This window comes from Cavia porcellus, unplaced genomic scaffold (genome assembly GCF_034190915.1).
Source record: "Cavia porcellus strain 051 isolate PalLab524CR breed Dunkin Hartley unplaced genomic scaffold, mCavPor4.1 scaffold_11, whole genome shotgun sequence".
Classification (NCBI taxonomy): domain Eukaryota; kingdom Metazoa; phylum Chordata; class Mammalia; order Rodentia; family Caviidae; genus Cavia; species Cavia porcellus.
In genome coordinates, this window is record NW_026947494.1 from 32,327,384 (window position 1) to 32,594,880 (window position 267,497).

The 267,497-nt window shown below is 36.3% G+C and overlaps 2 protein-coding genes across 9 annotated transcripts; one reads left to right on the plus strand and one right to left on the minus strand.

Moving 5' to 3' along the window:
- The first annotated feature begins 37,536 nt into the window (after positions 1 to 37,536).
- On the plus strand, positions 37,537 to 102,641 carry Osmr (oncostatin M receptor). 4 transcript variants are annotated; one of them, XM_013152868.2, is made up of 19 exons: positions 37,537 to 37,676; positions 39,623 to 39,727; positions 50,033 to 50,118; positions 57,715 to 57,884; positions 63,146 to 63,317; positions 66,377 to 66,640; positions 67,916 to 68,048; positions 68,576 to 68,727; positions 85,636 to 85,778; positions 86,189 to 86,342; positions 90,502 to 90,578; positions 91,852 to 92,074; positions 94,817 to 94,996; positions 96,021 to 96,125; positions 97,598 to 97,771; positions 98,686 to 98,853; positions 99,263 to 99,344; positions 99,816 to 99,888; positions 100,451 to 102,641. In XM_013152868.2, exons 3-19 carry the CDS (start codon positions 50,046 to 50,048, stop codon positions 100,982 to 100,984), a joined length of 2,877 nt encoding a protein of 958 aa, XP_013008322.1. In that variant the 5' UTR covers positions 37,537 to 37,676; positions 39,623 to 39,727; positions 50,033 to 50,045; the 3' UTR covers positions 100,985 to 102,641. The 4 variants fall into 4 exon arrangements, with proteins under 4 accessions (XP_013008322.1, XP_063114173.1, XP_013008320.1 ...); XM_013152866.3 differs by having other exon boundaries at positions 37,543 to 37,676; positions 39,576 to 39,727; XM_013152869.3 differs by lacking the exon at positions 37,537 to 37,676 and adding an exon at positions 38,131 to 38,149.
- A 2,056-nt stretch (positions 102,642 to 104,697) lies between these two features.
- Rictor (RPTOR independent companion of MTOR complex 2) lies at positions 104,698 to 235,663 on the minus strand. Of its 5 annotated transcripts, XM_063258101.1 has the most exons (40): positions 235,494 to 235,557; positions 235,272 to 235,319; positions 227,186 to 227,268; positions 186,628 to 186,725; positions 172,660 to 172,724; positions 170,406 to 170,537; positions 165,211 to 165,274; positions 160,619 to 160,745; positions 157,568 to 157,737; positions 154,986 to 155,053; positions 152,237 to 152,304; positions 148,637 to 148,719; positions 147,702 to 147,789; positions 146,902 to 146,992; positions 146,724 to 146,790; positions 146,520 to 146,600; positions 144,461 to 144,561; positions 142,426 to 142,591; positions 141,941 to 142,042; positions 141,758 to 141,804; positions 140,547 to 140,682; positions 139,877 to 140,076; positions 139,308 to 139,434; positions 138,788 to 138,952; positions 138,546 to 138,622; positions 137,227 to 137,305; positions 131,902 to 132,011; positions 131,381 to 131,468; positions 129,894 to 129,986; positions 129,435 to 129,541; positions 128,691 to 128,920; positions 122,836 to 123,844; positions 122,476 to 122,547; positions 120,207 to 120,384; positions 119,455 to 119,539; positions 118,021 to 118,254; positions 111,257 to 111,412; positions 110,798 to 110,921; positions 109,415 to 109,553; positions 104,698 to 109,279 (listed from the first exon to the last, which is right to left on the minus strand). In XM_063258101.1, exons 4-40 carry the CDS (start codon positions 186,661 to 186,663, stop codon positions 109,205 to 109,207), a joined length of 5,040 nt encoding a protein of 1,679 aa, XP_063114171.1. In that variant the 5' UTR covers positions 186,664 to 186,725; positions 227,186 to 227,268; positions 235,272 to 235,319; positions 235,494 to 235,557; the 3' UTR covers positions 104,698 to 109,204. The 5 variants fall into 5 exon arrangements, with proteins under 5 accessions (XP_063114171.1, XP_063114170.1, XP_063114168.1 ...); XM_063258100.1 differs by lacking the exon at positions 227,186 to 227,268 and having other exon boundaries at positions 118,021 to 118,140; positions 235,494 to 235,663; XM_063258098.1 differs by lacking the exon at positions 227,186 to 227,268 and having other exon boundaries at positions 235,494 to 235,663.
- Positions 235,664 to 267,497: the final 31,834 nt, after the last annotated feature.

Below are 267,497 nucleotides of genomic sequence, written 5' to 3' on the forward strand. Positions count from 1 at the left end.
TCCCATATGTCATATATGCATTCCCATTTAGTTGCAGATATTAATTTCTTCCTTAGTTTCATTTGTGACTCATTGGTTGTTTAGGAGGCTGTTATTTAATTTCCATGTGTTTATGATGTTTTTGCGGTTTCTTTTGTCATTAATTTCCAATTTTATTGAACGATGGTCAGATAATATACGTAGGATAATTTCAATTCCTTTGCATTTACTTACGCATGTTCTGTGGGTGAGCACATGGTCTGTTTTAGAGATAGTCCCATGTGCAGCTGAGAAGAATATGTACTCTGATGACAGTAGGTGGAACACTGAAAACATTTACTAAGTCCATTAGTTTAGCTCTGATATTTCTTTGCTGAGTTTTTGTCTGAGTTGATCTATCTCTTCATGATAATGGGGTATTAAGACCTCCCATTACAATTGTGTTAATGTTTATTTGATTTTTAATGTTTATTAATATTTGTCTGATATAGCTGGGTGCTCCTGTATTTGGTGCATACATATTTATGATTGTTATCTCTTCCTCATGAAGTTGTTTCCTAACAAGTATGTAGTGACCTTCTTTATCTCTTTTGATCATTCTTAGTTTGAAGTTCACATTGTCTGCAAACAGAATAGCTACTCCTGTTTCTTTCTGTGAAGATTTTTTTTTTATGGCATTTGTACTATCTCCAGCTTTTTCACTGACCCCGATCTTTTGTTATTCTTCTTTGCTTCATCCTGTAGCTATTGGATTAATTTTTACTGATCTCTTGCTATGTTTAAGATATCTTTCTCTTTTTTTGTTTGTTTTGTTTTTTGGTAATACCAGGGTTTGAACTCATGACACTGAGCTTGCCAGGCAGGTGCTTGTGCTGCTGATCTAAATCCGTGGCTTAAGATATCTTTTTTTTCATGATCACTAGCTGCAATTCTGTCTTTTAAGGTCTGAAATTCTGTCCTCTCCGTTATTCAGTCTGTGGCATATACTTTAGAGATTTTAATCTCTTGGATTTCTGTTTGGATCTGTTTCATGAATTTCATTTCTTTCCTATGTTAGTCATTTTTTGTTTTTATCATTTTTCTAAGCTTACCTGTTCTTTTATAAAATTGTTTTTATTTTTAAAAGCAAAACAGAAAAAAGGATAGAAATGATACTGAATTTCAAAAAATAGGAAATTAACACTAGTTAATGTATTGCATATTGTTATCTTAGAAGTAGTTGTTCAGGTTACAAGATTTAGGCATAAAAAAGTGATCAAACACCAATAGTTTCCTAACAAGTATGTAGTGACCTTCTTTATCTCTTTTGATCATTCTTAGTTTGAAGTTCACATTGTCTGCAAATAGAATAGCTACTCCTGTTTCTTTCTGTGAAGATTTTTTTTATGACATTTGTACTATCTCCAATTTTTTCACTGACCCCGATCTTTTGTTATTCTTCTTTGCTTCATCCTGTAGCTATTGGATTAATGGCTACAGGATAGTTAGGAACCATTCTTTTCGATGAATAGAGATTAGTAGTATAGTTATCTATCTTGTATATGTATACATGCATACATATATATGTATACCTATATAACACTTTCCCTTCTTCCTTATCTGTGTCTTCTCTAACATCTTTTATTTTAAGCATCATTGCTTTTCGTGCTTGAGAAATTTTCTCTACAGACTTTTCCACTTGTTTTTTTCACTTTTGTTGCTCTCATTCCAGAAAGTTCTAGTGTTTGGTTTCCAATTTCATCAATCTCATTGAGTTTTGAGCTTGTCGTAAGCAGACTGGATGTCTGGGCTTGCATTTTGCTTCTGTGTCTTGTCATTTTCTATTTTATCTTTTTTGTTTATTTTGTTTTCTATGTTGATGCTTGCTAATTTCTTATGATAGATAGCTTTATCACTAGGGCTGAGACTTCCCTAGGAGATGTCTGTTCTTCAAAGATGTCCTCTAGATGTAAGTGGTTCTTTATAGCTACCTCAAGAACCTATCTTCCCAATTTGTAAAGGACGTAAAGTTACTATTTGGCTCAGCACCCAAGACTTAGGTTCTGGGCTATGGTGATGATTATGACTCCATACAATCACAATGTTATCATACAGGGGAGAAAAACCTGATAATATGACATCCTAGCTAGAGCAGTACAGTTAGTAATAACAGTAGTTTCAATTACAGCTTAACTGATGACCAGCTATGGTAACCATTAACCTGCTACCTCTGACCACAGGAACAAACTCTAAAGTTATATAACAAAATCAAACATATAGCAAGTCCTTATATATAGTGATTTTATCTTCTGCAGGAAGTGGGGGTTAGGATGGGTAAGGTACAGGATACAGTGATGAATGAGGTCAAATATAGTACAGTCGAGGCTGGAGGTCAAAGATGATCACCAGAGTGCTGGGAAACTGGAGGACACAGGACAGTAAGAATGAAATAAAATGTGAAGGAGTAATCAGAAAGGGAAGACACAATGTTTATTCACTTGAAAGTTTAAATTCAAATAGTTGAGTAACAAGAGAAAGAGAATTGGTGGAAGAAAATGAAAAAGAAAGATAAGAAACCTAAGCAGTGAAAAAAAGAAGGAAGAAAGAAGAGAATAAAAGAAGAAAAGAAAGAAAGGAGGAGATCAGAGTAAGGAGGCACCCCCAAAACAAAAATAACTACAAAATACAAAACAAAACATGATGACATCCAACCAGACAAAAAAGAGATAGCCAACAAACAAGGGAGAATAAAAGCAGCAAAATATAGCTGGTGTTTACAGTTCTGTGACAGCGTCCATGTTAGATCCCAGAAACGTGCTGGGAATAGAGAAGATCTTGGCCTCCGGATGTGAGGGCTGAGACTGGTCTTCTGTTGATGGACTTCTCCAGAGTCCCACTGCTGCCTCCAGCGGCTGCATCAGACACTTCCAGGTAGCTGGTCTTCCTGATTACTGCATACTCCACACAAAGGCCTGCGCACTCCATGTCTGGGGTCCAGCTGTCCTGGTTCTCCGTGTGTCAGTGGGTCTACCCACCAAAGCGGTGTGTGCCGGCGCATCCTGGATGTGGTTGTCTTGATTCTTGGGGTTCCAGTCAGTCCACTCACTTCCGTCAAGAATCTTACAGCAAAAGATTTTGCAATACTTATCTGTAAAATGGGAAGGCAATAGTTCCAAAGTTTAGGGAATTTAAAGGGGATTTTTCAGAGGAGATTTTAAAAACTATTATGCATAAGTGCTTTGCATAATGTCTGACATATGGCAAGCTCTGAACAATGGTTAACTGTATGGATATTTGATACCCCTCAAAATGAAAAAAAAATGGTGAATTTGCTCTCAGGAAGGAAATAATCACCACTTCCATAGACAAGTCAGGCAAAAAACAATATGTGTAGTTATCAAGAGTATTATAGGAAATGTTTCTAGAGTTTTCATATGAAACATACAGAGAATTTTGCATGTAAAATAACATACAATAAAATGTAACCAGCACCCCATCTTGTGTCAACCCATATTCGGGTCCTCCCTCTCTTTTTTAGAGGTTCAAACTGTTGCCAGGCTCCAGTTATAGGCAAACTTGCCCATTTCCCTCAGAACAAAGACGAGCCCACCTCATTCTTTGCGCTGCCAACCTGGGAGGTGTGCGAATCCCTCTCGTGACTTCATGCCTGGTGTGGAGGTGAGGAGAGATGGCTCAAGAACACTGTCAGGTGACAGTGCCCTGTTACCCCTGTGAAGTAGTACCTCTCATTTGACACTCCTCCGCCCACACCCCAGGTGTCAAGTGGAGAGAACATCCACCTTCATGTCTGTCTACATTCTTTAAAGAATATGAACCAAATTCCCTCTTTCCCTGAATCATTTCAAATGGCTTCCCATAGAATGATTTGCTTCGAATATTCCCATTATACAGAGTTATATACAGTAGAGTCGAGGCTGGAGGTCAAAGATGATCACCAGAGTGCTGGGAAACTGGAGGACACAGGACAGTAAGAATGAAATAAAATGTGAAGGAGTAATCAGAAAGGGAAGACACAATGTTTATTCACTTGAAAGTTTAAATTCAAATAGAGTTGTGTTTGAACAAGACCAGCTAACCAGGTGAAACTGAGATAGCATCAGCTTCTCTAACCGGACCTAACTGAAGACATTAATGAACAGCAGGTCTTGCTTTAACCAATTTTTCATAAAGCTATGGACTCCTTCTATCTTAAACTCAGTGCTGGCTTCTGGGCTTTAGCATCTCACTCTGAGCCTCCTCCTCTCCCCACATCTGACTCTTTAGACAAGCAAACTTTTGTCCCAAAGAACTACTCTGAGAATTTATTCATGGCACTTTTCTCCTTGTCCAGTAAGTAAATGCAGTTTTGAGATTCTCCCGCTCTGGTGATCTTCTTTATTCCTTGACACCACGGTCTCTTGCTCATCTGATGCTGTGACCACTTCTTCCTCTGCCATTATTTTTCTCTAGATTAGAAGTAGCAACTTTCCTTTGTCAAATATTGATGTTCCTCATAAAATTTAGTTGTAAAAATAGCTCTTATCAAAAACAAAACAAAGCAATCAAACAACAAATCTAAACAATTTGAAAATCATCTCCTTTTTAGGTGGAGAAACTAGGGGCTGGAAATGTTGAGACAGCCTTAGCAGCAGGGCCCAGTTTCTACTACAGGGGCACAGAAACTAAAGACAGAATAATTTAAATGATTGAAGGATAATATAAAGTAGCATGAGGAATGCACAGAGGGGACAGTTTTCCAGCATGAGAGTCCTTGTAGCCCTCTTTGGCCAGTCATTATTGACAGCAATGTTCTGCCAGGTTTCATGGATCAGCTGAGGATGCAGGTATGAACTCATGACTTCTGAGGAAATGAGGCAGTGATCTCTTTGGGAAAGCACCTCAATGATGTCAAAGGACCCAGGCGTGCTCAGATGTGAACTTTACAGGCAACTGCATCTGTCACTCTGTACTACAACCCTTTCCATGCCACCAATACACATTCCTTTCTGCATCTTACTGGCAGGAAGAAGGGCTTGCTTTGTACCCTAGGCATGATCCCACCCAGGAAGCTCTCCCTGCCTTTTGGGGTGGTGCTTTCAAGTGTGCCCTGCCCTGCTCTCTCTTACCCCAGTACTATTTTTAAGATGTAAAGATCTAACCCACCTCTGTAGTGTTATCTTTGAAAGTCCTGCTGGGAAGGCTGGAGCACATTCTAAACCTTGCTTCTGTCCCCAAACACCCAAGTGACAGGACAGACTCCCAAAAATGGCACTGTAGAGAAATCACATGAGAAGTTCAATGTATCCTATAATACTGTGATTGTGATTCTACTCCCTTCTTTCCACCTTTCCCCTGCTCCCAGACCCTTCTTGTAAACCATAACACGGAGGAAATAAACAAGCAGGAAAAGTGGTGAATGGTAAAACCCAATGTTCATTAAAATATGATTTCACAGTGAGCCATGGGTTAACATTCTTAACTTTAAATCTTTTTGGAATAAACACAAACAGAAACATTTCAGGTACAGAATGAATATCCTTGTCTCTGTCTCTCACTTCTTTGTTGAGTAAATTTCCAATCTAAGTACCATTACAATGTAATACTTTAGTGTGCTTCCTGCAAGCAAGTGCATTCTCCTACATAATCAAACACAACCTCTGAACTCAGCACACTGACAATAATACATTAATAGTATCTAACCTCGTACTTTATTCAGGCTGCACCAATGCTACCAATAACGATCTTTATAATGAAAGGATCAGTCCAGAAGCACACATGACATTTCCCATGTTATTAGTTTCCTTTATATGTCAAATAATTCATCCATCTTCCCTCGGTGTCCACAACCTTGGGCACTTTTGAAGATTACAAACCACTTATTTTGTAGGATAATTCAGTTTTGGTTTATTTGATATTTCCTCATTGTTAGGTTCAGATTTTGTGTCTTTGCCAGGGGTTTCATAGAAGTGATACTTTACTCTTCTCATTGGACCTTATCAAAGAGCTAAACAACCATTACTCATATCTGCCAGGTAATTTGTAATTAGTATTTACTTAAACTATGTGAATACATCATTCCTTATCTAACTTAACAAATTCACTTATTTGTTTATATCCATAGTTTTCTATTTTATTCTATGACTTATAATCATAATTCATCAAATCATCTCTGCTTTTGCCATTGAAGCCTATTCAGACCTATGTCCCCATCACTGTTTGCCTCTTACTTTAGGTACAGCAAGATGTTTCATCTTCTATCCTCCCTCACCAGCCATGGTATTAGTGATTTTTTCCAAGCATGTTGGTTCTACCTAGTGAAAAATGGTATTTAGAAGCCTAAGTATAGGCACTGGATATGCTCATTGCTATTGACAATCACTCTCAGACTCAGTGGCCATTCATTCTTGCATTTTAAACTCTAGGGCCTTTTTTTTCTTTGGCACTAGGAATCGGACTCATGAACTTGTGCTTGCTGGCAGGAACTGTGTTACTGAGCTGTATCCTTGACCCACCACTACAACTGTCTTTAATCCTTAATTGGCCTGTGTAAGGTATTTAATTATAGTGACAGAAAGCTAACTAATATAGCTGCAAAAGAAGCCTCAAAAAATCATATTAATGATGTTTGACATGATCTATAAATCAACAATAGGAGAAGCACCTCACAAGTATATGGAAATTAAGCCGCATGATCAAAAACCACCAAAAGGTCAAAAAAGAAATCAAAAGTAAAAGAGAATAAAATCATTAAATTAAAAATGTCTTGAGACAATATAAAATGGAAACTGCATACTACAACTTATAGGATATAGCAAAAGTAGTTCTAAAAGGAGAAATTTATAGCAACAGATGTCTACATTAAGAAAAAAGAAAGATCTCAAATTAGCAACCTAACTTTACAACTCAAGGAGCTTTAAAAAGAAAACCTCAATGGAAGGAAATAGCAAAGTTCAGAGAAGAAATAAATGAAATGGAGACCACAAAAAAATAGAGACCAATAAAACTAGGTTTATCAAAACTTTAAATAAAATTGATAACATGTAGCAAGATTTCTTAAAAAGAAAGACAAATATAATTATAAATTGAAAATGAAAGTGATACTACAGAAATGTAAAGAACCATATGAGACTATTCTGAACAAGAAATTGGGTAACCCAGGAGAGATTCCTAGAAACATGCAATCTACCAAGAAGAAGAAATTAAAAATGAATAGATAAATAGTAACTAGGACCAGATGGCTTCACTGCTGAATTCTGCCAAACATTCAAGGAGGAGCAATACCTAATCCTTGTCCAACTCTTTCTGAAACTTGAAGAGGAGGAAAGAATACCTCCAAACTCATTTTAAGATATCACTCTTACCTTGATACCAAGGTCAGACAAATACCCTAAAGGCACCCACAGACCAATATTCTTCATTAACACACTGAAGATGCAAAAATTCTCAGTAAAATACAAGCAAACTGAACCTAACAACACATTAAAGTGATCATGCACCACGATCAAGTGAGAAATTTTCATAGGATAGTAAAAATGGTTCAGTTAATGTAAATTAATAATTGTGATATATCACATTAATAGAATAAATGTTTAAAAACCGAGTCCTTTGCAGATAACAATACAGTGTAATGACTAATATTATAATTTTATTATTTTCTTATGACATTTTGTTTTCACAAAATAAAAAGTCATATGATCTCAACAGATGCAGAGAAAGAATTTTTTAAGAAAATTCAACATCTTTTTATAAAACAAAATACTATCAATAAAGAAAGTATGGAAGGAATGTACTTCAACATAATAAAGGCAATATAAGACAAGCTCAGAGTGAAATCATACTCAGTGGCAAAAAGTAGAAACTTGCCCTTAAAAATCAGTAACAAAATTAGAATGTCCACTCTTCACTCTCACAATTTCTGTTCAGCATAGTATTAGAAGTCCTTGCAGAGTGACTGGGTAAAAGAAAAATAAAAGGCATCCAAATTTGTAAAGAAGAAATTAACTTGTCCTATTTTCATGATATAATCTTATACATTAGAAAAAGGCCTGAAGACTACACCAAAAACCTGTTACAATTAATAAATAAATTCAGTTAAGTTGGAAGTTGAAATGGATTTGATTCATTTTCACAAAGCGTTATTGCACTGGAGTTTATCTATGTACCTTACCAGCTAGCCCACAGCTTAGAGCAGAGCTCCCCACATGGTCCTGAGATCTAGGAGGAAAAATAAAAAAGCTTGCTGAAAACCTCTGACTTTGTTGTGATGCTATGTAGAGTGTTTTTGTCACCTCTGAAGTTCCTGAGCTGAATACTTAATCCCCAGCATGACAATGTTGAAGTTAGTGTCTTTTGGAAGACCTTTAGGATCAATGCCCCTGTTTAAAAAGGCCTGCAGGAATGGCTTTCTCTCTCTCTCTCTCTCTCTCTCTCTCTCTCTCTCTCTCTCTCTCTCTCTCTGTCTCTGTCTCTCTCTCTCTCTTTCTCTCTCCCACTTTCAAGTGAGAACACAATGCTGACACAGCAACAAAATCTTGGACCCAAAGACCAAATCTATCCATGCCTTTGCCTTGAACTTCCCAGCCTCCAAAATCATCAGAACAAATTTTTATTCTTTGTAAATTACTCAGTCTCAGATATTCTATCAGCACAAACATATTAAGGTATTCTTTTTATGCATCATTATGGCTTTCATTGCTAACTTATCTAGAACTCATCTGCACACATAAGAAATTGAAACATGAGAGAAGGTACATTTTTCAAGGAAGACTGTACAAACCAATGATTCAAACTATTTATGGCTATGGACTATGATGGATTCAATATTTGATATTTGTGCCACTTCAAAATTCATATCTTGAAATCATAGGTTCCCAGGTGATATTAGCATATGGGACTTTTGGAGGTGATTCGGCTATAACAATAGAGTCCTCATGGATGGGATCGTCGTGTTTATTAGAGAGTGATTTCCCTCCTTCCTTCCTCCAAGCTGTCTGTGAGTATGGAAGTGGTTCGCTACCAGGTACCACATCTGTCAGTACCTTGATCTTGGATTCCCCAGACTCCAGAAAAATAAATGTTTGCTATTTAACCCACCCAGTTTACAGTATTTTCATTAGAGCAGACAGAATGGGCTAAGCTACGGCCTTTCTTAAGACTCTTAATGAGTACCTTGATCAGATTCTCCTCCAAAGTGGCTTCCTTGCCTCCCCCATGTATCTCCCCAGGTTTCAGTGTGAGTCCACCTGAATGGCAGACTCTAAAACATGTCTGAAACCCTAAATGCAAGGAAGTTTCAGCCTCCGTTACCTAAAAGGTGGTTGTGATCAACTTGAATGGGCCAGTATATTCTTTCTAACATAGCACTGGCTAAGTAAAAGAGAAAGGACTCGGAAGAAAATAAGAAGACAGAAGTGAAGCAAATTAGAAGAAAATGATTTCATACACTTAATGGCAAGAAAGAATATGACAATGAAATCAATGACTAATGAGTCAAGTGAAAAGAGGACCAGATAAGAATGCAAAGTATCTGCTGAATTGGGCACTATGGTGTTCCTGGAAACCAAAACAGGCACTGCTTCATTGCAATGGAAAAGTGCTGAGATGGAGCCAGTGAGTCCTAGAATACTCTCTAGAATTTTGGTTGAGAAAGGACAGGAAGGATGTGGTTACCATCCACAGCCCTTGTGCAGTGAGGGGTGAATCACTCTTTGATTGCTAAACTTCGTTTGCCAGGAACTCAGTAGAAATAGGTCTAATCTCTGTCATCTTCAACATTTCTTTTCATTATCCTCTCTTTGTTTCTCTCTCTCTCTTTTTTTTTTTATTTATTTAAAGAAAAGGAAACGAAAAAAAAATACATGGAGATTAAAAAAAAAGGGTAGAAATAATACTAAATTACAGACAAACAAAAGGTAAGAAATTGCCAGTTGATGAGTTACAAATTGTCTTCTTCGAAATGGCTGTTCAGGTTATAGAATTAAAGTATTTAGAATGACATTCAAAAAAGTGACCCTACAAACCATTCTGCTTTATGGCCGAACAAAAGCTCCGTAATATGATTATCAGTCCCACCTATTTGTTTTACATCTCTAAGAGGATAAGGTTAACCATATCAAAACAGAACAGAACATTTAAAAAAAAAATAAAAAACAATTTAAAGAAATACAGATTTCAAAGCAAGTCCACTGGAGATCTACCTTATCTAACTGTCTCTAGCTTCTTACAAATAGTTGTCCCTAACTTCACCCACTTTCTATACTTATTGCATATTATAGAACAAATCAAATCATTACAGGATGATGGAGTCTTTTTAGGTCCTCAAGTTCCAGATTAGGGAAGACATTTCCAACTACCATCGCATCTCTCATTCTCTTTGTGATAGCCGTCCCCATCTCTGCATATGCTGAAGTTGAGCTGAAGAAACCAGTCCAGAGTCATTTTAATCAGCAAGCAATAGATTGCTAGAATTTATATTATAATGCTACAAAATAAGCCTCGGGTTTTTCAGGTCTCTTCCTCAGAGTATTTGTTCCTATCCTCTCTGTATTATAGGGAAAACCAAGTCATAACAAGATAGTGAAACAATTTCCTAGATAAACATGCAATGGATAAGACTTATAAAACTATAATATAAATGATCTTCCGTAGCTACTATGTTTTCTCTTGTTATTTTCAATAGATTTGTCGACAACACTGGCTTATTATAGTTAAATATACTATCACCTATTTTTATAAAAACTTATCTTTGACTGCATTGTAGTATTTGAGAGCTGTTACTGATTCATACCAGTATGGATATCCTTTACATCCTGTCATGCTCAGAGTAGTTTCCTCTACTTTTAGGGTTGATTCTAACACGCATACCGATTTCAAATAGGATCAGTCAAGGCCAACCAATAGTCTTATGATTCAGATACAATTAAGATCAGTCATAGTAAGACAATGTAAGTAATACAGGATTTCAGCTTAAGTCAATAGGAAAATAAGGATAGTTACCATGGTATAACCTGCTATTTTTGGTTCTAGAGGTCTGTGTCCTCAAATCTGATATGAGTGGACAGACCAGAACAAATTTAATTCAATCTAAATATGGCACTAGGACTACTGTGTCTTTTAAATCGTTATACACCATTAGCAATGACCTCTGCTTTTTTTTTTTTTTTAAATATAGTTTCAGAGCTGTCTCTACCAAAGACTAGCTTACCGTCTCTGCCTCATGTCTGCTACTCCACTTTTCTGCTATAATTTGTCCACCTTATTCCCTCATTCCATGGTCTGCCCCGTACACTGAGGCCTCTCTGCCACTGTAGCTGTAATCCTAATATCTCTTCCTCTTTTTCTCTGTAATGTCCTTCAGCGCTCTCTGTAGGGTTGGATTGGTGGCCACGAACTCCCACAGTTCCTCCTTGTCTTGAAAGTATCTTATTTCTTCATTAATTTTTAGAGAGAGTTTTGACGGATATATGAACTTAGGTTGCATATTTTTTTCCTTCAGGACTTGGAATATTTCTCCCCACTCCCTTCTTGACTTAAGAGTTTGTGTTGATAAGTCTGCTGTTATTTTGATAGATTTCCCGTTATAGGTAACCTGCATCTTTTCTCTGGCTGCTTTTAATATTCTGTTTTTTTGGTGGATTTCTGGGATCTCGATTATTATATGCCTAGGCGTAGATCTGTTTTGGTTGTAGGTAGCTGGCATTCTGTATGCTTCTTTTATCTGGATATCATTTCTTTTTGCTATGCGTGGGATATTTTGCTTTAATATCTCTGTGAATATTTTTTGTATTTCATTTTTGGATGTTCCTGCTTCCTCACTCACATTCTTTATTCTTAGGTTATGCATCTTTTTATCATCTTCCAGTTTTAGAATTGCTTCTTTCTGGTTCCTTGTTATTTTTAAGAGGCTTTTTCTTTCACGTTCATAAGCCCTAAATCTCTCTTCAAGTTTCAGAAGGTTGTCTTTAGTTTCTGTCAAGGCATTTTGCCAATATTCAATGGAGTTTTTAGTTTCCTGATATTCTCTTTGGATCTGTTTCATGTATTCTAAGTTATGCTTAAATTCTTCTTCAGATGCTTCTCTTTCTTTTCTGATTTCCTCAGTTCTTCCATCTGTGTTCTCTTGGGCGGGGCTTGTCATTTCTTTAATTAATCTCTTTATATCTTGCCTCACTTGGATCAGGAGTACATCTTTAAATTCCTCTATGAGATCATGTAAATACTTTTTAATTTCGGCTGATGCTGTGTCGAGCAATGGATGGTTACTGTGTTTGTTCTCTTCAGTGTTTAGTTCTCTTGGGTTTAATTTCTCCTGTTGAACAGCTGGAGATTTTTTTTTTTATTTTTATCTCTTGTCATGTTTCTGGTTTCTTTCAGACTGTCCTGGAGTTCTCTGGCCCTCTCCGAATTGCTTAGGGCCTTTCAGAAGCGTGCTGGCTTGAGTTTTTGCTGTCCTCCCCAATTTGCTGTTATCTGGGGTAGGCTGGGATGCAGGGGCGGTACAGTCTAGTCTCTAGCCTCTGTGTCTGTTAGTTCATAAATTAGGCTGTACTTTCTGGTTGTCACTGAGTTGTGACCATTCTGCATCCGCCCATTGGGCCCCAAGCAGAGGCCTGGTCTAGCCCCAGTAGCTCCTGCCAGTTCTCCCTGAATCAGAAGCAGCTGGGTAATGGCACAGGATTCTGCCCAGGTCCCAGCCGTTCTCTTCCAAACCTCTCTGTGATAGGAGCTCTAGAAAAGCAGATCTGCCCAAAACCAAGATGGCTCCCACTAAGTTCTCCGTGCGGAGCTGAAGCCAGCAAGCAATCAGACTCTGCCAGGACTCAAGATGTCTTCCACCAGCCCTCCCTACAGGGGGAACTGGTGATGTTACCAAGCTGCGGTTTCTGCCGCCAGGCTAATATGTCTGCACCAGATTCTGTGTTATTGATTTCCCCGTGGTGGCGGGCCAGCTGTTCTCTGGTCAAACCCAGCAGCCGCGGGGTTTTCTGTACTCACCAGAGTCCGGTGCAAGTCCCCACTCCGGGACCGCCGCGCACCAAGCCGTCCACTTTTCCCCACCTCGCGGCTCAGCGCTGACCGGTCAGATTTCTGTGCACCATTTAGATTCGAAACGCCAGAGCTCTGTACATCTGCTCTGGTGCAGCGGTGCAGAACTGGCTGCCACCTGGAGTCTCGATCTGGGTCTCCTCTCTCTCTTTTTTTTTTAAAGAGATTAAGACAAAACAGGACATAACAAAGCAGATCAGAACAGAACAATGTAAACAACACAAAATTTCACTAGAAGGCAACCTGTAATTCACAGTAACTGCCACAATGTCTCTTTCTTTGAAATATACATACAACTTCATATACAATAGTATCAACATAACAAAATAGTATAAAACCATTCAAGAAAATGAGAGTATTACACAGCATTCAGAACCAAATAACAGAAAACAAATAATGGCTACTATATTTTTCTCATTTTCCATAGAAAATTTGTTTATACTTTCACACATAATACAATCCAATAAAGTACAACATCATAGTGCCACTGGAAACAGAAGAGCAAAAGCACGGTAGAACTTCAGAGTTAGATGATATTACACCAGGACTGGCTATTATAATGACTTGTTTCCCTCAAATTAGCTGTTCATGCCATCACAGTTAATAAAATCAAACAAACAAGGACAAACCCATTACAACTAATACATGCGATCATTATAAGGTTTCAAAACAATGTAATGGGGAATCATGATTACCATAAACTCTTATGTACACTTACTATTCCTTACACTAGGGAAACTATACAGTATTTATACATGTCAGTTTGATTTATTTCGCTTATGAGTATGGTCTCAAGCTACACCCACTTATTTATAAAATATCTCAATGTGATCATTCTTTATAGCTGAGTAGTACTCCGTTGTATAAAAATACCACAACTTTTTTTATCCATTCTTCAGTTGACGGACACTTGTTTCCAAGATCTGGCTATTACAAATTGTTCTGCTATAAACATGGGTGTTTGTATCACATCGCTGTGATGTGATATTTTCAGCTCTTCTGGGAATATGCCCAGAAGTGAATAGCTGGAACAAATAGGACCTCCAATCCCAGTTTTTTGAGGAATCTCCGAACTGACCTCCACAGTGGTTGTACCAGGCAACACTCCCACCAACAGTGCAGGAGCGTTCCTTTTTCCCCACAGCCTCTCCAGCATTTGTTTTTGGTGGTTTTCTTGATCCTGGCCATTCTTTCAAGAGTGAGATGAAATCTCAGTGTGGTTTTAATTTGCATTTCTCTAATGACTAATGATGATGAACATTTTTTCATGTATTTATTTGCCATTTATATTTCTTCATCTGAGAAGTGTGTATTCAACTCAGATGCCCATTTTTGGATTGGGTCTTTAATTTTTGGGGTCTGATTTTTTTTTAATTCTTTATATGTTTTAGACAGAAGTCCTTTGTCTGAGGGACAGTTCACTAAGATTTTTTCCCAGTTTGTGGGTTTTCTTTTCACTATGCTGGAGATTTCTTTTGAAATGCAGAAAATTTTTAATAAGACATGATCCCAATTATTGATTCTGGGAAGTAGTTTCCATGTGGTTTGATTCCTGTTAATGAATTCTCTACCCACCCCAATGTCTTCAAGATGTTTACCTACTTTGTCTTTCAACGATTTAGTGTTTCGGTTTAATATTCAGATCTTTGATCCATTTAGATTTTAGTGTAGTATGTGGTGATAGGAATAGGTCTAGTTTTAGTTTTTGGCATATGGAGAGCCAGTTTTTCCAGCACCATTTATTAAAGAGACTGTCATTTTTCTAGTGAAAATGTTTGGCCCCTTTATCAAAGATAAGGTGGTTGAGTGTGTTTGTAGTTGTGGTTGTATCTTCTAGTCTATTCCATTGACCTTCAGATCTGTTTTTATTCCAGTACCATGTTGATTTTATTACAATACTTTGTAGTATAATTTCAAGTCAGGGATTGTGATGCCTCCTGCCTTGCCTTTGCTGCCTAGAATTGCCTTTGCTATTCTAGGTTTCTTCTGGTTCCAGATGAATTTTAGGAGTGATTTTTCTAGGTCTGTGAGGTATGTTGATGGTATTTTCTGTATAACAGTTTTGGGAGAATGGCCATTTTCACAATATTTATTTTCCTTGTCCATGAACAAAGGATGTCTTTCCATTTTCTGAGATTATCTTTGATTTCTTTTTTCAAGGTATATAGTTTTCCCTGTATAGATCTTTTACTTCTTTCATGAGATTATTTCCTAAGTATTTTGTTTTTTTAGATGCTAGTGTGAAGGGTGTGGCTTCTTTTATTTCTCTCTCCATAATTTTATTGTTAGTGTATAGAAATGCTATTGATTTTTTAGCATTGATTTTGTATCCAGTTACATTGCTGAATTTATTTATTGTATCTAGGAGTCTTTCAATGGAGTTTTGGGGGTCTTCTATGTAGAGTAACACGTCATCTGCAAATAATGATAATTTAACTTCCTCGTTTCCTATCTTTACCCCTTTTATTTCTCTCTCTTGTCTAATTGCTCTGGCTAGTATTTCCAGTACTATATTAAATAGGAGCAGTGATAAGGGACATCCTTTTCTTATGCCTGATTTTAAAGTAAAGGCCTTCAATTTTTGGCCATTTTGTATGATACTGGCTGAGGTAAAGACCATCTATTCCAATTTTCTGTGAAGTTCTTATCATGAATGAATGTTGGACCTTATTGAAGGCTTTTTCTGCATCTATGGAAATGATCATGTGATTCTTACTTTTGGCTTTATTAATATGGTGAGTTACATTTATTGATCTATGTATGTTTAACCATCCCTGCATGCCTGGGATGAATCCCACTTGGTCATGGTGTACAATCTTCTTGATGATTTGCTGCATCCTATTTGCCAATATTTTATTGAGGATTTTTGCATCTGCGTTCATTAGGGAGATTGGCCTGTAGTTCTCTTTTTTAGTTGGATCTTTCTCAGGTTTTGGTACTAGAGTAATATTTGCTTCCAGGAATGACTTAGGAAGGATTGCTTCCCTTTCAGTTTCATTAAAGAGTTTGAGGAGTGTCAGCATTTAGTCTTCTTTGTATTTCTTGTAGGATTCTGCAGTGAATCTGTCTGGGCCTGGGCTCTTCTTTGTAGGTAAGGACTTAATTACATTATCAATTTCATTAATAGAAATTGGGTTATTCAGTAGTTTTACATCCTCTTGACGTAGCTTTGATACTTCATATGTTTCTAGGAATCTACCTATTTCTCCTGTGTTATGAAACCTTTGAGAGTAGAGGTTTTCAAAATAGGTGTTGATGATCTTCTGTATTTCTACAGAGTCTGTAGTGATTTTGCCTTTTTCATTTGAGCTTTTTCTTCCCCTTTTTTAAATAAAGTTTTCAAGGGGCTTATCAATTTTATTTTTTCTTTCAATGAACCAACTCTTTGATTCACTGATTCTTTGGATTGTTTTCTTAGTCTCTATTGCATTAATTTCTGCTCTGATTTTTATGATTTCCTCTCTTCTTTTGGCTTTGGACTTGACTTGCTTTTCTTTTTCTAGATGTTTGAGGTGTTGCATCAGGTTGTTTATTTGTATTTATTCTGTTTTCCTGATGTGAGAACTCAGTGCAATAAATTTTCCTCTGAGGACTGGTTTCATTGCATCCCACAAATTCTGGTAAGTTGTATTTGTATTTTCATTTGTTTGTAGGTATTGTTTAATTTGTTCTTTAATTTCCTCTGTGACTCACTGATTGCTCGAGTGTATTATTAAATTTCCATGTGTTTGTGGGGTTTTTCCAGTTACTTTTATCATTAATTTCTAGTTTCATGGCGTTATGATCTGATAACATGCATGGGATAATTTCAACTCTTTTACATTTATTTCAATATGTTCTGTGGGTTAGTATGTGGTCTATTTTAGAGAATGTCCCATGTACCGCTGATTAAGAATGTATATTCTGATGTTTTTGGATGGAACACTCTGTATCTGTCTATCAAGTCCATTTGTTCACAAGTGTGATTCAGTTGTTGATTTTCTATCTGGCTGATCTGTCCCTTGGTGTCCCTAAGGTCTCCTGTTACAATCATGGTATCGTTTATTTGATCTTTTATTTCAATTATGCTTGATTTGTATAACTGGGTGCTCTGGAATTTGGTACATATATATTTAAGATTGTTATCTCTTCCTCTTGAAGTTTTCCCCTAACCAGTATGTAATGACCTTCTTTATCTCTTAGGATCATTCTTGGTTTGAAGCTCACATTGTCTACAAACAGAATAGCTACCCCTGCTTTTTTTTTGGGGGGGGGGTTGTTGCATGTAGTATTGTTTTCCATCCTTTGACTTTCAGTCTGTGAGTTTCCTTTTGGGTTAGATGGGTTTCTTGTAAACAGCATATGGTTGGATATTGTTTCTTGATCCATTCTGCCAGTCTGTTTCTTTTAATTGGTGCATTGAGACCATTTACATTAATGGTTATAACTGTTATATATTGGTTTACTGTTGACATGTTATCTTTTTGCTGTTGCATCTTTATCTTTCCATTCTGCTTAATTGTCTGCCTTGTTTAGTGGTTTTTTCCTATGTGTATCTAAACTGTCTTTCAGTATTCGTTGCATGGTTGGCTTGGTGATCATGAAGTTCTTTAGCTGTTCTTTGTCATGGAAGTGTCTTATTTCTCCATCAATTTTGAAGAACAGTTTTTCAGGGTACATCAGTCTAGGTTGGAAATCATTTTCCTTTAGGATCTGAAATACTTCACTCCATGCTGTTCTTGACTTCATTGTTTGTGTTGAGAAGTCTGCTGTGATTCTGATAGGCTTTCCTTTCTAGGTGATCTGTCTCTTCTAACAGCTTTTAATATTCTATTTTTATGTTGGATTTCTGGGATAGTGATTATTATATGTCTAGCTATAGTTTTGTTTTGGTTATGGCTATTTGGAGTCTTACATGCTTCACTAATCCTAATGTCAGTTTCCATTCTCATGTTTGGGAAATTTTTAGCTATTATTTCTGTGAATATCCTCTGGATATCATTTGTGATGTCCCCTTCTTTTTCAATTATCCCTATCAATCTTATGTTGTTTTCATTGAGTCATCTTGCAGCTGTTGGATTGTATCTTTCCTTTCCTGTTCACTAGCTGCAACCTTGTCTTTGAGATCTGAAATTCTATCTTCACTTTTGTTGAGGCGGTTTTGACAACTTTCAATGGAACTGAATCAGCTTTATGTATTCTTTTTGTTTCTTATATTGTTCATCCAGAGACTCTTTTTGTTTTGTTCCTCTAATTTTTTAACTGTGTCTTCTTTCGATGAGTTCAGCATCTCTTTCATTATTTTTATCATTTTTTCTTTTACCTGGGAGATTATTTCTAGTTTGAATTCCTTTAAAGCTTCCCAGAGTTGCTTCTTTATTTCAGTTACTATTATTTCAGGTATTTCAGGCGTACGGCATATACTTTCTTCTATGTACATGGCTCCTAGGCTTTCTTGGGATGGGCTGGATGTTTGAGATTGCATTTGGTCTTTCGTTTTTGTCATTATCCTATATTTCCGTGTTTCAAGTGTTGTTCCAAAGCTTCCCCAGGACATACTGGAAATTGTCTCCTATGTCCTGGGCTCCTGGGACTCTGGTAGTGTAGCTCCCTCCTTGGGCAGCAAGGCCCCCAAATTAAAAGAAGGTTATCAGGGGAGGCTCAGGAAGACCTAAAGCCTCCTCAAGGAGTGCAGCTCCCCGCTCAGGCAGCCAAGCTCCCTGGATGGAAAGAAGGCCACCAGACAAGGTCCAAGCAGGCCTGAAATCTGCCAAGCCCAATCTAGTGTGACCGCAAGTGGGCGAGTCCCCAGCCACCCAGAGCAAGGATCTCAAACACTCCCATGGATCGGATGTTGTGCAGGCATCCAGCTCCTTGGCAGCAAAGCTCCCCAGGCTGAAAGAAGGTTACCTGCACAGCCTAGGCAGGCCTCAAACCTCCTCCGCAGTGCATCTCCCTCCTCCAGACAGCAGTGGTGGCAGTGGCAGCACTCCAGGACTGAGAGATGGTCACCGGCTCTTTTTATTTCTCAAACCAAGCAGTCTTCTTCTTAGATCTCTAAAATCCTCCTGTAAGTCAAAAGAAATGACTCTGAGGTTCTCTTTGTGTTTTCTTGTTGCATGACCACAGCCTACAACAGGCAAAAGTTGCCTGAAACTGGCTCCATGCTCTACTGTTTTCCTTGTCACATACAACCCATATCTCATTGCTCCTGGTTGGGTCTGTCTCCTTTGCCCACTTCCTTTGTTCTATAATTTATATTAATTCCCACATTGTATCCACAGTTATTGGGCCTTTAAACTTCTAAGTCAAACTATTCTTGGTTTTATAACCTTGGTGGATACTGTTCCCTTTCTCCCAACATACATCTTCCCTTTTACTTTTGAATAAGAAAACCTCCAAACTTTACCTGACCCTACATACAGGCTAATATCTCAGCTTCTGTCCTTGTCCATTTCTGTTGTTATAACAAAGTACCCAAGGCAGGATAATCTATGAAGAAATGACATTTACTCAGCTCACAGTTTTAAAGACTGTAAGTCCAAGATTGGGTGGTCCCCTTTTTCCAGCTTCTGATAAGGGCCTTAAGTACATCCTGACTTAGCAGAAGACATGATGGTGGGAGAACATGTGAGAAGCAAACAGTAGTCATGTGGCAAAACAGACAGCAAAAAAGATTCAGATTATGTTCCAAAATGGCTTTCTTGTATCCCCTACATCTCTCCCCAGTTTTCAATGTGAGTCCACCTGACTGGCAGAATCTAAAAACATGTCTGAACCCTAGATGAAAGGAAGTTGGAGATCTGTATCTTTCTGGCATTTCAACCCCAGAAACCCAAGTTGTGATCCACTTGAAGGGGCCAATCTACTCTTTCTAACATGGTACTGCCTAAATAAAAGAGGAGGGACTCAGGGAGAAAAATGGGAAGATAAGGCTGAAGAAAATCAGGAGAAAACAATTTCATACATACAATGACAGGAACGAATATAAGAAAGAAGCTTGCTATTTTTATAACAATCCAATCTCCTGAGAACTAACTAGAGGCTGAGAGAACTACATTAAACCCTTCTGCCATGGCCCCTAGGACCTAATTACCTTGCACAGTCCACATCTCTTAAAAGTTCCTGTCCTGGGGGCTGGGGATTTAACTCAGCGGCGTAAGCGCCTGCCTTGCAAGCGCATGGTTGTGAGTTTGGTCCCCAGTGCAGATTAAAAAGAAAAAAAAAAGTTCCTGTCCCTTTCAATATTGCCACATTGGGGAACAAGTTTCAAGTGTAAACCATTTTGGCGGACAAATTCAAACCACACCAAACCATAGTGGCTTCTCGTGCAGCTAGATATGACCATGTGATTAGGCTTGAACCAAAAAGACACTCAGTCTTCCCCACATCTCTTTTCTTCTGGGTAGAGAAAGTGCAGGCTGGCTGAAGCAGTCTTGGAAGTTACATGACAAGAATGTTGGAGCTGCCCTGTCTACATAGATTACTCTCTTCTGGGTTACTAAAATGAGAGGGAGATAACTTTAGGTGTCTGGTGGTTTAGTGGTTTGCTTTAGACTTGAACGAGATTAGCACATATCATCTTAAAATATGCCACTTAGACATAAAGATTGCCCCCCCCACCATGGTACTGGTGATAAAACCATGCACATGCTAGGCACAGGGTTTGTTTTGAGCTGAAAGCCACTGAAAATCAACAGATACAGGAAGTGTTCGCTATTGTCACTTTATCTGCTTTAAAGCAAGGTATAAATTTCTTTTAATTAAGGTGTCTCCTTTCTTATACAAGGAAAAGGAGAGCCACTGTTATCACCAGACACAGAGAGTTGGCACATGAATTTACACAAACAAACCTTATAAAAATAATCTTTATCTCCCATTAGTTTCCCCCTGTATTTCCAAGTCACTTCCCCATGACTTATCAGCCCTCGAAGGCAAATGTTTCTTTGTTAAAATGACATATAAATCTTTGAGTCGAAACAGTTGAGTTTCCATTCTTTTCTATGAACTTGCATACATCTATATGTTAATTTAAAAATCCCATGCCTTTTTTCCATTGTTCTGTCTTTTTTTAAATTTACAGGCCCCCAAATACAGAACTTAAGAAGCTAGGAGAAAAGTTTTTACTCTTGCACAAACTCTACCTTAAATAACATCATGGTCGCAAGGCATATTGCTCTTTGATAAAAACAGCTGTGTGATTCAGCTGCCACAAAGCATCCAGGACTGGCTTCACATTGCCCAATGCATCCTTTTAGCTTGATTTCCACAATTTGTTCTCTGCCTGTTACCAGCATGATCTGACTAAAATAGCATCTAAAGACATTTCTCACCTGTATCTCATGACATGTGGAGATGTGGGACAAGAATGAGTAACACTTGGTAGGATGCTCCTGGAAATGTGGTACTTAGTTTAGTAAAACCCTGCACCCTTGATCTCTGATCATGTTCCTTGCCTTCTGCCATCACCATCATCTGATCACCCAGGCCTGTATTCAGCAAGATTTCTTTTAGGTCAACTTACATTCCCTGTAGCCTCTCATGTTTTCTGTTAGTAATTTTCCACCCTCTGATTCCCTACCCTACATCTTGGTTACAAATTTCCACTAGGCCACGCTGTATTTGGAGTTTAGCCCAATCTCTTCTCCTAACTGAATCTCATGGCCCTGGTCCACTTGTCTAACTCCATAGTCCTGAATAAAATCTTTTTCACCATATTTTTTCTTTAACAATGGGTGGGAATGAGTCCTGGGTTGTGTCACTTAGGGAATGACCATAGGCACAGTCAAGCAAGAATGCATGTTTGGCCAGTCTCAGCCCCTCTCTGTAGGGGCTGGATGTGCTGACAGCCTGCCAGACACCAGGCAAGATCTTAAATGGCCTGTTTTCTAAAAAGCAGTCACTAGAGGGCTCTCTAGAGTCTGTGTCCCGGCCTCTCTTCTCCCCCAGCACTCCAGGAGGTGCTGGCTGTTTCAGGCAGCCTGGTCCTGTCTTCCATTAGGCTGCTGTTAGGTTAAGTGCCCTTCAAGCAAAAGCTTCCCTTCCCTGCTCACATTATCACTTGCTGAGTGAGTAGTCTTGGGCCAAAGGCGCTTCTAAGATGCACATTGAAGTTGATACAACCTTAACATTTTCCTGGTATAAAGGCTAATTAATTCATCCTCTCACCAACAGCATTTAACAATTAACTGTTAACTCATACCCTCATCAGCACTGTTTAGTACGGTTTCCAACAGGATGGGTTAGAAACACATACTGAGAAATGTCCTTGTTTTTAAGTAGATCCTGCTCCCATTCTGTCAGCATGCTTTGCCCTTTTGGACATTTAAAGAAACATGTTTAAATCACAAAATCTCTCTCTACAAAAGAAAGGCAGTGTCTGTGTAGCTCTTCTTACAAGACTATCGAACTATGTTGGTTGGGCCCTTGACTCTCTTTCAAACAAAACACGATCATCTTCTCGAGAAGATGGTCCATTTGCTGTGGGTCTGTGCAGAATTCACGGCTCTGGGACAGATCCTGTGAATATGTTATCTGCCTGCTTTCAGTTCAGACCTCCTGCAGGAGTATACTGGTTTGTGTATTTGCTTTGTTCAGCGAATATATACTAGTCTATAAGTCTTGCCACTAACAAAGATATATTTAAACCTTGGCTTCTCCTTCCTAAGAAATAAATCTAATGCATGATTCTGACCACAGCTAATATAAAACAGAGAATCTGGCTAATAGTTATGCTAAGCAGAATAACTGGCACTAAAGCCAACGGCTGCCCTCTACTGATTCAGAAAAAAATTATCATTCTAACTTCTCATTTAAAAAGTTTTTGGTTTTCAGAATAACATAATTCTTTTCAAAGAAATATATAATCACTTATGAAAGTCCAGCAATTATTCAGAATGTAGAAAAATAAAAATGATATATAACTCTACCATTTAGAGATAACTGTAAAGAACATATTCATATTTTTTCCTAACCTATATTTATAGGTACACATATACTGTGCTATTTTTTTTCCAAACTTAGAAACATGGATCTGTATGTTATTCTTGTCACCTACCATTGGCATTTTCCTGTCAGGGATATTCTTTAAAAAACTAATTTTAATGGCTGACATTCCAATATAATGATACATCATAATTGACCAATAAAGTCCCTCTGTCTCAGACAATGTGCTAAATCATTCTATGTTTCCTCTTCTTAGGCAAACAGAATAGAAAGCTCACTTTCCCAGGACCCTTTGTAGCTCAGCTGGGATCATGTGATCAGATTCCAGCCACTGGACTATAAGTAACAATGACTGGTCTAAACCTTAAAAACAGCTCACTCTTCCTGTGGCCCTCTATTCTGCTCCAGTGACTTTGGAGGTCACATGTTCCAGATAGCAGAGTTACAATATGGAAGTAGCCTAGATCCTTGAGTTACCATTTAGAAGAGGAAGGATCCTCTGATTGGCATCAATTGATGACCTGAGTGAAAAATAAGCCTCTGGGGATTTCTAATAGCTCACTGCAGTCTTAAGTACATCTACGTCACGTAAGACCTACAAGATTTTTAGAATTTTGTGTTATTGTAAGTGAAGAGCAACAGTTTGGTTATTTCCAGGTGTTGCTGTAACAAATAAGTGTTCGTGTTAATCTTTTCCTATTTTAAATAAACAGGAACTATTTTCTTCTTTATATTTTGTAAAATTTGGTAGTTTTCTACAGAAGGCTATTCTTTAACAAGAAGAAACAAATAAACAAAGACAATGTTAAGGAATGTGGGAAAAAAGAAAAAAATTTTCTGCTGAATGCTCCCTGAAGTTTCTAGTAGTAGATGGACTGGTAACAAAGGCCCCCTTCACATGGGAGGGCCCGTAACACCAACCATCCCCTTACAGTGAAAGATTCTCCTTCCTTCAGCTCTGCTAAAACTGTGGCCAGGTCCCAGCAGCCGCATTCTCAGACGGGCACTGTACAGCATGTGTCAAAGCTGACTGCAAGCTGTCTAAGATGTGCCTGTGCTACGGGAAGTGTACTCATTGACAAGTCCAGCCTGAATGTACATACACTTTAAATCAGGCGCTCTGATAATCATCAACGTTTTTGGTTGTTGATTTCTTTTAGAGGCAGTGGTTTTTTGAGACAGTGTCTCACTATGCAATTGAGGCTGGCCTTGAACTCATGAGTTCCATATAGCCAAAGCCGATCTCAAGCTCACAGTGATCCTCTTGCCTCAACCTGCTGAGGGCTGGGATTACAAGCATGCGCCACCAAGTCCAGATAACAACATCAAAGTTATTTCTTTTTTTATTTTAAAGAGGTAAAATTAAATACAACAAAACAGAATACAAGAAAGAAATTAAGAGACATACATTTCAAAGCAAGACAATCAGAGATCTTCACTACTGTATTGTCTCTTGTTTTCTTCCAAATAGTTAACCATATCTTCACATATAGAGAATTCACACAAAACAACATGCTATAGAACTGATCTGAACAAGATGAGGAAGGTGTTTTAGGTCTTCAAGATCAGACAATAAGGAAGTCAACAACGGCTGTCATAGTGTCTCTTATTCGCTTCAAAATAGCTGTCCTTACCTTCACGTATGTTGAAATTAAACAAAACAAAACAGGCTACAATCACTCTGAACAAAGAATAATAGTATTGCTGGATTTCACATCATGATGCTATGGAATCAGCACTGGGTACTGTGGTGTCTTTTTTTCTTCAAAGTAGTTGTTCATTTCATCATGCATTATATGATCAGTTTTCATAAATTGTTTATAGGTTCTATGCATGCATGAGTCTCTACATGTATTTCTATCCTTTCTGTGTTAGAGGGGAAACAAAACAAAGCAGACAAAACAAAACAAATTCCTATAATAACATGAAATGAAAAAGTCATATAAAACCACAGTACAAGGTAATCTACAATGGTTATTGTGTTGTCTCTTGTTATCTTCAATAGAATTGTCTGTATCATCAGGCAGAGTATAATTGAATATAGCAGTACATAACAATATTAATAAAAACAAAACATTGTAGACAGTGTAAAACTTCAAAAGCAGGTAATTATCAAACCAGAGCGGGTATCCTAGTGAATCTTGTCATCTTCAGTGTAGTTACCTATATTCTCAGACTTGATACCATCAATAATAACACACTTGAATAAAATCTGTCAATACAAAACAGCAATCTAACAAACTAGATTCAACTAAGATCAGTCATGATAAAACAGTGTAAGTTATACAGGGCTTCAGACTAAGTTAATAGAAATTAAAGACCATTATCATACTATAGCCTACTATTTTCAGGATAGCTGTCTGTACCCTCAAATCTAGTACAAGTACACAAACTGCATCAGAATACAATCTATCTAAACAGAGCAGTGTGAGCAATGTGAGTTTTAAATTCTGATACACTATTAACAATATCCTCTGCCTTCTATTTTTAGACTATTCCTCCCCTTTCACTCCCACAGGGTGCACTGTGCATTTTGGGTCCCACCAACTCCCTCAGGTTTTAGACTGGGGGGCAACCTGCTATTTACTTAAGTGGCCTGAACCTTCTCACTCCTGGACTTGATCTCAGGTTGTATTTCTTTACGTACAGAAGCCTCAAGGTTTTGCTTCATTATAGCTAAGCAGTTCTCTATTGCACAGAAGCATCCTGTCTTTCCAACCCATCTTCAGGTGCTGGTTGGGTTGCCCTATTTCTCTCTGGTTCCCTGTCACATAGAACATTGTTTTTCTCATATTTGATTTTCAGTCCATAATCCCTTTCTCTGGTTAATTATATTTCCTATACAGAGCATCTTGGTGGACCTTACCTCCTGAGCTATTCTGCCTATTTCTTTCTTTTTTTTTTTTTTTAGTATATCAAGGCCATCTATGTTGGAGATTATAGCCAACCTTTTCTGCCTCATTTCTGCTATACTATTTTTCTGCCATTGGTTGTCTACTTTTCTCCTTCATTCCACTGTCTGCTCCATTCATTAAGGCCTCTCTGCCACTGTTCCTGAATCCTGGTGCTTTTTTTCTCTCTCTCTAGAATATCCTTCAGTGTTCTCTGCAGAGTTGGATTGGTGATTGCAAATTCCCCCAGCTCCTCCTTGTCATGGAAGCATCTTGTTTCTCCATTAATTTTGAGAGACAGCTTTTCAGAGTACATCAATCTGGGCTGGAGGTTATTTTCTTTCAGGGCTTGGATACTTTGCTCCAAGCTCTTTTTGATTTGATGGTCTGTGTTCAGAAATTTGCTGTGATTTTGATGGGTTTTCCTTTATAGGTGACCTGTTTCTTTTCTCTGATGGCTTTGAATATTCTGTTCTATCAAAGTTATTTCTAACTAAGTAATATTTAAATGAATAGAAAGAGATAGAATTAAAATTGTCACCTCTACCATCCAAGGACTTCTCTAGAAGAAACTTTCTTCTATCTCTTCAAAGAGATATTTTTTTTTTTTTTTTTTTGTGCTTGCCAGGCAGGCGCTTGCGCTTGCTGCTGAGCTAAATCCCCAGACCAGATATTTTATTTTTTACTATGTTTTTTCCCCAAAAAACAGTACTATGCTTTAGACAAACTACCAAAACTTTACCTACTACGTATACAAATTTGTGCAAAATCATTAGGTGATATTTCCAATATTTATCATTGTTTCTGGCTCTAAATCTTCTTTAAAAATGTTCTATTTCTGTCCAACAGGCATCTTTCTCTTTTTAAACTTTTTTTTTTTTTTTTTTTTTTTTTTTTGGTGTCAGAGATTGAACTCATAACCTTGCGCTTGCCAGGCACTTATTTACACTACTGAGCTAAATTCCTGGCCCTCCAGTAGGCATCTTTCTTTGTCAAGGCTGCCTTTCCAATAAACTGTGTGTCTTCCCTTATTCAGATCTTTCTCCTAATCCAGAATGTCTGCCTTTTTGCCTGTTGGTGAGTCAAAAATGTCTGGGTCTTTTTGAGCTCCAGAAATCAATTTAGCCACATGATGGTGCATATCTGTAATCCCAGCACTCAAGATGCTGAGGCAAAAGGATCATCACAAATTCAAGGCCAATCTGGGCTACATAGTGAGACCCTGTCTCAAACAAAAACAAACAAAATTTAGTTTCTGCCAGTCTTGGACTAGGCAGGGTTATACCTTACTTCAGCTGAAACTAAATTACACTGTCTCTGAGCCCATTCAGAGCTTTCCCTGAAATCATACAGAATCATACAGTACTGATGAAAGGGTTGGAAAAGGAGTATCTTTTACCAACAAATTTCTGCAACAAACCAAATTGCTGCTCCCTTGAGAAAAAATCAGCCCCTCCCTCAATAGAGGCAAAGTGCTTTTTGGGACACATTTGTTTGCTGAATTATGTAATTCTGTGGCTACCAGTATCATCTTCCCTAGGTGCTTAATTTTTCTTTCTCACAGCTTTTATGCCACACCCGGTAGCAAGAAACTTTCATTCCTTTGGCCTGCTATGAAGTTTACGTCTTTTTGTTACAATCTTCTCTGGACTCTTAATTCCTTGAGGATGGGCCCCAAGGCTCAAATTGTTCCCTGAATTACACAAAGGACCTAGCCTGCTACCTTAGATATAAATGTCTCATAAACATTTATTGATGATAAACGGAACATGAAACCCAAAACAAATAAAAGATTAGGTTCCTTCTCTAAAAGGATGTTCTTTAATTTACACAAATATTATTTTAAAAAAGTAAAATACCCATGACAAAAATCAAATCTGCACAGAGAAATCTTACATGAAACGTATTGCTTGTGTTCTTTCCTTAGACCCTGCCTGTAAGAATAACTCCAGTTACCAATTTCTCATCATCCTACCCAGAACTTATACATATTGTGTATGTGTTTTTGACTCCTGTTTTTTTCTCACTAAGTGGTATACATATTTCCATAATGGCAACACATATAATCTTTTGAAAGGATGAATCACGGATTTCAGTGTTCAACTGGTAGATCTTGAGGTTGTTCAGGGTTTTGTTTGGTTTGCTCTTACAAACAAGGCTCTTCTAATGAGCATCTGTATGTGGTGTGTGCACATATAATAAGTTCGTGAATATGAATATTTGTAAGATTAAACTTCCAATCACACAGAATATTCTTTAACTTTGTTTTCTTTTTAAAAACAAAAGAGAACTTCAGAAGAAAACTCCCTAACACTTCTTTTCAAAAACACATTTTCATTTTTGGACATCATGTATCCTCAATTTCTAGGAAGACAAATTCTTATAATTATTTTTGCTGTAAGAGCTAAGGAAATTGATCTAATAACATGCCTCTTTTTTTGGGGTGTGCCATCTTATTCTTCCTTAGCTTGATCATTTCATATTGAATTTGAAAGAACATTTCTCCCTGGCCTATACCCAATACATTTTCCTTGGAAGTATGAGAATTATCTATGATTATTCCAAAGTGACTAAGTAACACATAATAGTGTTTTGTAATGAACAAAAGAATTTTTTGTGTTAGAATTAGATTTTTAAAAAGGCTACAAGATTCAATATAAAGATGAGTGACTGGAGGTGGTTTTCAATGCAAATAGATTTAATTAATTAAGTAATTAGAGCAGAAATTGATTTAAAAGCCAAGATAAAGGTATTGCTTCCTATACATCCATCAGACAAATATTGTGTTTAATTCTGAAACAAAATTCAGAGGAACTCCAAGAACAAGTTTAATCATTCCTCCTTTTTGTTTCAAATTTCTTCCATTGTACTGTAATATTGATAGTATTTATAAATCTTTATTCTGAATTGATACTTAGCCATAATAGATTATGATTTGAGCAAGTGCTGTTTGGTTTTTCACAGTTTCCAAGTTCCGGTACAAGGCTAAGATAGCCCACTCTTTTAAAAAATGTTAATTTTAGTGTGTTGTAGTTTGCATCTTAAATGTCCTCAAGAGGCCATATATTAAAAGTTTGATTTTCAGGGTGGCACTGTTGCGAGATGGGTCCTGGTGGAAGGTTTTGAGTCACCGGGGCTGTGGCCTTGAAGAGAACGGTGGGAACACAGACACTTTTCCTTCTTCTTTTGCTTCCCTCCATGACGTGAGTGGTTTCACTCTAACACACACTTCTGCCATCCTGAAGTACTGTCAGAGGCCCAAAGTCACCAGGGCCCCTGGTTATGGACTAGAACTTCCAAACCGTGTACTAAAATATAAACCTTTTCTCTTCGTAAGTTGATTGTCTCAGGTTTTTATTATAATAGCTGACTAACTTGTCCCCCAAAAACGTTTTATTGGAGAGAAATGTAAGCTAACAAGAAGTTCATACCTTTTGTTCATTTCCTCTGATAACCCAGTACAGATCTAATCGCAATGTGAGGAGTGACACCTTCTGTCACAGCTGGGTAGTGCCGTTAAGCTGACCCTCCAGCAGGTAATAATATGAAACACAGGGAAAATATTTGAAAAAGATAATTCTACTTAAAGATGGTACAGAGTGATCAAGAGCAGACTGACTGTGGAGAGGAGTCAACACTTAGCCAAAGGAGAAAGCACGGAGTGAATTTCCCACTCTTACATCGCTTTATGTGAGATTAGCCCACATTTGTGCTTTGTCACATATTTAAAACTCTGATAGAAAACACATAATATTGCTGGCATGAAGAACGAAAAGTGAGTTTGGAGCACACCCAGGTTTTGTAATGTGCGGGGGAAATCAGAGAAAGGAGGAAGTAGAGAGGAAGAGACCTGGGATGCTGTGTTTAAACTCTGTACAGATTCCTGGAGAATATCCAAACCATACTGATGCAAACACAACTAACTCAGCTGAGCCTACAAAACTAAACTCAGATTTGAGGTACAGTTCGAGTCTAACCACACTAACTGCCCATTTAAAGAGAAAATCCAGTAATATTGCTAGATACGAAATTGAAGCCCAGCACCTTCCCTTTTCCCTTTGATGATCAGAGGGACCGTGATCGCACTGATAGACAGGAGAGCCTACAGCCCTCCCGGGCCATGATTAGCACTACCACCACTCCTGAGCTCTTCCTGAAACTAGCAACCTTCTCAACCTTCTGCTCTTTCTTTAGAAATGGTGGAAGCTGTCAGCAAAGAGCTGCTGCTCTGCAGTTAGGCTAAGTTATCCCTAAGACAGCTAAGGCTGTCCTAGACGCCCCACAGCCGCCCAGAGACATACTTACTTTGGCCACAGCAGGCATCAAACACAGATCTATCTCAGGTGACTCAGCCCTGTAGCCACCCCCATTAACTCTGCCCCACAATCTGACAACCCTACCCTCACAACCACTTCTTCAGAAGTCCCAAAAGAAGTGCACAAAAACCAGGAGACCATGCATAGAGTAGCTCTATATAGGCAGCATCCCTCACACTTAATCAGTTGAGGAAGGATCTCTCCTATGAAACCTGCTGTATTGTAACTAGGACCTCAATAAAAGCCTCCCTTGTGTGATCTTTAGCTTATTCGTGATTTGTATCTTGAGTAGAGTGGACTGAATGAGTTGTACTAACAATAAACTGAGAACACTGAGGTCTGGGAACACTAACTGGCAGCCATAGAACTGCTAAAGAGCTTTAGAGAGCAGGAGAGGAACAAAGAGTGAAACCCTGTGTAAGAGCTCTAGAGAGTTGCTACCAGGAGATGATGGAAGAGTTCTAGACAGTTGTTAAGGAACTCTGAACTCCAATTTGGGAGGAGCTGACAGGGCAATTAGGAATAGTCAGGAGCTGCTAATGAGAGCCCACAGGTGTAACATTAAGGGCCACAACAGTAAAATCCATGTGTAACACTCAGGGCTGAGAGCCACTGGCACTCAAATCCTGGAGCCACTAAATCAATGGAGCTATGCTTTGTCAATTCTTGATTTCTATCCATTTTAGGCAAAAGAACTCCCAGGCAGTTGGTAACAATTTGAGGAATAGAACAGAATTCACAGCCTTTATTATATAATAGGTAGAGTGTCCAGGTTACTTAAGACTTCAAAAGTAGATAAATAAATAAACCAGGTAAAGGTGACACATTCTCATAAGAGAAATAGTGAGACTGATCATGAGATGATCTAAAGATTGGAATAACGAAGGAAACTTCTAGAAGGAATTAGAATAATGATCCTCAGTGAATTAAAGGAAAATATACCCATAATGATTAAAAGAATAGGGACTATTAATGGAAAAATAGTAAACATATTTTAAAAGAACTGAAACCCCTGAACTCTAGAAATATATATTATCTATGACACAAAGTTTACTAGATGTTTTAATACCAAAATAAAGACGACATATGGAGAATCAGAAGTAAACACGAAGCTAGTTTAATGGCAGTTATCAAGTCTATAAAGCACAGAGACCATAATAGAGTTTTATGGATATTTAGGACTATGCCACGGACCTAATATATTTGGAGTCTCAAAAAGAGTTAGAAAGATAATGGGGAAAAAAGACTGTTGGAAATAAATTGTTGGGAAATTTATCAAATTTTGTAAAAAGACATAATTTTACAAATTTAACAAGCTGAAAAATTCCAGGCAGGATGAAAATAGCAATAATTTTAAAACCTCCAAGTACATCATTGACAAACCGTTCCTGCCAAGGATGAAGAGAAAATATTGAAAGTAATCAGAGAAAAAATTGACACATTTTACATACAGAGGAAAGAAAATTCAAATTATGGGTGACTGCTCATCAGAAGCACTAGCATCTAGCAAATGGAAACAATTCCTTTAAATAATAGAAAGTAGAAGTTTGAACTCGGAATTGTGTATCTCAAAAAATATCCCTCAAGGATTAAGTGAAATAAAAACATTGTCAACTAAGAGTATGTGTCTCCAGTGCCTGCAATAAACAAATGCTAATATAAATTCTTTAGGCTCACAGAAATGGATGCTTTGGATTTAATAACACTGGGAAAGATAAAATATATGTGTGATTATGAAAGATTAGTTTTTCCCTGGATTTCATTAAAATATATATCATTTTGTGAGTGTTAGGATGCTATAAACATAACACACTTTACAACCATAGTGTAAAGCTAGGGTGTGTGGTTAAATGGACTGATGCTATGGTTTGGATCTAAAATGTCTCCCCAAAGCCTCATGTGTTCAGAGATGGGGCTTTAGAAAGAGACTGAATTGTGTGAGATTAATTTACTGATGAGCTGGTAGCTGGATGTGCTGGTAGGGGGAATAGCCTGATTGGAAGAGGTGGATCATTGGGTGTGACCTGTTAGGAAGTATATTCATACACAATTCCTCCCTCCTTCTCTGGCTACCAAAGATGAACAGTCATCTTCTGCTATGTCCTTCCACTATGTATTTCTGTCTTGGAGCCAGCCAATCACGGATTAAAATCTCTGAAACTGTAAACAAAATGAAACACTGTCTTCTTTTGAATTGTAGGTGTTATTTTGTCCCAGGGACCAGAAAGTGATCAATGTAGACTCTTATTTGAAACATTACAATATTATCTCAAATCAAAAGTGAAAATTAACAATTTATATTGTAATCCACACAGAAAATACTAAAATATTATGTGAAGAATAACAAAACACCAACCTGAAAATCAAAATGAAATTATAAAAATTATTCAGATAGCCAAAGAAGGAAGCAAAGGAGAAACAGAAAAACTAGATATAATAGAAAAATAAAATATATACAGTAAGATGGTAGATGAAACACAAGTACATTAATAATTGTCTTAAATGTAGGCATACTAGACAGCCTTTATCAAATTAAACCGTGGAGATTATCAGAATACAGGATTTTTAAAATTTCCAACTGTGGAGGTCTTGGTTAGAGGAATGGTTAGAGTAAAGAAAGGAATTACAGTGCAAAATCATGTAGGCCCTGAAAACAGCAAGGTGTTGGGACTGGGGATGGACGCTAGGTTTGGCCATTGGCCTGCCCCTTGCCTGATACATTGCTTAGATTAACCTAAGGAATGTTATATAATAGATTTTTTTTTTGACAAAAATTGCTCACCCAAGCTCTTTTTCTTCTTGTATTTCCTTAAAAGCCAGAGAGTTCTTGGTTCACAACTGCTCCACTGAGACTCCCCCACACTGAGCACTCTCTTTGAAATAGTCCTTCTGGCTCTGTTGGACCAAGTGACTGAGGAATCCTTTCATTCTCTGTGCCGCCACTGTTACACACTGCAACAGCCAACTATATGCTTCTGTAAGACCTGTAGTTTAAATGTAAACAGAATTATAGGCATTTTTAGAACAATTTTAAATAAGTAATTATCAAAAGTTCCCACCTAATCCTCCCCAAAGTACTTCCTCCTTCATTGTATAAATAGTGTACTATGCTTCCACATCACCTACTGCACTCCAATTTATTAGGCACCATAAGCATAGGCCAAGAAGATAAAAGCAGCAATCTAAGCAAACACATACTCAGTGTTTTTTCTAAGGCCCAAGGGAAGAAAAATTTCCCCATTGGCTGGTTTCTTATGATTTCTGGAAAAAAGTGTGAGTACAATTACAGTCTCTAAAAAAGGGTGAAACATGCAAAATCATTTATTGTTTTTAAATAATAAGTTCATGCAAGGAACTCTTTTAGAGTTATTGAATGATTTTATCCGTCAAATTCACTTAAGCAATGTTGAAAGAAAAAGTGAGGAAGTTCCTTGTGGTCTTTTTAAACCTCTTGCCTTGTCCTTGCTAATTTCCTGTTTTGAATATCTGGAAGTAATTGATAGCTCTTATCTAAATTTTATGACCTTTTAGATTAGAAAACTTGGGGAGGCCTTGTAATTCAGTTTTCCACAAAAGAAAGATAAATTTTCAACATAACATTTTAATTTTCATGAAGCTTTATTATAATGTCAAGAAAACGACTAATCACATCTGAAAAAGCCTGATTTAAACTCTTAGTGAATCTTCAAAAGTGTCAAAAGTGATAATATGCTGATAAGATACAGAATTCTTATAGACAAGGACAACAGTTAAACTATTATCTACTGCTTGACTGATGAGCCACTTTCTTACAAAACTTCTAATTCTTTCAAACTCTATCAGCTTGAGTATCAAGTAATCAAATACTTCCCAATGACAAATATTTATAGAATTGAACAAATAGAATCATAGTCATAGTCCATAACTGTTTCAAGGTGATATATATATATGATGTTTTTGACAGTTACAGATCTATTTTCCTCTGAGAAACTAGATAGGGCAGGGGTACATACTTCTCAAATCTCCCTAACAATAGTTACACATAGGAGACCTTTAGATGGAAGATGGGTGATAAAGGAGCATGGATCTAGGATCATTCTCAAGTTTTGGATTTGCATAACTCCCAGGGTTCTGGTTTTCTTTATCTAGAGGATACTAAATTAAAGCTGGACCACTAAGCTACTAAATGTTAAAGGGTGCACCATTCACTTAGTACAGGAAAATCAAGTAAGGAAAACTGAAGAGTTTGGACATGCCCATACTGATTTTTGATGTTCAAATTGACTGGTCTGAAGCTCAGATGATTATTGCAGTAGAAAGAATGATTCAAGGGCCAAGAGTGCACAGGTGATTAACATGATCTTTCAAGAGACTCTGAATTAAAAGACAATATCAACCATGGGATCTAAGACTCATCAACATCAATATCTTAGAGCTGATCAGAAGAAGAAGAAGCCTAAGAAGATGAAGATGAAGAAAGTCAGGGATCTGCACAAAGAGTTGGGTATTTTGCTATTGGAATCAAGAGGAAGAGCAAACATTAAGAAGTGTTAAAAAGAGCAGAATAAATATGTACTTCTGCAACACAGTTTTATCAGTGCTAAGCAATCATGGATTTTCTAATTCAGCTTAATAACTCACTGGTATTTCTCATCTATTTAATTCCAGCTATATTCAGGCAAACTTTTAAAACCAATCTTTGGAATACAACCTTTTTCAGTTTCTTAGGGTAACCGTGCAAGAAATTACTAGAAATCTGATGGCTTAAAAGAGCAGAAATTCATTCTCGTAATTTTTGAGGCCAGAAGTCTGAAATCAAGCTGTGTTAGGAATTGGTCTTTTCCCAGGAGAACTTGTTACATTTCTTTTTCTTAGATCTGGTGGTAATCAGCAATCCTCACCATTCCTTGGCATGACACAGAATAACTTGTCTCCAAGATCATATGATGTTATAGTTTAAAGGAAGTGTTCCCCAAAGGCTTAGTATTGAGGGTCTGATTCCCAGTGTAGTAACATTCAAGGTGAGTCCTAGAGAGAGCACTGGAGAATGACAGAGCTAACTTCATCTACTTAGGACTTAGTAGCTGATTAGGCTATTATGAGTTGAGGCCCAGTTAAAGAAACTGGGGCATGCCTTTAAAGGGTCTACCTTGTTCCCGATCTGACTTTTTCTTTCTCTGCTTCCTAGATGCCATGAGTTATACAGTTTTCTCCACAATGATGTTTCTACATCACCAAGGGCCTAAGAAAACTAAGCCAGTTGCCTATGGACTAAATCTTCCAAAACTAGTGAGCCACAGTAAACTCCTTCTCCTTTAAACTCTACATGTCAGGTATTTTGGCCCAGCAAAAGAAAAGTAACTAATACACATGGTAATCTACCTGAGCATCTGTGTCCAAATATTCCTCTTCTTATACATAGTGTTCACTCGATTAATCTAGTATAACTTCATTTAATTTGAGTAAATACACAAAACTACTTTCAAACATTACATTTCGAAATTTTGGATAGCAATGAAGTTTGGGAAGACAATACTTAACTCAGTACACTTATCCTAGAGGCAAGCCCATACATTTACAGATGCTACATCAACTAAAGTCTAGCATAAATGAATATATTTAAAAATAGCATGGTATAAAAGTAGATGAATTTTATGTGGGCACAAAAATTTTATTCTTCTGTCTTTTTTTGACTGTGCTAGAAGCTCAGTAGAAATTCTTCATACAGAACATTTTTTATTTGATATCTCCTCTGGTATGAGACAGCCCTCTTAATTTTCTAAACATGTTTTTGCTTGCTTGCTTTCCTTTCTTTCTCCCTTCATTCCTTCCTTCCTCCTCAGGGAAATAATAGAATCAGAAAACCTTTCTCATTTTTAAAGACCACGTTTAGATGGTTATACTAATGGATTCTTTAAAGCTCTAAGTAATGAGAAGTGTGGCAAAGAATCATACATTAATTCACAAGACAAAAGGTATCTTTTCTTCATTATCATCAAATATTTACTATACACTTTGGTCTTTGTGGTACCAGTACAGGGAAAAAATGTAACTCCCAATCTAGTAGATGTCAGATATGCCACATTTGTGTTCCCCAAAATCAAAGAATGAATTTTAAGGAACATCAGAAGTCACAAATAAGAAAGTTATACTGAAGGAGATAGCTCCTGAGAGTCAGGAGGGGAACCAAAAGAGGCTTGCCAGTAAGTTCACTTCTTGAAGGAAGTTTTATAGAGCAAAAATCACAAGGTGGGTACAAAGTCATGAGGTAGATACAATGTAGGTCAAAACTGATCAAACAATAAGATTCCAAGTACAGTTGCTTAGGTAGTATTTGTCTAATGGGGAAGTAGGTCACCTAGCAAGTATATATGGAAAGAACAAAGAACATTTTTTTAGGAAGGGATGGATTGGGAGGTCTTGGTCACCCACCTGGTGACTGATGTCTGTCTAGACTTTATTGGGACCAGACAATATCACAGGACCTATCCTTATCTGAGTGCCTACATTTCTATATAACTTAGCTGTCTATAACAGCACCAGGCGATACTAAATGCATTAGGGTGTCCAAAAGTTCGCTAAAAAGACATCAGGGCGGAGCAAAACTGTGCACAAACATAAAAGTACCGTAACATTTTGCAATAATAATTCTCACGTTACATGGAGTCATCCTGTTAATCAAAGGAGTGACTAACACGATTCATGGTGGAGCTTTCTTCATCATTATTAGTTTCTTCTCAGTTGCTTTTCATCGTGACACTTTCCACGGTCCCCACATCAGAACCAAGCCAGGCCTGGCTGACCATGAGGAGGCCAGCAGAGCCCTGAGAACCCCAGAGCCCACCATGGGCTTCGCAGGCCGAGGCTGCCAGGGAAGGGGCAGCAGTATTAGAATGATTTTAGGTTTTCTATCAGTTCTGGAAGTCGATTTGACCTTGCACGTTCAATCAGTAACGCTAAGCAGGTGTCCAATGTGTCTTTCCGAGCCCGGGGCAGCGTAGATTGGGGAGCACATTAAGCAGGGAAAGTAAGTCGTGCTGTAGAGCACGCAGCTCTGTGAAATGAAGCCTTTCGGGACCGTCCCTGTCCAAGCAACCGTCCGACAGAGCGTCTCCCGGAGCCCGGGAGACACGGGGATCCTAGAAATCTGCGCAGACATGCTCGCGTCGCTCTGAGCGCCGGATAAACACCCGGCCGCTCGTCAGGCTCGGAGCTGGTCCCCTGCCCGGAGTCCGGCGCGCTTTTCCCGCCCTCCACTTCCTCTCCCACCGCTCCCGCCCGCGCCCAGTGCGCCCCGGCCCCGCCGCGCAGGGTCCCCGCGGCCTTCCCGCCCGACCCCACCCCACCCCGGACCGAACTGCAGCGAATTCCTGTGGGTCCCGGGAGCGCCAAGAGTGCGAGCGAGACGGGAAATTGCAAAAGTCCTGGGCCCTCCGCCTCCCGCGGCCTTCCCGTAACTCCCGCCCTCGGCTCGCGCCCCGCACTGATTCATAGCCGCGCGCACGTCCGCCCCGCGCCCCGCGCCGCCGAGGACCGGCCGGCTCCGGCGCCCTGGCCGCCCGGGGTGAGTAGCCCGCGCCCCTCCCCGCGGGCCGCGGCCCCGGCCCGGGCCCCGCCGCGCCGCCCGGGCGCACGCACGCCGCCTCCCGCGCGCCCCTCTCGCGCCGTGGGGAAAGTTTGCCGAGCGCGGAGCCACTGCGCCCCCTCACGCCTCTCTGGCGACGCCGTGCCACGGGCCGTCGTCCCCGCCCGGCCCCGTCGCCAGCGCCCCGACGGCCGGCGGCTCCCTGGGCCTCCCCGTGGGGGCCGCAGCAGGCGCCTCGCCTCGGACGGGGACAGCGCCGGGTCGCTCGCTGGGAGCCCGACCCGCGCCCTGCTGCCCTGGGCGAGCCCGAGGTCAGAGCCCGGGGAGGACCGGCAGGGCACCCACCCCGAGGAGCACCAGCCCTGCGCCCGTCCACCCGGCCCCCATCTATGTGTCCGTCTCCAGCTGTCCTTTCCTCCTGGTCCGTCTGTCCCGCTGTTGTGTAATGAGAGGTGCGCTGCCCCGTACCGCTGAGCCCTGCCTCAAACGCTGGAGAAGGCGCTTTGAGAACAAACTGATTTCTAACTCCAGAGGACAAAAAGACTGCATGGAGGCAGGGGAGATGCAGGAGGGCCTGTGGTATTCGATTTGGACTCGGAGGCACCATGGCAGTAGGAAAAGAGACCAATGGGTCTTAATCCCAGGTCAAACTGACTGTAGGATTTGAGTCAAGTTTCTTCTCACACCTAAGCTTGTTTCCTTGTTTATGAAATAATAGTGATTCATATGTACTATAAAGCAGGCACCATTCCAAGTATGCACTTCGCGTGTTGGTGCATTTAAACTTCATCGGAGACTAAATGAGTTACTACTCTTAGCATCCTCATTTTATCGAGGAAACGGAGGCCCAGAGAGATTAAAGATCTGGATTCTGGTCATGAAGCCAGCAGGTAGCAGAGTTAGGATTCGACTATGGAGGCTGTAGTTCATAACCACTTGCTGTACCCAAACTCTAGGCTTCTGAGAGTGTGCCTGGAAGTGGTCTATTCATTCTTGGCCTGCTTTATCTCTGGCCTGGGTTGCTTTAAGGTGCATTCTGAGACTCTGCAGTAGAAGAGGTCCCACAGGTCACAGTGCTAGGGTTTCCCAAACTGAACTGTGCCTGGGAACAGTTGCAGGGGAGGGGAGAGTTTGACCTCTGATGCCTACTCAGAATCTTTAGGGCATGCTGAGTTCCACACCTCCTTGGGTAGGAGGATTTGGGTACTGTTAGAATGGCCCCTATAGCAGAAAGTTCACTACCTCACATCGGACTGCTGGACAGAGCTAATTTGCAGTTGTTCTTTGTGTCCTTGGGACCACATCTTCGTCCTCATCCCCTTTCCAGTTGTCTCAGCTTTTTGTATTAAAGGCAGCTTTGCAGGAACAGGGCAGGTGTTGGGTGTCAGGAGAAAAGTGAGACCCTGGGGAGAACCCGTGGCTCTAGATCGCTTTCCTTCACTAGACCAGGGTGTTCTTACTAGAGAGAACAGACCGTGCTTGCTGTTTTTCTAACTCTTGTATCCTGAGAAAGGAACCACGTCAGGAAAACTATTATGGTTTGAAACAGGAATCAGTGATATTGTGTCTCACAAGAGGAAAACATGTTTTCCTTGTGGGAACTGGGCTGGCGTTTGTTGGCTCCAGTAGAGAGGAATATTTATTGAGTGTCATCTCGTTTGCTTACAGGAACAGTGAGCTTTGGCCTTCCCTTCCCTAGAAGAGGAAATCTTCCTGGTTTTAAAATAATGTGTGAACTGGAAAATATAAAACAAATAGGATGTCTTGATCTTTCTAGAGAAAATTTTTCCCACCAAGCAAGCTTATTTGAAACTAGACAGTTTGTTTCCCAGTTGCTGTGTCCTGGGTTTCCCAGCCCAGCTTCTCTCTCCTTTCTAGTTCTGCTGCCTCCTCAGCATTTACTCCAAGTTCTGTTGGATTCATAGGCAACACAACCCAAGTAATGACTGAATACGCTTTCACTCCAACAATCCAGAAGCATATGCAGTGAACAGCGACTTGTGACCATCATCTGAATACCACGCTTAAGGGTAAGAGTTAGCTTTGGGTAATGTCTTTCTAAGATGTTTCTGTTTTGTCTAAAGATATACAGAATATGTACATGCATGTATGTCTTTATGTTATATGCACTGATTATACAGTTTCCTTTTTTCACTTTCATTCGTGGACATTTGAATTTTGTGAACTTATTTAACTTTAGCAATGATGTTTTAGGAAGACCGTGCTTTTATTTTTAGCAAGTGTGTTTATTTCTGTGGACTGGAATCCCGGGAGAGGTACTGTTAGGTCAGAAGGTTGACCCATATTTCTACATACAACCCTTCGAATCGTAGCTCTTCCCCCACCGTCCTGATTTAACCTCAATACATGATGATTGTTACCACCATCCCTTCTAACATCTGCTGGTAGTTTTTAATTTCCAGAGCCAGAAAGTGAGTGAAAACCAATACATTGTTTTACCATATTTTGCTGGTTAGTGCTGCAATTTAAAACTCTATATTTATGGCTCATTTATGTTCTTCTGTGAATTACCTACTTATGTCTTTTACTTGTTTTACTCTTGAGTTGTTATTTCTTATTCCTTATTGCAGAAAATTTGTACCTATTTGGATCTTAATCTACTGTTTCTTATAAATGATGCAAGTATTTCTCCTAGTGTACTTCTTTCTTTTCCAAACATTTTTACTGTGCTAAAATATATATAGTATTCGCCATCTTAAGTCTATTTACTATTAACTGTATTTACCTTTTATTACTGTACTTTTGAGATGATGAAGCTATGTAGTTCAGGCTGGCTTTGAACTCACTGTGTACCCAGGCTGGACTCAGACTTGCAAGGTCTTCCTGTATCGCTTCCTGAATTCTGACTACAGGTGTGTGTCACCACACCTGGTTTACCATTTTTACTAAACAGTTCATTGCTAGTAAGCATATTCATATTATGTGCAAACTGTGGATGCCACCCATCTCTGGAACATTTTTATCTTGCAAAACTGAAATTCTGTTCTCATTAAATAATAATTCCTCATCTCCCTACTCCTCTGGCTACCACCATTCTACTCTCTGTCTTTTGGATGTGACTAAACTAGGCATGTCACATAAGTGAACTCCTACAGGATTTGTCTTTCTGCCACTGTCTCATGTAGTGTACTATTCTTAAGGGTCATCCGTGTTTCAGCATGTATCAGAATTTCTTTCATGTTTTTGTCTGAATAATGTTCTGTTGTCTGTGTATGCCACATATTCCTAATTCATAATGTTGTTGCCTTTGACTTAAAAGTTTTAAATATTTATCACAATAAACTCATCATTTAAAGTTTTAGACAGTTTATCCAGTACCACTTATTTAAGTTTATCTTTTAAAAATGCATTCAAAATTAGTTTGTGTCATAAAATAGATTCCCCTTTTTATAAGGACTCTTTCAGAACTTTAATGGCTTTTATCTCCTCTGTCATTACAAGTTTTTTGCTAAACACTATAACTTTAATAGTATGCTTTTATGTTTAGTAATACATATTTGCATCTTTAAAAAGTTTTAAAAGTGGCTCTCACACAGATCTTTTTATATAAACTTTAATTAATCGGTCAAGTTTAAGAAAATCCTGTTGAATTTTTTCTGAGTTTCTAATGTTTAACTGTTTAATTAATTAATTCTTGTGGTGCTGGGGGTGAACCCAAGACCTTCCTTATACTAGGCAAGTGCTCCTACCGTTGATGTATACCCCAGCCCTTACCGCCCATTTTAGTCTGTGCTGCGTAGTATATGTGTTATATAGTAAAGGATTGGGCTCAGGCGAATGGCTCACTTGGGAGACCAGGCAGTTTGCCTCCAAGAGGGTAATGTGTGAAGCTATGAGAGTGAAGTTGAAGGCTCAGTACGGATCCAGGAAATTGCCAGGAATGTTGAACATCTGCCAAGGAGAGCTTTTAGGCAGTGAGCAGAGCCAATCCAAGGGAGAGGCCACTTGTGCTGCAAGCAGCAAGACCACGAAATAGGGCTGTGCAAGGCCTTTGGAGCTCGTATCTTACCATACTTTACCTTGGGTACAGGATATGCAGGTACAAAGTTTAATGTTTTCCCTGCTGGATTTTGCTGTTGTTTTGGTCCAATTAATTTCTATCCCTTTATTCCTCCCTTATGGAATGGAAAGACTTACCCTGTGTCATTGTATGTTGCAACAGTTTAGCTTTCATTTTTTTTTTTAAATTTTTACAGGGGCTCAAGGCTAAAAGTTTGCCTTGAGTCTCAGAGGAGACTTCAATTTAGATTTTGCAGTCATGCTGAAACTGTTAAGACTTTGGCTACTCTTAGACTAAATATATTTGATCATGAATCTTTGGGGGCCAGAGGTGGAATATTACAGTTGGTATCTAAAATGTTCCTGAAAAGTCTCACATGCTTGGAAGGTGATTGGATCATGGGATCTTTTATTCATCAGTAATTTGTCCATTGATGGGTGTGGCTGTGGAATGCGTTGTTAGGATATGGAGGCTTGCTGGAGGTGGTCACTGGGGATGTGACCTGAAAGGGTGTATTCTTCTTTGTAGCTTCTTTCTTCTCCGTTTCCTAGCTACCATGGCATGAGCAGTTTTTCTCCACTGTCATGTTTCTGCCTCAGTGCTAACTGACCAGGGACTGAATCCTCTGAAAACCATGAGCCAAAATAGATTTCTTGTCATTTAAATTGTGGGAGTCAGGTGTTTTATCCCAGTAACGTTCAGTACAGAGGGCAAGAGATAGATGGATGGATGGATAGATAGATAGATAGATACCCCTTGTAGCATGAAATTCTAGCAATAGAATTCTAGAATTACTTCTAGATCAAAGCAAATGACATAAAATGTTAATAAATACAGTCAAATAGACCTGGATAAAGGTGCCCTCACTGATCATTAATGAATGGCAGTACTTATTTCTGCAAACTCTTATCCAGGTGAGGTACTCTGCCATTTTAAGCTTTGTCATTTGAATACTACATAGACACAAGCATACAGATGCAAAAAATTACTGCTTTAATTTGGATTCCTCTCTCACTGATCTTGCCTGGATTTTCCTTTGTCTTTTTGGGAGCGTGTATATTTCTTTTCATGAATGGCACACTCACGGTTTTCTACAGAGTTGCTAGCCTTTCTTATTTCTAAGAACTCTTGATATATTATGGGTGGCAGCTGTTTGCCTTTTTATATTGATGCTGTCATTCCCAGTTGCAACACTAAATTTTTTAAGGGTTTATGCAATCAGTATAGTTTTCGTTTTCTTTATTGCTTCTGGGTTTCATATCATGTCTGCCAGATTATAAAAATAGTCACATATGTTTTATGCTGTTGCTTTTGTGGTTTCATTTCTCACATGTGTCTTTGTTTAGCTGAAATTTATTTTGCTGAGGCAAGTAATGCAATAGCAATAATAATACAATTACTCTTAATTCAGTTTACTACATGAAAATTCTCAGGATCCCAGTTAATTGCAATGCATATGCTATAAATTATGATTTTTCATTTACAGGAAAGGAAATTTAATCCCACTGGGGTTAAATAACATACTTTTTAAGTTCTAAAGCAGGGATTTGATCCTAATTAATCTTAACCCAGAGCTCATGCACATCACTATGATTGAAAAATAAAAATACAGTGTTTAAAAGACTCTCTCTGGCTTTGAAAACACTTAACCCATCTGTCTTGGTTACTTTTCTCTCATTGCTGATACAAAATACCTGACACCCAAAATGAGGGAAGGAGAGATTTATTTAGCTTACAGTTTTGGAGGTTTCAGTCCATAATCAGCTGGCTGTGAGGCAAGGTGGCATGGCACAGGGGCAACACTTCAAAGCAGCAGCCAGAGCAAGAGGAACAAGGCCAAACCTATTTTCTTCCTTTATATTGCACACAGGCCACAAACACATCCCCACCCAGGGTGGGTGTAGCATTCACAATACATCTGTGCCTTCCTCTTGCACAGGATGAGGATATTTACAAAGTAAAAATCCTGGCTCCCTGCTGAGTCTCTTAGTTAAACTTCTGAACTTCTCAAGTTGACACAATGCATCAACCATAACACCATCATTCTTGCCACTTTCTAAAGCAGTCTGAAAGTCTGCCCTCCTGAGTGTTTCCTTTAGTGATAGCCTTGTGGCTGTCCTGATGCCCTGACTCAGTTAAAAACACTTACCTTTGAGGGTTATTTTGACTTTGGGGAAAAGCCAGACATCACATGCTGCCAGATCTAGTGAATAAAGTGGGTAAGGACACACCATATTGCCTGTATATGCCTGCGGTTCTGTTGCAGGGCAGTTGGCAGCAGCATTCCTGTGTTTTTTAAAATCGTATTTTGTAAAGGCACTCATGAAAGAGGAATGTCAGAAAATGAAAAGAATGATGGGACATGTGTATTTGAAGCAAAAGAGAGTGTTTTATGGGGAATTAATGACAAATTGTCTTTTACTGTAATACTTTTAAAAAGGTAAACATTCACTATGTTTTCAGTCACCCTTTATACTCCAACTTCATTTTTCCCAGATGATCTTACCAGTACCATTTGGGGAATAATATACCTTTTTCTCAAGTGACTTGAAGTATCACCTTTAGCATATCTGAATTCCTACATATTTTTTATTGATGCTATATTTTTTTGGATTTGAGTTAACATTTCTTTCTTTGGCTTCATCACCACTGCCAGACTCAGCTTTAATCTAGCTGATGCTATAAATTCCAGAAATCTTGAACTGAATATTGCTTCTTTAAAAAAAAAAGTCAGATATGCCTGCCTAATTAATTCCATGAATCAGAATTTTTCCTTACAAGGTTGGTAGAAGCGCTTAACCATTATTTACTGGAGGGGATTCAGATGGGGTTTGGGGAGAAGCACTTGAACCTTTCCTTGGACATAGCTCCTGGTGTGGATCCTTGAGTTAGGAAGGGGGTTAGAGTAAACCTGTTGGTAGCCAGTTCTATGCTGTAATGATGGAGGATCCCTAAAACAGGATCCCAAATACAAGTTACAGTGCTCTTAAAAAAAAAGAAATAAAGATAACTGAGCCTGAGAATCATGGGGAACCTCCAAGAAGTACCACCAACTGTTCGTACTGCAGTGCAGAATTTTTGGTCATTGATTTCTAGTTTTGTTGCCTTATAGTCAGAAAATTCTCAATATGATTTTAATTTTAAAGAATTTGTTGCAACTTGTTTTGTGGACTACCATGTAATCTGTCTTGGAGAATGTTCAATATGTGGTTATGAACAGAGCTGTCTTATAAATGCACACACCCGGGCACGTGTCCTCCATGAACATTTCCTTTTTTTAAAACAGCATTTACATGTGATGTCATTGTGATATAGGGAAATAACGTAACTCCCAATCTGCTGGATGTAGATATACCAAGAGTGAGTTCCCCAAAATTGAAGAATGAGCAACAGATGTTAACAGTAGGAAAAATTTATTAAGAGAGATAGCTCCTGAGAGATAGGAGGGGACCCAAAAGTGGCTTGCCCACAAGTGTGCTTCTCAAAGGAAGTTTTATAGAGCAAAAATCAAAAATCGTAAGATAAATACAAAATCAAGAGGTGGGGACAGTGCAGGTCAAAACTGTGATCAACCAATAAGATTACAAATGCAGTTGTGTAGGTAACACTGATCCAGTGGGGAAGCAGGTCACATAGCAAGGGGACATGGAAAAATACAAAGAACTTTTTCAAGAAGCGAGGAATCAGGAGGTGCTGGTCATTCACCTGAGTGATTGATGTCATCTTGACTTCATCGGACCAGTGATACCATTTATCTTATCCCCTGGGGAGGGATTGGTCATTCTGTCTTTATCTTGAGGCCTGGCCTTCAACACATGCGCCTCCAGCCACCCTTGTAATGTGTTCTCATCCTCTGTACTGACTCCCTCAAGGGCCTTAGTCCTGTCTGATAGCCTACAATAGCTCTATCTACCTTAGTTGTCTATAACAATTGGGTCACCCAGCCCGTTTTGAAGAATCTGGGAGCAACAACTGCTTCTTGGGAAGCGAATGACTATTATGCTGAATCACATGGGGATCATTTGAAGTGAAAACAAACATTCCAGTCATGACAGAACAAGCACAAGAAGTGCTGGTTAGGAAGAGCCCACGTATTCTCTTCACGGCCGTGTTTCATTATGTGTGCAACATTTGTACTGAGCAGTCATCGCAGGCATCTTCACAGGATGAAATTTTGCAGAGACAAAATGTGAATCAGAACTCTACAAAGTGAGTAGGTAGCTTTTCTTTTCTTTCCTTCCTTATTTTTCCCTGGTGAAGGAATGTCTATGAGACAGTATGAACCAGGCAGTGTTCCACAGCAGAAAAAGTCAGAAGTCCTGTAAAAGATTCTGTTTTCATTAAAATAAGATTGAAGGCAAAGAAGAAAAAATGGGAGAGAATTAAAACCGATTTTCATTCATTTCCCAGATAGTTCCTGGGTGACAGCTATGTTCTCAGACTGACAGACAGTGGTGAACTGAACCTGGGCCTGTCCTCCAGCGGCTCATAGTCAACTTGGGACTGATGGGGGTCTGAAAAAAAACAGATACAGGAGAGGGATCAGAAGTGCAGAGGAGGCAGGAAAAGGTTTTGTTACGTTTTTTGTTTGTTTCTGATTGTGTTGCTTGAGACCTCCTGGCTTCCCTTCACTGCTGGACACTGGAAGCAGTAGTGCTCCTCCCCGGTGGGTGTAGCATTGAAGCCCGCTGGATGGCTATGGGGCTGGGTGGCCTGTTCCTTGTTAGCAGTGATGAGAATATGCTGAGCAGCTGCTGCCGTTGACGAACTCTACAGGCTGGCACTGTCTCACAGCCATCTGAACACATCCTTGTCTTGCCATCCTCTGATCCTATATATTCATGCACCACGGATGCCTGAATTTAAAGCATCATCTGAGAACAAGCCAAACGTATGTCCTGTTATATGCTTGATTTCTGCCCTTGGGCAGCAAACAGGCATCTGAAATTTATGTTGTAAACTGAGCTCTTGATAGAGATTATCCAAGCTGCCCTTCCCACAGTCTTCTGCCTCTCCATAAGTGGTAGTTGCATTCTTCAAGGGGCTCAAGTGGAACTTCCTAGAGCTATCTGTAGTGTCTCTCTTTAATCAGCGCTCCTTGTCTGGTCTGCTGTCTTTTAGATCTCCCTCAAATTCCACCCTTCCTGGCCAACTCCACACCTCCTGCTCTGCCCCTGCTCACTGGGGCTATCACTCCCTCTTCTCCTGGCCCACTCTGGCCCATTCTGGCTGTCCCTGTTTCAGAGACTCCTCCACACAGGTCAGCCCATGCACTGTCTCTGTAAATTCTCCTGCATCTCCCATCGATTCAGACAAAGCCCCAGTCATGCAGTGCTGTGCCCGCTTTGCTTCCCTGCACTCTCCTGCCTCCTGGATTCAACCTTTGACTCCCCTCTTGCCATACTTGGTTCCTTCTTGATGTCAGCACTCTGGCACTTCCAGGTCTCTGTGTGGTTGCTCTGTCACCTCCATGTTTTCAGGGTCATAATTAGGTCCCCTCAGAAAAAAAGGCAAATTCAGAGTATTGTAACCTCAGGAGGATTTGCTGCAGTAGGTAATACTGTCACCCAGGGCTTGGGGGCAACTAGTCCTGTGTTCTTTCTCTCTCCCTCTCTTTCTCTTTTCTTTTCTTTCTTTCTTTCTTTCTTTCTGTCTGTCTGTCTGTCTGTCTGTCTGTCTGTCTTTTATTTGAGGGTTTTGTTTTTTGCTTTTTGAGACAAGGTTTCACTATCTTGAACTCACTATGTAGCCCATATAGCCCAGGCTGGCCTGGAACTTTCAGTGATCCTCCTGCCTCAGCCTCCCAAGTACTGAGATTATATCCTGTGGTGTTTGAGAAAGGGGTTCACAGTGTCTGTAAGATGTTCTTCCAACTGCCAGCTCCCACTCTGCATATTTTAAGGAACTTATTGATATTGATGGGTTTTCAGACAACAGTGAAGATTTCTATCCCTTCTGATCAATGTCCTTACATGATCTGTGACCTAAAATGCTGAGGGTGGTATTTGTCCAGTCACATTGCTAGGAATACCACAGTAGCTCCCTCTCTCATGTCCAGGGATCACATCCCAAGATATTCAGTAGATGCCTAATAACAAAGGTGGTCCCAAACCATATATATACCAAGGCTTTCCTGCACCATTCCTGTATAGCTTTGATTTGTAAATTAAACACAGTAAGACATTTTAAACCATAATGAAACAGAACAATTTTATAATGACTTATTTAAATATCAATTATTTATTTCTAGAATTTCCCCCTTTCAGATCTTCAGACTTTAGTTGATCATAGGTAACCAAGACTAAGAAACGTAAAACTTTGGATAAAGAGGTCACTTTGTTTATGTGCAGGGATTGCTGTCTTCTGATGTACAAAACAGCTCACCTTAGAGCAGGTGAGGGAAGGAACAGGAAGTCTGTATGGCTGCTGGAGCTAATTCCCAGGATGCACAGCCCAGTGGGGGTAGGAGGCGGTGGGAAGGGTGGTGTCTTAGTCACTTACATCATCACTGAGGCACAACACCCAACACCCAAAGCCTAAAGAAGGAAAAGTTTATTTTGGCTCAGATTCTCTGTCCGTGGCTGGCTGACTCCAGGGCAGAAACAACATGGAGGAAGGGCCTGATGGGGAAAGGTGCTCAGGTCCTGGTAGCTGAGAAGCAGAGAAGGAAGGGAAGGGCCAGCAAAGGAGGCACACCCTTCCAGGCCACACCCCCAGTCGCCCACCTTTTGTTACCAGGTCCACTCCCAACAGCACACTCAGCCGCTGAAGTCAGCACGGATGCTGAAGTCACTACTGATGAGCACAGAACCCACATGATCCAATCACCTTCTCTCTTGTCTTGTCTCTCAGTGCATGAGAGTTCTTTGGACCATTCCAGATCCAAGCCACAGTAGCTAGAAACTCCGGACAAGACTGTCCTGAGGATTACTAAAAAGTCTCTTCTGGTGCCCAAGCCATTGCCTCTTGCAAAGACCCATATTTTTCAATTTACTGACAACTTATTTTTTTTAATTTCTGCTTGCCCTTTAATGTTAGGTGACTTCTGAGTTTTAGTTTTAAAGTATTTCTACTTGATTAATTTTTTGACATGTAAAATACTTAATGAGAATCTTCGGATTTTGGAGAATTTATATATCCTTTCATACAGGCACATCATTTAGCAACACACACGTCACCCTCTGAATCATCCACATTTGTGTGAGTTGAGATTTCCTTCCCAATGTGGCCCTTCCTCAAGCATGAGGAAGAACATGAAGAGAGTTCAACACCATATGGTGAAATGGTTCACAGAATTTCTAGCTTTTGATGAAATCCACGTGGCTGACCAGAGGCAAAGACTGGCTCTCAATGAATTGTTCTATTGCTACTCTTGGCTGAGTCAGAGCTTGAAGAAGACAAGTGAAATTCAAGACTTCCGCTGACTAACACATTTACTGCGTTAAAAACAGATTCACTTTTTCAAAGTCACCCGAGTGCATTCTCTGTGCTCCCAAATTGTCCCATCATTAAAGTACCTGATGAATCAGTGATGCTTCTTGGCCTGTAATTTAAAACTCTATTCTAAGACAAACCAAAATGAAATGAAGTGAAATAAAACAGAGCAAAACCAGAAATTATGTTTAGTAGTGAAAAACTGACTGTTTCCTGGTAAAATATGCTAATTTCTAGGTTGAATTTCAATAAAAGCAGTAGAGAAGAATGAGGATATTCACCTGCCAAGTAATTAGAAGTAGCTCTTTAGAGAGTGTCATATTTGTTCTTTTACTAATGAGAGTCCATTTTTCTTGTTTACCTGCCTTATCTTTTTTTTAATCAGTGTTTTCTTGGTCAAAGTGAACTGACTGGTCTGCTGTTTACAGCCTCTGGCCTCCGCGGCACAGCGATAAGCACTCACTGCTCTTGCACCGGGGATCAGCGATTGCTGGCTGGGCCTGACCAGCATGAGTCTAGATCAGTGTAGGCTGCCTTGCTCCGTCTCCCATGGTGCCAGAAGGGTAGCCCGGAAATGCTTTTCTCATACTAAAAGGTGGAAACCAAAAGAGCAAGCAGAAACATGGGTGATCTCTTGAGGCTTAGGCTCCTAACTGGCACATTATCAATTATGCCTCATTTATGGGCTGGAGAAAGTTTCATGGACAGTGAAATATACTCTTCCTCCAATGTAAAATGACAAGAGATGTGAGCGCACTGGGGGGCTAAGAGTGAGAGCCTTTAGTGCTCTCATCTACCACAACTGCCTCCAAGAAACTGCTGTAAGCTAAAATTAATAAAAATTTTCTGCTGAGTTTTATTTACTTAATTTCTCTTTCAGAAAACCAGAACCCATGGCTTTCTTTGCAGTCTTTCCAGCGGTATTCTTCTTAGCACTGCTGTCCTGGAGAACTTGCCAGAGTGAAGGTAAGAAACAGAAAAAGCAGAGAAAAAAAGTGAAGTAATTTATGTTTTGGAGAAAAGCTAAAATTAACTCTTTTATTTCTTCGAGAATTAGTTGGAATTGGCATATACATTACATGAAGAGTGTATGGATCTTAATCTCCCTGCTTATGCATATTTTAATAAGGCGCCTCTTAACCCTGACTTCCTGGTCCACGCTGGGGTCGTCACTGTAGCTGTCAGGAAGTAAAATCCCACAGAACATCCTGAGTGATGTGCTGTCCCAAGGCCAGCGCTGGCGGAGGTCCTTCTGTGCCTTGCTGAGTAAAGACATGAAATGCGAAACACTAGTTCTGGCTACTTAATTGTTGTCCCTCAGCCACATTTATGGAGAAGCTGTTGGCTCTGTTAAACATGGGTGAAAGCAACAAAACTTTTGAATCACTTAGGTCTCTTAAGGTAGTGCTGAAATGTTGTTTACAGTTAAAGAAATAATATTTTTTGCTTAGCTACCCTGCAAAAAAGGATATTTTGATATAAATTAATTTTTTAACTAAGACCGGTACAACTCAAAATCTCTTGACATGTTTGTGGGTGCTTGACTGTAAGTAGATTCTTAGATTGGAGATTTTCTATTGGTTCACTGCCTTCCACCATGTTACGAAGCTTTACATTTTCCTCTTTCTATGTTTATTATTTTCTTTTTTTTTTTTTTTGTCTTTTTTTTTTGTTTTTATTGGTACCAGGGATTGAACTCACGACTGCACACTTGCAAGGAAGGCGCTTATGCCGCTGAACTAAATCCCCAGCCCCTATTATTTTCTATATTTTCTTTGTAATAAAGAATATTGATACACAAACTTAGGAATTATTCATTCAATTTCTGTTCATGAAGTCAGGAAAATGATGTTTACAAGGAATATGTGTATGATTTCTCATTATCTCGTAAAACTCCTGGAAAATATATTTGGGAAAGGAGAAAATTCCTTCTGATAGTAGTAGCTCAGTGACCTGACTAATGTTCTTTAGATATGGATTTCTTTATTTTCTACGTAGGTTACATGGAAGATACTACTTCTTATGGATTCTGTGTTAAAAACTATAGTGTGTTGATTGCTTCCATAATCTAGGGCTGAAAGCTAGGGACTAGCATTTTGCGTTAGTGGCACGTACACCTCTCACTCATTCCGTCTTGTCTGCTGAAATCTGAGCGTGCTGCAGCTGATCTGAGCAGTAGCCAGTACAATAAGAGCATCCTGTGCTCGGCAGTGGAAGCAGCAGCAGCTATCCCTGCCTCTCTACCGCGTCTACCTCCTCTTCTCCTTTGACCAGCAAACGTGCCTGGACTGGGACAGAAGCCGTAGTCCAGCCCCCGCCTTGGTGGGTGAAGACACCATACTAAATGAACAAAGACAGAACCCTTTATAGATGCTTTTTACAAAAGGCATCTGTGCGGCAATACTGCATTTTAATAATAAAAAGATTCCATATTATGAGGTGGATGGAAGTACAGTATTGTCCAACATAGATTTTGTAATCTCTGCATCAGTAATTTAGCTCTCTGATTCTTGCACATTCTGTTTGGGAAAAATTCAAGCCAGTTCTAGATAACTATCATCAAATTTCTCCAGCAAGTTCTAAGTTTGACAAGGAGCATCGTTTTTTGTCAATCTAATCTGGCTTTCAGAGAAGTCAAATGACTCTTTTCAAGATGAACTTGAAGATTATATTAAAGTACAGAAAACCAGAGCCAGAACGATGAGAGGACTATGAGAAGACTCCTATCTGGAACTGTCTAGACCTATTTAAGATTGTCCCATGTGTCACATATAGAGCATAGGCAGCTCAGTGGCTCCCAGCTCATGGCAGGAGGCCCAGACTAGAGTGTCTGAGCTACGGTTTCTCAGAAAACCAGTGCCCCTGCACCATAGCTAGCAGTAATATAATCACTATTCACCCAGTGTAGAATCAGGAGGTCTGAAGCACCTCTCCTCAGGAAACTGGAGCAGTGCCCATACAGCCAGTCATCGGAAGAGAAAGTGGCACCAGAAGAAGCAGGGAGAAACCAAAAGAGGAGCAGCCCAACCACTGGAGGAAAAAAGCTTTTGAGAAAAGATTATTTAGAGGAACACTAGAGCATCCGGAGGAAGAGAACAGAGTGGAAATGAAAAACGCTCATATCAGTGCAGGAAAGCCTAAGTATCTCAGAGCGGGGGGGGGGGGGGGGGGGGGAAGCTGAGGTGTAACCTCTAAGAAGGAGGCCCATAACGGGAAGAGAGAAAAAGGAACAAAACCGAGAAAGAACAAAGGAAGAAATTCCTGGGACTAGTCAGGCCGTAGATTTTGAAGCTCTTTAGTTGGTTCTCCTGAAACTAAATTGAACAAAACCAGCTGAGGCCTGGGTTTTATATTTGCTCCATATCATTCATGTGATAGGCACTTTAATTTCTAAGGACAGCCAGATGAACATGAAATATTTAGTACATTTGCTTTCCAACATGGAAATTACGTCCCCTCATTTTCTAAAAGAATTATTACATTTTTCTTATATTTGATACTACTTTGCTTTAGGAGAATGACTCTAGTTTGTTAAAATCACCATGACGCTGGAATTGTTTTTCCTTGAGAGATAATGTATTCTAAATTAGAGAATTAATAGACTTTGCAGAATGTATTTCTTGATTGGTTTGTTTTAGCTTTGAGCTGATTTCTTTTGTTCATTGGTTTTCTCTATGCAGCAATTCAGAATTTTTTACCCTTGTTAATTTGCAATGTTCTTTCTAGGTTGGAAAGTGGAAAATGAATACATTACAATAACTTACATTGTGTATAGTTTTAAGTTTCAAAGAATCAGGGCATGTTTATAATAAAGTATTTCATTAGTAAAAAGAAGGATGTCCAGCCCAGCCAAAGGACCTGATACTGAGGCACACCCTCCACCCCTAGCAGGCTCTCTGGAAAACCCCGGGAATTCCCTGCAGGATTCTGGCACAGAGCCTTCCCTAATGAAGACTCACTGATCTGTGCCTTCCCATGTGCATGGTGCCCTGCTCACCCTTGGCTTCTTTCATTGAGATCGGACTGGCTTACCCTCAACCAGTCTCCGCTGCTGCTCTCAGCTTCCCTGCTAAGCAACTTTCTTTGGTAATCAGATCTGTCATTAGCCTCATGTGGGGTGTTGCTGTTTACATTCCTTGTTTTAATTTCTGCTTTATTTGACTGAGTACCTACTAAAACTTCACCAAACTAGGTTGCTTACGACTCAATCAACCAGCTAGGTTTGGGTGTAAGGTTCTATTTTCTATAATCTGATCTAAACAATGAGACAGAGTCAAGAGTCTCTTCAGTTAATGCTAAGTACCTTTTCCAATCAGCCAGAAACCACAACTGTAGCACTGATGGATTTTTCCTTGTCGTGTGTGTGTGTGTGTGTGTGTGTGTGTGTGTGTGTGTGTGTGTATACAAAGATGCAAATATGTAGTTTTTGAAATAAACCTTAAATTATATGATATCCTGTGGCAATTTTAATTACTGAAACAACTATACAGCATAGGATGGATGTTTCCCTTTGATGTTAGATGTTTTTCTAGAAGTGACCTTGTAGTTAAGTTCTCCACGGTATAGCATCTTGTGAATGGACCAAATTTATTTCCTCAGTGTTGAGCCTGTCAGAGTGCGGGGTGGGAAAAGGGGGGAAGAGTCCCTAATTAAGTCCACGTCTGGTTCTGGTGCCTGAGCTTCCTGGTCACACTGCAGTATGACGAAAGGAGACGCAGGCTAGGAGCCTAGGAGCTCTGGATCTGGACTGGAGTGTGGCCTTGGCCAAGTGACTTTCCCTGTTGTAACCTCACCTCTTTCATCTGCAAAACAGTGGGACTGGACTTAGGAACTGTTTTGATTATTGCCTTTTCTCTCGTGTCTTTACCTTGGCATTTTATTGCTTTTGACCAAGTTATTTCCAACTGATGTTATTTAACTACCTAAGTCATTCAACACTTGCTGATAGCACAGGTTAATTTAAGCGCTTCTTTTTTGTCAAAAGCAATGTGTCATAACTTTCTAGAGATGCCGTCAGTAAAGCTGACATTGATAGGTGACTCATTCATTCAGCAGCCAATCACAGAAGGCCATGCTGCAACCAGTCTGTTACTAGCTTTGGTTTTCCAGAGCTAAGACTTAGTCACACCCTTGTTTATGCAACAGACCATGGGGTGCAGACACAGAAATAGCCTATTGCAACAGCTGAAATGAGTGCTCCAAACAAGTGTGAGAAAAGCCAGAGAGCGTTCTGAATTATGAGAAGAGCAAAGTGACCCAGATCTTAGAAGATTGCTTTTTAAATATAATGCACTATGTGAATCTGAAACTAGCACATATTTCCAAAGAATATTTATCAAATAAAGAAAATTATAAAGAAAAAATTAAAAGCCACCCAATATTAACATCCAGAAATGGTGACATTTTCATTTTACTTTTTATAGATTTTGACAACTAACTTACATATCTAAAATGACATAAATGGGTTGTATGGTTCAGTATGTTTTAAAACTCTCTTTGTATTAATTTATTCTGTGTTGCTAAAGGTGGGTACATTTTTTAGAAAAGAGGCCTGTTTAGCACATAGATTTGGAGCTAAAAGACCAGAATCAGGTTGCCCTGTTGGGTCCTTCTCCTGGCTGATGATATCATGGTGGCGCTGTGTGTGTGTGTGTGTGTGTGTGTGTGTGTGTGTGTGTGTAAAACAGATAGAGACAGACAGAGGAAGGGACAGAGAAAGAGAGAGACAGAGACAGAGAGAGGGAGAGACAGAGAGAGAGAGAGAGAGAGAGAGAGAGAGAGAGAGAGAACATCTTTTCATGTGCTGATGGACCCCTTCTGTATCACATCTGGAGAAATGTCCATTCAAGTCCTATGCCCACTTTTAAGTTGGATCCGTTGTTTTCCTGTTGCTGATTTGTAAGTGTCGTTTATAGTCTAGGTGCCAAAATCTTATCAAATATATGGTTTGCAAAGGTTTCTCCCATTCCATAGGTTATCTTTTACTTTCTCGAAACTACTCTTTTGATACACAGAAGTTAATCTTAGTGAAGTTCAACTTATCTTCTGTTGCTCATGTTCTAGTGAACATATTTAAGGATTCAGTGTCAAATCCAAGGTTCTGGATTTCACACTTAGCACTTTCACCCTCCCCCAGCATGGCATCGACACAGTGGCATGGTGGGGTGGGTAACGTTCTGTGCAGGTAACTCTAGAAGGCTAATGCTTTCCTTTGATGACTGCTTTCATTGAACTCTTCCATAGATGAGCTGTCTGAAGCTTTCTTCCACATTGTGAGGGTAACACCTTATCAAATCTGAAGCCATTTACCATGTAGACCAAAAACACGAGGAACTGCTTGCTTATCTTGTATCCTCCACTTACATGGCTCTGTCCACATATCTGTATCCTAAGCTTGGCAGGACACTGTTGAAGCCATGAAACATTTGTCTCAGACATTGAATCCCATGAGATATTTTATTGGCTATTTGCTCCTGTCTTAACATTTGGGGGACAGTGCAATAATGGTAGCACAGATTTTGATAGTAGGGAGGCCACTATTTGTATCTCCTAGTGTCGATCTTTGTGTACAGCTATTTAATCTCACAGAGCTTCAATTTCCTTACCTATAAAAAATGACTGTTGTATACTTTTATAGTGAGTGTTATTTGAGGCAGCACATGTGAAGCAGCTACTGTTGTGCCTGCTGAATAATGCATGCTCGGTATTGTTCTTGTTGCTTTTATTTCCCTATGAAAAAAAGCAGTTTATGTCTACTGGCAATGAGGATTTTTTCAGTATTGGCGATTGCTTTCATTTTTGGTGTCAAAAAGAGATACTCTCTCACAAATTTTGTATTAGATCTCAAATTACTAGAGAAAACTTACAGTAAGTTAAAAAAATGAGTGCTCAGTAGATGATGTTTGTTGTGTTCTGAATCATCAGACACCACCTGATTTTATCAAGGCACTGTTTATCTTTTCAAAACCTTTGTACCACTTTCAGTTTACTTTAGATACTCTCAGTCCAACAATTTGAAATTGTTGAATCAGTAATACACAATTCCTTTCACATTCCTTTATGGGGTTTCTTCCTCTGGAGTGGAAAGACATGATTTTTTTTTTTAATCTCTAAAAATCAGCAGTGGCTTACTAAGCCCCCATCTTCTCTCTGGTGGCTTATGCCTCTGTGTATGGTCACTGACAGTGATGCCATTGATAGCTTAGGAATAGTCAGCCAGTGCAGTGCAGTGAGATACTCTTGTAGCCAGGATTCAGGAGGACGACACAGGAGGGTCATTTGAGCCCAAAGCTTAAGAACAGCCTAGATAACATAGCAAGACTGCGCCTCAGGAGGTAGGAAGGTAGGAAGGGAGAAAGGAAGGGAGGAAGACCTGAAAGCAGTTTCCCAAGGTTAGAGAACGTAAATCTACTCTTTCTCTCTTTCTCTCTTTCTTTCTTTCTCTCTTTCTTTCTTTCTCCCTTCCTTCCTTCCCTCCCTCCTTCCTTCTTCTTTCCTTTCTCCCTCCCTTTCTTCTCTTTCTTCTCTCTTTCTCGATCTCTCTCTCCCTCTCTTCCTTCCTTTCTTCATTTTTTATCTTTTTCTTTCGGTTTTTTGAGACAAAGTTCTCACTATGTAGTCCAGGCTAGTCTTGAACTCACTGTCTGGCCCGGGCTGACCTTGAACTCACAGCAGTCCTCCTGTCTCATATTTGAATTTCTATTTTCTACACTCCATCCCACACTAACTACTCTAAACTTGCAATCTCCAGTTTTTTCATATGAATTTGATGTGCATATTCAACTAGGTTCCTTCTTTGACCCAGGGACTTTGTCGTAAGTATTTTTCTTATTGCGGATTCCACTCAGATTTCAGTAAATTCTTGGTAGAAGTACTTCAAGTTCAAAACATTGAAAGACAAGTGATTATGTCTAGAGAAAAGGTATGCCTCCCCCTACAAAGCTTTTTTCAAAATTATGCAGTATTGCCTGTCAAAACAGAAAATGTTGTCAGGTGTGGGAGCATACTTTTGTTATCCCAGCTGCCTAAAAGCTGAGGCAAGAGATTGCACTTTTGAGCAAAGTTTGGGTAATTTAGTTAGATCTTGTCTCAAAGTGACAACAAAAAAATTGTTTTGAAAGGCTAGAATTGCAGCTCAGTATTAGAGTGCTTGCCTCACACACACAAGGCCCTGGATTTAGATCTGGTACCACAAACAAGTGGGTGAGATTTTCATTTTTCTTAATTTCTAGGATATGATGTTTATAGCAAAATAGCCTTTTTAGCCTTGTGAATTTTTAACTAATTAGATTTTCCACTAAAAACTATTATGTTGTTTAACTGCTTACCAGTTTATTAACTTTCTGTGTATTAAGAAAATTATTTCATCAAGTTATTAATTTCTTCCTCCACAAAATGATTCCTAAATTCCTTTCCAGCTTTGCAAGTTGTCTGTTTCTAGGATGCGCATATGAGCAAGATTTTCCAAAGTTAAATAGTGATGACATTGAACAGTTTAATTCTCTGTGACGATTCACAGGATCCTGTTAATTGTTTTTTCACACCTCTTTTTTGGTCTTTCAGTCTTGGCTGAGCATTTGCCATTGACTCCTGAATCACTTAGTGTTTCCTTCAGTTCTTCGCTTCAGCGTTTGGATTTACAGTGGACTGTCCACAAGCTTCCTTACCAGGAATTACAGATGGTATTTCCAATAGAGATCAGTAGAACTGAAACTTCCAAAGTCATCTGGATGGTAAGAATTTATTTATTTTTCTTGGCTCAGTATTTTAAAAAACATTTTCTGATGCTATGACATGTTTTGTAACATCCAAAAAATTCAATTATGCAAACGCATTAGCAGCTTAAAACACTCTTCCTAAAAAATTTTGTGTTTCTGGTTGTTATTTTTTTTAACTTTGGAGATTATCTCAGGCAAAGTAATATGGCCACTTTGGTATTATGGGACGTGTAAGAAAACAGATTATTTTCCTACTTCTGCTGCATTCCCTAAAAAGGTTTATGAGCACTGGATTCCTGAGCTCCATGGAGATCAGCCATCTCATTCCTCTTCCTGATTTCCTCTCTGTCCCTAGTAGGTTTTTCTAAATATGATATAATAATTTCACAAAGTTTTTCTTGTCAGCAAGGCTTCCTGTGAGTTTCATTGTTTCCATTGTGCCAAAAGGCTGAGCAGTGTAAGTCCCAGTCCTTTATTTTCTAGCCAGCAAAGGCTCTCCATGACTCTGTTGGAAAGTAACTTGGGGTCCTTCGTTTCTACACAGGTGGAAAATTAAGAAAATATTTAATATCAGCCTTTTTCAGTTTGAGTAATTTGGAGTAGATTTTCACTCATCTTCCTTCAAATAATGGTAGTTGTTAGAGTATTCTGGTGCAATAGAGAAGCAAAAAGTACAAATCAAAAAGAATAGGCTTATTGAGTTGAGGATGTGGAAAAGAGCACACAACCCATGGCGGCTGGGCTGTCTCCTTCAACCGGATACACAGAGGCAGAGAGTTATATACCTCTGATTAGAAGTGGCTCATGGGGTGGATCTTGATGATGTGTGAGGAACCGACTGGAATTCTTTGTGTGTGCGAATAGGAAAGGGGAGGTGCAGTTAGGGCTGAAGAAGGAGCAGGAAGTGGTAGGCGTTCCTGCTTTGGCCTTCCACCACGTTAGACCACCGCCATAATTGTACAGTAATCTATTCTAGGGCAAGAACTTTCAGTGGTGTCTATTGTGATACTTCCCATCTAATGCCCTGGGACACATTGGTTTTTATACACCACAATTGCAGGTCTAGAGAATCTTAATAAGGGTGAGTCATTGTCACAGGATGATGAAGGACAGTGGAGTATTTCTTACTGAAGGGACCTGAGAATCCTACAGATAAGGGAACACAGGACTGCTGGGACCTCTGTTATTACCACCCAGATCCACCTTCTCCCAGGCACAGATGGAGGCCCTCAACACAAGGATCTAGCATGTTAACCTTTCTAGTAAAACCTAAAGGTCACTAATGCTAAATCTTCAGTTGCTACTCTGTGTTTGCATTTCAAACCTGAATAAAGTGGGAAATAAACTACTGACTCCGGCCACTTAGGATTCACATGAGGTCTATAATCCACCTGCTCATGGAGCAGTTTCCCACCATGCAAGCTATTCAGTGTGCTGACTGTAAAATAGCAGTGTCATGTGTCACTGCCCACTTCCCACCATCAGCACGTCTTCCCTTCTTGCAGGCTCATGTTAAGAAGGCTGACTTTTCTGTTTTTGGTGGATGATCTGGTGAGTAATTTGGGCCCACAAAAACACTGAGCAAAGATCTTACTCAGGCTAAGAATAGGCCAAGAAAAAAAATGGGGTTGGGGAGGATCTGTTGAAAGAATTCTGCAAAACTGGCACTTATCACCATTAGAAAAACCAACTTTAACCGTAGAGTAATTGGCACTATTCAAAAAGGCAGTTCATATCTCTTTTATAAGAGAGAGTCATATTTTTCATTGGCTAAGTGGATCCCATTCATTATTTTTCTAAAAGCAGTTGTTCATATCTGTTTCATATCAGATGCAGGTGTTAGTTTCTTTGCAAAGAAAAGCAATTGTGGAAGCTACTTCAGTAACTTACCAGGGATCAATGTCCTCAAGAGTTTTTTTGCCTGCAACAGAGGAGAAAATTCACAGCACAGAGTGCAGCTGTGCGGCTTAAGGTGATAGCCACAGGACAATGGCGTTCTTCACTCCCATGTGATCAAAAGTGCAAGATGACTAGTGCAGCCTCCCCAGGCCATTAGTGCCCATGTGTCTACAGAATGGCTGTTGCCATGAGAGACCCTGGCCTGACCCTCGAAGTCTGACTTTGAGGAGACTAGTCTTATGTTGATGAGGAGTCCCGGGGCAGGACTGATAGAACACTCTCATATTGAGGGCAGTTTCAAGATCCCTATCTCAGATCACTGTGTTCTGAAATAAACCAGAGGAAAGGCATCTTGATGTAGGTCCTTGCAGCTGGACCAAGGGCAATTTATGGACAGTGCTGGCCACACAGAGCTCCACTGTCTCTGCTTGTCCCAGCCATTTACTTGAGCGTTTTGTCAATGGCAGGGAAGGCAAACCAACAACTCGGTTTGGAAGGAGGCCGGGAGTGTGAATCACACATCTCAACAGTGAATCAGTGACCCCAGTTAGACTTCTGCCTTAATATGCATGAAAGTTTTATTTTACTTACTAATGTCTGTAAGGGCCAAATTAAACTGACTTCATTGAATGAAAACAGCCCAAAGGCAATTCATCGCATTTTTTAAAAAAGCCTTATTGAATTGATATATTCAAAGAAACTTTTATTTCTTTCATTTACAAGGCTTTAGAGACCACAAGACACAAGACAAACTTAGACACAATTCATTCACAAAGAGCAGCTAGGAGAAATACAGTCCTCTGCTATCAATGAAGTGACTAATCTTGGACTAGGGTCCAGGACTGGCATTGTGCAAGGCACGCTGATACTGCTGAGGGGCAAATGCACAAGTAGCCGTATTCTAAATGAGGATGTGTGTGCAGGTCACTGGCCAGGTGTTTGCTGGGGCGAAGGCCCTGCCTTTGCCCACAATTTGAATGATGGGTTGTTCGAATCCAAATAGAAAAGAGGACTAGAAGCAACTTAACAGAGAAGGTGGAACAGAGGTGTGTGGGAAACTTGACAGGTGCGATCTCGGTCCTTGTGAGAGTGGCTGGTGAGCTGCCAGGCCTGGAGGACAGTGTTTTATGTGGTATTTGAGAATGGGGAGAAGCTTGAGCAGACGGATGGGAGCAGACCACATAGACCATGGGGAACACACTCATGTTTTGTTATTTTTATCTCAAGAGCAGCAAGAATCAGGGAAGTGGCACAACCTGGTTTGAAGCCTGTGAAAGCCTATTCAGGTACACAGCAGACAGTTAGTGGTCAGGAGACCTGGAGCAGCAGAAGTGGCTTCTGGGAAGCTGGCTGTGGGGTTGGGCCTGGCGGGGATGGGAGAGAGACAAGACGGGCTGCAGTTGAGGGCGATGCAGTATTGTGTGGTGTGGATCCAGTCTGGGTGTGTTAGCATTTATAGTTCATGTTTTTTTTTATTTTCTTTTTTGTGTTTGTTATTTGCTTTTACATAGAAATATGTCTTTTGACCTAAGGAAAAAAGCTATGCAGTAAATTAAAATAAAATACGAGCACTTGAAAACATCACAATTCTGCGTAGGGTGAAAAAGACATGCACATTTCGGTAGCACCACGGTGGACTAGGGTGCTTTCATCCTAGGCCACTGTTCCTTTTGCCACAGACACAGTATAAATTTAAGACTTTAAGCCAGGCATAGTGATACATGGCAATAACTCCTTACTACAGGAGGCTGAGGTAGGAGGATCACAAGTTTGAGTCCATCCTCAGCAACAGCTTAGTGACAGTGAAATTTTAACTCAAAACAAAATGAAGCTAGGAATGATAGAAAAAAATGCCTTGTGTTCGATCACTAGTACTACTACAAACAATAATAACAAAATATATGAAAAAAGAAAGGGGATCTCACAAGGATTCAGGACTGAGTGGGGGTAAGCCTTAAATTGCCACCTCTACATTGTGACGTGTGCATTATGCATGTTTCCATACATTTCCCCTGTTCACTAAGAACTTATCATTTATCCTCAGCTACATGGCTGCAGACTCAGACTTGGTTTCCCCTGAGAAGTTTAAGTGTTTGTAGTCTCCACCTCCTAGCTGCAGGGCCTTGTGGAAACTCCTACAGAAAGCAGGAGTCCTGGAGGAGTTACACAGAGAACAATGAGTGACTGGATGCCTGGGAGACGTAAAGAGGAGGGACACACACTCCCAGCTCTAGAATCAGATGAATACCAACAACTAAACACAGGAGGGCTTCAAGAGAGCTGCAGATGGGAGACATTCAGGGGAAAGAACAAAATCTGGGACCTGGCCAGTCTGCACACGCATCTCTTGTTTACAATACCTCTCTGTGTGTATTTGCCCATCATGGGTTGATGAGGGCTGAGGAAGTAGCTCAGTGGCAAAACACATGCTTAACTTGCATGAGGCCATGGGTACCATGCCCAGCACCACAGAATAAATAAGTAGCTTCATGAAGGAATTGGGGTATGGTCTGGGATTCAAGGATGAAACAAATTCAGAGGGTGTTGGGGAACTAGGCCAGGAGTAAAAATATGAGGCAAATTCTGAATGTGTCAAAGTGGACCTGTAGATCCAGAAAAAAGATTCCTGAAAGGGAGAGATTCGTGGGAGCCAAATTCAAGGCCCTCTAGGGCCTTGAGTAACAAGGTAAAATGTAATGGAACTGTGAAAGCCTATTGCCTCAGAGAATGGAAATACCAGTGTCTAACAAAGATGATGACCAATGGGTAAAATATTAAAAGACCAAATTTCAGTTCACCCTGGACAAGCTGCCAAAGATGGGCATGGTCTATGTGGCCTCCATGTCTGAGAAGACAAAAACCACAGGAGACATGGAGACCCTTCTGCTGAGTTCTGGAGACTGAAAATTCCACAGTGCCACCAAGAATGGCCTGTTCTCAGGACATGTGGCCAACCTGGTCATATCAAATATTAATATGCTAAAATACCTATCAACCTTTGTTATTTTTAACAGGGTGATTCAGTGACATCTCTAGTTTTCAGGGATTTTCTGAGCAGATTCTCTGTGACTGTAACTGTGAACACTTTGTCTCTGATCATTCCTCCCAAGATTTGAGTGGCTTCTGTTTATTTTCCATTTGTTACATGGGGCTCCTGGACTTCAAGGAAGAGAATTGACACTTGAGTTTTCAAGAAGCAGGAGGAGGCCATAGCTGCCCAACTGCTGAGATAGCTGAGCAAGGGGGATTGATTGGTTAGAATGAACTTCACTTGTATGGATTGCAACAGTTTAAGATTGTGATTTGAGGTAATTCAGGTTGAGCCAACCCCCAGAAGAGGAGGGCTGCATGTTTCCACACATTTCCTTTACTTTTAGGGTAATTACAGCACCATTGTGAAGAGGAACCAAGTTCTGCACTGGTCTTGGGAATCCGAGCTCCCTTTGGAATGTGCAACACACTTTGTGAGAATAAAGAGTATAGTGAACGATGCAAGGTTCCCTGAGCTGAGTTTTGAGAGCAACTGGAGTTCCTGGGAGGAAGTTCATGGTAAGAAATAAAGTGGTTACTAGAGTGATTAGGTTTAGTTCTTATTACTCAGGGATCAGTTGGTCACACAGTGGAATTTCCCTCTGAGCAATCCTAGCTAGATATCTGACAGTATTTTCCTGCTGTTCATGTTGGAGCTAGAAAAGCATGATTGTAAAATTTGCCCCATGAAGATGGATGTCTGAGGTTTTCCCTTTGAGCTTAGTTATTGAGGTAATTATGTAGTTTGGACAATTCTGTATTCGTTTTCCAAATATGTAAGATACGTTTATTATATAATTCTAAGTGACCACGGTAGGCCATAAACCTTATATAACTGTTTTGGCAGACAGTATTTGCAGGGCTAGTGATGAGGCCATTAAGAGAATTTTCCAGCAGTCAAGGGATATAGGAAGGACAAGAGTTTATTAAGATTGGAATTCCTGCCGAGTGGGACAGTGGGCAAGTTTTCCAGAGAGGAGCTGCACCATAAGAGTAGGAGAGGTGTCTCCATAAAGGTAAGACATGGGAAAGGGGCCCAGACTGTGGATCTTCCTATCTCGGAAATGCTTCTTCTGGGGCCTTTGGTTTCTGCTGGTCCCTTGGGGACACCTATACTGTTGGTAAAATTCTTTAGTAAAGTCACAACTTAAGTTCTCACTCAGGTTTCACAGCAGCCCTTCAGACTTAGTTAAGGATATCTGTAATTTTTTTGTGGTTTTGTTGTTGTTGTTGTTTTGTACCAGGATTGAACTCATGACTTTAAGCTTGTAAGGGAGGCACTTATGTCACTGAGCTAAATCCCTGGCCCCAGACATCTGAATGTTTTAACCTTTTGGGGAAAGATACTACATTAGCTCAGGGGAGGAAAGGACAGTATTTTCATTTACTTCTTTTGGTGCTATTGTTACTTCTCCTTAGTTCAGTGCCTCATGAGTGTCCAGCAAACACTGGGCAGAAGTTTCCATGCTGAGAATATTATCCATTTTGTCAACACCATAGAAGTTTTCACTAAAACAACAGAAAGACTGTATATATCTGAAGTGGAGGTGGGGAATCATTTTCTGTAAAGGTCCCAACAGTCTCTGTTGTGTTTGTGCTACTCACTTCTGTCTTTGAAAACAGCCATAAACAACATGTAGACTAATGAGAATGACTGTAGTCCAATAAAACTACAAATACAGATGGATCCAGAGGCCATAGTTTACCAGTCCCAAGGCTAGAAAGAAGAAATACAATAAAATATAAAAAATAAAAGCAGTTATTCATTGGAGTGATGAGATCCTTAACAAATATATTTTAAATGTCCATTATTTGATAATTTAATTTTGTCATAATTATAATTTCAAGTGAGTTTTTCAGTAGCTTCTCATGCTTTAAACTATCAGCCCAATTCTAAAACAATGGTGTATTTCTATCTCACCTGCCAATTTATCTGAAATTCTGCCAATAGAATCATTTTTTTACTAAGCAAATATGTAAATTTATTCGCTCAGATTTACTGATGTGAGTAGTTTAGTGCTTGTATTAATAATACGGATAGAATGGAGTTCCCACTACTGTTTTAAGCATTAGACATTAATTTCATCCTCACATCTCCCCTAAGAAATGTGCTTTATTCTTATCTCTACTGCAGCAACAAGGAAACCAAGTCCTGGGGAGGTTAAAACCCATGCAGGGATCATGCTATTAAATAATGGAGCCAGGATTGGCCCAGAAAACCTGACCCCAGAGGTAACCTCTTAATGATTACATCCTACTGCTGAAAGAGGGACACATGTGAGACAAAAAACTAGAGATTAAAAAGAAAGAGTAAAACAAAAACAACCACAATATAAACAGCTTTGGTTAAATAGACTATTTTGCTCAAAATTATAGCCCCAAAAGTAACACAAGAATCAATGGAATTTATAACCTGTCTTAGTCACTTTCCTTGTTACTTGGACAAAATACCGACCACTCACAACTTCAGGAAGGAGAGGTTTATCTTGGCTCACATTTTAGGAGTTTCAGTCTTGGATGGTGAGCAGGCTCCATGCAGAAGCCACATAATGGAGGAGTCAGCAGAGGAGAGGCGCCCATGCCGTAGCAGTCAGGAAACAGAAGTGAAGGGAGGATTCAGGAAGGGAGACACACTCTTCCAGGTCACACCCACAGTGACCCCCTCTTCCAGTGGACCCCACCTCCAAACAGAAAGCCAGCTCTGAACGTCCCATAACCCAGTCACCATCCAAATGCTTGAGGGCTTGGGAGTCACTTTAGATATAAAGTACAATGCAACCATGGATTCTTATCTAAAATTGTGTAACTGCTTCATTGGGGAACTTGAAAAGGAGGATAAGTTCTGGTGAGGTCAGTGACAACAGTTTTCAGTGATGGCCAGATAGCTGGGCAGCCAGACTGGGTTGGTTGAATAGGTGTAGAGACCGAGCACCAACCACAAGCAGCTTCTTCAGGGAGGTTGACTAGCAGGTGAGGCTGGAGAAGGAGGCAGGAAGGGGATAGGAGGATAGACGACGAATTTCCTTAATAGGGAGATCCCATAGGGTTTGAAATGCCAGCAAATCCTGCAGCAGGAGCAACAACAACAAAAGGAGATGGGATTGGAGTGACTGGCATTTCTAAAAGGTGTGAAGATATGTGATTCATGAATAGGGGAGAGATGATGAGGGGTTTGTGACTTGGGAACTTTGTGGACCTAGCAGACCCAAACATAGCTTTGCCACTGATTAGCAGAGCAGACAGGCGGAGGGTGCCATAGTAAAGATGGACATGAGATAATTTACACAGCCTCTCAACACAGGGCCTGGACAGTAGACAGTACAATCATCCACAGTGACACTAGTAATCATGCTGTCTCTGGAGTATCAGCAACAGTAGTGGTATTCCTGTGACAAGAGTAGCTATGTTGGGAAAGATGCTCCAAAGGGTATAGGTTAGTGTAGAAATTTAACCTGCTGCTTTCTCTAGAAGGTAGGTGAAGCTAGTTATCTGCTAAGGGAGAAGTAGGGAAGGAGTTGCCTTGAATTCTGAGTGACACTCTAACCAAGCTTTTTGTTTTCTTGTTTGTTTTCTTGAAGCCCACACTCCTGGACAGAAGCCATTGCTGTTCCCTAAAGATAAGCTGGTGGAAGAAGGTGCCAATGTCACATTTTGCTTCAATTCTGGGAGAAAACATGGCATGTCATGTTACTTGGAAGAGGAACTGATTCATGGAGAACAACTTGATTCAAATATATTCACATTCAAATTGACTAACGTTCCCTTCATTAGACAAGAAGGAACACATGTCTATTGTGGGGTAAACTATGATCTTCTGGATGGCACTGTTCTCTTTGTGTCAAGTAAGTGTGCAAATGTTCTCCCTACCTCCCTTATTTCCAATGGAATACATAAAAATCTTTAATGTGCATGCATTTGTTTTTCTGTTTCCCATATCTTCTAGGTAAGATTGTTTCAGGGATGTCCTGAAACAATATTCAAGGATTTCCTGTTGTCTTCTTGCCCTTACTGACAATTTGATTACTAGAAAAAAGCTGCCATTAAGGAGAGAATGTTCAGATCAAGGGCTGGAACACTGAGAAAATATTTTGCTTTGCTTCCACCATGATAAATTTATCTCAAGCCGATGCAGGGAGGATGGGGGCTGCAGGTCAGCTGACCACAGGAAAGCAGTGAGGCTGGCAGCCCGAAAGGCTTGGTTGGGTTCACATCTTTCTCCCCCTGAGGCCTTCCTCTTGGCCAAGTTTCTGGGCCGGTCAGAGCTGGTTTCCATCTCTGTGCAATGGAGTGATGATGCTGGCTGTGGGCATTGGTACACAGGGGGATGCCTGGCCTGATTGTGCTCACTGCACGTAATTAAAGTTACCGAGTGGTGGCCTTTCACTGGTTCTGTGGGCTGTATCAGTGCAGTGGGAGCATGTTGATTTTCCTATAGATCTCTGTGTGCCTGCTGGTGACCTACTGGTTTTGTCTTGAGGTTCCTGTTCCCCTAGATGATAGGGCAATTCACTTAGACGGTGGGGAATTCCTACTTCCCTAGACAGTAGCTGTCTGTGACAGCGCTCTCCCTGCTTCCTTTCCAAAGGAAGTAAGGTAATGCCAGCTCCTGGATGCTTAATTCATCTGTACCCTTTAGTGCGGCCCTGGGAGCAGCCATAACTGTCATCTTGAAGGTAGGTACTTCACTATCTCTGGATCACTGGACTCCCAGCTATTGAGTTTGGCCAGTTCACAAATTCTGACTTTCTGGCATTCCCTAGGCTTTCTGCAAGCCACCGCAAACAAAATGGAAGTACTACCAGGCACTGGGGACATACTCTTTGTCAAAGGGACACAGTGCCAGCCATTTACCCAACACTGACTTCCTATCGACCCATGGTATCCCAGAAGTTACAAGAGAATCAGGAAAGACAGGGGGCCAGGAGGCTGAGATGCCTGAACTAGGACTGTCTGATGCTGTTGACTGGGTGTGGGGGGCTTCAACCGCAGGCAGCCCTTCCCTGGTCAGCGTGCCCCTGTGGCTTCAGACCCGAGCAGAGCTTTCTGTCTGACTTGTCTCTCAATAAAGGGGCTTAATAGGCCTTACCACTGCTTGTTTTTCTTCTTCCCATGGGCAGAAGTGCTGGAGGAGCCCAAGAATTTTTCTTGTGAAACCCAAGACCTAAAGACTCTGAACTGTACCTGGGATCCTGGGGTGGATACTAGCTTGAGTTATGATCGACAGCAACAAAACTACATTTTATTTGAATCGTAAGTGAGATCTGGTAAAACTGTTGACAGAGTTTTCCTTGTTCCTTGTTTATGATGCTTGTGACTACATAAAAGCTACATGTAGTTATTGGAGAAAAGTTACGTAAATATTTCTAATCTTTGTACCACAGTCAGAAGATCTTTAGGTAATGGCATGTGTGTAATATTTCCTACCTCAGATTTTATTTTTCAAGTATGTACATGAAAGTGAGAAAGATAGTTAATGGTACATCCGTTATGTGTAAACAGTCCCATCTTTTCATTAGAACTTACCTAACTTTTCTGCTTTTTAAAGAATAATCAATTAGTTGATATTCTCAGAGGGAGAATCATGAATTGATTGTTAACACTTTTAATAACATGTAACAAATTCACTGAAATGAATTTCATTTCTCCTATTTGTTGGTACTAGATCAATGTCATATGGAATGTAGTTTGAGAATCAGACACCAAGTGTGCTGAAGAGATAATTATACATGTGCTTTGACGAAAGTGTCAACACTGAAATGGTCATTTTGTTTTTTAAGGTTTTCTGGGAAAGAGAAGTATTGTGAGCACAACAAGTGGTGTACTTGGGAAATTTCTCAAGATTTGGAAGCAACATACAACTTCACACTCACAGCTGAAAATTACTTAAGGAAGAGAAGTGTCAACTCTGCTTTTAAACCAATTGATCGAGGTAAGATTAGAGTTGACAGCTCACTATGGCCACTGACATACCCTTGACACACTGTGCAACCAAGTGCAGTGCTGGATTATTGGGTCCTGACCTAGATCCCCAGTCTCCTAAACGAGTCTCCTACAGCGAAGGCTTAAATAAAATGAGACAAGTGGTGTGATTTTAGGGCTCCAGGAGGGTCAAAACCCCTTAGCTGTGTTTGAGACTCTGAGGGCTACGACAAAGACTTCTCTGGACCACCTGCATTTTAGTAGCTCCTAACAAAGATCAGGGAAACTGAGGAAAGCATGGGCAATAGGCAGGACCCTGGGAGTCAGTTCAGAGACTTCTCCAAGTAATAAATCATGTCAATTTAGGAGAACTGTCTTATGGTGACATGTGTGGTAGGAGTGAGACTGTAGGAGTAATTCCTGCAGCTGCATTGTCTATCTACTTAATTGATGTTTGCGCCAAGTGTCCGCAGCTGTGGCCTTATCTTGCCCTTTGAGGTATCTCTGGCCTCACAGGCCACTACAGGCCTCAGCCAGGACCAGTGATTCGTAGAGGTTCACTTACTATGAATTAGCTCCCATCGCAGGCAAGGGGCCGAGGCCTAGGACGGACGCACAGATAAACATGGAAAGCCAATTAGTAAAATTTAAATCCTGCTCAGAGCTGCTTCGTAGTGGTCTCCAGCACTGGAGATTTTTGCATATTTTACATGTGAAATTTATACTTGATGCTTACAGTCTATGCCATGAGTCTTCTCGGGTGTCCACATTCCCTCTTATGTGTTTGTCTCAATATTTTAAGCATCAGTGAGCTAAGCAACTTTGAAACCAGATTCTGACATATACTTGTTTCCTGTTCTGTCTCGAAGCCTTCCCACCCTCCTCCTGTCAAGATTGTTACTTTAAATTGTGTATAAGTGTGTATGTGTGCATTCTTGTTTCTTACATAATTTTTTAAAAGTTTTTATTCTGTTTACTTTTAATGTATCAGAAGAACATCAGGCTGTCTATAATAGTCTAGTAATTTTTTTCAGTATTTTTGAATTGCTAGGCTTTGCTTATATCAGAGTGCTCCTGCAGTCCATTGTACTACTGTATAGTATTTCATAAATATACAAACTTTTTGTGTTTTTGAGACAGGCTTTCACTATGCAGTTCAGGCGGACCTTGAACTCACTTTGTAGCCCAGGCTGGCCTCAGACTCACAGTAATCCTCTTGCCTTAGCCTCCCGAGTGCAGGGATTGCAAGCATGCCCCACCACACCAGACTCAATATTGTACTCATCCATCTTTTTCTTTTAGTTCATTGGGTTTTTATTTTATTTTTCTTTATTTCTTTTTTCCTTCTCCTTCTCCTCCGCTTCTTCTTTTTTTTTTTTTTTTTTTTTTTTTTTGATTTGCAAAGTTCAGGGTGAGCTTGAACTTGTGGAGATCCTCCTGCCTCAGCCTCCTGAGTGCTGGAATTACAGATGTGTGCCACCACACCTAGAATTCATGTATTTCTTTCGATGGATATGAATTTGTGTCAGATATTTTGCTTTGAGCATTTTTTTACATGTGTTCAGTGTACATGTAACAGTTTTTTTTTCTTGAATATTTAGCTAAAAATGGAATTGGTGCAGACATAGAGTAGATATGTTCACCATGTGAAATCATATCCTGTTATTTCCAAAGCATTATTGCAGGTTATTTCCCAAGTGTTATCCCAAATACATTCCCACTCTATGGATTCACATTTTCTCTCAAGTTGCTATTGTCACTCTATTAATTTTTACCAAATGAATTGGTGTAAAATATTGCACAATAGTCTTGATCTGTACCATCTTTGAAGTTAAATCTCTTTTCTTCTATTTTGAACACATTGGTTTCCTCTTTTATTTATTAATGCTATTTTTGTACTTTTCTATACTTTTATACTTTTTGCATTGTTAAGAATTATTTCTATTTTCTTGACACTGATTTGTTGTTATTGATTTGTACATTGCTAATATCTTCTGACAGTTTGTAATGCTTCAATTTCTTGTACATGTTTATTTATGAGCTAAAGTTCTCAATTTTAATATAGACAGTTATACCAAAATCTTTTAAAGAAGTATCTTCTGTAATTTTCTACTTAAAATTGTAAATTTTTTAAAAAGACAATTCAATCCCTATTCCATCTAGGACTGTTAAATAAGGTAGAAACATTAGACTGAATTTTTCTTATGAGCATTCATCGTTCCATTTCTATTTATTAAATAGCTCCTTTCCCTGTGGTTTTAATCTGCCTGCTATCACTGTTGTGAGGGTATCAGAATTGTAGACTCAGCTCTCCTGACCAGTTTGTCTGTTTCTAGCATTACAGTGACTTGATGAACTCTTTGATCTCTTGCCAGAAACTATAGATTGCCTTTTGTGTTGGCCAGACACATCAGACCCAGAGGCTTCCAACTATGCTGGAGTCACTGAAGGGATACTACTGCAGTGCTCCCTTTTCTTGAATACAGAAGCGGCTTTTTTAGTTAGTATCTCAAGCCAGATTCTGTTTTTAGTGGAGACTCCCCTTTTGTGCTTCTGTTCTCTCCTCTGTTGCTGCGGCTTCTCCCCTCTTCTCACAGCTCATCCTCCACTGCCCACACCAGCATTTGCAGCTCCCTGGGCGTTGGCCCTGTGCCTTCTCTCCTGCCCACTGGGTGTCTTTTCTGTGGATGATCTCATTCAGGCTGGTGGCTTGAGGGACTTTCTGTGCTTCTCCCTGCTAGGAATTGAACTCGGGGCCTCATACAGGCTAGGCATGCACCTTACCAGCGAACTACACCCAGGCTTTTAAAATTTTACTTCGGTACAGACTTGCTAAATTGCTCAGACTACCCTCAAATTTGCAGTCCTCCTGCTTCAGCCTCTCAGGTGCATGGGATTATGGGTTGGACCATCATGCTCAGTTTTGCAAATCCTTTTGCTGTAGAATCTTTATACATGTTATTCATGTTTTTCTAGGATGCTTTTCCTTCCTATTTTTTTTTTTTTTGTCTTTTTCGCTTTTTATCAGTAGCAGGGATCGAACTCATGACTGCCTGCTTGCAAGGCAGGCGCTTATGCCGCTGAGCTAAATCTCCAGCCCCTTTCCTTCCTATTTTATCTTCTGGACTTCTATGTATCTCTTTGGGGTTTTAGCTTATTCACCATGTTAGCCTCGCATAGCATGTGAACAAAACTGAGCTACTGTCCCTAAGGAACTTATATGCTAATGCACGTTAAGGGGGTTGATGATGAGAGTTGAGGGGAACTTATATAGTAAGCAAGTCAATAAAGTAACTTAAAGTAATTATAAATCCTTTTTAAAAGATAAGATTCCAATGGGACAGAACATACCTGAGATGCTTCTTCAGCTAGTATTATTAGGGAGAATACTGTGAGAGTCAAGTCCTAAAGGATGACAAGGGGCCAGCCACCATCAAGAAAAGCATTTGACATAAAATTTATAGATTTGAAAAGGCTCAGTATAGTAACAAGCCCTGGGATTTTAAGGAACAGAAGCCATGTCTTTACTGCAGTGGTAGGCAATGGCCAATCATAATAGCTGTTGAACTGGGTAAGGCATTTAATATGAAAGGACAGAAGCATTAATATTAAGAGGAGAGAAGCCTGGTATGATTTACATGTAGCTCACATGAAGCTCAAGCTGAGCATCAGTGTTAAGGGTGAGGCAGGGACAGGAAGTCCCTGCAGGAGTCAGAGAGTCACACAGCTGGTGGAAAGCAATAATATTCCGAGGGAAGTTCGGAAAGAAGTTGGTCAGACTTACATAGGGAAAGCATGAGGATTAAAAAGGAAGGAGACATGTAGGATGAATTTTGGTTTAAACAACTGAGCAAATAAATACTGGCAAACACCAGCCCACCAAGGTTTTGTTAGTTGTAGTTGTGAGATCTTGTGAGGTCAGCTAAGTAAAAAGAGGGCATATCTGGATTTTTTCCATGCCAGATCCTCACTTGATAAGTCCACTGTCAGGTTTGGATGGTGGACATTGGCATTGGAATGCTGGTGCATGATGAAAAAGTTGCTGTGCTTGGTGACACAGAAAGGTCCATGATGGCGCATTCACTGCTTCATGGTTACCTGTAGTCGCCACAGCTGGTAAGAACCTAACAAAAAGTGTTCCACTTCCAGGACTCAGCTGCATGTCCCTGGGGAGAAAGCAGTGATAGGACAGTGCCCCATTCCCTGCTCTTCCCAGGATCTTAAGTGTTCCCTGCCTGTAGGGTGGGGATTGGGTTGAGTTGGTTTTAATGTCCTATTCTGTCTGTCCTTTCCTGAGACGACTGCTTCTGTGGACACCAATTTTGCTTATGGATTGGCAACGATCTTTCAGCTTCTGTGTTCCAGTCCAAGAAAGGGGGCTGTGTGCTGTATAAACTTGACATGTCTAGAAATATTGCCCATGAACTGGAAGTTTCAGACGTTCCCAGTGCCACAAAGAAACTTTTACTTGGGCATTCTTTGGTCCTTTTCTCAGCCTACATAGGACTAAATAGGTGTGCTTACAGGGGAAGCATCGCCTCCAGATTAGAACTGGAGGGCAGGTGACTAGGGAACTGTAGAAGCCTGCAGCAAACCACCCAAGGATATGTGCTTTAAAGAGAAATGGTGAGAGTAATGACTAGAACACTGAGACTCGGATTTCACAGTTACTGCGCAGTCAGGTGACTGCCCAGCCCACATCTACCTGTACCAAACTTGTATTTCCTAACACAATGCAATGCCAAGCTCCCCTGTACCTGAGTAAGTGTTTATTGTGTCCATGTTGCCCTAGTGAGATGGGGTTCTACCTAGTCGCAGCTGATTTGATGTTCTTCCTTAAAGTTGTGTGAGTTGGTTGCTGTATCTTTCAGTGACTGCATTGATTTGCAGATGATGGAGGGTGCATGAGAAATTCATTGTCTTCCATTCAAGTGTGCCCATTCTTGCATTGCTTGGGCAGTGAAGGATGTTCCTTGGTCAAAGTGAAATCTTACATTATATCCAAAAAATGCAACCAAATTCCTCTCAAGAGTGGCCATGATAGTTCCAGGTTCACATAAATGACACGTATGTATCCCTTTCAGGCAGAAAATTGTTGCTACAGTTCTTGTGTTTGCACAGGAATTTTTAAAAAGTCTATTATCTCAGTTATGTTCCCCTGGCCAGAAGGCTAGCCTGCTGGCAATGGCCCGTGAGTTGGAGAAAATGCAGTAAGAGAGAAGGGGAGGATGACTGTCTAGGGGGTGATCACAAGGCCTTTCCCCTTGTCCTGAGCCCTCTTTTAGTTCTCTCTCTCTCTCTCTCTCTCTCTCTCTCTCTCTCTCTCTCTCTCTCACTGTTTTTCCTCAATATTCTTTTTTATCTTTTTTTTCTCACTTTTTCACATCCCTGCCTTCCCTCTCCTTCTTTGTATCTTTCATGTCTGTAACAGGGGCATGCATGTCTGTGTGCACAAAAGAATAAGAATTCTCCAGTACTGTAGCTTAAACAGTACCATTCAAGGACACATCAGGGTAATCCTAACCCTTAACAAAATTGTACTTATAGGATCCAAAAAACCTAACTACAAATATATTAACAGATTCTGACAGTGTCACAGCCTCCCTCATTCAGTAAATACACTTCTGCCCAGCTGCATGCCTCTTCCACCTACGCATCCTCCCAAGCCTCATCACTAGCCCTGTGCTCAAATTAGAACTATAATTCCAGCAGACCGCAACCTCCTGTCTATTATTTTTACCTCCTGCATTTCTCTTACCTCCCTGTCTTCCTGCCTTTTTAGCCCTTTGTTCTCCTTCTTTTCTTTCCCTCCCCTCCAAAACCCAGAAAAACTGCAAATAGAAGTATCATATCGTCTATAAGGAGTATTGATAGATGGGTAAAATTATCAAAATAATTGTTAATGTTTAGATTGATAGATTATCAAAACAAGTTTTAGTGTTTACAATATGTCGATGCTATCATAACCAGTAGAAATTCTCCCCCTATAGCACAATGAGTAGTTATAATCCAAGTAAATTGAACAGGTTGTAGTGGTAGACAATCCCTTTTCACAAAATACCTAAAACAGAACCTAACTAAAGAGTTCTTCATGCTAATAAAGAATTCTCCGTACTCTTTTTAACCTCAACACTCACCACACACACAAGAAAAGGAACATGAAATGGCAAGGCAACAGAATGCTCCCAGTGACTCAGAATTCTCTATAAACTGATCTAAGGGGCACCAGTGGAGAGGAAATGAAACCCAAAATAGCTGAGCTGCATGAAATGATTTAAAAGGAATCGAAGAAACTCAATGAACTCAAAGGTATAATAGCCCAAAGATCGTGGAACTAACAAAGAAATTGACCAGTGTAGTTATTAAAGAAACAAACAAAAAAACTTAGAAGAGTTGATGAAAACAATTCACAACATGAATGACAAATTTACCAAAGAATTAGGCTCCATGAAAAGGTGTCAGTATAAAATTCCAGAAACAGAGGATTCTGTTGAATATATGAAAAGCAAAAATGACTAATGTGAGGACTCCCAGACCTGAAGGACAGAATGCGAACACTTGATGAGATGCTCAGAGATTCCTTAAAAATGACAATAGAGCAAAGGAAATTCATCTAGCAGGTCCTAGATGATGCTAAGAAGACTAACCTAAGGCTAATTGGAGATAAAGAGAAATTAGAGGGCAAAAAAAAAAATCTTCTTACAGAAATAGTAGCAGAAAACTTTCCAAGTATGGGGAAATAACCCAAAACACAAGTGAGTGAAGCTTACAAAAATGCCAAAAATTGTGATGAAAAAAGAAACTTCCCATGACACATCATAGTCAAAATTTCAGAAACCTTACATAAGCACAGAATCTTAAAAGCTGTCAAAGAAAAAAAAAATCACTTACAAAAATAAACTCACTAGGATTTAAGCAGAATCTTCATCATAAACTTTAAAGGGCAGGAGAGATTGGAGTGAAGAATTTCAAGCCCCCAAATAGAAGCAATTTTCAACTAATAGATTCTGCAAAACTGTGATTCAGAATCAATAGATAAACAAGGAAATTCCATGACCAAAAAACTTAAAGAAATTCTTGAACACCAAACCAACATTCTAAAAAATAATCAAGAACTTCCTAAAGAGAGACAACAAAGCTAACAGAGACAAAAGTCAGACAAAATAAATACTTCAAACAAAATGAATCACCAATGAAAAGACTAGACTGACAGACTGGATAGAAAAACAAAATCAAAACCAACCCCCCAAACAGTTTGTTACATTCAGGAGATTCATCTAATCCAAAAAAATTGATAGGCTGCACCAGGACTCTGACAGCATTCAGGGGTAGCAACTTTATCCTTAGACCACAATATACTTCAAGCTAAACTGATCAAAAAAGGCAAAGAAGGTCACTACATATTAGTTAAGGGAATAATTCAACAGGAAGAAAGTGCATATTAGTTAAGGGAACATTTCAACATCAGTTGTAAATAGATACACACCAAATACTAGCCCAACCCAGTTCATAAAACAAATACTAATATTTATAAAAGATCAAATAAATGCCAACATAACATAATGGGAAACCTTAACACCTTACTTTCACAAACAGGCAGATCAGCTAAACAAAAAATTATCAAGCAAACATCAGAGCTGAACCACTCCTTCAAACAAAACAAAAAGCTTAATAAATAATCTATAGATTGTTATACCTTACTACAACAGAATGTAGACCAAAGTATTAGTACAGTTATTAGCTCATCAATCCTGCTTAATCCTGCTCATCAATCCATGTATAGTAGCACATGCTTGTAATTCCAGCACTTAGGAGGCAGGCCCAGGAGGATTGCTGCTGGGTCACATAGCAAGACCCCGTCTCAAAAAAATCAGTAAGTAAGTAAGTAAGTAAATAAATAAATAGGTCCCACTTTTAAATAAATACAAAAGAACTAAGATCAACCCATGTATACTATCAAATTATGGCATATTGAAACTAGAAGTCAGTTGCAAAACAAACCATAGAGCCAAAACACCTGTAATCGAATGACATACTCCTAAATACTCAATGCATCAAAGAAGAAACCAAGAAACAAACCATTCCTCAAATAATAATGTGAGTACAACATACCTGAGGTTATTGGACAGAATGAAAGCAATTTTATAAGAGAAGTTTATTGCTGTGATCACCCATTTGAAAAAAGAATGTACTCAAATAAATAATCGAATGATTAACTATGATACTAGAAACAAAATAATCCAAACCCAAACCCATACAAAGAAGTAAACTATAAATGTCAGAGTGGAAATTCAGACTGACAATTCAGACTAACAATTCAGACTAATAAAATACAAAGAATCAATAACTAGAAGAGTGAATTCTTTGAAAAAAAATAAAATAGAAAGCCTCCTAAGCAGTCTTATCAAAAAAGGGAGGGAAAGACTCATATCACCATTATTAGAAATAAAAAGGGTAAAATCACAATGGAAACCATCAAAATTCAGAAGATTATTAGTAACAGCTTTGAAAATCTATTCACCAATAAATTGAAGAATTCAAAAAATTGGATAGACTCAGGTACATAAGAATTATGAAAACTGAACCAAGCATATATGAAAGCCCTAAAAATTCAAAAACAGGCAAGAAATTGAAGCAGTAATAAAAAAAAAAAAAACCCAAAACTAAGAGAATCATGGGACCCCAATGAATTTACTACTTCAGGGGAAATATAGCCAATATTTCTTAAACTTCTTAATGAAACCAAAAGGGAAGAAGTACTTCCAAACTTACCCTGAAGCTAGCATTACCCTGATTCTAATACTAGACAAATACTCAACTAAAATGGAAAACCTCAGGTCAGTGTTTTAATAAACATAGTGGCAAAATCTCTCAACAAGATACTAACAAACAGAAATCAACATGTTATCAAAGCAGTCATACAAAACTACACGTTAACCCAGGGATCCAAGGATGGATCAATAAATGTAATATACCATTTAAACAAAACCAAAGAATAAAAAAAAAAGATCATCTCAATATGTACTGAAAAAAATTTAAAAAAAAACCCCAACATTGATGCTTAAAAAAACCTGAAGAAAACATATATAAAAGGACCTTATCTCAATATGCTAAAAGCCATTTATGACAAACCTACTGCCAACATCGTATTAAATGAGGGAATGCTGAAAGGTTTCCCTCTAAAAAACAAGTACAAGATAAGGGAGTCCACTATCACTACTCCTGTTCAATATGGTTCTCAAATCATTACAGCAATTATGCAAGAGAAAGAAATAAAAGAAAAGGGAAGGAATAGGAAAGGAAAAAGTTACTTGCAGATGACATAATCCTTTACATAAAAAGCCAAAAATTTCTACCAAATTCAGAAATGTAGCAGGAGATAAAATCAACACACAAAAGTCAATAGTGTTCCTGCACACACATTGAGAAAAAAATTGGGAACATATGCTATTCACATTAAGAAAAATTAAATACTTCAGAATTAGTCTAACCAAGAAAGTGAAGACCTCTATAATAAAATTACAGTTTTCTGATAAAGGAGATCAAAGAGGATGTCAGTAAATAGGAAGATATCCCCTATTTCTGGATAGGCAGAATCATTACTCTCAAAACATCCATATTTCTAAAACTGATACATAGATTTAAACAATCCCAAGCAAAATACCCATAGCATTCATTCCTCAAAGTATTAGAGAAAACAATCCTAAAATTCATATGGAACCAGAAGCTCAGAATAACAAAAGCAATCCTGGGTGACAAGAGCAAAGCAGGGTGCATCACAATTCCAGATTTGAAATTGTATTACAAAGCAACTGTGATTAAACAGTATGGTATGCACACAAAGATAGATATATGGATCAGTGGAACAGAACAGATAATGCAGAAGCAGCCCCAAGCACATCTATCTGTCTGATCTTAGATAAAGAGGCCAAGAACATATGCTGGAGGAAAGATAGCCTCTTGAATAAATGGTGCTGGGAAAATTGGCTATCTCTGTGCAGAACATTGAATCTAGATTCATATATCTTTCCACTTACTAAAGTAAAGTCAAAATAAGTCAAAGATCAATATGTTAAAAACAGAAACATTTAATCTACTGGAAGATAAAATAGGTAAAACTCTTGGAGTCATGGATATATGCAAGGACTTTGTGAACAGAACCTCAGTTTTACAAGAAATAACAAAGAATCAACAAATGGGATCAAGAAGCTTCTGCACAGCAAAGGAAACAACTAACAGAGTGAACATATAACCTAGAGAATGGGAAAAAAACTTCCGGCTACGCTTTAGATAGAGAACTAATATCTAAGGAGGAGATATATATATCTCCTCCCAAAAAGGAAAGACTTAATCAAAAGTGCGCAAGTCAAATTAATAGGCATTTCACAGAAAATGTAAAAATGGCCAAATATAAAAACATGGAAAATATTCAACATCTCTGGCCATTACAGAAGTGCAAATTAACAAACCGCCTAAATTTTATCTTACTCCAGAAAGAATGGCTATCATCAAGATATCAAATAATAACAAATGCTGGTGAGAATATGTGGGAAAAGGAAACTTTCTGCACAATTGGTGGGAATGTAATAGTTTAGAGCCACTATCAAGTCAGAATGGTCAAAAACTAAAATCAGAAATTCTATTTGAACCAGCTATAACTTGTCTAAGTATTTCCCCAAAAGAATTAAAGACGTCAAATTACAACGATACATGTATACCCACGTTTATAGCAGCACAACTCATAAGAGCTAAATCTTGGCCAATATGTCTCTCAACAGATGACTGGATAAAGAAAATGTAGTATTTATACACAATGTAGTACTGCTATACTGTAGAGAAAGATAAATTTAAATCATATTTAAGAAAATGAATGCATCTTAAAACCATAATGTTAAGTGAAATAAACTAAGCATTCAAGCTGAAATATCTCACTGTTTCCCTTATATGAAAAACCCAGAGTACAAATAAAAGAGCAAAATAGAAGATAGATGGCAGGAAACTGGGAGATAAATATTCTGTAAATGGTAAGAGGACTAAGAGATGGAGGAGAAGGGAGTGTACAGAGTATTAAAATATTTTTCATTTGCATATATCACTCTCAAAATAGCCATAAGTGTTAGATGTATTACAAAAGTATTAATAAAAATATTTTAGAAAAAAATGCAGCTAGATATGGTGGTAGAGGTGGCCAAGAGTCCATCACTACTACATGTGATTTGGCCTGTCGGGCAGAGCATCCATTTCTACTTTCAGGCAAAAGATCCACTGACCCAACAGTTCTACCTATGTATTCCCTGAGCTTTTAGCTGGCAGAGCTCTCAGTAAACCACACCAGACCTTCAGCAGGCGTATTTTTGATTGTTGAGTGTCACATAGTCAGAGGAGAAGCCATTGTTTAGCTAGCTATTTGTTTATGGAATCTGTTAATCCCTTGGGATACCAGCTGGGCCTGACCTTAATTTTATTTCATAATTAGTTTCATTTAATAATTCAGGTCTGTTAAGCCTATCCAATTCATTGCTGGCATTTGCAGGCACTTAAGTAATAAACAGATGTTCACATTGTAGTGTTCCATTTGGCACTGTGACCATAGGATGCAGAGCCCAACTGCAAGCAAGGAGCTGCCAATTAGAGAAGTATATCTGGTACCTGCCTCAGGTAATGTAAATGTGTGAAATCGGCAGGCCAACTCACCCTTGTGGCAGTTTTTTTATTGTCATACTGTTGTGGCTTGAATCTAGATGCCCTCCAAAGCGTTGCAGGGCTTTTCAGAAGTAGCTGGAGCTAGGGTATGTGATGTGTGATTTCTAAATTAGCCCACTGATGGGTTAAGCATAGTAGTGGGTGTGGATAATGCATGTGGATGTAGATGGCACCCTCCAAAAAGCAGACAGCCTGCGAGGGATAAAGGGGGAAGCAGGCTGCTGTTAATTCCCTGACATCTGCCTGTCACACCATGAACTGGTTGTTTCTCCTCTGGGATGGCTCTCCGCCATCGTATTGAAGCCCACTGACTGTGAACTGAAACATCTGTAAACCGTGAGCTGAAATAAGCCTTTCTTCCTTTAGGTTTAGGTGTTGGATATTTTGTTTCAGCAATGAGAAAAGTAAGACACACACTCTCTAATCACATACATAGAAGATTTGAATGTCTGTGGTTCCACCAGGCTAACGGATTCTAAAGAGTACTAAAAGCAGTGACTGGACCAAAATGATTGAATGGCTTCCAAGACTTGCTCTTGCAGAGGGCCCCATTGAAAGTCAGCGGTGTTGCTGGTAATCTTGACTAAGAGGACCAAAAAGATACCCAGGTTGGGTACATGCTGTCTTCATTACCTAAAGATACCTACTAGCAGCTACTGCCCTCCCTTTTCATTAAGTACAATCAGACCAAACTCTTTTTATTTGAGCATATCCAGGATATTTCTTTGGCTTTCCAACCAGATGACCTTGGCATTTCGCTTATAGTACTCCATTGTTGGTCTCCAATGCCCAGGAGAGCTTTTGGACCAGCTGAACATGGCTGTTACATCTCCACAGGGTTGCTGGCAATATTTTCATCTGCATTGTCTTGAATTACAGTTATGTCCTGCTCTCTGCTCTATGTGCAGAACCACTTTTGTTAAGTAGCCCATTAGGACTTGAGTAGCTAGGTACAGACAGGAGTGGCCATGCCATGTTATGGTTCAGATTCTCAACTGTGAAGGGCATAGTCTTCAGATGAGGGTCACAATCTGGGACACAAGCAGCCAAAATGCCAACAGTCTGTAATGTACTCATTGGCCAAAGGGATCCACGCAGAAGCAGATAAACAGATAAGCACTGGTGGTCGCTGTGTTGTCCTCAGGCCTTCTGTTGCCATCAGTTTAATTTTTACCTTGAGAGGACCAGGAAACATTGTCACATAGCTCTCATATCCAAGAACTCCGGCTAAGTCTGAACTTTTTACTTTTCCCTTTAATCTTGATAGGAGCAGAAGGTCACTGGACTCTCCTAGGAGTCCACAAACTTTGATCTCATCTTTAACTGTCCTGTTGAACCTGAGACCTTTGGGTCTTAGTGCCCCTTTATTATTCAGAAACAAACATCTGGTTGGTCATCTGGTTGGACTACAGAAGGCTTCCCTAGCTCTCTGTCCTTCTGTCGTCTTTTTGTTTCCCTCTCAGATGTCACAAGGGCCATTGGTCATGGACTTCTTTTTTCTTTCCTCTCAGACAGCTCAGGGTCCATCTGAATGCTTAGTTCCCAAGCCTTCCATGAATACGCAGTCTCATCATGACTGTCAACTAGGGGATCCTAGACCAGGCTCCCTACTTCCACATGTTCTTTCTGTCTCAATCCATGCAGCCAGTTCATTCACATCCATGTACATGTGTGTCTATGTCCCATTTACCGTTCTTTTTTGCCATATATTTTCCAGCTGTATGTCCAACTCCTGCACCCCCAAGCTGGCATCTGTACGTGGGCCAGTTATGAGAAGGGCTATTATTTCTCCCACTTAGCCAATAAGCCAGTTTTCTCAGATGCGATCCTGCATGCTGCAGGAACAATTTTGAGTGAGACAGACCCCTCCATACACAGGTTAGTTACATGAAACAGCATTACTACAAGGAGGAGGCAAATGATAACAAATGCTGAGCAGTCACTGCCAACCAGTCCTCCGGGGCTCAGGAAAGCTGGCCAGAGCAGCAGATAGGATCTCCTCCGGGAGTTCCCCACTTGCACTGCAGCTGAAAGGGCCTCAGAAGTTAGCCTTTCTTGGGTAATCGACCTTGTGGACTTATGATTCACTGGCACAGGACATGCTATTTCTAGCAGGGAGTAGAAAAGTTCCCAGGCTGTTCCATACAGCCTCCCTCCCCACTAAATTTCAGGATGTTGTATCCAGTGCATTCTACAGTTATTCTTCATCACTGTGAACAACAGAGATGGGCTGGCTCAGTCCCAGGCTATCTGGAGAACTGCCACACGTCACCCATTTCACTGTTTCACATGAAATGTAGAAGAAGCTGGAAAACTATATCTGTTCCTCTCTGTTCCCCCACCGAGGAGCCTTATGGGTACCACACACTACCCCTGCATGCAGTGAAAACCCCACCAGACAACATGTTCTTTTTGCTTTCAACATCCATGCACACCTTACATGCCTGGACAAAAGGCTTTGAGGGCTGAACCAACAGACTCTGATCCAGGACTGAGTTTAATAGGAAGGCACACAGAGCAGACTGAAAAAGCACTGCACTAGCTTTGAAAGCTGAATTTGCATTGGAGCCATGCTGCACTAAAGGCAAATTGAAATGCAGCCCATACCTAACCAGATCAATTGTCAACTAAAACAAAATTCCAGCACTATCCAAAGGATCTCTATACTCACAGTCCCACAGTAGTCTTGGATTTACCCAAATAATTACCATTTCTGTTGCTTATCAACAGTCTAAAGTTACAAGTTTCCTTTTCATGTCATTCTCATGTCCCTTTAGCCTGAGGAACCCCATTTAGCACTTTTTTTAAAAGTTCTGCTAGTAAGAAACCTTCAGTTTTGTTTCACCTGATCATTTCTAGTTGCCTTCTGTCCTAAATCAGGGTATCGAATTCTGGATTTACTCTTCTCTAGCACTTTAAAGGTGTCCCCCTACCTTCTGGTCTCCTTTGTTTCTCACCTAAAATGTACAGTCATTTGAATCATTCCTCTATATGTATCATATCCTATTTTTGTAGCTGTTTAAAATGATTTTCTTTGGTTTCTTATAGTTTAATTATGATAGTTCTTGGCATAGTTTTCTTTGCATTTATCAATCCTGAACTTCCTGAATAGGTAACATTATGTAAATCACCAAACTTGGGCGTTTCCATCATTGTTTATTCAATTGTTAATTTGAAGCCATTGTTATCCCCTATTTCTATTGACATTGTTGCAATGCTTTTATGGGGGGGGGGAGAAAAGAAAAGTAAAGAAAGAGAAAAAGACAAGAAAAACATTATTGTTTAAGGAACCTGAGCTCTGTTCATTTGGTGTGTGTATTTTTTTTCTTGTCTTTGAGTTAGGTAATTTCTATTGATGATCAAGTCTTTCTTGATTGTTAAGTATTTAGGAGAGATTTCTTTGGTTCTGGCCCATGTTTTTTTCTCCCTGAATTTGTCAAATCTGTAGATTTATATCTTAACCCCAAATTAGGAGGGATTTTAAAATTTTAAACCTACATCATCCTGAATCTTGTTCATTTCTTCTCGGTGCTCTGTGGGGTCATCTTTATCAATCTACTTTCTGATTCATGGACTGTTTTGTCATCTCTATTCTGCTATTGGTCCTCCCAAGTGAGATTTTATTTGTTTTATTGTATTTTTAAGCCTAAAATTTCTAATTTATCCTCTATTTTTCGACTGAGTTTTTTTTTTTATTTTTCCATTTGTTTTGAGAACGTTCAAGATTGCTTGTTGGAATAGTTTTAGAATCATTGTTTAGGTATTTTGGCAGATTATTTTAGCCTTTTGAATTGGCACTTGTTGATAGTGTTTCCCCATATGAGTTGAGATTTTCCTAGTTCTTTGAATGCTAACTTACTGGGATTTTATCCTGGACATTTTGTATGTGATGCTGTGGGACTCTGAGTGTACAGATCCTTTGGATAGTGCTGGAATTTTGTTTTAGTTGACAATTGACCTGGTTAGGTATGGGCTGCATTTCAGTTTGCCTTTAGTGCAGCATGGCTCCAATGCAAATTCAGCTTTCAAAGCTAGTGCAGTGCTTTTTCAGTCTGCTCTGTGTGCCTTCCTATTAAACTCAGTCCTGGATCAGAGTCTGTTGGTTCAGCCCTCAAAGCCTTTTGTCCAGGCATGAGCAATCGGAAAGTGGGTACAGGCATTCGTAAACAACTCCAGGGAATCACTTTGTCAAGCACTGTCCCTCATACCTTTCAGTTCCCTAAAACTCTCCCTTTGGGAACTTTAATTGCTGCTCTCTGTCACTCACTAGCAATATTGTGCTCTCACCCAAGGCCAAGAGTTGGGAGAACTGATTGGAAAACAAACCAAACCCAGGGCATTCTCTGCCAGTGTGGTGGAACCTCCAAGTCTGGTCCCTGCCTCTCTGTTGCTGTCCTCGCAGAGTTCTCCGGGGACACTTTGTAGGTTAGGTCCACTGCATTCTTGTGTGTACCTCATCTTTTTCAGAACTCCATCCACCCAGGTTTTTTAAAATTTCACATACTGTGCTTTTCAATTCTAAAATTTTCATTTGCCTCTTTTTTTAAATGTTTTCTCTTTTTCTGCTGAGAATTCTCTTCCTCCTATTCATTTTAGATGTGTTTTCCTTTGCCTCATGGAGCTGTATGAAGTCTTTGTTTAACAGTTCCGTCATTTAAGTCATCTGGAGGCTGGCATCTGTTGATTGCTTGTTCCCTTGGGAACTGGTGACATTTCTCTGGAGTAGTCTTGATTATTTAGAATTTGGGATTATAGCCTTGCCATTACTAATGCCATTTTGGTTAGACTCTGGGATTTGTCATAATATTCCCCCATAGGCTGTCCCCTTCAAGTTTTAACTCCCATCTACAATCCATTTGCACATGTTTAATTTCAAACATCTTTAGGTTGCTTCTTTTGGTATTTTTTTTTTCAATATTCATCATAGACTTTAGCATTGGGAAGAAGGCCTTGGGGTCTCTTTTTCTTTGTTTGCATCTCTGGATCAGGATTTGCTGTGTTCTGAGTGTGAATGGTAAAAGAGAAAAGCTGTAGTTGGCATAGTTTATCTTGTCAGTGAGTAATGGTTTGGTTTGACATTTTCTTCAACATATACCTCCCAAAAAATACCTGTTAAATAGAGGAAGAGATGAACTGTCTATTTACCAAAGTCCTTTTGGATCTGTGCTTGAATTATTTTCTTATTGTCATTGTTTGTTTCTTTTTCTTTCCTTAGTTCACCCAAAGGCTCCCGAGAGTGTCCAGTTTGAAAATGTAGGCGCCACATCTGCCGTAGTGACTTGGAAGATTCCTGTCCTTGGGAATTATTTCACACTTTTGTGTCAGATTGAACTCCATGATAAAGAAGATGTGAGACGGGTGAGAACACTGCATAGGTAGACATAGTCGTGTACACCTGTAATCCTAGCACTCTGGAGGACTGAGGCACAAGGCTAGCGCAGGCTGGACAGTTTAGTGATTGTACAAGACCCTTACTCAAAGGAGGGAACTTAAAGGAGGAACCGAGGAATATGGCTCAGAACCTATATCCTTTAGGGACTGAACAGACAGACTAAAATCACTTTAAACTCCTTTCTGTGTGGGGTCAGTGGTGTGGGTCATCTGTGTAAAGAGGCCATGAGTTCACCATAGACTTTAGCACTGGGAGAAGGCCTTGGGGTCTCTTTTTCTTTGTTTTCATCTCTGGATCAGGATTTGCAGTGAATTAAGTGCACCAATACTTCTATCTCTACATTTTTTTCCCTGTTTCTTTCTTTTCTCTTCTCAAGGAGCACAATGTCTCCATCAAGGTGAACGGTGAGTTTCTCTTCAGTGAGCTGGAGCCGGACACAGAGTATGTGGTCCACATCCGCTGTGCCAACAGCAAGCGCTTTTGGAAATGGAGCGAATGGGTCACTCATACCCTTGTCACAGCTCAAGCTGGTATGTTTGGCTCCCCGTCATTTACCCCTAGGAACACTCAGGTTCAGGAAACGGATTGGGTTCCCCGAGCACCTTCCACTTTCACCAAAAACTAAGAGGGAAATATGGAGACAGAAACAGGAAACCATTTTAAAAGACTGGATTAAAGATTGGCCTAATGAGTGGGTAGACATCAACTTCAATATTGGATGTCAGTATTATTTCTACTGTAAATTTTCTCTCCTAACTTTTCTAAGAGTTTATAAGCCACTTCTATTGCTGTAGTCACATTGGATGTAAATTAGGATACAGGACGTTTAATTCAAGACCGGAAGCAAGCACTAGTGTTATAAAAGTTGCTGGTTTTACACTAAGCAAATAAATCGTGTTTGGAGATGGAATGTTATTTGGATCCTTGCTCTTTGGTAAGTGGTTTGTTGCAGCTACCAGGTCTCTGCTCTGCCGCTCTTGGTGGTCGAATTTCTTCAGTACTGACTACAGTTTCCTTCCACTAATAAGTTATGTCCTAAAACTCAAATGGGCCTCAGAAGAGATGGCCCGTTCCCAGTTCTCTCCAAATGAAGGCCTTACTGTGCCTGTCCTCCAGACGAGGCCGCGTGTATCCATGGAGGGAAGTGATCCCCAGTTTGTGGTTGTAACGGGTGGCAGAGATGCGATGGTACAACACCAGCTCACTTCGACTGTGTGCCCGCCAGAGCTCCAGGTGCTTATTGTGCTGTTCTCTTTCATCCTTGACACGCGTGTACGTGGTATTATTATCCTCATTTTACAGACGAGGACAACAAGGTAGAGAGAGGCGCAGCGATTTTTCTGGCTTAGCCAGCGAGTGACCGAGCTGCCACTCAGCCACACAGCCTGGCTTCCACATGACTGCTCCTCTGGGTTGTTATTACAGCTTTGCAAATCATGTTGATTCACATCCTGGCTATGTTACTGCCAGAGGGAGGATTATAAGAACTCTTTTTATTCTTGCTGTGGAGGTGGGGTCACAGCTCTTTCTGTGGTTTTCTCGGGGGACTGTTTTAAAGCAGTAGCTCTAACGAGTGCAAAGTCAGCCAATAAGAAGCTGTTGTATATAGTGTCATCCGCTGTGTAGCGGCAGTTTTATTTTGAGCAGTAGTTTACAAGCCAGCTGAATGTTTTCTGACACTGTGCCAGAGATTTCAATAAAGTATTTATTTTAATACTGGGTTTTTTTGGGAGGGTACTGGGAATTGAACATAGGACCTTGCCTTTCCCAGGCAGGTGCTTTGCTGCTGAGCTATATCCTCAGGCCAAATACTGGCTTTTCCAGTATGGCTTACTTAGTGAACTGAAATCTGCTTAAATTAAAAACAAAAACAGGAAGTTATCTTTAAGTTGAGTATTATATTGGTCAGTTTTTCAGTTGCTGGAATAACACTTGCAATTTAAAGGAGGGAAGCTTAGTTAAATGCCAGAGGTTTCAGTCCTGGCTGACAGCTCCAGGCAGAAACCTCATGGTGGAAGGGTGTGGAGAGCAAAGCTGGTCAGACTGTGGTGCCAGAGGGGAGAGGAAGGGGCCACGGACCCCATCTCGTGAGGTGTGCTCTCTGCAGGGTAGCTCCCAAGATAATCAATCAGGTTGATAAGGGCCTGCCTGTCACAAGCAGAAAGAGTCAGTAACCAGCACAGTAAACGTAACTGACCTAAGTGTTAACTTGGGAGTATAGTAGACTGCAAGAGAGAGATGGGTCTTCGTGTTACTTTTCCAGAACAACTCTTGCAAAGAGCTGTTTTCCATCAAATCACAAATTACCTACTTTCTCATAAAGGAACAAAAAGGTGAAACATCTTGTTAGTTTTGTTAATTTGTGATGGTTGCTGTTTAACACTTTAAAATTAATTGCCTTATTTATTTATGTAATTATTTTCCCTACCAAAGATTGAATCCAGGGCATTCTCGCTGAGGTCTATCCCAGCCCTTGTTAAAAATTTTTTAAAATTTTGAGACAGGTCTCTCTAAGTCACTGAGTCACCTGGGATGGGCTGGAACTTGCAGCTCTACTGCCTCAGTCTGCCAGAGTGCTGGCATCACAGGCATGGACTGTGGGAGATGATATTGTTTTATTTTCAATTTGTGAAAGTAGCGACAGGATTTTAGTACATTCACAAAATGTAGTTGAGTAGAGAGATGTTTTTAAGACTGGACTTGAAGAGGAAGTTTGCTGTTAGGGCCTGCTACAGGGTGATGACAATACTTGGGAGTTCTCCTCCCCTCCTCTCCCCTCTCCTCCCCTCCACTCCCCTTTCCTCCGCTCTCCTCCTCTCCCCTTTCCTCTCCTCTCCTCCCCTCCTCTCCTCTCCCCTCCCCTCTCCTCTCCTCCACTCCCCTCTCCTCTCCTTCACTCTCCTTTCCTCCCCTCTCCTCCTCTCCCTTCCCCTCCTCTCCCCTCCCCTCTTGTCCTCTCCCCTCCCCTCCCCTCCTCTCCTCCTTTCACTTGCCCTTTTTTATTTTGTTATTTTCAGCTATTCTGAGTCAGTGCCTCACTGCATAGCCCAGGCTTGGACTCATGACCATCCCTGCTTAGTCCAAATTCAGGGCTGCCAGGCATGCACACTGCGTGTGGCAGAGCTGATGCATCTCTGTGGACACACTAGCAGTGAAAGCCAAATCGTTCTCATGGCTGAGGAATGTTCCAAATACATTTTCACTATTTTTCTTTTGTCCTATGCTTATTTAAATACGACCATAACAAAACTCAGAGTGAAAAGTGTGATTCCCTATAGAATATAGATTATTACACAAATATTAAACAAAATGACTTACGAACTGAAAACCATGTGTTCATTAGAACTTTAGTAGTATCTTTAAAAATATACTTCTTGAAGAATTTAAAATAAGTAATATTGCTTTTATTATTTCTTTCCATCACCAAGATACTTGTTATGTGTATTCACTTGAACATTTCAGGTAAGCTGAAGCTTCACATGACTATATATTTCCTAAAGGAGCATAATGTCATGGCCGAGACCCTATCTTGGGTTCAAATCTTGGCATGATGTGAGTGATTTTGAGCAACTAATCTCATCTCTGTAGACCCTAGCTTCCTCATCTACTGGAAGGATAAATAAGAATATCAACCACCTAGAGCTAGGAGAACTAAGTGAGTTGGTATATAGAAAAGAGGACTGGCCTGGGAGTCGGTAACCCTGCTGTGAATATCAGCTATCATTTTGTATAATTGAGATCTTCCCAAGCAGTTTTATGTGCAGGCACTCATATGTAGCTGACTCAAATTAAAAGATTTGGTTCCCTATGATAAATTGAGCAAGCACAAATTCCATGGAAATCAATCAACCAATAGTAAAAAACATTTGCATGGATTTTTGAGCAAGCTATAGAGACAAGAAAAACAGATTTTGGAGCATTTAGGCTGGTTCTCTTTTCTAGGTTCTCTCATTTCTAGGTTCTCTTGTAGTTTGCTTTTTATTCATTCAAACACTGTTTATAATGCTTTTATTAAAGGTTATGCCCCGAGCCATCTGTGACAGTGTCAAAGTCAAATGAGGCAGGCTCTTGGGTCCTGGGTCCTATGACTCATAGAGAGAGGGACAAAGGAAGCAAATTATTCTGGAACACCGTAGCGAGACCAGCTTAGAAAGCAGCGGGCAGCAGGTGCCCTGCATGTCCACAGCGGGCAGCTGACCCAGGCTCAGGCAGCAGAGGGGGACAAGGAGGTATTTCTAGTGACTTCAGCAAAGGGTCTGCAGGGCAGCTCAGCCCCTCCCCTTGAGGCCCCAGTGGCAGCCTTGGCAAATGGCACCAGGAAGTAGCAATGGCCTGCTGCCGAGGAAGCCCAATGTAGGAAATTACCTAGTTTACTTTCTAAAACTGATTTAACTGACAGATGACTTCAGGATTTTTTGTTGGCTTCCAGAAGTTGTCGGACTTGACATTTAGAAAGGCTTCTAGTTTGGTGTCCTTTCAGGGGCAGCTGATCTTTTCTAAAGCCCCTCCTCTATGCCCCCCACAGAAGAGTGTGCACTGTGACTGTGGTAAGTGAGCAGAAGTCATAGACTGAATAGGTGAGGCACAAACCCCAGGAACAAGCAGGCGTCTTCACGGTCTCAAAGGCTGAGTGTGTGTCTGGCTGTGCACACATCGTCTGACCCAAGGACTGTTTTTGGTTAATTTCAGCTCCCTCCAAGGCTCTCGATGTCTGGAGAATAGTGAAGTCCAGCAAAGGATTTCATAATGTGACCTTATTCTGGAAGGTAAGTCGTGCAGCTTTAAAATGTCTAACTTGCTTCCACTGTGTTTTTCACAGGGACACTGATTGTTAATAGTCTCTCCGTGGTGAGAGTGTAACAGCAATCTAATAAAACTGCTTACCAGTGGAGGACTGTCACTGCACACTCATGTCCTGATTCTCGTGCTGTAATTCTTCTCACAGCCTGTGCCACTGATGGCTAGTTCTGTTTACTAGAAACTTCTCTGTAAATTCTCCTCAAGCCTAGTCCCAGGGCCCAGAGCAAAGTATACATGGACAACCAGGCTTGCCTCAAACTTGTGATCTTTCTGCCTCAGCCTCCTGAGTAGCTGGGATTACCAGTGTGTGCCACTGCACCCCGCTCATAATTTTAAAATATGGTGTGTGGATGTAACCTAGTGGAAGAGTGCCTGCCTAGGGTTCCCAGGACCACAGAAAGTAATTAAGTATTCATTTGTATTTAAAAGTACAAGTCAACCTGTAAAACTGTAATATAAACTTATTTTCTTTCCACCTGGCCTAATATCCTTTGTGACATCCTGGAAGGCCAGCTTGGCATTTAGAAGTCTTGGGTTCTCCAGTGTTTCAGACACAAACATGATGACATGAGAGAGTGAATCTCCCGCCAAAGCTTGCCCTGCTTCCCCCCACCTCTCATGCGGCACATTCTGCAAAGACTTTGTGCACACAGATGTGGACCTGCCAGTGTCGTGAGCAGGTTCTGTCCACATCCCAAGTAGCCTCTTTCCGGCCTCAGGCCAGAGATGCAAACAGCAAGGCCCAGTGTCTCAAGGTGGCTGATAAGAGCCTGGATTGTGCAGGCAGGAACCTGAGGATCTTGCAGAAGGGAGGTAGGCTCTGGGCGTGGGAAGGGCACAGCTGGATGATGGAGGGGAGCCTCTGGGGGTGTGGTCCCTGTCGTTGGGTCTCCTCTCAACTGTCCCCTGCACATTTGTTTTGCTTCCCAGTTGGAGTGTCCTGTCCTCTTGAGTCCAGGTTGCATCTCTCCTCTATGGACAAACTGTCTTGAGCAGTATCTCCAAATCACATCCTCCCTACTTACTTTGGTTAGATTAGAGTGCCTGATGCCCAGCGTGGTGTGGAGGACTATTTCCATTGTTAAACCGTTTGAACTTGCTGGTGTGTGTGTGTGTGTATATGCACATGTGGGTGTCAGGCAGCTAAGGGACAGGAGAGATGAAAAAGAAATTACACAAAAACCTAAAATCCTTTCAAAGTAAAATCCATTGTGAAATGACTGTCAATATTTTTTTCAGCCGCTGTCCAAATCTCATGCCAATGGCAAGATCCTATTCTATAATATAGCTGCAAAAAATCTAGATAATGAATCTGAGTTAAAACTCTTGCGTATCCCTGCACCGGCCAATGGCACAGAACTAACCCTCGACCAAGGTTCTTACCAAATCCAAGTCACAGCTAACAACAGTGTGGGTACTTCTCCTGCCTCGGAGATTGTCATAGCTGCAGACTCTGGGAATGGTGAGTTGGTTTTGTTTTCATTTTCTAGGAAAGTGTGGTAATATTGCCAAGTAGCTATAGATAAATCAAGAAGACGGTGCCTTGGGGAGATAGCAACCAAGCATTATTAGTGATTTCCTTCTGGGCTAGGTGAGACCATTTCCTCATGGTGGAGGGAGATTTTAGCTATAGCTCAGGTCATTTCTGTCTTAGTGTTCTTCAACATACTTGGGGAAATGATCTCAAATTTATTCCAGTAAATGCAACCCCACAAATAGTTGTTACTGAGAATTATATCAGTGCTTTGTGACTTGTGAAAGGTGAGTTGCATTTACTGTGTTGTAAAAAAGTTTTGTTAATGAGCCTATGAACACTTACAGAAGTAATAAGACCAATTGGCATCATCTTTAAAGGAGGTGCTTTGACAGTTTTCTAGAATGAAAGGTGATCACTGACCAGTCTTAACCTGCAATAGAGCAAGCCAGGTGCAGTCATTAGTGATGGCAGTTTGTGTATTGGTAGAGTCCTAGGAAAGGTTGAGTACAGTAACACTTCTCAACCCTGTGCTTTAAGATGATGCACATGTGGGCATAATTTGACCAGTAGTTGAATTAAGATTTTTTTTTATCTACCTTGCAGTAATGTCACTCTTTAGTTTCTGATGTACCATTTGTGACCTGCTTCTAAAGTTGTACCAATTATTCCCCTTTGCCTTAAATTCAGGTTAAGTGGGCCAGTGAGAGGGTGGTTTTATTAATTAAGTGATTAATTATCTTGAGGCAGGGTCTCACTGTGTAATTCAGGCTGGCCTTGATCTTACAACAGTCCTCCTGTCTCAGCCTCTCAAGTGCTGGGATTACAAGCATGCACCAACATGCCTGGCTCTATTTTTTTTTTCTTTTTGAGAACTACCTGGTATGTATCAGAAAAAAGAAATTCAAGTTATACCACAAAAGAAAAATTAAGTTTGTGAATGAGTATATTAGTAAAAGGAGTGAACAGGTGTGTCCTTGGCCTCATGTGGACCAGAGCAGACAAAGTGGGCATTTCTGAGGGAACTGGTGGATGACAGAAAGACCGCGCCTCGGGGGGGTGGTCAGACCTACATGCTGTTCTGAGTGCGGGGTCTTCTCTGTCCGTGGGTTCCTACAGTGCCTTCCATCCCTGTGTCCTGCCTTCAGGCTCCCAGCCCTCTTCCACGTGAGGCTCTATCTAGCCTGCCTTAACTGGTCCCTATTCTTCAATCTATAATGTGTATAAAGGTGTTACTTGCTATGAGAAAAGAAAGGCTAAGCCAATTCACAGTAGGATGTGAGGGGCTGACATAAAAGATACCCTTACTTTACTTGCGTGCTTCAGAACATAGTTGCAATTTTAAAAAAGCAGCTTGGTAAGAATTATAGTCAAGGTATGGAGTTTAATTTTAGCCTGGATAAATCAGCAAAGTGAAACATGCCTGCCTTGGCATGAGGGAGGAGTTTGATTATTTGAGGGAAGAAGATAAGGAAGCCATAGATGGAATTCATAAAGCCTTCGTAGGCTTTTACCTTCCAGGTAGGACTACATATGCCTTTCAGTGTGTGCAGCTGTTTAACCATTTGATGTCCTATAAAAAATAGTCCTATGCTTTCATAGCAGTGTTCACTTGTAATCTGAATTGCTATGGAGGATACCCTGTGAAATTTGAATTGTCAATTAAAAAAATCAGTTTTTAGTGCAAGCAGGAGGTCAAGGCATAATCGTTCCTTGAGGCTCCTTCTTCCAAATGTTAGAGGAAGCTGCCCTGCCATATAAAATAGGCTGGGATTGTAGCCTCTTTCTTAAATTAGGTTCATTTCCCGGCTTGGTCCAACCAGTTTACACCTACTTTTTTTTTTTTTCACTTAATACCTAGCCCTCCAGAAGCAGTAGTTAGTCCAGGACAGCCAGCTTTATTGTAAGGAAGCCAAGCTGCAGTAATTACTCACTCAAGAGATGGTTTTTGAAAACAGATTTAGTACCACCACAGGTCCAAGTCAAGGATGGGCAACTTTCATGGTAAAGAAGCAGATGCTGTAGGCTATGCAGGACTTACAGTCTTGGTTATATATCCTACACTCTCCTTGGTTGGTGTATTTATTTTTACAAATCCTTCTTGGCTCAAGGGTAAGTGAAAACAAACCTCAGAGCTAAAATTGTCCTGCTGGTGACAGTTTTTTGACTCCTGTTGTAAGGGCCAGAGTCTGCCTGGGTCTCTGGAGTCCAGGATACAACATAAGTGCAAGTCAGCTGTGAAGTAAAGACAGGGAAGACTCGTGGAAGCATTCTACACCCAACTCCTGACTCGTAGCTGTGAGATATGGTTTTAGTCAGCTTTCTGAAGCTGTGAAAAAATACCTAATGTAAACTTATAAGGAGGAAATGTTTATTTTGGATCATGATTTCAGAGGTTCAGTCCGTGGTAAACTGGTGAGTCAGCACATCACGGTGGGGAGAGCATGGTGGCGTTCAGGCACTCACCTCAGGTCCAAGAAGCAAAGCGGGAAAGAACGGTACCAAAGTCCCCGTAACACTTGAAAGGATACAGCCCCGTGACCTAACTTCTCCCATCTGAGCCCCACTTTGTAAAGGTTGACAAACAAGCCTTCAACAATTAGCCTTTGGAGGACATTTTAGATTCTACATACAGCAGATATTTTGCATATGTAAGTTTATTTTCCTCTTTAGAAACTTTTAAAGAGTCCCAATTAAATCAGAAGCATTGCTCTCTTTGTTTCTGTGCAGAAGAGGTTGAAGAAGAAAAAATTAATGGCACCAACGATGGATTTCTTATATCTTGGAAACCCCAATCTGGAGAGGTGACAAGTTACATTGTGGAGTGGTGTGAGCACCCACAGAACCTGCACTGTGATTTACAGTGGAAGAACTTAGGTCCCAATACCACTGAAACATTCATCAGTTCAGGTAAAAACTCCCATGACATCATCCCATTGCAGCGCCTTCAACAAGTTCAACCAGGTTCATTGGTCTACCTCCCAGACGTGTGCTAAACTACTAAAGTTAAAAGGACCAAACCAGCCTGGACGCTGGTAGTTCACATTTCACAAAAACATATTCTAATATTTGAACTTTAAACATAGTTTTCCAACGTATGTAGATATAAGGTTTGCATAGGTTTTCCAGTTCTGATGAACTTGTTCCTCTCAATTTGTGGTCTCAAGTAGGTGACAAGAGACATTGCCATACTTACCCAGTTTGTACAAAAACAGAGACCTGCATGTTTTGGAGAGATGTGTAGGAAATAAGAGTTGGTGGAATTCAATCAGAAACTCCTTCAGTTTAAATAAACTCGTGGAACTTTTAAACTCTCAGTTTCTAAATTGGATTTATCACTTGAAGATTGCTAATTAACAAAGTCAAAGAGCCCCAGTTTGAGTTTGTGGTTTAGGCAGGAGGGTGGGTGGCGCCATCTACTGGAAAGATGTGGAAAGTTTCTGAGTCCCAGCAGCTACAGGGCTTTTGCCATTTTTCAGTGACCCAGAGGGTTCTGGGGCGAGATTGCAGAGATGCAGGTGCAGGAGGAACTGAGGAAATGGAAGCAAACTGTTCAAGGTCCGAGGCTTTAATGAAAAGAGCAAAAAGAGAAGCAAATGACTTTAAGGAGATTGAAGTCACCGGAGGATTTAAGATGGCTTTATATGTTTGGTCCAATGGTGTTCCCAGTATTTTGTGCATGGATGAGGGCATAGTGGAGAGCTGTTGCTTGAGGGGACACTGCAGAGGACAGTTCCTGTTGGGCACCACCCCACGGGATCAAGTGTCTGCAGCACGAAGCATGCTAAGGCTTAGCAGGAGAAAAGAGTGAAGAAAAATGCAGGAAATCTGAGAATGAAATAAGCAGAGTAATCCAAATTCATTTTTCAGTCTTTCTTTTCAGAAGGAAAGAGACCATTCTGTTACTGAAAATCTGTTGGTTTTTCTCCTCTAGAGGCTTTTACACCAGGGATCCGATACAGCTTCAGAATTTACAAACTATCCACAGAAAAGACTGCTTACTTAGTAGAGAAAAAAACAGGATATTCTCAGGAACTGGGTAAGTTTGAAGCATTTAATGTATCTCTTGTGAACACTTGTTCAAAACCGTCCATAGATTGCTAGTTTGGGGTTTAGGAAGTTTTCATCCACTTTCATAATTTTCATAGTCCCATTTATTCTGGGAAATGGATTTTAAATATTATTTTCCAGTCCTACCAATGTAAGACATTTTTATTAAAGGCAGTTTATAAAAGTATTATGCAAAAGGAGAAGGTAAAAAAATCCTTGCTAATTTTAATATCCAAAGGCAAAAATCCAGAGTTAATATTTTAGGTATATCCTAGTATTTCCCTTTTCTATAAAAATGGGATCTAATTCTTTACATTTTGTAAACTGCTTTCTTGATTCATTCTTATTTAATGTTGTTTTCCTTAATGTTGATGATCTATTGTATGCATGCGTCAAATCAACTGTTGTTGGACAATTTAGAATTACTACCGTGATTTTCACCTGTGAACTATAAAATTCATTTTCAAGTAAAAGTTTCCCTCCTTTTTTCCTATCCGAATCTTCTTTTTTAAATCTAAGTCCTTGTCCTTATGCATAGGATGGTTTTCAAGTGAAGTCCCAGATGTGGACTACTCAGGCCAGCCCAAATGCCCTTCTTGTGAGATTTTATGGTCAAAAAGTTCTCACACAAATGAGGAACTAAGCAACATGTCAGGGGAGGGTTTTAAATCACTTTAAAAACACGAGGGGCCTGCCAGTCTGATTCAAAGGGTTGGAACTTTTAATTTTTTCATTTTGCTTATAGTTTTTAAGATGCTCCAGACACGTTGTATAGTCACCCCTTTAAGTTGCCAGCAGTGTCACCATCCCTGTGGCGCCATCTACCTTTCCCTGCTTACCTTCTTCCACAGCCAAGGCCTCACAGCTGCCAGCTGTGCCCAGGGCCCTGAATCACTGGCACTCATGGCCATTCTGGGAGTGGGTTCCTCTGGGAGTCTGTCCTGGTTTTAGCTGCCATCAGGTAGGCAAGAGGCGCACTGTTTCTGTGTGTCCATGTGCACAGACCAGAAGAGTCTTCAGAATAAATGTTCCCAGATGTTTTTCAGTGGCGTTTGGATAACTACATTGCCTCCATCTGGGAATTAGAATTCTTCAAAAACGCCTCCTTGCTTTTTTCCAAAATAACCCTATCTCTTTCTCCCATTTGTCTTCATGTCAGAACATTCTTGGTGGTTGACTCTTCCCTCCAATGTTAGTTAGAATTCACGAACAAAAAAAGAATCAAGTGGTCCTGTGAAAGTTACCTGGCCGCTCTGGGTATCGGTTTCTGCATCAGTGAAAGTCAAGGCCTGGTTTTTCTCTTTCCTAACTTTTACAGAGTCTCTTAAGGCCAGCAGGTAGAACAGGCTGGCATGTGCTGGTACAGCCACCAGAGCTGGCTGTGCTTGTGTGTTCAGTATCCGTGCCTTTGCTGATACTATCTCCAGACCATGAAATTTTCTGCCCGACTTCCTCTCTTAGCCCCTCTGGACAGCCCGCAAGTGGCCGTGAAGAACTTGACATCGCACTCCTTCACTCTGAGCTGGGAGGACTACGACACTGAGCGCCAGCCAGGCTTCATACGAGGGTACTATGTCTGTCTGAAGTCCAACGCCACTCACTGCCACCCAGGTTCTGTAAAGGAGAGTCTGCCAGGTGAGGTGGCATTAGATTTGTTTATGCTTCCAAGATCTCGTTATTCAAGAGCATGGAGAAGGCTGCCTTCTGACTGTGGCCGGTCCAGGTGCCCTTCTTGTGGGGTTTTATGGTCAGAAGGTTCTCAAACAAATGAGGCAGCTAGGCTGTACTGGGCTGGGAGGCTGTTTCAACTTACTTAAAAAGCAGTGGGGGCCTGGCCGTCTGATCCTTAAAATGTCTTCTTGCTGCTTATGGAACTGTTTGTGCCGTGTTTTCTTTGACTTTGTTAGATGTTACTACTACTTGGGTTTTCGGTGGTGTATGCTAAGCACGTGTTCTACTCCGAACTACAGGCCCAGCCCTTAAAACGTCTTTTAAGTTTGTTCCAAGTCCTTACAGTCTCTGGAAGATTCATATGCTCTACCTATGTCCCCAGTATCTCTCTCTCTCTCTCTGTCTCTCTCTCTCTCTCTCTCTGTCTCTCTCTCTCTCTCTGTCTCTCTCTCTCTGTCTCTCTCTCTCTGTCTCTCTCTCTCTCTCTCTCTCTCTCTCTCTCTCTCTCTCTCTCTCTCTCTGGATTGAACCCAAGGCCTTCATACTGAGCTATATCGCCAGCCCTTTTTTAGGTTTTATTTTAAGTCGAGGTCTAAGTCACCAGGTTGCAGACTGAACTGGATTTGCCATCCTCCTGCCTCAGCTTGCTAGGCTACTGGGATTACAGGTGTGCACCGTCCCCCCAGAATTCACATCCCTTCTTCAGTGGACATTTTTCTTACTGTGTGCAGGGACCGAAGGGTAGTAGAACTATTGGGCTTTTGGTTGGTTTAAAATGTTGATAATGCTGAGACCACAAAGATATTAGTGTCCGGTTCTCGCACAAAATGTCTAACACTTAATAATTCTTTTTTCTTTTGAAATTAAAAAAAAAACAGATAAATCAACATGTTGTAAACATGACATCAGCGACCCAAAACAAAAGACGTTCCTGGTGAAGGATCTGCAGCCTGAATCCTTCTACGAGTTTTCGGTCTCTTCCTACACGAGCGCTGGCGAGGGCCCCAATGGAACTTTCACCAAAGTCACGACCCCAGAGGGACGCTGTGAGTTTTTTTTAAATCAAAACACTTTTCTGTAGAGTTTATAGGAAAATCATAAGAGAAGTGTGGCCTTAGATTTTACCTACACCAGGACTTTTAAACTGTTCTTCCCCAACCATCCCTCTTCTCCTCACGTCTTTTTCATTTTTTTGTAACACACGCACACTTTTTTCCCCCCAGTCAGACCAGGCTTCATGTTGACGCTTGCAGAGTATTTGGAGTGTAATAAACATGTAAAATTATTCTCACTTATAAGTTTATGTTTCATTTTTTGCAGAGGTTGAAGTAGTTTTTTTTTTTTTGTTACTAGGGATCAAACTCACGACCTCACACTTGCCAGGCAGCTGCTCATGCAGGTGAGCTAAATCCCGGGCAGAAGTGATTATTAAAAACCTTCTTTTCCCTTCTTCAGCCCACATGCTGATTTATGTCGTACTGCCCATGACGCTGTGTGTCTTGCTCATCGCGATCACGTGCTACTGGAAGAGTCAGTGGTAAGTGTGTGGGGAAGGTTTTATTCAAAGAGAGAAAACCCTAAAGGTGTTTATTAAGATAGTAATGGCACTAATGTGAAACACGTGCGAAAAATGAAAAAGGACACGGCCTGGGTAGGAATATCGAATTTGATAATTCTGATTGCTGTGACAATGCTGAAGAAAACAATAAGCACTTAAAACAAAGAGTTTGCAAATGTTTTTCAGTAGCCATAGCTAATATTTACATGTCACTATGTGCCTGGTGGTGGAAGAAGTGCTTTCTGTGGAGTAACCCACTTCATCCTTGTAACAGCCCTGTAAGTCCTGCAGTTATCTCCCTTAAGCCAGTGAATAAACTAAAGCATGGGAGACTTAGGAAAGCTAAGGGATAAAGCAAGAATTGGAAGCCAGAAGTCTGACGCTAGGATGCGCATTTTCAGTGATTCCATTCAATTGTGAAATTCAGTCTCAATTTCACTGTTTTCCTAGGGTGAAGGAGAAGTGTTATCCTGACATTCCAGATCCTTACAAGAGCAGCATCCTGTCGCTAATAAAGTCCAAGGTAAATGTGGAGAAACTGTATCTACACCACGTTCCTATTAAGGACTGATCCAGGTCTGGACTATGTTAATCATTCTTTCTTAGACCTCGCTGAGAAAATATAATAAATTAGAGGCATCTCTGGTTCGATAGTCATGAAATAAATAGGTGGCTGGAGGGCAGAGTGTAGCTCAGCGCTGGAGTGCTGCTTCTAGCATCCATGAGTCTCGGGGTGCAGTCCCAACCCCGAAAAAGAACAAAAGAAGAGGAGGACCAAGAAGGAGAGGAAGGAGGAGGAGAAGGAGAAGGAGGCAGAGGCAGAGGGGGAGGAAGAAGCAGGAGGAGGAGGAGGAAGAGAAGTAGGAGGGGAAGGAGGAGAAGGAGAGAAAGAACCACGAAGAAATAGGTGACTTGAGCTCTGATTTCTTCTGTCAGTGAAAAACTGGTTTTCAATGTCAGTTCCAAGGTAACTTGTGATAAGGAAGAAGTGTGAACAAAACTGAAGCTTCAAGTGCACTTTGCGTTAATATTTTGCTGCATGCACACACCCATTTATATTTACATGTTTTTTGTTTCTTTTCCAGGAGAACCCTCGCATAACAATAATGAATGTCAAAGACTGCATTCCAGACGCCATTGAAGTTATAAACAAATCAGAAGGGACCAAGGCGGGATGTATGGGCACCTTGAAGCCGCTCACAGGAAGTGAATCCTCCAAGCCTGCCAACAATTACCAGGATTTCCCCTGCCCTGCCGCCTGCATCTCTTTTGAGAACTTGACCTATAATGAGTCAGCTTGTGACTCTGGCTCCTGTGCCTATATCCCAGGACCTGCTACAGCCCTGCCATGTCAGCTGGGGCTGTTAGCCTCCCCTGACAATTTACCAAATACAGCAGAAGATGCACACACAAATTTCCAAGGGGATATCCCAGCTGGAGAAATTAGTTTGAATTATGTAGCCCAGCTGGCTTCCCCCATGTCGGGAGACAAGGATGGTCTTCTGATAAATCCTCCAGCACCAGAACTGTGCTCAGAGTATAAAATGCAAATGGCAGTACCCTCCCACCTCTCCTCGCCTGTCCCCAGTGAAATGGCAGCCTCTCCCGAACCTTTTTAGGTCAAGGTGAACACTGCCATTAATAAGCACCATCCTAGTTCACAGGCTACGCAGATGCCAACGGGAGGCTCCGAGCATCACATGTTCTCATCCCAGGGAAACGTCACTGTGTGTGTCTGATCTAGATCACACCACTAGGTTTGGCTACAATAAAGGCCAGCAGCTGTGGAACTTAACACTGCCCCCTGCAGGCTCACTGCAGAAATGAGAGGATCATGCAAACATGCTGACCTTGTTGTGTTGTTTTATTTTAGTAGACCTGAACTTGACATGGAGACAGGCATTAACCACTCACTCGATAGGCCCTGCCTGTACAGGATGGCTGTAGTTCTAGAGCTCAGTTTTTAGTGAGAAAATACTGCCATTAAGATTTACCCTCATGTTTTAGGGGTAAAGCAATTAGATTATAAGCTTTGATAAAAGCCAGAATAATAAATGTGAATTTGTGTCAGGCAAAAAGTTAATAGATGATAATAGAGACTAAAACATTTTAGACTTGCCTTGACATAGTAAGAATTTGTAATCCCCATTGACCATAAAATCAGCTTTTGGGAGTACACAGACCTAACCTAAAACGTGAGATGTTTGTATGAGTGAGATCTTCACAGTTCTGTGTAGCTTACTACAGTGGAGAGGTGGCAAGGCACTCCTGTACAATAGATATTTTTTCTTCTTCACTTTTGACTACCTCAGAATAGGGGGAAAAATATCAGAGTAACCATTTTTTTTAAAGAACTACATACCTGTAGTATACATGACTTATTTCTATTTAACTTCCCTTGGGTTCTGTAATAGGTTTGGGTCAAGAGAATTCTCATTATTTGTAGTATGCTAAAATAAATAAAATGAAACCTTATAATGAATATAATTTGAATATAGCCGTAAGAAGTTCTGTGAAGTGGGAAATTCCATTAGGTCTGTAGCAGCTAATCTCCAGTTGGCCTTACCTGTGCTGTAGTCTGGATATTCAACCAACCACAGGCTGAAAACATGCAGAAAAAAATGCACCTGTACTGAACATGTATGGAGTTTTTTCTTGTTAATACTCAACACCACAGTATAACATTTAGGTAGCATTTACGAGCTATTAGGTGTCAATATGACAAAGTATATTAGGAGATATGCATAGATTATGTACGATACCATTTTGTATAGGGACATGAGCACCCGCAGCTGTTGGTACCTGCAGATTTGCATCAGTGCCCCATGGACACTGATGACTGTGTATGTAGTGCATCTGGCAGTTCCTTTCTCCATGTTGTCAGCTATCTGTAGTGTCTGTCATCTCTAAACAAGCACGTAAGGAGATTCCATTTGTATTTTAGCTGTCGTCAAGGTGGTGACTGTCTAAACCCTTGGCTGTGCTACCAAATGTCAACACAATGCACGTATCCACATCTCAAATGGCTTAAAAATAAACCTTCACACACCAGTGCTGTTCTATTCAAGATTTCCAACTTTTTCCTTACTTATAACTGAGGCCTTTGCTGAAAATCTGGTTACGTCCTAACAGTGCAAGGTAGTAATATACTCTGTGCTTTTCTGTCAATTGTATTTTTATTTGAAACTTTGCTTTATAAATGTTTCCACGTAGACTGTCACAAAGCTTGAAGTTTTCCCTGCTGAAATAAGCCTCAATTAAAACATTTCACCTTCACATTTTTGGTGTATCTACTTCAACAAAATGGAAGTCTTAACAAGTACTCATTATAACAACTAAATCACCTCGTGAACTTAAAACTAAAAATGTAAATTCCTAGGTACATTTCAGACCTCCTAAGGGCTCCAGAGCACAAACCTGAAATCCAGTACTGTTCTGTTTAAGCTTTCCTTAGTTCCCAGGCATTCAGATTCACATTAAACTTTGACAGTACTGGCCTATATCACATAAAATGTTTTTGAAATACAGCAATACACCAGTAGGCAATGCTTGGAAATACAACTTTGTACGTACTATGACCTATAGTTGCAGCTATAAACATTTTTCTCCAATGTTTGTAATAACCAAGTATACTGGCATTTGAACCTTTAGTTTTTAATACTAAATGAATTCATCTTAGCATTAAGAAGTGCCACTCAGGAACTTTGAAACATATACTCGTGTCAGAAGTATCAACACTGAAAATACTGGAGTTTTAATTTTACACAGAATAGTTTAATGAAGTGTTACATGGGGTCACTAGCCCCCATAGCCACTTGTTTCAGCTGTTCACACCCATCCACATTCACTCTTCCTTACATTATTTTGAAGTAAACCATACTTCAACTTTGAATATTTTTCCTGTAACCATTTCTCTAAATGAACTGTACCTGTTTGTAACACCCTATTTCCCTGTAAAAAACTGTAATGAAAACCAACTCAGTAGTAATTCCCTACAACTATCATTGTATTTAGGTGGCAGACTGGACTAACATTCATGACTTATAAACAGTACATCAGTCTGCTGAAAGATTCCCTCGGTGCTGGGATAACTCAGACTTAGGCTGCAAGCAGGGACCTTTTTACACAGTAGTTAGACCTACAGAAAACACTGTGGACATTCTATCACCTATCTGTTTTATAGTTGATCTCATCTACTGGAATGTTTTTAAGAAAATCAAGTTGAATTAGACTTAGCTATTTCTAAGAGCTCTTGAAAACAAGCTGGCTTATCTCAAAGAATTTAGAGAACCTATAAAACACTGTACATGAAGTAGAACTTTTAAAACCCTAGAAAACAATGAAAGGAAGTCCACAGAACTAGCAGTTAAAATGGTACCTACAGCAAAACAACAATTTGAAAGACTAAGCATATGTAATTGGTTTAGTTTTCTAAGATAAACATTAAGAAAAACAAAGCTTTTACATAAAACAGCAGTACTTTTGAGTATATGCTAGAGTTTTAAAGAGAAAGTGCTTTGAAAAGATAGCTATGACTTTCTCCAAAAATCAGCTGAAGTATGCTTTTTAGTTTATTTGGGAACAAACTACATTTCTTGACTACAGGGGAAGGTCATGGGAAAACTGATACACAGAAATAAGTGTAAAGGCCAATTATCTGAAATAAGATTTATTTCTTAGACATATTTCTTAACGATATTAACTAACACTCTCCAGAATTAGTAGTTGCTTTGCCTGTGGGTATTCTTTCGCCACTAGATGGCCACAGGTTAACCTCGTGGTGGAGAATCTGTGGTGTGCGTGCCAGTGGACTGTATCACTAAAACTTCTGAAGGTTTTGCCATTACTGATTCAGGCTAGTTTATGAAAAATAATGCATTCCTACCTCAAAAGTCACCATTTGCATGTCATCATAGATATATTTTTTCCTCAGAAACCCAAAGCTGTTCTATATAAAGATATTTTCACTTTCCAAACACTTTACAATAATGACTTAAGATTTCAAAACTGTAAAGAGTTTTGATTAAATTATGCAGAATGTTTAAGAAAGCATGGTATAACTATTTTGAAACACAATGGTCACTTTATGTTACTGAACTACCCTGTACATGTTACCTACAAGCCACTTTTGCTGGGAATCGGGCGTATCAGCATCAGCACCACATGATTTAAAATTGCCGTCATGAGATCACAGATTGTTTTAAACTTTTAAATGTCATTGGGCTGGGGATTTAGCTCAGTGGCGTAAGCGCCTTCCTGGCAAGCGTGAGGCCATGAATTCCATCCCTGGTACATAAAGATTGATAGATAGATAAAATACCAAAATCACAAGTTTAAGAATTTTAAGTAAATTTTATTAACAATGTATCCCTTTGATAAGATTATGCTTCAGGAGGCTTTAATGCCCTTGACATAAACTGTACACATTATACAAAAACAAGTAAACCACAACAACAACAACAGAAAAATCAAGGTGAGCAAAACCATTCTGGGACAAATCTTTTTTAAATTATACACACGCAATGAAATATTCTTACAGAAAATATATAAATACTTTTTCTTTCTATGTTACAGTTATACAATATAAATCCGATTTCAATGTGTTCAGTGACCTACAAACACCATAACCTCCAAATATGTAGCAGCGTATTACTAAATAAAAAAAGAAAATCATGTGGTTAGAGAGCATCAATTCTTGAGTTTTCCACAACCCCTTACCACTCTTGAAAACTAATTTACATCATTTGTTTTATAATGCATCTTTAGGGTTTCTGACAGGTCAGTAATGGAACATTATTCAACAATCATCTATAAAAAGTTTTTCACTCCCCTCTCCACCCTAAGACTTTGCATTTTGTGCTAAATCAACCTAGTTAGTGGCAAAAATGTAAGATATGCTTATTTTTGGCATAAATTATATTTTTCAAATTATTTTATAAAGAACGTCAAACAAAATGTGCAATTTTTGCATGCTGTGGCGTCATTACCACCGACAATACAAAAATACTCCAAAGGCAGAAAAATCCACATTCTGTTAGTCTTCTATATAAACCTTCTATGAATGACAACTACCCTGGAACCTGGAATTAAAAAGGGAAAGGGAGTGGGTGTGTGTGTGTATGTGGGGAATGTTTCTAGAAAGAGTCTTACAGATTTCACTCAGTGTTTCTTGATAAGCACTGCCATTAATCTCACTGGTAAGCTTTTCAATGAAATTCTCACTACAGTTAACATTCTTGAAATTAAAGATGGTAACAATATATGTACTTTATAAATACAAAGATAAGGGAGACTTTCCCAATTTACATTCTGGAAAATCTGAAATGTTCATCCATTCCAAACAGTCTTTTATAAATTTCTCAACTAATTCTACCTTTTCTTTTTTTCTTATGTTTTAATAGATTGTGAATTTGAGATAAAAGTGGAAGCACAGGACTAAAAGGCAGAAAAATCCTTATTTCCAAAGAATGTTTCCCAAAGTATTAAAAGTTCTTCTCAAACGAAATTAGCACCTCGCTCTTACCACGCAAAAATAACTGAAGCTATAATTTGAATAACAGACAATTTGGTTTTTATTGCTTAATGATCTGTGCTTTAATTGGGGATAAAAGGCATCCTCTGAATGGAATGAAATAAAATTTTATGTAAATAGGAGGAGACAAATCTAAATAAGCACTGACATCTCACTGTTGAACATTTTGCCATTGCAACACATCCTGAAAAATTCAGTTTTATTTCAAGTTTTAGACCAAAGAGCTGAAAACTCTTAAAGCTACCATTTCTAATGGACTTGTACACTTTATAATAAAGTATATACTTCCAAAGAGCCTCTTTCAATGTCACTGTCTTTCAGAATGTCCTTCTGTTCAGAATGTCCTTTTGTTACTAATCTTTATTAGAAAAAATTTAGGGAGCACACACTCCCCCCCTCCAATATACCTAAGCACAAACAGGAAATAAAAGTACAAGAAATTTTAGAGCATATTTGATTATGAATACTAAATTTCTAATTTCCTTATTTACCAGTATTTACTTAGTATATGAAGCAGACATTCGTTCTTAAATTCAATTAGAAATGACAATTTAAATTAGAAATTCACAGTTTACAACCAGCGTAACAGATCAAATCCCTCCAAATTATTCAATAGTTACCAATAGTATAAATTTATATGGACTAAGATTAATTCTAAAATCTTGAAACTATAACATTGACATTATTTTGGTATATTCTATATTCTTGGTAATATCTATTATTTATAAGTTATTTTTCTCACTTATTTGTATTACCACTGACATCATTCCTAACCTTTTTGTATAATTTAGTATTTTTAAAAACTTAAGTTAATCACTTGGCACTGCATGTGTTTTTCATAAGTCTACTTGTATATAAACAAATACTCAAAGATAATGTATTAGACCTGTCATTGAAACCATGAAGAAACCAAATAACACTATGAATTTAACTGCAGACATTTGTTTCTTAGCATATTGAAAATCACAAAGTTCTGAGTGTCTTCCCAAAGTAAGTGCTATAAGCAGGCATGACAACATACACATACATGTCTTTCAAATGAACAGTGAAAGACAAAAACCTGTTCAGGCTAATAGTAACACCCTTAGTTTTAGGATGGGTAACTTAGGTGGGGTACAGGGATGAAGATCACTGTGTACACGTATGTGACAAAAGCAAAATTTCTGTTAACTTTTGAGGGATTAAACCACAGATTTTATACTGTATATGAAGTGAGGTAGTGTTTACAGTTAATGTCTAAAATATGTTAATCCGATTATGAGTAAGATTACTACATTACTTACTTTGAAGTTTTTAACCACTATTTGGTCTATTATTTCTGACATTTGGTTCTCTGGAAAGGCAGTTTGAATTACCTAAGACGAAAGACCAAGGTGACAGGCAACGTTCTTAGAAGCATTGCTAACATTTAAATAAACACTTGGGTTCAGTGGTAAAGTTAAAAACACCTATTTTACCTTCATTGAATCTATGAGAGAAAATCTGAAGATGCCTTTTTAACATAAGCAGCAGCTTACAGCCCTTATCTGCTTTGTTGCAATGCAAGTTGCTACACAGTGCACATAAGAACAATTCACTGAAGTGCAGTCAAAGAGGTGGTAGGAAGTGAGATGAAATGTTTCATCCCAAAGGGGAACTTTCAGTGCCAGTTTAAAAAAAAAAAAGGATCTCTGTGAGTTACATTTTCGAGTTCACAGGGTTCTTTTTTTTTTTTTTTTTTTTGTCTTTTTTCATTTTTATTGGTACCAGGGATCGAACTCACGACCGCACACTTGCAAGGAAGGCGCTTATGCCACTGAGCTAAATCCCCAGCCCCTGTTCACAGGGTTCTTTACAGAGATTCCAAAGAGTAAGACCATTACAAAAAGGATCTTCAACATGGAAAAATGTAAGGTGAACCAATGGCCTATGACTGTCAAAGCTGATGTGTAACTGTAAAAATGGTCTACACAAATGAATTTAAAAAGGGTCCTAATCAGTCCAGCTGGGTTTTTTTCTATTTTCACTTATATATAGATTTTTAAAAAGATAACCCTTTGATTTACAGGCATTCTAATGATGATAGACATGCTACTTTTATATACACAAATTTGCATATGTTTGATTCCTGTCAAGATTTCCAATATCTTTATACACACACAAATGAGACAAAAAAATCTTGCCCTCATCAAATTAACAACTTTGCAAATGTGATAAAAGCAATTATTGTACTCTTTAACTCACTTATCACTGCATTCAGTTTGTGCAAAACAAGAACACTGATACAAAAATTAAATTACCGCCTTAAAATGTAGTACTTAAGACTTTTCACTACAATTTCTAATCTCATTAACAAGTATTGTAAATCTTTTTTTAAAAAGAAATATGGCTGTTCTTTTCCCGTGGAATGTGTAAATTTCAGGAAAACTTAGCTTTTCCTCAGGTGATCCGAAATATTACTTAATGCTTTCCTTTGCTTTGGGTGAGAAATAATAGTGCTTGTTCATGTTCTTGTTTAAAAAGATGAGAGCTGATGATTATAGAATTCAGTCCACTGGAAATATTATAAATGGAAAACTGTATAAATGGCAAATATTTTTAACGGAACTATTAAATAATTTCAGTTCAATTAGGAACTGTAGTGAAAAACCTTAACTGATTCAAACAGCCTAGAAGAACACATTGCAACAGAACTGAAAAGATGGAAAACAAGTAAGAATCTTTACGAGTCTAATAAAAATAATTTATAAGTCCTGGGTTGTTGAGGCTCTTCTTTTGCTTTGAGGTTACCCACTTCTGAAGTAGTGTTACAAACATTAAGAAAACATGGAAGGGTCGAAGTTCCCTCTCTAATACCAGCAGTTATAGTACACCCCATTGTGGTAACAGGATGTAGCCTTATAGACACTGATTCTTAGTTTCCATGAACTAATTAAGAAACAAGGCATTTATTGACCCTAAAAAAAAAATAAAAACTGTATGAAGGGTGCTTCGGCATATCCTATTACTGTTCCACTGTTACTGTTTTTAAAATGAAAAAATAGAAAACCTGTGTAGGTATTCAGTGCTTGGCTCTTGCATTTGATGGTAACTGAAACTCTTAAAATTGTGATGAAACGGGAACCCTTCAAAGGGCTCAATACGGAGAGAAGTTGTTTTGGTTAGGGAAGTCAGCAGTTCCAACTGTTCATGTACCAATAATTGCTGGAACAGTGTACAGAAGATACTCCTGTCTTTGCTGCCCAGTCAGTCAGTATTTTCTGAGGCTTTTAGAAAATCCACAAATATGAATATATGTCGTATCTCTATATACATCATAAATATGAGGTCAGGATTCAGCAGATGTATCAACTATGGGTTGCTTTGGTGGTACTGCCAACACAGCCTCTGCTTCTTCATGCATCTAGGAAAAGAGTGGCAAATCTTTAATGACTTATAAACACAGCAAATTATATATATACATATATATATTTCCTTTATCTTAATTCAAACAATTATTCTTGAAAAACAAATTTTCCACACACCAAACCTTACTCACTTGTAAAAACTGTACATCTTGAAACAATTCTTGTATGAACCTCCGACATGGAAGTCTAAATGTGCAGTGTGACAGCAAATGAGAAACTTCAGAGTAAAGGCATATATCATCAAATGTTTGAGGATACTTCTCCTTAATTCTAAAATGAAAGAAAAAACTAGCATGAAATAAAAACTGCAGTCATGTTTTATGTATTTTTCCTCCTACTTATCATTTTTATAATATAGTTTTTTTTCTTCAGGTACTGATTAGATATATTATGTTTGGTGTGATGCTTAAGAATATATACTGTATTCCTGTCTCACACCAAAATGAGATATCTTGAGTCTCGGGTATTTTGTAAAGATTACCAAAACTCAAATGATTCTTGTCAAAAATATTCTTCTTCATTAGCGTCAGAAATGGCCAAATATATCAGATTAAGAGAACTCAAGTATCTTTAGAATTGAGTTTTGTAACAGAATTTTTGTTGTTGTTGCTGTTATTAGACTGAAGTTAATACTTTGGACTATCTATTCTGACACTTCAGACTGGTTTTTACCTAAAAGATCACCTCAGAATGTGAGCTACACATGGATGAAGACCCTCTCCTACTGCTCTGAGCCTAGAGGTTAACATGGGACCCTGCTGTCTGCATGGTCTTTTAGTAAGTCATACAGAGACACTGAGCTGCATTTCTTTTGGGAACCATTATATTAAACAGTGCAACAAAAGGGGAAAATAAGATGCTTAGAGTCCATCTGAGTATCTTTTCATGCTGCTGTAAATTAAAAAAAGGATAAAAACTATGCCACTTTTGATTAAAAAAAAAGAAAAATAGAACAGAACTAAATCAAGAAATGATCATTTGTTTTATGAGAGTCTACATTTCTTATGCTTTTTGGTCTTAGCACTCTTTACCTTTTAAAAATTTTTGAAGGCCACTAAATAGTTTGGATGTGTGTGTGTGCGTGCATATGTGCGTCTGTGTGTATGGATGGACTCCAATTATCAATAATTACCATTTCAGGGAATGAAACTGAAAAAATTCAAAATATTTTTAGTTCACGTAAAAAATAAAACATGTTAAAATAAATTTATAATTAATTTTAAAAAACTAAATTTCAAAACTAAAGAACAGTGGCATTGTTTTGGGGTAAACTTTGCATTTTTGTAGCTCTTTTGTAAAATCTGGCTTAAAAAAGATAAGTGGATTCTCACATTTACTTTTGCATTCAATCTACTGCTATATATGATTTAGAATGTCCCATGTATAAGAAAATCCAACCTCACACAGCTACACAAAGCAGTTTAGAACTGGTATTATCCTAACTTTTGAAGTATTTCAAGTATCTTTTCTCATCTTACAAAGCAAAACAATATTTATGCACAGAATTTACTCACGTTAAAAGTCCAGTTTCATGACATTTAGTTGAAACTGAACTACTCAAATTAATGACTAATCTTAGAACTTCTTTGCGAAGGAGTATACGGCACATTGGTGTATCATCTGGAATTGTTTTAACACCTGAAAGGAAGATTCCAGGGTGAAGTTATTTTACTTTATCACAATGTAGAATGATTGTAAGTCATGACTTTGTTTTTAAACTTTACCTAGACATCTGAAAATGCAATCAACTGCACGTGATCTGCCACTCATTTGAGACCAAAAGTCTAATAAAAGCAAACAACTCAGTTTACATGCGAGTGGCACATACAGGGTTTGATATGTAAAGTCTACTACACTGCTTCACTAAAACTGACTTGCCATAATTTTGAGACAATTTTATAGTATTTATGAAAAACAAAGCCAAATAACTACATTTTTATTAAAAATTCTTGGAATTGAAACAAAAAACTCACCTAGTAACAATTCTGTGCTTTTGGTGCTGCTGGCTGAGCCTTCTTGAGATACGCCATCACTGCATCCAGAAATCCCTGAAAACTTAGAGGGAACCACTTCTAAGGGATGGTGGATGGTCTGCTCACACCAATCAGAATATGTTATATCTTGAAGGTCTGGGGAAAATATATATCAGTAAGTATCAAATGGTTTAATTTCTGTACTATACTGCAGATGAGTCTAATTTATTTTTAGTAACTATTTAGTAACTATTCCGTGTGATAAAGATTTTTAAATTTAGACTGTGCAGAAAGCAACTACTGAGAAGTGTTTTTGTAATGGGTGAGGGATGGAGTCTCTTTCTTCTGCATATGCATATTCAAATTTGCTAGACAGTTTACTGAAGAGACTGTCTTTTCTACACATCTTTGGGGCTCCTGTCAAAGATCAAATGCTATACACCCATGGGTTTTATTTTTACATTTATTATTCAATAGTCTTTGAGTTTGTTTTCTGGTCAGTATCATTCTATTTTTATTATTTTTTTGTCTTTTTTTCGTTTTTATCGGTACCAGGGATTGAACTCAGGACTGCCTGCTTGCAAGGCAGGCACTTATGCCGCTGAGCTAAATCCCCAGCCCCTCTATTTTTTTTTTCAATTTTACTTCATCATATATATATATATATTTTTTTAATTTAAGGAGAAAAAGAAAAACAGAAAAAGGGTAAAAGTAGTACAAAATTTAAAAAATAAACAGTAGGAAATCACTAGTTAATAGATTACATATTCTCATCTTAGAAATAGTTATTCAAGTTACAAAATTGAAGCATATAAAGTGGACTTTCAAACAGTGAGAGTGCAAACAGTTTTGTTCAATGATCTAAAAAACACTCAGTAATATGGTTATCTATCTTATACACTTAAACATAAGCAGTTATAACCTTTAGAGCACTTTCTTTTCTTTTGTACAATGACAATTACACATTTTGGGTTTTATTACTCTCACAGTTCTTATTACTTTTTTGGAAGAGAGTAAAACCAAATGTGACATATCAGAACAGAGTCAGTCAAATCAAAAGGATGGACATAATAGATAATGTAAAAACAAAATACAAGGTGATCAACAATGGTTACCATACTGCCTCTTGCTATTTTAAGAAGAATTGCCAGTTATAATAAAATTGAACAAAACAGTAAAGAATAAAACCAAAGCATTGGAGACATGACAGGACTTCATAAGAAGATAATAGTCAACCAGAATGGGCATCATAATCAATCTTACTGTCTTCACAGTTGTTGCCTATACTTTCGAACTTGGTACTATCAAGCAAAGCAGAATAGGGGAAAATCAGGCAAAACAAGATGGTGAGGGCAATACAGGATTTCAAATCAAGCTAATAGGAAATCAAAGTAGGTTACTATAATGTGTCCTATTTTTTATTTAATTTTCCCTTAATTAAAAAGATAAAAAGAAAAAAGTAAGTAATTTTTTTAAAAAAGGGGGGATTGAGATAAAAGAGAGCATAACAACAGAACAGCGCAGGTCAAAACGTAACCATTTAAGCAAAATAGTGTTTCACCACAAGATATCCTGACATAAAAATAGTTACCATAGTGTCTCTTTCCTTGAAATCTTTGAGTATACTGTAGCACCAAACATATCAAGACACTATAAAACCATTCAAGAGAATGACATTATTACAGGGTATTTAGAACCAATTAACAGAAAATGAACAGTGGTTTCTGTATAATCTCCTTGTCTATAAAAGTTTTTACTTATATTATCATATATAATAAAATCCAGTAAGATACAACCTTTTAAGACCGATGGAGACAGAAGAATACAAGTTTGATGGAACTTCAAAACAAGATGATACTAAATCAGCACTAGCTATTATAATGTCTTGTTTTCTCCAAAATAGCTGTTCCTACCATCCGATCTTCTCTGCCTCATTTCTGTTAAGCTCTTTTTCTGTTGTTTGTTGTCAGTTTGTCTTCGTCATTTTGCTTTCTGCTCCATTCATTGTGGCCTCTCTGCCACTATTTCTGGAATCTTGGTATTTTCCTTTTTTAGAATATCCTGCAGTATTCTCTGTAAAGTTGAATTGGTGGTTGCAAATTCCCCTAGTTCCACTGTATCCTGGCAGCACCTTGTTTTTCCATCAATTTCTAGGGACAGTTGTGCAGGATATATCAATCTTGGCTGGAGGTTATTATCTTTCAAAGCTTGAATTATTTCCCCCCACGCTCTTCGTGATTTGATGGTTTGTGCCGAGAAGTCTTGTAATTCTGATGGGTGTTCCCTTGTAAGTGATCTGTTTCTTGTCTCTGACAGCTTTTAATATTCTGTTCTTATATTAGATTTCTGGAATTTTGATTATTATAGGCCTGGGTGTAGCTCTTTGGGTTGTAGGTGGCTGGGGTCCTGTAATGCCTCGTACATCTGAGTATCTTTACCATTTGCTAAATTAGAGAAATTCTCTTGGATTATTTCTGTGAATAGCTTTTGTAGTCCATTTGTTTGTGTCCCTACTTCTTTTATGTTCTTAATTCTTAAGTTATAGATCCTCTTATCATCTTCTAGCCTTTGTATTGTTGCTGTTTTTTAATTATTTTTAAAGAAGTTTTTCACGTATTCTATGCTTTCACTATTTTCTCCATCAAACAATTCTCCCTTTTTTCTGTTCTTCCATTCCACCATCTGTTTTTTCTTGGGCAGTGTTAGCATTTCTCTAACTATTCTACTTATATTTTGCATCAGGTCGTTAATAACTTCATTTCTGATCTCGTCTATGAGGCTCTGGAGACAGCGTTTTATGTCTTGTTGGTGCCGTGTCTGATACTGCATGTTTCTCAGGGCCGAGGGGGCTGAGGACCCTTTCTTGTTGCTCCCTCTTCCCATGTTTTTTTTGTTCCTTTTATACAAGCGTATATAGGAGGCCCAGTTTCTTTCTTTGTCAGTTATAGTTTGTTTGAATTGCGCTGGCTAGGTGTTCCCACCCACTGCAGTGTACTAGGGAGACACAGATCTGGGCAGCCTATGCTGGGCCCGCCCCTTCAGGTCAACCTACCGAAGGCTTCACTGCTAGGGTGCACCTGCATGCGCTGGGACCTGGTTTGGGCTAGCTTACTGGGTCTTAGTCAGTGGCATCACGCAGGCCAAGCACTGTCCACCAATCCCGCTTGAGAGAATATGTGACTGAAGTTACTGCAACATCCTGTTCCGGCTAGTCTGCCCAGTCCCAGTATGTCCTTTGCTGAAGCCTCCTATTCTATGGAAGAGTCCCCGACCCCCTCACTCACCACAGGTTGATAAAGGGCTCCTGGCCAGTCCCGCTCTCAACTCCTTTCACCCACTTCCCACTCTTAGAGCTTTCGCGCCTCTCTCCTTACCATGCCAATTGGGATGCAGCAGTGGCTGCAGGAATTTCCAATCACAGCTTCCAGTGGCGCGGGGTCCAGCTTCCGCACTGAGACCTTATCTGTTCCTGTTATATCACCAGTATTGCGTTTCCAGTTGGTTTCTCTTAGTTTAGTTCGTTCCTGGGTTGGCAAAGTATATCTCCCCTTGTTTAGGATTTCTCGCCTGGCACCATTCCTGGATTTTAAGTGTGGTTTCTCAGAGAGCCTCTGAAGCTGCTGCTATCTATCCACCATGTTCTCCCGGAAGTCCCAGCCCCTCTATTTTTATTCTTGTAGCTTTGTAGTAGATTTTGAAATCAGGAAATTTTGTTTCCTCTTGCTTTGTTCTTTCTGCTCAAGATATTTTTGTTATACAAGGCTTTTGTGTGTCCATATGAATTTTGAGATTGTTTTTTCTAGTTGTGTACAGAATGTCAAAAGTTACTTTGAAAGAAACTACACTGACTCTGTAGATCACTTTAGGTAATATGGACATTTTTATAATATCACCTCTTCCAATACAAATATAGAATGCTTTTCCTTTTCTGTGTGAACTCAATTTTTTTCATTAATGTCTTATAATTTTGATTATAGAGATAGTTCACTTCTATGATTAAATTTATTAGTAGCGTCTGTTGTTATTTTGGTAACTTACAAATGAGGTTGCTTTTTTAATTTCTTTTTTTAAAAAAATCACTACTGGTGGATAGAAACACTACTGACATTTGAATATTGATTTTGTGTTTTGTAACTCTGCTGAATGTATTAATTTGAATAGCTTTTTTATACATATAAGATCTGTAAGCAGTGATACTGACTTCTTGTTCAATGTGAAGGCTTTTTATGTTTTCTTACTGCCTGATTGCTCTGGCTAGGACTGAGTTTTATCATGTTTTTATCTAGTGCCACCACCAGATTAGAAATTATGAAGCATGGAATCTGTGTTCAGGTCTTGACATACCATTAAAATAATCACAATACAAAAGGATTACTTTTTAGTTATCAGTCATAGATAATAAAGATGTCTATTTCTCATACAAAATCCTTATTATGAACTATGGTAGTACTTTTCAGACTTTGGTGTGCATATGAACAAGTCTGATAGTCTTTTAAAAATGCAGATTCTGTAAGTATGAAGAGGAATTTTAGATTCTGCACTTCTAATCGCCCTAAAGCTGGCACTGATATTGCCGGTCTACTGTTCATACTTTTTCTTTTATACTGGGATTGATCTCTAGTTACCTTTCTTCTTCTGTATCTCCTCTCCTCTTGCTTTTTGAGCTCAATTCACATAAGTGCATCTCAGTCTCAACTCCCCATTAGCTTCCACCAGAGAACCTTTGTTCATGTTGTCCCCCATCTAAAGTGTTTACTATTCCAGTCGTAGCATCTGTTCATTCTTTAAGATCACAGCTCCATAGTAACTTCTTCAGAAATCTCTTCCTTGACCTATTTAATTATGTTCTTTAGGAACTAGGACCATGTACTTAATGGTACCTGTTCAAATTTAGCACTGTATCTGCATCATCCATCCATTCATTTTTTTCCTCACTGGACAAAGCTCAACGAGTACAGAATTATTGTCTTCATAATGCTTTCTCTTTTCCTACATAACTGTTTTCCTAAGGTCTAGTTCAGCATCTTGGCCCTTGATAGTTGTGTAAATTATGATGTTGATATATAAATTAGCTTCCTTCCCCCTCACACCTCCAAAATGGTCAGTAGATAAATTAAAACAATTTTCTAGTTATTATTATCCAGCTGTTTCTCAATTAATGTTTTCTACTGCTAGAAAAAGTAGACAGGATGGTTAAGAATTCTAACATTTGTGTCAAGACAAGGGCTGACTGTACTAAGCCTTTCACCTGTCTCACCATGTGCTTGATCATTTTCCGGCTACAGATAACAAATACATTAGAACTAGCTGAGTAATTAAGGGGTTGGTCCCTCTATTTGGCTCTGAAATAAAAAAACACTCCAGCAAATTCTATAATAAGTGCTTTATATGTATGTGAATCTGTGAATAAAAACAAACTGACAGAAACTAAATCATTAACAATATAGTCAAATGATATAAAATAGCAGTTTGTTTTTGGTTTTTTACCATGTGCAATTCATCTAATAAATACTTTGTCAAATCATGGAGAGTAACTATAAATATGTAGTAATAGAACATAACTTACATGCACAAATACATGGCTGTGCCCTAAAAGTATTATTCATGATAGAAAGTGCCTAGTCCACTGACCTGTCAGACTTATAAAACTAATAGGAGATCAATAACACAGCACAACTTTATCGTATCTGTAAATTATTACTGTGCTGTAATCCATCAATTGGGTAGCATCAAATTATCAAAGAGATATCTGAAAAGTGAAGCAGAGAATAATGGTCATCACTAGGTTTTACTGAGGGTAACTAAGTGACTTTCACTTCAATAAAAGTGATTAACATTCTAAATGTGTACTAATTTGAAACTACTAATATAGAGTGGTACCTCAGTTCACCAACTTAATTTGTTTTATGATGTTGGGGAAGATAGCCATGATAGTGTTTGTCACCCAAAGTGGAGTTTGTGAATGGAAAGAAAATCTCTGTCAAACACGTTTGTTTGAAAACTTAACTGTCGGTGAACAGAAGCATTCATGAACTGAAGTATTACTGTATGTTGATTCATATTTTTAAAAACCCCAATCTGCTTCCACTTTACTTACTCCCTAAAAACAGACCAAGAGTCTACTGTAAAAACTAGCATAAAGGTAGATAATAGAAATAACAAAATGAGAAATGACAGATCGTGCCTTAAAGGAATTACAGAATGGAAGAAAAAAAAATAACCAAGTAATAACAGCTATGGTTATCATAAGAGGTATAGGTACCCAGGACAATAAGAACAAAGAAGGAAGATTGTCAACACCTGACTCTGAAAACACTGCAGACACTTAGGATGAAGTGGACCTGCTAGATTGACAATGTATATGCATATGTACTTCTTTGTGGGGAAGGAGAGGGGTAAAGAGAACAGCAGGAAAAACACATTTTTCATGCTCTGAAGTTGTTTTAAACTTCAGGTCAGTCAGTAATAGAGAGAAGAATGATGAAAATTAACACTATTACAAAGATCAGGAAGAGTCATGTATGTTGGGTATGGAATAAACAGAGTAACCCTAGGCAGAAGTTTGGAACATGAGTTGCAGGGAAATAAAATTGGAGAATGATACATTAATGTTTCAATTGTCAGTAGATGCTTTATGATATGAACGAAGTCTGAATAAGTGACAATAGAGTAAAAGGGAGTGATCAACAGGAACTGGTGGATAAATTTTCATTGAAACAGATTCAAATTTAGATAGATTAATCTCAAAGAACATAATCACTCACCTGAATGACTACATATTGCACTTAGCTGGTTACTGGGCTGGAAACCCAGAATTTCAATGCAAACACAATAAAGGCAATTATCATCTGTATGTTCCTGTAATCCAGTGTCTTCTGTACTTTCTAAAAATAGAGAAGCATCTGAATGGATTGAATTCATTATTTCAGTAAGACTCATCTGCTGTCGTAGCAAATGAAAAGAGTTTTTAACAAGACCTCCAGTTCCAGAGGGAAGACCTGTGCATAAATAAATATAAAACATACTCCAATAAATATTGTATCAATGATATCTTATCAAGGTGCATAAAACAGTAAAATTTTAGAGAATCTGGGAAAGAAAACTAGAACTCTTTTTATGACTCAACATCTAAAATAAGAAAAAAATAATGCTTCAAATTATGAAATAACTGAAGCCTACAAATAGTCTAGATGGGATTTTAGATACAAAATTGAAAAATGAGATTATAATTAATGTAATGTTTCAGCTATCCTCTATATTTGTCTAAAGTAGCACAGTGTGATGGTAATCCTAACACTTGGGAGATAAGGAAAGAGGGATCAGAGTTCAAGACCAGCGTGGACTACATAATAAATACAAGGCCAATCTGAAATATAGACACTGTCTCAAAACATTTTGCCAAAAGAAAAGTAATAATTCTAACTATAAAGGAGTAGTTGTTTAAAAAAACTCACATTATGAAGCTGTAAAACCTATGGCTCATACACATGTAATCATTAAAATAAAACAGTTCACAACAAAGACCATAATATTTTTGTATCTCTTGTCCTCTAACAGCTGTTTCATGGACTTATGAGGCTAACTATAATAAATTGTTCATGTATTATATTTTAAAACAGAAACCACAAATCTGAATTTTATCTTGAGACTGGGTACTTAGCTGAAAAAACACTTTAAATCTTTAAAAGAAATGAAGAGAAGGGAAGAATTAAAAAGAAGTAAGATGTGTGCTGTAGGGGCTGGGGATTTAGCTCAGCGGCATAAGCACCAGCCTTAAAAGCAGGCAGTCATGAGTTTGATCTCCAGCACCAGTAAAAACGAAAAAGACAAAAAAAAAAAGATGTGTGCTGTAAACATGTACTAACAAAAATTTAAAGGTTAAAAATAGTGGTTTAATTTTACTTTGATTTGGGGTTTTTTTTTTGGGGGGGGGGTGGTCTTTTTGAGACAGAGTTTTGCTATGTAGTTCAGGCTGGTCTTAAACTTCCAGGCCAGGATGGCCTCAAACTTGCAGTGGTGGTCCTGCCTCAGCCTCCTGAGCACTGGGATTACACGCATCACCATGCCTGGCTTTTGGGGATAATTTTTAAGTTAACTCAAAAGTGACTATCTCTGAATTGTTATTGACAAACTACTAAAAAAAGAATTACTTTATTTTTAATATAAACCAGAGTCTCAGAACAAAAATCATGTATTACCTCCTGTATCATGGGCAAATACTCTTGTACTTCGATCATCATGTGGAGGTATATTTTTTGTTTGAAAATAAGGAATATCCTTTACCTGAAATAGATATAAACTATGGTAAATCATATTACAAAAAGAAGTCTACATAATAACTATTAAGAATATAAAGTAAAATACAATTGAAATAGAATTACTATTGCATATGAACCTACAACAAAATTTTTGAAGGTTAAATCACCAAACTTAAAATAACAATCCTAAAGTCTTTTATTGTATTCTACATGAACTAGTTAAGTAACTATTTTAATATTCATCTAAAATGTCTCTAGATTACTGAGTAAATATGTATGCTTTAGTACCACTATATATCATCTAGAGATCTGTAGGCATCTCATGGGATTGGGACCACTTTATATAAGTGGGTATCACAGGGGGCATACTACATAGGTAAAATAGGATCAAAAACAACAAGTCACATGAAACTACAAAACGAGGTAGAGAACCTACTACATTTCTACAGCGAATATAATGACAAAGAAATAGTTCACTGAATACAGGAAAATAATGCTCTTGAAATCTAGAGGTACTAAACAAAAGAATATTTGAGAAAGCCAAGTTTTCATCTTAAAAATTTCTTTACATAAAACTGTTTCAAAAAATTCATCTTCTCTACAGTTAGTGCCCTCTTGTAGATAATTCCTTCTATACAGTAACAGAATGCATAAAAGAAGCTAATTCAAAAGGAAACAGTTTGTGACGATACCTGGAATATATCATTGATGTCTACAGGAAGAGCAAGGCCAATGTAGTCATCAGAGCCACCATATGTAGCACTGGACACCATTGACCTAACTGAGGAGGATCGTTGCAGGGTATTTTGATTAATGGGACTCAACAAATCTTCTTTATCTAATGATGCATAACTTAAAGCTTTCATGAACCTATAATACCACAATAAAACTTGGATTAGTTTCTTGATTTATAATATTTTTTTTAAAAACTTACATTGCTACTTTCAATAAAGTGACTAGTGAAATGTTAAGTTGTGTCATGCTGTTTACTGGGAACACAGAAACAGTTTAAAATATGAGCTGCTATAGATTGGTATGTATATAGAAAACATTGCCAGTAATATTGATTGCTACCATGAAAAAACTAGCATGGTCTCTGAGGTAAAGGTGAAATGTGTACCATTAGAGTAACTTTAACATTTATAAGTAATGAAAGAAACTGACCTGGACAGAAATATAGTTTGAAAAATATCTTTGCTATCATATTGTAAGGATAAATCTATTAGCATCATTTAATACATTTATGAAAAATAAGATCAATTTATTTTCTGTGTAATTGTTTTCATTATCAATATAAAATTTATGCAACACAAGTATACATGATATAATAGTGATATATAAATATTATTGTAAGATAGCCTTATATATAGCACTGATTTGTAATTTTTAGTTGATTGTTCATGATCCTGTAATAAACAGTACTGACATGTCTGTAAGATAGCAATCTTTGTCATAAACATTTTTATTCATGCAAAGATACATTTATTTGGTTTTTGCTTTATTCATAAGGTTCTATCCAAAGTTTACATCTGTTTAGATACTGGTGGGGGAAGAGAGACAGACAGACACTGAAAAGGATAGACAAGGAAACATAGACAGACCTCTAAAAAAATGCATACACACTCAGCATCTCATCATGCTAATACATGTCTGGAGCTAAAAGCTACCACTTTGAGCACCTCTTATAATTGTAGTGCAAAGTTAACTTGTATTAATCTCATGACATCTTGATAAATTTAGTATTAAAATATTTATGTAATTTTTTTCTTGATGTATACATTTTTGGTGGAGCTTCTTTCTATGCATATATATACACACACACACACACACACACACACACACACATACACAGGTACATATATACATATATAAATGAAAGAAATTATTTCACTAAATAAATGCATCAATAACAGTAGCTACTAACAAAGCAAAAAATTTTCCTAATTTCCACCAAAGCCCACTCTTTACTGAAAGTTATCTATTTTGTAAAAGAGACAAGTAGCTTTCAAATTGCACCATTGTACTTCTGTGGCTCCACGAATACATCAAGGGCTATTGGAGTAGAGGGAAAGAAAATTACTGGATTATTCTCTTTCCCAATTTCTATTCCAACCCATAGCTCCATTTTTCTCTATCCTGCATACTAAATTGTCACAGAAACCTTTTTTATGAAAAACTTTGTTTAAAATCAACTATATAAAAGCTTCAAATCACTGATCTAGTTTGTCTCCACTAGAGGAGGAAAGTGGGACCCAGAAATTGTAAATTTATTACTATACTACAGAAACTTATAACCATAGTTGTTGAGAGATATACTTGCTCTGGAATGATGACAGTACCAAAGCTGGTGAGTTTCAATTAAGTAAGACATTATCTAATTTATTAAATTCTACTAGGGAACAAAATCAATTATCTGATATCAGCAATCTCTCTGTTAAATATGTCAATGAAACAAGACTGCTTAATGTTACTAAGAATTTACCAAAAGAGACAGATGAATCTCATAAAAAAAAAAAAAAACTACCAATGATGACAATGGGGATAATACTAGCTAATATTTATTGAGTCTTAGTATACATTGTAGTATTGTAAGTACTTGACATATGATAATTTATTTAAATAGCATAAACATGTAATTTAAAACTAAGGAAAGTTCTTTAGGAGCATTTAGTCCAACAACAAAAACACAGCTATGGAACTTTACACAACAATTAAATTTAATATTGCATCTCTTTTAAAGGTAAAATCTAAACTTCATGGTGAACAGTTTAATATGATCTAAGTATAATATGGAAATTTCTATTTAGATTTGAGGAACAGTAAATTCATTTAAATGTTTATTTGGTTCCTATTTAATTACAAATACTTAAAATGGAAATAATTTAACTGAAAGTTTTCAGTTATTACAAAAATAATAACAAAAAGAAAAAAGTCAGTTCTTGGAGCCTTAAAATGACCTACCTGAAAAGGTTGTTTGTTATTGTAGGTCTTAAGCTCCTGATCCCCCCGACATACTTCTTTTTAAAATCGATCCTTGCAGAAGCGAGAAATAAATAAAAAAAGCTTGTGACTTGTATATCCTTGCAAAGCATGTATGTTTATTTTCAGGGCCTAATGGAGTTCTGCTTTCCCCCCTCGCAGCTGCAAGAATCCATTTCAAATCATATCGGGTAACAAGGAGCTTGTAGTCTTACTCTAATAAACAATTACTAATGGGTGAGTTTTGAGGCTTATATAGTGTTAAACCTGACTCATGTTTTACTTTTAAATCTGTTAAAAATAAAATGATTATTGTCCATTTTAAAATATATATTTGCTCACCTGCTTGGTGTTAATCTGGACTCAAAGCTGTTTGCCTTCATGGTGATGGTATCAGTAAACAGCACATCTTTTGCTGGTGATGCCAAAGCTTCAGAATGAGATAAGGATGGATGCATTCTTTGCTGCTGTAATCTTTTCAAAGTAGCGTAGCCAAAGGCATCTCTAGAACTTGTGTAACTAAAGTTACAATCTGCTAGACTTTTAATTGTAGCAATAGAGGGTGCTTTAAGGGACTGTGCTCTTCTAGGAAGTGTATGAGAAGACCCTGGAGGCACCAAGGACACTGAATTTGATTTGGAGAGAGACAGATGGTTAGACTGTGGTGTCAAGTAGTGGCTTGTTTTAACAGTTTTAGTACTTACCACAGTACTCATACTTCCACAGTCTGTGTCAATAGTTGCAGCATCTACACCTACTGTCTCTCGTGAAGGACTAGAGCTCATTGAACTTATGCCACTTGTTGTAGTGTCTGTATTAAAACTCTGGCTACGAATCTTCATATGTGAATTTGTGGAATTTTCTACAACTAACCTTTCTCGGCTTGTATTTTCTCTGTGATTCTCAGTACAAAAACTTTTGGTGAATTTTAAGTCATTCTCTCCAATACTTGGGGTACTACCAGTGTCTTCAATGTGCTTATTCCCAACAAATGAAGTTTCTAACTGTAATGTTTTCTGTACTGTGGATATAGGTGTGAAATCTTCACTATGATTAAAGTCCACACTGGGTTCTGTAAGTGTTCTGATTCGCCTGTTGCTTGTCTTATTTTCAGATGAAAGTTTTCCTCCTTTTGGATCACTGCTACTACGATGTTTTTTATTAGGCAAAGTGAGTGAATTTAAGATGCGATTCTTCACAAGTTTACTAGAAGCAAAGAAAGGAAATGAATTTTTATCCTTTATGGGTCCAGGTCGGTCAAAAAATGATGGCTCTGCATCTTCATTGTTATCAAGGAAAAATGTACTAGTAGAGCTGCTGCCAAATCGGTCATCTTCCATTATGAACATACCTATAATTGAAGGATCATTAATTAAAGTACATTTAAAAAATTAAAGATTCACTACAAGTATTAGTGACATAACATTTCAGAAAAATTTTTAAAAATTTAATAGTCATTTGAGGGATAACAATTTAAAAATAAAAGGTTAAACCACTGCGCTACATGAAATCATTTCCTTCAGACCTAGAATTTAGACTTGAATGAAATGTGAAATTATGTAATTCTGAAGTTATCCTATTATTTCCAAAGAAAAATTAACACACTGTGACACTGCTTACATGAGATTTCTTTTGATTTTTTAAATATTCAGGATGAAATTAAGGGGAAAAAGGAGATTTGAGCATGGATGCTCATTACTTGATATTAGCAGAAAAATTCATCTCCCCTCCCTGCTGGTAATCAGCTCCATTAGGAGGCAGTAGCCAGCCCAGCCCATCTTGTTCACTCCTGCAGCCATCACAGAAGTTCCCTGCTGGCAAACAGCTAGGAGGCAGTGGCCAGCCCAGCCCCGTGTGTACTCTACCAGTCATGGGGAGCCTCTGCGCAGGCTAGGAAAAGCAGCAGGCATCCCTGCACCTGGGCACTCAATGGTCACCATCAGATAATTGTAGCCAGCACTGGCTAGAAGAACCAATCTTGCTTCAGAGAAATTATAGCCAACATGGGAAGTGCCTGGGCCCCCACTACCCACTCACTTGTCCAGAAGAGCCCAGAAATATATCAAGAGAAAGAAGCAAAAGACAGACTCTGGCCTCCAATCCAACCAGAGCTGGTCTAGGAGATGTAAACACAGAGGAGATAAGAAGTTGCACACTTGGAAGTTTCTGAAATGATGGCAACTGAAGTAAAGGAACAATTTTATGAGGCTACAAAAGAAATTAGAACAGAAATACTACCTTAAGTAAAAAAAGAAATGAAAAATACAATAAAAGTATTGCTAAGTACCTCTAAATAAAACAGATGAAAGAATACAGGAGCATAGGAAAATGAGGGAAACCTGAAATGAACAATATAAAAAAAGATTTAGAATGCATGAAACATTCAAAGAGACAGTCAAGAAATTAAAAACTCCATTGAAAGCTAGCAAAACTGCTTAAAAAGAAACTAAATATAGACTTTCAAACCTTGAAGACACATTTGCACCTTGAGACACAAAAGGAAAGATTTCTTAAAAATAACAAGGAATGAAGAAGTAACAATTCAAAGGCTGCAAGACAACCAAAAGAAACATAACCTAAGAATATTAGGTGTAAGTGAAAAAGCAGGGTTCAATACAAATGACATTAAGAGTCTATTTATAGAAATAGTATCAGAAAACTTCCCAAACACAGGAAAAGGAAGTGACATTCAGATAAGCGAGCATACAGAACTCCAGCTAGCCATAACAAAAATAAATCTATATCCAGACATATAATAATCAAGATCCCAGAAATTCAAGACAAGAACAGAATATTAAAAGCTGCCAGATAAAAGAAACAGATCACCTATAAAGGAAAACCATCAGAATCATGGCAGACTTCTCAACACAAACCATCAAATCAAGAAAGGCTTGGAGTAAAGTATTTCAAGTCCTGAAAGAAAACAACTTCCAACCTAGACTGATGTACCCTGCAAAAAGTATCCTTCAAAATTAACGGAGAAACAAGATACTTCTATGACAAAGAACTGAAAGAATTTATGACCACCAAACCAACCCTACAAAAAGATACTAAAGGACATTCTAGAGAGAGATAAGGAAGACCATAGTTCCAGGAAGAGTAGCAGAGGGGAATCACTGAACATGGCAGAAATTGAATGGAGAGGAAAATACCATGGAAGAGATGAGCCAGTGCATGTTGGCCATAACCATTAATGTAGATGGCCTCAATTCATCAATAAAAAGAAACACACACAGAGTAGATCAGGAGACAAGATTCATCAATATGCTTTATACAAGAAACACATTTAACCCAAAAGAGGACACACAGACTGAAAGTCAAAAGAAGAGAGAGCTATACTCTATGTGACAGGAAACCAGAAAGAAGTGGGGGTAGCTTGCCCATCATCAGCTGCAGACTGGGTAAGAAAGCCGTGGCATATTTATACAATGGAAAGCTACTCAGTTATAAAGATAACCTTGAGGTTCTTGTAGGTAAATGGATACAACTTGAGACGCTGCTCATGGATAAAATAGTTCAGTCACATGGGTGAATATTGTGCTATCTCCCTAGTAGAAAAACTAGAGGAGTCAGTAGGATCCAAAATGCACAGCACATCCTATGAAAGTGAAAGGGAAGGAAGTATCTAAAATGGGAAGGCAGTAGCCACTGTTAATCTATTATGGTGATTTGAAACCCACATTGTTTTCACTGTTCTATTTAGTTTGATTTTATTGTTTCAGTTTGTCTAATTGTATTATATTTGATAGCACAACTACTTCAATGATAACAAAATCTATTATGGTAGCCATTATTGATTTCCTATTAGCTTGTTTGAAGCCCCATATTGTCTTTATTGTTTTGACTGATTTTATTCTATTTTGTTTTGTTTGACTGTATTATGTGCGATAGTATAGGCAACTACTTTGAAGATAACAAGATGCACTATGGTACCGACTATGGTTTTACTCTTATCTTGTTTTTAAGTCCCGTGGAGCTTCTACTGTTTTATTTATTGGTTTTATTCTGTACTCTTTTGTTTAATTTTATTATGCCTGAAGGTATGGGCAATTCTTTTGAAGATAACAAGAGGCATTATGGTAGCCATTATTGATCTCCTTGTATTTTGTTTTAAAGTCATGTGTGGGAGGTGTCTCCAGTGACCCCCTTTGAATCCAAAATAATTGCTGTGATTTTGATTACTTGGAGACTCATTTCCTTATACTGATATGTGAAAGGCTGGCTAGGGTATCTCCTCTCTTCAATTGGCTCTAAGCATTGCAAATAAGGCTAGCCAAGGTGCTAATGTGCGAAGTCCGGCCATCTGACAGTCCTGTTTCCTCCCATGGTGCTCTCCACAGTATAGGATTGAGCTGGTGAGATGTTAGAGCAAATAGCTCCCTCGAGAATGTCAACTGCGTAGGACCCTCAAGATAAGAGGCTATGATTCCCTAGGGCACAAGAGTTTGCATATCAGAAACCTAAGCCATAGTCCCCAAAACATTTTCACTGCTACCTTAATTGGGTTATGTAAATTGATCCTTCTGTATACCTGTATCTCTGCAAATTATAGAGATGCCATTCTTGCACCAGGTCAGCCAGCTCAGGTTATTCAGTAACCCTTGACATCCTCACTATCACTCATCCCTGAGCCACCCCTCTTTCTTCACAAGAGAATAAATGCTGGGGGCTGGGGATTTAGCTCTGCGGCATAAGTGCCTGCCTTGCAAGCGGGCAGTCGTGAGTCTGATCCTTGGTACCAATAAACAGGAAAAGGAACAAAAAAAAAAAAAGAGAATAAATGCTGGGAGAGGCCTAGGATCAAGGCCTTTGTCTGCCTGTCCTCACGGGGTTTGGACTTAGGACCCCTTGGCTGCCCTTAACTTAGAACATGTCTTGGTGTATTTCTCTCGCCGTGGGTTGGATTGGTGATGGTAGATTGGATTTAACCTGCTGGGATTCCAATAATGTCTCAATGGAATTATACATATAACTTTTTGGATTATGAGAAAAACTAGAAAGAGGATTACAACAGTTGGATGACTGAACTTGATATTTGGGTTTACAATAGTCATGTACCATGTTCATCATTTTTGTTTTGATGGATTATTGTTTCATTTTATTTGGTTTTATTCTCTTCAAAATAAAAAAAATGTGAAAAAAATTATGTTAACATTTCATTTTGCTTTAAGTACTAAGAAATTCATGTGAATCCAGTGCCGAACTTTAATAAGTAATTCAACTCCAATGTCTAATGACATCTATGCAATTTAACTTACCTGTTGAACAATTATAAACTTCTTCAAATATATTTTTAAAGAAGGCAAAGTAAAATCCTAAATGAACTTGAAAATTACTTTGCATCTCTAAATTTTTTTCAATTCTAAAATATGCCTTTTTACTTTTTCTCTAAAGTCAAGCTACACTTTGCTATTAGGGGCATGAATCTGTTTAATAATCATTCTGTCTTTTTTTTTTCCTTCTTAGTGGTCACAAAGTATCACTGCATCTTATAATTTAAGGCATCTCAGATTTGGTGAAATATGGTTCAATAAATGCTGCATTATCTTCTTAAATGAGTATCTTCAATTTTGTTTACTTACTTAGCAGAAGGCTTGAAATCACAAACTGCTTATATATAATTGATTTGTGACACTCATCTTTTAACAATTTCACTGTTTTACCCCGTGTGTGTGTGTGTGTGTGTGTGTGTGTGTGTGTGTGTGTGTTGCTGGGTCTCATACATGCCAGGCAAGCGGTCTTCCACTTGGTTTAATGATCTAAGACTAATAATCTATATTCTCGAACCCTCTAATATTTTAAAATTTAGTATTTTGTTCAAAAATGAAGACATACCCATAGTACCTCTTAGTAAATATATTCTGGATCAATAATCAATATATCTGAAAAATGAGTAAAAAGATCAAATGTAAAAAGTAGACAATAAATACTTAGATTTGTTTCTTTTTGGGTGACAAAAAGGGCACACTATATATCCAATGTAGGATTTTCCAGAAGCTACTTAGCAAACAAGGACAGAAAACAACAAAGGATTGTGACTAATACTCTGTTGTGAAAAGAAACATATTCTCCCGGGTTATTTAATGCCAAATAATTATCTTAGAAAAATTAGGAATGTAACAAATATATTTGTTTTGAAATTACAAATACAAATATTAATATTGGCTAAATTTATATAAGGTTATCACAGTACTTACTTGATGGGGCTGATTCACTTTCACTATTATGCCTAGAACTGGTTGACTCTGAGTTCAAGCTTAAGGTGCTTGGGATAGATGAGAGCTCATTACAGAGTTGTTCTACATCATCTGGAACTACTGGCCATGGATGTTTGCGACTATGCCTCACAGCATCCCAGTTGTGACATTTTAGAATATCACAGCCTTGTTTGGTTTTGGCTATGAGCCCCAGTACATATACACAGGTCCTATACATAAAAAAAGTAATGACCAAGCTGAGATTTGAGTTTTACTAAAAAAGCCATTAAAGAGTTTTTATGAAAAACATTATTACAACTAGTTAGGAATAAATCAGCAGCAATAAATATTATGTAAATCTACTTAACCCAAATTACTTATATTATGTAAACCGATATTTGTAACCCAATTACAAATATTATGTAAATCTACTTAACCCAAATCTACTTACCCAAATTACAATAAAATACAATGTGATCTTAGCAAAAATACATATATTAGCTTTTCTAATATTAATTTATTTGGGCTATTAAATTATTAGGCTATTTAAGCACACACAATTTTCCTACTTGTAAGGTAAACTTAATATCAGAATAAAAATGAAAAGATAATATTAAAGAGTTAAGCTGTTTAACTTAATATGTTTAAAAATCTTGTATCATTAGAACAGTTATGAATCATGTAATACTTTTGCCTTTATAAATAACATATGAATTAAGACGATGTCTGGATTAAATGACATACCCTCTGATGGAAAGAACTTCACATTGTTTTGCAAGTTTTAGTATATCTGGAATTACATTTTCTTCCTGCAGCAAATTAAGACCCCAATTTGAAGAGCCAATATTTCCCTGAAAGAAAATACATATCAAACATACTCGCATAAGTAAGTTACTCAAGTGAAAATGTACCACAAGACAAATTTAAATCTATTTATATGAAAGGAAAACAAAGAAAAAATCACCAAATAAGGAATGCTACCAATACATTAATGTTCTATTTGTCTTAGCAAAAACATCACAGTCATGAAAACTAATCGTTTAACAACATAAAAATACATAAATTGGCAAGAACAATTCTGGTTCTTGAATATTAAACTAAGAACAAGTTCCAAATGAAATAATTTTAATTTATTTAGTATTAAAGGAAAAATGAAAAAAATCTAAAACTTGCAAAGATCTTACATAAATATTTATTACAAACCAAGGCCCAAAGAGATGCTTTCAGTTTTTTAATTTCTTCCCATTTATCCAAATCTGGTGTACGAACATTGTGACAAAGTTCCGTAACAATATTCTGCAGAAATCAGAAATAACATCATGTAAGTAACAACATAGTTTTAAATGTATTTTTACTCCATTATTAAACATATTTTAAAATGTACTTCTATTTACTTTTACACATCGAAAATTCTAAAGTAATTTTATGCAAAATGTCTTAGAAAGTAGCATGAATACATGGGTTCTGAGTGTATATTCTAGAGTTATCACTATTATCTGTATGGTTTTGAAAATTACTTTAAGTTCCCATGTCTTGATTGCCTAGTCTTTACAATGGGGATAGTAATACTACATGTCTCATGAAGCTTTACACTAAAGTCATAAAAAGTAACAATTATGATATTTTTTTTTTTTTTGGTACTGAGAAGCAAATTCACAAACTTGTACTTTTCAGGCAGGTGCTGTAGTGCTGAGCTATATCCCCAGCTGTAATAATTATGACTTTATCATTTTGTATGTGTAGTGCTGGGAATTGAACCTAAGGCCTCATGCAGGCTAGGTCAGTTCTCCATCATTGAGTTACAGCTCCAGCCTTTTTCATATTTTTGTTTTGAAATAGGGTTGCACTAAGTTCCCAAGCTGTCCTCAAGTTTATGTGCTTGTGTGCTTGTGCTCCTCCTGTCTCAGTCTCCTAAGTAACTGGGTTTACATACATGAAGCATTATACTTGGTTTGGATTTTATCATGTTATGTAAGTAAAGACAATAAGCTCATTCAAATTTTTAGTGGATTTATTATCAAATATTAACATGAAACTGTCTTACCAATAGTTTCCATAAACATAAAAACGCAAAACTTTGTAAAATTTTGGGCTCGTGAGATAAATGCTGATACAGAGTTCAAAGTGCTAGATAACTACTGTTCACATTAACTAATATTTTCACAACTATTTATTTCTCTTAAAATAGCTAGCTGCAAGGTACATTCATAGCCAGAAGTGTACTGTATATACTGTACTCAAAGAACAATTACTCATTTATGACTAGTACAAACATATAGTACTGTACAACAATAGGGAATTACAAGCAGCAGCTTTTTACTTCATGTTGCCCACTGAGGCAACAATTAATTTTTCAATGAGAGAAAGTAACTTAGTTTTCTATTATCCTTTTAAGGAGATTTTGATTTCTCTAACAAATTACAAAAGAAAGAACTTAGACCAATATTGGGTGGCCTACCCTAAGTAAAGTTAGCTATTCGAAAGCTAACACAGAGAAATATGTGAAAGCCAGTGACATTTCTCAGGATTATAAATATAGAATGACTAAATCAATTACAAGATAGATAACTTGAAAAGAAAGTATGCCACTGCTTTTACAGCATTTGAGAAATATTTGCAATGACAATATTTTTGCAACATTAGGCTTTCTTAAATATCCTAATGATTTTAAATAAGCAAAATTATTTTACCTGTACTTCCAGTAAATGGCAGCCAGTTTTATGGTGTACTAGTTGTCCATAAAGGTGTACAGGCAGGTAGACGTGAGGACGCTGTAATCTATACAAGAAAGATGATTTAGCTAGTTGATTCATTTAAATATACTAACTAAAAATGACTTAATAATATACTAAATAAAATTAGCTACAATTTTCCAATCCAAATAAAGAGGTAGGAAGACAAGAGAGTCTTCTGTAAAAAAAATAACAGTATATTAGGTCTTATAGTGCTGATAAGAGAATAGGAACCAAAAAGCAGAAAGCAGAGTAAGGTGAGAGTAGAGTGGATATGAATGCCATATCAGTAAGTGTATTCAACATGTTATGAATGACAGTGAAGTATTTCCAGCAATCAACGTAGTAAGATTTTTTCCCATACAACATATGAGAGTATATCAGAACTCAGAAAACTTTAAAAATAATTACTTATTAAAAGTTGAGTTTTAAATTCTGTGCATGAGGTATAATGACTTGCTACACTGAGCGGACCATACCTTTGGTTACTCCGGCGAACATAGTTATCACCATCAATAGGTTTCCGATAAGTAGTAAGTGCTTCATTAAGTTGCTCCTCAATCAAGTCAACATATCTTGAATTATATTCCTAGAAGATAGTATTATTTTAACTGTATGCAATATCATAATGACTGACATTCGCTAAATTTATGTCAGGTACATAGCAAATTTTAGAAGCATGAATACGGGAAAAATTAAAAGAACATGTTTAGAAATGAAAAAATTTTGGGAAAGGTTAGAGCAAGGGCACTATGAACAAACATTATTTTATATCCTAAAGTTTTCTGCTTGTATTTTCCCCCTTTTGAACTAATATTTTGGGGTCCAAGTAAGCAATGTTTTTCATCTTATTTTAATCCTCTTTCCCATTAAAAATTTATCTTCCTAATATTAAACTCTGAAGATATACACTACAAATTGAAAAATGGAAATTAACTGAATTCTATAATTTTAGCACTTTCCAATAAGACATCTTTTCCCACTGATTTAAATAAGGTCAAGTGAAAACAAAACTTTTTAAAAACTAATACCTGAAAACTCCAAGTTAAATCCTTTAAACTGAGTCAATCTCACTGCCATCTTAATTACTAAAGTTGAAATTGTAAGAAAGAACTGCTGCAAACTGTTCAGGAAGCAAATTGGTAGTATTTATTAGAAATTCAAATTCAATATACTTTTTTGCCTTAATAAATATATGTCTGGAAATTTATCTAACAGATAGATTTCCATAAACATGCAGTACTATGCATGGAAGAATTTTCAGTGAACATTGTTTGTAAAACTGAAAAGCTGAGTACAATCTAAATGTACACCAATACAGAACTGATGATATTATGCAGACATTACACAGGAGGTAAATTTGAATTCACTGTTCTCAAAATCTTTCTCAGATGCATAGCTTAACGAAAAAAGTTAAACTGAGTTCTATCTATATTTGTAAACTGAACTGAACCACTGAAATTTTTAAGTAAAGGACATATTCTTATAGATGAATATAAAGTCTAGTTTAATCAAAAGAAATTATTTAACAAGTATTACCTTGGGAAAAGACAGACAGAATAAGGGGTAGGGAGATACCTACTTAGGCCCTCTCCCTCTGCCCATTAATGGGAAATGTATTCAGAGGCTGATGCATTGAACAACATCTCCAAGCCTTTTTATTTTTGAGACAAGGTTTCAAAAAATTGCTAAGTTGCTCAAGGTGGACTAAAACTTACAATCTTCCTGCTTTAGCCTCTGAAAGTGCTGGAACTATATGCATGTATCAAAACTCCTGGCTGAGAGACATTTTTCATTTTAAATCATTTAGACTACTTCAATATGGTGAGTTACTTTAACATTCAACCTACATAGCCTTTAAAAGATTTTTCTATTTTTTAGGTTTTATATTTACTTTATAAATGAGGTTTTAGTGAAATATTATCACTATACCTTTCTCTATATGTGAAAACCTCAATACAAACTCTAATTAGGGCATATAAAATTAAATGTAATTTTCAGGATTAGTTATATGCATGTGCTATGTTAATTTTTTTAGATATTTAGGAGGAAAAAAAGTCAGGTATAAGGGTTTATAGTCATGAAACTGGTTGATTTTCTGATGAGGGTCATCTTGAAAATGCTATCTAAAATGTTCTACTTTGAAGGACAAGAAAACCACCCACCCATTCCCCTGCATTAAGAATCAACCTCTAGCTATTAGCAGAATTGTAAGGCAGCCAGAGGAGCCACTGCCTTCATAAAGGCAACTGTAAAGGAGACATAACTAAAAATGAGGTCTCTGACCTAAGAAAGTAGTCTTCAAATCAAAAACTTACATCTGAAACATGCCACACTCAGATCTAACAATCCCAACACAATATTTGTAGCAAGTGACCAAGACTATTCCTATTCCCTTGCTTCTTCCTCTTCCTACTCCAAGTCCAGCCTCAAACCTGCAGCTTGTACATGAAGGAGGAAGACGAGCACTGAAGTGATGAAACCTAATCTCCTTCACTCACTTTACAAATCTACAATAAGCCTATCTATATTCAGTGACAAGTATTAAATGGAATGAGTGGAATTTTCATATCATGCTGGTTGATGTTTTATTACCTTGAAAAAGAAACAAATTGTATGCTAACTGATAAGAAAAGCTAAGAGATATGCTCGACATTTCATCCACAAGCAGGAAGAAAGGATCACAGAGAAGAGCTGAGAGGTACAGCACTGAAACAGAAAACTTCTTTATGCTTCAGAGTGTTTCTTCAAAACACTATAAAGTGTTACAGTGAAAATACCAAACAATTTTAAAAAGTAAATATAAACTATTTATAGAGGGCTGGGATTTAGCTCAGAGGCATAAGTACCTGCCTGGCAAGTGTGAGATCCTGAGTTCGATCCCTAGTACTAACATAACATAACATGACATGACATGACATGACATGACATGACATGACATGTTTTCCAATACAATACAACTACTATTATCATAATAAGCAAAAGAGTCAATGATGCAAAGATGAAAGGTAATACCCAATCAACACCATAATTAGAGTGTCAACAACAATTATTTACAGGATTTTGACTATCAAATACTTGGTATTTATTATAAGTATTTGTATTCATTATAAGTCTCTTGCCTCAAAAATCACTAATATTAGGAATGGGCAAAGTTTTTCTATAAAAAGCCAGAGAGAATATTGAGTCAAACATCAGTTACCACTATTTAACTCTGCCATTTTAAAGAGAAACAACCATAGTTATAAATGAAGTATGTTTATATTTCAATAAAACCTTATGAACATTGAAATATAAATTTTATCATTTGTCACAAAATATTCTTCTTTTGATTTTCCCCCCAAAATCACTGCAAAATACAAAAATCAGGCTTAGCAAGTCATATACAAAGGGTAATAGGCTATATATGCCATAGTTGTCAGTGTGCCGAGTTCTGACTTAATCTGAGGTATAAACTGCCTCAATAAAATAATTCATAATGAACTGAAAGAAGGTATGTGCACTTAACTAAGAATTTTGGAACTGATCAAGCTAACTGATAAAAAGTATTTTGAAGTGGTGTTCCTCTGAGCTATAGAAAGAGAAGGCAATCAGACATTCTTATGGTCACACTAGCAACCACAGAGACCTTTTTAAGTGTAGCTGAATGTACAGTATCATTTCAGCCCACTCTAACACCCTAAGTACAGATACTCTAAAGTCAGCTCTCTGAAAAATGAGCTAAAAGATAGAAAGGAGAGGAAAGAGAAGTTTCCTTCCTCCTTTTTTCAAACTGACTTACAAAGTCCTTTGTGAGATTTTCTCTACATTTCTGAGGGGAGGAGTTGTCTTTACTTCTCACAGACTCATTTCTTTGCTTGTGTGTCAACCTTGTCTTCTCCCCTTGTCAGGGATCCTTTTTATCACCTATATCCCCCTTCTTCTACTATTAGTCTCTCTTGGCCTCATGAGGTCTTTCCCTTGCTCAAAATAAATTCTCATCTCCTTCACCCTTAAAACAAAAATATGATTTCAACACTGCCTATTTCTTGGCACTGCTTTGGCAAGCTACTGAGGGGAACTGAAAGTAGAGAAAGACATGGGCTTAGGGTTCAGAAAGAAACTGGTTAGTGTCTTTATTCAGCTATTTTCAAACTCTGTGACCGAGAATCAGAGAGTATTCTTTTCAGCCTTAACATTCATCTCAACAATGAGAAATAATGTATTGTATAGGAGTGTTGTGAGAATTAAAAGGAATAAACTTGAAAAGCACTGAAGTCTAATGGTAAGCAATCAGTAAGTTCCTTTGCCTTTCTCTAACCAGAGTTGACTATAGTGTTTATATTTTTATACCTCCTATACATTACCTGCAATTCGTATCTTTGCAGCTTTTTGCTAAAATTGATCTAGTAAAATTCATAAGTGACTCCACAATCCAGTTTAAGAGTCTCTTTTTCAGTGTTCATTTACTGAGACTACACTGACTTCTCATTCCTGAATCATCTTTTAGTGACACTATTCTTTCTGATATATTTGTTTTCCTCACTCTCAAGTGGCCTTTTCTTTCCCATATTAAGTCAGAGTGTTCTCTATGGAAAATTTCTGTCTTCTCTTTTTTGTTCTCTTGACATTTGCTTTGGTGACCTTGCTCACTTGAGGTTTCAATTACTACCATGATTGCCATTCTCCACAAATAGCTGAACTGCAGGGCTGTCAGTTCAAACATTTCTTGTATATTTACCTGATCCCATAGACAACACAGTTCAAAATCCAAAATTTATTAACCACATATTGCAAATCGTTTTTGTAACTATCTTTTAAGGATCATTCCATTATATAGTCAATCATTAAATTAGAAACTAAGTAAGGTTGGACCCCTCATTCACTGTACAGAATCAAAATGAACCCAGAGCTGTATGACCTGCCCATTTTTACGTTTAATTTTGAAACAGGCTAAAAATTGCTAAGTTCAAATTTCTGATCCTGCTGCTCTAAGCCTCCCAAAATGCTAAGATTCTACAGGTGAGAGTCATCACCTGGGGCTTCAATTCACAAATTTTAATCATGTCCTATCTTTTCTTTTAAATACCTAGAACGTGGCTCTTTGCCTATCCAACCTTATTATTACCGAAGTTTAGGCCTTCATTGACTCTGGCTTATAAACCAGTATAAATATTCCCAGATTTTTCCTTTAATGATCATACTTCCACTCCTACAGTACAGGCTGTCATATTTCTAAAGCACAGTTTTGACCATGGTAACTCTTCAAAGGCTTATAAAGATGCTCTATTACATATAAAACTCCAAATCCCTCAGTATGATAGCCACCAGATTATAAAACTGTATCTCTTAATATGGTATACTATGGCTTTCAAATACTTTCAATGTCTAGCTCTAATTTATCATTGCAGCACCATCTGGTCATTTCTCATTTATTTCTGCCCCTGGAATGTGGCTTTCTCTAAAAAGTATAAAGTTTCAATAATCTATACAGATTTCTTCTGATCATCCTTCCTGGAATACTATTTTTCAATTTACTTGCCCTACTTACTTTTTGAGACTATTTCAAACATGACTCCTTCACTGAGCCTGTCCAATATTTATTTTGGTAATTCCTGATGTAGAATCATTAATTTCTCCTTTGTATTCCCTTACGTACTTACACATTCCTTTGTTATATTTTTTTCACAATTACTATTTGAAAGTAGTACAACAAATTTACTAAATAATTTCTGAATACTAAAAGGCAATCAATTTTATTGCTGCAGTTTATGCTTTTTAAAGAAATAAAACATAAAATTAAACCTTATTCAACAAGAAGTTACCTTGTGCCACTTTTCCAGCTGTTTTGCTACATAACCTCTTTCATTCAGGTAGGAAAACCCTTTTGGAATGGAAAGAAATCTGGAAATTAAAGCATACCACAGGTTTAACATGAAGTCCACTGAAAAATTTTTAAAGAGCTAAAATGAAAAAAAAAATGAGCTTATAGAGGTAAAAGATTTTAGAAATAGTTCCCCTTCAAAATGGAAAAAGTCATCTATAAGCTATTAAGTTAGTTATAAATTTCTATAATCTTTCCCAAAAAACTCATAAATCTGATCATAATAAAGAAAATGCCATAGAAAGCATGAAACAAATATTTTAAAAAACACATTTTAAGAAAAACTAAATAATTAAAAAAAAGTTCAAGATTCTGAATCAGTCCTCAAGGTGCATCCATTTTTCTACAAATGACTCAAAGGTACCCTTCTTTATGGTAGAGCAATACTCCAATGTACACAAATGCTACATTTTCTTTATTCATTGACCTGCTGATGTACACAGTCTTCTTCCAAGATTTAACTATTAGGAGTTGTGCTGCTATAAACATGGGTGTATGTACTCAATGTAAAATGATGTCTTTAACTGTGGAAGATACCTAGAAGGGGAACAACGGTGGTCAAGTGGAATTTTTACGTTTAGATTTTAAGGAATCTTCACACTGCTTTCCGCAGTGGGTGCACTAATTTATATTCTCACCATCAACGCACAAGAGTTCCCTGTTTCCCCACAACCTTGCCAGTACTTGTTATTATTTCATTTCTTGATGACAGCCACTCTTTCTGGAATAAAGTGGAATCTCTGTTGTTTCAATGTATGTTTCTTAAATGGCCAGAGACAGAGAACATTTTTTTATTTTATTGGCCACTTGCACTTCTTTCTGTTGGCCCCTTTTTTCATTTCTGTTGCCTATATTCCACCCGAGTCTTTTATTTTGGGGAATCTAATTTCATATGGTTTCTCTTGTATGAGAAAGTAAAAATATAAATAAGGAGCAAAGTAAAAAAGACAGATATAGAAAATACGGAGATAGATCTTTTGCAAAAGGGAAGACTAAGAGATGGAAGGACAGGAGGCAGGAGAGAGGATGAAAATAAAGAGTTTATGATCTGTTATATCCGTGTACCAACTTCCTACAAGGAACGTAATCAACAGCAAATATGGACGAGAAAAACAAAATATAAAGAAAAACTGTCCAATTTTAGAAGTCCCAAAGTATACTCTTTGAAAGTATTTCCTACTCAGATTTGAACCCAGTCTTGAAACAGACAACAGAACACAACAGAAAATATAATCAGAAGGAAGTTTACTTGGAATTTACCTCAGAAGGAGAAGTAAACCCTTGTCTCCAAGATGAGATAAAGCTGGCTTCATTTGAATAAGAGCATGAAGATTAGCCTAGATGAAATAATTATTATACCAATTAACAACTGCACTAAGATAACACACTTTTTTTCAAATTGCCTACACCACATATATTAGTTTCATGTAATTGTCAATTAGAAGTGAATTTTTAATAAAAAAAATCATCCCTAAATATTTCATTAAAAAAAGGAAGTATACCTTGTCTTCACAGGCTTCATCAAGAATATCCAAAGCTTCAGAAGAAATTGTTTTGTTTTTATCATGTAGCTGAGTCACCAGTAACTCAATTCCCCAATTATTGAAGAATTCAACATTAGCTCTCAACAATACCCTTAGATGTTTTGTCGCATATAGCCGGCAAGCCTATAAAGATAAGTGAAGATATTAAGAAATCAAAAAACAAAACTAAAAAAACAAACTTCATCACATACAGCCCACTTGAATTTGTTTCGGGAAACTTGTGCTATTTGAAAAGGACAGAAACACTGAAATAGACAGTCTAGTCTTTGATATGTTTAATACTAGTAAAATAAAAAACTTTCCACCCAATAGTTTCATTGTATTGATATACTTATATAGATACTATATGGAAAATAGAAAGTAAAATGTTATAGTTCAGTTTTTATCCTATATTCTCAAAATTTATTACTTAGCAAAAAACATACCAAGTATTGAATTTGTAATAAAAATACATTTCTATTGCTTACGTGACACTCACATCAGTAGCTGCCGTTAGGATTTTTGAAAGAATGACTCTAGCTAATCCATCTCTGCTGTAGTCTAAGCTAGAGACAGTCAGTTTCAGCAAATGATCTTGGTTTTTCAATGAGCAAAGGTTGAGGAGACTAAAAAAAAAAGATAAAGGTTACTAGAATCATCGCATGGACTATCATTAGTCCAACAAATTATTTTTTCCAGCTTTACTGAGATATAATTTACAAATATCACATATTCAGTGTGTGTAACAGGAAGAATTGATTAAAGTATACCTTGTGAAGTGATACAATAAAATTAATTTATACATCTGTTATCACCCAGATATTATTTCATATGCATGTATGCTATAATAGGTAAATGAAGGCATTTTAATATTTTTAAATTCCTAATACAAAAAACATTTCTGAAAGAAAATATTTAGTGACAAAAACATAAAAAATATAAAACATTAAATTTTTCAAAAATAAAACTTAGGAACAGATATTCACAGACTAAAAAGCATAGCATATAACCAACCACACTAAAAATAAAGTTCAAGTATATATTTCAGTAGAATCTAGGGATGCTCACCACTGAAAGACACTGCATTTTTCCAACATTTTCACTCCATGTGGGTGGCAAGAAAGTGTTCCAATAAATAAAAAGTAGTGTTGACTAAGAGTACTCAATAAACCATTATTTTGAAGACTTCTTTCAGGTTTCATTCCAGAGGAGGCATTCAACCACTGAACAATATCTTTTACTAGATCTTCTAAGTATCCTTGACCATCCTATAATTACAAAAATCAGGTACAAAAAAACGTAGTGAATTATTGATAACAAGTATCAGTCACTGAGTACCTGCTGTTTTTAATTTTATTTGATACAATGCTACCTAAGAATAGTCCTATTTTCCAATTCAAAGAAGGTAAATCACATCTTCTAGAGAGTAATTTGCCCAAAGTATAACTAGGTTAGTCAGAATTCACACCTAGGTCTGGATTCATTCCTTATGTGTCCAAATACACCGTGTGCATACTTAGAAACAAGAACAAAACAGATGGTTATAACAGAGGGAGGAGGAGAAGGAAGACAAATTTAATATAAAACAGTATTGCTTTGAAAATCGAGTGTTTGGGGGCTGGGGATTTAGCTCAGCGGCATAAGCACCTGCCTTGTAAGCAGGCAGTCGTGAGTTCGATCCCTGGTACCGGTAAAAATGAAAAAGACGAAAAAAAAAAAAAGAAAATCGAGTGTTTACCTCTTCAGATTCAAGAAGAAATTCTGTAAACTGACAACCAACAACTGTGAGCTGCTTAGACTTGCCAAAATCAAGATCCAGGTTGGCATATAATTTACTGCTCGGCTTGTAAAAATAAAGAAGTCTTCGTACAAACCTAATATCAAAATAAATTAACAATGTGAGAAACCAATTATTTTACAATCTTATTCACAGGTTATGACACAACAAGGCTTTGAAATGTTCTAGGTCTGAACCATGTATGGAATAAGAATTTTACATACATGGAACAAGAATTTTATAGTGAGATACTTAAAAGAAAAAGTGGGGCAGAAAGAAGGTAGTAGGAAAGATAATATCATAATACACCACAACTAGAATGTAAAGATGAATAAACAGAATGTAAATTTAGAAAGCTGAATTTATGGACATAATTTATTATAATGCATTCTAAGCTTCCTTGTAGTTCAATTTAATTTCATGAACTACAATCTAATGTAAATAGAGGCAGTTAGGTCCAGGAATTAGGAAAACAGATTAGAAAAAGATATCATCTTTATTCTCAAGCAAGGAGTATGAAAAGTCAGTACTATGCTATTATTTCAGTGTTATTTCTCAAAATTTGATATTAAGTAATATACCATGAGATGAATATAATCAAAGAATTGTTAATCACACAAACTTCCCCAAGTGTAAAGAAAGGTTCTTCTATCCAATGGACTCAATTTTATTGATAAGCTAAATCTAAGAAATAAAAACACATGGGTGTAGTAGAGAGCAATATAGTTGCTTGAAGTATTCCATATGCTCCTAAACATTAACATTTTATGAAGAAAATGTGGTTAAGTAGACTATTAACTGAGAAGCATTGTTAACTTTCCAAAGTCAGACATGAGTGAAAGTCAAAGTTGTATACTAAAAATATAGGTTCTTACTATGTTATCCTCTTATGTTAAATCCATTACACTGCTGAAATTATCTCAATCTAAGAAACTTTTATCTCTATTACTTCATCTGATCCAAAACTAAAAGTAGAATATAATTAACTAGACAAAAATATTAGTTGATGGCTTCTGATATATAAAAATGTATTTATACATAAAGATATATAAAAATTTTTGTACTGACCAAATGCTATTATCATTAAAACATCAATTAATTGTTTTTAGTAGGCATCAGACATAATATAATCCAAATTTAAATTCTTTAAATGCATGATAACTTTTACATACCTGTGCAACTGTTCATCTTTATAGTTTCTTAGATTTATATTTGGCCACTAGAATAACAAAATATATTATATTACATTACATTATATTATATTATATATTTATTGCCCCAACTATTTAATTGTAATAAACAGTAATTAATAATAAAATGAAGACAAGCTGTCACCATGAAGTATCTTGTCATACCTTAAGAATGGTCCCTATAAGATTCCAATTCCACTCAAGATTTTCTTTATGTTGAAGGACTTGGCTATCCCTAAGGTTCATTAAAAGAGCTTCCTCGGTATCCTAAAAAGCCACCGGAAAGTAATACAGACAATTAGGGCAAATTGTCCTCATGTACAAAAACTGAAGTCAAATTTTAAAAACAGAAGGAAGTTTTTTTTTCATTTACAGATAAATCATTAAAATTTAAAAATTTTACCAAGTTACAAAAGCTCCTTTTTAAATTGCTTAATCAGTATAAAACAAGGAAGCCAAGTAGAAATCCATATGCAAAAATAAAGCTACAGGACCCTGGGATTTAGTTCAGTGGCACAGCACCTGCCTATGATTTGGCATAGCACAAATCATAAAGTTACAAAACTCAAAGAAGAACATGTATGTAAAATCCAGTGGTTAAGAATTATAAAACTGTGTATGAATTAAAAATCATGATTTCATGTCAGTACCTTAAGAACAAATATATCTTTCTGAACTCGAAGATACTGATCACGTTTCTGGTGTGTCGCAATTGCTTTCTGAATGATGTGATCTAAATGAAGGCTGTAAGGCTTAGGTCCTCGTTTCTTCATTTCATGGAAGCGTTTTAGACAGTTCAGGGCTGCACTGGCTCGACTAGTAAGAAACAATATTTTGAAGTGATCATTCTCATACATTATTCAAAGTTTAGATAAATTCAAGGATGGAGATTTTTACTGAAATAATAAGTGAATTATTTTGTCAACTCCGCAAACAAGAAAAAAGATCGAAAGTATTGTGATTTCCATGAAGAGACATTATTTAGACTAAAACATTAATTTACTAATCTTCTCTTGGCCCTTTTTGTATACTAGCTTTAAGAATTCCTTTCACAAGGCCAAAAATATCTAGTTTTTCTTTTCCTATAAAATATTTTAAAGGTTGATTTTCATATGTAAATCCTAGGCCACTGAAACTAATTTTTGTTGTGGTATGAGATCGCAATATAATTTCACTGTTCAACTGAACAGTCTATTTTTTACATGGACCTGTAACTATAAGTTGTATCTTAAAAATTGTTAATCCTTTAATGTACATAAAAGTACAGTTTTCAAAAATTTGGCAGCCATCAACTTCGGTTAAAAGAATTTGAAACATTGGGACCCACTGAGACTGGAAAATATTTAATGTATCAATAAAGAAGCTTATTGAGCTAAAGAAAAAACTATTTAAAGAAGACTATTCTGTTACTTTAGAGGTAAATGAATTCTTAATAAACTCAGACACTGGTGTCCATAATTTGATCTACAGGTTTGGTCAATCAGGTTTTGAGAAAGCTATCTACCATGAAACTTTTAATATAAAAAGGTGAAGGCTACAGCTGATGTTTAGCTCAGAGTCACAATATAGATGTAGCTAATGATCTCAGTTTGTAACTGTAGTCTACTAAATAATAGTATTGTCATTGACAGAAGCAAAATAATAGACCATTATTTACTTATAGTAAGGCTCATGGATGTTTAAACTTTTAAAGAATGTATTACAACGAAACTATGCTAACAAAAATGCATAGTTCTATATAGCTAGCACATCACACTTTGTTAATACTTTCAAAGGAAGAAAAGTAGTGCACATATGTAGATTTTTTTCACTACACTGGGGGAAAAGTGCTAAGAGCAGCAGTGCACACCTGTTTCCCAGCACTCTGAGGCTGAGGCAGGAAATGGCACATTTAAGCCTAGCCTGGGAGACTCTGTGACTTGGGCCCTGACTCAAAATACAAAGTGCAAGGGATACAGTTTAGTGTGAACACCCAGGCTTTAATCCTCACGTGCAAGTGCAGTAATATGTGTGTATGACGGGGGGGGGGGGAATAAAAGAAAGACATCACTGGAAAACAATCCTCACACATACACAGAAATTCCTGATAGCACTTCCTATTTAGCTCCCTTCCCTTTCATAAAATTTATTACTAGCACTGAAGTTCTAGTAATGCTACTACTATATTACCATACTTTTGCTTACAAATTCTATTTGATTTTAAATGTCTGGCATATCTCCTTCAGTTTTAAGATTGCAATTTACTGCTATGCCTATAATTTGGATTATAAAATCCCAACATTTTTAATGGTACAAGTAAAAGCACACTAGTAGTCTTTTGCCTTTGAAACTATGAAATTAATTTGTAGATATTTTTAAAAGGGTTTAAATTACTGCTTGGAATATAAAATAAGCCCCAAAATTCTTAAGCAACATTGTTAGAAATATGGTAAAAAGTCTACATCCTTCACCTAGCACACAAAAGAAAAGTGATTTTACTCCACTATTAAATAGGAGTCATTAAATATTTTCAGGACTACTAATTTCTCCAGTTATCTATTAATACTTACCTGAAAGACTTTCCAAGAAAGCCTAGCTGTCCTACATCAAAAAAAAAAAAAAAAAAAAGAGAGAGAGAGAAGGCTATCTAATTGGGCATTAAATACACTAAGTACAACAACATTCCTGGAGCTTTCTGATACTTACAGTCTCTTTTCCTTGGGGATATCAAAAGACGCAGCCATATTCATTAGGGTTGGCAAACAATGCAAATGATGGCTATGTGAATGAGGAAGGATTGTGTTTGCCTAAAATAAAATGTTAACATTTTTGAAAATAGAAATAGTTTACATTATAGATCATCTGCAAATGTAATATTATATTTAAGACCACCAGAAACTGTGAAAATTTTCCTGAAATTCACTTATTTTCCCCAAGGCATACACACTTACAACTCTGTCTATTCTCAATATGCATGAGATGTAACAAATGTAACTACATAAGTACAAATTATAAACTACTAATTTTTACAGATTCTCTCTCTCTCCCTCTCTTCTTCCCTTCTCTCCCCTACCGTTTCTTTCTTTTTTCTGTGTACTGGGAAACAGGATCTTGCACTTGCCAGGCAGCCAGTGTGCTGCTGAGCTAGATCCCCAACCCTGTAAATCTTTTACTATATTAAATCATGATGTTCAAATGTCAAGTAAAACTCAATTCTTAAATCATATAAAAGGATCATATTGCAAATCTTAACAAAATGGGATGTATGTTATGTTAAAAGCATTTAAAATGCTAGATATAGTTATCAAAACTTAGAACTGACTTAAAGTTTCAAAAACCATTTCCTTAGAATACGTTTGTTGCATACACAAACAATCTTAAAATAAAAACTTATTAACTTCTGCTTTACAAACAAAATCTTACCACCAAACTTGCTTTCTACCAATGAGGTAAGTAAATTAATTACATGTGGAAGAGAGAAGATGTAATAAGCAAAGAACTAGAACCCTTTTACTTAAAAATGATCAGATTTTACACATCAAGGGAATCACAAAATTCTGGTGCATAGGAAAAAGGAAAGAGATTAAGTTTATAAAAATTATTCTCTCACATAAAATCAATTAATTCTGGATATTGATGCCCTTATAGAAAATATCCTAAAAATTTTAAATACAAATATAATCAGACCTGAGAGCTTGCAATGCTATTTAATTTTCTTGACAGGTTGATTGGAGGAAAACAGAGACACTGGCTGAATAATTTACTGATAAAGTTAACATTAAACTTCACTTATTTATATCATTCACATACACAACCCAACAACTGCAGGGCGAAGATTAGGAGAAGTGGAAAAAGAGAGAGGAGAAGAAACAATAGAAACAACAAAAACAAAAAATATTCTCCTAAAAAAAAAAAACAGGCAATTCATAACATAATTTAAAAATATCTGCCATAGGATCACTTCTTCCTTACTGAGTTTAAAGTGGTTCTATTCACTATCTAGAAATATAATTCCTCTATAATGCAAAGATTGCTTTCTTGTTTGAATTGCTAAATGCAGAGAATGGTCAGATCACTCTTTCTCCTAGTTTCTCAAAATCATGAATGTCATAAAATCACAGTGCCAATCCTAATGCCCCAAAAGGATTCTCATTCTCTGAATCTCATACTGTTGTTTACAGGAAACACTGATATCAAACAAGACAGTTACATTTGGAATTTCTGTACAAAGTTTTCTAAAATTTAGCAAGTGACTACAACATATTAGTTCTGTATTACAGTTATACTCTTAAATGACTGTTTAGTATCTACAGTTTTATGATTTTATTTTCTTATTTTTTACATAGGAAGTCTGAGAGATGTTTTTAGGTGTAAAATATCCACATCGAAAGGGAGTAAAAATCAACTTTGTGTTCTATTTATAAAGTAGATGTGACATACATATCACATCTGTGTAGATAAATGTGTATTTGTGTGTGTGTGTATACACACAAAGGTATACATATATATATATACCTGTATCTCAGGATATAGGTAATCAAGGTGTTCTACAATGCGAAAATAAAATCTTTTAAAATGCTAATTTTAGCTTTGCACAGTGGCAGGCAGTATTGTAGCAAATAAGGTTTATCCAAGGGATGATTATTGCTAATTAAAATGGTAACATATTTTTGAGTTGATAAAAGCAACAGTATTAAAATAACCAGTTTTATAAACAGAAATGTTAAAAATTATGAAATATATAATTAGAAGTTGCTAAACTTACCATATGTAAAAGCTCTCCTAAAAGGATGGTAGCTCTAACTGAAATATGATCATCGCTGTTTGTTATTACTTCAACCAAACCCTATGGAAATAAAAATAACATTGCTGCAAAAAAATACGTATGAACATATTCTATGTATCAGCTGTGTTTTTACTATGAAAAAGTTATGTTAGAGAAAGTAACAATAAAGTTTGTAAGACTTACTTCCAAAAGTCCATTACGAATAAATGCAGAGAGTATCAATGCCAAATAATTATCCATGAGGTCTGGCCTAGAAATAAACATAGCACAGAACAATTTAAAGTGTTTTACACATACTACAAAGTCTAACATAAAAACAGTAATGATAATAAATTAAAACAATTTTATATTTAAATTCTACCTGGATCTGGCACGATGAGGAAGAATAGTTTTTGCCTCAGCTGCTACAAAGCCATCTGAAAGCCTCCAACTGTCTTGGAACCTTCCTGGATCTAAAATAGTTAAAAGTAGTTACTTAAAAAAAAAATTGGAGCTAGGCATAAGGGCATATGCTTACTACTTGAAATACTAAGGCAGGAGATTAGCAAGTTCAAGTTTAACCAGAGCAATTTAGAAGACCTGCTCTCAAAAGAAATTTTAAGAAGGCGGAGAGGGGCTGCAATTGTACTCAGTGTTACAGCACTTCCACACACATACAAAGTTCCAGGTTCCATTCCCAGTAAAACACACACACACACAAAATACTAAAACACTACAGATAAGTGTGGAACCATTAACTAATCAAGCTGTAAAGAACTTCAAAAAGTTATTTAGCTAAGAAGTACACTAAAAAAGTTATAAGTAACTTGTTATGTACATGAATATAGATCTAATTTCCTTCATTTTGGGGCTCAGATGTCATCTGGCTAAAATTAAGTACAGCTATTACATAATCTAAATATTACAGGTTTCTTACTATCTCCTATCATTTCTGGGCCCATCTTTCTGTGTATCGTTCACTTGTAAGACCAAGGATGATACAGAAGAAATTAAAATTTTTTAGTTTTAGGAACGGACTTGAGGTTTCATTTTTATGTTAATTTCAAGCCACAATGATGGAATAAAAAGAAAGTAATGTTCAGTATTAGTATTGCAAATTTTACTACCTCTGGATAACTCATCTAAAAATTACAGCAACAGTTACAAATGTTCAATACTTACCTACACTGAGCAGGGCTTCTATGAACTCCTCTGTCACAACAGGTAGAGGAAGACGAAATATATCATAAAGCACTTCAAGCAGACCACGCTGCAGCAATAAATAAATAGTTTACTTTTATAGAATAAATCTTTAAAGACATTTTTAAATGTACTGTACACAGAACTGAGGAATAGTGGAACCCTCAAAAATTACTATAAAAGCTTATACTAGAGAAGGGATAACTGCTGAAAAAAATATATATGAACACATTCTATATATCAGCTTACATACATCATATAATGTTTTCCAAAAATCTTTCATTATCCCACTATGTGTATGAAAAAATAGATCCTATGTTCTTTCACAACTGCAAGGTAAGAAGTTAGGTGATAATCCACCATGTTGGAACTTAGGTGAGCCACCATGGTGGAACTTAGGACGCTGTGAAACCAAACAACCAGCCTGCCTCCCTGCTAAGAAATAGTGAACTAACACTCTACTCATTAATCATTAATACAAATAATAAATCAACTCAAACTGAATTTTAATTAAAAAACACCAATCTGCAAAATAAAAACTCGGCAGTTTGGTAAAAAAAAATATAAATTAGAAGACACAGATGCATGTATACCATATCTATCTTTTACTAACTGTATTTTTGCAGTCTTTTGACCTTTACAATGAGAATGCCTTTCTGTCTTGCTTCTGATGTTTTGGTGAATAAAGTAGAACTGACATTTTCAAATCAATTTCTTAATTATCACTCCTAATAGCAGTATTTTGAGTGATTTATATGGTATTTAAAGACTAAATTGGGATTACCCATATTTTTTAAATGCTTTATGATAAAAATTATCAACTAATGAGAAAAAGAAACCACCTGAAGTATTTTTTAAACAATTTATTTTCTCTGTTAAAAGCCCAGGAATGAAACAGTCACATAACTTTTACCTACCCTTATTTCCATATTTGGTATACAGAGTACTCCAATTAGTGATTGGATCCCAGAGTTTCCAGGTTTGCACAAATTAATAATACCTACAAAGGGTAAAAAGTCAGGAATTTAAATCCCCCCAAATTTTCCTTTAGTAATGTATCATAAAATCTGGCATTTTCCCAAGTTAAATTATATAATTTGTTTATCATAACAGATGTATAAGCACATTTCAAGTATTCTCATATTTCTGATTCAAGATTGTCAATAATTTCAACATTTGAATTCCTTGTTCAATTTGTTTCATATGCTAAAAAAGCCTGTCTCTCCTGCTTAATACTCCTAAGTCTACATGCATTCATTTTTTAAAAGTATAATCCTACAAGTTATTGGATGTACAGAACAGTACAGCAGCAGACTTCAAATAAATTATATAGATCAAAAACTTGAATTTCAGAACTGTGTTAAATAACTTTGAATACATTAAATTTGGGTCACAAAAGAAGATATGTAAATATGCAATGAAGACATACAAAATACCCAGTATCATTAGTCACTGGGGAAATGGAAATTACATTAATAAAATATCACAAAACAGCTACTAAAATAAGATGCTGATGAGGATACAAAAAACTGACACTAATAGACATTAACGATGAGGCATTACTTTTAATACTGAACAAGCTGAAGTATTCAGGAGTGAAGGTGACTGAAAGTTATAATTTATTTTGAGATACAGTGTCAGAGTAGCTTACATGGACTAATCAAAGCAAAAAAATGGATGGATAGATAGACATGTAGTCAAATAAATACAGTGAAATTTGGGTGGTAAGAGATGTAGGTGATTACTGTACATTTTTTAAAATTGCAATTTTTTTGTTTTGGTTTTATGAGACATGATCTATGTAGTTTAGATTGGCCTTTAACTCACAGTTATCCTCCTATCTCAGCCTCTCCATTTCTGGGATTATAGGTATGCTACCACATCTGGCTATCAAATGTTTTTAAATTAAATATTACAAAAAAAATTTTTTTAAAAGTCATATAACAATATTCATCTAGCTAAGCACATACAAGCTGAATATCCCTTGTATGAGTATCTGGAACCAGATTCGGATTTTAGAATGTATGTAGATATCTGATACGTTGTCTTTGAGATGGACCCATGTCTAAATATGAAATTCATTTATATTTATATATGTCTTATACTGTTAATTTTATAAAGTACTTTTACTGTACATATATCTTCACTGTGATCCATCCCACAAGATCAGATATGAAATTTGTTGTGGTGTCAAGAGTTTTCACTCAAGAGTTTTTACATTTAGGGATGCAGATACAGCTCAGTGGCACAGCGCCTGCCTGGCAAGCGCGAGGTCCTGAGCTCAAGTCCCATTACAAAAAGAAAGAATTTTTAGATTTGGGGCCATTTTGTATTAAGTATCCTCCATCTGTATGTATGTTTAAGAATAATCCCTCTCTTTTTTTGGATAGAGTATCAAACTTCAAATTAAAACATAACAAGTAGATTTACTAAAATTATCAAAATAGTCTTTCTCAAAATGATGTATGAGAAATTTGAGGAATCTGAGAAATTAAAGAATACACGGATGTTACTCTACTTTCAGAGAAAATAGACCGTTGATCTTCATGAAGAAACTATATTCTACAATGTCAGTTATCCATTAGTTATTCAAAATTTGAAATATATTATATCACAAAATAAATTTATAAATATGCAAAAGTTCATTAAAGTAATAACATCGTAGATTCCAAAGATTGTAGTAAAATCTTTATGTTAAAAAAATGTGTTCAAGGTTCTAATTTGTTATGCTGATATTTCTCTTACTTTAATAGGAGGATGGAAGACTCAATGTTCTATGTTTCTCATGATGAAATCAGAATGTAAGAACTCTAGCAGAAACTAAAGCACAGTAGAAAGAAAGTGTAAAAGCAGTAAGGATTCGCGAATGATGGCAAGTGCCTATAATCCCAGCACCCTGGGAAATGGCGGCAAGAGTATTCGAAGGCTGAGCCTAGTCTGGGCAATTTAATTACTTAGTGACACTCTGTCTCAAATAAAAACCAAAAAGAAGTGCAGATGTAACTAACATAAAGGCCCTGGGTTCAATCCTTGATACTGGTGAGAATTTATAGTAGAGACTGGCAGGAATTAGAGACAGATAGGCAAGTAAAGTCTACATGCAAGAAAAATGAGGCCGCAGCTAAGTTTACCAGCGGTTAAAGCAAGATAGAATTAAATTCTGAAGACAGAAACCCCACTAACGGTAAGGAAACTGAGGGGTGGTAAAAGATGATGATTTAACTACAGAAAATAAAAACTATAATGAGTTTTAGAGTAAGGGCATAAATGGGCAAGTAAGCTTAGCAGGACTGAGTTGGTTTACATATTAAAAGAGAATATGAGGACTGGTGAAGTACTGCCAGTTTGAGTGAGTCCCCCAACTTCACGAGTCTCCCCAAGTTCATATATTGACAGTAATTGGAAATGAGGTCTTTGGGAGGTAACTTAAGATTATCAAAGTCATGACTGAAGGAGCCCCAATAATGGTTTTATAAGAAAATGAAGAGACCTAGGGTGCTTACTCTTGTTTCACCACATAATGTCAATGCGATACTTTTAAGACTTTACGGCCTCCAAAATTGTAAGCTGACAAAAACCTTTATGTTTTTGTAAATTTCCCAATATTTAGTATTTTGTTATAACAATGGAAAATGGATTAAAACAAGGTTTTAAAAATTCTTCTCCTGGGTTTTCATTGATTATTTGGTTATCCGTGAGTATAATAAAAATAATTACAAAATATAGCAAAGGCTTTCCACTGAGATGGTAAGAGGACAAAAAAGTCCCTGGAAAAATACTGGATAATGGCCAAGTCTATGGTTCAGACAAACATTTGTACAGATTTTGTATTTAGAGCTATCTAGACGTACAAAAATACTTCGGTACAGTTCTTTGTTCTATTTACTACTCTATCCCTTTCTATACTATTCCATTATTTTATAAAATAAGATAATCATTAAAAGGCAATAGAATTATCTTACGGAAGATAAACTTGTTTTTTATTCCATGGAAAGATAAAAAGGATCTAATCCCTATTGTGAGGAATAGAGACTGCTAATATTATGACATTACTATCTTATTATTATTATTTTTGGTACTGGGGGTCAAACTCACAACCTTGCGCTTACCAGGCAAGCACTTGAGGCACTGAGCTAAATTGTCAGCCCACTATCTTATTCTTAAGTAACAAGCTTTAACTATATATACAGCTAACACATAAGTTTTGCTTTTGTAAATTTAATTTTGTTTTGTTTTTAAGAGGGGAAGTACAAACCATGCTACATTTTTGGGGAGTTGCCAAGGTAATCATTAGTATAGTGACATAAATAATTGATAAGTATTTCTATACTAAATTCAATACTAGCAGTTTCTTTACTGTTTCTTTACATTTTCTTTACTGTTTTAATAATTTTGTATAAATTTCTTTTGATCTACACATAACAAGCATAGTGTTTAAATCAGAGCTTCAATAGTATATTTGGAAAACATGCAAGTTTTTCTTCTTGTATATTATTAAGGAATATGTAGTAGCATACCTGCCCATGACCGGAATGTTGCTATGATTCCCATTTTGCTGGCTAGAAACCGTGCTTCTCTGTCTTCTCTGTTTTAAGTGGGTGGGTTATAAAAGATATAAAATGTTAGAATAAAACGAGTTATTGCTGCTATAGCAGAACTAGAGCTATCACTAATGTTTAAATATTTAAATATGAAATAAAAATGTTAACAGCAGTCAGATGTATCCCAAAATCAATTACCCAACTATAAACTGGACTTCAATTTTAGACTCACAACACAGTTTCAAATAAGTGTAAATTTTGCTTTTCTATTCTGTTCTGTGTTCCCTGCTCTTTCTGAAAACTATTCTTGGATAAATTCTAATTAAACATTAGGTAACAGCAATTTGCTTAATATGTGTTGCAAGGTTGTCCCTTCAAGAAAATAACCACCTGCATCCTCTTCAAAATCCTTGTCTCAAATGTATTTGAACATTTCTAATAAGCAAGTTCAATAATGTACAGACAGTAAAATGTTACCAAATAGATAATATTAAAATTACCAGCTTTCTTCCACGAAAATTATGTATCTGACTATCTCATTTGTTCCTTTCTGTACAATACTATGACCATTAATTAAGCAACAGAACTATTTATATTTGTTAAACATTGTCCATGGCTGACCAACTTCAATGCTTTATAGTAATTTGATAACTAATCCTTTGTACTAATCCAACCACATCTTTACCCCGTTAACTGAAAATTCCACCCCACCCCCCCACACAGTTTTTTTCTTCCCCAAATTCTTATTAATATACAGAAATTCAAGGAACAAGGCTCAGGGTGTGGAAATGAGTAGGAAAAAAACAAAATAAGCTCTGTAGCACCAATCAAAGGAAGAATATAACAAACTAAAATGGGGTGTTGCGGTCAGGTATCTGTGTAACTCGTCAGTGTTTTCTCTTAAAAATACTGATAACATACTTACACTGACTACATGGTTAAACATGTTTAATCTATTAGGATAAATATACAATATTTTAACAATCACCTATTTTCCTGTTCATAATGTACCTTTACTTGGTCTGCTACCCATCAGCTCATACTCTAGAAAAACAATGAAAGTAAACTAGAAATAGAAAACAAAGAATTTTGGTGGATTGTTCTCTACCCCTCTAATAAATATCTAGGTTCACCTCTTGTTCATCACGGTATGTTGATGCTAAAAGTAGCTTTACTCCAAGACTCCATGCCCTGAGCTCTGGATCCTACAAATACGAGGTTTCATTTTTATGTCATATTGTTATAAGCACAGCACAGGGAAATTAGTGGGCTTGATCTAAGTTGAAAGCTTTAGCTGGTGGCAGAAGCTAGAGAGAATCAGGGTGCTAGATGAGTTTTAGATCCTGGTGCTGCCCATGAAGAAGAAGGGGCCATAAGTCAAGAAATGAATGGTAACAGTCACCAAGATAGCAGAGGAAGAGAACTCAATTACTTAATCATACAGAACTGAATTTTCCAACCATCTGAATGTACTTGGAAATGGGTTCTTCACCAGAGCCTTTGCTGACCCAGACGACGTACCAAACTATAAGCTAACCAAGAGATGCTGCACTAGGACAATATGCTTATAGTAATTGACTGCACAGCAACAGAAAAACTGTATGTTCTCTACCAAAAAAGACAACATTCAAATCTTTTACAAAGTCAAAAAAGGGGCTTAAGAATTCCAATTCATAACTAAAGTTGGCAGGAGTAAGTTTGAAAAGCTCTTCCTCCCCACCCAATACTAAGGATAGAACACAGGGGACTCTACCATTGAGCTACATCCTTCAGCCCTTTTTCATTTAGAGTTAGGCTCTAAGTTATCTGGCTGGGCTTGAACCTGAGATCCTCCTGCCTCTACTTCCTGAGTAGCTGTCATTACAGCCATGTGTCACTACCTGACAAGAAGTCTTAAACACAGGATGTCTGTTTTGATTTTACCTAAGGTCATGATATGCTGGAGTGTAATAATGAATCACCGAGATGGGTGTGAACATAACAAAAGCATTTTTTCTTTTGGTACTAGAAATCAAACTCATGACTTTGCATTTGCTAGGAGGCACTTATGTCACTGAGTTGAAAAATAACAATCCCAGTACTCTGGGAGGTAAGTTAGGAGGATAACAAATCTAAACCCAGCATGGCTAACTAAGGAGGATCCTCTCTAGAAATTTGAAAAAAATAACTAAAAAAGGGCTCAGGATACAGCTAAATGCAAAGATCATGGGTTTAGCTCCTAGTACCACCAAATACAAAAACAAAAACAAAAACAAAACAAACCAAAAAACATTGCATAGATATCATTATGCTAACACAATGTGTTAAGGCAACTCTTCAATCTACTACCTGTGATTACTTTGTTCTTTTAGTCTGCAACTATGCTAAAAATAACAGGAATACAAAGACCTAAGTCTTTATTAAACTCTACCTTACATATATTGAAATAAGAAATTAATCTTAACATTTTCCAAAGCTTTTTCTACATTTTTAAAACTACAGTTGTGAGAGAAATGTAATTCCATACAATAGGAAATTTAATTAAATGCACAATTTATCTGGCTTTTTATGCAGTCAACATTGGGATTATAGGCATATCCCTACCACATCCAGTTATATGTAAAGTTCTAAGAATAGAGATAATAAGAAAATAGATGGGAATATAGTAAAGATCATTTTTTCTAGAAATGCTTTAAGATTAATACATATAACACCTCATACATTATTAGGAATCAGTAATACTTACTTGAGCTGACCTTCTGCTGTATCTGGACTGTGTCTGTAGTGGAAATCAGTGTAGGGTGCTAAAATCCGCTAATTAAAAAGAATTTTTAAAAGAATAAGAGTCTTTATTATTAAAAGCATTCTTCCCATAACAAACCAAAATTAATTTCATTTCTTTTCAAACTCATAAAGAAATGGGTGAGTTTTTAAAAGCATAAATTCCATTTTTGAACTTTTAAATAGGGTATAACATATAGCTAAAACAATATACAAACAGGAATAAAAATAGCATTTTCCCCAGGTTCGAGGTTTAGTTGTCAGCTTTTTACTTTTGTCAACTCAACTATTGCTAATTTCCTTTGGTGACAATCAACTGCTAGACTCGCTCCTTTGAAAGTTTCTTTTTAGTCTTGAGCTGTTCTCAAAATTTTTAGTTGTCTGTCCTATTTGCTATCTTCTCTGTATGTTTTACTACAGATATTTTTATTGCCTTTTCTTCTTTCAGTTTACTTGCATTATCCTTGATCAAACTGAACTTTCACTTTCACTAACTTTTGAATTACAGATATTATAGTTCTCAGTGTAAGAATTTTGGTTTATTCTTTTTGTGTAATTAACTACATGGTGAAATTCTTCATTATGTTAACCGTTTCTGCCTTTTCTATAAATAAACCATGGCTGTTTTTAAAGGTTTCTGTTTTGTATTCCCATCTGGATTACCAGTGAATATGTTTCCATGAAATATTCCTTCTTTTGAGTTTTCAGGCAAATTTTCAGGTCTTTCTAAATGACAAGAAATCTATGACTCACTATCAGATACTTCATATTTTATGAAAGGATTCAAGTGATTTTATTTTCTGAGATGTTTTATCCTTTCCTCCCCCAGACAAGTAGATTAAAGTAGCTAATAACCTTATCCTAATGACCTTATCCTAAATACAAACAAATTAAGGCTACCTTGCAATTTTGATAAGATTCAGTACATCTCTATCATTTTCCTGTATTCCTAATTATGTATCTCCAGTTATTTCAACAGACCTTATCAAGTATTTTTCTCCTTATTGAAATTTTTTAAAAAATATATTTTGTAAATTTTGAACAGAGTTTTAGCTGTCCATTTAGACAGCTTTAAGAACTTGGTAAATGTCATCAACAGCTACAAAATACCTAGCTTTGTCCTTCAGCACCACATAATGGCCAAAAACTCTTCTGATTTTTCTGATGCTGTTATTTTCAGTGAACAACTACATGCTGAACAGCAAGTGGCTCCAGGAAAAACAGCTATTGCATAACAGTCAGTGTAAATCATTAGAAGCAGGCACCAGGGTAAACTTTTTTTTAAAAAGGGACTTTTAAAAAATTTAATTAACAGAAGCATTTTTAACAAAAGGAAAACTTGCAGCTATCAAGAGAAACAGCACTGCACGTAATTTCTTTATAGAAAAGAAAGTAAAAGTATCAATCTGGAATATAAGTAATATTGATTGATTCTAATGAATAAAATCAGCACTATCTTCTCAACCTGACTTTACAAAAAAGAAAAAGTGTAAGATGATGACAAATAACATCCCATACAAGCAGTATTTATTGAATATTTATTATGTGCCAGGCACTAATTTAAAACATGTAGATTGAAATAAAGTACAAAAAGTAAACGACTAAATTATTACAGGAATGCTATCTGCTACTTTTACTGCAACTACAATCATTATTCATAACATTTGATCTTCACAACAGGTTTTAAAGTTAGAAAAAATCTTTGTTGTATGTATGAAAAAACGAGAAACAAAAGAAACTAACTAGCATTTAAGACACGTTTCCTAAAATAATTATTATAAAGACAAATCAGGGGAAAATGCCTTTTGTAACTTGCGTAATTTCAGCTTACATACAAAAATTCCTTGACTTAACCTGTAAATGTTGCCTTCAAAAGACAATATATTCTGACAAACTTTTAAGAATACAGTATATGATAATACTGTTCCAACATCTATACAACCTATGGTTCATAAGCTGCTAGTCTTTTTATTATAATAAAAAACATTTTTTAAAAGGAGATTCTGTTACTTACATACATTAATTATATATTTTACAAGGGGCCCAAGACAGATTCTCTTCACTCAGTGCTGCCTAAGCAAGTCAAAAGTTTGGACACACAAATGCAGAAAAAATACTATTTGTATTAGTAAAATAAATGTGAAGTATTTTTTTAAAGTACATACTTTTTTTCAAGTATATATGATATATGCTAACAAAATAGTTCTAAGTTAGAAAATTTTAGTATGGTTTAATAAATAAACAGTATATATTACCAGGAGATAACTTGCAAATTACTAATATACTGATGTTCTTAAAGACAAATTGTGTTCTTAACTACACAGGTAAATATAACCTTACTAATCATTTAATTTGCTCAGTAAACTTTTCATGGATAAATGAAGAGGGAACTTTACTTTTTATGCTGATGAAATATTCTTGAAAATATTTTCATTTCATTCCCAATTAAATAAGCTATAAGGTTGAGAATCTATTTCAAAATTTCAAAGAAAATTATGCTTTTTAAATCATACTTTATAACTTAGACAAGAATATTGAAGTTCCTACCTCTAATTCTACATCAGCTCGCACATACTGCCGGGTCTTTGGATGATTAAGGAGGTGCAGAATTGTAGTAATGAGGGCCTCATTTATTCGACTTAATTGGCAATCAATCACATTTTTCAAGATGGTATTTAGTCCACCTCTAAGAGCTACCACCTCTGGATTCTGAAGTGCTAAAAGAGAAAAACTTAACGTATTATATTAGAGGTAGTAAAAACTAACCTAGAATCTCGGCTTTTAACTTCAAAACAATTTGTTCTGACTTGGAAAACTTTCCAATTAACTTTATTTAAAAGGACAAATATATGAAACATATCTAATAAGAATTATTGAATATACTTACCTAATGTTTTGTTCTGTAAAATGTCTCTGAATTATGTTTTCAAAACTTTTGTCCATATTTTTACTGGACTTTTTTTCTCCTCTCCATTGCAGGGAGTTCTTTTTACAGCTGAGACAATAGCCTTTATTGGTTTCGTTTCTAAGTTTTATGATTTAATTTTGGATTTTGCTTAACATGGTATTTATATTTTTTCTGCATTTTTATAACATATGCACATAAATATATTCAAGCATATACACATGCATTCTTTCCTCAAATTTAAACTTTAGAAACTACTCTTATTTCAAAGATCATAAAAATTCTTTGTATTCATGAATAATCATGTGAGTTTCAAAGAAGCTCATGACTTACATTTCAACTTTCAAGAAACAAGCTGAGTTTCATTAAGATGAACACCTTCTTGCCCAAATGTTTCTCATCCCAGCATTTTTTTCTCAGAATGATTTTTACACTTAATGATATACGGAAGTTTTCTACGTATCAGAGCCTGCAACTCTTGATTTTTTTTTCTTCCGTTTTTCTCTTAAAAACTCAGGCTTAATAGGTTTTTTTTTTTAAATATGAGAAGAAAGTATTTTCTTTCCTCTCTATTTCTTATTTCCCAAAATGTTTTCATGGTTAGATTTATCCTGTTCTTGCAAGGCGAATTTTTGAATTAGGTTTCTTCTTTTATACTTTCTAAAAAGAGGATTAACTATATACATTTAAAATGCACAGATCTTAGTAATATAGTTCGTTAAATATTTAACAATGTCTACACCCTTGTAACCGATATTCTACTTAACATATAGTACTTTCGTTATCCTACAAGTTCCCTCCCACCATTTTCTGAGTGGTTTTTCCAGTGCACAAGCAACCAGTACTCTCACATCTGTACTTAAACAGTACTCGTGCCTTTGAAATGAATGACAAATTCTAAAATCAAAAAGTGCCACCTACACACACACACACACACACAAGTCATACACTTTTCTTATGTATTTCATACATCTTTTATATATTTATTTGTTGTACCGTTTTGTACTTTGGATACAGTATTATTTATTATTATTGAAATATAAATCTGTCAAATTTGTATTTTCATCTGATTCTAAATTAAGTACTAAATTAAGTACTAAAATTACTTAAATTTTATATTTTATTTCGTTCAGAGTTCTCTAAGTACAGTAGTACCTCAATTAATGAACTTAATTTGCTGTAAGATTTTGGGGAAGATGGCTGTGTTGTGTTTATGTGGGGAAGACAGCTGCAGTTGTGTTGGTCACTTGATGTACAGTTTGTAAACAGGGGACAAAATTCTATCAAACACTTGAGAACCAAACAGTTTGAGAATAGAAGTATTCATGAACTGAGGTATTACTGTATATTAATCCATACTACCTACTTTTCAATATATAAACTTAATTTATTATTTTGCCTAATACCATACTTAAGTTTTTAAACAATACAACAAGGGACTATTCAATATATTAACCATTATTAATCTACTATTTTGTTTTGAAATTCTGTATCTTATTTTTATTCTTTTTTCATTTAAAAAAAGTAAGTTACAATAATGAGCTGGGCATGTGGAATGTACCTATATCAGATATTCAAGAAGCTAAGGCTAGATGATCAAAAGTTCCAGGCTACTTGGTATGACTAGTACCCAAAAGAAAAAAAGAAAAAAGAAAGGGACTTTAAAGGATGTACTGTGATACTTGTAGAGGTCTATTATTGAGAATAACTTCTAGTTCTGATCTGAAATAAATATTCTAGAATGGTAACAAAGTAGCTTTCTAAATTATTTTTTCTAGTATATATGGACATGTGTATATCAGTGTATAAAAAAAGAGTCATGTCTTTGTTCTTTTTAAATATAACTACACGGGTGAGTCTTTTTGGAGGCAGCTCACATCAAACTTTTCAATCACTTCTATGATTTATTGATCTATCATGTTTCCTACCGGTGAAAATTAATAATCATCCTCCAAACCCAAGTATTTTAGTACGTTTTCAAACATATAAATTTGTAATTTTAAAAACTCCTATTTTCTTCATCTTTTATTTTCTAACTTTTGAATTTTCCAAACACTTAAAATGTGTATTTTGTATTTTTCTTTTTCCAATTAACATACTTCAGGTTAAATAATCTGCCTTGTTCCTAACTAGGGATTCAAATTTTACTGTTGCTTTCCTCCTGCTTACTAAATAAACTTTTTCCTTTGTTTCCTATTTCTTCAGTTATAATCTTTCACTCACTTACTTTGTGCTTATTTATAAAAACATTTTATAACCAGGCACTGACATGTAGTAAAACTTTTTTATGTTCTAAATTTCCTTAATCATATTTCTAAATTTGTATATAAACCAACAGTGGACAGTATTTTAAAATCCTAAGTGATAAGAATTTAGTTCTTCTCTTCAGTGTAAACATTTTTATTATATAGTGTGACTAATGTTGCAACAATAAACCTTAAGAGACTATATTATAATTATGGATTTTTGGCAATGCATACACTAAATTTCATGATGACTAAAACTTTTAGAGATTTATTCAGTTTTAATATCACTTTCAAATTATTTGTTAAATAACAAGTCTACTTTCCTATCAGAAATAAACCTTTTCCTATTTGTGTACTAGTAACTAACTAAATTATACATTAAAAAGCATTAAGAAATATATATTCTTTATAACATGCTATATTTTACTACTTGAAGAAAATTCTGACCTAGTTCACAGATAATGGCAATGCATGCTCGGACCATTCTGTCTCTTTCTTGAAGTCCATCATTTCCAACTGCAATTAACGAGTTGGTCACAGAACTAGGAAACAAGGAAGCATTCACAGTAATCATCTGTAACAAGAAGCACAACAAAAGGAAGTTATTTACATTATAGTGTAATACATGTTTATTTGTACTCTGATTGAGGTAGTTTTAAGACCACAGAATATTCATAAACCCAGCCACCATTTTCATCCTTCTAGCTTCATAAGAATATTTCAAAGAAATATTTGAAAGGATTACTATAGCTAATAACTGAGGTAACAAACGTTAATAATCACTAGTACGGAAAAAATTTTTGAATTTTTTTTAATAGTCAAGACTATAAATTAGTTGAACAAAAAGTTTTAGTGTTTCTGAGATTCTAAATTACTCTAGAATAGGAACTGTATCTTACACAAAGTGGGTCAGTGGTGACAACACCAGTCGATAATACTACTAATATACTATTATAACCTGATTCTTTCCTCATATACAATGATCATCTAGTCTTACCAGTATACTTCAAGAACATCTTTATTTCTACATCTACCTCCCACAAAACTGATTTAGGCTTTTATTCACTCTCACTTTACTGCAATAGATTCCATTACTAACGAACTCAGTAACATTTACTCAAAGCCCCCATCAGTAATTTGTTATTACACCAGTAGGTTATTCTGATTATTAATCAAAATTAATTTTATTTATATCAACAGTAATAGGTTGTTGCAGGGGTGCATGCCTATCACAGCAGCTGTTTAAGAGGCTGAGGCAGGAAGACTACAAATTCAAGGTCAAATGGACAATTTAGAACCTGTCTCAAAATAAAGTTTACTGTATCAATAAACTTAAATAAAAAATAAAATTTTAAAAAAGGGAAAAGATGTAGCTTAGTGGTAGAGTACTTGCCACTATATAAAACTCCTTGGCTTGAACCCTAATAATAGAAAAAAATCCTGATGAAAATAGTACATTATCTGGTGAATAGTATTTTGGATAAATCTCAATCAGAATAAAAAATCTAACTGCATTTGGAATACTGAACATAGACAACATATATCTATAATTTTAAAAACAAAACAAATTGGATAATCATTCCTTAATATTTCAAAGTAACAGGTTCCACGGTGACAAAAGAAAATGTTTTTCTTTATTCAGGTAGTGAGAAAATTAATCTGTCCTGGATGTTACAAAAATTATAAGCCTATTGGAAAAATAAAAACTTATACAATGAAACAATTACAGGACACAATATAATTAAATGAAAAATGTACTGTACAATTAGGGACTATGGAATATCACAGCAAAAATCTTTTTTGGTTAGAGTAGTAATATATAATTTATTTTGTTTAAGCAACATTAAATGTATTACAAAGTTCAGCTAAAATTACAGGCCGTAACTTCACGACCATAAAATATATTTCTAATCACCACAGAATCTAAACAAGTTTGTTTTTAACTTATCAATGTCCAGTAATCACAAAAGGGAAAAATGAAAAGGAGGAGGAAGAGGAATAAGATATAGAAAACTGATCTCTGAATGAAAATATTCTAACCTCTTATACTAATTTGTGTTTTACTGCTTACCAGTCTATTACTGGGTTTAAACAGTATAAAATGAAATGTCCCCAAACTTCAGAATGAATGTAAAGTATTCTGAAGAGTTAGCTAAAAAGCCAGACAATTTGGCTCTGAGGGCTGAATATGCTATTAACAAATTATATTACCTTCAGCAAATCAATTCTGTTGTGCCTCAGTTTGCTCATTTAGAAAATAAATATGTGTATGAACCTATAATTTCTAGAATTTCAAGTATAGTACAAAATTTTAATGTTACGAATCTCATTTATCTACTAATGTATTATTTAATTCAACAGATTGTCCTATGGAAAAAATACATAAAATTGGCATTTTCACAAAATGAAATGATTCCTATTTGCCAGGGTAATATAATATATGCAAAGAACTTCTTAATTCTGTATAAATCAGAGAATGCTTTCTTCATAAATCAATGACTACTCAATAAGGGAAAAGCCACAGAATGCCATCACTGTTGTATGTAATCTCTTCTGGAATGATAGGGCAGAAGTACATAAAACAAATATAACAACTAGTTAATAAATTTATGGAATATTACTAAGAAGTTATTGATGTCCTTAGTTCTTTGGGAGGAATTTCTAAAATTTGAGCTGAGATTGGAAGATAAATATGCTATGACAAGAAGTGGAAATGAAATGAAAGGAGCAAGAAGCAAGCGACAATTGTAAAGGTGGTGGGAACTTGTGTACCAGCAGAGTAGCATAATAAGACAGGTCAGACAGAAATAACTGATTAAACCAAGAGTGAGCTCTGAATGTCAAGCTGGAGGTAGTTGCTATTTATTAGCCAATGTATGTTTACAAATCTGAATTTCTGTTCTAGCTTTGCCACTGTCTTTCTGTGTATCAAGAACACAGGACCGCATTAAATGAAATTCTTAATGACTAGAAAACAAATTAATCATGCCTAATCTAAATAAAAAATCTAAATTAAGAAAATACTAGCTTAACTTAGTTCAGGAGTAAGTAAAATTTAAATAGGAAAAAGAAAACAGTAGCAAAACCTGACCAGTGGGAAAATTATATACAAAATTTGTAAAACAAAACTAGAAAGGATTGCCTGGACAGAGAGAAAGGACAGTTAAAAAGAAATTAAGACACTGAAAGAATAAAAGCAAGTAGATAATCCTCAATGAATGAGATAAGTGAAAGAAAGGAAAACTAACATGAGTAATCATAGAGTATGTCATCCTAAACAATATTTTTTCTTTACATTAATACTTCAATGGAAAATTTCAAAAGTTTTTGAATGCATAAAATAAAAACAGTAATGGTACTATTTCAATAGCCAAGGTGTTCTCAGAAATAAAGAAATATGTACTTCAATGCTAAAAGTATCAATGAAATTATGCTTTCTCTGGCCCACGAAGGTCACTGTTTATTCTGTCTTACATTTAACTAATCCAGTTAGCTAAACTGAAGAAAGAGAAACCCTATGCCAGCTACACCGCCTCCTTTGAGCCTCGGTCCTACCAAGTGTGAGCAGTTTTCTTGCTTTTAGGTTCACAAACGATATCGGACTCAAATTACCAATCATCATAACCAAACATGACACTAAATATGATACCAAATAAATTTACCAAATATGATAAATGATACTTTTAAGTGTCAGTTTACTTTTACTGAACAAGTTTATAAACTAACTTTTAACTTGCACAAAGTATTTTAGCACACCAACATGAAACATTTACTAAACAAATCAAAGAAGCTAAATTTAATTGTTTAAATCTATTTGAAGTTATCTTCTAAAAGTGATTTCTAGAGCAGTAATTCATGTAAGCAAGAAAAATTCTGAAGCTCTGCAAAATTATAACTACCATATTTCCATATCAACAAAAGACATTAGTCTTTTTTACTCTACAAGTATATTTAGAAATTTTGTAGTCTACTCCCTGTGATAGAATAACTAACTGAATTAAGGAAGTAAATACTATAACCACCTTGCCATCTTCTAAGACATACATCAAAGAGAATTCCAAAAATTGGAAACAATGTTTTAGAAAACATTATTTTCATAATATCTTATTCATGTTTACATGTAATAGTTTGTTATTTTAATGTATTAATTATATATTCTAGTTCTCAATAGGATAAATATTCACATATATAACCCCAAAATTCAAAAGCTTCCCTAGGTTCTTTGGGCTGTATGAATAAATTAAAACAGATCATGAAAAGCCAATCAGATCCTGATGTAATGGTTTAATTATAACAAACCTATTTCCAATAGTTACTAGAGTTTCAAACCTCTTTTAAGACTTAATGCATCCATTTTCTTCTTTGTCACCATGGCCAACTATGGGTACTATTTGTAACTAACTCAACAGTTCACCATTCTAGCACATGTAATAAATTCAAAGGTAGGGCATGAGGGACAATCTCTACTAAAAATCTCAACTACTGTTTTGTTGCTTGGCTATTGAGACATCACATTAAACTCACCAGTAATTCTGTGAAGGTCTCTCGTGAGAAGCTTTATAGACATTCTTTAAAACCTTTTCTTACAGAATTTGAATTCTGATCTTTTATTTCATTCAATGACTGAATTGTTTACTACAACCACCCATGAATTATATTCAAATTCATATTTAGAAAAAGGTTTTATCTGCTGTGGCAACTACTTAACAGTTTTAACCACAAGCATACAATCATGAGATAATCAGGATGGAGAGCAAGTAATCTCTTTCTCTAATAACTTATCAAAGCAGTAATTGCATTTACACTTCTACTGAAGAAAAATACGTAATAAGAATATTGTCCTAGCTATCTCCAATCACACAGAACAATTATACAAAATATGCTTACCTCAAAGTTTAATAGTTTTACTTTATTCACATTAACAAAATAAAAATGTGTAATGATAATTTAGGCTTTATTTTTTAATAGAAAGATTTCATAACAATCTAATCTAAAAATGATAAAAACCATAAATTTGCTTTTACTCTTATAGAGCATACCTTTCTGACTAATCGAAGTGCTTGTGTTCTCTCTACCTCGTTGCTCTGCTGAATGTCAATGCACCTAAATAATACACAAAATATTAATCACTGATAAAAATCTTTAAAAACAACTTCTATTGTAATACCATTATTTCCTCATGTTAGTATCCTACATGAAAACTTTAATACATGCTTTTCTATTAACAGCAAATTTTTGTTTAGTTAACCTATACTTCTCTAAATCTTTGTTTTTATAACAGTTACTTTTTCATTTAAAACTTCAGGAAAATATAGTACCTATAAACTCAAAATAACATCTATACATTAAAGTATCAGAAATCTACAGAAAAAAATTTTTATAGATAAAATTCATAGACATTTTATAAAAACTATAAAGGGAAAATATCTGAAGCTTGTTTAATTATGATTGTAACCAATGCTTAAATCTTATATATCATACTAATTCTCTTATGTAATATCTATGACAATTCTACTTTACTAAAATGTAACTTAAACTCTAAATTCTCTTCAAAAATACTTGGTAAAATATCACTTAGTTGACATTTCTTTGTACAATTTTTTTTACCTAAGTTGAAGGAATCTTTTATATGGCAAGACATTTTTATTTCAAATTTCCGTTTAGGTAGTTCAGTATTCTAACACTGAACATTACTGCTACTGAAAACTCACTTTTGTCTAAACCCTATTAATGTAGAGCGACACTAGCACAAAGTAAGTGGGAGGCTGAGGTACAGCTCAGTAATAAAGTGCTAGATTACTATGTACTAAAGGGGTTCCAGGTCCAGTGTGGCAAAAATAAATAAATAAATAACAAATGAACACAGAATACCATTTCTATTACCAAAAAAGATGCAATCAGACCAACCCTCCTACCAAAAGCAACTATAAAATTTGAAAATTACGTCATAAAACAACTGCTAAAAGGCCAATGGAGAATAATCTCTCAAAAGAAAAGCTGTAAAAGAATTCAAACATTCACAGGCTTTTTCCATGGAGCCACTGGTCAACCTCTGGCTTTGCAGACACAGTCCTAGCAGAAAGCAAAAGCAATGCTGGACTAGACAGAGGCTTAACTTCAGGGCAGTTCAAATGGTTGGTTGGGGTTAAGGGGCAAATCCCAAAGACAAGAAAGCACAGGGAAGTAAAATAAAATTGCATGCAAAGTTCTCTCCAAGACACTTGCCAGATTCTATGTTGTATAAAAGCAGAATAGAACTCCAAGAAACCAGGCTACTCTTGAAAAGTAACACAGCAGTGAGGCCAGCCATGCCCAAGGTGAAGAGATTCTGATAAATATCTACACTTTAACTTGAGATCCCAAATTGACACTTCCTATGATCAAAAGACAAAACTAAACAAATCGAAGTTTAACAGAATCAGTGTAATAAATTAACACTCCAGAATAAAAGGAAAATAGTGACCTGGAGTGAGTAATTTCAAATACCAATGTTCATACTTGATTACTTGATATGAAACATGATTTAAGACAAACAAGCAAGCAAAACAAACAAAGCTTCCTAGTACCAAACTTCAAAAAGTAAAAATGACAACAAACATAGAATACAAGTAATTCACATATTGGAAGTGTCAAAAGAGATTTCAAAATAACTATGGTTGACTTAAACAAAAGGAAGAAAGAAAAAAAAAAAAGAAACCTTCAAATTAAAAACAAAATAAACCAAAAGGCAACAACTTAAATGAAGAATACAAAAGACTGATTTATTATTAGTAGTAAGATAGACTGGAATATGGTAAGTATAAAGTAAGCACCTTAAAGAGCCACTGAAAAAAGACTGAAAACTACAAGAAAAACATCAGAGAAATAGGGGATACTGAAAACATTCAACATGTATTGTTGGACCACCAGAAAATAGGATGTAATATAAAGATAAAAAAATCTTTATAGTAGTAGGGGAATAAAAAGATATCATTTACAAAGCAGAGAAGCTCCTACCTAACAGTTTCAAATGAAAGACAAAGACAGAACACAGAAGACAATTTATATGTGATGCAACATAATGCCCGGTGTCAAAAATAGCTTTCAAATATGAAGACAATTTATTCATAGACAAGTAGAAAATGAAGTCCACCGTGGTTAAGTTTATAATACAAAAATAATAATACTAAAAGAAATTCATCAACTAGAAAAACAGTAATCCAACTTGAAAGCATGGAAATAATACAAAAAGGACAAATACGAGCATGGAAATAAATACAAAAAGGATGAAACAAGTAAACAAAGTAAGTAAATAGAGTTGCAATTTAAAATAGTAAGGGGTTAAAATATATGTAAGAAATAAATCATAATAATAGATAAAAACCAGAATAGAGAAGACATAAACTGTAATAGGTTTCCTGCACTGTTCTGGTAATAATAAAAGTAGAGTAGACTTTATTATTTCAAGGATATAGGATGTATCTCAAGGGATATATCACCAGGGCATCTACTCCAAGATATATTACCAAGATACTAGTAGAAGAAGGAAAAACAATCTTGATGAAAAAGGCAAAATACAAGAAGAGATGTGAAAAAGACTACAAATAGCAAGATAACAAATTAAAATTAGAAAATAGCAAAATGACAAACTTGTAAATGTCCACTAGCTGTATTTCACAAATCATGCATAAATAAATGACTAGGAAAAAGTAATTTCAATACTTCAGTTAAAAATAAAGAAGTTCTTATTGGATACTGAAAATAATCTATGATGTTTCTGGAGGAAAGTTAAGTGTAAGAACAAATGGGAAAGATATAAACACTAAACCAAGAAAGTTAGTGGTGCTATACTATTAGATAATACAATCATGTAAGAAGTACTACTAAGAATAGAGGGATATTTCATACTTATAAAAAAACTAGCCTAATATGAAGACTTAATTTTAAATATAAATATAGTTACAAAGTTTCAAAGTATATAAAGCTTAACCTGATACAACAAAAAGGGTGACTAGGCTAGGCTTGTGGCACTTGCCTGTCAGCAGGCATAAGATCTTCAGTTCAATATCTAATACTCTGAAAGAAAAAAACGCATACTATATCTATTCTAAAAATTAAGTCCATAACTTTAAAATTTCCTAAAAAAGAAAACTCAGACCCGTAAGATTCACTGGGAAATTCTAGTAATTATGTGGGAGGGGGTGGGGAGGAACATCAATATATATCTTACATAAAAATCTCCCAGGGAATAAAAACAAAACAATACTGTTTAGATGTTTATAAAACATACTGCTGATACCAAAATAAAAGATATTAGTGGAATGAAAAGACAACAATACCTCTCATGAACATAGGTGCAAAAATCTGTAAAATATTAGCAAACCAAATTCAGTTATACGCACAAAAAAATACAAAACCACGAACAAGTGGTGTCCAAGAACACAAAGTAGAACTATAAAGAAGATTTACTCAAAGCCTATACCAAGTATATATCATGGTGAAATACTGAACACTTTCTACCCAAGCTTAGTAGCAAAACATTGTTCATTTTTACTCAGGGCAGTATTCCAGCAAGTGCAGGAAGGCCAGAGAAAGAAAGATAAAATGATTGAAAACGAAATAAAATACTCATCATGTGTAATTAAAGCTTATATACAAAGAAAATCCAATATGATCTATGAACAAGTAAAACTCTAAGTAAACCACACATGTCTAAAATCCCAGCTATTCCAGAGGCAGAAGTAGGAGGATAGCAAGTTTAAGGTCAGCCAGTGCAATTTATGCAGATTTTGCCTCAAAATAACAATTTTAAAATTGGGCTGAAATGTAGCTCTGTAGTAAAGTGTCCCTGGCTTTGATCCCAGTATTGTAAAACAAAACAAAAAATTAAAGTAAATTTAGCAAGGCTTCTAGGTAAGTAATAAATACTTTCCTCTGATTTTTTCTACATGTTGGTATCTAAAAACTAATGAAAAATTTTATATTAATGGTATTATTACACAAGCCTAACAAATATGAATGAAGCTTAGAAGAGTTCAAGACCTCTGCTTGAGAAAATTATGAAATTCTGTTGCGAAAAATCAAAGTATCAAAAAACTTATGTTTGGAAGATTCAATTAAAATGTCCATGTACCCTAAATTAATCTAGAACATTAATCTAGTACCTGCTGAAATCCCAAGCAAGTTATGGAGAAATGGACAAATGATTCTAAAATTCATAATCAAATGCAGAACCCACAATAGGCAAGATATTCTTCAAGAAGAAAACTTAAGAGTATTCACATTAATAATGAAGATGTACTGCAAAAACTGAGTAAAATAGAAACTACTGCCAGAATAGACAAAGACCAATTGAAGAAAACAGAACACTCTGGATTTCATTAATTGGAACGTTTGTTCCTCAAAGACCCATTAAAAGAACAAAATGGGAAGGCATACTTGAAGATATTCTCAGTATATATACCTGCAAAGACTCATTTCCAGAAGACATCAAGAATTCCTACATAACAAGAAACAGATAATCCAATTTACAAATGAGCAAAGAAAAGAAAGGATAACCACATTGGCAACAAACAAACAAAAATTATATCATATCATCTCTCATCAGGGAAATGAAAATTAAAACTAAAATAAGAACCCACATGAAAACCACACTAGACTGCAAATGCTGACAAGGACATACTGAAACTCTCATAAAATGCTGGTAGTATTATAAACCAGTACTATCGCTTAGAAAACTATTTAGCAATATCTACTAAAACTAACCAAATATATCTTATATCCCAGGAATTCCAGTGCTACATATATGTAAAATAAATGAATGCATGTATCCACCGACAGACTTATACCAGAATTCTCAGTGTAGCTTTATTCACAATAGCAAAATACTAAAAGCAGTCTATAAATCAGCAGAATGGTCAAATCATAAAACAAAACATTACAAACCCATTTAAAAAACCCCACAAGTACATCAACATGGATGAATCACATAGAATAAAGAAGGAAAAGACTACAGTATACTTCCAACATGATACTCAAGAAATGGAAGAACTAATTTACAATAAGATAAGTCAGAATAACATTTATTACTCATAGAAGAGATAAAGGAGTTTTACTGGAAGGCTGAAAATACATTAACTCTTACTTGGTTGTATATATAAAATGACCAAGCTTTACAATAAAATTTGTATACTTTACAGTGCACAGGCTGAAATGCAATACAAAATTTTAAAAACATATGCTCTAGGGAAAGTACCTTGCTATTAAATAGTCCACTTTCAATTTTAGCACCTTCTGCAGAATACTGGAGTCTTGGATAAGATATCGAAGTGCTCGTAGCCCTGCTGCTCGCACTTCTTTTGCTTCATTTAATAAAGCTAACCGCAAACTGTATGAAAACATAGAAAATTTTGCTACATGAGCTTCAAATAACTTACAGTAATTTCATGTGTAAGTATCCTGTAATAAAATGTTTAGGATAAGTGTTTCAGATTTCAAAGCTTTTCAGATAATGGAATACAGTGATAATGTGGATTCATTAACTTTCTTTCATGATTCTAGTTGTAAAACAAGCTGGATAAGAATTCAACCAAATTCAATGGCTAGAGTCAATGCTCATCCAATAAATTTTGCGGCCAAAGTTGAAGAAAGAATTAAATTTGTGAAGTGAGGTATCACTGTATTTGTAAAGAATATACCAATTGAACATTTTCAATCTGAAAATCTAAAATCCAAAACTTTTTTTAACACTGACATGACACTAAGAACATTTTTGCTTTGGAATGTTTCAGATTTACGATTTTCTGATAAGACAATTGATTACACTGAATTCTTCCTCTGCCAAGATATGTAAAATGTTTAGTCATACATGATTAATTTCATCTAATCATGTTTCATATTTACAAAAGCCACACAAGGCAAGCCACTGAGACTTCACTTGATGTAGTCATTTTCAATCAGTGCCTCCTGACGCATTTCTGTCAGTCAAGCAAACACTACTGAATTTTATTCTACCTTGCCATTCATTCCACACAGGCAATGGGAAATTAAGCTTTTGTCAAGCTCTATCATACGCCTCTACTCTACAGTCTGGTCCCCTTAACATGCCTTGCTGCTCATACCTCTCACAGGAAAAAAATCACTGGTTTAAAACTATAAAAATAATTACAAATATAACAACACCAGGGTCAATCAGTGTATTGGTTTTTCTTTATTTTTATTAGGGCATGTTTGCAGTATACAATATTTACATTCTTTCAACCTTCTTTCCCTCCTCACCTCCACGTTCTGATTGTCTTCTCATTTGAGACGGATGTATCTCCCTAATTCTTACTATCTTTTATTTTGCTCTTTATTTAAAATGTGGGTTTCTCATACAAGAGAAACCACGCTACAGGTAAACTTGTTTATTTGATTTATTTCACTTGATATTATGGTTTCTAGGGGCATCCATTTTTCTACAAATAACTCAAATTTTCTTTATGTCAGAGTTGTACTCCATTGTATGTAAACACCATATTTTCTTTATCTATTTATCTGTTGATAAGATATATAGGCTGCTTCTAAGATTTAGCTATTGTGAATTATAAAGCTATAAACATGTATATGCACATAATATGATACCTTTAACTATTTTTGGAAGACAAATAGAAAGGAAATAGCTAGGTCAAATGAAATTTCTAGTTTTAGTTTTTTGAAGAAGCTCCACATGATTTCCATAGTGATTAGACTAGCTGACATTCCCACCAATAATGTAGAAATGTACTTTTTGACCTACAGTCTTGATTGCATCACTTATTACTTGATTTCATGATGGTCATTCTTTTCTGGGGTAAGATGGAATCTCAATGTTGTTTGAATTCTAAAAGCCAGAGATGTTGAACATTTCTCTATGTATTTATTCATCATTTATACTTGTCTATTAAGTACCTATTGACTTTATTTGCCCACCTTTTGGTTAGGTTATTTGGGGGAATGTCTAACTTTGAATTTTTTATACATTTTAGATATTATTCCTTTATATATTTTAGATATCTCAGGAATAAATGGCAAGAAAATTTTCTATTTCGTTGGTCTTCTTTTCATTTTGTTGACTGTTTCTTTTGCTACGCAGAAGCTTTCTTATTTGACACTGTATTAATGCTAATGCCTCAAAACACGAAAAAAATGTTGTGAAATTACACTCTCCTGGTCCCTAGCAGTATGCTTGGGCAAAGCAAGTTTGTCTAAGAGCATTTTCTATTACGTAAGACCCATATTTACAGGTTCTTATTCCTGGAATGAACACAAGAAATTCAGTCAAATTTTCAGACTTAATTTGTAAGTTTAAAGTATAGAACTCTAGATATTGGCAACTATAAAATATCAGTAACAGACACAACTTAAAATTACTGCAGATCTTGAATTTTTCTAATTTTCAGTGCTGTATTATCTGATTTCACACTTAACATTAACAAAATTGAAATACTAAAATGTAGAAGGGATGGGAAAGCGAAGTATATTACACTTACCAAATTATGATATCTTCATAGTTAAAGCCCAGTTTTTCCTCACTGTGGCCAATATCACAGAGAAGCTGTTTTAAAAAAGGGGAAAAATATATATACATATATAAGTTGTGACCCAAATATTTAAATACTTTATAATTTTAACTTAGAAAATATTTTCCTTTAGTCAAAATTCGAAAAAAATTATGATACTGTTAAAACACACAGCTTTATACTTATCATCTCACTTTTTCTTTGACTTACCAGTTTTGATTTTTTTATAAACTGATCATTTTGTTTATTTTTCCCTCTGTACTTTACTGTTTTAAAAACTGTTCTTTTACTGGTTATCACACTTTACACCTATTGTTGACTAATTAACCATACAGAAAATATCCCTCACCAGGGCCTCGATAACAAAATTTTATACTTTAACTACATTTTCTCCCTTACATTCTACTTGCTATTGTGTTTTATACTTATATTAAGCCCCATATGATCCTACTGTTAACTTTTTCAGCCAGTTATCTACTGAGGTTTACTCACATATTTATCCTTTCACTATTCTTCAATCTTTTCTTCATTTTAATGATTTCATAGTATATCATTCTTCCTCCTATTTCAATATGTTGACATATTTTGTTGGTGGTTTACAATCCTCTTGGGTCTGGAAATGATTTGTTTAAACTACTTTCATTTGTGAAGAATATTTTGCTGGATACATTGAATTTTAGGCTAACTCCTCTTTTTCTTCCAATAGTTCAATTTATCCTGTTAAGAAGTCTACCACCTGTCTTACTGTTGCTCTTCTGAAAGTTGTGTCCTTTTTCTTAGGCCGATTTTAAGCATTTTTTACCTTTGGTTTTCAGAAATCTTACTACAATGATTTCCTCTGTTAACATCCTGCTTACAGTAAACAAAATATTTTAAATCTCTGAGTTGATATATTTCATTAGTTTAGAATATCCTATACATTATCCCAATTCTATTTCTTTCCTGTAGCAATTCAATTATATGGAAGTTATGCTCAATTGTTTATTACAGTACCGAGCTCCCCTACCACTGCCAGTACTAGGTCCTGACTCCAAGGGCCTCTGCATCAAGGCACATCTCAAATGCTGGCTTTTTTGTTTGTTTGCTTTGAGACAGGGTCTTGCTAAATTGCTAAGAGATGCTCAGGCTGGGCTCGAATTTGCAACCCCACTAACTCACTCTTCCAAAGTGCTAAGATTACAGGCATGTACCATCATATCTGGCTTTTAATGAGTTTTTAATTTCAGATTTTTTGTCCTAATTTCTATTTAACCTTTTTGTATATCCCAGTATTTTAATGAAAATCAATTTTTAAATCTATTTTCTCCAGTTTTCTCCATTTTGTCATATTAACCATAGTTATTAAAAGTAATAGTCACCTAAATGTAACTGACTTACACGGATCATTTCTGGTTTTGTTTTTATTAGCTATTTTCCTTTTTGTTCTAGTCATATAATCAAACATGTCTTTTGGTGGCTCTTGTAATCTTTACAGGAGCACATACAACTTGCCACAAAGCCTAATTATATCTTTCTCCATAGAGGGGTGAGCCTTCTTTATTAGGGTAATGTATAGTGAGAGACAAGTTCAAGTTACGTGGCTGTGCTAGTAAGACTTAGTCAACTTTTGATATTTCCTTACCCTTAACATTTCCACTGAAAGTTTACTGTTAAAAGACCAAACCAGAGATAACAATTTTAATTTTTAAAATAAAAATACAAAAAGTTCCACCTCTGATTTTCAAACATTTTCCTGTTTATGTAGCCTGGGAATCAAAGAAGGCACTCCTTTCTCTGAATCTTTGGCCCACCACTAAGAAAATTTCCTGCAGTCTTCGAATTAGTTTTCTAAACTGTTTTTATTTGGATCACTGGTCTAAGACTACTAGCTATCTGGATCCTGTATGGATGTGAGTTTTGAAATTTTAAAGGGCTCCAAAGTGCTATTATTATTCTTCACTGGTGCAAATGATAAATATAACTATATTTTAAAAAGTCACCCGCCACTGTATGAAGGGAATGAACACTAAAAGCTAGTAAGTAAAATTTTCTCTTCAAATTCTTTAGAAGCTAAAAACCAAAAGCAAGAAAACAAACAAAACAAATAGAATAGGGTAGAGGACAGGAATAAAGTAGCTGCTCTCAGTATGAGAGCAGAATATATCATATTTATAAAATCTTTAGAATTCTAAAATTTGATGGACAAAGAAGCTTCAGATTTTCAAATGAGTGTCATTTTTCTCTTATTTTTGTTATTTTGATGCACAATGTTGGAAGCACTTAAAAACTGGAAGGATGAATTTTTTAAAATTTTTATTTAAAAAAGAGAAAAGTCAGAAAAGAAAAACAAAAAGCAAAAGGCATAAACAACAACAGCAGATTCAAAACAGTAACAATACAGGTCTTCAAAACAGAATGACAAGGGGCTGGGGATTTAGCTCAGCAGCATAAGCACCTGCCTTGCAAGCAGGCAGTCGCGAGTTCGATCCCTGGTACTGATAAAAAGGAAAAAGACAAAAAAAAAAAATCAGAATGACAGAAATTAAACAATGGTTATTATATTGCATATTGTTCGCATTTTTTTTCAAATAAAGAGATTAAAGAAAACAGAAAGGCTGGGGATTTAGCTCAGTGGCATAAGCGCCTGCCTTGCAAGCAGGCAGTCATGAGTTTGATCCCCAGTATCAATAAAAAAGAAAAAGACAAAAAAAAAAAAATAGAAAACAGGAAAGTGTACCCAATTTAAAAAAAAATTATCATTGTAGAACCGCTAGTTGTTACATTTCTCATTGTCATCTTAAAAATTAGTTGCCAAAGTCACAAAATCAAAGCATAAATAGTGGCTTGATAGTCAAACACTGATAGTACAAATCCTTCTGTTCAATGTTCCAGCAGAAATTCAGTAATATGGTCATCTATCTTACACACAATACATATCGTTATATTCTTTAAAGCACTTTCTTTCCCTTTTACTTTCACAGTATCTACTAGACTTTTTGGATCCCATTATTCTGTCAGTTTTTGTTTCTTACACTAGAGAGACAATGTGCTATTTACTCATGTGAGTCTTGTTTATTTCATTAATGAGGATATTTTCAAGTTGCCTCCATTTACCTATAAAGGCCTCGAGATCGTCCTTTTTTATAGCTGAGTAGTATTCCATTATATAAAAATACCACATTTTTTTGGAAGGATGAATTTTTATAGATTCATATAGAGGTACAAAAGTAAGATTTTTAAAGTTTAAGGGCACAACTTTAGTATAATAGTAAGTCAGCTGTGTGGCTCAACAGCCATATCTGGGGAACAAAGGAAGCAATTTTTGTGTTTACTCACTGGGTATGAGGATGGGCAAGGTGTGTGTACTTGTCAAACTGGGATTTTTACCCACACAATGCTTTCGCTAACATGTTTTGCACATGTTACTTGAGCATTACGGAGGGTAAAATATACCCATGCCACTCTTCTGTAAACATGTATTTTATCGTAAGTGGAAAGTAGGTGTAACTCACAGTAGCTATGCCTATGGAAAGCAAAAAACCATCTGTGCTTTCACTCACTTGACAGACAAACAGCAAAGTGTATGCAGGAATCCAAAGTAGCAAAGTAGATGAGCTTTACCCAGGAATGTTCACTGCTAAATTTCTGGGCCTTTAGGATTTGCTTTTTAAAAAGTTTTCTTTTGATTTTTCTGGTGGAAGTAGCCCAAGTCAGTTCAATGGCACATGAGAAACCAGATTCACAAGTTTTAGAGGAGACTGAAAGTGAATTATCAGACCATTCATGCATAAATGATGGAGATGATAATGACTCTGATGTTAAACATGTGATCCAAAGTTCCTGTGACAATGAAATGCACAGACACAGGGAATGCGGACACACTTGACACAGATGACAAAGAAAACAGCAATATTAAGTACTAGCAGAAAGGGTACAAAAACAGTCATAAAACCAAATGGAACAATCCAATTTTAGAAGTAGGTTCAAAACTACAGTGAGGATCTAGTGGAGAGAATGCCTAAACTACCATGCAATGTTAGAAATTGTTTTTAACAAATGAAATGCTACAAATGCTGAAATACAAGAGAAATGTTTTATATGCAGTAATACACTCAAAAATTATTTACTATGACACTATTAACTAAAGTGAAAGCATTCATACTTCTGCTGTACTTAGCATGGCTTTCTCATAGCAATCAAAAGAATGTAAAAGACTCAAAAAGCAATGGGTATGGGCTTGAGGTTTGTAGAATAATGATCTAACAGTGAAGAGATTTGGTTTCCTTCAAAACTGCCTAAGGTTTCATGACAAAATCACTTGCTAAGAACAAAAAAGAACTGATAATCTGGCTGATATCCACTCATGGTTTAAGAGACTGTGGATAACTGTCAATTTACACACTATCTGAATACAGTAGTCAAGTGACGAATGTCTTACAGCATTTCAAGTTCACTGTTGCTTCAGCCAGTATACTTCTCAAGAGATTTCAAGATATAGCATAAAAATGTATGTATGCCCTTGTAGATGGTGAAGCCTTTATTACGTCTTCAATTTAGAAATTTAGCCTGGAACTCAACCATCAGTTTCTTTTTCCTATACTAATAAACCAAATGATGCTATGAACAGACTTGCTTCCATCTACCAAATTAACTGGAACATGACACTTGACAGCTGTAAAAACCAGTTTCCAAATGATGTTACATTTACTAACAGAGCAGAAGTTTACCAGTGTAGAATCTGTACCCAGGAACAAAGCAGAAATTCCAAATGAAAAATTGCAATTTCAAAAAACAGAACTGTAGAGCACAATCTTTGGATTTCACAAAGATCTGACATTGGCCTCATATATGGCAAAGAAAAATAAAACAGTACAGCTGATGCCAATACTACACCATGATGCAAATACTGATAGGGAAACCTCAGTGAAATGGAAGCCTGAGATAGCAACTTTCTACAACAAAACCAAAGACAGACAGCTGATCACTCATACTACACTTATGATGTCACTCATAAGTTTTACTCAACGGCACAACACCTACCTGGGCAAGCATGAGGTTTTGAGCTTGATTCCAAGTACTCAAAAAAAAAAAAAAATGAATTATAAAGTATTGGCCAATAGTTATGCTTTAATTGGTCCCAGTAAATAGTTTAAGTTTACAAAGAAAATAACAGTGCAAAATATCCTGGAGAAATTTTCTCAGAAGATTGGGACTGGAATTCATTTAGAGCAGAGGAAAAACAAAATGTTTCTGCCCAAGAACTATGCATAAAACTTGTGGAGCACACTGTTAAGCTAACAGGTGAACAGGCAGGCACAGTATCACAAAAAGGAAAACCAAACAGAAGTCAACTGTGCCCTTCAGAAAAGGCCTGGAAAACAAATCTTAAGTGCTATTAGTTAAGCCATACTTGTGTGTGGAACATACAATTTTCATGTGTGAAGCCAGCCTTGGCTGACAACTGAAGCAAAGATTATTGCTATAATGGACTTCTGTTTGTATTTACATTGTAGTTCAAAGAGAATTTTATTTCTGATGTTCTCTTTTAGGTTTTGTAAGAAAACAATTGATGCAAAATGTTGACATCTATTCTAAGTAATCAATACATATTTGATATTTTATTGATATTTTCCTAAGTGTACACTGTACAATATAATGGAAGCTCTTGACAAGAGAGGGACAAGAATGGCCTGCCACATAGGAAAGGAAAGCAAAGAATATGTGTTGTCAGTGTGACATGTGTTGTACATGAAGCATTGCAGTTGTCATGTGTGAAGACTGTGTTGAGTGTGACAACTGAAGCAAAGATTTTCATATAAGTTCATATAAGAATTTATTTCTGATGTTATCTTTTGTGTTCTATAAGCAAGTACACAGAAAATGTTTCTTTTATTCTAAATACGCAAAACATGTTAATAATTTTATACTTTATTTTACTGATAGTTTATGTTCCTGCTAACTACACATTGTATAATATGCTAAGAGTCTCCTAACAAAACAGCAAGACCAGTGAGATGTCAAGTATGTCCTAGAAAAAGGCTAGGACACCCAAACACATGTGTTACCAATATAAGCGTTAAGTGTATATGGGACATGCTGTTGTCATGTATGAAGACTCCCTTAAGTGTGATAATTGAAGATTAAAGTTTTGTAGAGTTTTATTTGTATTTTCATTGTAGTTGACAGAGTAATTTATTTGTTGTTCTTTTTTAGATTTTGTACACTAAAAAACAATGTTGAAAATTTTGATGCTTTTTCCTAATATTAAAAATGCAATACTTTATTTTTGTGATATTTTTCCTGTTAAGTACTTACTGTTTGATATAGTAAAATTAATAATTCATCAATGGAAATATTCTAAAGAATGTGGGTATCATATACCCACAATAATGCACCTTTATAACAAAATTGGCATTATGTTCCATGGGTTACAAGCAGATTAAAAATTTTCTATATTACTAAAAAAGTTATTATAGGTCAGAGATTTAGTTCAGTGGCATAAGCACCTGGTAAGCACAAGATTGGGAGTTTGATCCTCAGTACAAAAAAAGTCGGTACCTAAAATCAAAAGTAATGTATGTGAAAAATATTTGCAACAAATGTTAACAGTAAAAAGTAAAAATGTGATATAATTCGTAGGCTTATAATAATATTACAAGCTAGAAAACATAACAAAAATTTACATTCTCATGATTCTGGAAGTCTGCAGTCCTAGATCAAGGTGTTGGTGGATTTTTTGTGCTGTGTTGTTCTTTTATGTTATATTGGAGATTAAACTCAAGGTACACCTTATTTTTTTAAAAAAATTTAAAAACAGGACTTCATTAAGTCTTTCTGTTGCCCAGGCTAGGCTCAAACTTGTTATCCCTCTGCTGCTTCAGCCTCCTTTAAGATTTCAGGTAAGGGGCTGAGGATTTAGCTCAGCGGCCTAAGTGCCTGCCTTGTAAGCAGGCAGTCGTGAGTTCGATCCCTGGTACCGATAAAAAGGAAAAAGACAAAAAAACAAAAAACAATTTCAGGTAAGCAAATTACTTCAGGCTTGGGGTGTACTTTTGAAAAATCCCTCATTGGCATACAGATGGCTATTTGTGGTGTCTTCACATGGTCTTTCCCTGCATGTGTCTGTGTGATAATCTCTTCTTACAAGGACATCATTCATAGATTAGGTTAACCCATATATTTCCATTGTTAAAGATTTTACAAAATACCGGTGTGATAGTTACTTTTTTGTTGTGGGACAAAATACCTGGCATCCACAAATTAAAAGAGGAGAGGTTTATTTTGGCTCACAGTTTGTGGAGAGGTTTCATTCCACAGTCAGCTGGCTACACACACACACACACCCAGGCCAGACTTAGCAGTGGACTAATCCAGTGATTACTATTACATACCCATAATCCAGTCACCTTCCAAAAGGTCAACCTAGTCTTCGGGGGGACACTGATATAAACCATGATAATCAGAATTAAGAACTATCTATTCCAAATTATTAAATACTACATTCTTAATGAGGGATGGTACTCCATATCATCCATTGTTTTTTTTTTTTTTTTTTTTTGTCTTTTTGAGACAGGATCCTGCTATGTAATTCAGGCTGACCTTGAGCTCACTTTATAATCTGAACAGGTCTTCAACTCCTAATAATACTCTTGCCTCAGCTACCTGAATGCTGGGATTACGGGCTGCACCACCATGCCTAGTTTCCTTTTCAAAATTTACAGCAGTGTTGGACCTGGTGGTACACACCTGTAATCCCAGCACTCAGCATTAAGAAGGTTGAGGCAAGAGGACTGCTGCAAGGCCAGCCAGAGCTACAGAGTGAGTTTAAGGTCAGCCTGAACTGCACAGTAAAAGCTGGTCTCCAAAAAAAAAAAGACTCAACTCTCCTTAAGATTGAAAGTAGTAGTAAAAAGAATGAATTTTAATCATACAGAAATGTTTATATAAGAAAAAAGTCAACATAAAACATAAGTGGGGAAAAAAACAGACTGAATGTAACTGGCAATGGGGCTTGGGGTCTGGCTGGTAGTAGACAGCTTTCCTAGCATGTGAAAGGTCCCGAGTTCCACCCCTAGCACAAGAAAAGAAAAAAGAAGTAAGATACAACTGACAATTTTTGTTTTGTCATAAGTTAGATTCAACACTTGTCTCTAATCATAATGAAGATAAAACCTTTTTTTAACTTTAGTTAAGATGAATTGTTTGTTGTCACTTATACAGCAATTTAAACATTAAATATCACATCTATAATTATTTAATGAGTATATGCTAAATGTAATCTTCTTTATATAAGCAAAACAAATATTACTGTATGAGTCTCATTTTTAGATAAGGTTAAGTGCCAGAAATGTAGCTCAGTGGTACAGTACTTGCTAAGCCATGTATCAGGCTTTAGAACTACAAAAAATTTTTAAAAATAAAGCCAGGAGTGATAGAACAAACCTGTAATCCCAGCACTCTATGAGGCTAAGGTAGGAGAATTACAAATTGGAGCCCGGCGTGGGCAACTTACCAAAATCTTGTTCCAAAGTGAAAAATGGACTGGGGAAGTAACTCAGAGTAAATACCCTATGTTCAATTCCCGGTAAATCAGTAAGATAAAATAATAAATAAAACAATGGGGCAATGGTCAATATGAACTGCTTTACTTTACACATCTAAAACCATGACCAACATTAGTGAGTTAATCTGCCTTCTGTTATAATTAATCTATAATACTTATACAAATACTAAAATACTCAAAAGAGACTTAAATATCAGCATTACATTCTGAAAAAAGTTCAATTAGAAATGCAAATCACTTCTAGGTAACTGAAAATGTTTTGTGATGCTTATTAAAATGACCACTTTTTAAAAAGTATTAAGCTAGACTAAGTAATTTTCAATGACAGTTCCATTTTACGTATATTGTAAATAAACAGTTCTAAGGAGACAGGAGACAATAACCCAAATTTTAAAAATTTTATTACACAGAATTTCATAGCATAGATCTGGGGATTTAGCTCAGTTGTATAAGTTCCTGCCTGGCAATAGCAAGGTCATGAGTCTGATCCCCAGTAACAAAAAACAAAAACTAAAGAATTCCATAGCATAGCTTTTTAGAAGGCAATTCAGACATACACAGCACTACAAAAAGCCAGATACATACAAAAAAATAAAGCATCCTATGGTATATTAAAATGTAGAATAAAAAAGTAATACCACACTTAACAGGCACATATACATTTTACATATACACATTTATATACATACATACATATCAAGTTCTCATCCAAAATCATTTTGTGTATGCATAACAATAAATGGAAAATAAAACAGCACTACATTAAACACTTCATTTTGTTTAGCTCATGGAATTTTCACAACTAAACACACAAATACACATGAAATTTACAGTTACACCAGAAAGAAAATAAGCACCTTCTAGTAGTAAGTTATCTCTGGAAAATGGTATTTTTGGATTAGGACAAAGGACAGAAATGGTTACGGAGTACTTTCAAATTTTATTACAAATTCTCTGTCACTTTTAACTTTTTGTATTTAGCTTACACTTCCCTTTTAAATTTAAAAAGAACAAAATAAAGACTTTCTGAGCTTTTACTATAAATACATGAAAATAAAACTGTTGGAATGTAAAAGACATGAAGTGTTTTCGTCTTTAAAAAATTAGGTCTTTAGATTATGAGCACACTGTCAGTTTTAAAAATAGAATAGCAAGATTATGTAAGATTATATTCATCAGCAGTCTGCTATACACATTACTTTTATGAAATGATGTCAGAAAGCAAGCATGGTGTGTGACATTCACATGATTAAATGATCACATCACTAGCTCCGTCTCTTCATGCCTTAAAAGGAGGTTTTGAGTTGGAGTTTACCCTACACAACATTTAGTGCCACATTTACTAAGGAAGCTTAACCCCAACAGCCAGGCTTACTTAATAACAAAACAAATGCAGTGAAAATAAAACCCTGTATTTAAAATGTACAATGTTCACAATTTCAAAACAAAGTAATAGGAAAATTTTTTTAAAAATATACAATTTCCTCTCATAATACAATTACACACCTATTATATGTAAGTTTTGAGGTAGAGATGTATGAGTAAAAAAAACATAATGTATTTTTTTGTGTTTGAGAAACTGGATAATCTTCAACCAGGCAAAATTAAGTACAAACACAAATGAGATGAGGGTAACTAGCTCTACAGCATCCTAGCAATCATTTTTATTTTCTTATCCTATATAAAGCTATTTTGAGCTTTATATTCTAAACTTTACTTAAAAGGAAACAAACTCACAGATTTTTATGAAAACACTAGCTTCATAAACATTTATAAACCCAACAATATTTACAACATTGTAAAAGAACAAATTTCAGAGACACATTATATTACGATTAAATTCAATGTTTTGTGCTAATATGTAAAAAAAACTTTGTAATAAAATATAGACACCTATTTACCAAAGTGTTTCTTACACAGGGACAATTTTGTCCCCCAGGGAACATTTGACAATGCCTGGAAACATTTTTACTTATCACAACTGGTGACAGGTGGTATGTGGGAAGATACTACGGACATTGCTAAATATCCTTTAATGCAAGAGGAGCCTCCCCAAACAATTACCTAGCCCAGTATATAATATCAAAGAATAATGATTTATAGTAATAGTATACTAACCTATAAATCAAGGTGCTATGCAGACTTTCCATCTTAAATAACTCAAAAACTGGAAGAGTTTAGAATGTACAATTTATTCAAATGGCTGAACTGTTCAGTGGTTAAGGAGACAGTTATGTGCCAGAAAGACGCATTACTCTTTTGCATGGTTTAGTTAAAATACAAAAGCTGTTTGTCCAAATAAAAGCATCCTTCACTGGCGGGGGTGGGGGGGTGGTGGTGGTCTGGAAAAGTGCCAAAAAGTACAAACTAAAACAAAACAAAACACAGGTTGAAATAAACTATTACAGAGCATATTTCACGTGCCTGCTCTATACTGAGATCTTGCCTCTAACGGCAGTAATATTACTCAAGTAATAAAATCATCCCAAGATTTCCTTGCTGGTTAATGAGAGCTGGGTTACAAGACTCCATCTGTGTAATCAAAAACTCATGCTTCTTTCATTACAACACTAAGTAGTCAAAATTTTTTTAAATCTAAGTCGATGTATTTTATTCATACGGCAACTCCTCAAGCTCCTGCTTAGCAGTAGTCTCTCTTATTATAGACAAATTCTAGTAAGTTTGGATGTCTGGTTTTTAAATCCATAAGGTGATTTAAAATAGTTCATTACAGAGCTTTTATAAACTGGTGTCAAGGCTGGAAGAAAATATGAAAATTTTAAAAATACAAAACACCTAAAAGTCAAGGGCTTTCATTACAGAAATCACTGTACGCTATCCAGTAGTCCTGGGCTAGGGATATAACTCAATTGGAAAACAGTTATCTAGTATGTATGACATACCGGTGTCAAATTTCAGCACTGTAAACAACATAAAATAGTACGATGCAGGAAAAGAAAAAAGGGGGAAACTGAGATAGGAAGGAGGAATCAAAAAAAAGGAGAAAAGGGATTGGAATGGTAAAGAAAAAGAAGCGACAAATATTGCAAAGTGGAAAACAAGGTAAGAATTAATGGAGGGAAAGAAAAGAAAAGAGGAAAGGGCAAAACAGTTTGAGAATACAGACCTAGTAAAGAGAGTAATGATGAAGCATTTTAGGAGAAATTCACAAGACAAATAAATAAGGGAATGAAGTAGGAAAAAAAAGGAAGAAAGGGAAACTGACCCTAACTCAAGAAATCCTGACACTGTGATGGAAATAAATGAAGTATAGAGAAAAGAGAAAAAGAGGTTTCTAACAGATTCCTAGAAACAGACTTAAACTATTCCCAAAACTTCCTATCTGCAATGTCACAAGTGCTATAAACACTGAAATCGTACCTAATCTGAATTTAAATATACTATAAATTTTAAGCTATATATCTGATTTCAAAAATTTAATATGAAAAAATTAAACAATACCTAAAAATGTTTTATACTAATTATGTCAAATGATAATATTTAGGATACAGCAGATTAGTGTAAAAATATTAAAATTAATTTCACAAATTTCCATTTATTTTTATAAATCTTGCATTATATTACTATTAGATATCACAACTGTTTTAGAACTCATGCTGGTGCCAGAGTATAACCCTAGAAATCACTGCCAACCTTATAACCACCTCCATCTTTCAGAATGTTAATTGCTAAGACATGTGCAACTACATATCTAGGTGTTAAAACCTGGTAGACAGTAATCATGAGCTCTAATAGAATATAACCTCTACTAAACCTATTTTTAACATGTGAATCTAGGCAAGTGGCAAGGCTTAAGATGAGTGAAGACTGGCAAAATAAAATTTTAGGATTTAACGCAAGGAATGAAACTGAAAGATGCATTTTGTGACTCTAGAACAACACTGGTTTTAGACTTGACATCTGATCAGTACAATGAAAAAAAGATACTTGAAGACTTCCATTACAATCATAAAAACAAAAACAGACATATTTTGAAAGCTTCTTCTCTAGACGTATGTAGTCAGTTTCTGAAAATTATTTTTAAAAATATTACTTTATCTTCCCTCATATAAAATAATTTTCTTGTGTGAAAATAAATCTCAGAGTATTTTAAATTTTCACTAAGGGAAAATGAATGTACATGTATACACACTTAAACACATTTGCCACCCTACAATAAGGTGGAAAAAAGCCTTCAATCTATTTTATATTTATTGCAAAGTACTACATTGAGAAAAAAATTTTGTTACACAGTGACTACACTCCCCTCTCCTCAATTCTATGAAATAAAGCCAATTCCAAGCCCCAGTCCATATACTTAGCAAAAATTAAATATTTGGAAGTGCTGTTCAAACTTTAATATAGACACAAATTCACAGAAGGATCCTAGAACACTGCAGATCGTGATTTATCATGTCTGGAGTGATATCTAAAATTATTTTGCAAATAAGCGTACTTCAAATATAAAATCCCAAGGTAATAGCAACACTGTTAGACCATGGGTTGCACTTTGAGTGGCAAAGGGTTAAAACACAATTATTCCAATATTAAGAAACAATTTATATTTACTACTATAAAGGGGGAAAAGATCTGTAGATTTTTATATAGCAAGTCTACAGTGGTACCTAAAATAGTGTATTTTCAAATAAGCTCCTAGGAGATATTAGTGCTGCTACATTATGGGTCACACTTTAAGCACCAAAGGGTTAATTAAGATAGACAACTATTCCTATATTAAAAACAATTTATATTTAGTGTTTAAAAAATGGAAATAACTTCATTTCAAAGGATCCAAAGAGTTTTTTATTTTAGGGCATCACCTAAAACAATGCCTATTTTAGGTTGGTTGACCAGCACTATAAGGCTTCAAGACATGGCAATCCACATGTCAAACTTGAGAATTCATAACCCTACAATTTACTTTGAGTTCTACTTCAAATATAGATAATGAGAATACAGCATCAGGATGAGCAAGAGGCAATTCCCAGGATGTCTGTGGAAATTTTGGTTAGGTCTATAAAACGCATCACATGCATAACTTATGTGCAAATATACTTACTGCTTACAATAAGCATATACTTCTAATATTCAAATGCATTTTAAAATTCAAAAATACATGACAGCCAGACACAATGAGATGCATCTGTAATCCCAACAACTCAGAAGGCTAAGATGGGAGGAATGTTTCAGTCCATGAGTTTGAGAAAACAAACAGCATAGGAAATAGCTCAAAATAAATAAATTAAATTAAAACAAAATGATGGAAAAAAGAGAAAAGGACTAACATTGAGTGAATATACAAGATTTTTAAAAATGATGATTAAGAAACAACTATTAAGTATGGTAAGGAATAAGAAACTTTAAGTGATAATTATAAATAGTTAAGAGCTACTTACCTTTGTGAAGTTATTCAAATGTCCAAGCTTTCTCATATTTGATACCCCTTGTAATTTGGCCACATTTTGGAGTATTTCTCTTAAATTATCAGAAGGTTCTAGAAGATAAGACCATTTACAATAATTTTAAGGATGCTTCCCTAAGCAAACACGTAAAACATGCAGTATTAAAATGTCACAGTTTCGGTCCTTCACTAAGTCTTACTCTCCACCCAAAACCATTCATTTAGTTGACTTCAAATTCCACAGGGATGACACCCAATTGCCCTCACATTTTTACGCCACTCATACCTATGATCTAGCTCCATAAATCACCTGTAATTACTTAAACACAAAATCACAGACTTTAGCATCTCAACTCTCACTTCTTACTACTATGTGGCAATACGAATTACACTATTCTGTTTGAATTAATCAAAAACTTGGATAAAATAGTGTTTTCAAGACACTGGACACCAAGTAAAGAACAGTAAAGAACAATGACCTCTGAAACATGGGAAACACATATGTATGTCCTCCAAATTACCAGCTAACTTCCTGATGAGTGTTTCAAGGCCTTGGTTCTGGAAGGAAAACACATTCTGAGTTGAACAAACAGAGCCAACGAGTCCAGGGAGACCAAGGATTACTGGAGAGCAACAAAGAATTTTGGAGATCTAGAAAGGGAATTCCTCAGGTATGCAGTTTAATTCATGCATATGTATGAGGAAATTACCCAAGGCCAGGAAAATAACCCTTCGAAAGAATTAGAGGAAAAATACCATACAATTACACAATCGAAATGTATTCCTTACAAAATGTATTACAAGATGCATTCAAACACCTTATGGGGCATTAAGTGAATATTCAGAAAATCCTTGACTCAGCAGTGAGGAACTAAGTAGATATGTAGACTAATCATTTCTTTGATTCCACTAATAAATATAAAAGCAAGATTTGAAAGAATTAAACTGTTTCCAAATAACTAATGGCCAGAGCTCAATGTTTTTAAGAATAGGAAAAAAAAACAAAGAGCACCTAACAGGGAACATTTTAAAATATTCAGAATCCAATGGAAAATTACAAGACATGTAAAGAAATAAGAAAACATGTTCCCTAATATACAGAACAATTAATCATTTAAAACTGATTTCAGAATTGGTGATATTATAATTACCAAAAAGTTAAATCAGAATCACATTTGTAAATATCATATTGTCTCTCTAGTGTAAAAAATAAATAATATTAAGAGTAATAAGATCTAAAATGTACATCAGATATTGTAATAATGCAAAGTGCTCAAAAAGAAAGAACAACTTGTAGGTATACACTTATGTAGGTACACACATATAAGTATATATGTTTAAGTGTTCAAGATAGATAACCATACTACTAATCTTGTTCATAAAAAAGTTTGTGCTGTTATTATTTGTCTTCGTTTTTTATGCTTTAATTTTGTAATGAGCAACTTACTTTTAAGATAACAATGTAATATATTAAGTAGCGTTGATTTCTTACTGTTGTTTTTTGAAATTCTATATTATTTCTACCCCTTTTTGTTTTGCTTCTTAAAAATAAAAAAAAAAATGACCAAAAAAGGACATCGAAAGTTTTTATAACTACAGTTCTATGTTCAAAAACTTAAGCACATGGACAAAAAGTATAAAGGCACTCAAATTTCTGTAGTTAAAAACTGTAACATCTTACATGAAAAATGTTTTAGATAAGAAAAACAAAAATCGTGAACTGAAAGAAAAAGCAATAAAACTAAAATATAACACAAAGGCCCTTCAAGCAGTTTAATTTATGTACAACTGAAGTTTTCTAAGTAAAAAGATACACATGGAACAACTGAAGAAATAATGGATGAAAACTGTATCTGATGAAAACAGTACGCCATTAAATACAAGAAAAAGGAATATGAAGAAAACAAAACCAAGAAACGTAATTAAAATTGTTCAAAATGACTAAGAGAAAACCTTTAAAAGTAGCCATATTAAAAAGACATTACATAGAAGAAAGTAACAAAACAAAACAGGGATGACAAATTTCTTGTCAGAAACAAGTAACATGATACAGCAATACCTTTAAAGTAATGAAAGGAGAAAGAAAGTTTTCCAAAGTAGAAAACATTCTAGATTTCCCTACTACACAGAAACAGCCCAAATAGAACTCTATAGGCAGTCTGCTAACCTCTAGATTAAGGGGGAAAAAAACTGTTCTTTTTTTTTTTTTTTTTTTTTTTTGAAACAGGGTGTTACTTTTTTAGTTCAAGGTGGCCTTGAATTCACTGGATAGTCCAAGCTAGCCTTGAACTCACACTGATCCTTCTGCCTCAGCCTACTGAGTACTAGGATTACAGGTACATACCACCACGCCTGAATTATTCTTTTAATAATATATTCAACAGCATACTTGTTTTAAATAAAATGAAAGTACAATCGTAAGACAAAACACAAAAAAGCATTAATATATAGGATCTTCATATTTAAAAGCCATTGCAACTTTCTTTGGATTTTATCCTCACAAATCCAAAGAAATAATCATTTTGAATTAGTATTTTTCTCATCAAATGAAACTCCAGACTGTCTTCCATTTAGCTTTCAACTGTCTCGTTTATTCTATTCTGTTTATAGCTGGAGTTGGCCATGAAAAACAATTTGATATCAAACTACTAAGCATACTACTTATCTCAGCTATCTCTAATCTGATCATTTGGATGTTGCTATCTACTGAGATCATTCACTTAATTCTGTAGTATCTCTCATGAATTGGAGGAGGTATATAATTACATACATATATATTACACACATATATACATACGTACATACATATACATAACTATCTGGGGAGGGGTTAAACCTTGAACCTAGGTCAATGCATAGAGCTACATTGTTTCATTTCTTATTTTGAAGTTACAAGTTAAATTATTAAGTTATAAAATAGCCCAGGCTGAGCTACAACTTGTGATCATCCAGTCTCCACCTCCCATAGTACTGGGTTACATACACATACTACCTGGTCCAGCTAACAGATGTTTTTTAATGTGAAGGAAATTCAATTTAATTTTAAGTGGCTTAGTATGTGTCTTTTTAATTATTAATTTATGGAGTTATCTAAAAAGTGAAATGAAAGTATCATTAGGTGAGTTCAGGTTTCATTAAAAATAATTTTAATCACTCAGTATTTCTGTTATTAGAAATTGTATCCATTTGGAAAGATTAAGGAAGAAAAATTGTAAGTAAGCCAATGTAGTAAATAATTTAACTATATTTGAGAATCTTATAATAATTTATGATAATCCTTAACCTAGAACCCACAGCAGCTTGCACAATCAAAGATTATTAAAGACAGTTGTGGGGCTGGGAATATATAGGTCAGTGGCATGGCACCTGCCAGGCAAGCACAAGGTCCTGAGTTTGATTTCTGATTTAAAAAAAAGATACCTTGCGCTAGGGATATATAGCTCAGTGGCATAAGCGCCTGCCTGGCAAGTGTAAGGTTTTAGTACCAAAAATAAAATACGACTGTGCAATTAAACTACTAAAAATGCACAACCCAAACATTTTACATCAATTTATCATGATACTGTATAATTTATTTTACATCAATTTATCATGCTACTATATAACTTAAGCATTTTATAACAATTTATTATTAGATTGTCAAACACCAAATTAAAAGTTTTACCAAAGTGACAATATGGTCACTCCCATTAAGTGGTTCAAGAGGACTAACATTAAGATGATTAGTCCAAAAAAGATGTATCCTCACAAACGCGTATCACTTTTTACTACTTATTCTCTAGAGGTACAACTAACTGGAGACATTTATAAAAAAATCTTAATACAAAGATAAAATCCTACATCTTAGTTGTCTGTTGTAATCATGTGCTGTTTTAGTTACTGAGAATATATCAATGAACAAAACATCTCTCTTGAATGTATTTCACATAGGAAGCACAGTTACAATTGACAATGAGTATCAATAAAAAGTCTTATGCACACAACTCTGAAACTGACAGTTGTCAGGCAACTGCCTGAGGCAAGTGCTTGCCTGATGAATATGTTTCACTGCCTACTCAAATCAACATGAACCAGCCTTCCTACTTCCTTTACCTCTTCCCCTTGTTTATTTCTGTAATTACTATACTAAGAACCCCAAATTAGGGAAGGACTTCAGAACTGCTTCATAACACCTGTTGAAGAAATATATTTCTGGGCTGGGGATTTAGCTCAGCGGCATAAGCACCTGCCTTGCAAGTGTATGGCCGTGAGTTTGATTCCCGGTACCGATAAAAAAGAAAAAAACCATAAATAAATAAATAAAAATTTTTTAAAAAAGAAATATATTTCTGCTAACCATTTTATTACTTTCCAGACCAATTTAAAATAATTAGGGTTATTTTACATTGAAATAGTATCTGGAACTCAAATGCTGCAATGTTGGCTATAAGGAACTTTTAACTTGAATTATCAGGTTAAAGTTCTCCTAGAAACAAAATGAGAAATTCCTGGTTCCTTCTCTACTTGCCAGATCAAAAGTCTGCAAACTTTCTGTAAAGAACTAGATTAAAAAGTATCTTAGGGAGCTACAGCAGAAGAATCAGTTGAGGACAGTATGAGGCCAGCTTGGACAACATGGCAAGACTCCACTACAAAAAATTTAAAAAATTACTACTTTAGTTTGAAGGCTACAAGGTCTCTGCTGCTGCACCTCATTGATTATACTGTGTAAGAAATCTAAGTATAGGGCCGGGGGTTTAGTTCAGCACCAGAAGTGCCTGCCTGGCAAGTGTAAGGTTGTGAGTTCAATCCTGTACCAAAACAAAAAAAAACTCAAGTAAAAAGTCCATACATGAAAAAAAGTAGCAATGCATACTGTCAATTCAGGTTGCTAAGAAGCACCACAGACTGGGTATCTTACAAACAACAGAAATTTATTTCTCATAGTCCTGGAAGATACATCTAATTTATTCTCACAGTTCTTGAACACTAAGTCAGATTGGTCAACTCCTGCAAAAGCCCTAATCCAGTGCTGGCAAACCTAAGGCACACGTGTTGTTTCTCTGTAAGACAAAAGAAATTAATGTGTGAGTTTTTTTAAAAAACTAAAACCTCAGTAGTCAGGTTTCATTACAGAGTTAGTACTTTGCAATAAATAAGTGGATTTTGGGTTGCAGTTTGGGGACTCATCTCTAAAAGGTTTGCCAACACTGGTCCATGGTGCAGACTGTCGATGTGTCAATTTTTTAGTTTCCTAACATGATGGGGAAAATGGGGCAAAAGAAATTTCTATGGGCTCTTTCATGGAGATTAGGAGACTGAAGAATGCCATTCACAAAACTCATCATCCTAATACGAAGTTTGTAGGGACACAGCATTTTGTCCGTTGCACTGTACTTACCAGCACATGAGCTATAGTCTGTCAACCCTTAGGCTACAATGAATAGAATTTATATAAGAAAGTGGTAAGCAAAATGAAATCTGGGAAATTTTGATATAAATAGTAAGGAGAATTGATGAGAGTAACAAAAAAGAAAAAAAATTAAACACAATTAACCTAGCTTTGTTTCCACTGACACTTAATATTTCAAATTTAAGTTCTCCAAAGCTCTTTACTGATAATACAATATGAGAAGCATAAGTGCAAATAAAATAACCTATTAGGATCATATTCTCTGAAGTGTTTTAGTTTAGAAACCTAAGGCTAGAAGAAAAATAAATGCTTGTAAGTTGCTAGCTAAGACGGTCAACCATTCAAGTGTAAGGAACCAAAATACAAAGAAACTACTAGAAGTACGGGGCTCTTTTTCCTTTTATTGTATAGCATGTAAATCTATGTATGTCCCTGATGAATCTCTCCAGAAGCAATGCAATGCCTACAGTCAACTCTACATCCAGAGACTTAATAACATCTGGAATGGAAGACTTAAATACAATTGATTTAAACCATCTTTGATGTGATTCCTGTCCTTGCACCTAATAGCTGCTCACTCTGGTTGTTATACCATACATTTTGTTGTTTTCAAAACAACTGTTAAAAAAAAAACACAATGTATTATTTTCACATGCTAGTTATAATTAATAAAAACAAAATTCAAATTTTGAAGAGAAATAAACAATGTCACAAAATATATTTTCTTATCATAATGCTAGCTATGGTTTTGGAAATGAACACAGCAATAAAGCCAAATAGGAATCCAGTTTTATGTTCTCTAACATAACGTACTTCAAAGAACCTTAAAAGAAGGATAAAACACAAAAATGCTTTCAAAGTTAATTCCTGGTGTTAAAAAATACTGATCGTGGGGCTAGGGATTTAGCTCAGTGGCATAAGCACCTGCCTTGCAAGCAGGCAGTCATGAGTTCGATCCCGGTACCGATAAAAAGATTTAAAAAAATTCTGATCATTTAGTTTCATTCTTTAAATTGTATTTTTGAACTTCCCTAAGTGATCATGAGACAGATTTAAAATAATGAGAAAAAAATGTGACTTAGAAAAAAATTTATACAGATAACATGGCTGTGACTAGATTGAAATAACTGCACATCCTTACTGCTTTAAGTAAAAATGAGAAAAATTAATTTAAGATAAATATAACAAATTTTGTGTTATATATTTTATGTCATGTGCTACACATAAACAACTTTCTGAATGGTACGGATACACTAGTACATATTATTACAAGTTACACATATTTATGCTAATTTGGGAAAATAATAAAAGTCAAAGAAAATACTAAAAATTACTGATAGTTAATTTCAGGTGTTAAATGGATTAAAGAATACCTGAAAAACCAGTAAAGCATTATTATAGGTTGTGGATGTGAGACTATTTCCATGGAAGATTGACACGTGAATCTGAAAGGACTACATGTGGCAGATTTGCCTTCCATGCGGACAAGAACTATCCATTTGGCTGAGCATCTGGATACAACAAACCAAAAAAAGGAGAACTGATCCCTCTTTTGGTTTGCATGCCTTTCTGTCTGTCTCTGTCTCCGCCTCTCTGTCTCAGTCTCTCTGCCTTTTTCTGTCCCTCACTCTCATTTACTCCCTTCCTCCCTTGCGAAACTGATATACACTCTTCTTCTGCCTTAGGTCACCAGAGTATTATAGGCAACTAAGTTAGACAGAAATTAATATACAGTCAGAGGGATTGGGCTATTAAGGAAGTCAAGCACAAAAATAAAGGTATCAGAATTGTGCTTAAAAGGCACACCTAAAGAGAGCCAGGCCTCAGGATAAATATGCAATGGTCAGGCCTACAAGCCTCCCCCTAAGGGATAAGCAGTAACTTGAGATTATATTGTAATTAGCACCACCTGGTCCGGTAAGTGCAGGCAGGCATCAGTCATCCAAATGGGTGACCACAGCATCTGGTTTATACCTTCCCTAAAATGCCTCGTTCCCTACAGGATCAGTATTAGTTAAGTGACTTAACACTTGCAATTCTGTAGGTAAATTGTAGTTTGATCACACTGCACCCACACTATAACTTTGCTATATAAATTAACCACTGACAAAAGGCCTCAGTAGCCACCCAATTCAGGACACCTCCTGGAAATCCAGGAGCTATTCCTAAAAGCTCTCTAAACTTCTTTCTTTGGTTCATTTGACAGTTGTGAAACCACAGACTTGGCCCATTTGACATCTAACAGGTTGAAAGTTATAGTTCTCCTATATCGACAACTTTGGGTTCTTCAGCTATTAAGTACTTTAGTGTCTCCCCCAACCACCATCCCAGCATCCCTGGGTGTAAACTGTATGGCTGTGGGGCTTCTCCACCTCCATAATCATGTAAGTCAATTTCCCTAATAAATTTCCTCTTATGTATCTCTGTATATGTGTCCTACTGGTTCTGCCTCTCTGAAGAACCCTGATACTAATACTTAACCACTCAGAAATAACATTTTTGCATATCAATTTTTAAATCTTTTTCTAACTATATAAACTAGTATAACTATATAAACTATAAACCAGTCTTAACTACTCTAAAGTTGATGATCCTAAAATAGTAACTTTTGTCCACAAATTTACTTTCTAAAACTCACATGCTCAATGTCACACCTGCTGTGCAGTATGCACACCAACAGTCAACTATATTTGTTTCTGTATCTATTTTTGCCAGCTGTGTTTCTTATTGAAATGACATGAAATGATGAATATAAGTTTTTTAAAAGTTACTATGCTCATAAAACTAAGGTGAATTTTTGGGAACACTTGATAAAAACGGCTTGTTAAAAAAAACTGCTATTGAATTAAGATGAGAGAAGTATCAAAGACAGGGTAGGGGAACATCTTTCATTTTATTTGGCATGAAAATTAAAAAATCATCAATCAATGAATTCTGAAATATAGATGATAAAAGCATATCCAATTAATTACACACTTGAAGAGTCTTACCATAAAATATTAAGAAATAAACACAAAAGAGTTTTAGCTCAAAAAATTTCAAACCTTGTTAATTTTATAGCAATAATATCATTATTTATTCCAATTCTGAGTAACCTTTTGGTTAATCAACAAATTACCAGTCTAGATTATGCCAGGAAAAAATTTATTACACACACACACACACACACACACACACACACATACGCACACAGAGTTTTACAGCCTAGTTTCTCCATTTGATAGATCATTTTGGGCATCAGTTTTATAGTGATTTATTTATTTGGATTTAATGTCAACTTGTATTATATAGGCCAGATATGGAAGGGCGTATACCCATAATCCCAGCACTCAGGAGACTGTGGCAGGAAGATTGTTACAAGTTTGAGGCCAGCCTGGGCCACATACTGAATTCAAACCCAGCCTGAATTACAAAACAAGACCATCTCCAAAACAAAATAAAATAAAATGTATTATATAAAACACAATATAATGAAATTACCTCAGCAAAGATTTAAAAAAAAAATCACAAAACATTTACACTTAGTGTCTTACCTATCTACTTAGAACTTTTCAAATTTTATGATGGTATGAAAGCTTAATGCACTCAATGAAATCTGAACTTGAAATTTTAATCCTGTTCTGAGTTAGTGATAGTATATTTTCTCACAGTGCTGGGCAGTTGACAGTGAGCTATAACTTCTAGGCACCCATCCAATCATAGAGGCTAAAGAATTCACATTCTATGGTGTAAAGTATTGCTAAATTATATAATATGTGGCAGGTTAGGCCAAATGTATCTTAAATACATCTTTTGACAGTACCAGAGATCAAAGGGTTTGCTTGTGCCAAGCAAGTACTCTGTCACTGACTGAACAGCTCTATACCCAACCCTAAATGTAGTTCTGACATAAGGTATTTTCAACTTATGATGAGTTTACAGGACCATAACCCATAAAAATTTGCAGATCATCTATATTTGGTTTCACCAAAATGCAAAATTTCTGCTAAACAGTATCAAGAAAATGAGCTGGGTGTCATGGTATACATCTGTAATTCAAGCTCCTCAGGAGGCTGAAGCATAAGGGCTGCAACTTCAGGGCCAGCCTGTCTAATTTAGAAGCCCCTTCCTCAAAATAAAATAAAATGAATGGTGACACAGCTCAGTGGTAGAGTGCCTAGCTAGCATGCACAAGACCATGGCTTCAATCTCGAGAAGAGAAAGAGAAAAAGAAAACACAATACTCAATACTGGGAGCAAAGGGGACTCATAATACATATACCTGAAAAGATTTTAATACAAAATATAAAAAGTTCACCTAGAAGTCAAGAATACAATGAAAACTCAGTAAAAAGGGGATAACAATTTTGAATAGAAAAGATGTAAATATGAGCAAAATTAAGTATATGGCCAGTGAGTATAAAATGTCTAACATAATTAAACAGGGAAATATAAAATTAAAAACTCAAAGTACCATTTACACCTAAGAAAATGGTTAAAATCAAAAAGACTGACAACACTAAATGCTGAAAAGGATGTGGAGCATCTAGAATTCTTACACACTGCTGAAGGAATACTAAATGTTACAATCACTTTGGAGAGTTGTTGGCAACATAAACCTATCTAAATTATGATCCAGCAATTCTACTATCAGTCAGAGATATACGCTCACAAATAATACTTTTATTATTGTTTTTAACTTTGACCACAGATATTTATTGGGATCTTCCCACCTAACGTCCCCTGCCTTTTTTTTTTAAACACTAAGTACATTTATTAGAAAAGGAAGTTATAAAATCTTTCACAAATATACTTGTAGAAGAGTAATTATAGAAGTTTAATTTATAATAGCCCCAAACTGGAAATAACTCAAAAGTCCACCAACAGAAGTGTGGAGAAACAAACTGCTGTATACACACACACTGAAATACTTATCTACAAGCAAAAATTCAAAATTGTTAGAGACCAGAAAAAAAAGAGTACATACTGTATTATTCTGTTTACATATAATTCAAATACAGGAAAAAGTAACCTCTAATGATAGAAATCAGATTGCAAGAGAAATGGTTGCAAGAGAGATGAAATATGGAATTGGGAATAAGTACAAGGGATGAAAATCTTTACCAAGTTTAGGGATGGTGATTACATGATGTATAACTGTCAAGTGTACAGTTAAAGGTATACTTAAAATATGCACGTTATATTAGTTATACCTTAACAAAAAATTGGCACTGTATCAATAAAGCTCTTTCCATTTCCATAAAATCATAACAGATTGAGTATTCCACATCTAAAATGTGCAGGACCAAGAATATTTCAAATATTTTTAGGTTTTAGAATATTTGCATTTACATAATGATATACAGAGGGGATGGAACCCAAGTGGAAACATGAAATTCATTTATGTTTCAGATAAGCCCATGCGCACAGCATGAAGATAATTAATACAACACTGGTAGTGCATTTGCATTTTCACTGTGACTTTTATTTGCGTATATCTGTTTGTACATAAATACTTAATTTTGAAATGGCTTCAATATACACTTCAAACAATTTGTACAATTAATATATAAACATATATGTACATATGTATATATATAGTTGATATCTTTCATGGTCAAAGCCAGATGTGGTGGTGCACATCTGCAATCCCAGCACTCATGCGAATTAGGCAGAGGATTACAGTTTGAGGCCACCCTGCACCGCACATTGGTTTCAAGACCAACCGAACTACATAGCTAGACCCTGTCTAAGGACAAAAAAACAAAATACACATTAAAAAAATTTAATAATGCCAAATTTAAAAACTGCCATAAGCTGTAATAAGTATATTCTTAAATATATACCCTAACACATCATGGTCAACCCCAAGACCCCTCAAATCTTAATCCGCTACACTGCTTATCCAGCTTTTAATTTCTCAACATTCTTCTTGTCTACACTTTCATTATTTTGAATGAATTATATATACTAGGAGAACCATCTTGTATATTGTTTAGACCTATAATTTTGAATGTTTTCATTCTAAAATAAGACTGGGAAAATAAGACAAGCATTAGTAACATAAATCAAGATTCTATAAAGGGTTTTAAGATCCATGTGGGCAAAATCAACATCTTATAACTGCAGGATAGTCCCTACTACATAACAGGTTTTTAAGAATTATTTTTCTATATTAAAGGATAAATATAACAGAAAAATTTCTTAAGAAAAAGTTGTTGCTGCTAAGAGCACTCAAGGAGGAGGGGACTAATAAGTACTTGTTGAACAATGATTACAGGTCTGGTCATATAATAAATTCTACTAACTACTGTTTATTACCCTTTCCAGCAGCTCTATAAAACAAAGCAGCAAGAGAACAGAGAGACAGACAAAAGAACTATGAAGGAAGCATATGATAGGCGGTAAATACCATACAAAGTAGCATGAACCTGGGAAGTTTTAGTTGCTCCTATTATCTCTATTCCTCAAAAATGCAGAAAAAACTTTATACTCGTGAGCTCTTTCTAATTAAAAACATTAATACAATATTTTCTTGAAAGACTGGAGGCTGACTAGCCTCTTAAACAAATCTCTAATTGTATCTCCATTTATCTTTTCGATCTATAACTATTTTGAAACAATAATTTACTGCAATTAATTATGAACCAAGCTTCTTGATATTGGTCTTAAAGAATCAGAGAAGGCAAAAGGCAGTTGCAAACTCTGAGTGATTATTTGTCTCTTAAGGTCTTTTCTACATAATGGGAAAATTTCTCATTAAAAGTTACCTTTGACTTTTCTTCCTCCTGATCCTCCATATTCAAATGGCAAGAAGTGAGTTATTTACTGTTTGCCAAATTTTCCAACAATTTCTTTTTATACCACCAACTATCATTACATTTCAGTTGTTCTTCTGCCTCATGCATAATTATAGCAAAGAGGTCAAGATGGATCCCTTACGCTTATTGGCTTCTTCTAAGCCAATCTACAAGTCATTCTCAAATTAACTTTTAAAATATAACTTTTACTACCCTACCTGCCTTATGAAAATTTCACAAGAAATATACTGAGAAATTGAAAGTGGAAATAGAATTAAACACTATTTCTGTGTTAGTACACATAAATGAATTCTACAGTTAAAAAAAAAGTTAGGTACATTCAAGAATTTAACATATCAAAATCAAACCCCTGAAATTCAATATATAATTATTATTATATTATATAATTGATAAGACACAAATAACTAAAAGTCTGTATAAGTTTACTATGGTTGGTACTTGCAAAACCCAGAGGCAAAACCATTTCCTCCGTAAGTAAAAATAACAAGAGTACATCTCTTATCCTTATCCATCCACAGGTCCAAAAGCTGAAACAACAGTGCTTCAAACTATGACTCTAACATTATCTGAAATTCTAACAAGTATTAATTTTTAAGAGTTGTATAATTATATAAGGAAAGGATCTAGCTCAAAGATAGCATACTAACCATTTGATAAAATAAAATACTTCTAATGCAGGTGTTGTCAGGGTTTGCAAGAACAAAGCAACATAGGACACATTAATTTATAGTATTATTTTTAATGGTCACCCAAAGGAGTCAAATATAACGGAAGTACAAGAAATCTGTACACACACTAAAGACTTAGAAAGTCCAGGCAAGGGCCTGGATCCCATGGCAATAACCTGCATGAGTTCAGCTGAAAACCTAGAGCCCATAACTATGACCCCTAATGAGTCCAACTGGAGGCCTAGAGCCCACAACAACTCATGGAAGTCTGTTTTACAGATATGCACTGGGAAGGCCCAGAGGTCAGCAGTAGAAGCTAGAAAGTCTATACCAGCAGGGTGAAGGATCTGTGCCAGTAGGTTGAGGGTTCTTTAGTGGAGTCATGAAGCGATGCTCAAAATAAAGACCAATGCTCCTCCAAAAGCTATCCTCAGTGACAAGGTCCCGAGCTCCTTTGATGATGAAAGAAGCTGAGTTCATATCAGGAAGCCAGTGTGACAAGTTTCTCCTGGAGACTGAACAGCATACATTTTCCCCTCTGGAGCCAGGAAGCAATTACTATAAGGACCAGAGCTTCCCCAAAGTGAACCTCAGTCATTCTTAGCGACACACTCCCAAGCTCCTCCAATGGTAACAGCCAAATTCTTATCAGGGAAGCCAGATGACAAGCTCCTCCAGGAGAACCAACAGCTCCAAACAACAATGTTGCCTAGGAGAACCTATAATACTACTCTTCCTCTCCAGGTCTCCTTTTTATGATGGCAACAATCCTCAGGTAGGCCATCTACACTCAGCACCATGCTGATTCAGTTTAGCTGGTGTTTAAGTTGACCATCAGGTTTCAATCCACAACAGTGGGGAAACTCAGGACTTGCCAGGACTAACTATTCTATCTTTATAGTAGTATAGCACTTTTTTCTTATTCTGATATCAAAATACGTTCCTTTTTTTAAATGTATTTATTTGGGTGTAAGCTCCTGGAATGCAGAGCAATTATCATCCCTTCACATACAAAGAAAAATGCTTCAAGCAACTACAAAAGTATTAACTTTCTTTTAATCATGTGCATATTTTGATCTTCTGGAAGAACATGGTGGATAGATAGCAGCAGCTACGGAGGCTCTCTGAGATACCCCGCTTAAAATCCAGGATGGTGCGGTACAAGGAGTCCTAAGCAAGGGGAGATACACCCTGCCGACCCAGGAATGAACTAAGCTAAGAGAAACCAACTGGAAATCCACTCCTGGTGCTATAACAGGAACAGATAAAATCTCAGTGCGGAAGCTAGAACCTGTGCCACTAGAAGCCATGATTTGAATTTCCTGCTGCCGCTGCTGCGTTCAATCTGCTGGACAGGGAGAGAGATGTGCGAAAGCTCTGAGAGCAGGAATCTGAGAACAGAGTTCAGAGTGGGACTAGCAGGGAACCCTACATTGACTTGCGGTGAGTGAGCAGAACGGGGACCCTTTCATAGAGCAGGAGGCTCCAGCAAAGGTCATACTGGGACCAGGCAGACTTGCCGGAACAGGACACTGCAGTGACATTAGTCGCATATTCCCCTCTGAAGCGGGACTGGTGGGGAGTGCCTGGCCTGCATGACACCGCTGACTAAGACCCAGTAGGCTAGCCCAAACCAGGTCCCAGGGCCTGCAGGTGCACCCTAGCAGTGAAGCCTTCAATAGGCTGACCTGGAGGAGCGGGCCCAGCAGAGGCTGCCCAGGTCTGGGTCTCCCTAGTACACTGCAGTGGGTGGGAACACCTAGCCGGCTCAATTCCAACAAACTGTAACCAAAAAAGAGAAAAAAATTGGGCCTCCTACATTCGCTTGTATGGAAGGAACAAAAAGTATGGGAAGAGGAAGCAACAAGAAAGGGTCCTCAGCCCCCAATCCTGAGAACACTGATCCAGGAAACGCAAAGGAAGAAAGAAAACATGCAATATCAGAAATGGCACCAATATACATAAAGCGCTATCTCCAGAGTCTCATAGACTAGTTTAAAAATGAAGTATTTAATGAAATAAAGCAAGATATAAAAGTAGAATAGTTAGAGAAATGCTAAGCATCGCCCAAGAAAAAACAGATGGTGGAATGGAAGAATAGAAAAAAAGGGGAGAATTGTTTGATGGAGAAAATAGAGAAAACATAGAATACGTGAAGCAGGTTCAAAGAGATTACCAGGAAACGAAAAACTCTATTGAAAACTGGCATAGCAGCTTGAAAGAAACTAAGGATAGATTATCTGAATTGGAGGGCAGATTTGTAATGTGGGAACATGAAATGAAAAACTTCTTAAAAATAACAAGAAAACAAACAACAATAATACAAAGGCTATGTAGAATATGATAAGAGGATCTATAACTTAAGAATTAAGAACATAAAAGAAGAAGTAGGGACACAAACAAATGGACTACAGAAGCTATTCACAGAAATAATCCAAGAGAATTTCCCTAATTTAGCAAAAGGTAAAGATACTCAGATGTATAAGACATACAGAACCCAGCCACCTACAACCCAAAAGAACACCACCCAGGCATAGAATAATCAAAATTCCAGAAGAGACAAGAAACAGATCACTTACAAGGGAACACCCATCAGAATTATAGCAGACTTCTCGGCACAAACCATCAAATCACGAAGAGCGTGGGGGGAAATAATTCAAGCTTTGAAAGATAACAACCTCCAGCCAAGACTGATATATCCTGCAGAACTGTCCCTAGAAATTGATGGAAAAACAAGGTGCTTCCAGGATAAAGAGGAACTAGGGGAATTTGCAACCACCAATTCAACTCTACAGAGAATACTGCAGGATATTCTAAAAAAGGAAAGTACCAAGATTCCAGAAACAGTGGCAGAGAGGCCACAATGAATGGAGCAGAAAGCGAAATGACGAAGACAAATTGACAACAAACGACTTTAGCTCAACAGAAATGAGGCAGAGAAGATTGGATGGTAGGAACAGCTATTTTGGAGAAAACAAGACATCATAATAGCTAGTACTGATTTAGTATCATCTTGCTTTGAAGTCCCATCAAGCTTTTATTCTTCTGTCTCCATTGGTCTTAACAGGTTGTATCTTATTGGATTTTATTATATGTGATAATATAAGCAAAAACTTTTATAGACAAGGAGATTATACAGAAACCATTTTTCATTTTCTGATAGTTGGTTCCAAATACCCTGTAATACTGTCATTCCCTTGAATGGTTTTACATTGTCTTGATGTTTGGTCCTACAGTATATGAAGTTATACTCAAAGATTTCAAGGAAAGAGACACTATGGTAACTACTTTTATGTCAGGATATCTTGTGGTGAAACACTATTTTGCTTAAATGGTTATGCTTTGACCTGCGCTGTTTTGTTGTTATGCCCTCTTTTATCTAAATCTCCTTTTTTAAAAAATTATTTGCTTTTTTATTTTTATCTTTTTAATTAAGGGAAAAATACAAAAAATAGCAGGATACATTATAGTAACCTACTTTGATTTCCTATTAACTTGATTTGAAACCCTGTATAGCCCTCACCATCTTGCTTTGACTGATTTTCATCTATTCTGCTTTGCTTGATAGTACCAAGTTCCAAAGTATAGGCAAAACTGTGAAGACAATAAGATTTTATGACGCCCATTCCGGTTGACTATTAGCTTCTTTTAAAGTCCTGTAATGTCTCCAATGTTTTGGTTTTATTCTGTACTGTTTTGTTCAATTTTATTATAACTGATGATATAGGCAATTCTTTTTAAGATAGCAAGAGGCAGTATGGTAACCATTGTTGATCACCTAGTATTTTGTTTTTACATTATCTATTATGTCCATCCTTTTGATTTGACTGACTCTGTTCTGTTATGTCACATTTGGTTTTACTCTCTTCAAAAAAAAGTAATAAGAACTGTGGGAGTAATAAAACCCAAAATGTGTAATTGTTATTGTACAAAAGAAAGGAAAAGAAAGTGCTCTAAAGAATATAACTGCATATATATTTAAGTGTATAAGACAGATAACCATATTACTGAGTTTGTTGGATCATTGAACAAAACTGTTTCCAGTCTTACTGTTTGAAAGTCTACTTTATATGCCTTAATTTTGTAACTTTCAACTATTTCTAAGATAACAACATGTAATCTATTAACTAGTGATTTCCTACTGTTTATTTTTCCTGAAATTCTGTATAACTTGTACCCTTTTTCTGTTTTTTTCTTTTTCTCCTTAAATTAAAAAAAAAAATCATGTGCATATTTTAAATATAATGGTAGAAATGGGCAAGAAAACACAGCAATTTGTTACAACTACAAGTTTACCTGGGCTGTAATGTTTCTAAGTATTAAATTTATTATATTAAAAACTGGACATGAACTTTGTACCAGGTTCCATATAAAAGGAGTCCCAAATTTACTGCACTTTTCTAACAAATAAAAAACTGAACAGACTGAACAACAGCCTTTATTGGACTCATGAGCAGTGAGGACACAAGACAACCCGCCACCCACAATATCAGACACACAAATGAATAAAGAGAATCACAGCTTACTGGAACAAAAGACTCATGAACAGAAACCACTGTGACAATCTGTGGTGCTGAAGCCGGGGGAACCTGAGCTGCAAACTAGTAGACTGCCCAGAGTCTCAATGTAGAATCTCAGAGTTAAAGATGCCAGGGAACCCAGGCATTAGGGTTCACAGGGCTCACTTTTGAGTCTTCACTTCAGGAATCTGATCAACTTCTAGCATAAGGAGAAAAAAGGAAGCATTCTGAAAGAGGTCAAAGGAAGCTATTCTTTGTAGCAAGATCTGCCTCAGGAGAAACTGTATAAACAGATTCAAATCTGCTGGTATTTGAGTAAAGCAAAACTGACCTGGGGGAAGGGAAATAACCAACTCCTACCAACTCCAGACTTCCACGTAAGAAAAAGAAAACATGCAACTCTATTCCACTCTAGCCACTCTGCCTCACCTAAGGAAAGAAGGGGGAAAAAATGACTTCACAATGCAGAGGCACAAGCTCACAAGCTCACCAGACGGGGAATATACAATGCTGCCTCTCCCTACACCTTACCACACTACTAAAGGTCTATTTTATAACAGTTCCTTTTACAGACACTCTATATCATGTCTGGCTATCAAAATATACATATGGTGGGCATGATAGCACAGGCCTATAATCCCAGCACGTGGGAGGCTGAGGCAGAAGAACCACTGTAAGTTTGAGGCCAACCTAGGCTACACAGTAGAACTTTGTCTCAAAAACAACACACACACATGCACATGCACACACACACAATCATGTAACAAGGCACACTAAAGACAAAAACACTGCAAGTATTTGAACCGGATGTAACAGGGACACTGGACCACTGGACTTATCAGAGCAGACCAGGAATGAACAAAGAATAAAATGTACCTATAGAGGAATAAAGGTAAGAATTATATCAGACTCTATGCAAAAGCATACAAATGGGAGGAAAATGTAGTGAAAGTGATGAGAGAAAAACCACTGAATTAGAAACAGGGAAAAACAAAGAATAAAATGTACCTATAGAGGCACAAGGATATGAATTACTGCATCAGACTTCTACTCAAAAATCACACAAACAAGAGAATGTCGTGAAATTCCGTGTTGACAGAAAAACCACTAAACTAGAATTCTGTGTCACGTAAAAGTATCCTTCAGTAGTAAACAAATCACAACTGCCTCAGATAAAGAAAAACTGAGAAAATCTGTTTCTAGTAGAGCTGTCCTGCATTTAAAAGATCTTTAAAGAGGATAGTAGAAACAGTGATTTTCATATAGAAAAGAAAGTTAAAATAAGAAAAAATAAAGGTAAATTTTAAAATGTTTTCATAGAACTGTTTCAGAAGAATGGTGAACACAGCACTTCAGAAAGAAAATGAGAGGCAAAGAAATATGGACAGCAAAATGTCTCTCTTAAACTCAGGATCTCATATGCTCTTTGTTTTTCTGTAAATTTGGGGGAAATTGCTATTCTTCAGAAATTTAGCTCAGACTAGGTATGCAAAGATATTTTTCTATTCTACAAAATTTCTTCTCTGTTCCATTGACACATTCTTCATACTTCACTATAGCACTTATAACATGGTACATGCAACTGACTTGGCAGGATTACATACTTACTGTACTATATAGTAGTTATTAATACCACTTCTTTTTACTCGCAAATGTATAACAGGTTGCATTATAAATAATGATTATAAATGATGTGATGATTATCACAAGCACAGTTTACAGATAAGCTTCAACTGCTATTTGTTTCCCTTACAACTACGTCTGCTCCATTATCTCCTCCCGGTTTGTTGAATTCCTGTACCATTGTCCTATTTTTGTAATAATAATGGTAGGAAGAGGTGTGGCAACTTCTGTGGATCTATAACATATTGAGTTGTCTTCCCAACAACCCAGAGGTTCATACCTCTTTTCTCTCTTGTTGGGAACCAAGAACTGTAAATTAATATAGTATGTCGTAGGCTCTCCTTGCCTGGTTGCTCATACTGCCCCTTTAATTTTGGAATACAAATTTATTTTACAATTTACAAAAATACAGCATCCATTTTATGATTCCAAAAGATCAGTGATTTTAAATAATTTCAAGGGGCAAAGGACATATATCAATGGGAGGAAAAGTGCTTATTGGAGATTTATCATTTGTACTTTTGGATAAATGAAGCAACTTGACACAGCTCACTCATAATTATTTTAAAATTCTATTAATAAAAGCAATGTACTGTTTTATCATGAACACGTTATATATCATAACTATCAGAAAAGGATTAATCTAAGAACAGAACACTAAAAGTGAGCTGGAAGCAGTTAATGATTCATTTGAACAGAAAAATCTATTAAAAGCTTGTATGAATGCATTATTTTAACAATTAGAAGCTATAATTTATGTTTTCTTTCATTCGAGACATGCTATAAACTAATATGAACAGTCTAAAATATTTTAAAATTAAACTTTAAATGACAAAATATTTCTCTCAAAGTTCTAAAGAAAATAAACTATAACATTAGCTTATATTTAGTCATTTCATTATATAGTGCAGATTAAACCCAGAGCTTCATACATGTTAGGCAAGTGCTATATTACTTGGCCTTTTAATAATTTTTAAAAAATTAAATATACTCCATAAAGGACAATTATGAATCATCCTGAAAGGAGATCTGTGTATCTATAAGGATATTTTAATTTCTATGCTTTATTTAACCATGCAAGTGAGTGGTATGAACAGTTCTGTGTTTTACAAAGACAACTTTGGAAGAAGTCTCCCATACAGGAAAAGAAAAACAAGTTTATACCTTATAAAAATCTTCATTAGTAATACATTAGACATGGTAAGAAAGACAAACAATGCAATGAATGAATTCCAGATTTTCTGATTGAACAAACACATATTTGTGGGTAGAAAAATCACAGAGCAATACAATAAAGTTTTTGAAGAAATTTTCTACTTTGTTGTTTACACCAAAACAGCAAAACTTTAGAATATTAAGTATAAAATGATGAAACAAAATAATTGGCTATTTAGCTATCACAAATGCAGACTTACAGAATGAGTTTCCAAATTTATCCTCTCAAAGATTAAATTATGATTTTAAAAATACCAATTTTACAATCAAGTATGCCTAGAAAGTGATCCATAATAATTTGAACTTATAAAAAGTACAACTGTGGTTCTTAAACACTGAAATTTGAAATAAGATGAAAAATCCTACCAGAATGTTATGAAACTGTAATATCCCTTTGGACTGTCTGAACTCCAGGAATGATAAAAGCCTACGCTATAAAACTTATTGTACCATCTTCAAATACATAAAGGAAATAACACATACTGCCACAAAAATCGTAATTAAGAACACAAAGCCTGTAATATTATACTAATGCATTTACACAATCTTTGAACACTCCATACCAATAAGGTAGAAAATATTATTGTCCTCCTGTTAACAAATGAGATTTAGAAAATTAGTTCACTACCTAAACTCGCACAAACCCAAGAAGTGACAATGAGATTTGACCTCTGCAGTGTGGTTCTCAAGCCTGCCCTTTATTCTTCAGTAAACAATAGTAGACTACTTTTATATTGCCTTTCATAGGACAGTTACATTTACTTACATGATTACGTGACATTTATCTTCTTACAAGCTTGTTTTAGTTCATCCTCAAACCTAAACAGTGGGGGATAGTCTCTCAGTTACTCAGGAAGCTGAGGAAGAAGGACCACTTGTATTCATGAGTTTGAGACTAGCCGGGGTAACAGAACAAGATCCTGTCTCAAAAATAAAACAAACAAACAAAACTACTAATATCTCAAAAACAATGGTTAGCATACTCCAGTACTTAAGAAAAATATTTAATAGAATACAGCAAATCATCAAGAAGATTATACATCATGAACAAGTGAGATTTATCCCGGAATGTAGGAATGGTTTAATATATGCAAATCAATAAACGTAATACATGACATCAACAGAACCAAAGACAAAAATCACATGATCATCTCTATAGACGCAGAAAAAGCTTTTGATAAAGTGCAACACTTGTACATGATAAAAAATCCTACAGAAGGGGCTGGGGATTTAGCTCAGTGGCATAAGCACCTGCCTTGCAAGCGCGCAGTCGTGAGTTTGATCCCAGGCACAAAAAAACAAGAACAGAAACAAAAAACGATCCTACAGAAACTTGGAATAAATGGTATCTACCTCAATCTCATAAAAGCCATCTAAGACAAACCAACAGCCAACATTATACTAAATGGACAAAAACTGAAAGCTTTCACTCTAAAATCAGGAACAAGACAAGGATGTCCACTATCACCATTCCTATTCAATACAGTCCTGGAAACATTAGCCAGAGTAATTAGATGAGAGAAAAATAAAGTAAGGATAGTAAAGGAATAAGTTAAACTATCACAATTTTCAGGTGACATGATACTCCACACAGAAAACCCTAAAATCTCCATCAAAGACTACTAGAGTTAATAAGCAAATTCGGCAGTATAGCTGGATACAAAGTCAACACTCAAAAATCAACAGCATTCTTGTACACAAACAACAGACTCACTGAGACAGAAATTATGGAAATAACACCTTTCACAATAGTATCCAAAACAATGAAATACTTAGGAATCAACCTAACAAAGGATATAAAATATGCTGAAAATTATACTACTCTAAAAAAGATTGACAAGAATGTCAGAAAATGTAAAGATATCTCTTGCTTTTGGTTAGGAAGAACCAACACTGTGAAAATGGCCATACTCCCAAAACTGTTATACAGATTTAATGCAATCCCAATCAAAATATCAGTAACATATCCTACAGATCTAGCGAAAACAATCCTAAAATTCATTTGGAAACAGAAGAGACCTCAAATAGCAAAGGCAATCCTTGACAACAAAAGCAAGGCAGGAAGCATCTCAATCCGGGACGTGAAATTATACTACAAAGCTACAGTGATAAGATCAGCATGCTACTAGCAAAAAAACAGAGTTGAGAATCAATGGAACAGATTAGAAGATGCAAACAAAACTACAAAGACACTCAGCCATCTTATAAATTATAGTCTCTTCAATAAATGTTGCTGGAAAAACTGGCTTTCCACATGCTGAAGTCTGAAACTACACCATGCACTAAAGTCAAAATGGATCAAAGATCTAAATATTAACATAGCAGCACTAAATCTACTGGAAGAAAAGGTAGGTAGAGAAATCTTGAAGACACAGGGGCAGGCAAAGAGTTCGTGAACAAAATGTAAACTGCAAGGGAACTACTTCAAAGAATCAACAATTTGGGATCTCATCTTATTAAAAAAGTTTTTGCATTTCAAAAGAAATCAATAAAGTGAAAAGAAAACCCACAGAATGGGAAAGAATTTTGCCAGCAGTCCCTCAGACAAAGGACTTATATCCAGAACATATAAAGAATTGAAAATCATCAAGCCCCCCAAATTCAAAGAACCTCTCCAAAAATGGGCATCTGAGATGAATATGCATTTCTCAGAAGGAGATATACAAATGGCAAGTAAATACATGAAGAAATGTTCACCATCACTGGTCATTCGAGAAATTCAAATTAAAACAGCATTAAGATCCCATCTCACTCCTGAAAAAATGGCTGCCATCAAGAAATCAGCTGGTAACAAATATTGGCTGAATTATGGGGAAAAAGGAACATTTCTTCACTATTGGGAGTGTAGACTGGTACGACCACTGTGGAAATCAGTATAGAGATTCCTCAAAAAACTAGGATTGGAAATTCCATTCAGTCTAGCTATTCCCCTCCTGAGTATTTTCCCAGAAAAACTGAAAATGTCATGTCATAGCAATATATATGCACCCATGTTAATAGCAGCACAATTTGTAATAGCTAGTTTATAAAACAGAAATACTATCATCTGATTAGTTATAATAATGATATAGTATAGATGGACATAAAAAAAATTTAGGCAGCCTCAAAATTATAATATAGCAGACTTAAAAAATATTATGCAGCCTCAGAAGTTATAAGTCCTAAATTCTGAGGACCGAAAAGATAGGAACAAGTGTAATTCCTCCAACCATAACCAAGTATCTTTGTATTGCTGTGAAAAGGAATCTTGGGTCCTAAGAGCTATTTAATATAACTGACAATGTAATAGTTTGTCTTATCAAATTTATCACACATAAAAACTTCAAAATTTCATTGCCTAGCAATATAAAAAGAAAAAGGTAGACAGAATTTAAATTATTAGTTTTGTAAGTGGTTAATTCTACTATCTACCTTCAGAAAAATCACATTCTCTACCCACTTTCTCAAGCAGTATATTCACACATTCATGCAGTGCTAGAAAGTATGTTCCCAGGTATAACAAGTTGAATGAAGAACTAAATCCTAATCACACACTTTACTTAATTCTCTAATCATTTCATCCTTGTCTCCTCTTTTTACATGTTAAGTTATTAATATAAAGGTTTTTTTTTTGGCACAGAGAAGGTGCAAGTGGGAAAGAGAAATGGGTAAGAACTACCGTGTGAAGAAAAAAATGCATCAATACTTTCTTATAGTTCACCTCTTTCTCAATAAAATCAGAATAGAATACAGTACTTACATTCCTAATGTCTATGCAAAGAAAATTTATAATAGAAAATTGAACCAAATTTACAGAACATGTTTGCTTTATATATAAATATATGCAATTTTCATGAAGGCCATTCTCGAGGCTATGGACAAATCAAAGGAATCTTTGGAACATACTTGTTTTAATGTTATTTTTCTGTAGGAATACAATATGAAAAATACAAGCTTCGATTAGAACTACCTTTTCTGAGGTACTGAAAATTAACTAAAAGCAAATTTTTACTTAAAGATTACAATTTCTGCATGTTCTGCTATAACTTCTGCATTCATTATGTTTTACAAAGACACCTGTACAATCATTAAGCTTCCACAGTTCCCTAACTAGGAATCCTTTTTGTAAGAGAAAACTTCTGTTTGTCTCTGAAATAATTCAGTATTTAAATGAATTCTGTGAGAAAACATAACAGCTACGCCTAAAGGCTTAGAAACTGGTTTTATATAGACCCAATCTACTAAAATTATTTAAAGTCAGTTGTACATTTTGTATATACATTTATTTCTGTCTCTGTTTTTCTCTATTAAACATTACTGTAGTTTAGATTGTTTGTCTGATAAGTAGTGACTATGAATGCAGTTAAAAGCTTCCCTCTATAGGCAATTAAAGATACAAACACACTTTGGCAACAGCAATTGTGATCTGAGTATGGATTAGAAACTACATTATCACAATGCTATCTTGCAATCATTCCATTTGAATTCCTAATTCCATATTTTGTTCCAATAGTCTGTTACTTTTTCAATAATCTTTAGTGTCTTTCACTAGCCTTATCTTCTGCTCATTGTTTCCAAGACATAAAAGTATTATTTTTATTTTACCAAGTATCTCTGACACTCAACTGAATTTATTTTTACCCCAGTATCTCTTTTAATTCCATCTACCTGATGTCTAAGTATCAGTCAACTGCAGATGTACTCCTCAAGCTTTTATTTGTACAACTTAAAACATTTTTATTATTACTATTTTCTTTTCTTTCTCAGCTTTCAAACTCCTTGACTTTTCCCTTCCAGTAGTGGTCCAGTGCTAACCAAATTCCCTTTTTCTCTTATAGCTTCCCCACTATGAAGGCTGTTGGTCTTTTTGAGTCTAGTTCTCTTTGCTCCTTAGCAGGGTTTCTATACCCTTCTGTCCCATGCATATTCTTTCATGCTTAAGTTCTATCCTTTGATCCCAAGTTTCTCTTTTCACTGTCTCCATCAACTCTTATTATTCGCTTTTAGTATTTATGTGAACAATTTATCAAAAACTTAATAAAACTTTGTCAATTAAAGCAGCACATCTCAAACTATAAATTTTAGACTCTATCTGAACTCTAATGTAATTATAATTAAATTTATCCTGAAAAACGAAAACAATTTCCAAAATCTTTGGACAAAAATCTTTGGACAAAATTACTACTAGAAACTTTAGACTGACATTTACTACAAAGACAGCTAGCTAATCACCAACTATCACTGAGACACTTTAGTATTTGTATATTAATCACCTCTTATATACACATAACATAATAATACCATTTTCACATACTTTTACTATGTTCTGAACCAATGTTTTATAGTGCTTGCTTCGGCAGCATACATACAGTGGTACCTAGATTTACAAACTTAAATTTGTTTTACAATTTTGGAGATGGTCACATCTGTGGGAAAATGGCCACAGTTGTGTTTGTCATTAGATGCAAAGTTTAAAAACAAAGACAAAATTCCACCAAATGCTTCCCTTTGCAAACGAAACTGTTTGAATATAAAAGGATTTGCAAACCAAGGTACTGCCATACTTAACTGTCAACGGTTTCTAAATACTATATATTTAGTATCTACTTGTTTTTAATATGCATATATAATCATTGATATACATCCAAAAACACAGCACACCTAAAACTAGAACAAAAATTAACTGCCTAATCTCAAACCTTATTCATGAAAAGCAACATGACCCTTAAGACTTTCCATGAACCTTGATCAGTGATGATTTTACTTTAAAACAAAATTAATTTATGTAGTTGGATAAACAATGTAGGCCCAGTAAACCAATAAAGCACTACTTACAAATGCAGCAACAAGATCTGCAAGCCTCAATTTGCAAACCTCTGGTTTGCAGAAAAGAAAATTCAAGGAAACATTAAAAAAAAAAACCTCAAAAAGATCCAAGCACTTCTCCAAATAATCATAGCATAATTAAAGTAACTTAATAGGAAGCATGACCAGAATAGAAAGGATGAACTGAAGAAATATTTGAAGATATTCTACAAAACTTAGTCTCCTAAACCAGAAAAACAGGAATAAAGGTCTAATATACATTTAATAGAAGACAAACAAGAGAAAATGGGAAAGATGCGATACAAAAACAAGCATTGAAAATTTTCTAGAATTACTCAAAGATTTGAAATAAACCCCAAATTAGTACAATAACAACCTAAAAACATTTAAAATCTTTAATGGCAGAGAACAGTAACAACACACACCTGTAATCCCAGCACTTGGGAGATTGAGACAGGAGAGGAGACTCAGCAAGTCTGAGGCCAGCATGGGTTACACTATGAGTTCAAAGCCACCCTGAACTATACAGTGAGACCCTGTCTCTAAAAACCACAACTAGGAAAAAAGAAAACAAAACAAAACAAAATTAAAAGTAAAGCAAAATAGAAATTGTAAGTATAAACAGAAAAGACAGATGAACCAGAGAGAAGCAAGCAATCTGACAGGCTACATTTAAATATATTAAAAACAATAAAACTGGGGCTGGGGATTTAGCTCAGCAGCATAAGCGCCTGCCTGCAAGCAGGCAGTTGTGAGTTCGATCCCTGGTACCAATAAAAAGGAAAAAGACAAACAAACAAACAAACAAAAAACCAACAACAACAACAACAAAAAAAAACAATAAAACTACAAGTATGCTGACCTTATACAAATCATGACTCATAATTCATCAGACAGTTAGGGGAATCTGAATATTATTTATTGATATGAAAAGAATTTTTATTTAGTTGTGTTAATGGGACAGTGTTTATATATTTAGAAGTCCTCTACCCTAAAGATAAATACTGATGTTTTTGCAATGAAAATACTACCTAGATTTTGCTTTAAAATTATCCATGGCTGGGGTTATATAAATAAGATTGGACCTTGTATGTTTATAACAGCTGAAGTACAGTGAAGTATAAAAACCTTTTTTTCTTTACTATTAGGTCTGAAATGCTTGCCTATTAGGTCTGAAAAACTAGAGAAGCACAAAAGGTATCTAAGTAAAAATTGTGAAACAAAATAATTTCCCCCAATGTGTGGATCTGCTTAAGATCCAAGAAGAAAGTACAGTGTATGTATCTTCATGCCAGACAGGTGGGTGGCAGATTACAATTAAACAAAAAGATTATCATTAGAGGAAGGGAAAATGTTTTTTAAAAACATTATTTATTCTATTTTCCCTATGTCACTATATTCCCAAGGACAGTTTTAACAGCTAAATGAATGCAGAGCAGAAGGAGCAAAGTGGTTCAAATGAACAGAACTGTGTTTTTATATAAATTACCTATGTTATCAACTTCTTTCAGGGGCTTTTGGTTTGTCAGTCTAGCTTAACTATTCATTCAGAACACATTTTTCTAATAACATGCAACTAACTGAAGCTTCTTTAAGAGCAAGGTTTGATTTATGTTGTAACTTCAACCTTGAAACTTCAAAGGGCCTGGCAAAATACTCTACCTATAAGTATACATTCATTAACTGAATGAACAAATGAACGAATAGGACATTTCCATCCATAGTAAAAAAAAAAAACAAACTTTCATTAAAATCAACAATATTTCAGGTAATGAAGTTTATATATATATAGCTTATAAGTGACACATTAATACAACCATCATTTCTACAATGTTGATTTTGATTTTTCTTCTAAAAAGATAGTACCTGAATTCTGTGAGGCACATGCCTATAAACTCAAGACATGGGAGGGTAAGGCAGAAGGTTTACCGAAGAATTTGAAAACAGCCTATACCACACATTGAGTTCAATGCCAGCATGAACTACATAGTGAGACCATGCCTCAAAAAAAACCACACATACACACAAATTTCAATTTCAAATAATCTTCCCTATCACATGATCTTATGAAAGGACTAATTCATTCAATTAACACTGATTTAGTGACATGTGCCATAGAGAGCCTGTTCCAAGAGCTGTCCTCTCCATAGACCAATCTTTCTAAATTAATTAGATCATACAAATTCCCTATGCAATGTACCACCATCTTCAAATTATAACTTGTTTATCTCTCGATTGGATTTTTATACTCTCCCTCTCATTCATACAAAAACCATAGTGGTTTCTTTCCACCTGTGGGTATTTGTACTAGTTGTGCCTTCTGCTTGGAAGATTTTCTCTATGTATCTTCACATGTTGACTCTTCCTTAATCTAGTATCAACTCAATGCTTTAGAGTAGTTTTCTCTAACATTCTACCAAACTATAAATCTATTTTCACTTAACAAATTTTATATCAAGAGCATTTATCATTACCTAAATTTCTGTGTTCACCTGCCTACTCTTGGTTTTCCACTAGAGTATTATCTCAAGAACAGGAACTCGTTCCGGGAGAACATGGCGGACAGATAACAGCAACTACCGGAGGCTCTCTGAAAGACTCGGCTCAGAAGCCAGGAATGGTGCGGACTAAGGAGACATAAGCAGGTGGAGATATGCTCTGCTGACTCAGGAACGAACTGGGCTGAGAGAAACCAACTTGGAATGCATTCCTGGTGCTAAAACAGGAACAGAAAAGCCTCGGTGTGGAGGCTGGACCCCGCGCCATTGTAAGCCGCGATTTGGGTTTCCCGCCGCACGGCGGCTGGCTGCCTCTACAGTGGCTTGGCAAGGAGAGAGACGTGCAGAAGCTCTGAGAACGGCAATCTGTGAATGGCAGGGAGGCGTGCACTGACTTGTGGTGAGGTGAGTGAGAGAAACTGACACTCTACCACAGTTTGACTCCAGCGGAGGACTTTCTGGGCCCGAGCAGTCCTGCGGGAGCAGGGCGCGGTGGTGACTCCAGCCACACATCTCCCTCTCGGGCGGGCTTGGTGAAAAGTGCCTGGCCTGCATGACGCTGCTGGCGGACCTGGTAGGCTGTCCCAACCCAGATCCCAGAGCCTGACGGTGGCCGGGAGGGGAGACGCGTAGGCTGCCTGGTCCGTAACTCCCTGGTGCGCAGCGGTGAGCGGGAACACCTAACTGGCGCAATTTGATCAGGCTGTGGCTGACTGGGAGAGAAGCTGGGCCTCTTATATAAGCTTGCATATATAAGGAACAGAGAAGAGGCAGCATGGGAAGAGGCAGCAACAAGAAAGGCTCCTGGGCCCCCAATTCTGAGAAACAGGCAATAGCAGACACCGCACCATTACACATAAGGCACCATATAGAGAGCCTCATAGACCAATTCAGGAATGAAGTTATCAACGACCTGAAGCTAGAAGTATGCAGAATAGTTAGAGAAATGCTAAGTACCACCCAAGAAAAAACAGGTGGTGGAATGGAAGAACAGAAAAAAAGGGGAGAATTGCTTGATGGAGAAAACAGAGAAAGCATAGAATACGTGAAGCAGGTTCACAGGAACTACCAAGATACTAAGAAGTCTATAGAAGACTGGCATAACAGCTTGAAAGAAACTAAGGACAGACTATCTGAACTGGAGGGCAGACTTGTAATATGGGAGAATGAAATGAAAAACTTCTTAAAAATAACAAAGAAACAAACAGCAATAATACAAAGACAAGAAGATGATAAGAGGATCCATAACTTAAGGATTAAGAACATAAAAGAAGAAGTAGGGACACAAACAAGTGAACTACAAAAGCTACTCACAGAAATAATCCAGGAGAATTTTCCTAATTTAGCAAAAGGTAAAGATACTCAGATGTGTGAGGCATACAGGACCCCAGCTACCTACAACCCAAACAGAGCAACACCTAGGCATATAATAATAAAAAATTCCAGAAATTCAATACAAGAACAGAATATTAAAAGCTGTAAGAGACAAGAAACAGACCACTTACAAGGGAACACCCATCAGAATTACAGCAGATTTCTCTGCACAAACCATCAAATCACGAAGAGAGTGGGGGGAAATAATTCAAGCTTTGAAAGATAATAATCTCCAGCCAAGATTGAGATATCCTGCACAACTGTCCCTGGAAATTGATGGAAAAACAAGGTGCTTTCAGGATAAAGAGGAACTGGGGGAATTTGCAACCACCAATTCAACTCTACAGAGAGTATTGCAGGATATTCTAAAAAAATAAAAATACAAAGAATCCAGAAATAATGGCAGAGAGGCCACAACGAATGGAGCAGAGAACAAAATGAAGAAGACAAACTGACAGCTACTGACAGAAAAAGAGCTCAACAGAAATGAGGCAGAGAAGATTGGATGATAGGAACAGCTATTTTGGAGAAAATGACATCTTAATAGGTAATACTGATTTAGTATCATCTTGTTTTGAAGTCTCATCTAGCTTTTGTCCTTCTGTCTCCAATGGTCTAAATAGGCTGTATCTTATTGGATTTTATTATGTATGATAGTATAAGCAAAAACCTTTTAAAGACAAGGAGATTATACAGAAACCACTGTTCATTTTCTGTTAGTCGATTCTAAATACTCTGTAATGCTGTCATTCTCTTGAATGGTTTTACATTGTTTTGATATACTTAATGCTACAGTATACGAAGTTGTACTCAAAGATTTCAAAGAAAGAGACAATATGGTAACTACTTTTAGGTTAGGATTATCTGGTGGTGAAACACTATTCTGCTTAAATGGTTATGTTTTGATCTGCGCTGTTTTGTTGTTATGCCCTCTTTTATCTCAATCTCCACTCCATTATTTACTTTTTTATCTTTATCCTTTTAATTAAAGGAAAAAAAATAGCAGGATATATTATAGTAACCCACTTTGACTTTCATTACCTTGATTTAAAGCCCTGTATTACTCTCACCATCTGGTTTTTAACCGATTTTCCCCTATTCTGTTTTGCTGGATAGTATCAGGTTCGAAAGTTTAGGCATCAGCTGTGAAGATAGTAAGATTCATTATGATGCCCATTCTCGTTGACTTTTATCTACTTTTGAAGACCTACAATGTCTCCAATGTTTTGGTTTTGTCGGTTTTATTCTTTACTGTTTTGTTCAATTGTATTATAACTAACGATATAGGCAATTCCAATAGAGATAGCGGGAGGCATTATGGTAACCATTGTTGATCACCTTGTATTATGTTTTTACATTATCTATTATGTCCACCCTTTTGACTTGACTGATTCTGTTCTGTTATGTCACATTTGGTTTTACTCTCTTCCAAAAAAGTAATAAGAACCGTGGGAGCAATGAAACCCAAAATGTGTAATAGTCATGGTACAAAAGAGAGGAAAAGAAAGTGCTCCAAACTATATAACTGCATGTATATTTAAGTGTATAAGATAGAAAATGATATCACAGAGTTTTATTGGATCAATGAACAGAACTGTTTGCAGTATCATTGATGGAATGTCCACTTTACAAGCTTTAATTTTGTGACTTGAACAATTATTTCTAAGATGACAATATGTAATCCATTAACTAGTGATTTCCTACTGTTCATTTTTTTTCTGTAAATCTGTATAACTTGTACCCTTTCCCTGCTTTTTCTTTTCTCCTTAAATAAAATTAAAAAAAAATCTAAAAAAAAAAAAAAAAAAAAAAAAAAGAACAGGAACTCAATCTTTTTTCTTCCACAGCTGAGTTACTAGTGAAATATCAGTATTCAATATATATTAAAGGTCAATAAATATTTGTCAACTGTGACTAAGAGGGAAAAGTGAACAAATCACAGCATAAAGTTAATATGTAACATACTACAGAATCCCTGAGGCAGAAAAAGTTCAATCTTGCTGAGGAAGTTAAGACTAATTTTTAGGAAAGCTTATGGGCTTCAAAAGTGGAGACTAGGAGGGGAAAGGATAAAACTTGAACAGGGAGAGTAATTATGAAAATCCTGCATTCCCCCAATAAACAAAATGAGGGGCCTAAACTAAGATGATAAAGGAAATATGACAGTGAATTTTACAAATACTTCGGAGTTAAAGTTATTACCATCCAATTGCAATTTAATGTGTGGAATAAGGACAAGAAATGAGGTTAAGACATCTCCTGGGTGTCTGATTTGGCCCAATTAAAGTATTACTTCTAGCCCAGATGGAATATTAACCCAGATGGAGTATTCAGAAATATTTTTAGAGTACAACAATTAGAAAGGTTAAAATACTAAGTTTGATGCACTTGCCCACAAGGTTAAGATGTTGAATAAATAATGCAAACTTGGTTCTTGAGTCAAAATAATTCGACAGTCATCTGTATAGTCAACAAATATTTTGCATATATGATGTGCCAGAGCTGCTTCAGGCACTGAGCATACAGTGGTGAACAAATGATTTATGCTCACAAAATTCACACTACTGGAAGACAAACCATAACATACTATAATGTCAGTGATAAGAAGGCTTACAAAATAACAGTAATGTAAGAACTGAAGGTATAACACAGTATAGTGCAGAGATAGACCATCTGCCTAGTACGTGTGAGGTCTGGGGTACAACCTCAACACAGAAAAAAAAAAAGCAGGGAACACCATGAACAGAGAAAAAGGAGAAAGAAACAGAGATATTAAAGAATGAAGAGTGCTACAGATGAGGGCTCCTTTCGATGAGAGATCAGAGAAAGCCTCACTGAGAAAGGTGACATATGAATACAATTAAACTAAGTGTGGGAAAAAAAAATCATACCAATATTGGAGGAAAAACAATCCAGACAAAAACATAAGCATAAAAATCCTGGAAAGAAAATATGATTAGGAATGACTAGCAAGAAAGTCATTTGCCAAACACAGTTAGTAAGGGGAAAAAAAATCATTTGAAAATGAAAATAGTTGTATAGTGGTAGCTTAAGACAAAATTGTCTACTTCATACGTGTAACATTCTAGTAGTTAATATGATCCTGAGAATAGAATAGGTACTCGGTATACTCTATGTTAAAGCTTGAATAAATTAATGACTTCTCAGATTTGAGCCTAACTTATTTTTAACCACTCCTTAAACTTCAATTCATCTTCAAATGACAATCCAAATAACAATTAAAAAGACAATAAGCCTCAGCTATCTTCAGAAGCAGAATTTTTTAAATGTTTTAACCAGTGGCAACATTATCAGAAAAAGCGTCAGACTCCTTAGAAAGAAACACCTACCTAGAAGTATGTAACTTCTGGAATGTCTCCTCAAATAGTACATCACTTTACAAATCCTTGACATTTTTTTAATATTTTATTAATCAAAGTATCATTTTAGACCAACTTATGATCATGCTGGACAGACAGCTCTCTCTAAGAAAACTCATGTAAAGCAGTTGCAAAAAAAAAAAGTACCAGTATATACAAATACAATACTGGTTTAAAACACAAGATTTGCTGTGCCATTCTTAACAGAACAGATAAACAATCACTTAAAATTCATTACTAATGAAAATTATATTCTTGTAGCTAATACTCAATCTATACTCCATTTAAATGAGCCAAACTCAAAAACAGCAGGGATCATTCTAGGTTATTAAATGTTTCCATCTTCAGGAAATTCCAAACTCATTGTTTTCCATACTTTCAAAGCATTTGCATAAAAATTTAAACATTTTAAGTATTTAAAATAAAATCAATACTAATGTCTTATCAACATTTAGAAAATTTTCTCCCATTTAAACCTTCTGCAGTATACAGGTCAGTATGTTTACTTCACTCTATTGCTTTTTGATAAATAAATAAGTAAATTTTTTCCTTATTCTACAAGTCTAAGCTAAACAGACACTATTAAGTTGCTCTCAAGTACTTAATTCCCATGAAATACCATATTTGGTCAGAATTCTTGGGTACAGGAATCAAGTAGTGGGCAATGCAATCTTTTATCACAACACTTAGATCATCAACTTTCAGGGATTAAAAGAAAAATCAATGAAGGATTAATTACATAAAAACAGCAATTTTAACAATTAAAAATTTATTTTAAATCAGAGAACATAAAACACTGTCAAGCACAGCAAAAGAAAAATGTACGTTTTATTACAGAAGTCACCAGAAGACAGATTAGAAAATATCAAGACAAACACAAACCAATGAAAAAAGTTGAAAAATACAAGACAAAAAAAAAAAAAAAAAAAAAAGATCACTCAGCGTTTTAAAACTATCACTGAAATCTTAGGCACTCTCATTTAGTCTCAAGTTCTAATAAGTCTATTAGAAGATCAATGACACTATGATTTTCTTATGTATGAAGTACAGTAGCATAAAACTGTTACTTTCTAAACTCTTATAAAAGAAAATGAGATAAGAGATTTAACATGTGCTCTTTCAAAGAGAATCTCTTCATTATGTATTCAAATAACTTTTCAACTTTGATGAACAGTTAAATTACAACTAAACCAATTTTGGTAATCATACCACCATAGGATATCACAAAATTTATTGAACTGGAATTCTAATTTTTCTATAAAGTTTCTAGGTAATTTGATTCTGTTTTTCTTAATAGTCATTCAAAAAAATTCACTACTAAGGTATGTTAACTTGCTAAAACCTATTAAATCAAAAGTTCAGGCTGACAAGGCAAAGGATGAACACTGAACATGATTTAAAATTTTTAAATTAAGTTGAAATTACTGTAATTATTTCAAATTCTGCCTACTCATATTAACCTGCCTATCTAAAGATACACAGTATCAACCTACACTGTGACCTACCTGATACATAAACAGACTAGAATTAACTTCAATTCTACATACAACTAATGTTGGACACATGAAGCCAACACAGAGTGTATATTATATGATTATATTACAGAAAGCCCAAAAACAAGCTAAACTCATTTATAGTACTACAAGTCAGAATAATGAGTTCGTTGGTGGGAGAAGGAGTGCCTAGAAGAGGATACAGAGAAAGCTTCTAGAACACTGCTGTTTCTTGATTTGGACTTAATTATACATATGCCCAAATTGTAAATTCATAGCAAGGTTTTTTAGGGATCTGTGTCATTTTTCAATAAATTTAAAGAAAAAAATAACACGAACTATTCTTTTCAATTTAAAAGGCCTTCAATAACTTAACCTTATCCTAGATTCAATACAAATACTATTATCCTCATTGCTCCTTTCTCATTAAATATTTCACATTAATGAAAAATGTTGCCCTATTTCCTCTTGATTTAACCACATTCGACCCATTCAAAATTGAAACAATGGCCCACTTTCTATGATTTTTTTTTCCAGTCCACACTGGTCTCTTTCTCTCAAATCTTTTTTGATTTTGTCCATTCAAATAAGAACATTAGTGTTTATTATTATCTGTGTTCTAAAACTACAATACAAATTTTACAAGCATCTTTCAACTCCTCAAATATTATCACCAATGGAAATGAAGACGCATGCTCAGAAAAAGCAACTTGTCCAAAGTCACAAACCCCTAAGAGGTACAGACAAGATTCAAATCCAGATCTGTCTGGCTCCAAAACTATGCATTTAGCTACAATGTTGGACTTGCCCCATATCATGAAGTTAGCAATTCATTAAATATTTGTTTGTCCATATAAGTCATATTTTTGTACCTTAATATCTTTCTTAATATAACCTGCCTATTCACATTAACACAAATATAAAAACAGTCAAGTCATATTTTATCTATTTTTAGTTATGTTATGAAGCAATTACATAAATAGTAAAACATCCAGGATGAAAAGTAAGCATTCCCAATTATGACAATAAAAATTTGTTGGGACCCAGAAACACCCCCAAATATGCTACTTTTTAAAGATAACAACATTTGATGAGTAGTAAATATAGGGAAAGACTTTCTCTGAAGTTCCTCTGTCAGCCTTAAAGGCCTCATCAACCACAATATGCAACTGTTGTAAATCTCTTCTAGATATCTCCTCAAGGAGACAAAGCCCAAGACTGATAACATGTGGGTGCTGATACCACAGCGAAAGACCAGAGGAACCACAGCCCTGGGTATCTTTTCTTCAGACACTCACCTTCCCAAAAAAACATTTAATTTTTCTCTAAAATTGCCTCCATCTCCTTCTTGTCTCTCCTCTATGGAGTATATAAGCTTCTAAATCTTACTGGATATTCACTCTCCTGTGGTGTTCCAGTGCCTATAATAAATCCTTTTTCTGTTGGCATCTGTCTACTGTCAGTTTATTTCAGCAGACTCAATTATTGAACTGCTAGAGGGAAATGAAAAGATTCTTTTGTTCCTGCAAATTTAAAGTAAGCATAATCAAGTTTATTCACTGTAGGTCAAAAGTACTAACAGTAAAGATTATTAGTTCTTTATAATCACCACGTATCCATCCTTTTTGTCTTTATTTTAGATATAACATTCATATAAGAAGTCCAGTTATACAGTTTCCCATTTAACAGTACAAGTTAAAAAAAAAATTGAGTTTTCTGTTTCCATAAAAAACAAGAGAATCGATAATCACATTAACTCCAGCAAAACAGAAAAAAAGTTAAAATACAGTTCATATAAAGAAATGAGGAAATGTTAATAGTTCTACAAATAATTTTATCTAAAACATTTAGAATATACACTTCTGGGCTCAGTTAATAGCTTGCTTGCTGGGGATTCCAAATCAATATTCTTCTAATGGTATGACTTATCTTCTATCACACTTAATGTTGGTTTTGGAAAGCCTGGAAAAGGTTATGTGACACATCAAAAAAAAAAAAAAAAAAACAAAAGGAAAAATTTCACCTTTTCTCTGACCTTTAGCAGATTCAGTCATTGCCCCATTTTCCTCACCAGGTATGTAGACAGGTTACTAATACATATTTCCTAGATTTGCAGAAAGACTAAGTTCATAATTTAAGTAACGTTTCCAATACAGTTCTCAAAATTATACATGGTTTACTGCTGCCATTTCATAATCAAAGATTATGACTTAAACATTTAGCAACTAGAACAATGCTAGACGTACTATATAACCAGTATTCAGGAAACAATAACTGTCTCTGTGACAAGAATACAAATCTCTCTGTAATTACATATAACATACTACTTTTTAAAAATACTCAGCAAATAAGAGAATGACATAACTGTTTTAAAGGAAAAAACTAGGATTAGCTGCTTAAAATTACTCTTGTATGAAGTTTTTTGCTAACTTGATATAAGTTTTATTACCAAATGCTCAACGAAAGAACAAACCCATGTGAACAGCTTACCCATCAGTAGAAGGTTTAAATGATGGATGACAACTATTTGGTATTTAGAGAAGATTACTGCTTTTAGCCAGAGAGTTAATACAATGATTTTCAAAGCAGCTACCAAGATGCTTAGAAATACATACATATCTTCCTTAAATCTATGCATATTCCAGTACCCCAGTGAACATGTTGTAGCAATATACTGATCAACTTACCATGTAAGAAATCTTTTTCTGTGTAGTACTTGTACAAATGTAGGAACAATTAATGATGTAACTGAAAAATCATCATAGAACTAAAAATCAAGTATATTTTATAAAATAAAACAAAATAACAACTAGAATAAACAATAATATAGATGATTGCCTCAATTTACTCTAACTCCTTAACCATCCTTTTATTTCGTTTTGCAAAACCAGCATCTTTTCAAATAATTTCTTTGATCTTGCTAATACTATAATTTGTGTTTTCAAAACAATGTTGAAACATAAATGTAGTGACTTCTCCCATAAGAACAGAAAGACAATTTTAAAGTTCATATCAACATGTTTTAAAGCTATCCTATTTGTAATTTTAAAGAAAAGAGCTATAAAATTTTATGTAAGAATTATTTTTATATATCACATAAGAATCACTTGCTCTGTATCAAGTTATGTCATCAGAAATAACACTAGAAGTTTTAGCCTATGGTATGAAAACCACAAGACATTCTAAATATTCACACAGAGGAAAAGCTATCAGTATATACTTAAGCATCCCCTATTGTAATTTTATACTAATATGTCATGCAACAAATACGATTCAAAATTTATCTGCAACATTATGACTAAAAAGTTCCACAATGTTCTGCCTGTCATACACACAAAGAAACTACATATAGCTTAACATATGACCTTCCTCATCTCAAAATATTGTGCCCAACACTGGAATCTAAGTCTGTTTGACTCTGTTCCTTGTCTGTTTCTGTTGCTCCACTTGTTTCTCTTTCTCCTTCACAGAGTTTTCCTTTTTGTTTCCTTGGGAGAGCAAGGCGATGGTAGTGTGGTAGATGTAAGATAGTGTAATACAAAATTATGAATGAAAAATACAGGGCAATTAAAAGTTTTAGTACTATCTGAAGGATGAACCCAGTATGGAATATTTTGCTATTTTAAGATGTGATTTCTAGAAGGACAAAACCAGATAAAAAATATATATGTGCACATGTCTAAAACCCTTACCACATTTTTATGTGTTAAGCTGTTCCTGATTATAACTAAATTACATGGCAATCTTCTTTGTTTACAGTTTCTGAGTCTTTTCACTCTGTTCATTACAAAGAACACAAGAAATTACACTAGATTAATAAAGCAAGATTAATAAAATCCTTGCAAGTGACAACTCAAATCTTGTTTTGCCATTCTAATATAGCAATAATTTCTCTAAACATTATTTTTCATTTACCCAAATCACCAGAGGGCTGGATAAGATGCTGTATTTAGCAAAGGAACATTCTACATTTTTCAGGATAATCTTAATTTCAAATACTGTACCCTACTGTTAAGTCACATGTTTACATTTTGAGATCATAAAATATATTTATTTTAATACAGAAAATAACAACACTGTCCATTATGTTGTCACCCAGACTACAAAAATAAGTCTGATAAATTTACAGTGCCCCTTGAATGTATATGCTCACTATCTTCATTAACAATATATTAATGCAAAGGAATGACGTGCTATAAAATGGAACCCATGCATAAAAAAATCATTTATTTACATTTATACCTGGTTTTGAGACACAGGCAATTATATACATAGAGTAACAAGTATACAATTATTTGATTATAGGCCTCAAATTTCTCAATCCAGTCCAGCATTACCTTCAAAGATCAGACAAGCCCCACACACAAAAAAATGAAATTTAATCAATTCTTAACAGTTAAGAATTTATATTAAGAAAAAACACCAACACTATCTTTATTCAGTATTATCTTGAAATACTGCATAATATCCAGGAATATGTTAGTTTTCAAAACTAAATTGTGATTTTTTTTAAACGCTAGTTAGAGCTTTACCTATTTAAATGATACCCTTTTATATAAAGATTTTATGAGTGTCCCCACTTTATCATTTCTATAAGATCTTCTCTAGGTCATTCCTAATCCCCTTTTAAACCTGAATTCCTCCAATAAAACTCCTTTACACAGAGAACTAGCAAGGCATTTCAAATATTAGTGTTATAGAGTATACTGATACAGCTGTATCCCAACTGTAATATAAACTCCTTGATAGGAAACTTATGCCATCACCAATAACACAATAATGTATTCATTAAAAATATACTGGATGATATTAAGAAAACCACCACAAATCCACAATGAGGTAAAAATTTGGAAAAGCAATTGATGGAGCCGGATTTTCTAAAATCTTGTTTATAGTTTAAAAGGTTTTAATATTTCTTATTATTCAACTGACAATTTAAACAGGATACATTTAAGGCACTGACACATTCTTAATTTTATTATGCTATACAACTTCATTATTACCAAGTACATTGCTCAGTTCATGCAATCTGGATGGAAGATGAATTCAAAGAATGTACTTAGATTTGGATTCTCTTCCAATCCTATTACTTTGGACACAGAATGTTATATTTAGCTAGATTACATAATTTGTTTCAATTTACTTTAGCATCTGCATAATTTTATAATTAATTTGTTGTAAAGAATTTGAGGGGGAGGGCATGATGGCACAGGAGATCAAACCCAGCGCCTCTTCAGCAAGCTACAGCCCCAAGTCCTTTTTAATTTTGAGACAAGTTCTGATTAAGTCATTAAGTTGCCCAGGCAAGACTTGAATTTGCAATTCTCCTGGCTCAGCCTCCCAAAATGCTGGGATTACATGTGTGTACCACCACATCTGGTTTTACAGATAATTTCTGGAGCCTGATCATATGGAACAAATAAACACAATGATATAAAACAATGGATAATTCAAAAAAGAATTAACAGTCAACTCTCAATTATTCATATGTAATTACCTAATACATACTTTCATCTGTAACTTTCTTCCACTAATAGTATTCTCCTCATAGGAAATAAAATATGCTGCTAATAATCCAAATAAAACTTTAAAAAGGCATATCAATGTATTACAGGAAGGAAAAGAACACAAAAATCTCCAAAACCTGTATATAAATAAAATAGTAAGATTACATATTTAGCAGTCTTCTATTATCACCTTTTTTAAGTGCAGGTAACTGAGAGTGGACTGTAATTAGATGAGTGATAGAGATACAGACAGACAGGCATGCAAACCATTCACTCACCCCACTGTGCTTTTCACAGCCCTATTTTCAGTAGCCTGAGACCTGGGAGGGGGAGGAGGCAGCAAGTCACAGCAGATGGATCACTTAAAAGGAAATTGAGAGTTGACTGTAATTTACATTTAAAGTGTTATGAAATACCATCACTCCTACATGTATTCATTATTGTTTATGAGAATAAGTCTCACAGTGATTTAACAAGGCTATAAATGCTTTCTTTTTAACTTTTCATTATCCCATGGTGATATCTGAGAATCACAAGGATGGAAGGTGCAAGCGCTGTCCAAGTAATATATATTTTAGAGGTGAAAACTCTGAACCCAGAGAGGTAACAGTATGCCAAACTCATCCTCTCAGAAGAGATCTGAATTCTGCAGATTCTTATTTCAATGTTAGTCTCTCAGCTCCTTCAAATCAAAATTGTTCCTCTCATCTTCAGAGATTACAGCCTTTATAATTTTCTTCTGCGGGCCCTTTTCTTATTGATTCCTACACCCTCCTCATCAGCTTAATTCAAAAATCTTTAACTCTGTTTGGGAAGCAGAGGAGGGTTGTACACAAAATTTCAGTGGCAGAGCTCATGTTTAGCATGTGCTAAACTCAAGGTCAATCCCCAGCATCAAACAACAAAAACAAAAAAAAAATCATCTATTTACATTCTTCTTTTCTCTAAACATCCTAGGCAGAGAAAACTCAGATCACAAACTCAGAACTAGTATTATTAACCTCCAATGAAGTATGTGATTTTACTATGATGTTACCTCTCACATATCTCTTGCAGAGTCAATCACCTGAAATTCTTTTTCTTTGAATGGCAATAAATACTTAAGGATTCAACTCAGGCCCTTGCACATGCCAAGCACTTTACTAATAAACACCCCCCCCCCCACACACACACACACACATTCCCTTCCCTTTTTGAGACAGTCTTGGTGAATTGCCCAGCCTGGCTCAGAACTTGCAATATTCATCTCTTCGCCTCCAGAGTAGCTGAGATTACAGGTGGGTGCCACAATGGGCAATCATCTCAAATTGAAAACATAAAAACTAAACTCATTACCATCCTTCTTAAAATGACTTCCCTATTTTTTGGCATCATAGAACTATAAACTTCAAGCGTTCTTTAACCCTGTTTTCCTTTTTAATACTACATTATACCCTCAAAGTACACGTCTTTCTGTCTGTCTGTCTGTCTGTCTACCTCTTCTCTCCTTTTCTTTCAGCGGTTTACCTCCTATCTCTGTCTCAGTCTTGGGGATTGAACCCCAGACCTTTGCACTGAGCTTTTTAATTTTTAAAACAATTATCTCACAGAGCGGCTAAATTGCCTAGACTGGACTGGAACTTTTCATTCTCCTGCCTAAACCTCCCAAACTGTTGAGATCACAGATGTGTGCGCCACCATACCTGGCTTCTCATTTTCTCATTTTTCCATTAAAAAAAAAAAAGTGTTGGGGGCTGAGAATATGACTCAATGATTGAACTCATGCCTAGCTTGTCCAAGTCCCTGGGTTTAATCCCCAGCACCACCTCCCAATGAAGTCCTTCAATGACTAGTATATAACTGAGATGGGGGAGTAGATTAAGAAACCAATGCTGCTCTCAAGAAGCTTAAAATTTAGTGAAATAAGTAGACAAAAACTATAATAAGGCAATGCAAAGTGCTATTCAAAAAGGAATAAAGTTGTGGAAAAGTAGATGAGAGAGTAATGTTTCCATGGAGATAAGGAAGGATTCTCCAAAATGGCATGGGATCCTAATGTTAAGTAATTAGGATTTCTAAAGAGTAATGGTAATTTCTAGTCAAAGAAAAATCTATGCAAAGTTAAGTAAATTTGAGGCTGCATGCTATGTTTAAGGAAAGTGGTCTCCCTTGATTAAGAGCACTTATTCTCTACCAAGAGTATTGTTTTCAAAAAGAACAGAAATGGATGGAATACTGTGCTTTAGACAGCAAACTCTACTGCCGACCCAGTCAGCTTTGAGAAGTTCTGAATGTAACAAAAGTAGTGTTACACATGTGAACTCTTTAGAGCGACATGTGACTAATACGTTTAATGTAGTAAAGAAGAAAACAATACAGGAATAATGATAAGAGATCTTTAATGCCACCAGGAATTTGGGCTTATTTTGTGAGCAAAATGAGCCTATACTAAGTGTACATGGGTCGTTATTTTAATTTAAGGGAAAGACAAGATCAGATCTGGATTATAGGGAATTTTAGCAGTCAGTCATAGAGATGCCAAGTGAGAAAAGAATGAAGAATGTAGTATCACCCAAATGATGCTGTGAACAATCCCAATGACAATAGGAAAAGAAGGAAAGACTGAATTCAAAGGATACTTCAGAGGCAAATGGGAACAATTAAGCATCAGCATTAAGAGGATGAGCAGTAGTCTCCAGATTAAACACAGGATGGTGGTGATTACCTAGAAAGTGAAAAGTGGGTACACTTTGGGGTGCAGATTTTTACATGGGACTGTGAAATGACTGCCAGACAGCATAGTAACTCACTAGCCCTGTGACCACGGTTGAATTACACTTTTCAGTTTCAGTCCTTTAAAATTTCAATGCTTATATTTTCACCTATAAAATAAGGATATCTAACACAGCTGTTGAAGATTTTTTTTTTTTTTTGGTCTTTTTCGTTTTTATTGGTACCAGGGATGGAACTCACGAGTTCCTGCTTGCAAGGCAGGCGCTTATGCCACTGAGCTAAATCCCCAGCCCTGCAGCTGCTGAAGATTAAGTAACATAATAATTTTAGTGCTTAGTACAGAACCTTTAATACAATTAATAATACTAGCAGCAGAATGTGGAGCTTAAAATTCTAAGGAATTTTCCAGCATCCCTTAAAAAGTACTTGTAGTATAGAAAGAACTGTACTTATAAAATCATAATGATTAAAAAACAAAGTTATAAAATCATAATGGTTAACAAATAAAATTAAACTGTTCCATCCACAGAGCCTGCAGGAAAATAGCTATTTTATCTTTATTGCTTTTTATTTATTTCCCACCTAGCCCATGCCTAGTATAGTAAGTACCCACCACATCACGAAAGATGGAACAAATGCTCTACGAACATGACAAAACTCTATCAACATGAAGGAAGGAAGTAAAAGAAAGTTTTAGGTTCCTAAAGAATCTAGAGGAAACAGAAAAGAACTAGAGATACTTTAATATCTGATGCAGGAAACTTAAGGGTGGGAGATGAGGGAATTCATATTAGACAAATCCTAATACTTTGGCTTTTTCTTTCTTTTCTTTCCTTTTTTTTTTTTTTTTTTTTTTTTTTGGTACCAGGAATCAAACTCAGGACCTTATACCTGCTAGATAGGTACTTATGCCACTAAGCTATATCCCTGACAGGAAAGGCAGATTCTACCTTGTTAATAAGTAAAACGTAGTCCACCATAGTGGCACATATCAGTAATGCCATCTACTCTGGACGCTAAGACAGGAGGATCACAAATTCAAAGCCAGCCTGGGAAGCTTAGTGAGTTTATGCCTCAAAAGATAAAAGTGGGGGAGCCAACATGATGGCACATGTCTATAAAACAAGCACTCTGGAAGGCTGAGGCAGGAAAACTACAAGTCTGATCTCAGCTGGAGCAACTAAACTACTTAGCAAGACCCTGCATCAAAATAAAAAATAAAAAGATAGGAATATAATTCAGTGAGACAGTCCTGGGTTCAACTCCCAGTACTGCAAAAATAGTGAAATGGTAACGATAACAATAATAAAATGTAATAATAATAAAATGTAAAAGTAAAAACAATTTGAAAAGGGCTTGGATTGTAACTCAGTGCTAAGGTGCCTACCCCTGCATTAGATCTTCAGTACCACAAAAACAAACCAACAAAATGGAGAGAGGAAGGGAAGAAATAAAAGTATTCTTCACAGAAGGGAAGGATTACAGTTTGAAATGCAAAGAATTTAACTTAATTTTTGTAGTAATTACAAAAGTTCATTCATTCATCCATCATCTTCAGATTACATTAGTATCTGTTTAGGCTACTCACCTATTGACTTTCCCTTTCTGAAGATGGGGTGTATTTCCTAAAGATCCCACACACAGTTTGTGCATCACTGTTTTTATTAATCGACCACTCTGAGAGTCATTTCTGATTCTCTACCTACCAGTTAATCGTTCTCTCCTATGGCCACCATTGGGCTACTTCTGTTCCTTGTGTACCTTGATTACTTTATTTATTGTTACATACCACATCATTTCTTTATGTCTGTCCCAGTAAATTCTAGAAGGGGTAACACCTCCATTTTATTCCCCTAGATTTAATTCAGCATTTGGCATATAACAAACATTCAGTCAATGTTTGTTTTTATCAAATTAAAGTGAACAATTAAATAACTTCTCAACTAGAAACAATCAGGAAAAACTTATTCAAATCTCTGTATCATTTCAGATTACCTTCCTACTCTTCAGTGTATTAAACAGTAACAAAGACAATCAACACTTTTATTCTTATTAATGGAAAAGTAAATGTGTAAAACAATCAAAAATTATAAAATTAAATAGAACTTTTAATAAGTTACACTCCATTGGACAGACTTTTTTTTTTTGGAGGGAGGGGTGGTACCAGCAATCAAACCCAGGACCTCATACAGGCCACGCAAGCACTGTGCCACTGTAAGTTATACTCCAATAATTACATTTTGACATAATTATGTCCATGTTCTTGGCATTCAGTTTGAAGACTATCACAGGAGTGATTTACTCAAGAACACTGTATTTTCAAGTTAGGTTCAGCACCCAGAAGAGATGTACGAATGAATTGATTAAAAAAAAAAAAAAGCCTAAAGATCTTGCTATAGAAGTGGCTAAGGTTCTGGGTTTCAAAATACTGTACATTTTGACATGAAATACAGAGATAATACATAATTATATCAATAGCAAATACTAGGGACTTTCACAGATTAAGGGGGGGGGGTGTCTGAACAAACTGAAAGCAACAATTACCAAAAAGATCACTGTAAAATCTATTAGAATGAGTTTCTAAACTAGGTCAAAATTAATCCATCAATAATTTCTTCCTTTCTTCATTTTTTTTTCAGTACTGGGACTGAACTCAAGGTTTTACACATGCTAGGCAAATGCTTCGCCGCTGTGCTAGCCAATCTCTGCCCCCACCCCCTTTAAACTTTGAGACAAGATCTCACTAAATTGCCCAGATTGGCTTCACACTTGAGATTGCTCTGTTTCAGCCTCCTGAGCAGCTGAAATTACAGGCTGACATCACCAGACTCCACACCAGATTCCACAACAATTCTTCCTTCCTTTCCTTCTTTCCTTACTTTTTTCTGGAGTACTGAGGATTGAACTCAGGGTCTTAGCACTGAGCAACATCCCCAGCTTTTACTTTCTAACTGAGTCAGGGTCTTCCTAAAATACCCAAACTGGGCTTTTTGCCTCAGCCTCGCAGAATGCCAGAACAGTAAGCATGTGGGGCCATGCACCCAGCTGAAAGTTCTATTTTAGATATACCTGACTAAAATAATAGTGCCTCAAAGACACTGAAATTCCTTTTAAAAATTTGTATTTTAAACATCTGAGGTATGTTTAATATATTTAAAGAATTTTCTGATTTCACAATGTAGGAAAGCAACTAATTCAAAACCATTGAGTCCCATGCTGAATATTTATTTAGAAGCATCTCTTTTTACCTCTCATATTCTTACTAGCTCTTTGAAACTATCTTTTCTTTTGGCGCTGAAGAACCCATGGGTTAAGGAAGGTCAACTAACTTGCCTACAGCATCCAACTATTATTAAACCTCACAGCTGAGATTACAACCCAAAACTGACTTTACAATCAGCCTCTCTCTCACAATATACACTGATGGTTCCATCAGGGAATATAATGATTACAACCTCTACTTCTAAACAGTTTTGTTGAATACACATTGAATTTCTTCAAAAAATTACAGAACAATTAAAATGAAAATAAACATTGTTTTAGTATTAAGTATTTTGGTTGCCCAAACTTTTATCTTTTTACATATTGTAATCCAAATCCGAAAACAGCACCTTTCAGATGGAATCCAGAGTGCCTCACCATTCTAGAAGGAAGTATTACTAACATTTAATTTCTCAGGAACATATTAGATTCACAAGCCTCCTTTTAACAATGAAACGTGTGTCAGACTAACAGCTTCTATAAACAATCGTGTCCCTATATGAACACCACCACTGATTAATTTTATTCTAAACATCTTTAAATTTAGGAATTCTCAAGTTAACTTCTCATTGTTAATTGTGCATTGCTTTTGCACTGTTTCAAATGGCTGTGTATTTTATTCTAAAATGAAGTACTACATTTTGTCAAAGCATGTAGAAAGAACATTTTCTGCACTTTGAATCCTGGGGAAAAGGTATTTAACAAATTCCCAGGGAATGCAACGTTTTACACAGTAAATATAGAAGAATCATCTGTTCCTGAGTAAAATGAATAAAGTTTAAACTCAATAAAGTACAACTACAATTTATTTCAACACCACATCCAACCAGGTTTCTAATGTAAACTTGCCTCCAATTTACGTAATAATTACTCTTTTCACCTCTACCTAAAACACATATGCCTGCATATAAATTAAATTAACAATAAACTGCATCTGTCAGAGAAGTAATTGTTTTTTAGGCAGTTTTACTAGAAAACAGATTTTAAGACGACTTTATATATGTGCTTTATGTTCCCAACCTGCTGCATGAAAGTTGAAAATTTTACCTCTTTATATACTAATGCTCAAAAATCAACTGCTGAAAAGTTCCAAATAAGTGCACTAGTGATCTAAATAGTTGCTATTTCAATGCTCACGCATTTTACAAATTCTCCGGCTTTTACAAAGACCTGGTTCACCCAAAATCAAGTCGCGCAACTTTTAGAATACTGAATTACAAAAATGAATTCCTGCAGTTAAATTAAAACTGGCCGTTTATACACTACTAATTTTATATTACAGTACACAATACAAGAGAATGTACTACCTTTTCAACAAATAAGCCTCAACAACAAACGCACATCCAACAAATATTCTATATAAACCATCACATTGAATACAACATGGGGTATAAAATATACTGATCTCAAAAGCAGAATGTTTACGACTTAAAAAAAAACTTCCTTAAATGTTTCACAGATCTCAAAAAGAAACTGTACCGCTGAACCGGGTTACTTCCCAAGCTACAATCGATTTAGCGATACAGTATGACCATCGAAATCAGATCAAATCTTGTTTATCGTGAAAAAGAAAAGAATCTCGAACACAACTACAGTACTAATTCTTCTGTTAGATATTGTTGAATAATTTCCAGGAGGGTGACAGGAGAAATATGGATTAAGCAGCAGGATTCAATTCTTAAAAATATAACCGGGTTTACCCAGTTCTGAAGGTGTAAACAAACCCATCTCTGCTGCAGAAGGTAAACAATGAACCTGCAGCAGGGTGAAGGGGCGGTCTTTGGCCAACTACAGACTCGGAAAAGGGGAGCAGGCGGGGAGCCTAACCCAGACACTAAGCAAAACAACTGGCTCCGGGTCTCGCCACGGAGTTATCCACGCTGCAAGACTCTTCAGAACGGTGGGCAAAGAAAGCAGCAGTCACGCAGTCAACAAGACACAAACAGGTCCGGAATCTGCTCCGGGGGATGGGGAGGGCAGGATGTGGTCGCTCTTCCCTCAAACATCCTCCAGCGACCTAAATAACAACCTCTACCTCCCTCTGGCCATTCCCAGGATTCGGGTGCACGAACTTCGGGAAAGGTGAGGCTTCCCGGGCGCTCCAGGGAACCCACGGGATCGCAGGTTCCGCAAGTTCAGCTCGCTGCCCCCACGCCCGCAGCAACCCGAGAGCGGGCGCGGGCTCCCGCTGGGGAAGCAGGTCTCGGGAAGGGGATGGGTCCGGCGCGGCGGCCGGGACTGAGCTCCGCGGGCCGGCAGGCGGGGCTCGGTTCTGCCCCCGGCGCCCCCGCCGCTCCCCCGCGCGGCCCGCCCCTGCCTGCGGCCCCCGGCCGGGCCCGCGATCCACCCCAGCAGCGCGCCCTCGCCGGCGCCCGCGGCGCCCCGCGTTACCTCGGGTCAGATCCAGCGGGACGTTCTCCTCGCCGCTGTCATTCCGCCCTGCGCGAAACAGACACACAGCCCCAATTAGGATTCGCTCTCAGGCCAACAGCGACTGCCACGGCTCCGGCCAGCGTCCCAGCTCACTTCCCCCACCCAGAGCCAGGAGAAGGCAAGTGCCAGGGGTGGCGGGCCCGGGCAGCGGGTAAGCAGTGAAGGTTGCGGCGGGCTTACCTCGTATTCGGAGATTCTTCAGAGAGCGGCCGCGGCCGATCGCCGCCATATTGACGGGTTTCAGTCACAACACCGGAAACCTCGCCCAATCGCGCGAGAACCCCTTCCCCTCCCCGCGCGCCGCGCCCGCCCCCCGCGACATCTCTCCCGCCCCTCGGAGACCCGGGGCGCGCAGTGATCGCTGAGCCGTCCTGGAGTCGTCGGCGCCGCGCGGTGCGGCACGGCGTCCGCCTCCCTGGTGCGCTGGGGCTCAGCCCCAGGCCCGGCCAGGGGAGCGCCTGCCGCCGGGAAGGCCGTGTCCCACGCGGGGAAGCCCGTGGATGCGAGCGCGTGCGTGGAGGACGCGTCCCCTCGGCCGCCGCCGTCCCTCAGCGCACACGCAGTAGGGGCTGAGGAGGCCGGGACGCGGCCGGCCACCTGCTGACCCCGGCCAGCCACCTTCTGGGGTTTGTGCTTAAACCGTGGGAGACCTGGCCCTGCTTCCTTACTCATCGTTTCAAATGGCTTTTTAAAAACCCTGAGCACAGTTTTAGTCCGCCTGAAGTCCCTTCCCAGAATCGCTTTGCGCCGACCAAGTGAACACGTAACAAAGTTTGTTTTCCGCCCACACTCTGGCCATTGCGCTAAGCAGCCTTGCACTTGATCTTCAAAGCCACACTCAGCCTGGAGACTTGTGCAAAATGGAAGTGGTTGGGTGCAGGTTTTGTTTCTGACTGCCAGGCGGGAGAACCGAGAACCGGGCGAAGACGCCGACTGCTCCCCGAGAGGCTCCTCCGCCCGGAGCCCGCGCGCCTGGTCCCGGCTGGCTGTGGCGCTTACAGCGGTGGTTGAAACAGTCGTGGGTAGATATTTTTAAAACACGAGCGTAAAAATTTTTAACTGGGGATTTTAATTCTAGAACCTGTTAACGTGTATTCAGTATAGCCGACCCCTAACTAGGCAATTTAGATTTACTTTAAAAGAGAGGGTGAGCATTTTGTCCCCAGTTTCTCAGCTTCTCTTCCAGAAGACTGAAAGTTATCGAAAGTGTAGATTTTTGCCTTAACCACTTCTCTTTTTCCCAGTTAATGTAATGTCTAGCCCAAATAAATGATCAGCAGATATCTGTTGGTTGAGTAAAAAGTCTTGTATTGTCTCTGCTCTAATGCTTTTCTTCATGTGCTTCAGGAAAAAACAAAACAATATTATAGATACTTATTGAAGTTACCAATAATGAACAATTGGAAATATTTAAATGACCAAAGGTAAGGGTTATGCAAATGATGACAGCCATTTAAAATGACCCTGTAAATCTAGTATAGTATAGTTCCTGATACTAACACATTGCTTGTTTGTGTAAGCATTTGATACACATACGAAACTTCAGTTTACATTATACGATATTTTGTATGGACATATGAAGCAAAAAAGTCTCAAAATACAGAGCAAAATGTTACTGATTTTTTTTTCCCCTCAGCTATGAAATTGTACATTCATTTTTTTCTTGTCTCTGCCTTTTAAATATCCCGTAGTTAATGTATGTCCATTGTAAAATATTTAAGTCAAACTTTTTAAAAAGAAAAATAGCATAATGAGGCAAATAAAAGAGAAACACTATTTCCTTAAAGTTCTACCCATTGTCTGTATATTACAGGCTCTTTTTTCTTACCAGGTCTGCTTTCAGATATCTGCTACTAATACTGCACATAGATTTAAGGATATACGAGTTACATTTTTTTTAAAAGAGCTGTGTCCTGACATCAGTAGTGATTTTAAGAACAAACTACGAACTTAATTCCTCATTGATAGCATTCAAGTCTTGAGCAAATTATTTATTTTAGTTCTTGCCTAAGACCAAAAAAAAAAAAACCCACAAAAGTTGGGGTCTGACCATGAAATTTAAAACTTTGTTTGATCTCTTCCTGTATCTTACCACAGTCCACCATTGCAGAAAAGTAGAAATCAGGAGATTAAAAATTCTACCAGATTGTTACAGTTGTAATTTTCATCCAATTCTTTTTAAAACCTCCTGTTTTTAACATTAGCTACTTCCTAACACAATCTAACTTCATTTTCTCTTTCAGTCTTTTATGAAAGTTGAGTACAACTGAGCCATTTTTACATGAGCTACTGAGGTTGACTTCAATTACTCTTTTATCTTGTTAACTGTATGTCCTTATTTAAAGACCATTATTCAATTACTTCATTTCTTCCAGGAGGAAAAAAAAAAACCTTTTTTCAGTATTACAATGAAACTAGTTTTGCCTCTTAGTATTTCAGTCTTATGAGTGGCTAGATTCTTCACATTTGCTCTTACATTTGCTCTTGAATGGCATTTCTGTAAAAAGAACAAGCTCTTAAAAGTTTGAAGAAACAATACTCAAATAGGAATCAAAAATTCAGATAAGTTATAGTAAGTATTCCGTTCTACAATACTGTTTGCTTTTTAAAGGACTGCAGTATATTCTTGATCCTAGTCAGCTCCTTAGTTGTTAAAGTCCTTGTTCTTTTCTGTAATATTTGCCAATACATAACTAGTCATTCCTCCTTTCGAAATTTGGTATTTTTCCCTTGCTCCTTTTAGCCCACCCAAAAGACTTACTCATTTTGTGTACTTCTTAGTACTTCTCCAATTTTATTTTGATTCTAATCTAGTCATTGAGAATGTGACTTCCTCTTCTTGGTTTTCATTTCCCTCTAAATTTCATTTGCTGTGTCAATGACTGTTTTTTCTGATAGTATTAGTCATTGATAAAAAATGTTATATGTGATTGTGTCCAAGACCACACCTCCAAATGATATCTGATTTTGAAGATATAATAGCTCCCGTGACAGTCACTGTGTTCAGTTCTTATCAATTAATAATTCTAATTTATAAACCATACTTTATTACTTTTGGACAATGTTGTAATGATGAAAAGAAACTAAAGCCCTGCCTAAATCTTCTTCCCTTTAATTTATTTGCTTCATTACATAGGCCATACCAACACAGGACGATTTCAAAACCACAAAATTTGGTCAGACTATTTCTTGGAAACTTCTCTTTATAGTTAAACCACATGTTTAAACTCTAGATAAAGGCCATGAAAATGATAAGCAATGGACTAAATGAAATAAATGTCATCATTTTGCATAAGACTGGTGATGGAGATCCGTCCTTGGTAACAACCAAACTTAGACTTATGTGTTATTTTTTAAAGTTTAATCTGTACCAAAATCTTATTTAAACTTCATTATAAACAATTTCATAAGGCATAAAGGAAGCAACTTTAAGTGGGGAATGAACCTATTTGAGAGCAATATTTATGTTTATGTGTATATTCATAAAATTAAATAAATTTAGCATATGCACTAGAGTTTCAACTGTAATTTTGCTGGTGGTTGTTTTTTCCCTTTCTTTTTCTCATTTTACACATACTAAAACGAATTTTAACTTGTGTAAATTTCTTGAAGAAAAATAGAGAAATTTTGGATATTGTATAACTCACCTATAAGCAGTTATTATAATTGGTTAAAGAATGCACCAATCAAAATTGTTTGTGCTTCTCTTCATTAAAAAGGAACATTTGTACATGTATCCCAATACATATATGCTTGTTTCTGTATTAAAATATAAAACATAAAGATGAAATAAAAATCATTAAAAATTTTACTTTCTAGTAGCACAAATAAAAGCAGGGGGATGGATATATTTCCTTTTTAAATATTTCTTGTTCAACATTGTAATTCAGCCATTCAAAATTCTAATTCTAACAATTATTTATTTTGATACTGGAATGTAATCGCCAAACTTCACAAAATTTAAAGCTAAAACTTGAGACCTGTTCTATTGGCTTGCTTCTAACACTTGTTTTACTGTTCCACCCATCAGTTATACAAAGGTTTTTAAAACATAATGTCACTAATGTCTGTCTTCCTTACTGTGTACAAGTTTCCTCATCAAACTAGGAAAAAAATAACAGAAATTTTCAGCAAGTGGTTACAAAATGGTTTCAAAAGCATATATTTGACAGTTATTTAAACAGATTAGAAACTGCTTATTTCTGTGATTTTAAAATATGAAATTTTTATATGTGACATATTTTTGTTATCAGAAAAAATTACAAAGCTGTGAAACATTTTCAACTGTTTTTCAAATGCTTTTCTAACACAAGTTTTTCTTCCTTTTTTTCTTTTGGAAGTAATGTTTTTAGTTATTGTCATAGTAGTTACCTTGAAGAGAAAGATTAAACTTGTAAAACGTGCATATGCAACTTTTAAAAAAGCTTGCTATTAAATAAATATCAAACATCTGCAAGATACAAGAGATTCTTGTCATTCTTCTGTTTCAAAATGTATGAAATTAAACTTTGTTTTAAAACTCTTGTTCATACAAAATTATTACATGTAGAACTATATATTTGTCTTTAAATCTTTTTAAAATTTCACTTAGAGGATCTGTTTCATCAATTTTCATAAAATACTGCTCCTATTACAGAAGTTGTTCTCAAAGATACATGTTCTTTCGTTTTTTGTTTTGCTTTTAGATTGGTACACTGAAAAAATAGTTTTCTGTTATTTAGTACAGAATTAAGGGAACACCATAAGCTGAAACAGGTTTACAAACCTCTGTGCTTCCATCCAGCTGCACAGCAAAACTTCCATAATTTCTGTGTTCAAATATCTTTTTTTTTTTTTTCAAATCTTAAGCTTTGTTTTTCTTCCTTTATCTGTCATGTTTTACCAATAGGTCTGTGTTTTAGTTTTGTCAACAAAACTTTTTTGTTTTGTTTTTAACCACTTTTACCTTAGCAAGAAGTAACCACTATATTCCCCACTGGTATATGCCTTTTTTCTATTATTTAAAAAAAGTCTTTCTCTTTGGAATGTAAAGGACTCGATATTGGATGACTTGTAACACTGGTGAAAAATATATTCTGTAGAAAATTATCTTCTGATCCTAAATGTCTTTAAGATACTTTGCTAATGTTATTGCTTTATGGAATCACTAGCTAACATCTCAAGAGACAATATATACTTAAAACTAAAGGACAGTGCATGCAAATTAATGTTTCACATATGCTTATACATCTTTTTGAAAAGATTTGGCTAATATGATACCTAATCATCACTGGTTTTTGTTTGTAATGAAGCTGATAAGGTACTCAAATCAGGAGAGAAGTATCAGATTTTTCTTGTTCCTGCCTAAAAAATTTCTATCTAGTTTATAATATGCTCTTCACATCCACTTCACTGAACACAGTATATAGCCATGAGCCAAAATGAAGCATTCCAGTGACAGTGTTGAGAACTCTCCTGAGCTGTAGTCCTCCCAACCTTCCCTCTTCACACCTTAGATAACTCATGCGAAATCAATTTAACTGAACAAATGACAGCACGATTGTTTGTATGTGTAATATCAACCGTTGAATTTTTTCTTTTTTTAGAGGAAGGGGCTAAATAATATCCTCAAACTCCTCAAAAAAAAGCCAATAATAGTAAAACAAACAACCTATAAAAATCAAATAGAGAACTGAAAGATTGAGAGTGATTACCTACTGTGGGTCAATGCTCAAACAAAATGAAAAGACATTGAAATCCTAGTAAGAAATGGTAACTAGAAACTGAGGAGATGGAGCTATTTGGTGAGTAAACTCCAGTATCATAGCTGAGATATGAAGACCAGGTCATTGCCACAAGGTAGAGAGACAGAACATGAGATTTACCTGTAGCTCAGGATCAAGAAGTGGACCGAGGGTGGTAGCGCCCCCTGGCATCCTTCAGTGGCAACTACAAATCCTGTCTGGAGAAAAGCAAGCTCTACTCCAACTCCTAGGATCTACATAAATCAAGATTCAGCAAATAATAATTCATAATCAAAGGTTATAAAACTCCTATCAGAAAGTCACCTTCAATAAGACTCAGTAGACATAAAAATCCACAGAATCGTACCGTAAGGCTTAAAATTTTGATGACTGGAAAGAGCTATTTTATATTAACCAAATTTTTCAAATGAAGGATTTTTGTGATTCCACCCACAATGGAGAATTGAATATTGGATTTGCACTTCCATGGTACACAACTACTAATCTCTATAAATGTATGAAACAACGCCTTTCATGTTTGGATTATGGGCAATGTGACCCTATAACCTTAAGATAGCCTGGGGACCCTTTTTAAAATACAAAGTTGTGGAAACAGAGAGAGGAGCAGTCTTCCTGGAAGGAGGAAAGAATCAAGTGCAGAGTCAATGAGCCAACTGATAATACACTGAGGAGCAGAATACCAGAGATGAGAGAGCATTACAGAGAAGAAACTCCTGAAAACTGCACATAGTCTCTTGCTTATTTGGTTGAACTGTTAAGCTAAATTAGCAAAGATCTTCAGTGGCTCGCAGAGAACAGGTCCTTGGGGATCTGAACTAAATGAAGGTTCCAGAGATTACAGGTTCTTGAAAGACTTCAGAGTTTCCACCAGCAAGTGGAGAGAATTTAGGGGACACCCTGCGTATCCACTTAAGACCTCCAAAAGGTTATATTTTAAAAGAAAGTTTGCACCCAACCCAGACAGGGCATGACTTACAGAAAAGGATACATTAGCTCTAGAACACAGGCAACTGTAGACATACTTAAAGCCTAAAGTCAAGCCTCAATAGGGTCAAGTTCATCTGTCAGTTAATGAATAAGGAAAAACCTAAATCAATTAAAAAAGAAACCAACTACATTCCAGCTCTCAAAGTTATAGCATTATAATGTCCAGGATATAATAAAAAATTATTTGATGTTATTTCTTGTGAGAAAAAATTGTCAGTGAAAACAGATCCAAAGAAAACATAAGCATTGTAATTTGAATTTGAAAAATATGATCAAAGATTTAACAAAAATATTGAATTGGGAAAGCAAGTGAACAGATGGGGAAATCTCACAAGAAGTATGTATTCTATAAAAAAGAACCATGTGAAATTTTTATTTAATTTTAAAAAATATATCTGCTTATTTTTTGAGGCAGGGTCTCATCTCAATATGTAGTCCAGGCTAACCTGGAACTCACTGTGTAGTCCTGGCTGACCTCAAACTCACGGCTGTCCTTCTGCCTTAGCCTCTTAAATGCTGGGGTTACGCACATGCACCACTATTTCTGACCCAAGTGAAAATTTTAGAAATGGAGAATACAGTATTGAAAATGTTGGTATTTCTAATATCTATCAGAAGTTCAATGGATGATGACATAGTAAACACTAAAAAATAAAGGATCTAAAGACAGACCAATATAAAGCTTAAGAAGGAAAAGATTGAAAAAAAATCTCAGTGTCTCATAAAAAAATCAAGTAGTGTGAAATATATGTAATTAGAATGGTAGGAGATTGGAACAGAAAAAAATATTTGAACTAATAATGAGCTAAAAGTTTTAAATTTAATAATGAATATGCAAGTCTCAGCTATCAATATGCTGATCCAAGAAGCTGCATGAATTACATGCAGAATAAACATAAGGAAAACCAACTGCAAGCATATAATAATAAAACTACCAAATATCAAAGATAAGAAATATGAAAAGTAATCAGAAAACATAAGGCAAATTAATTACAAGGCAACAAGGATTACTGATGACTTTTAGACAGCAACAACACAAACTAGAATTAATTCAATAACAAAAATCCTTAAAGTGCAAAAGGAAGGAAATGTCTGAAATCTAGAATTCTATACATAGTAAAAACAGGTTTCAAGAATGAAAGGGAAATAAGATATTTTCAGATTTTTAAGAAAGTTAAGAGAATTTGCCATGACCAGATGTGTTCTAAAGTAAATGTTAAAGGAAGTTCTACATGCCAAAGGGAAATAATACCAGATGGAAATTCAGATCTACATGACGGGACAAAAAGTGGAGAAAGTGGTTAATATATGAGCAAATAATAAATTTTTCTTATTTCTTAATAACTTTAAAAGGTAATTTCTCACTTAACGGCAATAAGATATCCATGTTTAAATTATAGAAACAAAATGCATGATTAAATAAAACTTCTAAATATCTTGTATGAATTAATACAATATTGGTTCAAGATATATGGTGATTAGTTAAGATATACAAATAACTACCTGGAAGAGTTTCTGCCTCCTTGAAAGAAAATGAATTGTACCTTTCCAAATTTCCAAACCACAAAGTTACAGTAATTAAGACAGGGTGGTACTGACATAAAGACAGAAATACAGGTCAACAGAATGAGGGTACAGAAAGAACCTTCACATTTATGGCCAGTGATTTTCAATAAGATTCCCAGACTATTCAGTGGAGGAAGAATAGTCCTTAAAAATATTCTGAGGACAACTGGATATCTATGTAAAAGATAATGAATTTGAACTTCTACCTCTGACATTTATAAAATTAATTTAAATGAATTATGAATTAAATATAAAAGCTAAAACTATAAAACTGTTGGATGAAAATACAAGAATAAAGTTTTATGATTCGGATTAGGAAATGGTTTCTTTAGATACAATATCAAAAGCTGAAGTAAGAAAAGAAAAGAGTATCAAAATTGAACTTCATCAAAATTTTTAAATTTTATTGTTCATATCCCACAATTGAGAAAGTAAAACACACAGTCCACTCACTGAATAGGAAAAAAATAATTGCAAGGCATATATCTGATACAGAACTTGTGTCCAGAATATATTTTCAAAGTGTTTACAACAAAAATAAATAGACAACTCAATTTAGAAGTGGGAAAAGAAGCAGAATAGATATTTTTCCTAAAAATGCACATATATGGTCAGTAAGTGTCTAAAATGATGCTTAATATCGCTAATCATCAAGGAAATGCAAATCAAACCACAATGAGTTACTATTTCACACCTACTAATGTTAAAAGAATCTAACAAATGTCAAAAAACTGAAACTCTTCGTACATTGCTGGTAGGGTTGTAAAATGGTGCAACTTCTTTCAAAACAGCTGGGGAATTCCTCCAAAAGTTACAGAGAGAATTTCCATAGGAGGCAGAAATTCCACTCCTAGATATATTTCCCAAACTGAAAACATTATGTCCACACATAAACTTGTATATGAATCTTTTTATGTATGAATCTTTAAGAAGTATTCATAATAGACAAAAGTAGAAACGGTGTTAAATGTCAATAGATGAATAGATAAACAAATTTGGAGATAGCCATCCAAAGGAAGGCTGTTGGTTACAGGCAGGAATGAATCACTGATTCGCGCTACTGCATGTATGAACCTAGAAAATACTAAGCTAAAGGAAAGAAGTGGGACACAAATGAGCTATATAGTGTGATTCCATTTACACAAATTGTGTAGACTGGTCAAATATATCAAGACAAATATATTTGTGATTTCCAGAAATAGAAAGAAAGGAAGAATTAGCTTAGAGGGTCTTTCAGAGGTGATAAAAATATTCTAAAATTAAATGATTGTGATGGTCATACAACCCTGTGAACACACTAAATCCACCGTATTACACACTTTAACAGGGTGAAATCATGGTATATAAATAATATATTTCAGTAAAGTTATTTAAGAATAATAGTAATCAATTTCTAGTTACTGATTACAGATTAGTATTATCTATGAGGTTACTTATATCTGAGTTCTTGCTATGGGGAAGAATTTTAAGAGTATGCTATCTACATGAATTTCATTTTAAAGGTAATGTAGCTGTTTGTTACAGTACTGGAGATAGAGCCCAACGCCTCACACTGAGCTATTCCCCTGATACTTTTTTGCTTTCAGACTGAGTCTCACTAAGTCACTCAATTGCGCAGGTGGGTTTGAACTTGTGATCCTCTTGCCTCAGCCTTCCAGAGTTTATTACAGGGCTGTGCCATCACATCTGGCTGCTGACATGGATTTTTTAAAAGTCAACTTGAATATAGAATAATGATTGCTAGAGGTTAAGAAGGAGTGAAGTGAGGCAGGAGGATCATGAATTTGAGACTAGCCTGCGCTAAACAAGTGAGCTGAAGGCCAGCTTGAACTGCATAGCAAGACCCTGTCTCAAAAAGACAAAAAATACATAAATAAATAAAAATAAAAAATAAGGAGTGAAGGTGAGAGTAGACAAAGGAAGATTGGATTTGATAAGTGAAATCTCTATGCATGTATTATTACACTGAATCCCATCAATATGCACAACTAACACATGTTAATTAGAAAGTAAATGTAAGGGAAAGGTATACTATGCAAACATGAATCACCTGAAAGCTGTATGGCTATATTAATGATCAGACAAAGTAGACTTCAAAAGGAGGGGTACAAAGAGAAATTACATGATGATAAGGTTATCAGTTTACCAAAGAGATGTAGTAATGCGTGCAGTAGTGAAAGAATTTTAAAAACATGAAGCAAACTGATAAAATTGTAAAAATACAAAGAGAGACAAATACAAAACTACGGTTGAATTTTTTTTTTTGGTCTTGGTTTCTTTTTTATCAGTACCAGGGATTGAACTCACAACCACACACTTGCAAGGCTGAGCTAAAACCCTCAGTTATCAGAGGAACCAACAGGTAATCAATCAATTAAAGTATTGAGACCTAAAAAGTATTGTCAACCACTTAACGTAAAAATGACACAGAACATTCTACTCAAATATCAGCAGAATATGCATGTTTTTTTCGCTGCACAGTATATTCACCCAACAGTCACAATCTTGGACAAAAAGCAAATTTGAACAAATTTAAATAGTTAAAGTAATATATGTGTGTGGATCATAACAAAATTAAATTAAAAGTAAATAACACAAAAAGGCCTGAAAATTTTCCAAGTCTTAGAAATCCAACACCAAACAGCACACACATAAATAACTAATAGAATAAAGTGGAATCTGAGAGGTAAATTACAACATGCTTTGAACTACATATAAATAAAACATAGCATCAAAAAATTCAGGAATGTAGCTAAAGCAGGAAAATGAATTGCACTTAAAAAAGAAAGGTTTCAAACCAATGATTCATGCTTCTATCATAAGAAACTAGGAAAATAATACCAAATTAAGCCCAAGTAAACTAATGGGGACAGAAAACCAAAGGAAAATTCTAAGGCTCTTCTATTGATTTGAAAGAAGGTTTAAATAGTTGGTTAACTTGTGAAGTTTATGAAGTTTGGCAGAAAAATACAAGAATAACCACTAAAAGAGAAGTAGTAACTCATAGAATTTAAGCATGTATGGGTGTTTGGGAGGATGAACTAACCAAACCTGCAAAGAAATAAACGAGTTTCCAGAAAAGACGAGGCGGTTAAAGAATCATGAAAAGAAACCTGACATATAGAAAGCATGATGTAAGATAAGCAGTGAGTCCAAGTACTTGTATCTGATCCTTTATTTAATAAAGAAAGTATTAGGCTGTGTGTGAGTGTGTGTGTATGTATGTGTGTGTGTTGCTAGAGGTTGAACCCAGGGCCCCACATGTTACACACGTACTCAGTCAATAAGCCTATATTCCCAGCCCAGATTATTTAAAAATCCAATTATATTCTGTTTACTAAAGACACACTACAAAAGTCAAAAATGAAGAGTTGAAAACCGTAGTAGACAAGAGAAACCTGGGGTAGCTGCATCAATATCAGAGAAAATAGACCAAGTGAAAAAACATTGTTAGAAATTTAAAAGAACTCAACATAATGAAACAAGGCCAAACTGAAGAAGATCTAAAATCATGAATGTATATGTATGTAATAATACAGTATAGATCTATAAAACAAAAAAGATGATAGGAATTGAATTGGGTTTGTAAACAATATAGGAATTCGAGCAGCCAAATTGATACATTTGGAATTTAATTAGCTGAGCTCAGGGACCACTTGTATGGACCCATTTCAGAGTCTCACCAAGTGGCTGCAAACTGGAAAAATATAAAGCTTTTAAACAGAGAACCACAAAAAGACATCCTGTTGGAAACAATTTAGCTAGAATCTTACACTAATTTTTGGTTGACACCTGTATCCTGCTTCTTTTGTTGAGCAGGTTAATTTTTCTCCTGTGGATACAGCTCATTCTGCGTTTCTCATGGGACTTACACCCTGAGTAGTTTTCCATTTTCCTGGGTCAAATACAGGACACTAGTTAAGTGCAGGGCAAAAGATGGCATCAGTTATGCCAAGCTACAACAAAAATAGAGAGAGAAAATGATGAGCTGGTCAGCAGAGTGGGCTGTTCCAAAATACTTCTTTAGCCTGTTAGTTTAGGAAGACTCACTTCCTGATGAATGTTGTTAAAAATTGATTTTCTTAGAAAAAAAAAAGCATCAAAAAATGCAGGTAGGAGACTGAGCAAAGTTCCCTGGCAAACAACTTCAAAAAGGTAATTTGTTTCAGTGTTTATTGATCTACAGAACAAACCGGGAACAAGGCTCAAGTTAGTTTTAAAAACAGATTACAATATATTAAATTTAGCGCTTTCAAAAGAAGGAAACATCATTACAGAGTTGGCATTAGTGGTCTTCACATCTTACTTTGGAAATCTGAAGATATATATATATATATATGCTATTTTTATAAGAACCTTTTGTATAAGAAACCCAATAAAAGTTGAATAAATTTTCCAGGTTTCAAAGTATCTATTTTGATTGCTCCCCAAGCAGTCTTTTTTCCTGATGTACCTGGAAAACTGAAGTCTAACTAGAAGGTTATTTGTTTAACATGAAAGCAGAGAAGCACTTTTTTTAAAAAGAATAGTATGCTCCTCTGTGTTTTCATAAATTATGCGTAACATTCTGTACTATTACTTTATTTTGTAATTTATAACTTGTGGTTTTTCTTTTTTAAAATTATTTTATTTAAAGATAGTAAGATACAACAAAATAAGATAAAACAAAGCCAGTCAAGACAATGCAGTAAAATTGGTACAGAACTTCAGAGCAGGATACTGGGATAACAGAAATGGGTACCATAGTGTATCCCATTATCTTCACAATAGTTGTCCATTCAAGCAGGTATAGCAAAATCAAACCCAAAACAGAACACTATAAAACCAATCAAAAAAGAATATTGAATAGAGCAAAACAATAATCAAATAAAACAGTGAAAACAATATTGGATTTCAAAGAGAAGACAGAAGGAAATGCCCCTTATTTGCTATATTGCATGCAGTCATCCTCCCCAAAGCTCAGACCGCTGGCTGCAGGTCTGCATAATCAACCCAACAAAACAAGCGTTTGGTTGCTTTATGTGCATTTAGTAACTTTAATAACCTTATGTTGCTATCAACTCTGGCTGACCTTGAAACCATCCAGTTGCTAAAGGTTGAGGTGGGCACCACAGGAGGACTGATTCTCAGCCCATGCTGGTAGGCTCTCTTGAGACACTCACTTATTCTCTCCCTGATGTGCCACTCACCAAGAAGGATGGCTCTTTGCTTTCTTGGTGGGTCCTCCAAGTTTCAGCATGGCTGATTCTTGGGAGACGCTGACTTGTTCTCTCCCTGTAACTTGTGCTTTTTCTTTCATCTAAATGCTTTCCTATGGAAATTCTATTACTAGTTATCTTTTAATTTACTGACATAATGAAGAGATTTTAAAAATTATTATTGATTCTCTTTGGGTAATATAGTGAATGTATATTGAATATATATTCAAATAGTAAGCAATGCTTAGCATTAATATAATGGGAATACATGTGAAGGATTGGAATGAGTATGTTCTATGCTTTAATACTAAATAAATGGAAGAAAATCTAATCAAATTTGTTAATGTACATGCTTAAAACCTTTTTCTTTTTATTAAAATTACAATGCACATTTAAATATCTTTACTTTTTTTATTAGTTCATATTGGCAATACATAAAGAATGCATTCATCAAGAGGAGTTGATACGTATATATATCATTTTAATCCATTTTACTTAACCTGTCTCTCTCCCTTCATTCACCCTCCCTTTCTTCCTTCCTCCCTTCCCCAAATCCACTTCCCAACAACAAAAGACCTACTTCCCTGTTTCCTAAAACCTTTTTATTTTGCTCCTTAAATTATTCATACTTTGGATGTCTCATATAAGAGCAACAATATAATAGTTAACTTCCTGTGTCTGATTTATTTCAATTAACATTTTGGTCTCAAGATGTATCCATTTTTCTACAAATGGATCAAATTTATTCTTTTTATGGCTGAGTAGTACTCCTTGCTTATGTATAACACATTTTCTTTACTAATTCTTCTGCTGATAGACATATAGGTAATTTCTGAGATTTAGTTACTGTGATTTGTGCTGCTATAAACACATAGAAATGCATGTAACACTGAAATATGATAGCTTTAACTCTTTTGAAAAGACGCCCAGAAGGAATATAGTTCGTTGGGATGAATTTTTATTAGTTTTCTTAAAGGATCTTTACATGGATTTCCATAGTCATTGTACTAGTTTCCATTCTCAACAACAATGTAAAAGGTTATTTCTCCCACAATATTACTGGCATTTGTTGATTTTTGAGTTCTTGATAGTAGCCATTCTTACTAAAATAAAATACAGTCTCAGTGCTCTTTGAATTTGCTTTTCTCTAATGGACAAAGATGCTAAACATTTTTTCAACTATTTATTAGCTATTCATATATATTCTTCTAATAAGTGTTTATTCATTTTTAAATGGTCCTTTTGATTGAATCTTTTATTTTGGGAGTGCTAATGTTTTTGATGTTGTTGTTCCTTGTGCATTATAGTTTCGTCCTTTGTATGAAGAGTAATTGCAAACTTTTTCCTATTCTATAGATTGTCCCTCATTCTGTGGCTTGTTCCTTTTGCAGTGCAGTTCCTTATGAACCTGATGTTTGTTGGTTCTTGGTGTTATTTCTTGTACATTTGGATTTCTGTTCATAAAATCCTGGTCTATGCCTTTGTCTTCGAGTTGTGCCTGTTTTACCTTCCAGCAGATTGTTTCTGCTTTACTGTCTAGGTCTTTGATCCCTTTCTATTGTATTTTAGTGCATACTGAGAGATGTGGACCTAGATTTATTCTTGTATCTGAATAACTAGATTTTCTAGCACCCTTTGTTACAGAGGCTACTCTGCAACCTATGTTTTTGGTCCATTTGTCAAGGATTGGATGAATGTGTCTGGAAATTTTTCCCCATCCACTGTTCTGTTCTACTGATCCACATGTCTGTTTTTGTGTCAGTATCACGCTGTTTTTATTACTGTATCTTTGTAATAATCTTATGCCTCCTGCCTTGCTCTTGTTACTCAGAATTTATTTTATTATTCTGAGTTTTATCTGGGACTATTTAAATTTTAGAATTTTTTCTAGCTCTTTGAAGGATGCTGTTGGTATTTTAATTAGGACTACATTAAATCTATGTATCAGTTTGGCAAGATGGCTACTTTGACAATATTGATTCTGCCTATTCAGGAACAGGGGATGCCTTTACTTTTTCTGATATCCTTTTCAATCTCTCTCTCTCTCTCTTTTTTAATAGTATAATTTTTATTATAGAGCTCTTTCACTTTCTTGATGACAATAATTCCTAAGTACTTAACTGTTTTGAAGCTATCAGGATTGGGATTATTGTCCTATTTTCTTTCTAGGTGGATTCATTATGAAGGTATAGGAATGTTATTGGGTTTTTTGTATCATACTACATCACTGAATTTGTTCATTATGTATAGAATTCTCTTGGTAGAACTTTTTTGGGGGCGCTTCATTTATTCTAAAGGATTAAGTCATCTCAAATGAGGATAGTTTGATTTCTTCCTTTCCTATACATACTCTTTTATTGCTCTCTTTTGCCTGATTGCTCTGGCAAATGCTTTGAGTACTATATTGAACAAAATAGGTAATAGAGGACATTCTTGTCTTGTTTTTTATTTTAGAGAAAAAAACTTTCAGTTTTTCTCCATTTATTTAGTATGATGTTGGTAGTGGTTTGTCATAAGCAGTTTTCATCATTTTGACATAAGTTACTTTTATATCTATTTTGGTCAGGGTTTTTGTTTCTGCGTTTTGAGATATGATTCCCTATGTAGCTCAGACTGAGCTTGAACTCACTGTGTAGCTCAAGCTGACCTTGAACTTTCAGTGATCTTCCTGCTTCAGTCTCCCAAATGCTGAAATTACAGGCACGTTCCATCTGCCTGATTCGGTCAGGGGTTTTGTTGTTGTTGTTGTTTTGTTTTGTTTTAACAAAACAATGAAAGGATGGAAACAATACAGAATTTCCAAAAATAGTAGGAAATTAACAGTAGGTAATATGTTGCATATTGTTATCTTAGAAGTTGTTCAGATTACATGATTTAGGCAAGAAAAATGGTCAAACAATGAAAGCACAAGTTGTTCTTTTTAATGAACTTATAAAGATTAGTAGTACAGTTGTCTATCATATATATATATATATATATATATATATATATATATACACAGACATATATATGTATACCTATACACATATAATCTTTTTCCTTCTTCCTTTTCTTCTTTCCCCTATAGTCAGGGTTTTTATCATGAATGAATGTTGGATTTAGTCAAAGACTTATTGCTGAATTTATTGACATGATCATGTAATTTTTGTCCTTGCATCTATTTATATGATGTATCACACTTAATTGATTTACATATATTGAGTCATTCCTGCATCTTTGGGATGAAGCCAATTTGGTCCTGATGCTTGTTTTTTTTTAACGGTTACAACCTGTTTGCTAGTATCTTGTTGAGGATTTCTGCATGTGTGTTCACTAAGGAGTTTGGCCTGTAGTTTTCATTCTTTCTTTTCTTTTTTATTTTTTGTCTGTTTGTTAAGTTCTTCATCCACTCGACATTTCAAAGTGATGGTAGGAATGAGGTTGGTAGTACTCTTTCCCCTTAAGTTTTAGAGTTTTAGGAGTATTGATGTTAGATTTTCACTGGAACTCTGGTAAAATTTTGCACTGAATCCATTGGGCCTAGGGCTTTTCTTTGTCGGTAGAGTTTTTATTACTCCCTCAATTTCATTACCTGTTTTGGGTCTGCTCAGAGATTTTATATCCTTTTAATTCAAATTTGATAATCATACGTGTTTATGAATTTCTCCATTTCTTCTAGGTTCTCCAACTTACTGGAATATAAGTTTTCACAGTAGGTTTTTGTAATCTTCAATTTTGTTGGTGCTGGTTGAGATTTTGCTTTTTCATATTTATTACATTGATATTGGATTTTTTCTTTCATTTTGGTAAGTTTGGCTAAGCATTTTTCAATCTTGTTTATTCTCTAAAGAACCAATGCTTTGAATCACTGACCCTTTGTAAGTCTTTTAGTCTCAGTTTCATTAATTTCCACTCCAATCTTTATAATTTCTTTCCCTTTATTAATTTCAGCTCTGGATTGCTTCTGTTCTTGAGAACTTTGAGTCATAGGTATATTGTTTGAATGAAATGACAGGATTTCTGGTCAATCATTGTATGAAGATCCATTTAGTGAATTACACTTAATTATTTTATTGTACTTTTATGACAGAGTCTTGCTATGTAGCTCAGGGTGTTCTTGAACTTGTAATCCTCCTGTCTCAACCTCCTGGGTTCTGGAATGATAGGTACATGCCATCACACATATTTAAAATTATTAAATATGAAACTCAGCTTATAGTATTTTAATGAGATTTTTAGTGGCTTCATTTTTAATTAGTTGTTTGTTTTTTTGAGACAGAGTCCTACTAGACAGCCCAGACTGGCCTCAGACTCTTGACCTTTTGTCCTTTTACCATTGCAAATATGTGCCACCATGTCTGGCTATAAAACTTTCTGCAGCAGGAATTTTTAATTGCCCCCTGTGTCCAGTTTTACATTTTTCAGTTACAGATTCTCACGATTTAGCTGAATTTATGTTGTCAAGAATAAAGACTGTATTTATTACCCTTTCAATGCAGCATGATCATTGCCACCATTCTAAGCAATAGGTTGTATATACATATTGTTTAAAACTGTATTAGTTGCTTTCCTGTCGATGGGACAAGATACTTGACACCCACAACTTAAAGGAGAAGAGAATTTTTTGGCTCACAGTATAAGAAGGTTCATTTCATGGTTGGCTGGCTCAAAGGCAGTAATGGCATGGGGGATTCATGCGGTAGAGAAAGCTGTTCATCCTGTGCTTTCCAGGAGCAGAGAGAGAATGGAGGAACCAAAGGCAAGAATGCACCCCTCCAGATGAATTCCCCAGTGACTCACCCCCTTCAATCAAGCCCCACCTTATTAGGAGGGGCTTTTAGCTAGGAGTTCATTAATGGAAGCATCCACTAATGATTATACAACTTTCACAATCAAATAACCTCCTAAAAGCTCCACCTCTGAACACATGAGACTTTTGGAGAACATTTTAGTTCAAAGCACGACAGAAATTTTCGGGAAATGTCTTCAAAGGGAGGTGCATATCCACTCCTTTTCTTTCTCACTGTATGGAATATGTACCATGAAGTAAGTACACAGCATCTAAGCAACAATATGTGACAACACATGTGAAATGTTGTTTACTAGGTAGGTAGTTAGAAATTTAGTGTCTATGGTTTTTGTTGGGAGGCTAGTCATGTAGGAATCCTCTGCCCAGCTGTACCAAAATTTCAGACCAAAATTTCAGGTAAAGCATAAATACACTGTAAATCATATTGTTTGTGTGAACAGCTTAGGCATAGTGAGCCATTATTACCAGTTCTGGCAAAGCTGGAATTCCTCCTCAAATCTAAGTCCCCAGATACTAGCCCAAAGCCAGTTTTCCATGTAAGAGTTCGGAAGGCTACTATTCTCAGGCCTGGTGTATTAATGATTTTCTTTATCCAGCTGTAGGTTGGTGCTTTCTGCCAACTCAATATCAGACAATCTAGTATATGGCTTTTAGAATAAAAGAAAGATTGGGCGCTCAGAGGCAAAAAAAAAAAAAAAAAAACCAAACAAATATTTACCATCGTAGTGATTATTATGCTGCTGTAGTTGCACTGGCTAGGTATCATAAATTTTCCCTGTGGTTAGAGAGATACATCACATTTAGAGGGAAGTGATGTCTTTAGAGAGCAATTAGGTCAGCAGGGTAGAACTTCACAAATGGGATTATGGCTGTAATAAGACAAGGTCAAAGACCTCGCTCATTCTCTTTCTGCCATGTGAGGACACAGCCAGGAGTTGAAGGTCTGCATCCTGGAAGAAGACTCTTTCCAGAACCTGACCATGCCAGCACTCTGACCTCAGATTACCAGTTTTCAAAACAGTGAGGAAATAAATGTCTGTTGTTGATAAACCACTCAATCTATAGCACTTTGATATGATAGTTTGAACTAAGATACCAACCTGAGAACCCTTGCATTTTACATAGGAGAGATTTTTTTGGTTTTTTTCTTCCAGATTTAAAAAAAAAACTGTTTAGGACCTTTAATAATTTGTACTTCCATTTTCTAGTCTTCATATATTTAGTTCTCAAAAGGTAGGTAACCACTATAGTTTCATATACTTCCTTTAGATCCACATAACAGCATAGTAAAAACAAGAAATGAAAGAGACAGACAGAGATAGAGACACAGAAAGAGAGAAAGAAAGAAAAAAGAAAAAAAAGAAAGAAAGAAAGAAAAAGAAAAAACAAACTCTGGCCTCCTAAGGGGTGTCAGATGTAACAGGATTTTAGTGCTTTTCTGAATGCAGCTTCTAGCATTTAGGATGAAGTTCGAACAAGCATATTGTATTAAAGTACAATAATTAATTTATATTCTAACTTTGAAAAAGATTACTTTCAATTCTTCTTCTAGAGACATGATAGTTAAGCTCTTCTGTCTGATTATGGATATTTTAAGACCGTGAAGTTGAAAAGGAAGACGTGGTTTACATGTTTAAATAAAACTCTTGACTAACTTAGTATAAAGCTTTTGAAATATTATAATATTTTGGAGATTCATTTCTAGGAACCAAGATGAGAGGGCTGACCTTGGTGGTCACAGAACGTATTTCTTTGCTCTTTTTTGTTAAGAAACTGTCCACAAGTAGCCTACATTAGCTATTGAACATTTTTCTCATTTGGACATGTCCCAAACCACAGTCTGACTTTAGACTTTTTTGGTTTCAGGCCATGGTATTTGTAGCATCTCGGATGTTAAAAAAATGTGTTTGTGTTTACAACGTTACTTACTTTTTTTTTGGTAACGGTAGTGAACCTGAGACTTTTATACTTAGCTTCATTTTTAATCTGGTATTGTTTTGTTTTGCCTTTGAGACAGAGTCTCAATGTGTAGATCAGGCTGGCTTTGAATTCAGTGATCCCCTTGCCTCAGCTTCCCGAGTTCTGGAATTATGGGTATGTGCCACCACACCCAGCATCTCATTTTTAAATTTGAAAGGGGGACTTATTGTATTGCCTGAGTAGGGCTTAAACTTGTGATTCTCCTGCATCAGGGTCCTAGAGTATAGGGATTACAGATTTACATCACCACACCTGGCACGACATTACTCTTCTTGTCACTTTATTCCGTAAGTCCTTCCAATAACTTTTAATCTTTTTTCATGGACACTAAATACATTTCATCTATCATTTTTCCACACAGAAAGGCTCCTTGATACTGGCAGGATAGGAGAAATCTGTGCTTTGTCTGATTTGCTTCCCATGGTAAATGACAGAGGTTACAGATCAACTGCATGAGTTAATCTGGCCCATGGGATTTTTTTTTTTTTTTGATCTGAATAGTTCATGTAAGAGAATTTGAATCAACAATAATGCAAAAGTAAGAATCATAAACCCTGATGTCTAGTTTCTCTTGAAAAATTGGATATTTTACCAACACTGGGCCCATAATTCATCAGAGCTGAGTCACGTATCCATAGGACCTCCGTGGAAAACAATTATGGGCCCAGTTTCAGACTGAGAAATGTGAGGAACCTGAATAAAATAACAGTTTACAGATGTGTGGGGAGTGTGCAGAGCAACCACAAGGTCTAGAGCTATTCCCCAGGGCTGGCAACTACTAAGAAAATCTACAATCCTGAGGGAGCAAGATGAAAATCCCTGAAACCCAGAGAGTCAGGACAGTGTGGAGCAGCTGCTGTGACAGATCTGTGACCTTTGGGGGAAGCACACAGCCAGCTGTGGTGATATCTGCGGGCAGATGCTGCATAAGTAAACATCCAAACCTTTCTGTTCCCCCCACTTGACAGCCAGTGCTTCCCATGGGCTATTGAAACAGGAAGGTGGAAGTCAAGGGACATTCCTGCCACAGTTGACAAGTGTTAGTTCTACAGGGTGCAGAACAGAATGGAGAGGAGCGGCCAGGGAGCTCTGGCTGGCTGAATGAGTGACAGCCGGCAAATTAGCAACTCCCTCCTGTGGACGGAGCTTATTTCTGTAATTTTCCACAGTTCCCACCATTCTCTACTGTCCCTATACTCAAGTTTTACCAACTTGCATTTATTATCATAAGCACTATCAAAAATCATGTCTCCATGAATGCCTCTTGCGAGAGTAGGCAAGGAACAATAGAGGTCAGATTTCTCAAGAAAACAGGGAAAATACCTATAAGGGAAATGTTGTCACATGTTTAATGTGTAAACAGAGTGTACTTTTGTCTATAATTTTTTAATCCTTTCTGTCTGTCATAGCCGTAGTCATCTCCCACATGGTCATGTCCTTCCCAGTGTGGCCTGCATGCCAGCGAGGGTGGGGCAAATGTGAAAAGCCCACCATTTTGGCCTGCAGGGAGACAACTGCAGGCAGATTTACTCCAGAACACGCCCCCACCCCAATCTGGGTGGTTGAAGTTTAATAAGGCCTATATTTCTGATCAACTTCTTCCTCCACTCAATTCTGCTTCCTTTATTTCCTTTCATAAGTGTTGATCTCTAACAGAAATGTTTTACCCTGCACTCTATCCCAGCCTCTATTTCCACACACCATTGTAATCAAGTTGGTCTTGATTGTTTCAGTGAATTCTTCTACAGGTGCCAGTGGCATACATGATGATTAAACAATAGGCAGAGCTCAGCCATCAGTCTACTGAATCACTTAATGGCATTTGAAATAATATTTAACAAAAAATTGCACCCGCAGCATAATTTTAACATGCTTCTTGTAGATTCATCACTAACTTATTCTTTTGTTGCCAAATATATATTAAAAGGTTTCAAACACTACCTAAAGTATAAGAAAATAAAAAGAAATGAGTCAGAGTTATTTTTTCAGTGGGAGGAGGGAGAGCTACTTAATAATGATTCGTTGAACATAAAGAATGAAAGAGTAGAAGCAGCAACTTCTAAGTTTTGTGCTTGGGTGACTGAATGGCGGTGCTGAGGTAGAATCCAGAGGAAAGTATGCATTTTAGAGTAAGAGGAACATTTTATTGTTGAGTTTTATGAGCTAGAGGTGCTTCTGCGGTATCATGCAGAAGTGACTTTAGAAAAATTGTAGCAGAAATCAAATTACAAGAAGCTGAAGACTGAAAATACCTTGAGAGTCAGACAGAGGAAGAATATGAATGGGGGATTCCCAAACCTGGCTATGCATCAAATTCACATTTAAAATTCATGAAATATGGACTCCAAAGTTCCTTCCCCAGATTTGGATCCAGTTGATCCAAGGAAGAAGATGCATATTTTAATGATCTTTTCAGCTGTGTTGTACTCAGTTTGGATTCTCTGCAAAGCAGAGACTAAAATAGAGAGAAAATACAGGAATTTTCACTGAGTGAACAGAGAAGACATATGTGAGAGGAAATGAGGAGGGAGCCAGGGAAGGTTGGAGGAGACACTGGATAGCAATGCAAATCTGACCAAGTGAAAGCAGGACCAGGAAGGCAGGGAGACTTTCTCAAGGCACTGTGCAAAGTGAGGAATACTTATCAAGGCTGTCAGGAAGTTCTGAAACTAAAGTAACTGCATGAGGCAGTCTATGTTAGAATCAACAGCTCATGGGAAGTCTAGTCTTGACACAAATGTGGGAATAGATTTGAAATCATAGCAGCTGGTACCTTTGGTCCACTAAATGTCCTATTATTGAAGATCTTTAAGTACATTCTCCTGGCTACCACATGTACTTTACCAAGAAGAAGAGGAGGAAGAAGAAGAAGAAGAAGAAGAAGAAGAAGAAGAAGAAGAAGAAGAAGAAGAAGAAGAACAACAACAACAACAACAACAACAACAACAACAACAACAAAAACAAGAACAAGAAGAAGAAGAAGAAGATTAAAATGGGCTGATTAAACTGAGAGAGGTATTAGGCTTCAAGGTAAGGTTTCATAGTTTTTTTCCACAAGGAAAATATTTAAATGTATTTGTAAGCCTTGAGAAATGGTTTTCCCAGTGGGAAAAAAGGTATAGAAGAACCAGGTGGGAGAAAGCAAGGGAGGGAGTGATATGAAAGAATGGGGAAGACAATTTTAAGAGAAGAGATCCTAGAAAATGTACACAGAAGTATGTTTAAAGGGTGTGGCTTTGAATTGGCGGTGTAACATCTTGTTCTTTGGCAGAATGTCTGGACATAGGTTGATGTTATGGCTGAAAATTATTTGGACTTAAGAAGGATCTCAGTTATCTCAATTTTATTTTTTTTTTTTTTTGGTCTTTTTTGTTTTTATCGGTACCGGGATCGAACTCACGACTGCCTGCTTGCAAGGCAGGCGCTTATGCCGCTGAGCTAAATCCCCAGCCATTATCTCAATTTCTAATAAAAAACTAGAAGACAAAAATCTAAAGGGCAGTGGTGGAGGCATTGGCCTTGAATAAGAGCTACACCAAACTCTAAGGGAGAACTGAAAACATGTGAGGATATGTGCAGAGAAAAACTTTTTTGGCTTATGTGTATTCAAGGAGACAGAAACTGATGGCCTAAAATTTTTTATGAAGTAGGTAGCATGGTTATCTGCCAAAGGGATTTTTTTATTTATAGCTCTTCTCACATGACAAAATTCCACACACAAACTATAATAGAAATCACACTGAGCATATGAAAACGTACATAATGCATTAATCATTAATGATTAACAAATTTTAAAAATAGAAGAAAGCTTCTGAAACATGGTTCTAGAACATGGGGAAATTACAGAAGATTGAGATAACTGGTGCTAAAAGTTCAAGAAAAATGGAGACTTCTGGGAAAATGAGTGAGTCGTGAAGAGCAGCAAAACACCTTCTCTGAGATGGGTGCTTAAATACTGGGATATAGCGATGTGAAGAAGAAGAGAAGAGGGTCCCCCAGATCTGCGAGGATCCGAAGTGAGAACACAAGTAGGGCTAGGGCGAGTGAAGAGAGAGACTTCAACCCAGAAGAAATGGGTGGTGAGTGGCACTTTCTACCTGAGTCTTGACACACTATATGGAAAAGAAGGCTCAAACCTGCAGATGCATGGTGAATATTGGTTACCTGAAAGTCCCCAGTGGAGAAATGCACCAAGGAAACATAGCAGTGAACACAATGGACCTCTTGGCTGATGAGTTATTTGGGTTTAGATATTGCCCTTTCTCCAGAAGAGAGGAATTGGCTGGCAGCAGTCTTAGAGAGGGGACAGCTGAGCTCAGAACTCAAAGAAGTGGCAGGCTGGCTTCATCTAGCAGTTCCCAGTGTCAGAGTGAGAAGGAACCAAGTTCAAATTGGCAGAAGGTTAAGGAGCCAAAGTCAAACTGGCAGCGAGCTGAGTTCCAACCCGCAGGAGGCATGCAGAGTGTTGCAGGCTGAAAAAAGGCAGGCTTCTGCTTCACAGCAAGAAAGCAACTTGAATTACAGCGGAACAAAAGTATGGAGGCTTGCTGGAATTATCCAGTGCCCCACTGTAATTTTCAGCTGGCTTGTTGGGAATGATCAACACAGATCTGGGCTCTGTTTTCCCACTCTGTCTACCAGTAACAAAAAAAAAAAAAAATATGATGGTGTGGATTTTTATTTTCTTTTTGTGTTTTTTCTGATTGTTTGTTCCTTTTCTTTACATATGAGTGTGAACATTGTTTCTAGGTTTGTTTTCTGTTCTTATTTCTTCCTTCTCTCTTTCCCTGCTGTCTTCATCAGTTTCCCAAAGTTCACACACTTTATTTGTCCTCCAACCTTGTCTCTAATCTCTTCCTCTTCTTCTATTCCTCTACTTTTCACACATAAACTCTTTTTTGTCTTTTTCCTTTTTATCGGTACTGGGGGTCGAACTCACGACTGCCTGCTTGCAAGGCAGGTGCTTATGCCGCTGAGCTAAATCTCCAGCCCCCCAATAAACTCTTTTAAAATTTTCTTCTCTGAGAATAAAATTTCGTATTGTGGCATATTTATTGTATACAATTTTCCAATTTATTTTAGATTTGTTATATATAAAACCACACATATTGTTCACACGATTAAAGGTGACAAATTAATGATTGCCACAGTTTGTGATTTTATAGATTGTGTTTGATGCTATTGTTATTGCTGATAGCACTGTTAGCCAAGGTGATATAATTGTTCTCAACAGCTATTCTTCCTGATATGTCAAGCCTGGGAGATCTAAGGCTCATAAAAACAGTACTATAGGCCAGTGTCAAAGAACAAGGAGCTAGACCAAATAGGCAGCAACTTCTCATTCCCAATAAGTTGAAAAGTTAAGATCCTGCAACAGACTCAAAACCCAAAAGCCAGCTATACCTGGAAGAGATCTCTGAGAAGCCTTTCCTTAGTAGTATCTAGTATTCTAGATAATACTAGCAATAAAGCTATCTCCCATATGAAATTTACAAGCATCAATCCATGATGTAAACTAAAAAAAAAAAAAAGAAAGAAAGATAGGAAAATGAGAAGACCCTTAAGCAAAATGCAACCCCAGACTTCAAGCTCACCAATGGCAAACCCAAGAAGCAGTGAGGTAGAACAATTTGAAAGTCACCCACCTAGACTCTCTGAAGTTGTAACAGCAGAAGTAACAAAGCAGATGAACAAGGTTCTAGAAAAATATCAAATCTGAAATAATCTCTCAGATAATTATAGAAATAGTGGCCATAATGATGTATTTTTTTTTAAAATCAGTACTGGGGATCGAACTCATGACTGCCTGCTTGCAAGGCAGGTGTTTATGCCACTGAGCTAAATCCCCAGCCCAATAGTGACCATAATGAAAGATGTAGTTAATGACTCTAGAGCAGATACAGATTTAAAAGAAAAAAAACTCAAGAGCTTAGGAAAATGATAGAAAACATGAAATCATGAATGCATAATATAGGAAGGAAACAAAATCCATAAGATTCAGACAGATATTCAGATTAAAAATTTCATTGAAAGTGTAAGCAGCAGAAAGAGCCAATGTGAGAACAGAATATCAGATATAGGAGACATGATCATTGGAGGTGACCATAGAAAGAAACATTGCTTAAACATAGCAAGGGATCACAGATAAAAAATCTAACAGCTGTTAGATGATGCAAAGCATACCATAAAATTGATTAGAAACAAGAAAAAGCAGGAGATGGCACAAATGTCACAAAAGCACAAGTTCACCAAACTAATGGCAGAAAACTTCCCCAGCATGAAAAATCAATTTTACAATAGATAAGTGAGGCATATAGAACTCCAATTTGCCATAATAAAAAAGAAATCTACATAATATAATATAGTCATATAATAATCAACAGTCCTGAAATTCACTGTAGTACAGAATAGTAAAAGCTGTTGAACTCTTCCCTTCCATACCTTTTGCTTCTCTCCTCTCCCATCTCCCCTCTTCTCCTCTCCTCTCCTTTGCTTTTCTCTTTTCTCCTCTCTTCTCAATCTCTCTCTCTCTCTCTCTCTCTCTCTCTCTCTCTCTCTCTCTCTGGTCTCTATCTCCCTCATGCTGAGGGTAGAATCCAAAGCCTTGTACATGCTAGGATGCACTCTACCACCAGTCACACCCACAGCCATAAACTTTTTTTTCAGATCAGGTCTTAACTATGGGGCCCAGGTTGGTCTCAAACTCTAGGTTCAAACTCTAGGGAGTATCTAGAGATACTCCCACCTCAGCCTATGGCAACTTTGCAAATTCTAAATTCATTAAATTATATTTATATTATATATCTATTACTTATACATCTCCACCTACCTTGGTTTACTTTTTAACCCAGCTATATTTTAGGAACAAGCTTGAATGGATACTCAATGCTGCCACCCTCTCCAGGAACACAAAGCATAATGTGATGTGAATCCAATACATGGTACATAAAATAAATCAATTTAACATTTCATAAAAAAAGTTTTTAAAAAGCTCATAGAGAAAAGAAACAAATCACATATAATGGAAAGCCCATTAGGATCACAGACTACTTCTCAACACAAACCCTCAAGTCAAGAAGAACTTGGAGTGAAATATTTCAAGCCCTAAAAGAAAACAACTGTCAGCCTAGATTAATGTATCCTGAAAAACTATCTTTTAAAACTGATGGAGAAATAAGATATTTCCATGATAAAACATCTGAAGCAATTCATGACCACCAAATCAGCACTCTAAAATGTTCTGATGGACATTCTAGACAAACATAATGGGGACTACTACTCTGTGAACCCCTGCAGAATGAATCCACCAGGCAAGGCAAGTAATTAAACACAAGGAGGAAAAAGGGAACAAACAAGAGAAAAATAACATGACAAAGATATCAATATATATCAGTTATCACCATAAACACTAATAGTCTCAATATATCAATTAAAAGAAACAGACTGGCAGAATGGATAAAGAAAAAATATCCAACAATATGCTGCATAAGAAACACATTTAATTCAAAAAGAAATTCATAGACTGAAAGTCTGAGAATGGAAAACAATACCTCATGTGACAAATACCCAGAAAAGGTGGAGTAACTATTCTTTCTGCAGACAAAGTAGATTTCAAACCAAGACTGATTAAGAAAGATAAAGAAAGTTATTGCAACCTTGTAAATGGAACAATCCAAGAGGAAGAAAGAACAATCATAAATATGCATGCACCAAATACCAGCATATCCAACTATATTAAATGAGAATCAAAGCACATGAAACATCAAATAAGCACTAACAGAAGTATAATGAGGGAGCTAAATACCCCACTGTCACAAATAGACAGATCAACTAAAAAAATAATCAAAGAAGAAACAGAAATGAACCAAACCTGTGAAGAAATGGACTTAGTAAATGTCTATATTATTCCAATCCACATCAGAATACACATTCTCCTCAGTTGCACATGAGAGAGCCTTCAAAATAGACCATATAGTAGTTCATAGAGCATGCTTAAGTAAATGCAAAAGAACTGCAATTATCCCACGCATATTATCAGACCACAGTGCAATTGAAAATTGGAAATCAATGGCAAAAGAAACCACAAAAACTTCATAAACACGTGGAAATTAAATAACACCCTCCTGAACAACCACTGGGTCACAGATAAAATTAAGGAAGAAATTATACGTTGCTACAATTAAATTATAATGCCAATGTGATATACCAAAATTTACTGGCCACAGTGAAAGAGCAGTCTTCAAGGGAAATTTAAAGCAATGAATTCCCATGTCAGAGAAATTGTGCTAGCTCAAATGAATAACCCAGTATTGAACCTCAAGGTTCTAGAAAAAGAAGAGCAAGTCAAGCTCAATGATCATCTAGGGGAGGAAATTATAAAGATCAGAGCAGAAGTTAATGCAAGGGAGACTAAGAAAACAATACAAAGGACTTAATGACTCCAAGAGTTGGTTCATTAAAAGATTAAGTCAAATTGACAAATCCTTAGCCAATCTTATCAAAAAGGAAAGTTTTTGACTCAAATCCATGCAGTAAGGAATGAAAAGAGTGAAATCACACAGATCCTGCAGAAATTGAGAAGAGCATCAATATTTGCTTCTATCTATTCTAACAAGACAAAAAACACAGAAAAATGGAGATAATCAGAAACATATGAAATACCAAAGCTGAATTAATAAGATACAATTCTAAATAATATAATATCAGCCACTGAAATTGAAGCTATAATTAAAAACCTACTAACAAAGGAAAGCCCAGGTCCTGATGGATTCACTGCTGAATTCTATAAGAAATTTAGAGAACTCCTACTGCTGCTACTTCTCAAACTTTTTAATTAAATTGAAAGGGAAGCAATGCTTCCAAATTCATTCTTGGAAGCAAGCATTATCCTGATACTAAAACCAGAGAAATATCTAATCAAAAGGAGAACTAGAGCCAATCTCCCTAATGAGCATAGTTGCAAAAATACTCAATAAAATACTTGTGAAAAGAATGCAGCAAATCACCAAGAAGATTATATGCCATGACCAAGTGGGATTCATCCCAGGAATGCAGGAAAAATTTAACATACACAAATCGGGATGTCAGGATGGCCGAGTGGTCTAAGGCACTAGACTCAAGCTCTGATTCCCAACGTACACAAACCAATAAATGTAATATACCATATTAACAAAGCCAAGGACAAAAACCATATGATCACCTCAATAGGTATAGAAAAGGGATTTAACAAAGTCTAACACCCTTTATGACAAAATCCCACAGAAAATTGGAATAGATTTATCTTAATTTGATAAAAGCCATCTATGACAAACCAATGGCTGACATCATACTAAATTGTCAGAAACTGAAATCTTACCCTTTAAAATCAGAAACAAGATAAGAATGTCCATCATCACCATTCTTACACAGTATAGTTCTGGAAACATTAGCTGGAGCAATTAGACAGAAAGAAATGAAAGGGATGAGGATAGGAAAGGATTAATTAAAACTATTATTATTATTTGCAGACGATACAATACTCTACATAGAAGATCCCAAATCCTCCACCAAAAAACTTCTATATTTAATAACCAAATTCAGTAGTGTAGCTGGATACAAAGTCAACATTAAAAAATCAATAGCATTCCTATACACAAATAGCAAACTCACTGAGAGAAAATTTAGGGAAACAACACTTTTTACAACAGTATCAGTAAGAATGAAATATCTAGGAATCAGTCTAATGAAGAATGTAAAAGACTTAATGTTAAACACTACAGTACTCTGATAAAGAATTTGAAGATATCAGAAAATGGAATGATATCCCTTGTTCTTGCATAGGAAAAATCAACATAGTGAAAATGGCCAAACTTCCAAAATTGTTTGACAGATTTAATGCAATCCCAATCAAAAGAGCTATAGCATATCTCACAGAATTAGAGGAAACAACTCTAAAATTAAGTTTGGAAGCGGAAGAGACCTAGAATAGCAGCAACGATTTGGGGTAACAAAAGCAAGGTAGGGAGCATCACAATCCCTGACTGCAAAGCTACTGTGATTAAAAACAAAACAAAACAACCTCAAAAAACCAGCATGGCAATGGCAAACAAACAAACAAACAAACAAACAAACAAAACTGTTGGGAGCCGTGGCACTGTCAAGTCATCAGACGCGGTGATTGCGAGGCCTGTGGGAAAGTACAAAAGCCTGAGCTAGATTACCCCTCTCATCGAGCCCGCCTGTGTGGCACCTGTTTCTTATCACCCCACTAAGTTCCCGCCTCACAGGGTAGTCTGCCTAGCTATTAATCCTATATATAGCCAGTGCCTCCACCTTCGGGAGAGACTGAAGCACAAAAGGAGCCGCGGGGAGCGGACCGGTAGAGGCTTCGGGGGAGACTGAAGCACAAAAGGAGCCGCGGGGAGCGGACCGGTAGAGGCTTCGGGGCAGACTGAAGCACGGAAGGAGCCGCGGAGAGCGGACCGGTAGAGGCTTCGGGGCAGACTGTATAAGGAGAGAATAAAGAAAAGCCTGACCACCGCCAGACCTTGTCGTGTGTCTTTCCTGCCGGCCGGGAGTGACATCGACACAAAACAGACCAGATGATCAGTGGAAGACATCAGAAGGTACAGAAGCAACTTCAAACACACTCAGCCATCTTATCTTTGACAAAGGAGCTGAACATTTTCCCTGGAGGAAAGATAGCCTCTTTCATAAATGATCCTGGAAAAACTGGCATTCTATATGTTGAACATTAAAACTAAACTCGTATCTTTCACCATACACTAAAATCAAATTGAATCAAAATAGTTTAAAAAATATCTAAACATTAAAACAGAAACACTAAATCTGCTGGAAGACATAGGTATAGGCAAAGATTTTATGAACAAAACCTTAGTCCTACAGGAAATATCACACAGACTCAATAACTTGGATCTCATCTTATTAAAAAGCTTTTTCACAGCAAAAGAAATCACCAACAGAGTGAAGAGACAGCCCACAGTGTGGGACAAAATTGTCAGTGTTTCTTAGCCAAAAGACTAATAGCTAGAACATATAAAAAATTTTAAAAAAATCAGATCCCCCAAATTTAAAGATCTAGTCCAAGAGTGAGCATCTGAAATGAATAGACACATCTCAGATGAAGAATCAAAATAACAAATATATAAAAAAATGTTCAACATCACTAGTCATTGGAAGAAACACAAATTTAAATGACACTGAGTTTCCATCTCAATCTGGAAAGAATGGCTATCATCAAGAAATCAACCAATAACATGTGGTGGGGGGCTATAGAGAAAAAGGAACCCTTCTCCATTGTTGGTGGGAGTGTAGACTGCTGCAACTACTGTGGAAATCCATGTGTTGGTTCCTCAAAAATCTATAAACTAGGGGTTTCATTTGACCCAGTTATTTTCCTTGTTGCTATCTTTTCAAAAGTTAAAAGCATTACACCACAGTGATATATGTATACCCATGTTTACAGTGGTACAGTTTGTAATAGTTAAATCTTGGAAACAATGCTAATGTATATTAATAAATGGATGGATAACAAAAGATGTGAGTTTTTAAAGTATATATATGAGTACTTCTTGTCCATAAAGAAGGATAAAGTAGAGGCATTTATTGGTAAATTGATGGACCTTGAGACCATACTTTCACGTGAAAGAAATCAGACACACATATTTAAATACCCCAATGTTTCTCTGGTGTGAGAAACCAAAAGTATAATGTAGAATAGATATTTGTAGATATTTGTAAAATGTAGAATAGATATTTGAAAAGGGAATAAAATGTTCAAATGAGAAGGGGAACAAGAGGGAGGCGAAAAGGAAGGAAGGGACATGAAAAAGAGAATAGAAAGAAAAAATTGAAAGTAAAACTTTTGTAAATAAGGAAGGGAAGAAGGGTTGAAGGGAGGGAGGGGAATAGGAAACAAAGA

Bases quoted from the DNA above. Each gene is read 5' to 3' on its own strand.
- Osmr (XM_013152868.2), top strand. From the start codon at position 50,046: ATGGCTTTCTTTGCAGTCTTTCCAGCGGTATTCTTCTTAGCACTGCTG. The intron at 57,885-63,145 runs GTAAGAATTTAT...CTTTACTTTTAG, and splicing joins CTTCCAAAGTCATCTGGATG to GGTAATTACAGCACCATTGT. The intron at 86,343-90,501 runs GTATGTTTGGCT...GGTTAATTTCAG, and splicing joins CCTTGTCACAGCTCAAGCTG to CTCCCTCCAAGGCTCTCGAT.
- Rictor (XM_063258098.1), bottom strand. From the start codon at position 235,542: ATGGCGGCGATCGGCCGCGGCCGCTCTCTGAAGAATCTCCGAATACGA. The intron at 172,725-186,627 runs GTAAGTAGCTCT...TTTTTAAAACAG, and splicing joins ATTTGAATAACTTCACAAAG to CTTCTCTGTGATATTGGCCA. The intron at 110,922-111,256 runs GTGAGTTTTTTG...TCTTCCTTTCAG, and splicing joins AAGCACAGAATTGTTACTAG to GTGTTAAAACAATTCCAGAT.